This window comes from Myiozetetes cayanensis, unplaced genomic scaffold, assembly GCF_022539395.1.
Source record: "Myiozetetes cayanensis isolate MyiCay16 unplaced genomic scaffold, myiCay2020 scf1, whole genome shotgun sequence".
In the NCBI taxonomy this organism is placed as follows: Eukaryota; Metazoa; Chordata; class Aves; order Passeriformes; family Tyrannidae; genus Myiozetetes; species Myiozetetes cayanensis.
In genome coordinates, this window is record NW_026086604.1 from 92,115,311 (window position 1) to 92,388,824 (window position 273,514).

Genomic DNA, 273,514 nt, shown 5'->3' on the forward strand with positions numbered 1-273,514 from the left:
CAAGGATGATATCAAAAGGATGATATTCACACTGGAACCTTGCTGGCTCATACATCAAAGAGATTACACTTCTCACTCTCAGGTGTTCATGAGAGTGGAACTGGTCTTCCTATGATTGTTCTCTATTTACTTTTGAACATAGTGAATTATGGTGGACAATGTCAACCACAGAACTTCAACTATTTTTAAGTTCAGAAATAATAGTGTTCTGCTCTCTTGAGGATAATCCCTGTAGTCCCACCAGTCCCATGGCCTCTGAAAGTGCAATCAAAGTCAAAGGGGGAACCAAATTTTTATTGGATTGGCTAAAAAGAAGATAACATTTCCCTTGTGTCTCTGTTCAAACATTTTGGATAGATTTGACGTATTTATTTTGTCATAACATCTATATATCATAAAAACAATTAGTGAGTGCTCTCTCTAGTTTAGACTTCTTCTTTCCAAATAGAAGTTAAAAGTTCTGGAAGGCCTCATAGCAACACAGGTGTTGTCTTTAGTGTTGCAATTCAATAGAGATTCTCTTGAAAGTAAATATATTTTTGGTTGCAAAAGTTGAGACAGCACTCATCTAACCCTTCTCACTGTTCTCTGGGATGTAATTGTTTCGAGAGAGACTTTCATCACTAAAATCTAGCAGTGTTTTCTGAACAAGAAATATAGACTAAGAGACAATCAATGAGAGCCTGGCAATTGACGCTTGATATACTGGCTGATTACATTACAAATACACTGTTTCAGACAACAAAAACAAACAACTCCTTGAACCAGAAGATGCTTTTGAACAGAGGTTTTTACAGCATCCTGGAGCCAGTGTGGTTCCTGCCTACTAACAGCCACTCTCAGACACTACCAGTGTTGTCCTTCCCATCTTTGCCATAAAATTCTGCTCACGTTTATTACACTATATTTATGTACTACCTTCACTCTGCCCTATTGTTAACACTTGTATTACACATAAAGGTATATGAGAGACCAACCACAGAGTAACTGCAATATAAACTTACAATGGCTGCTTTATAAAAGCCAACCAGTTCATCAAAAGCTGATAGGAAGCAGTATAATGACTTCTGAAACAGAAGATCAGACAGATAAAATATTAAGACACCAGAGGATTTTGAGAGCAGTTATTAATGCAATCCTTATGACACTCAGCATTTACAGTAGAGGTCAAGTTTTCAGTTGCTCCCATTTTCATGTGGGCACCAAAACACAGAAGAACTTGGCACATGGCATGTGAGGCAACTTTAGCAACCTCATCTATGGGAACAGAATGCACAGGCATGTGAGAGTTACCAAAAGACACTTTGGTTCAAACATTCTTCCTCACAGGCACCAGAGACAAGAGTAGAGCCTAAGTCACTCAAGCACAAGTAACTCACACATGTGGCAGCTACAGCTCAGCCCGCCCAGAAGCTCAGCTCCTGGCTGGTTGTCCCACTGGGAGCAGAGCAGTCTTAAAAGTCTTCCCTTGACAGGGGTGCTCAGCATGACATCTCCTCTTGAAAAAACTGAACTTCTTAGAATGACTTTGAACAGTTTCCCCTCACCTGCCCTTGACTTTGAATTACACTTCCCTTGAGAAATGAAATTTTAAAAATTAACCCAAGCTCCTAGGCATTGATCTTCATAGGCGGTATAATTTAAAACAACACAGCCGTCTAGCGGTAGTAGTAGCTGCTGCTGCAAATAAAATACTCTCTGCTGCAAACATTTGCTGTCCAACACTTGACACTTCTAGAAAATGGTGGGTTTGATATTTTGCTGTTTCATTTGTGTCTAAATTAAGGCTTTTTGCCTCTAAACCATGGAGACACACTGCATCTGCAAAGCTTATTTGGAAACAACCAGGCCTAAAGAGCAAGCAAGTTTCTTACCAAACTCTGGAAACACAAACATGATGAATGGAGGCAGTCTCTGAGTGAAGACGGGTCACTGAATCTTTTTTAATTCGTCCTGCCTATTCCTCTTTGCTCAGCATCCCCTCAGAGGCAAATGTTTGTTGCCTTGTGTGAGATTCCTGTTGTTGCCACATCTTCAATCATTTGTCTATGTGCATTTTGGATTACCCAGCTCCCAAATATTCCTGGTATTGTGATATTCAAATTCACCAGCACCATCAAGAATGAAAAAGAGAACTAACAATTCCTAGACCATATATTTTCAGGGTAAGATAGAAAAAAAGCACCTAGATTTATGATCTTCATTGTCAAGAAAGCATCTTCTGTATTTCTGGCTCAGGGGACAAGAACAAATCTATATACAAAGATGGTGATGGCAGAATATGACAAATTACCACAATTAATCATTTTTGCTAGCTAGAACATTCTGAACAAAGCACTGAGAAATGCAGCAATATCTGACAAACAGCTAGCCAAGTGCTGATTTCTGGACAATAGCAAAAGACAAATTACCTGAGATAAAACAGGAATGCAGCAGCTGGCAGTATCTGTCTAGAGTGTGACAGACACTTTCATTCATAAACCATGCTCTGTGTCAGAAGTATTGAAAAACTAAAATACTCTTTGTAATATACCCTCCTAGCCCTAGAATAGCACTACAGAACTGAACTGATCTCTGCCTTGTTGCCCCATTCCTCCCCAGTATTACTTGGCCACTCAAAAGGACCTTCTGAATGACAGAGAGGAAACCTGAGGAAACTCGAAGCCAGAAGAAGAGCAGACAGCTATTAGATATTAGTCCTGCTCCCTGTGGATCTATGTCAACTGAAGATTTTTCAGAAGTAGGAGTGTTATGGGCCTTGCTCTCCAAATGAAGGTGAGCCAGTCATTAGGAAGGTGAGGACAGGAAACTGTGTCAATTATGTCACTACAGTAGAACTATTCAGGCCACAGTTTTCCACAGCATGTGAAACAGAAGAAGAGCCTCTGGAATCTTGCCATCACCATTAAGCAAATAGGGGCAGACATCTGCAATTCAGTGAACAAGACTCTCATACCAACTGCTGCATTTTGCTACAAGAGAAATGCATTTCAGGGAAGCTGTAATTTCTCTGATTCAGCACAGGTTCCCAGAAGCTAACTAAGCTGTGTTGAACAAACCGGCTGATAAAATCACTTCAGCTCTCACTAAGAGAGAAGCCTGTAAACTCTATGGCAACCACCACCCACAGAAGTTCTTGAAAGGATGTTTTTCCTCAGCGTGCTCACTACTGTTCAATGCAAACCTGTAGGATATCAGGTGGAAGATAAGGAAAGCACTAGACTTGGGTTCCCTCTCCACAAGGGAAAAGAACCCAAACAAGTTAACAGCATCTACAGCCAGAGGTACAATACTGAACTTGCTCTCCATGCCATGACCAGTTAAAGCCCCCAGCATAAACACAGTCTACCTTTTGTGAAAGTTGAGTACTGAGGAAAGACTTAAATTTGGAAATTCCTTCATTTAACAGCAGCTGAGTCCCACCATGACCTGGTGTTCTAAAATGTATTTGCATTGATGTTACCTATTTCAAAGCTAAACAGGACATCTACACTCTTCTGTTCAATGGCTTTCATAACCAAACTCAGCTACACTTCAAGAACAGCTCTGATCTCAGGCTGAGTTTACAGCTTTCCTAATGCACTAAAAGTTCACTAATTATCAAAAAAAGTTCACATATTATCAATGGTTAACCTTCAGGATTTTTGCAGTTCACAGATCAATTTTTGCATTACTGCAAATGTTCCCATTGCTAAAATATTAATTTGTCTTGGTTAGCTGAGCATATAATTTCAGTGTCAGGAAACAAAACTGTACTGGGCCAACGCAGGTATTTCATGTTCCTTTTATTTATTGCTTTTGTCAGTAGGTAAATAATCAAAAGAACAGTAGGTAAATAATCAAAAGAAGCTTTGTTAACAGAGGGATCACATAAATTAATTGCTTTTTCTACAGAAGACATCTTCCTAATCTGAGATAAAGCAGCATTCAGTCATAACTGTGATACTACACGTAAATCTGGTGCTAACCTTACTGGATAATCAATCACAGAATCTCTTTTAAAACTGATACTCCATCTGGCTTTTCACTCATTTATCACTTCACTGTATTTCCTGGTTTTTCATGAAGTTTAATACTTGCTATGTGCTGTGAGCTGGAGTATGCTCATGCTACTCACTGAATAGTGCACTGCTGAGGAAGTAACTGTGCTCAGGTCAGGGGAACCACTTTTGGAATTACTCATTGCCTGATACAGGACAGGCATAGCAGTTTTGGATGGACAGGATGAAATCCAGTGAAACCAGCATTTCTTCCTCCAGATGTAATCCCTTCCTTGCTCTTTTTTTAATAGCTATTTTTATGATTCCTAGTTTGCAATTGTCCAAACTTACTGTTGTCATCAAATGCAGGGTCTTTTCAAAGGAGCTCACGCTATTAATGAAACCAATGCTCTCACCTTCTTCTTCACGTTATAGTGAGTTAAGCCCTTTAAAAATACCTTGCTTTTTGGCTAATACTACCCCATTTTGCCTTACTGCCCTTCCACTTGTTCTGCATGCAGCAATACTCTTATTTTCATGCGTTATTTCAGTACACACAGGGATACGACTCTTTAGCACTCTTGCCCTTCACATTCTCATTATTTTTTCAGAGGAATCACATATTGGATACACTGCAGCATCTCCAGCTCTTAGTGCCTTGTCATGCTCTCTAACTAGCTTCCATCAACTCCCCAAACTTGCTTTCTTGAAATCTTTTCCCACTGAACCACCAGCCTGTTGCTATCAGGACAGACCCCAGGCGCTCGGCTCTGAGCCTCACTCTCCTGTGGAGTCCCTCTGGGTCTCCTGCTAAGCGATCCATTTCCCCAACCACCCTTTCCCCCAGATCTCAGCGCCTTGCCCTTGGCAGGACACTTTCCTGTCGTGCCCATCCTCTCGGCCGGACAAACAGCGTCGAGCCCCCGCTGTTTTCGGTGCCGGTTCAAAGGCGGTGGGGGCGGGGAGGCGACCAGCCGCCTCTGCCCCCGACACGCGGGGAGGACGCCCCGGTGACCTTGGCGTGCACACCTGCGGGCCTGCCCGGCCTGGGGAGCGGCCCCGGCCGGAGGGACCCGAATCCCGGCAGCCGGGGAGCGGCGGGTTCCCCCCCTCCCCGTTCCCTGGGCAGGCGCCCGAGGCGGGGGCGGCGGGCCAGCGGGGCCCGGCGCCGGTCCGCGCCCGGCGGCGGCGGCGGCTCAGTGCGCAGGCACGGCGCGGGAGCGAGCGGCGCTCCGGGCCCTACATAATACGTGGTGTCTGGGGCCAGCGCGGCGCAGAGCGGAGATGGGACCGGGGCGGGAGGGCCGCAGCTAGCGCCGCCGCCAAGGGGGCTCGCCGGCCGAGGGCAGCGGCAGGAGGGACAGGTAAAGCCGCGGGCGGCGCCGGCCCGCTCGGCTAACGTGGGGACTCGGCAGCTCGGCGGGCGCGGTGGGGGGCTCTCTCCTGCGACCGCCGGCGCGGAGCATCCCGCGGAGGGCAGCGGCCGTGCGGCGGGGGACGGGAGGTACAGCGGCGCCCCGGCTTTGCCGCCGGGCTGGGGGAGTGCGGCTCTCCCGGGGGAGGCTGGTGCAGCGCTGCCCCGTGCGCTGCGGGGCAGGGTCAGGGTCAGCCGGGCCGGGCTCCCCTCTGTCCCCGGGGCATCACCGGCCGGGAGGGTCGCGGGCGCTGCGGGATTCTCCCGCTCCGACCGAGAAGCGGGAGAAGGAGAGCATCCCGCTCCGGCCCCTGGCGGCTGCGGAGCGGGCGGTGCCGCCCGCCGGGGCACGGGAGAAGGCGCTGCTCGCCCGCACGGCCCCCGCACCCCCTCGCCGTGCTTGGCAGGGGTGCAGAATTCGCGCCCTGGAGGGCAGCCGTGCAGCCCGTCCGTGCTCAGAGGAGCGGCAGCAGGTGCCTACGGCCATGGCATGCCCGTGGCAGCGCCGCAGCCTCCTGCGAGCGCAGGGAGCCGGGCGGGAGCCGCGGCGGCGGGAGGGCAGCAGGGCAGGAGCAGCCTGGGAGAGTGCCGGGAGCTGGGGTTGACAGGGAGCTGAGGAGGCCACCGAAGGGCCACCTCGGATACTGCTGTAGAAGACGGGTTATTTGTTGCGGTGTTCACCCTTCGCAGGGATGTCGCTTTCTGTAGGTAAGGACTGCAAACGTGGTCCTCTGAACAGAAGGGTCAAAGTATCTAAATCTGATAGATTTAGGATACTTCTTCACCTGTGCCAGCCGTCAGCGTTTGTGGCTTGCATTCAGAGGCTGTGTGGTGTCACAGAGCAATGGCACATCCTTATTTCCTTTTGTTCTGCTTTTCAAATGCCAGTTCCTTGCATTTTTATTTTTTTAAAATGTGTTCAATCGTTCCATAAGGCAGCAAAGTAGTTGGAAAATTTATTGGGTAATTTTTCATAGGGCTAGCTCGTCTTTTAATCTGTCTGTTCACCAATCCAGTCACATCTCCCCAGATTAGCAGGGAATAGTAAAGCTCAAAGTAAACAGGACAGCTTTCGCCATGGAAACAAAAGTTGCTAGAGGATGGATTGCTACTACGCAGTGCTCTGAAGCTGTGATCCTACATCCCACACGTTCCTAAGCACCTTGGGTTTAGGCACAGAAAAACTTAATGACTAAACCACTTCCTGTGGCCTGGATGCATGTTTTCAGCTCATGCATAACACAGATATGGGTAACAGCGACACTTGTTTTAGCAAAAGTTTCCCAACATTTCAGCTTTTAATTTCTCAGCCGTGAAGGCAAGACATGCAAATACACATCAACACTGCACAGATCATAGCTGCTGCAGTCTTTATTTGTCCAATGTAAAATTGATGCTTTGACAAAAGTTTCCTTCTTATTTGTGGAGAACTGTTTTCTCCCACCATACTCTGACTGTTTCAGTTCCTTTGCCCCATCTGTAAGTAGCAAGAACAACAGTATGTTTACATAGCAGCTGAGAGAGGAGACCATCCTAGGCCAAATTACCAGGATGCTTCATACAGGGCTGAGCACTCTTCTTTCTCTTCCCTCTAAAGGGCAAGTTATTTTGCAAAAGGTAGGAGGTTGCTTATAAGAGAAAGAGTCTAAACATCAAGAAAATGTTCAGTAGGACTAATATTATGCAGTGCTTGAAAAGAATTAATGATGCTGGCAGTCTTTTTTTTTCCCCCCTTCCATTTTAAAAGGTCATACTACTTGATGCTATCACAACTCTTTCAAGTAAAAGATAATTCTTTTGTTTTCTATTCCACCTCCCAGCTCTTATTTATCATTTTGCTCATATGGCTGACCAAAACCATCTATTAGCCTTTTAGATTGCTAAAGAAAAAGAATCTATGTGTCATATAAGTGATTCCAGGCTGTGTGGCCCTTCCAGGCAATTCTTTATCAAGCTGTTAGAAGCACTGCATCCTCCTTTTTATCGCTTGACTAAACCTACAGACAGTGCAGTGAATGTAAGATAGTGTTTATACAGCTTTCTGTCATGTCACATAGAATTTTTTTAAATAAATTACAATAACTAAAGTTGCTGGTTCAGACTCAGCAATGTGCTTCACCTGCTTTCTGAATGCTCCTGGTGGCAGCTGGAGTAATACAAGCAAGATTTGGCAGGCCGCATTATCTGGTTATGTTAATTCTGGTTCATCCTTGTGTTGACCTTACAGAGTCACACCTGGGGAAAATATCTCTCATTCTGCTCATTATATGATGCTAAATGATGTTTACCTGAATGACTGAAGTTGGCAAGGAGTTAAGCATAATTTATTTAAGGAGGTAGGGTTGATGTGAGAATAAAGATCTAAGTAAGGACATAAGAAAATGAGTCTCTGCAGAGCTTTGGTTGACCTCTTTATTCTCCTTTATTCTGCACTTTATTCTCCTTCTGATGTGGGAGATGGATTCCTTGCTTACTCATAGCTAAGAGACAGGTTGAGGGGTGTGGATGTAAAGTGAGCTTATCCTTGAGGTATAGGTGGTATGACCCTGTGTGTGAGAGCTGCGGTAGCTGTGGTAAACTACACCATATAAATGGTGTAAAGTAAGTGTTCAAAGCCTCATAGCATTGTAAAAAAGCACAACAGACTGTCCTGGTTTCGACTGGGACAGAGTTCATTTTTTTCACTGTAGCCAGTATAGTGCTGTGTTTTGGACTCAGTGTGAGAATAACATGATAACACACTGATGTTTTGGTTGTTGCTTAGGGCTTACTGTAAGCCAAGGACTTTCTCAGTGTATCGTGCTCTGTCAGGACAGCTGACATGAGCTGGCCAAAGGGATATTCCACAACGTAGAACTTCGTGCCCGGTATAGACACTGAGGGAGTTACCTGGAAGGGGACAATGGCAGTCTGAGGATGAAGTTTGGCATCGGTCAGCAGGTAGTGAGCAACTGTATTGTACATCACTTGTTTTTCTTGGGTTTTAGCTCTCCTTTTTTAATTTACTACTACTATTATTGTTATTATTATTATTATATTTTACTTTGTTTCAATTATTAAATTGCTCTCATCTCAATCTGCAAGCTTTACTTTTTATTCTGTTCCCTGTTTTACCACAATGGGTGTGGGGGCTGGAAGTGAGCGAGTGGCTGTGAGATGCTGAACTGCCAACTGGGCTTAAGCCATGACAGAAATGAATGTTTTTCAGTATATTAACTGTAGTTGGAAACATAAGTATTAGCTATGTACAACCTGACACAGGTTGGCCCAGGGGCCAGGCTCTCCCCGCTCACCTGGTGAGCAGCTGTTACTGCCCAGAAGTTTCCTGCTGTCTCAAGGTCTCTGTCCACCCTGCCTGTTCTTCTGCCTTGCCTGGGAAGGCCAGCAGCTTGAGCTCTCTCTGAAGGACACTGGTGCTGTACTATCAACAGAGAGCAAGCCCATCCACAGAGTCGGAGAGTGATTCTTTGGTTTCCTAAAGCTTTACAGTGGCTGAGGTGGAAAAGGGAAATCTGCAGGGGATTTAGAGTCAGTTTTGGGTTTAAAAAAGGGACTCTTGACAGAAGGTGTGCCTGGCACTAACCTTGTTGTTCTGCAAAGGTCAGCCACCAGCAATGTTCCCTCCAGCCCTTGGCAGGTCTCCCAGGAACATGTGGGCTACCTCCTTCCACTGGGTCATGACTTCTGCAGGAGCCTTCAAACCTCATCACAGGTTGTAGGAGAGATATTTTCAATTTTAAGATGTTGAGATCATGAAATTCCAGACTAAATGCATATTAGATATACAAAATAAATAAAACCCCAGGATAACTGATTTCTATAAAGAGGAAAAAGCAAATCCCTCTTTATTCTTGAGCCAAGAATGCAAACAGATTTCAAAAAGCTGGAAATTGACTGTTTATACCAGCAGTGATTTCAGAGCCAGCCAAGAGCTTAATTCAGGCTGTTGTGAGACACTGGATTATTATATTAATTATTGGCTCAGACCAACTCAAGTGTGTGTGTGTGGGGGGAAGGGACAGGCTGAGTTTCACGAAGGTGAGGTGGTACCCTGCCCTGGTGAATTTTTGGAGCCTTGTATATTTTTTAAGTAAAACCACTTTGATGAGCTTGGGGCTTGGGGTCCCCATCAATATTTTCTAGATTGTCCTTAATTTGAATGTACCACTGTTTGTTTTTTTTGCATATCCAGGTATTTCATACCCAGCAAGATCACCCACTCTCAAAGGGCAAAGATCTGAAGGACTGCAGAGTTGGGAGGTCCTAGCTTCCATGACCACATCAAAGCTTCCTCCCTCTAGGTGAAATTGCTGTGGCAAACTGATGGACTACTTGAAGCTCGTATAAATTGAGCCATGACATTCAGATGCAAGTTCCGATTAACACTTTCCTTTGGACTAAAGCTTTTTGAACTTCTTTAAAGAGAAGTCGGTCAGCTTTAGAGACATTGACCTATTGCTCAAGTTGTTTTTAGGGGCCAGTATTATTTCATTGAATTCAGTAGCATCACACCAGTGCAAGCAAGTTCAGGCCTTAGAGTTGCATAGTTAAATCCAGATTTTATGTCCCAGGAGAACTTCCATGGAGTGGAAAGAGTAGGAAACTTTGTTGGTAGTTTTTATAGCAGGCAGAATTCTGGTTTTATTGAGGTCAGCAGGAGCTTGGACATTGACTTCTCCAAGGAAGCAGTACTTTGCCATAAGTTTAATATTTCCCTATTGAGCAGATTGGTGCTCCTGTGGCATTCCATTTTTTTAACTATCCATATTTAAGTCCTATACTGCTTAAATCTGTCTAGGAATTAATTTGCCTCTGTTTTCCATGGCTGTAAATGGTATGTCAGTGTGTAGTCCTGCACTTCAGAAGCTAAGAGGGGAAAAAAAACCCAACACATTAAAAAAACCCAGCAGTTTGGAAAGTTCCTAAGGTTGCAAACTCCGGTTAAACAATAGAAGCAGTCTGGAGAAGAGGCAATATGAGTCCTTGAGATATGCTAGATTTTGTTACCTGGCATATTCTGCTTTTTTTGATCTCCATGGAAACACAGTAGCACGCTAGTGCAAAAGATGGGGAGTGAGCACCCTGTATATGGGAGGGAATGTTCCCTGCAGCACCTTTAGTCTTTCTGTGCCAAGACACTGAGTTCGTTGGGTTTGCTTAAGCTGAGTCATTGCATGCAACTCCACCTGGCTCATTTCTTGGTTTGGGAAAAAAAATTGAAAGAAAGGTCTCTCCCACACTGCTTTTTTTCGTGTCATCTAGAGAGTTTGCAGCGCCATTTCTGCTCTCCCGCCACACTGATAATGATCTGGGTTGCGTGACATCTCTCGTTGCAGGTAGGAAGGATGAGCTCCTATGCTGACATCTGTGGGTCCAAGCATGCGCAGGGCAACACCGAGGGAGGATACCAACGCTATGGAGTTCGGTCCTACCTGCATCAGTTTTATGAGGACTGCACAGCTTCAATTTGGGAGTATGAGGATGATTTTCAGATTCAGAGATCGCCTAGCAGGTGGAGCTCTGTATTCTGGAAGGTACTACCTGTTGCTTTTTACTGGAGAGAGAAACTCCCATTTCCAGACTTCCCCTGTGTAACTAAGGTTTTTAGTGTTTATCCAGAAAGGCCCTTTGTTGCTCAGTTTACCCAAGACCACCAAATAACTACGTCTGAAAGCAGGGCACTCTTACCAAGATACATCAGCTTCCAAGGCAGTTCTGGGGTCTTTGAATCCCTCTAGTTTGTCTGTCATAATGTCATTGAAACAGCAGGGTCTTGTCTTGGAACCCCACATGTATCTTAAAAGTGTAGTTTATCTCTGCTCTGCACCCACAGTAGTCCTGCCAGATGATTGGGAATAGGACTGGTAGGTTAAGAGCAGTAACTCTGTGGCTATGTGACTGAGGGATCAAGAAAATCAAAAGATCTCCATTAAGGTCAGGGAAGTTGACAGGGCTGAAGAACAGCAGAGTTTGGAAGGGGCCTGTGAGGCCATCCAGTCCCTTCCCACCCCCAGGGACATTCTGTGTCAACCAAATTTTGCACTTATACTTGAACTATGCTAATCTATGATCTGTTCATGGCAATAGCAACTTCCTTCTAATCCCTGCAAAGGAGTGACAGTTCATGAACTAAAAGCAAGTAGTGGATATGACACAGACTATCAGCAGGAACTGATCTGTTGGTGCTAACCACCAACTAAAGTTAAAGAAATAATCCATTATACAAAACTGGGGTTAAACTCTGATCTTCTCTCTGATGGGGCCTTTCAACATGAAGTGCTATTAGACGTATACTCCATTGTTTCCAGAAATTTCAGTAATTATATAAATACAAAGTGTAAAAAGACAGTTTTTTCATATATTCTAGTTCTAGTAGGGCCTCATGTGACCTAAGAGAAAAATACCAGCCTTCTCCTAGAAGAGAGAACTAAATTGGCAAGACACAGTGAAAGCTAAATGCCTCCTAGGAGCACTTACCAAGTAGAAATTGGAAAGACATATTAACTGGGGTTTTGTTTCTTTCTTTGTTTTCCAGGTCGGACTCATCTCCGGGACGGCTTTTATGCTGATAGGTGTAACGGTTCTTGTAGTGGGTTTTCTTGTGCCACCGAAAATCGAAGCTCTTGGGAAAGATGATTTTGTTGTTGTGGATACCCATGCCATTCAGTTTAATGGGTCCCTTGATATATGTAAGTTGGCAGGAGCGATCTTGTTTTGTGTTGGAGGGTCCACCGTGGCAGCATGTCTGCTGATGTCTGCTTTTGCTAAAAGTTACTCCAAAGAAGAGAAGTACCTCCAGCAAAGATTTAAGGAGAGAATAGCTGATATAAAAGCCCAGGCAAACCCAGTCACAAAAGCGCCAGCACCAGGAGAATCAAAGATACCTGTCACTTTGTCCAGAGTTCAAAATGTCCAACCTTTATCTGAAACCTGACCCTTTCCTTATGTTTTGTTCAGTCACTTTAACTGGAAAATACCAGCCTTGTTGGCATCAGTGCTAGTCAATGACAACATCCAGTGCTCTGCTATATAGTCACGCAGCTAATGGGGAAGCTGCTACAATAAAAATTTAGGATTGGGAAAAAAAAATTATATGATTAGACCTGTGACCAATGTATCAGTATATTTGAACATTTTAGTCTGTGTGGAACAAGTAAGTTCTTGCAACAATGATTAGGTGTTTAGTTTATCAGATTGCATCCCTGGAAAACCTAGGGTGCATTTATGACAACTGTACCAGGAACACCATACATCCCACTATTAAAGTTTAGAGGAGTTGGCTTTTTGTTTAATTTTCTTATTGCTTTAAAAATACTGTTTAGTCTTAGTTTTCCTGCCTGGTTCTGCTGTCTGGGAAGCCAAGATTCTGCCCTTGTAATTTGCACTTGTCCTCCTGTCACATGCTACGTACAGTCTGTATCAAAGTAATACTGCACAGGTAAAACATACTCACATAGTGAGTGCCCTTAATTTGATCCTGACACACGTCACTTCCCAGCAATGTTACTTTCTGGGAAAGGCAAGTTGTATTTCATCCTGAGTTGAAATTAACCTGTGCTAAGGTACCACTTCTGTCTTAGTCATTGCTGTATTAACAAAAACTACAAAATAAAGAGAAGGAATTCATATGGGAGGAGGAACATCATACTTGTATGTCTTTGGCTTGATAATGTTTCTTTCATTATGTCGTATTATGTTTGAGGCTCATACAAATTGTTTTAGTTTTTGATTAATAAATGTGGTTTGTAATAATGTCCAAGCCCTGTATTCTGTGAGTACATCGATGTCATATTAGATAACTTTAACATACATGTCTAAAGACATTTTGAAATGCTGTTTATATTTTTATAGAGGATAGAAAAACTTATGCTTAACCAGATACATTTGTGTAAATGCTTACCTAAAGATTTGTCCTTTCATGGAAGACCCCTAATTATTTTCCCACCCAGGGCAATTATTTCACTGTCCTCATCTATGGATTTAAATTAAACATATAAAGAAAGATGTGACATTTGTACTCTGACAATATGTGCCACCTTATAGTTCTGTCTATTTTTTGAATGGATTGAATAAAATTCTAGGCGTGAGCCAACCATGGATTTTGTGAAAAGTCTCTTTCTAGTCAAACAGGTTTCTCTTTAAATTTAATAACTCAGTTTGAAAGGAGAAATCAGCAGTTGAAACTCGCTGGTCTCTTAATGCAGTCTGTGTTTTCAGCTTTCAGAGATGAGGAAGCCACTTTGGTGCTAAATAAAACAGATTCTGGCACAATAATGGCAGGTATGTGTTAACAGCTGTACTCTTTCTCTTGCTGATAAGACATTTTGTGGTCTGTGACACTCAGTTCATGCTTACAACTTCAACAGACCACATGATTTGTGTTTGGAAGTTTCAGCTGAATCTGCAATAATTATTGTAGCTGACAACAGCATTGGAAGTAAAATTTTCTTCTGCAAAGAAGGTGCCTGTCTTGGCAATGCAGTTGCAGTGTCCAGTCACTAGCACTGAAAAGATGGACAGTTGAGAGCTCATCACGTTCATGCGATCACAGAGAATGAAACAAAGTAGGTTTTAAGGCATCTGGCAATTCACTGGCACCCACAGATTAGAAATGCAAAAGCACATTGCACCCAATGCTTAAAAATAAGATTGTAATCTCAGGGGAGAAACAGATGAAGCAGTGCTAAAGACAGGATGAGAAGACTAGCAAGATGAGGAGCTGTGTTTTATTTATAAAGAAAGCCATCAAGAACAGGGGTGAGTTACATGGCAGGACTGGCACAGGCTGTCACTGCTTCTGTTTGTTAGTTATTCCAGTTAGAGAGAGTCCTCAGCATTTCCTGTTCAGGTTGCTAGGAATTTTGTTTACAGCCATTAGCTTTCACTGCTGTCGGGCTATCGGTGTGTGGGCAGCAGAGTCAAGCTGTCCTAACCTTTTCAGTGGTGAGTTTTTAATTAAAAATTGTGCATAGAGGCAACGTGACAATTTAAGTTTAAAAATGAAGTTCACCAAAGGAGATAAGAGCAAGGGCTCCCGTAGGTCTTACTGAATCCCTTCTCTCCAGCTGCCTTTTGTTAATGCTGTACTGGAAGTTTGACTGAAAATCCAACTGGAAAAGAAAGCAAAGGCTGGGCTTGTTTACCCAAACTACCTGTGTGGGTATATAATTCTCCTTAAAACACATCCCTCATGTAGATACACACATGCAAGTGTTGCTCAATTTTTGTCCAGAGGTAGTCAGTTGATAGACCTGATTCAAGCATCAGGCAGTGGGTCACACTGCACGTTGCTCTGGCAGAACTGAACATGCTTTGACAGTACAACAGAGGATGAGTCATGGCACAGCATTACCCAGGTGTTACGGAAAAGAGCTACCCTTGAGGATCTTACCGAAGCTTGCTAGGATAGGAAATGCACTTGGGATTTATCAGCAGCAGCAAAGCTGATAATGTTGTCATGGCTAACGTTGCCACACACGTTTCATCTCATTAAACCCTTGTTTCGGTTGCTTAGAGCTTTTCTGGAATTGAGACCTCCAGAGGCTGCAATCCTTCACAGCAGAGAATCAGTGCTACACAGGGCTTTTGTAGAAATACTGAGCAGAAAATTACTCTGTTACTGTTAAGAAGCCACATACTGGAAAGGTTAAGACATGTTAGAAACGTTTTCAAGATCCATTTTCTTGTAATGTCTTAACACCTTCATCCTTTGGTGCAGGAAGTGAAGCATCAGCAAAAAGGAGTGGAAATGTGCTTTCTGCTGTTCTCATGAAAAATGCTTGTGATACGGCCTCCAGCTGGGGAGCAGTGAGTGGCAGCCAAGCTCCCTGGGAAACTTCTAGTAAGGTTGAGGGCAATCTATCCCTGAACATATCATTTTCCTACCATGTATCTTTTTCACTTTTCTCATCCCCACCAAATTGCAGTGCATACTTCACTCCAGGACTGCCTGGGACTTCCCCTCCAAGCACTGACTGCCATCACCTTTCCAAAGGGCACATTATGGAAACCCTAATGCAAGTAAAATATGGCTTAAGCAGCCAAGTTCTTTTTCCAAACCTTTGGTCTCCCTGCTCCAGGGGCTTCTTTCAGTTTCTTCCTGCCCACCTTATTTCTTGCACTTCTAGCCTTACTTGGCTTAAAACTACAAAAAAGCCCTCCTAGCCCAACACTATTTTCTCTGTAATTGTGGTGAGGGAAATAACATTTTTCAGGCTGAGTGGTAATCACTGGCTTCATTTTGGTTAATACAGGCTCTCCTGACTGTTAGCTCTGCTTCTCCAGCACACTGTGAAGAAAAGGCTTCTCTTTAGCCTCTGTTCTGTCCTCCTCTCTCCTGGCTCTCTTGACCCCTTTATTTTCCATTTTTTTCCCAAGGCACAGTGAATCACAGGCAAAAGGCAGAGACAGAGCTCCTCCTGAGCTGCCTGTAAGGAGATTTAATTCCCAGTTTCTGCTACAGCCTCAGACTGCCATTTCCAAGTATGAGATTTTTAATCATGAGCAAGTGCAAGCATCAGGTCTTCATGAAAGCAGTGGCAGCAACATCAGAGTGGGGAGTCTGCAGCATCCTGAGCAGTGGCCAGCAGAGAGAGAGGTTTGGCAGGGGGAGAGTGGCAGCAGAACCTGCACTCCGTGGAGACTGCTCAGCCCCCAAGGACATGAAATGCAAAGAAGACAGCAAAAGACTGCAAGTACCTTAGTTGGATGCCCTTTGCCAGTAGCTTTCTACAAAAGGGCTAGGAACAGAACAATTTTGGTAAAATAAAGGGATTAGCACTTGGGCTTATTCAGCACTGACCGGTCGTCCTGCCATTACACAGCAGGCTACTCTCTCAGCTCATTGCATGACAGGAGTAGAGAGCACTGCAATACAATGCTGCAAGAGCAGACTTTGGAGGCACAGCCTCACTGCTTCCTCATCCTACCACTTCCACAGCTGAGAGAAGCAACACCTCTACAGAGCATTACCCTGCACCAGTCATTGGGGCTTAATGCCCATGCACCTCCTAGAAGATGATGTTTGAGTTTTGCCAGTTCATCCCCATGGCACAGTTTGTCTGGGAAGAACATCAGCGAATGGCAAGATACATGTAGTCTCCTCCTATTTCCAATATTTAGAGACCAGGTGTGATACTTCTGGAGCCTTCTGGTCTCTGGGCAAACAATCCATCCACACCCTCATTTTTCTTCAGCTCTTATCTGGACGTGTGGCAGACCACACAGTGAGCGTTTCCTGCATCAGTTCACTTGATGCACATTAAGCAGGGCAAAGCTCAGTTTTGCTGTCAGATAATATACAGAGGTATTGGTATGAAAATAATCTCTACATATTGACAGTAGGTGAGGCAAATACTTCTAACAGCCCTTCAGAGAAAAGAGCCAGCATCAAATAACTTCTTTTATTGTTTTGTTTTCTAATCATTTGCAGCTGTTTTTTGAAGGCACCCCTTTTTTTTAGGGGGGCCTATGATTTACCATTCATAGACTTTTGCAAATAAAGATGGGAGATCAGTTTTAAAAACCGCTAATAAGCTAGTCAATTTAATACTAGTTATAGTGTTAGTAATTAGTACTAGTTATGCTGCTCCAGCAATTTTAGTCTCAAAACTCATGGTGTCAGGCCATTGCCTAGCTAAAGGCACCCATCGGTCTGAGGGTAGGAGGATGTGTTGCTCAGTGGGTGAGGAGCTTTTCTGGAATGTCATTATTTCCCTGCCTCTGCTCACCTAATGGCTTCAGCATCTGCTGCCCTTTCCCTCCCTGCCTCCTTCAGGAGCCAAGAGCCCTGACAATTCCTTTCTAAGCCTCCTGAACAGCAGGGGTGAGGTGAGAAGGACCCCTGCCACAGGCACGTCTTGGGGGGTTGCAAAATGTACCTGCCTGAAATAGCAGCACAGGGGAGGCAAGTCTGCAGCGCAGGCAGGAGGGAGATGAGGAGGGGGAGAGGTGAATGGGAGGGACTCCCTAGGGCAGAGGTGGTGAAATGCAGCATTTCAAGCATCAGTTTGGTCATCTGTCAATGAATATCAGAAGGGACAGTCAATGAATATTGAAAGCACAGAAAAACTTGCTGCAGGTCTAAAACCTATGACCAGAACAACATAAATACAGTGGCTAAAATCTTCATGGAAGTAGATTTAAAGAAAATAAATCAACTTTTAACATCAATATTCTGTCCCCCAAAGATGGTTAGACAAGCATGAGTACCTTATTGTTGGACAAGTGCAATATCTATAATGTGAGGACACATTTTTTCCTTTAATATATTTTGAGAAAGACTTCTCTTCTGATAGCTCTTCCTCAGACTGGGTTCAGTTCTCAACTGACCCCCTGCAAAGGCATTTCTCCTGAAACTGGAGCAAGTTTGTACCAAGACAAAAACCCTCACTTCAAAGACTACCAAACACAGCCACTGTCTCCAGGAAGCATGCATTGGAGAGTCCCCCAGTATCTCTCACATACAGCCTGACAGGGTCTCTGGCACACTGCTTTGTAAGGACACAAACAAATGGGCTCATCTGCACTTCTTGCGTTATCAGAGGTGACTGAGCAGGCCCAGAGCAAGGCACACCATCAATGCAAAGCAAATTAGAGTCAGTCACTAAGACCCAGGGCAGCTCTGGCCTGTAGCTCAGCCCTTAGGGCAGAAGCAGTTCCAGCATTTGTCTGAAAACCACCATAGCAGCATGTAAATTCCCACATGCCCTGAGAGCCAAGGTCTCAGATTTCCCCAGTGAGATATCACCATCTTATGACATGGGCTGCAGTAGAAACTTGGTTCTGTGCTGTGAACACCACTTAAAGAGAGATGTTTGCAGCACAGGTAATCATGCCCTGTTTACCTCAAAATCACAAAAGAATGGATGGCAAATAGCTTGTGCTGACCTCTAGGTGATAATGTAATTGTGGAAAGTGATAGGTTGAGTTTGTTAGTTTAAATGTGTCTTGTGTTTAATCATATGCCTACATGAGCTGTCCTCAAATCTTTGCCCCTGACATGGAGCATTCTCTGGGTCCTCTGCTGTTCCACCATCCCTCCAGCATCAGGGACTCCTCTGAGGAGTGCCTCAGCATTGCTCCCTGAACCAAACTGCTCTCCCTTGAGGCACCGCACATGCTTAGCCTAAGGTATGACAGAAAAGCATCCTCCAGATCTCACACAAGTCCACCTGCCTGGACCACTGGCATAGACCTTGAAGTCCTCAGCTCAAAAGCAACTCCAGACCTGATAGCCAGATTGTTTTGTCTCTGCAGATGCATTCATGACATCTATGTTGAGAAGGCTCTGGCCTCCAGTTGTCTGGTATGCTGCCAGGTCTCCTCATCCAGTTTGTTTGCAAGCAAGCCAGCAGGCAGGCATATGGAAGGCAGTTCCCAAACCACTCTCCAAGATCAGTGTAGACCAGGTCATTGAGTCCTTATCTTTAAAATACCCATCTGTGCATCACACAGATGTTGGTTTAGAAGAAACTCAAAGCACACACCGAAGTATCTCCAGATCTGCTCTGCAAGGAGGCTGCTGGCTGTGTCTCCTGTGCATGTCACACCTGTGCTGAGGAACACACACAGCAAAGTGCAGAAAGCAGAGGTGTCAAGGACTAAAATTTGCATCCCATGTGTAAAGGAATTAACATATCACTGGCTCGCTGCTTGTAAAAAGCAACGTTGAGCAGTAAAGGGGGCAAAGCTGGTGGGAGCACCACATGCCAGGGAAATGAGCCATGGTTGGATGGAGCCCAATACCCACATGCTGCTGAGCACCTGACACATACATCATTCCTTTTGGTATGGGATCCCTTACAGGGCAGTGTTATGCATAGTCTTCTTCAATTGCTGGAGATTTCCAGAGATGTAGGCATTTGTCTGAAAGCAGTAGAAAACACTACTAGGTCAGTCAGCACACCCCAATCTGCTTTCCTCATGCACCAGCCTGGCACCTGCCCATCCTCCCCACGGCCAAGTTCAGGGGCCCTTTGCAGGACCATGGCTCTCCCTGCTGTGGGAGCAGCAGTGGAATATCTGACTGTGGATAGGTGCTAGTGAGTGAAAAAAGTCTGACAGCAATACTAAGGCCTTTGAGATGAACCACCACCCCACCACCCGCAAAAAAAACTATCAAAACCAACCCACACCTTTTATGCAAAAAAACCTCTGCTTCAGTTTCCCCACAGAAAATCACACTTGAGGAGGTTCTTCCAGGGAAAGGCTCTAATCCCCATGAGCAGGCACAATGCTACCACAACAGATGTCTGCCTCCCTTTGCACACACACAGGACCATCTGCAAGCAACAGACGTCCTTGAGGGTGAGGTCCCCAGCCAGAGGCACCCAAGAGGCTTAGGGAGCCTGCCTTGCTTGTCCTGGGATAAGCCAGCTATGACCAGGATACTCTGAACAACGAACCCTTCGGTCATCTTGAACTAAGCTTTGTGCTGCATGAAAAAGGAGAAATGGTCTTCGTGCATATCTCTTTCTCTGTAGAAGACTACTTTTAAACAGTAGATGCAAGTTCTAACTTTTGGCTCACCAACTTCATTTCTGCTTGGTGCTAACTTGGCGGGCATGTGTGTGGGGGGGAAGGGTGTCAGTGGGAGCAATAAGAGAATGGTAGGGAAAGGTGTAAAGCTTGGGTTACTCTAAGGATGCCAGCCTTGCGTCAACAATTTCTAAGGGAGAAATAACAAGGAGCATAGGCATTATTTTTAGAAATATCTTTTCTCACAACCAAATTGGAGGAAGCAAACACAGCAGAGAAACAGAAGGATGAGGAAATGGTATGCAGTAATGAAACCATAACCTGTGGCAGCAGAGGAAACAAGGGCAAGGGCAACGTCTGCATAACGATACTGAGCTGGGTATCCAACCTGCAGTGACAGCATGACTGCTCATCTCTGACACCACCACTTCATCACTGAGACAGAGGAGTTTAAATCAGTCAAATCTCTAGTTAAATCAGAAGTCCTTTCCAATTAATATAGTTAGAAAAGCCTATGTATCACTGAATCTGAATACATTTTCTTCTCTCAAGAGCAGGAGAATTCACTCACCCATGTGAACACAAGCCCAAAGTGATGGCACCCACCCTACAAGTACCCGCTACTGAAGTAGCAATTCCCTCCTGTCTCAAGCATTGATTTTGCAATATCCTAATTCCTAGCTCCTTGCTTCAACTGGTTCTTCCACAAAACTGCTTCAGCTGAAGGCTGGAGTATTTAGTCCCCTCCAGTGCTGGCTGCTTCCAACTTCTCAAGGAGCAGTCCCAAAGACTCCCACCTGCTCATCTCCTGCCAAGCATATGCAGTTCCCAGGCTCCAGCTGTGAGAAACAGAGGGTCTGAGCCTCATTCAAACAATTAATCTGCACCAGGAAAGTAAGCCAAGATGGGGGTAAGGAGGAGAGCCAGTCAGCACAGCTTAACAAGAGTTATGGCTACAGCAGGGCTGAAATCTACACTGTGAAGGAGGCTGCTTCTCCCCTGGAAGGGAAGAGAAAGAAGCAAAGCAGTCTGCAGGATCTAGTCACCAACATGCCACTGGGATACTCCCAGTGTGGGAAAGTCTTTCTTGGCTAGAGAGAAGAAGAGGGTTGGGATTGTATTTCTTAATGACAAATAACTATAATTTCTTTTTAAAGGAAAAAAACCCACTTGTTTAAAAATAAATGGTGCAATATTGGGGGTTTTTTTCAGCATTTTGAAAAGATTTTTCCTACCAGATGTTACATTTGAATCGGAATATGCATTTCTAGCAATTCTTTTTCATTCTACAGAGTTGAACATCTTTATAAAAAGGAGGAAACCTAAACAGATTCATATCCGATAGAGATAGGATGAGAAAGAACAAAGAATGGCCCTAAACTGAAAAAAAAAAAAAAAGAAAGTAATGCAGTGAGTCTTTAGAAAAGTAGTTATCCTTAGACTCCTCATGAACAAACTTTTTGTTCAATGTCTCAATGCAATACTCCACTACAGGGGAAAATGTCACGTTATTCCAAAAGATGAGTACAAAGTACTCTTTGCTACCAAAAGAAAGGGACTGGCAGGAACCTCCTGTGGCTCAACCAGTAGATTCTGGGGCACAGCCAGCTGTGAAGCAGCACCTCTGTCCTGATCCCTGTACCCCTATGGCTTCATTCTGCCAGTGTCCTTCCCCACGGGGCACGGCTGTACAGGTGCTCATGTCTGCCCACAGGCTGGGGGGCAGTGGGGCCTGATGCTGGTTCTCCTTTGCTTTCTGCAGCTCCCAGGCTCTGAAGGAACTATGGGTAGGACCTCTGCTGGGGAAAGCCATCTGGGGCGATGCTCCAGGCACAGCTCTCTCCAGCTCCCCAGTGGGGGATAGAGAGGTGCTCCTAGGACTGAGGACAGCTCTCAGGCAGAGCCACCTGACAGGAAGGAAGAGGCAGCTTAGCCAGCTCTGTTCCCATTCCTTTCTGCTCCACAGGAACCAGAAGGACCTGAGAAAGCCCAGGTGACCTGTCCCCTCTTCACCAAACTCGTGGAGAAGGAGCTGAGCTGCTGCTATACTGTGAGTGTCTCTGGTCTGGACTCTGTCCCAGAGCACTGCTCCTCCAGCCAAGCAGCAGAGCCATCGCTGCTCATCTTCTCTCACTCCTTCCTTGCCACTGGAGAACATTCAGCACCAGGAGCTTGCAGAGGCTGGTAGAGGGTCTGGCAGAGATGAAAATCACTGCATTTCACCTGCCTCTGGCTGTGCCCCCAGAATGTTTGGCCACTGGGGGAGCAGGAGAGGTTGGGAGCCACCAGGAACACCAGCACGTCCACGCTGACGGTGCTGGAGGGAAACCTGCCTTGCAGGGCAGAGAGGCTGGGAGGGCAGAGGGTCCCAGCTTGCCATGCTTAGGCTGCTGGTGCCGGGTGGAGGCTCGCCTGTGCCTCTACTGTGATGCTGCTCTCTCAGCACAGCCTGGTTCTTGCAGGACAGGCCCATGCAAGGGCCTCTGACAGCCCCATCTGCCTGTGGTGGGGGAATTCGCTGCGTACCAGGTGAGTTTTGGAAGGAAAGGCAGGGAGGGCATTTTGTTCTCCTGAGCCAGCACATCTGCGCAGCTGAGGATTCTCCTGCTGCCAGCCTTCGCCTGAAGGAAGTCGGTGCCCATCATGCTGCAGAAGAATAGAGCTGCTGAGTGCTCCAGGTGCTGCCTGCCTCGGCTCTGTCCCCACTCTACTCAAGTAGAATTGAATGAGGGATTCATTAGAGCTAAGTATCATCACAGGTGTAGGTGACTGCAAGAAAAATACCAAACATTTAAGGGCATTGCTAGTAACCACAGAGGTTGTTGGAAGTCTGCCTAATGTTTCAAAATACCCCCTTCTTTAAATCAGATGTTCCCTGCACTGTAAGACCTTTCAGTGTTTTGGTACCACCTGTTGTAGTAAAGACTTGTACTTTCTTTCTTGAATTTTCCAAATCTTCTCCACTGATGATTGTCCCTGTATCTCCCAGTCACTTTTAAGTTGCTATTTCCATTTTACTGGAGGGCTTCAAGAATTCTGAGCTTGGTTCAGTGAAGTACCAAAGTGTACACCGTGTAAGAAGATATGTCACCCTTTTTATAAGGTTATTACTAGCTTTAGATATATTTTCTTGTATAATTATAGCAAATTTCACCTACAATCAATAATGTTTTTTCCCATCACTAATAATACAAGAAGATTAAATTATTAATATGTATAGGATTTACCTGTGCAGTATGTGTGAGCACACAGCAAATGCCTTTGGTTACAGCATCTACACATGTCTGTAAGTTTATGCATATAAATATGCACAGCCACAATAATCTATAAATAGCAGACAGCTTCAATGCCTATTGCCATGTCCACAACACTTCTTTTGATTAAACCTTAGACTGAGCGATGTCAGACACCCAAAACATGCTTGAATGCATCTCATTCAATCATTCTGATTGCAGCTACTTAATAAATACACCCTTCCTCAAGATACTTCATTTTGTACTTACATTTATTATCTAATGGTTGTTTAAATGTACATTTGGGGTAATCAATCAAAATATCGAGGCAACAATACTTTCTCTATATTTCCAGGTAATCAGAATACACTAACTCTTCTATTCTTCTGCATGAAGGTTTATTTTGCTTTACTTTAGATCAGACTGAGCAGGGATTATATTTACCTTATTTTCACCCTTTTGTTTCCATGAACTTTTTTTGCCTCTGATATGTCAAGGCACCAAAGCATTAGATAAAATTTTATGACAATTGCTGTCCTGTGGGATTTAAGTATATGCTTTAATGCTTTGCTGAAATTAGGAATTTCAGCAGTGAGTAAAAGTTTGGTAGTTTTCTCAAGAATTGCCAGTGAACACATAAAACTCCTGTTACATACCAATAACACAGTCCTAAACTGAATAATGACAGAAAAAACCACAGTAACTTTAACTGTGCTGTTAGTCTTAGATTTATAACTATATAACAGCTAAATAGTCTGCATATTTTCTTTTACAGTCATATGTAATATGAAAGCTACCAAATCTGTTTGGTGTTTTCTTAAGTTTTAGTTATTGGAGAATCCTATCAGCTGCAAAATCATCAGGTTCAAGTCAGTCACCCAAAGACAAATTTAACATCAAATAGGCCTTGATACAAGAAAAAACACAGGAATATCTGTATGCTAGTTCTCTTTAATAGCAAATTATTTTAAAAATAAAACCAAAACAAGAAAACAAGTCTTAAAAAAACCCTCAGAATTGTTGCAGATAAGCTTAATAAAATAACATCACGTAAGCTTAACAAAATAATGTATTTCTCAAGTAAAACTGAGTTAAGCCATCACACACAGCAGATCCAGACAGAAAAGGTATTAGCAAGACCACCTGTATGTTTCTTGTTTATTTTCTACTTTAACATCAGAATTATTTGTTAGGTATAAACTAGTTTGTCCAAATAAAAGAACCTGATACAAAATTAATTTTGTCAGTGTTGTAAAGTGAATGATAAAATGGTTATATCTCCATTTCCAAAAAGTCTGATTTGCTCTTCTGAAGAAATATGACCTTTCTTACAAGAAAATAGAGAGGAAAACATTTTGAAAGCTGAATAACACCTCATAGGATTTTGTGTTCCTGTGAAAGAAAATTATAATATTAGATCGTACTAGAATTTAGTTTAAGCTTTTAAATTATTCTTATTGTGTGTATATATATATATGTATATGTAAGTCTTTTGAGCATGGAAAACACCAAACCTTTGGGGAAAGGGAAGAAATGACAGAAACTGTTGGCAGACAGAAGCTATAAATGGAAACCAAAGAGAGAAAAGTATCACCATACAAATCCAGACAGGTTTTCTAAATGTGGTTTCTAGGTGCGACGTTTTGAAGCGTACATATATATATAAAAATATACGTATATATATATATATATCATATATATAGCATCAGATATTTTTGGGTGTTGATTTAACTTCAAACTTTTGAGGATGAAGAACATGTCAGAGGTTGTTATTCCTTAGCTGCAATAAGATGACAGCAAGTGGAGTCCTGTGTTTGGTACGCCCACGAGCTTCTAGAGAAGAGCCCGTTCATAGTAATGCCAGTACAAGATTACTGTCATTTGTCTTGATTCAGCAACACATTGAAGTCCAGCTTACTGGGAAGCATATGAGCTGGTCAGCTCCAAGTGAGCAGTGATGCAGCATCAGCCATTTTCCTTGGTCAGCTCTGTACAGAAGGTTCAGCAGGCAAGTTTCCCCCAACCTCCCTGAGGAGACAGAGCCACCTTTTTTGGCTGGTTAAGTACTGTTTAAGGGCTTTTAATGCTACTGCATGTATTATTCCGGTGCAGGATTAACTATAAAGGCATCTGTGTCATTTTTCCTCACTATCATGTCCAGTTATTTTATTCATTCTGTTTTGTGGTCTTTTTGTGGTTTTTTTTTGGAGGGCAGAGAGGTGGTTGTTTTTTTTACGTCTACTTAATTATAATTGTCTTTTTAAATCCCAGTGAAATCAAATATATTAGAGCATAGGTTTAACTGCTTCTCAAATAAAGGAAGCATACACAAAGGAAGCATTCCTTAAGAGCTTGGCTACATTAGGAACTTATTTTGAACTGTTCACAAATGTAATATTCCCTCCAGTCTTTGTCAGTCGGCTCAACAAAAGACACAGGTTTCACAGACATCTCACAGAGATACCATGGGGCAAACTGTTCTAACCCTGTTCATATGGTTTTTAACATTATGTCTTTTATACTTACATTGCCAATACACAGAAATGTGCTGAAGGATCTCTATGTATCTCTATTCCATTGGAAAAATATATTTAATAGCTAGTACCAAAAGTGAAGATGTTTGCATGAGTTTCAGCCATGACAAGTGGTTCTTCACATTCCTCAAACAGTGCTTCAAGTTCAATTTATTCATAAATGTAATTCTTGGCTTAATGCCATGAAATCAACAAAAATGACATTTAGTTTCTCGTAGTAATAATTTACTAGCATTAACGATCAGGAAACCGAGTATTTCTTTGTATAATTAAAATTATGCTCAGGGCTGTATTTCCATGAACTACAAATTATTCCCATTACTAACAGAGAAATGATAAGAGCAATGGAATTGGTGTCACTAAGAGAACTAATACTGTGGATCAATGCCTTATTTACTAATGCATACTAAGCCACAGCCTAGCAGGCAACAGCTCCTGCTCAAAAGGATGATGACACACTTCCAACCATTAAGGACATGCAAAGGGTTCATAAATGCAGCAACTGTTCCTGACTTTCACAGAAAACTGGTGGGCTCATCCTAATGTGTCACATATTAAAATGGCTCCATGGACAGCAATGGTTTCATGGAAATTTCAGTCTGAATCCAGGCCTGTTCTTTTTTTTTTTTTTTTTTCACTAATAAATTAAATTTCACATAGATTGAACTACAAATCCATCCAAATTCAACTTTTTAAACTAATCTACTACATACTCTATTTTTTGTTCACTATGATAACAATTCACTGTTTAGTGAATCAGTGCAGGACAATCAACAAAACTTGGTGCTTTAAATGGAAACTACCTGCAGTATTGCAGGCTATCTACATAAAGGCATAGTGCTAAATAAGTACTATTTATGTATGCAAAAACTAACGATTCTTATTAATATATTGAAAATCCACTATTTAGTAACATTAGAACTGGCACCTTACAATAGTACACCATTTTCTGTGGGCATAAGTCCATTAATTGAGCAACATATTCTAATTATATCTTAATATTATGCCTGAAAATCATACAAATTATGTGGAATTTTAAAGAAAAAACTACATATGCCCTTACTAAAAGGTAAAAAATTGTCTCTTTTTTTCTGAAAAATTATCCAAAGAAGTTTTGATATTGAATTTGAGTGGGGTTTTTTTCCTTTCCCTGAAACAGTGTAATTTTTGTGGTTGTTCTATTACTGCTAACTATCTCATACCACAGAATAGTTCATTCATTATTTCTAATACTACTATGCAGTACTCTTGTATTTCCACCCTTAAATCCTATCAGAAAATCTCACCCTGTAAAAATAATTCTATGTTCTTCTACTAATGCTTGTTTTCTATCAGTCCATATTGCATTATCATCTCAATACTCATTATGTGGGCCTGCCTTCCTATTACTAGTTATCAATCACAAAATATAACATCCTTTATATTTAAAGTATTACAATCTCTCATTTTCTGCTCATTACTTTTTTCTATCTATGCAACTGCTGCATAGTCATTGCTCTGGTCATTCTTTTCACTTTCCTGTGGACTGGTGATAGTCACCCTTGGAGTTGTGGATGTTTTTTCCAGGCGGGAATCAACCTAGAGAAAAAGGACAGGTACTGTTAATATCCTTGGGTATCAAAGACTTCCCTTCATTTCAATACAGTATTAGCACACTATATTAAAATTTCCACAAGGTATCCTTAATGTGAAAAAATGTTTTCCAAGAGTGATCATGTTAACATTTTTATTTACTTTATACTTATATACCTTCCAAAGGAGAAAGCAAATGTGAGGTTTCACCCCTACAGTTCTTTCATCAAACATCCAGTTACCCACATATCCACTTAAAGTGAATGCTCAATCACTTTCTCCACTTCCATAAATAACTTCAGATTTTCTAAAAACAAATAAAAAAATAATATATCAAGCACAGAGAAAATTCAGGGCCTAAGAAAATGTCATGTTACTCAGCTGTTTTAACTGAAAAATGTTCTTGTGTGTCATACAGAAACAGAAGAAAGCCCAGTTACAAAGTGTAAGAAACCATTTCAAGTGTCACAAGAAGCAGAGAAAGACTGTTTTTCAGCAGTCTATAGGCAGGGAATATGTGTCGATTTGTTCTGCTTCTGATGCTCAAGAATCCCACTCTTCCCAGATCTGGATTCTCCCTGTCAAACAAAACACTTTGTTTCCCACATTCTGTTAGCTGGTCAGTTCATGTGACAGTCAGGGCAGTCCACTTTATTTTTCTGGGCTGCATCCCTCCATCTAAGCCAGCACGTTACCATGTATCCTAAATTAATAGGATATTTGTTTTTGAACTGACTAAAGCCCCTTGCTTCAAAGATCTTGTTCATTTCCACTCTATTTTCCAATTTCTAAGAAAAGGAGATGAAACTTCCACAAAGCAATGGCAAAAGCCCTTTGCAAAATGCAACTTCTGTGAAAGTCAATTCATCAAAATAATGAGGTACTGTAGTGTCATAAACACACCCTCCTGCTCTGTCCTAAAAGACAAACTAGTGTGGAAATATGTAATGACTATGCTTTTCTGGAAATTGCAAGAATTTTTCTTATTAGTTTTTTTCAAAATTCAGCATTCTAAGGAAAGCAGGATATACAGATTCATCAACTATTGAGAAACATCTGCTTTCTCAGTTGGAAGGCATATAAGGTAATTATTGATGTAACTGATCTATACAGATGCAAACCAATTTTTCTGTAACCCAAAGTTCTCATAAATGCTCTCAGGACTTCATCAGAGGTGAACTACTTAGAGACCAGCTGAGAAGTGTAAGGCTGAGATGAATGAGGAACAATAATGTAAGAACAACAGTTTGAAAGACTAAACACTCACCTGGTTCTGACTGCCAGAATCCTCTTTTATTTCTTCTTCAGGCTGAAGATCACCTTGGTAGTTCAAGTGCTCCATTCCCTCACCATCTTGTTCATTGTTCTTGCCATTTAAATGGGTAAGTTCCTCTTCCTCCGCTTGGTCAACATTCTCTGTTTCCTCTGCTTCACCTTCATAATTTTCATCTAATTTCTTTTTGTTTTCTTCCCCTTCACTTCTTTCTTTAACACTTTCCCCACTTTTCTCTCCATTCATTTCTGGATATTCTTCCTCTCCTTCATATGCCTCCTCTCCCCTGTCATTTTCCTCTTCTACATTTTCTTCTTCATCGACAGTTTCTGCTGGTCTCTGGTGAAAGGAAAGGCAACATCATTATGAGATATTTTAAATCCAAATGCTCCATGCAATTCTGAAATATGACAGACATCAAATTCATAATTACATCATTACTGGGGAGTAATGATAATTTGAGGTCTGTCTACATGGACAGAAAAATATGTTCCTGTACTTACACACCATAATACACTTTTATTCTATATTTTGAAAATGCGTTGGTGAGATTTAAATTTATTAAACTGGGTCAATCCATTTGAACACACTCAAAACAACTGGAATTACCTAGATTTTATCAATACAGCAACAGCTTTTGCAGTTATTCCAGGTTCTCTGACTTTCTAGCATTTAGTACATACTTGTTTTTAAAATCCTGTCACAATAAAATATCATACAGCACTAGCCCACAAACTGCTCCCCAAGAAGCATTTTACCTATGGACCGGGCCATGCCATGTCATTTGGTCCTGTTGTGCAACCTGTTTTCTTTGCATACACAGAAAAAGCAGCTAGAGAGATGAGGTAGACCTAAAACTGGTCACTTCTGTAACATCATTCCCTTTCCCAAAGACCCCTCTGTGGGATGGCACAATTAGGATTTGTTTGACATTTGGCAGCAGTTTTTTCCTACACAGAGTTGGAGGAACCAGACAGGAGGAATAAGATCTTGTCTCATATTGTAGAAGAGTTATCAGAAACTCACCACAGATAAAGCTGCTAGCAGCATCATTTCATGACAACCTGGAAGACTGATGCACATACTGTCTAGTTTTTGTCATTTTTCTTCCAGTTTCAGTTTTGAAGAGCCACCTGACTATTCAGTGAATATGCCCCCACCTGCCAAGACTACTTACGTACTTGTGCTAAGGTATGAATGAAAATAAAGTGAAAAAAATCCCACAGGAGAAACAAGGTGTCTGTGTCCCACACAGCCTCATCAGACTCTACATCTAAAGCAAACAAGCTGAGAGCAATAGATTATCTCTTAATCAAAACTATTTGGAATTTTACTGTCATTAGTAGCTCCTTTATGCAGGCAGCTATTTACTACAGACATGTAAACTTATGTCTTCTAAAAAGTTCTTTTCCTCACTAGTACTAACATTTCAGAAGAAATTTCTCATCACCTTCAATATATTAGAAAAAGTCAGTTCAGCAAGACCAAGAATTGATTGAAGCCTCTTGATGAAACATCTTGCTCTTGCTTTAATATCTAAGTAGCAACATAAGACATTATTATTATGCCAGTGCACAATGCCATGTTGGCACAGCTTCAAAAAGCACAAGTTATTGTGTTGTGATAATCCACAGAATGACAAATTACTAGAAATACTACATGGTCACCTGACCAGGTAAATAATGGTTCCATAAGTGATTTTTGAAATATGGTTGTTTCTGTGTGGCTTTTATTCCAGCCTTCCTGACTCACTTTCATCTGGTAACATCAAACTGGCCTTATTACCACTAAAATAAAAATTTAACATGCCAAGTCTTTACAGAAACCTTCAAAGAAGGCACCATCCAAAGCAAACCTGAGACAACCTTGGTAACCCACAGCACATAAAGACTGCAAAGAATCTGTAGATCCATAAATTCTCAGAAGTTACCTGCTAGTCTTAGACATTATCTACTAATTTGTTTTCAGTCTGCTAAGGAAATTACCAGCTCTGGATTCTGACCAGGAACAGGGGAAAGTGGGACAAATTAAACATATCAGATACCCCTAGCTAGAAGTGAGTTTGTTTTTACTTAGTGACATCTGTTTGCTATGACATTACAAACACCAAATGAAGCAAGGATATGAAAAGAATTAAAATCAATACAGACTTTCTCAGTTAACAGTTGTAGTCATCCAAGATATTCTGATTTCCAGCTTTTTGTTGTTGCCTGATAGTGGATGCAAACAGAAGAGTACACATATGCCCTTGCCTGCACTGGTTTAGTATGGTGGCTGCTTCTGGACTGCAGAAGAAAGTGTGTAGACTTTATGCCATGGGGTAAAATCACCATATGTATGTTGATTCATATGCTTTAACTGGCTTCACTGCTGTGGAAGCAGTCTTTAGCATGGAAGCACGATGGATGGAACTTTGAGGGGCAGTAACTTCCTAAAGTGCCATACTAGCTAGACTCATTTGACCTTATCTGTCTAAAATAGGTGTGAATGCAAATTTTTTAAGAGTTAAATCTGAGCAATGTAGAAACTAAACACAGCATTACTGAATCATACCCAGAAACTCACTGGAAGCTCACAGGGAACTTGCCATGAAATAACATTCAAACTTCAACTAATTTAACTTGACCAGTCAAGCTAGATTGCCTGACAGAATTATAGTAGAAAAGAGGATCAGTAAAACAAATCCCATCAGTGCAAGTATAATGCTTTTACAGTAACTGAAAATTTCAAGGTAGCTGAACATATTCCTACAATGGTTATTACTGCTACAGACAAAAATAATGTTTTCAGCTAATAACTGAAAAGCAAAATGCATTCTTCATTTAATCTCCTTTCAAGCTGCACTACAAAAAACTGGACATTTCAAACAAGTTAAAAATCAATACTGATCCAGAGGAAAAGACCTTTCACAAGGTAATCTAAAATGCAGTATGGTTCCCACTGCATGCAGAGTCATAGGTAGGCTTTGAAATGTGAATATGACCACAGACTATGCATTTCAGAATGCACAGCAGACCTAAGACAAGACTGTACAGAGGGAACTGTAAGGCCAAATTCACCCACCAAATCATACATTTCTCTTTACATTAAAAAAAAGTGTGACACTTTCTACTGAGATATTATTGATCTACTAGCTATGCATAAATTATAATTTTCTATTTTAAGTACACCTTGGATTATGCTCATCCCTCCTATCGCCAGAACTACGCATAATAAGGTTTTTTATTTTGCCTTTTGTATGGTTGAAAGAAAATAGGATGTAACCTTCTTTTTTGCATTGCTGGCTGCAACTTTTAAGTGAAGGTCATGCTTGTGCAGTTTCACAGTTGAAAGCACGTTAGTTAAAATAACTAGTTTTCAAACCAAACCTTCAGGAATGTGAGAACAATTCTTTGTTTACCATGGACTAGCAGTAAAAAGACTCACTGACAAAAGACTTGTATATGTATATTGAAAAGCATATTCAATCAAAGGCACATAGAAAAACTGAAGTAATTCTCAACTTCATGCTGGAAACATGGACCCACCTTGCCTTCCATAAACCTCCTGACTTAACTAACAGGTTGATGAGAAGCAGAGCCAATTTCATTTCACATTCAAGAGAGATGATTGCTTGACAGTATTTTTAACCTCAGCAAAACCAGTGTGTTTTAAAAAGAAAGATACATTCTAATTACACTCATCATGCTACCATTCATTAAGAGCTACATTACCAAATGCCATCATCATTCAAAAGCAGTAAATCAGGAAATCTTCAGACATTGAAGTGTTTGGCTTCTTTTCCTCTAGGGATGCTAATGTAACCTCTCAGAAGATTTGTATGTGACTGATACTGAAAAGTACAGTATCACAAATCATTTAAGGCAGAAATTACTTTGTACCACTAATGTAAAACATAATTTTGCTTTACTGAAATAATTTGGAAATGTTTACTTGGCCAAGGGTCACGGCAGACAAACAATGAGGTACACAACAAAAATCTTAATGGTCACAAATACCAGCATGAATACATCTCACAAATGCAGCAACAGGAACACTTAACTTCAATTGCACCAAACATCTCCAGAACAGAGCTGCCCCTGCTCCTACTCAGTCAGGAATGTTTTGTAGCAGCACTGCACAGATTCCAACAGCGAAACATTTTGTTCCTGAACCAGATAGGGTTGCTAAGTGACAGCAGCACTCTTCTCTTCCACATCATTATAAAACCTAGGCTCTTCAAAACAAGCAAATGAATAGTTAAGGGTTCAATCGTCTTACATTTCCCACATAGTTCCCACATTCCCACAAAATGCACTGTTGTTCCTCAAGGTAAAAAGACTATATCCCCACAATATTTAAACTCCAACATCTTTATGAGATGGATGCATCTTTTTTTTTTCTCTCTTTTTTTTTTTTTTACAACACATACAGCACCTGAGTCCATAGAGTCTAATATTTCATAACATCATAGCACCCAGAAGTCTAACTAGAATGAATGGAAACTAAAGTATTTGAAAGTGTAGAGAGTGGCCTTTCAAAACTCCCTTCATCAGTGTCATTGTGTGTTAACTGGAAGCATACATAATTCCTTAATCACAAGACAGCCATGACATCTTTTGAGTACTGCATTCTGGGACCCCGAACATAAATGGGACGTGGACCTACTGGATCAAGTCCAGAGGAGGACCATGAAAACAACCACAGGACTGGAGCACCTCTTCTATTAAGACAGACTCAGACAGTTGGGGTTATTCAGCCTGGAGAAGGCTCCAGGGAGACCTTATAGCATCTTCCAGTGCCTAAAGGAAGCCTATATGAAAGCTGGAGAGGTTCTTTTTACAAGAGCCATGTGTTGACAGAACAAGGGAGAATGGCTACAAACTGAAAGAGGGCAGGGTTAGATTTGATATTAGGAAGAAATTCTTTACGGTGGTGGTGGTGAAGCACTAGAAGAGGTTGCCCAGAGAAACTGTGGATGCCTCATCCCTGGAACTGTTCAAGGCCAGGTTGGACAGGATTCTGAACAAGCTGGTCTAGTGAATGAAAGGTGTCCCTGCCCATGATAGGGGAGTTGAAATGAGATGATCAAGGTCCCTTCCAATCCAATCTGACGATCCCACCAGATCTTTAATTTCCTAATATCTACCTGACTCAAGAATATTCTTCTCCACTGACACTTATGTTTATGTTTTCCCATAACATTTTGCATGGGTACATTCAAATTTGCCTAAACTTCACTTCCTACAATACAGTATGATCTGCTGAGCATCTCTGTAGATAATAAGATCATTAGGCATTTAAAAAGAAGTCCTACTGAGGCTGCAAAAATACAGAAATAATTTTTTTCCAGAAACAGATACTTCCATAAGGAATTAAAAATGCCCTATAAGTTAAGCAATTTGAGAAACTGTCTCCTCTAGGATTGCTGGATTTTTTTGAAGACAGAGATATACAGAGAGAGGAAACCTTTCTTTTTTAAAATGGTATCAACACTAGCTTTACAACAGAACTGTGTTTCCAGGCTTCATTCAGAAGAAGTGAAGGCTCTCCAACTGTTGGCCACACAGGCCTCTTAAGATCAGACCTTGCTGCTATAGCTTAGAAATCAGTCACCCAGTGCAGAAACAGAGGGAAGATCTCTGTTCTCATTCTGAACTGCAAGGAACCAATCAGTTTCCCTATCTCACACAGACAAACAATAACAACATTAAGTGTAAATCAGTGGAGCTGAAAGAAGAACACGCAGCGGAAAATCTTATCTGCTGGCTTGTCAGCACTCAAAATTCATAAGGTTTAAATTACAGCTGCATCATTTGTAGCAAAATTTGAGCATAAAATGTTTTTTCTGCATGTGTTCTTTCCAAATGCCATTTTGAAGTCCTTACTGATGTAGTGCGAAATGTTTCCTCACGAAAAGTTGTAGCCCTTTTAATGAAAGAATGTATCTTCAAGCTGACAGTCTGTTTTAATGTTAAATCAACGTAAACTTTAACATTTTGCCTTTGGCAAGAGGGAAGATAAACATTTTATTCTGCTCACTGAGGTGAATCTTGGCTCTCTAAAGCAAAATATATACTCCATAATGAAAACTGCAAATGAAAGGTGCAAATTTTCTGCTACTGATGATACACTCCAGCTCCAGCTCACCTAGGGGAGATACACAATCTCACATCACATCACAGCCCAGGAAATGAGGAATAATGAGTGGAGGACTCCATTAATCAGTGGACATGTCTGTAATAATGGAAAGCAAATGGCTAATGAAAGAACCCAGAGTGTGAACACATACCAAAAAAAACCCTAAAAAAGTGCCTGTTAGACAACTGTATCATCCAATGATTTTACAAACACAGAAAGAGAGGAGGAGATGGGGATGATGAATCTGGAAGGAAAAAAACTCCAAAGAGCGAAACAAAACCAAAACCAAAACAGACTCTTTCTACATAACTTACATCTTAGCAGCCAGTATCATATTCCCCATGGCAAAGCAGGCTGGCACAACAACATGCCTCAATTCCTTACAGGGGTCATGCACTGGATAACTTCGAACCTCACAACCCTCATGCTTACTCCACCTCCCAATGGCTCAGCATGGGAGAAGGACAACCATACTTATGGAAAAGCATAAACCTGTGCAAACTTGCAGAGTTATTTCAATATTATTATTACAAACTGCTGCTTTTGTATTTCACAACTTACATAGAACTGAAGAAAAAGTAGTACAGTTTTTTTCTGGAAGCCTTACAAGTTAGAAAAGTTTCTATCTCAGAGTTACTTTGAATATATTTATATTATTAACAGAAAACTCAAAGTAACACACTTAATTACCATCTCCAGTAAGAAACTTGTATTGTTTTGCTGCCTCCCTATCAAGAACTGCAATAAAACCACCTTGTTCCCTTGTTATTTGCACAATTGATTTCATAGTCTCTCATCAGTTCCCATGAATGTTGACACAGTGATGTAAACAACCAACCTGGAGTAACTCTGCATGTCAAAAGAAGAAACTAGCCATTTTGTATTTGGAAACTGAAGTCTCGGTACAGAATATAGAACAGAAGGGTCTGGTTTGGTTTAAGGCAAAATAGTGATTTTTTCCTCCTTGATGTTCAATTACAACTGTCAGCTAGTCTAGAGTAAAGCAAACCCTGTTCTTTTAATGTGTTTTCAGCTGGTAGACAGCATTTTATAGAGCAGGACATAAGCGAGTGTCTAGCCAGTATTACACTAAGCTTAGTTAATGGCTAATCTGGCATTTGTTCAACTGTGTACTTCAAACAGCAAGACAGAGAAGGTGCATAAAAAGAAAAAAAGATGAAGCTCTGTCTTCACCACCTCAATTATGGGGCTGATGGAAATGATAGCCTATCAGAAGTGTCAGCATTCTAGTGAAAGCTGGCATGTAAATATTTATGCATTATACAAGATAGTCAAGCCCTGCCTGGCTGCCCTTTTCCATATTTCTAGCAATAACAGAAACTGTAGTGCAGATAAGAAAAAGCAGTAAAGCTTTACAACACAGAATTTAAAACAATTTAAAATGGTCATTAATAAGAACCTGAACATGTACAATGCTAAATGCTTCCAAGGTTTAAGTGACCTCAGTTATCCGGTAATAAAAAGTACTCTGTGCTGCTCAGAAGGACACAGCTTCCTGTCAGATTACCTAGGAAACTATACATGAAGTTTTAACATTATAAATAAACTATGGCTTGAGTTGGAATAAATTTTGGTTCTTTGTTTGGTTTGTATGAAAATATGAAAATCAGATTCTTCATTGTGCATGATTGATTTTTTAATTTTTTTTTTTCCCCTCAAACAAACCCGCTTCCAGTTCCTTATCCAGGTAGCAAAATCTGTTGGAAGCAGTTGAAAAATATCTCCATCTTAGGAGGATGAATGGACCTTAGTACATGAGCTTAGATGTATCGAGGAAGGTCTGAGTATTGCAAGCTTGCCAGCACATCTGATGGTCACTGGCAACTGTGTCAACAGTTCCTCTGCCAAACATAGAAGAGGTAGTGGAGAGTTAACTATTCCCCGCTCCCTAGGGATGGTCAGCATGCCCTGGCTGAGGCAAACTGGTGAGACACATGGCAGAATGGGCAGAGCTATTGCCTGCACTGGCTGGATTTCATATGAATTGCTGTCAACCTAAAAACTAAGGCCTGACAACCCAATTTACACTGTCAAATGTTTTAGACTACCCAGAAGAATTCTTTACGCACCTTCAGAGGCGAATAAACAGGCTAATCACTTCTCAATTTGATTATTACACTGCCAAGACCAGGGCAGGATATGCTTCAGGATGTCAGAAGAAACAAGAGGTGGCATGTTCTTCTCCAATGTCAGTACTATCAGTACAACACTACACATCCTAATTATCACAACACTTCACAAGGACAACTTCAATTTACAGGGCTGATAAACCCACTGGTGTGGGTTTATAAGTCTCTGAGGCTCAGGTTGGTATTTGCTGAGAAAAGACACTGCTGTAGCACTTCTTATATCAGGGACCAGGACAGTCACACTCTTGTTGCCTCTTTCTATCACCTGATTCATGTGTCTTCAAGAACAATGTCTATAAAATAGCTGAGCAACAGTTCTTCCCATTAAAATGAATAAATCATGAGAAAGATCCATCTTAGAAACAGGAAGCTAAAATAAAATGGAGGGATCCATTACACTTTTTAGATGGTATGCTGTCATTCTTCAAAATGGCTAGAAAGGTCATAAAATGTCTACTTTCCCCTCAGGTATTTTTTTAAAATCTATCAGCCTGCACCTCAGGAAGTCTTCCATCATCCCCATATCACCATTGGCAAATCAGAGCTCAAATCAGTCCAGCAATTCAATTACCTGGGAAGCATCATCTCCTCGGACAGTAAGATTGATGAAGAAATAGACAACAGGTTAGCAAAGGCATAGAGAGCCTTAGGTAAACTCCATAAAAGAGTTTGGCAAAACAAACACCTGAAGAAAAGTACAAAGATCAGCATTTACAGAGCCATTGTACTGTCTACTCTTTTATATGGATCCGAATCATGGGTCATTTACTGCTACCACTTGCGTCTCTTAGAACGCTTCCATCAGTGCTGCCTCCGTACAATCCCAAACATCCACTGGACTGACTATGTGACCAACACGTCTGTCCTTGAACAGGCAGCAGTCACGAGCATTGAGGCCATGCTGCTGAGAACACAGCTGTGCTGGGCAGGGCACGTCTCCAGGATGCAGGACTGCCGCCTCCCTAAGATCGTGCTCTATGGGGAACTTGCCACTGGCTGCTGCAAGAGAGGAGCCCCGAAGAGGAGGTACAAGGACTGCCTGAAACAATCCCTCAGCCTTGGCCATATTGATCACCACCATTGGTCTACCCTGGCCTCCAATCGGGAGGCCTGGAGACAGACACACCATCTATAACGCTGCTGCTGCTTTTGAGAACACACGCAGGATCACTCTCGAGGAGAAAAGACAACACAGAAAGAATCGCGTCTTGTCGATATCACCTGGGGAGTCTTTCTGCTCTGCCTTCTGCAACTGGACTTGTCTATCTCGCATTGGCCTTTTTAGCCATCAGTGTGCTTGTAGCAAGCGTGGGTAGAGTCCTTCTCAAATCTTTGTTCGCGAAGCCTAGCCACAACGATGATGATTTTTTAAAAAGCAGAAGACAAGCTAAATGTATATGTGCCTAGTATTCTTTTACCCAATATGGATGAAGGGCAGTGGTGTGCAAAAGGTTTAGATAGCATACCCATATCAGTAAAACCTTTTTGAGTATGAATCCCCAGTATATGTTTGTTTATTTATTTATAAATTGTGTACAGCTGAAGTTCTAACATTTCTTTCTGTACCCCTGTGGAGTGTCTTGCATACCCTCTGGGCTGTGCACACTCCAATTTGAAGACCACTGCTCTAGAGATCATCTAGACCAGTGCCCATTGCACTGGTTTCAAAGCAAAAATAAATTGTTTATCGTTACTAGAACTAAACTATCTGGTTTAGATTTTAATATCATACAAGACAAAGATTCCCCACTCTTGTTGAACAGGAAAGTGCTTACAGTTCTCTGTGTTGGAAACACGTCCAATTAGAATTTGCCTTGCCATAACTTTTGACCACTGCCTCATCCTTTGTTGTGCAACACAGAGAAAAGCCTGTGTTTTTTCCATTTTCTCTGTTACTCCATCCATAGCTTCAGAGAGCAGTTTGATCTGTCTCCTCCATGACATCATCGGTGTTACTAATGAACATGTTAGAAGTCTCAGATCCAGTAACAAACCTTGAAGACCACCATCCATGAAAAGGTGCCAGTTAAATCTCAACCAGCTAACGTTTTAAGTCTCACCAAACCAGCCGGTTTTTCATACACCTTGTAGCCCATAAATCCAGCCCCTACATGCCTTAAGGTACCTTCCTCACCAAATGTACCATGCTTCTTCCATTTTCTCCTAGAAACATGGAAGTCTACACTGAAGGCGAGATAAATGACAATAACTGCGCTCCCTTCGCCCACAGAGACAGTTATTTCATCACTGAGGCAATGAGGTTGGTAAAGTATGATTTGTCCATAGTAAATCCATGTTGGTTATTCCCAATCACATGCATCAGTTTCCATTTATCAACAAGCTTTGGCCTTCATATCCAGGCAATGTCTCTATAATGCTCTTTAGGAATCCATCCCCTCTTCTCTCTCTTTTAGTATGAGGTCAGAAGTCCTCTGTTCAAATTGGCCTCCTGTTATGCCTGCATGTTTCCTTGCACAATGGGGACAGTTCTTGTGCTTTGAGGAAAATTCCCCTGGAAATCACACAGATCTCCCATATTCCTCTGCACTTCAGGGCAGCCTCACACAGGACTCTACCTGCCAGTTTCCCAACCACGGCAAAGTCAACTCTCCTGAAGTCTAGGATTTTTATTTCATTATTTTCCATCCCGACTTTCCTCAGGGTCTTTGTCATCTCATGGCCAGTGCAACTAAGGCTGCCACTATCACATCCCCAACCAGTTTCTACTTACTCATGAGTAGCAAATCCAGCAGAATACCTCTCCTAATCATGTCTTTGATTACCTACATCAAAAAACTGTCTCCAACACAGTCCAGAAATCTCCTGGATTGTTTATGCTCCATCAGGTTGCCCTGGGTAATCAAAGTGTATTTACAAACTATTATCTTTAACTCCCTCCCATTTGTTTACAGTCTCAGGTTAACAAACATTCCTTTGTACTGAGCTGACCATCAGAAAGTCAGAACGCAACAACTTGTGGACTGGAAACAAAGTTGAACAAGTTGGCAAATTCCTACAAACACTTAAGATGAAAAAGATGGCTGTCTTGTGAGCAATTCATTAGCAAGAAAAAAAAAAAAAAAGGTAGTTTTTGAGCAAATAACTTAAGCAGTTCTACTCTCCACTTCATTGGAATAAGCTTCAACTTACCTATTTCCTGTATTATTTCAGTTCACAGAAGTTTCTTTTAAAAACAATTCCAAGTAAAATGAAGGGGATATAATCTTATTTTTAGTTATTAAAACCTGTTTATTGCACATAAGTCTTAGGATTAAAAAACTGGCCAATTAAGCACCATATTGCTCCAACAAAAGAAAGTGCTGTCAGCTTTAACAAAAATCAGATAAATGCATGCCTGTTTGTGGTTCAGGACTGGAGGACTAATGCTCTACCAGTATAAAGAGAATGCAATTCAGGTGAATCTATTTGGTAGGTTGTAACAGTAGGGAGTCCTGCTTCTCTAAGGCTCTATAAGGGCACTCAGAGCAGTTCTGAAGCTGATGAAAAGGTAACTGACATTTGACATATTAACAGAGAAAAAAAGATTTGCTAAAGCTCACATAAAAGAAGCTGTATCATTGAGCTTACAGTTATCCCCACAGAATTATGCTGTACACTTGAAAGAAATTGAGGAAAGAAAAAAACCACACAATCTGTAATCCTAAAAAAAAAAAAAAAAAAAAAAAAGCCATTTATTTAAAGCTCAACCAATACCTGGTCCAGCGGAACTTCTACAAGAGTATCTTCATCTTCCTGCACTTCACTTGCCCCCCACATTTCAGGCCCCTCTTCTCTGGCTTTGTAAATATCTTCACCTAGAATGGGAAAGATAGAGAGTAGAAGGAAGTGAAGTCCAATGGTGACACTGTGTGGCTCAACTACTGAAATGCACATTGAATTTTGCTTCTGAGAACATGTTTCTGAGCTGACTCATCATACAGTTCTTTTAAGGAGGATTTCAATCTCCCATCATTTCCAATTTGGGTTTTTTTGTGGTTTTTTTTTTTTTCTTTTAACAATAAATACTTACATACTACACCATTTGGGGAAAAGAGGAAGGAAAGGTAAAAGGAAAGGGAAAGAAAATAGGGACTGAACAAAGCCCTGGATCTGAAGTTCTCTCACTTCTGGCAAAGGTTCAGAGTGAATCTGACTATAATACATTACAACAACAACATATTACTTCTGTTTCTACAGTCAGTTATAGTCCCCTGTAGTAATTAGTCTTATATATCTATCAAAAATTTCAGGCTCTGAATCAGCATGAATCATGCAGAACCAAGACAGGATTAAAAGACTAAAATTAACAGAAACAGTTGGGAATAGTGCTACTACTGCTACTCCCGACCCTTGCATACATGCAAGTAGGTTTATGGTTGAAACTCCACATCCACATTAAAAAAACAACTACTCCATAAACAAGGTTTAATGGTTACAATGATATTCAATTTAGTTTAAGTAATTTATTTCCCCTAAGTGTAAGTAGTAACTAAGGGTCTTTGAAGTTTCCAATACAGGTCTTACAGTATCAGCTAGCTAGGAAAGTGAAGATTGGTACATATGGAAAACAATTCCAAGTGACACACATTCTTTTCTCCCTCCCCCTGAACTGAAAACAGCCCAGAAACTAAAAGCATGTGTTATCCAAATCATCTCTCTCCATCTACCCAGGGAAGATGGATGGTCCTAAGCTAATCTGTCCATATCCAACATAAGATGTAATTACAATAAGGAAAAAATATTTCTGCTGGTTTTGACTGCCTCTTAGTTCTTCATAAAAAGATGCAAACTTGATAATATCAACTGACCGTGCAAACTGATCTACATTGCTGGACATTTAAATAAACAGCTCCAATGTAGAACTGAACCATTCACAGAACAACTGAAGAGGAAAAATAATAGACATAACCCCAAGTCTTAGAAAAATCCAGAGTCCATCTACATAACAAGTCAGCACTGACTACTCTGAAAGTTATTTTCCCAGTTACTTTCTCAACACTATGAGAGCCGAGCAAGGAGTTTACCCTGGGAACAAAATTCTGAGGCAAATCACTGCAAAGGGCTAACTGGAGGAGAGGTGCCAACTCATCCAGATATCCATAAAAGTCTACTGACAGGCGACTGACCAGAACACCAGAAATGAAGGTTGTTCTCACAGTTTGAAATTAAGTGGCAGAAATGGGAGAGTCATCACAATGATATTCCAAAGTGGTATTGCTGGCTGCATCTTGGGAGAGAGATTTTCTGATGGACATAGTAGCAACTTGAGTTCCTGAGCATGAGTCCTGCTGGACCCTTCTCACTCCACTCAAAGATCCACTCTATCTCTCTTGCACGTTCTGTTGAAACCAAGGACATTCAATATTTACTAGCAGTATCATATGTCTTGGACAATCTACACGTACATATTTCATTATAGATTGAAAAGACTTGTCTCGGGTGTTTCTTTGACAAAATCACCAATAAAAACATGGCATGGTTGAGAGCAACAACAAAATACATCTGAATGGGTGCTACCTGTACTTTTCCAAATAATCAATGCACTTCACAATGCCTATTTTTCTGAGCTCTCCAAGGGACAGAGTGTTCTGTTTCCCTTCTTGATACTATCATTGTTGCCTCTCATCATAGACATTTTATTGAGTTATAGATCTCCACCATATCCTGAGAGGAAAATGTAATGAGTTTCTTAAGAGCCACCATGATGACTCTCCTAATCCAAGACCTTCCCTTAAGTACCAATTAAAAAAAAACTTGTCCTAGATTCCTTGGGTTCATTGAACTATAAAAAGTTAACTCAGTGTCTGAAAGAACTGCATTTAATATCACCATCATTCTATTTAGACTTGTAATAACACTTTTGCCTTCAGGGTCCTCAAGTCTTTCAACCAAAATGGAGATTGTTTAGCCTCTAGAGGTAAAAGGATTTTGGTGTAGAGGCAATTCTCATCGGGTTTTACTCCGGCAGGGCACAAGAAGAAGTACAAGGGAGATGAACAAGTGTTGGCCCTGGAGGCTGAATCTACTCAACAGCTGAGGATTCTCAATTTTAAAGCACCTCTTCTTAGAAGAGTATCTAAACTTCAGGACTATGCTGAACAACCCAAGGAGACAGACATACAGTATTTTCAAAAAACTTAATCATGAAACCAGGAGGGAGAAAGAGAGAGGGAAGAAGACTGTAAGTTTCAGTAAGGAACTGTATTTCCCATTTAAAAGAGAGTGGAAAAAAAGGTAGTAGCAGGGGGATTTCAATAAGCAAAAACTGAAATCTCCATGGAATTTCCTCCAAGCACTTTCTAATAGATGCTTGCTCAGAAAGTTGGTCATAAATAAAAAGAAATTAGTTGAAAAGAACTCTGCACAACATTGCAGCATCTCTCATGGATACTGCTGTTCATTGTCTTGCACAGAAAGCACTCTAACAGGGCTTTCAGTTAGTGTTTCACTCTCACAGCATTCCTGTTCTTTCACAGAGTGAAAATATTATTTAAGGAAAATAGAAAAATTACAACAAAAGGGAAATTAATTATTTACCTCTTCACAAACGTAAGAGAATGGAAAGCAAATGTCCAAAATAAATGTATCATTAACAGTTGGGGAAGAAAGAAAAACACTTAGGTCTGAAATGCGCTAAAACAGGTGAAGAAAAAAATTACACTAACTGAAATTGTAACACTTGAACAAATAAAAAATTCCAAAGAAAATGGCAAGGATAGGACACGCACTCTAGTCTTTTGTTACGAAAAGTGAAAAGAAATACAAAAATTGCAAAATAATTTACATTTAAATTAACTTGACTAAATGGAGCATTAAGAAAATAGCTTAAAATGTAAACATTGTCAGTGTTGCTACTCTACTTCAGCCAGAAGTATTTACACTTTATGCATGTGAAGCTACAAGTATCTGGAGGAGGGCAGCTGAGTGAAAGGCCAACACATTCCTTGTTTATGAGATTCTGTGTCAAGATCTTGTCAAGTAGGAGTTTGCAGGCCACATTAATCACTATTATCAGTGCTCTGAGCTACTCCCAAGGAAATGTGTTCATTTGGGTAACTTTGCCTTATATTTTATAGCTAATATTTCAGAAATGCCTTTTGGTTTAGAAAAAAAAAACAAGGATGAAAAAATCTTATTGATGCAATATTTCATATCTCTGTCTCCGAATCGTTAGTCAGTTTCTACACATGTCTCTAAGGGAGAAACGCTGTAAATTACACGAAGGAGTATTTTTGCAAGTCTTCATTCTGTATAGTTATGGGCTTATACTGCAATCTCTACTGCAGCAGAAATAAGTGGTGTATCTCACTGAAAATTCCCAGCACTTCCATTAGAGGGAACATTTACGACTACTCCAAACAGTTCATACAATATTGTAGATTAAACACGCCCCTCCTGTATGAGCTAGCTCCGACTTTCTCATGCCTTGTACTACCTCAGAATTGACCACAGATAGGGCATGGCAACACTAGGTTTCAGAAGAGCTCTGAAAGGGGGTAAGAAAGGAAGGTGCGTCTAAGCCTTACACTCAAGCTATGACACACTCTACCCCTTGTCTTCAAGTTGAGTAGAGTATAATGGTAGCAAGGGATTCAAGGGCACTTTGAGCTCCAAAATGTCTCCCCACAGCTTTGCTGACAAGTATAAATCAGAGGATTTATTTCAGTTAGGTTCTCAGTTCTCCATGCCACAGCAAGTGCTGCTTCTGTCAAGAGGCCAAGCAAAATATTATTGAAAGTCTCCTGATCTTCTAGGGGAATATTTTTCCATGGTGTCCAGAGAACCAGAAAATACTGGTTTTTCTCAGGTTTTCCCAGTCACTGTGTGAAAACAAACTGTCTTGAGCCAAAAATCAGCACTATTTTTTATATCCTTTATAGAGAGAACTTAGGTAACCTAAAAAAATCCTCCCATTATTTCTAATTATTTTAAAACAGGGTCATGTTCAGTAATTCAGGAAAAACAGGGGGAAAAAAACTGTAGAAGGGCAAATAACAGATCACAAGAGGGAAATGCCCAAAAGATTTTGATTAGAAACATTTCATCTGTTACATGTTACTGATTGTCTCAATATACAGACGATCAGACGATTGTGCAGTCAGTCAATTCAGCATGTACAGAAAGAAGCCATGAATTGGTGCATGTATAACTACCAAGCCTTGGCTAAAGTGCAAAGATCATCTTCTGTCTGATGCCATTCAGTACTTCAGCTGGAATCCCTTTTCTACACTTTGATAAACAAGACGGTTATATGACTTTATTAAATACTAATTGATTTATACATTAAACTAACTCATAAAAAATATGTGTTTTTTTAAAAATAATTAAGCATAGAAATTAATGGCTTTTATATAAGCTTCTTTCTTAAATGATATTAACTGTAAAACATTTACTCCAGCACAAATTACAACATTTTACAAATATTAATGCATTTCAGAATTTAAACTGATTGCAGTTTAGTAATAGAAATAAAAAAGTCATTGTAATAATAGTCTGCCCTGAATATTTTGTAGAAATCCGAGGCATTTACTAACTCCAAGCCCTGTTTGTAGGGAGGGAAGTTAATGTTACTATAAAAAAAATTAATGTGACTTACTATAGAGGCTGCCTCATAAAAATAGTAAGTCAAATTAAAAAAAAATTAAAAAAGAAAAAATTCACTCATTAAGTTGAATTGTTTGCTATGAGGAATAGCAAATATTTATGTTTGTGTGTTTATGTTATGTAAATATGTTTATTTACAGTGTTAACGCCTGTGTACAATATAACCTTATTTTCCGGGGGTTTTGTGTGGTTTTGTTTGGTTGTTTTTTTTTTGTTTTTTTTTTTTTTTTTAAATTCTAAAGTATTGCTGTTGTACAAGGTCCATTTCCAACAAAAACCCATTGCCTTCAGGGTAGCTTTGCACGTGACTCCTATCACCAAAAAGCAATGGAATTCAAAAGAAACTAGTAGTAATATACATATGAGATTGCTGCGAATATTAAAAAATACATGTTTTTCTTCACTTGATGGTACTGCAGCCTCAAGCTGCTAAGCAATTAAATACTCTCTTCAGAAAATATTGAATTCCTAATACCATTTGACACCATTATAGAATGCTGATATCTGACTACCTCAACAGAAATTGCAAAAGGTGCTTCTAGGGGTTGCCCTTGTATGCAGCAGTCTCCTTTACTGATAGGAAATATGGTAATGTTAGAGCAAACGAAAAAGCTGCAATAGCTCAGTCATCTTTTCACATCAACACCTACAAAAATAAGGGACTCAGTGTCACAATACAATGGTTTGTTAATTCTTTCTCCCTACTTTGGTCCTTCACCTCATTTATTCTCCACGTTTCTAAGCAGATAATTTATTAATTTATTTAAACTATAGATCATTAAGAACACTTGCATTTTGAAATTAACGAAGCAGTCCTCATTCAGCCACATCTTTTTTCATTCCATGCCTGTTCCATAACTCAGCCCTCTCTTGGGTACAGCTGGGTCCTAAGGGCTAAACCACCACAAAACAAATGCACAAGCCCTGAAATGTCTGCCCTGGTTGTCATTCCAAACCAAGCATCACTACACTTACACACCCTCCTTCAGGGTGTTAAGCAACATGGCTTTCCTGCTGATAGGTATATATTTGCCCATTTTACAAAGTATTCACTTCACTAAAAGCAAACCCAAAGAAATTCACCACATGCTCAAAGAAAAAGGCTGCAAGGTTTACCATCACCTTAGTTACCCACTGAGGTGAGTAAACTCTGGCTGCCATAATTCAGCACTGCAACAGTACACACTAACAGCAAAAAGGGTTCTCATTTCTTGCTATAGATTGCCATTTTGTCTCCTACTACACAGGTCCTGTAAAATCTCTGCAAACAAGATGATCTCTCTTTCTTCAGCACCTTTTTTGTCTGCTTTGACAACACAGCAGTAAATATGGTCTATGTTTTAACTAGAGAGAGGTTTTTTTTTAATCCTAGAAGTTGTCAGCAGGAAAAAATGAACAACAAAAGTTTTAGCTCACAATTCACAGTTGATATTCGGTGGCCCAGGCTTGTACTCTGGCAAGTTCATCATTTTACTGAAAGCAATTGAGAGCAAGGGGGTGCCATACCTGATGTCCTGTGCAGCTTTCCCTTTAAATATGGGTTGGCATTTTTCTTCCTTTTTTTAGACAATAACAAAACCAGGAAATTTAAATGACTGCTAACTTCTAAGACCTTATAATACTCAAAAATAGATCTGAAAAACTGTGGAGCGACTCAGCTCATGTCCAGTATATGACTTCCAAACCACAGCGAAAACTCAAACTTCACAGTCTATGACCTCTAGAACTTGTTCTATAGTTTGTGTGGGGAATTCCTTCGCAAGCCTTGAGACCACAATTAAACCATTGTATTGAATGGAATAGGTTTTAAAAGAGGGTACTGCCCTCTGAGAATTTTCTGCTACACTCCTGAATTTTCTATTCAACTTCCTAGGTATACTCTTTACAGGATGCTACGCAAACGAAAAAATTAATAGGTTTGGGGGTTTATGGTGGTTCTTTTTTTTTTAAACCTTAAACCAAGCTGCTCATAATTAAATGTGCCTTTGGTGTCCCTTTCATAAACCCAAATTCTGCTGAACCAGCTGCACTAGTCTAAGCTCTAAACCTCACACTTTTAGTTGCAATTACTATTAAATACAACATATTTAATGTTATTAAGATTTCTACCAATTAAATGAGAACCCAATCATAACATTAATAGTATGCCTTATATGTTACAGAAACCAAAGCATCAGCTCACAGTCTACTGGATTTGCCCTAAGAAGTGGTGAATTTAAATCTTGCACAAAGAGTTTTCGACTATAAGAAATTCTTTAATCATCTTGATTTAAGAGGATTATGACACGGATCAGTTGTAATATGAATGGCATGCTGGAGAAATTCTCAGTGCATAAAAAAATAAATTCAAAGTACATACACAGCTAGCCCAACTAAACTCAGTTGGAAGATTAAGTTAAGCTTTAAATACACTATGTGTATAATTCTTCAGATGTTAATATCCAGGAAACAATCACTTTCAAACAGTCTAGCACTCAAAAGAGAGAAGATTCCACGTAACTGCTAAATTGGCAGGGAAAAGGAGAGCAAAGAATGCAGGATACATTCTCTATTATGAATATTTTCTCTTTATCTATTTTCATCCACCCCAAAAAGTGCATGTGAAAACTCCCTGTGCAGTTTATTGGTTTCAGATTAAGAGAAATTAATTCCTTATCAGTGACAGCCAAATGCAACCAATTACAATGTCAAGAATCTTTTTCACTGTCCATCAGTAAAAAATAAAATAATAATTAAAAAAAAAATTTCTAAGACTGTGATAAGTGCTTCCCTTATCCAATTCAAAGTCTTTGAATTTGAAGGAAGTGTTTGGAATAAATCTGCAAATCCAGCTGAGGAACTAGACAGTGGAGCTGTACTGATCAAAACAGTACTTAGGAGCCATTATTATCACTGTGTTACTGGAGCTGGCTTCTAGTTTTCCACTTCAGAATAGGACTCCTCACTCTAAAATGAACCTGAAATTATCATAATTCAAGGCAGCAATTACATACATGATACATCCAATACTTCAGCATCTGGTCTAAACCACATTTCTAATTTCACTGTCAGCTGAGAGAAAGGGCATCTCCAGACACAGTTGTCTCTCCTTGACAGCTGAAGCCTGGAAGCCCAGCTTGAATTAATCCTCTAAACCTCTTACGGAGGTAGATAGACAAGATTCACCTCACCCTCAACAAGTTTCCAGTATCAGGTGGGATCTGAAAGTGCACCACATTCAAGAAACTTTTATGATTTCCTGCATCTTTCTTGTTGGCCCAGGGAAACAGATTGAAACAGCTTCTCCAAATAAACAGGCTCTTCTGAATGTCTGTTCATGCCTTCTGAATGGACATGGCAAAGGTGAGGCCAACTACACTACAGCTGGAGTCTTTGCAAATAAGCGTCTTGTAGATATTGCTATGTAGAGTTCGAATACTATCAGCCTGAGGAGCACTTTGGCTAACATGCAGTAAATACAGACAGACAAGAGAAATGCTTGTGCCTGCTCCTACTTGTCCTCTTCACCCTGCAAGGGCAAAGCTTCATCTTGGCATTTCTGGGCAAAGGAAGAAACTCTTCCCTCCCAATTTCTGTTCCTCAAACATGTATCTGAGGCAGTCTTCAAAAGGTACAAGCAAACTAGGAATAAAAGCTGAATGCTCCTTTCCACTAACTGAATCTAGCTAAAATACTACACCTACAACTGTATGGTACTAGTTGCCTGCCTAAGTGGGAAGCTGCACCTCCAGGTGAAACAGAAGAGTCTTAAATCGAAATAAAACACCCCATTACCAGCTTTTAAGATATTTTCATCATCCACTTCAGTCCCAGTAGTCACACAACCACTGCAGGTGTCCATCTCACTAAGAGACAAGGTGACAAACCAGGACAGAGCAAGGGAGATGACAGGGAGCCATTTCAGGGCACTAAAAGTACACATTACAAGGAGGGGAAGAGCTTGTGCAGCCTGTATTCTGCCCTTTCAAGATGTTAATGCAGGTCTTCAGTATATGAAGAAGTACTGAAAACAACTGGTGAAGAAGTACTCACAGAGAAGTACCCTTCATCTGCCCTTTGGATCCTAACATATTGTCCTAATTGTTTAAACTCCTTCCACACCCCAAGGGGAGCACGATGGTCCTCAGCACACATGTAAATAAAGCATGTAAGCACTGGATAAGTACAAACATGCACACAGCATATCTGGCTGCCAAGGTAAGCCATGGCCGTTTATTTGTATTCTGAAACCCAGAGGCTCAGTATCTTTAAGCATGAACTTCAATGAAGTTTTTTTTTTGTTAAAAATTAAACAACAGTTCTTTAGTTTTTAACAAGTTTGCCTGTTGGCTTTCTTTCCTTTTAACTGAATTAAAGATTCTTTTTCCACAGCTGCAGCACGCCATTCACATTAACTCGTAATAAATACTTAAAATGCTTAAAATGTAAAAAACCAAAATTCTTTGCTCTGTTGAGTCCTAATCACACTTCCATTATTTTAATACAAAGTATACTACAATTGTGCAGAAAAATAATTTTGTTTTAAAGTCATAGCCCTTAAATCAACCATCAAAAATACACCACAAACTTTTTTTAAGAGCATCAAGACACATATTTTAAGGATACATTCAAAAGAATGACTTTGTATTAGTCAGAAAAAAATTTATGTTTCACACTCACCTAATGACTTGGAGCAATAAAAGCACTCCAAAAGAAAGCTACATGTTTATGAATTATGACTTGAATAAAGTAATAGAATCACAGGATATGCTGAGCTGGTAGGGACCCACCAGGATCATCGAGTCCACCTCCTGACCCTGCGCAGGACACCCCAAGAATCACACCACATGCCTGAGAGCACTGTCCAAACACTTCTTAAACTCAGGCTTGGTGCCGTGATCACTTCCCTGGGACCCTCTTCCAGTGCTCAACAACCCTCTGCATGAAAAAACTTTTCCTGACATCTGACCTAAATCTGTCCTGACTCAAATTCATGCCATTTCCTTGGGTCCCATCACTGGTCGTGAGAGTGAAGAAATCAGTGCCTGCCCCTCCCCTTCCCCTCACAAGGAAGTTGTGGACTGCAATGAGGTCTCCCCTCAGTCTCCTCTTATCCAGTCTGAACACACCAAGTGACCTCAGCTGCTCCTCATACGGCTTCCCCTCATAGCCCTTCACCATCTTTGTTGCCCTCCTTTGGACACTCTCTAATAGCTTCATGTCTTTCTTACATTGCAGTGCCCAAAACTGCACACAATATTCAAGATGAGGCTGCACCAGTGCAGAGCAGAGCAGGACAATCCCCTCCCTCGACGGGCTGGTGATGCTGTGCCTGATTCCCCTCCAGGACATGGTTGGCCCTCCTGGCTGCCAGGGCACTGCTGACTCAGATTCAACTTGCCATCAACCAGGACTCCCAGGTCTCTTTCCGCAGGGCTGCTCTACAGCCCCTTGTTTCCTGGTCTAAACACATAATCAAGGTTGCCCTGTCTCAGGTGTAGAATCTGACATTTCCTCTAGTTTAACCTCATATGGTTGGTGATTGGCTATCTTTTTATTTACCATCTAAAGAAAGTCTAAAGAAAATGTTTCAAGCTATGAAGTTACTTTATAAAGATGCCTGTTATACAGCTGACGCAGTCTCTTGACAGTTTGTTCTTCAAAACCACAGCATGTCTTTGCAAAGCTACACATGGCTGAGTACAAGAGGAACAGAAAAACAGACAAACAGAAATGTTACATCCACCCTGCTCCCAAGCTGATTAAAGGAAAAGGCTTGTGATAACCAGGTGGAGAATTAACCTAGGAGAGCTTTTGTCTTCTTACTCGCTATCTCTGACCCTATGCAGTGACTCCACAAGAGCCTTGGCAAACCAAGTATTTCCATAGCTGCTCTCTGACATACCCTTTAGGCACATGGAGGAAGTTTCAGAGAGGTGGGAACAGCTTAGGAGGGCTGAACTGCCTCCTGTTACACATGGTTCTCTTCATATAGATGTTTCACTGACTGCAGAAGGTATCTAAGCCCAAGCAATTGCCCAAAATCAGCCAAGAAGACTAAGAAACAGAGATTTGAACCCGGACCTCCAGAACCTGGTGAATCAGGAACAGGTAGAAAGGATTACTTGAGAAAAGACCAACAGATGGGATGGAAAATAAACAGACCAAATCAGATAAAATTAATAAAGGGTCACATGGACTCAAGGAAAAGCATCATCAAATAACTGGAAAAGAGAGCTGTGTACAAGATGTAGCAGGATGCTCTGCCAAAGTGGGGGTAAAACACTAGAAGGGGAGTCACACTGCTTTGGGCATTGAAGACTGCTGAGACAAGCCTGACTGGCCTCAAATCCCAAAGTTAAACATTCTGAGGATGTGAAGAACAATGTTTTCTGAAAAAAACTGGCACTGGTGAGGATGTGACAGACAAAGTTTCTCATAAAGGAACCAACAAGTGATAGTACTAATAACATATCTAAAGCTTCTGAGCTAAAGGCTGCTGATCTGACTCTTCTATGATGTACCATAAAATCTATGCCAGTGCTGATGAGGGCAGAATGTTTCAGGCTTCGCTTACTTCAACACATCTGCTTGTTTCTCAGATCCCCCACTGAAGGAGTTGTGGTCCGTGGGCTCATAAAGCTGATTTGACTGATGAGGTTCTCTAGTTTTTGAAGGGGACTGCTCCACTGCCTACCTCCATTCTAAAATGTATCTCAATCAGCTAAGAACTTCTGCTTACCTCCTGAAGATAGATAATTTATAATTTAGAAAATACTTAATCAAGCTCCTGCGCTATATGTAACTCAACAAATAGTCTCATGGGTGAAAAATATTCAGCTAATGAGAATTAAAGAACCAAACTTGATAGCAAAACAGGCTACCAAATCACAAAATCGTACGTCTTTGGCAGTAAGTTTAACATTGTCACGAATCACACAGCAGTTCAGTTCCTTCAAACCATAAAGGACAGAAATATTGAATGATCGTTGACATTGAGGGTAGGCTAGGCAAGAGGCAGCTCACAGCTCTTACAGCCTGCCTGGCCTGTGCTTCAGATGTGACCATATTGAGGTGTGATCAGAAGAGAATGCACAGAAGACAAAAATTTTGTGGGAGATGACCATTTGTAGTCAGCATAGTGCATTTTCTTTTAACTACTTCACTACAAACTACCTAAGTTCTAACTACAGCGGAGCTCCCACACAGGGTCAGAAGTGAAAAGACCTTTTCCTTTAATTTCTCAAGAGTTAGAATCACAGAATTCTAAGGTTGCAAAAGATCTTCAAGATCATCAAGTCCACTGTCAACCTAGCACCACCACCCTGTTCACTATTATACCATGTCCTCGAGTGCCATATCCACACTTTTTTGAACACTTCCAGGGATAGTGACTCCACCACTTCCCTGGGCAGCATGGTCCAATGCTTTACAAACCCTTCTGTGAGGAAATTTTTCCTCATATCCAATCTAAACCTCTCCTGGCGCAACTTGAGGCTATTTCTCTTGTCCTGTTACTTGTTACGTGGAAGAAAAGACTGACACCCTACTGGCTACTGCTGCCCATTCCTACTTTTACTAGCTGGTCTTTATATATGGAGGAAAAATAGAGGATCACAGAAAGAACAAAGAGCTTCTCCTAACATACACTTGAACTCAAACTAGAAAACCTGCTGCCTTGAAGAGCTTCTCCTAGTTACACAAGACTCACAAAGCATGGAAAAGCTGAAGTGAGAAGGAAGCACTCTCTTCTTCAATAAACTTGGTGACTTTCTGACTATTTCTGTCAGCAGGTGGAGCAGCAGTGGCATTGAATAGAGAGAGGTAAATACTTCCCTATATTTGTCTGCTATCTACTAAAGTAAGATTTGACTCTTAATCACTGCCTGCTGAAAGGACAGAGAAACGATTGCTCCTACTAGGACTTTTCTCTCCACTGGGAAATGAAAGAAGGCAATGGGACACATCTGATAACTTAATGCAAGTCTGACAAAGGCAAAGAATGAATTTCTCTCACCTCAGCAAGAGGGGGCCGTTTGCTTCCAGAAAACACCTGTAGAAACTTTACTTAAAAATACTCTCAGGCCCAAATAAATAGCATATAGAAAATCACCATAATGGCACTATACCTATGAGAAAAAGTTATGTGCCTTGGCTATTCTTAAGGTGAGAGGGCTGACTTAGATCTTTCTAGTCACACCTAGAGATTCAGAGGAGTTCAGTACTGCCAGAATGGCAGCAATGAGGGGCCAGACTTCTAGCACTTAAAAAAAAAAAAAAAGGGGGTGAAGGAGAATATCACACTGTAAGATAAGAAAAACAGTCTCTCAAAGAGGATGTTTACAACTAAATTTGTAAATTGCTGTACCTGCTGTCACAGCACTGGCTGTGGGGGGCAAATTCTGAAAGGGCCAGTACAGCTCTGCTGTATGACTGGTGTCAGCAGCTTTTCACTAACTGGAGTTTGTGTTTGTATTATTCCCCCAGGGTCTAGTCATTTTGTTACACAGAGCTAGGCAGCTAAACAGGAATCACCAGGGACAGAAGGTGTCCTTGGAGAAGACCAGCTCCTTTTTTTCTCCTTCTTGCAGGGCAGAACAGTGGAAAACAACAAAAATAGGGTTTTTATTTTGCTTGGCCAAAAGCATAGAGATAGAACCACATCAGCTTAACTTCCAAGGTATACTAAAAATCACACAGAGCCTCCTATGATATGTAAATGAGGCCAGGAATGTAGCAGTTAATCACAGGTGCATTTCCTAAGCAGAAAGAACTTTTGCTATTTCAGTTAGCCAGAGAAAATAAACAATTCAAGAGCTATGTAATATATTATTCTATTGTTTCACCATTTTAACTGAAAATATCTCAGTACTGACCATTATATTGAAGGACTACTGTGGAGGTTGTTTCTGTCTGTTTTACTTCCGTAGAGTTGTTAGAAAAGTGTTGTCTGGACACAGAATTCTCTGGATTCTGGTTTTTTTTGTCTTTCCCTTTGGGAAGTTGAGGTGAGGAACAGTTTTCTCCCTGGTCACTGGATCCAGCAGTAGATTTAGATTGCCGATCATTTCCCTGGAAAAAACTGTACATAACTATCACTGATGCAAATTACAAAGTTTATTTTTTTAATTTCAGTAAGGACTGGTATCAAGTATAAAGCATATTAACTTACAAGCAGTACATTCAAGTTATATCTTAAATTATTCAGAAAAGCAAGCGTAACTGTCTCATCACCTTACTGTATGATTTGACTAATTAAATTCTTCTCAACAACTCTCTGTACAAAATAACATATTTATCAGAAGAAAATAATGCTTCATTTAATGAAAAGAATGGCTAGATGAATATATGCATGCATGCATCATATATATACAGTTATATCTCCTCCACATGTGTGGAAAGTCGCAAGGTGTAACATATATAAGTTGCTAATAAATCATTGTCTGTTAAAATGAGACATGGGCATTATTTTAAGTGTCAAGAGAAGCTGGAGGAGAACGACAGTCTTTCTGTGGCAGTAACACTGCCAAGTAGACACTAAGAAAGGGGTTTGTTCACACATCACCTCAGAATCATCTTCAAGGATATCAGCCAGTTCCCCTGCTTGCTCTGTGCTCTTCTAGAAACAGAACCAGAAACCTGGTCCTTATTTTTACAGCTTTGATGTATGATCCTGGGTGTTCTAGCCAGGAATTTTATTATTTATGCACATTTTTCATCAGTTTAGATCTTGTTCACAATCAACATCAGCAAAAAGCTGAACTGTATTTAGCAGCCCTTTAGGGCGCTGTTTGTATTGCTCTGGGCTGTGTAAAGACTTTAGCAACTGAACACCCTCTTCGTTTCCCCTCAGAAGTTTCTTTCTAATCCAGTTCTGTCAAAACACTCCATATAACAACAAAACACCTAAGCAGGTAAGGCAGAAAACCTTGTTGGCATCTGGAACAGTTCACCTTACCACAGACTTACCTGAATGACATAAGATCAGCATATTCTACTTCATTGTGCCACTTAGTGTAGTTGCCTGAGCAATTCATGCCATTTTAGAAACTGCACGCCAGAAGAGCCTTTCATTTCTTTCACCTCAGTGCTAAAGTTAAGAGGTGACAGTATACAGAACTAAAATCTTTCAGAAAAATAAGTCCTGAACAAAATCCCACATTTCTTTTAAAATCCTGCATACATTAATACATTTTTATGCGATTCTTCTAATTTTCACATAAACAGCAGAAATCAGTTCTATTAAAAATATTTTACTTAAATACCATCTTGCTTTTACCATCTAATCTAGCATTTATCTACCAGTACCATCAAATCTACCACTCATCCTTTCTCTATAAAGAGAAACAAGTACATGGCAATATTCATATCTCTTTGGATTCAAACTGGAGACTGCTACTTCCAAGAAATAATATTAAAGAAGTGTAAATATCAAACTGAAGCAAACAATTGCATGATTCATACCAGTTCAAGTGTTGCATTAGATATTTAGAGCAGTAATACATATTCCTGTTTCTTTAAGTTTTGACACTTGTTATCAAGCGTCAATCCCAATGCAGTAGAAGTGAATATTAAATAAATTTGTGTACCTGTTGTTAAGCAATACGAGAAGAGGCAGGAAGCTAGAACTCCTAAAGAGTTGGTTTGACAAATGTAAAGTTCACATTTTAAAACCAAACAACACTCAAAGGTATGTTTTTTACTGAAGTTTTATCTTCTACTGAATTCCAACAGAATGGAACAGATACTTATATATTTTATTGCTTATTTCTTTTTAGTAGTTCCAGGGATTTGTTTTTGTTTGTTTTGTAAACAATTAATAGATATGATCAACTACCACAATTTTAATGACAGACTCTGAGTCTGACTCCCTGCTGCCTTGTACAGTAAATTGCACTTGCACAGACTTGGTGGAAACAGACACTTAAATTCTCTTTTGCTTCTGTTTTAAATTCACAGAGGACTCTTGTTGTAGTAAGGTGGAGGTCAGCCTCTTCTTCCAATCAGCTAGCAACAAGACAAGAGAAAATGGCCTCAAGCTGCATCAAGAGAGGTTCAGGTTGGACATAAGGAAAAATTTAGTTACTGAAAGGATGATTAAGCATTGGAACAGGTTGCCCAAGGAAGTGGTGGAGTCACCACTCCTGGAAGTGTTCAAGAAATAACTGGACATCGCACTTAGTGCTACTACTTAGTGCTTAGTTGATGTGGTGCTGATGGGTCAAAGGTTGGACTTGATGATCTTGGAGGTCTTTTCCAACCCTAATTGATTCTATGACTCATTTTGCACAAACAAAAGTAGCTACACAGGATACAAAGCAGTGGAGGATGAAGCTCTGTATTTAATGGTTACTTATGACAAAACACACCAGACTGGAAACCAGTCTGGGGCCTTACTCAGACTCAAGAGTGCAATAACACTATTTTCTGCAGATGTTTTGTAAAAGGTTCTGTGTTTTTCCTCTAGGTGTATAACTTGAATAAATAAATAAATAAATAAATACACAAATATATCTGATCAGGTTTCTAGGAAAGACCTTAAGGCAGTAGCTGACCTTTGCTCTTCGAGGTTTCATAAAAAAATAAAGCAGCCATTATTGCAATAATATTTTTTAGGATTTCTTTTGTGTAATTGACACTGCAAATAGCTACAGATTCATCAAGTTTTAATATGCATACCACCAGGAGGCTCCGAATTTTTTTCTTTACAGATTTATAATAATGGCCAGTCTTCGCGAGCGAAGATCCGGGGAAGGTCTTTCCACCTTCCAGCCTGCGCATTGGATTTTTTAGGTGAGACACAGTGTGTGCGGAACTGAGCCCACCCTTTAATCCTAAGGTTCATCTGCCGGGGCCAAGCGAGCTTGGACAGCGGCAGCGAGGTCCTCAGGACGTAGGTGGGTTGCCTTTAAGGGCTAACGAGCCCCACCTGCCCGGGAGTGGCCCTGACCGGGAATCGAACCCGGGTCTCGGCAGTGATAGCGCCGCACCATAGATTTAATTAGAACACAAAGGACAGGAACTTTCCATTTTCCAGAATTCAGCAAAATTATAAACTTGATACTTACGCTGCCTTTAGACTTTCGAGTTCCCACAATTGGAGGTAGTGCAGAGGCTTTGGAACTGCAGAAATAAGCCATATCTTAGATCTGGGTACACTGTCAGCATTACAGACACTATGTATCAATAATCAAGTCAGGTAACACAAAGATGGCCATGGGACAAAACTTATTTTTTTTTTCATTGCCTGTCTTTACTGAGAATCACTCATTCCTGTTCATTAGACTATTATGCATAACCATTAACTTATTCACACAAGTGCATTACGTTTCCCCCCAATGCATATTTTATGTGCCATGAATTTACAAAGCAGTATTCAGTGAATTACTATGTGAATGCCCCTTACAACTATTGCAAAGAAAAGTTCCAGCAATTTCAACAAAACTGTTTACATGATTGATGAATGTAACTTTTCACTATCCTAAATGCATTAGTTGCAAATGTTGTTTCCCAAAATACTTTCAAGTTATTCACACTCTTGACTAGTTGCTCACTTACAAAAAAAAAGAAATATACATTACATGCTAGTTCATATGCAGAATTTGGGTAAATTCTCTAAACTACACCAATTTATGGGACAAATTTCCATTCTTTACATTTATTTCAAAGAAATGGCTCCCAATTTTCATGTTTTCCAAATATATGAAAAGCACAAGTTTCTCCTAACAGACACCCAGTTTACGACTCTATCAAATGACTGTGACTCTACTGAGTGACTGTTCTAGCCTACAAAAAGTAGACCCAAACATAAAGCAAAAACATTACTAAGTAAAAGTATATATAACTGCTTTAGCAGCACCTAGTCTCATTCAGTTGTACTAATCTTTTTTTCCTCGGGAAAAAAATAAATTAAGTCAAAATAATCCTTTCTCTGACAGTAATTTTATGATAAATGATCAAGGGAACATTTATGAGATGAACTGGTCTTCTGAATTCCCATTTTTACTTTTTTTTTGTTATGTCAGCTTTCCCAAAAGTTACCAATAAAGTTTTGCATCCATACTAACTCACCCATCTTTTGTACCTTACTGGTGGCACTTTGTAAATAAATTGACACACACAAGCACATGAAAATTATATCACACACTTTTAGAACTTACCCCTGAGGTCTTCTCAGTGTAGATTTGCTATACAGCAGATCACCATATGGCAACTTCTTAAACTTTTCTCTACCCACTGCAACATAAATTTGCCCATTCTCCAGGTCTGACCCATTCTGAACAAGTTTTCCATCTAAGGTGTAAAGTCTGAAAAATATGAAAATGCTTAATTTGAATTTCCAGCTATGAAACTCAATAAAGTGCATGCCATGCAATGATCAGTAGCTACAAAAAAAGCACCCTCCAAACCAAGGAAAAATAGAGCAAAACAATTACTTAAATCACATTTTATATGAAACTAATGGAGTATGAAGTGGTATGATAGATGAAATACTCTCATAATTTCTAAAATTAAATAAATGACCTTGTACTTATAAGATCTTCAGTGCCTTTCCCCTGATACCTTGGAACGGATCTATTCTATGAGTTCCTGAACCCCTTTCATACCAACTTCCACCCTCGGTCTTTGCTCTGAGCACTCTAGGAAGAACAGGGCATTCACACCCGAAAACCAAGGACATGTTCACCTAACAAAGACCAAAGAGATAACATTGCCCTTATATTGCTATATTGTATTGATCAGAAGGTTGGAAAACGGCTGTACCTGGTGGGGCAAGGCTGGAAGCAGCAGGAAATACAGCACTACATTATAACAAGAAGCTGTGTCTCTTAGGCACCTACCAATAATACCAATAATAATATGTATATTACGCCAGGTAGATTTCCACCACAATGACCTCTGTTTGAGAAGAAAGAAATGCATCATGGATTGGCAGGGAGAGATGGGTGGGGGCAGGTGGCAACACATTATTTACTTCATTCTGGAGTCCTTTCCCTTACGCTTGAGAGGAGCCGTCTCCAAAGACTGCAAATTGTTCTCTCCAATTCCTCTTTCAATTTTGCGACCTCTAGCAAGGGATCCCAGATGTTGGGCTTCATGACATTCCAGCTGCTGACTATCAAAAACCCACAGTGTTTGTATGTACCCCCGTATATCTGCAGCACCATGCAAATGTATAAGCAGTTTTTAAACTGTGGTACACTGATTTGTTGGGTTTTTTCCCTGAGTTCTCCAAAGCAAAATGCAATCTAGCAGAACAATGTGAGACTAATTCAGAAGCAGGCTCCTTGCTGGTTTTCAGATTGCTCAGTTTATTTTCATTGTTTGTGTGTAACTGATGTTGACTGTGTGGTAGTGAGACATAAATGGCTCTTTGAATTGCTGGCATGCCTGTGAAATGTTTGCACTATAAAGTAAATTTGAGTGATTCAAGGAAGATCTAATGAGCTCCCCAAGAAAGTGGGCTACTGCAGATGAAGATATCCAGTACTTGAGAGAATTAGCAGTGCTGGAAATGGCCTATAGTAACCTAAGAAGGGATGACTACCCCAAAGATCCAGAGGATGTTCCTTGCACAATGGCCCTGTGGAGGAAGGTGGTTCAAAGCACCCCTGCATCATGTTCCAATAACCTGGTAAGAGTACATTACTCAAAGATGGATCCACCAGCTGCAGAGGTGATGTCCTCCTGGCTTTGAAATATAGAATAAATTCTGGGCACTTCCTCATTCCCATGGGCCAGCATCTAAGATCTCAGGGGCAGCCCAAGAGATCAGTCCCTCTTGCCCCAGTTAGAGGGAAAGGAAGTCCCAAGTGCAGGCCACGTGGTGAACTCTGGTTCTTTCTGCATGGCATGGGGAAAGACATGAAGAAGTGGGATGGTGAACCCCCCTCTAAGCTGGAAGCCTGAGTACGTAAATGAAGAGGGAAGAGAAGTGTTAAGAAGCTGTCCATGTAGTTGCTGCAGAGACCCAAGAAAGAAATTAGCAACCTCTCAGACATCAAAGGACTGAGATCAACTCCTTTGATCCTGGTGAGGGGACCTATGGTCTGGCATCACAAAGGTCAGACAGTGAATACTCTGACCAGAAATACCTTCTTCTTCCCAGGATTCTCAGTCTTTATGTCTACTTTGGAAAGTCCTGAGAGATAACTGAAAGCTCATCTATTGGTTGTTAACCCTTTCTTGTAATTGGTTGGTTTGTAATACCTCCTGGACTCCCAATGGTCACTCTCTAATCCCCCCAAGAGCTATTTAAGCAGTTACCCAGAACAATAAAGCTCTCTTTGTCTGCTCTCCCTGCTTGCTGCTGGTGTCCTGGTCTCTCTAGGGATCCATGAGACGCCGCGAGATTGGGGGGGGAGGGCACGCTCTGCCCCGGAGCCAGGGGTAAAAGGAAAAGCCCCTTGCCTGGGGTCCCCCCTTCCCTATCCACCTTCAACGTTCGTCAACACAAAGTAAGGTAAAGGGACCTGCAAGGGAGATCCAGTTCTTGGGAATAAAATGGCAGGATGGACACCGTCATGTGCCCCTGTACGTAGTGAACAAAATAGCATCTACATCTCCACCCCCTAACAAGAAGGAAACACAAGCTTTCCTAAGCCTTGTGGGTTTCTGGAGGATGCACATTCCAGGTTATAGGCAGCTTGTGAGCTCCCTCTATCGAGTTACCCAGAAGAAGAACCATTTTGAGGGGGTTCTTGAGCAACAACAGGCCTTTGAGCAGATCAACCAGGATATACCCCGTGCAGTAGCTCTGGGGTCTGTTTGAACAGGACCAGTTGTGTGAAATATCCTATACATGGCAGCTGGGGAGCATGGTCTCACCTGGAGCCTCTGGTAGAGAACACCAGGAGAAACCCAAGGTTGACCATTAGTGTTTTGGAGCCAGGGTTATCGAGGATTAGAAGCCCACTACATGCAAACTGAAACAGAGGTATCAGCAGCCTATGAGGGGTTCGAGCCGCCTCAGAAGTTGTTGGAACAGCAGCATGTCTCCTCTTGGCACCACGTTTGCCCGTGCTGCACTGGATGTTCAAAGGGAACATCCCCTCAACACATCATGCAACCAGTGCTACGTGGAGTAAGTGGGTAGCTTTGATCATACAATGAGCCCCAGTGGGAAAACCCAATTTCCCAGAAATCCTGGAGGAGATTGTGAACTGGTCAGAAGGCAGAGATTTTGGAGCACTGCCTGAAGAGGTGACTCGTGCCCAAGAAGCACCACCACATAATGAGTTACCAGAAAACGAAAGAGGCAATGCCCTATTTACTGATGGATCTTGCCACGTGGTAGGAAACCATTGGAGATGGAAAGCTGATGTGTGGAGTCCCACATGACGAGTCGCTGAAGCTGCTGAAGGAGTGGGTGAGTCAAGCCAGTTCACAGAGATGAAAGCCATCCAGCTAGCCCTAGGGACAGGTGAATGAGAAAAGTGGCCTGTATTATACCTCTATGCTGACTCCTGGATGGTGGCTAACGCCCTATGGGGGTGGCTACAGCAACGGAAGGCCAACTGGCAAAGCAGGGGTAAACCCATCTGGGCTGCTGCATTGTGGCAGGACATCACGGCATGGGTGGAAAACATGACTCTGAAAGTGCGTCATGTGGATGATCACATGCCCAAATGCTGTGCCACTGAAGAACATCAGAACAATGAGCAGGTGGGTAAGGCTACCAAGATTGGAATAGCCCAGGAAGACTTGGACTGGGAGCGGAAAGGCAAGCTATTTACAGCCTGATGGGCCCATGAAACATCAGGACATCTAAAAGAGATGCAAGATACAGATGGGTGATCGAGGGGTGGACCTGACCATGGAGGCCATCACACAAGTTATTCATGAATGTGAAACATGTGCGGCAATTAAGCGAGCCATGTGAGTAGAATTTCCCTGGAATAGAGGGCAGTGGCTGGGTTTCCAGTATGGTGAGGTTTGGCAAATTTACAACATTGGACCACTGCCGTGAACACGCTAAAGCAAGAGCTACGTACTCACCATGGTGGAGGCAATGACTGGCTGGCTGGAAACATATCCTGTAAACCAGGCCACTGCTCGAAACACCATCTTAGACTTGCCCATCAGGTTGCTGTACCTCGTACCCATGGCCATGCTGTACCTCATCCCCATCTGGCAAGCAGAAAAGCTGCTTTCTCATTGTCTCCTCTCTAATAGTTCTTCCTTACATCCCTATTCTTATGGGGGTGATCAATAATTTCTTTTTTAAAAAGCCACATGTGAAACTGCCTAAGACTTGGCAGCTTTGCAAGTCTTTTAATAAAAACATGGAAAAGAAAAACTTCCATATACATAATGCAGGTTCTCATAAGTCTGCTTATCCTTCTTTGAAGAGAAATCATATCTTCCAGCATCAGTGGTCTTAGCAGACCTCCCCGAATGCTAACATAGTTTCAGTAAGCTGCAACAATTAATGTGTAACTTATTAGAGAACAATGATCACTTAACTAATGTATTTAATATGTATTTCTAGTATTTTAAGGAAAAGAAAATGAAAACTGAGTTAATAGAAAACCAGCAAAGGGAAAACATTAAATAATTCAAAATGTCATGCGCATTATCTTATTTTTAAAGGGTTAAAACTGAGCACTGAAGGGAACTTCTCAAAAGAAATGCTAGTTATATATTGAATGCTTCCATGTATATCATTCAGTTTCACCAAAGAGTGACACCAACGAGTGACAATAAAATGAAAGATTTTTAAATTGTGGACAACCTGAGTGCAGAAAGAATTGGTATCATGTTGTTGCTTTGTTCACTTCTGAGTTACACCAGCTAAGAATCAGACCCAGAAAGCTGCAACAGGTGTAGGTTTACTTTACTGCAAGTAAAAGTGCTAAGTAGTTAACTGGAGCAAAGAAATGGGGGGCTAAGAGAAAGAACTAGATAAGGGCTAATCATCCACTGATAGCATTATCTTTATCTTTTCTCACCTGTATCAGCTCTGGGAAAGCAATCAGAAGAACTGAGAGACTAACTTATCTTCACTGATTTGAGAAAGGTTTTGCAAACTTAGCCTCAGACATTGCATAACCTTTGAAGAATGATTTTCCATATGAGACCCTTTCCCACCTGAGGAACAGATTTCTGTAATGTGCTCTGCATGGGGCAGCACTGGAATGTCAGCAATTTGCTTCTATACACTTTGTCAGCCCACTTACACTGCAACGTTTCCCATGGACAGCACATATATGATTTTTCTCTAAAACTTTCAACAACCACCTAATAGATAACTTATTTTATATTGTAAAAGCCTTAAGGGACTGAAACTTACCTAGCCAACAGGTCACCTCCTATTCCTGAGGTACCACAACAACTCAGAACAGATGAGATACTGGAACTGGCAAACTCCCAACTACAACTTGGGCCTTGGCTTTTATTAGGAGGCTGAGCAGACTGAGTATAAAGCACACTCTAATCTTAGCTCAGGTATACAAAACCCAAGGAATCCATAATATTTTCCTTTAAATTGTTTAATCCAATTAATTTAAAGAACTATCAAAATTAAAAGGTAACACAGATCACATGTATATCACATTCCAAACATCTTCACCTTTACTGTGCTCATTTATTTTATTATAATATGTCGCTTAATTATTAGTATACTAAATATATTGCATTATTATTGTATTATTACAGGCCTGCTAACAAAATATTTAATTAATAAATATTAATAAGAATCATAGAATCATAGAATTAACTGGGTTGGAAGAGACCTCCGAGATCATCAAGTCCAACCCTTGATCCAACCCCACTGTCATTACTAGATCATGGCACTCAGTGCCACATCCAGCCTTGTCTTAAAAACCTCCAGGGATGGTGAATCCACCACCTCTCTGGGCAGGCCATTCCAATGCCTGATCACTCTCTCTGTAAAGAATTTCTTTCTAATATCCAACCTAAACCTCCCCTGGCAGAGCTTAAGCCCATGCCCTCTTGTCCTACTGCTGATTGCCTGGGAGAAGAGACCGACCCCCACCTGGCTACAACCTCCTCTCAGGGAGTTGTAGAGAGTGATGAGGTCACCCCTGAATCTCCTCTTCTCCAGAATAAACAACCCCAGCTCCCTCAGCCTCTCCTCATAGGACTTGTGCTCAAGTCCCTTCACCAGCCTTGTTGCTCTTCTCTGGACCCTCTCCAGCACCTCAATGTCTTTCCTGAACTGAAGGGCCCAGAACTGGATACAGCACTCCAGGTGTGGCCTCACCAGTGCTGAGTACAGGGGAAGGATCACTTCCCTACTCCTGCTGGCCACACTATTCCTGATCCAGGCCAGGATGCCATTGGCCTTCTTGGCCACCTGGGCACACTGCTGGCTCATGTTCAGCCTCCTGTCGATCAGCACCCCCAGATCCCTTTCCGCCTGGCTGCTCTCCAGCCACTCTGTGCCCAGCCTGTAGCACTGCAGGGGGTTGTTGTGGTCAAAGGGCAGGACCCAGCACTTGGCCTTGTTGAACCTCATCCCGTTGGAATCAGCCCAACTGTCCAGGTCCCTCTGCAGAGCCCTCCTGCCCTCCAGCAGGTTGACACTCCCTCCCAACTTGGTGTCGTCTGCAAATTTGCCAATGATGGACTCAATCCCCTCATCTAGATCATTGATAAAGATGTTAAACAGGACTGGGCCCAGCACTGATCCCTGGGGGACACCACTGGTGACCGGCTGCCAGCTGGATGCAGCCCCGTTCACCAGCACTCTCTGGGCCTGGCCCTCCAGCCAGTTCTTAACCCAGCACAGAGTGCCCCTGTCCAAGCCATGGGCTGCCAGCTTTTCCAGGAGTATATTATGGGAGACAGTGTCAAAAGCTTTGCTGAAGTCCAGATAGACACATCCACAGCCTTCCCCTCATCTACCAGGTGGGTTACCTGATCATAAAAGGAGATCAGGTTGGTCAGACAGGACCTGCCCCTCCTAAACCCGTGCTGGTTGGCCCTGATCCCTTGTCCGTCCTGTAGGTGCTGTGTGATTGCACTCAGGATGATCTGCTCCATAACCTTGCCAGGCACTGAGGTCAGGCTGATAGGCCTGGAGTTTCCTGGGTCCTCCTTGCAGCCCTTTTTGTAGATCGGCGTGACGTTTGCCAACTTCCAATCATTTGGGACCTCCACAGAGAGCCAGGACTATTGGTAAATGATGGAGAGCGGCTTGGCAAGCTCTTCTGCCATCACCCTAGGATGGATCCCATCTGGTCCCATGGACTTGTGTGGATCCAGGGTGGCTCAGTAAGTCACTGACTATTTCCTCTTGGAATACAAGGGGCCTATTTGGTTTCCTATCTCTGTCTACCAACTCCAGAGGCCAGTTGCCTTGAGGGCCACCTATCCTACTGGTGAATACTGAGGCAAAGTAGGTGTTAAGTACCGCAGCCTTCTCCTCATCCCTGTTAACTATGATGCCCCCCAAGTCCAACAAGGAATGGAGGTTTTCCTTGCCCCTCCTTTTGTTATTAATGTATTTATAGAAGCACTTTTTGTTATCCTTAACAGAAGTAGCCAAATTGAGTTCAAATTGCACTTTTGTCTCTCTAATTTTCTTTCTGCATTACCTAGTTATATTCCTAAACTCATCCTGAGTAGCCAGCCCTATTTTCCATAGTCTGTAAGCTCTCTTTTTATCCCTGATTTCCTTCAGAATCTCCCTGTTCAACCAAGCTGGTCGTCTACCCCTCTGGCTTGCCTTTTGGCACACTGGTACGGCCTGTTCCTGTGCACTGAAGACTTCCTTCTTGAAGCACGTTCATCCCTCCTGTACCCCCTTGTTTTCGAGGGTTTTTCCCCAGGGTATGCTCTGGACCAGTCTTCTGAACAGGCCAAAATCTGCCCTCCAGAAGTCCAGTGTGGAGGTTTTATTGGTGGCCTTCCTTGTATCCCTGAGTATTGCAAACTCTATTATTTCATGGTCACTGTGGCCCAGATGGCCTCCAACCACTACATCTCCCACCAGCCCCTCTCTGTTTGTAAACAACAGGTCTAGTGGGGCCCCACTCCTGGTAGGCTCATTTACCAACTGGAGCAGGAAATTATCCTCCATACACTCCAGGAACCTCTTAGACTGCCTCTTCTCTGCTGTGTTGAGCTCCCAGCAGATATCCAGCAGGTTGAAGTCACCCACAAGAGCAAGGGCTGGTGATTTTGAGACATCTGCCAGCTGCTTGTAGAATAATTCATCCCTTTCATCATCCTGGCTGGGTGGTCTATAACAGACTCCCATTAGGATGTCAGCCTTGTTGGCCTTCCCCCTGATTCTGATCCACAGGCACTCAACCTTATCATTGGTGACCTCAAGTTCTACAGAGTCAAGGGACTCTCTAACATATAGAGCCACCCCTCCACCTCTCCTACCCTGCCTGTCCTTTCTGAAAAGCTTGTAACCATCCATGGCAGCACTCCAGTCATGCGAGTCATCCCACCACGTTTCTGTGATGGCAACTACGTCATAGCTTTCCTGCTGCACGATGGCTTCCAGCTCGTCCTATTTGTTGAAATAACAGTTGAAACAAATTCAGGTTATTCTTTTTTTAAATAGCAGTTGAAATGAAACCTGAAGGTTACTTGCAGTTAATCTATTTCCGCTTTGTGGCTCTTTGATGTATTTTAAGTTTCTTATAGTGGAATTTCCCATGAAGTAGGAATAATCCATCATATCTACTCATGGAGTCTTAAAAACACATCGAGGTGTATCAAATGTATTTTGCAAATATTCAGCTTCCTGATACCTGTGAACAGCTCCACTTCTGAGGGTAACTTTTCCTGTAACCATTTCAAGAATATGATCCCAGTGATTCAGTGTTTTCCTGGGAATGAGGAGGCGCACAGCAGGGCTAATAAGGTCTCCATTGGCAATCAGGCTGAAATAAAACAAAGTAAAATAATTCGGAGGAGCATTTTAAACAAAACTCACCTGAAGTGAACACATCACTTCTGAAATGGCAGTTTGATAACTAAAAATGCTACTTACAAAATAGTGTAGGGCTCCTGGAGTGGCTTTCGAAACCGTGCTGACACAGTGATTCTACTGTGAGTAACTGGCTTGACCTGCAAGAACAAAAGAGAATTAGAAATTACTCAGTCTTCACATTCATAAAAAGTTTGCCCTGACCATCATCACCAGGTGGGACAGCATGTCTGCAGAAAAAAGTTCCTGTCTTTAAAAAATGCATTTTATTCTAGTCCAGCTTCACCTTCTACAGAGCGCACATAATTACTGCTGCAGGTTTATGTACCTCATGAATAGCAACCACAGCACAGCATAACACGGTGCACCATGGCACGACATATATTTTGCACTGAGAGGTCAGAATCGTATGGACATCTTTGGTGACTTCTCAGCTGCTGTCCTAGAGACCCAAAGAGATACTCCCAAACACTGTTCTTGCTCTCTGAGTCTTTACTGCTTATAACTGCAGTGCAGGCAATTGAACTATCTTCTCTTTTCAACAGTCAGTGCCACCTCTAGATCTCTCTGCTATTATAATAAGTACTTTTGCTCTTCTACAGGTCTTTACATCCAAATCCATCAGTAATTTATAAAATTTGCTGAACACTCTGCTCGTTTTAGGGAAATGACTCATAAGTGAGCCGAACTGCAGAGTTTTAGCCCTCAGAACAAGAACATGCTTAATTCCCAAGCATTATTCCCTGTACTCTTTTGAACAGATACTGCATGGAGTTCAACATTAATGTCAGAACAGAAACTGAAAAAAAAAAAGAAAAAGAAAAAGAATAACTCTGAACTCCAAAATCATTAGGAAGGTTTTCTAATTCTTTATCATTATCAAATCAAAATAAGGTGTTAAGCCCAAACAAACATTCAGAAGTTAGAGTACATGCGTTAACAAGTTGGCTACATTTCTAAAAAAAAAGACCATAAAAGCTTAAAGGATTAAACAGCCAGCATGCACAGAGACATGCTTTCAAATAGTTTATTTAAACTGGCAATGTTCCAGTCACTGTGTAAAGCAGTCTAATGACATGATGTGTTGCAGTTTTATCACACTCTGTGCTAACTTAACCAATACTTCTCATTTAATTTATGGGAAATGGTCTGAACTCCAGTGCTTTAAGTCATACAAATTCATTTAGTACTGACAGGATTGCTTTCCAGAGCTTTCTCTTGTATACACTAGAAAAAGCAAGAGGTGCCCAACCCACTAGATATTCCAAACTGGCTAAAAATTATTATTAAAATTATTATTAAAATAATCAAATCTGACTTCCCACATAACCTAAAGAATCTCACACAGCAAATTCTGCACCAAGTACATTCTGGAGCTAGAATAGCTCTCTTAGGAGATAAGGAACCAACAAAACAAAAACAATACTGGCATTCCTTGGTGTATAATCACTTCAAGCAAAGTACAGCGACAGGTAAATCTGTTGAAAAAAATCTGTTCTCAGTGTCTGCTAAGAAGTGTGTTTATTCTGAATTCAACTCTCTTTAGCTTCTTACCTTTCTCAAAGGCCCTTGTAAGCCATGTACCCCTCTCAAACTTCTGTTCGACTCAGAGGATGTTTGGTCACCACAATATAAGAAAGACATAAAGCTATTAGAGATTGTCCAAAGGAAGGCAACGAAGATGGTGAAGGGCCTTGAGAGGAAGCCGTATGAGAAGCGGCTGAGGGCACTTGGTCTGTTCAGTCTGAAGAAGAGGAGTCTGAGGGAAGATGTCATTGCAGTCCACAACTTCCTCATGAGGGGAAGAGGAGGGGCAGACAGTGATCACCCTGTGGTGACCAGTTACAGGACCTGAGGGAATGCCCTGAAGTTGTGTCAGGGGAGGTTTAGGTTGAATGTTAGAAAGAGGTTCTTCACCCAGAGGGTGGTTGGGCACTGGAAGAGGCTCCTCAAGGAAGTGGTTACAGCACCAAGCCTGACAGAGTTCAAGAAGTGTTTGGATCATTCTCTCGGGCACATGGTGTAACTCTTGGGGATCGGCCTGTGCAGGGCTACGGGTTGGACTCAATGATCCCTGTGGGTCCTTTCCACCTCGGCATACTCTGTGATTCTGGGACATGAAAGCCTACACTGGTCATGAAGGAGTAAGGCAGAATTAGCCTTTAAACAGCAAAGTGACTAAACAGAAGCAATTAGCAGCAGGGTGGCATGATGATTTGAAACTCAGTGTAAAGGGATATTTTGGCCAGAGATTTCTACAAGAGGAGAGACAGTAAGAAAAATGTTACTGCTGCATTGTTCCAGCAGTGCTTGTAGACCAGACTAGGAAGAAGACTGCTAGAATGGCTGGGGACCTTCCCTTTATGCAAGCAATTTACTTGGCAGTGTATTTACTCCTTAAGATGTATTTTGTCTTGCTACAAAGAAATTTTGTACTAGAATGTATACAAGCTATGCATTAATGCCTAACATAATTGCAACTCACAATCTTGCTGTCAATTCCAGTGTGCTCCAAATCAGGTGGAATATTCGCTCTGGAATACTATTGGCTTGGAAAGAGAGTAAGAGGTTGTTATCATACAGCTCCTTATGGAAGGCAAAGACAATTTTTGGAGCTCAGCCTTTCTTGCAGAAACATTTGAAGCACATTCTTCAAAATATAACTGGTCATTTATGTCACCAAAATTTGAAATAAAATTTTTTGAAGAAAAGGAAAATGTTTCTATTGCTGCTGTAAGCCATTAAGGGTTATTTTCTCAATGTAAGCATATAATAGAGAGCTTCAGAAAAAATAAAGGTAACTTTCTAAAGGGTATGCTACTGAAGGTTGAGGCAATATTGATTTACTTCCATAGCATCCCGTCCTAATATTTAGGCTACAAATGCAAGCTGCATCCAAAAGGGGAGTTCATTAATGTAATTTTGGATACCTTTACACCTTCCTGTGTAGTTGGCAGGTTGCCAAGGTAATGCTCTATAAAGTGTTCAATATATAAATAGTAAAGATTTATATCACTTTTTCTAAAAGTTGATTCCCCATCATTCCTGATGCCTACTTATACTGTTGATAGCTATGCTCAAACTCTCCCAATCTCTCCAAAAACTCCATCAAACTAAGTTCCCTGATGCAGTCTACAACACTCAGGTTTCAATGCTCCACACTTTACTGGAACTAGCTAGAAAGCATTTGCTAACCACAAAGGAGCCCTTTAGGATAGTCCCAGGTGTGCCCAATTACTTAGTTGTTCCTGCAAGCTGATGAAACCATTAATTTTAGCTAGGCTTCTCAGAAGGCCATCATGTTATTGCACATAGCCCCATCACCAGGCCCCTGAGAAAACAAACAACCTGACAGATGTTAAGAGCTCATTCATTATTCAAAGAATTGTATTTCTGCCAATAATAGATATTGTGGCATCAGATTGCAAGTTTATCTTTTGGATTGCTCTCTCTGAGTTGATAATATTTCTTAAAGTAAGGCCTGTTCTTAAACAATTAAACTGCAAGGGATTGTAAGATGGGACCAGCTTGGGTAGAGACTATTTGTCTTTTCTACCCAAACACGGCCTAAACCAGAACAAAATATAAACTTGCATTGTTTTTTTTAAGCCTGTTTAAATAAATAATGAAAAGAATGTGTTAGTGCAATATTAGGTTTGTTAAAGTAACACCACTAAAATCAATGTATTGAAACACTAAGATGACTTTGACAATTTGGGATTGTTCAGCCTGGAGAAGAGAAGGTTTCAGGGTGACCGAATTGGCCTTTCAATGACTGATGGGAGCCTACAAGAAAAATGGAAAGAGACTTTTTACAAGAGCATGTAATGACAGGACAAGGGGGAATGGCTTCAAACTGAAAGAGAGTAGGTTTAGATCAGATATTAGTAAGAAATTCTTTACTGTGAGGGTGGTGAGGCACTGGAACAGGTTGCCCAGAGAAGTTGCAGATTGTCTAGACGCTCCATCCCTGGAAGTGTTCAAGACCAGGCTGGACAGGGGTTTGAGCAACCTGGCCTGGAGAAAGGTGTCCCTGACCACAGCAGGATGTCTGGAATGATGAGATCTTTACAGTTCCTTTCAATCCAAGCCATTCTACGATTCTATGAAGTATTTTGCACAGTGCATTGATAGTATCTGTTTCTGGGAACTTGGAATAGAGTAGTCCAGACGAATTTAAGCAGATGCTGGACCTTAGTGGCAAAAAGTCTTTTGCCACACCTGACATGAACAGCAGGGGCAAGCATAATTCTTCTTTTCTCGGTGTCCACATGCTCTTAGACACAGGCTTGGGCTATCATTGTTTCTCTGGAGGAGGAGAAATACCTAATGTCTTTGGGACAGCTTGCATCTCAAGGGCATGTTTTACACCTGATCTGCTTCAGGGGCCAAAAGAAAGATAAATTCTTTATGCTCATGCAGGACACAGGGACACACTGGTGCTGCAAATGAGTGAGAATATAGGAGAAAATAAATATAAATTTTTAATGAAAATTAAAAAAACAACAAAACCAAACAGACAGAGGGAAGTGCCTGCATCTGGGTGCTGCAAATGAGGTGTTGTACAACACCTTTAATTTTGAAGCTGGCAAGCATGCAAACATGGAAGCAGCTACAACATGGTATAATACAGTGTTCCACAAGGCACAAGAGATAAATCTTACAGATGCCCAATGTATGTTCTGGCTACAGGATAGTATATTAAGCTCTTAGGGTACAACAATGCAAAACTTCAGCACAAACAACTCTATCCCGTTCTGAAGCCATGTTTAATAAAAATCACACTGCATCATGATTAAAAAAAAAAAGGGGGGAAGGGAAAAAACTCCATCTCCACACTATACACATTTCCTCTACTTAACCTGACTGTCCTGTTCACTGAGTTTAGAATAACTTGTCTCACTGATGTTACGGTTATGAAAAGCAAGGCACATAACTTCATTACACAGAAGCATACTTTAATAAAAGACCAGTTGCTCAGCCACTGTAAATCAATCTAGTTCCTTTGAAGTATATGAAGTTACAAAAAACCATCCCAGTGGAAGACCCAGTCCAGGGTTTAATTAAAGAATACATCGTTCTGCTTATTATTTTGTTTGTAGGAGGTACCATAGTGTTGCAGTGTCTGGAATAGCCTGACCCCTCCGGCACTGCAGAGTTACATATTAACAACAAAGTGGTCTTGGGTCAAAGTTTGTGCTGACATTAAGAGACCAGCATCACTAGCCCCCTAGACCCTTTATTTTAATTTCACCAGCCATGTTCTCAGCTGATGTAAATCAGCACTTTCCCATTTACGTCAGCAACTGTAAGCATATTTACATTAATCAATGGTCTGGCCCCATTATGATTTTATCTTTAAATTTTGTACATTTTCAGTTTGTTTGAAAAGACCCATTCAAGGGCAGCTTCCATTTCCTACTGACAAATGTTGCCAACAATTCCTAATTTGCGATGAGATACTCATCTGAGGTATGACACGACAACATACAGCAGCAACATAAAGTATTCAGAGGAGGAAGGAGAAAGCCCTGTGTCTGTTGAAACTCATAGGAAACTTTCAGCAAGCTGGAGGCAATTAATCAAACGAGAATTTGCAAGGCAACAAGAGCTAAACACAGTTGGAAATACACCAGGGGATCACAGACTCAAAACCACCATCATTTTTATTTTTCTATTCTACAATAATTTGTTATTTCCCACAGTGCCTCTTTCACTAAACAGCAGCGTGGATTTTCCTTGCTTCAGAGAGGAGTTACAATCTGTGAAATAACTTTGCAAGGCACCTTGCAGAGTCTGGGAAAAACAAAATAGCTAAACTCAACACAGGCTGAGTTCTGGGAGTGGGCATCAATCTGCAGTGTTTGACAACGCTGTAAACACTTGAATTTCAGAATACATTCTACAGAATCCCTTAGAAACCAGCTTTCATCTTCAGTCCTAACACACTGGTGTTTAATTTGTGTTGCTGAATGTTAGCTCTGAGTGTCTCCTAACATCTCTTGAAAATACAAAGAAAAGATGTACTTCAGCATCTAAGTGAGATATGGTAAAAAAATCCACACCTTCACAGCTGCTTTATAGCAACATGCTATACATTTTTCCCTTATACTATATTTTAAATATATATAGAAAATGTACCAAACACAGACAAAACACCTAGCAAACATATACACCACATTGCACTATCTACTTTGGATACTTACATCTTCCACTGTTGACTATTGGCAAAAAATCCCCCCCAAAACTAAATGATTAGCAGCGAAACCACTACCTCAGGCATACTGTCATATGTACACATATGAAAAATAGTTTCTGTAGGAAAACAATTTTGATTTAGTCTGTGCATATCCACACGTACACAATATGTGTACTCATACATATATACAACAATTTAATAAAATGTTCATTAACAAAATTTCTGTTATGTTTATGTTCAGCTGATCACATGAAAACAAATTAGAACAATAAGTTTTTTAAAGCTATTACAGCACAGGAAACATCTATTTCAGAGAAACAACGTTTTTTTTTAAATTGGCATTTTTATACACATTGCCAAGAGATTTGGAGTCAAACTCATTAAATAACTAAAAACATGCTACTCCTCTTTAGAACTCTATGCATGGGCCTTGCTTATGCATTACTTCTGCCTTCAAGAAGTTTTACACTGGGAAGAGAACATTACACATATGCCATTAAAGGGAAATCATCATTGAGAATGCCTGTTCATGCAAGGACTCTGAGCAACGCACACATTGGTTTGAAATACACAGATAAAAAATAATGGGTTTCACTTCGTTCTTCAGAAATGTGTTAACCAGCGTAAGGTCAAAAACATAACCCCTAACGTGGAGATGTATCAAAATGATGTGTGTTTGTTTTGGTTGCTGTGAACCTATTTGCCAATCCCCATGCGTAAAGTTTTTGCCACATTATACTTTTCACTCTTACTATTCAAATACAGACTGGAAAGTGGGACAGACTCAGGAAACTCCCAACCTCCTGTTGGCTACTTGGGACTTGCAAGAGGCATGTAACACTTTGGACAGTCAATCCTTGTACATAAGAAAAGTACACAGTTCATGAATTAGTATTTTAACTGTCCTCTGAACATGCCAGGCTGCATATTTAGTTTCTAAAAAGCTGCATTTTATGCACTTGAGAACAGGTTCAAATAGAAATGTGCCACTGTTATCTTTTCTTTTCCTCTCAGTTCATATTGAACAATTAGACACATGATAAATACAAAGGTCTGGCAGCACTTTCACAGGCTGCCATGAAGACACAGGTCAGTTATCCACAGCTAAGAAATTGAGTGACTCTGATTTATTTCCTTTCCTTACCAAAAGTGTCCCCCCCCCATCAAAGTTGGCAACCAAACAACTGCATGATTTACAGGTTTACATGTATTTACAAAGTCATACTGGGAAGCAGCAAAAAAAATACCAGTCAAAAACCATAATGTGTCTGAGTCCAATGCTCTGTGCTGGTTTGATCTGTAGAGGTTTAAGAGCTGGGCTTTCTTATTTCTATTAATATAGTCCTGGGTGCTATGAACATCTCACTCATTACTCACGTCACTTTATAACTAACCTTTTGAAGCTTTAAATATTTCAACACAATGTCACATTCCAAATTTATCAGCTCATGCAATGAGCCATGGCCTTGCCAGTTTGTTACAATGGCCTGTTTGTTAATCAATGTGCCCAAGAAAATTGAGAACAAATATTTGCATTTCCTCAGGGTAGAACTGGGGTCAAAAGAACCAAAACCCCATGATACACACCATCACCATCCTGTGATGTGAAAGAAAGGAATGTTCAAGGTTCAGTGATCAAAACCAAATTAGAACAATAAGTTTTCTAAAGCTATTACAGCACAGGAAACACCTTATCTATTTCACAGAAACATGACTTTTTTTAAATGAACATTTTATACACATTGACTAAAGCTGGGGAGTCAAACTCACTGAGGTATTTGGTCAGTACAAAACCATTTCAGTTATCCTACACAGTAATTAACCTGGATAATCTACATTTCCCTGGCTACTTTGCATTGCTAGATGGCACGCTGGATAGTACAAAACAGCCTTGAGTAAGAGACTACTAGGCCTTTCTACAGGTTGAGGATATAAAGCACCAATCAAACTGCTATTACCTGAGTGTACTCCCAGGCTGACATAAATAGGCCACACCACCACAGCTGCACACAAACTTCTCAGCCCACGTAAAGCAAAGATGAGCTGATAATGAACTACACCAGAACAGTTATGTACTGATTCAGAAGCTTTCTAGACTGCAAAGCTCTGACAGAATTCCCCAAGTGTTTAAAGCCAACCTGTTCACCACCAAGGTAAATCACCTATCTTTCCAGCCACGGTAAGAGAAATGCAGTTCATACTCCCTGTGCACCTGGCAGTAAGTAAATCTGCCATAATTTATGGGCATTGGACTAGGGGCCAGATCTTCAGCTGGGATAAGTCAGACAGTGGCACGGCTTTCTCTGCCAGGCACTTAGTCTGTGCAGTGGTCCCAAATAGATCACATCTGTGTTGCTTCTAGATCCCACAAATAGTTCCTATTTCTTCTCTGAGTTGTGTGATGCTATACCTACACTGCTTACAACACACACAATGATGGCATCAATAACACAGATTTTATTTAAGCAAAATAGATTCTGATACTCATTTCTGACGCTGACATTATACTGCCAATTCTGACCAGTCTTGCCTCTCATGATTTGTGTATTTTTCCCAAATAGCTTAGAGCCATTTAAACCAACAGGAAATCTCTGGCCTTCATGGCCTATCATTAAAAGCTTCAGTATTGGTACCTCTTCCCTTCCTCCCAGTCTCCTCACAGGCCAGAAAGAGCAGTTACCCTACAGAACAAGGTAGATAATAATCTAGGATAATAATCTAGGATAATAAAAGGAAGAGACCAACTTTCATGCTTTCAAAATCAGCCCAGACCATTAAATTCTCCAGTGGCCTGAGCCAAAGCCTCTACAATCTTTCTGCTGCCCAAAAATCCACTAAATCCATCTGTAAGCACGTTGCTAATAAAAATACTTGAAATTGCCCAGTTCAGGTATGCAGAACTGAATAAAGAGAAATTTTATGCATTCAGAGGTCCAATTAGGAAAAAAGGACACAGCTTATCCTCTAACTGGATGTCTGGTCAGTTCTTCTCCAATTCCTCCTGGTATTAGATTGTGAGCACTCAGGAAGAGTATTTGTTTTGCATGTCTTGTTGTGCTAATTATGTTACCAGGATACTAAACACCAAACAACAACACAGAAAAATTAACTATTAAACATGTTACTCAGGAGATTGAAGACGCATATCACATTTCTTTAATCTTTGAATTTTGATGGCCTTATTCCCTAAAATACAGTTACAGTAGAATTACTAAATAATTTAGGATCAGAAAATGAGAACATTTTTACTCAGTCTGTGACATCAGCAGTAGAGAAATCAAACTAGTCAGATATGGAGTAGCAACAGGGTTTACTTTTGCATACTGGCAAGAGGTTTTAGTTTTCCTTACTGGCAAAGGAATACAAAGTGGAACCTCCACACACAGTTTGTTTCCAGACATACAGTATTTTGTATTTAGTAATTTAGGATAGCACAAATCATGTTTGTTTCTTTTTAATTTTGAGGAAAGAACATGGAAAGAATATGCTTGAAGTTACTCTGTTTTGACATCAAAAGGCCATAATTTGCACATGCTGGGATAATCTCTAATTATCTATTCAGTCACTTTTACAAAAATATCTCCTGTACAGAGAAAATATTGGTTTCTAATTGACAGTTAAATATTAAAGTGAATCAAGAGTCCACTCATTGAAAAATGACAAGATTTTTTTTATGATTAGACATGCATGTTGTCAGATATGATAAATGCCAGTATTGAAATAAAAAATAATTACAAATGCTGTCATTTTTCATGAGGATGTACTTGGAAGACAAAACCCCACATGTTAGAGACAAGGTATATCCAGTATAAATATACCAAAATAATTTGTGAAATCAAGAAAACATTATAAAGTTCCAAAACTCATTTTTTACAGATAAGTCCAATCATATTACATCTGACAGATGGATGGTGACTCCACTGCCTAGCAACAAACGATGCAGATAAACAGTTGCCATAAATGATACTAGAATAATTTAATTTTGGAATATGGAGGAACAGAGGGAAACACAGGAATTGCAGCTCCTCAAGATACTTTTATAGCAACATCTTAAGATGCTTTTGCGGAAAATTCTGATGCTGAGTTCACAACTACCAAGTTGCAAACATTTTACTTTACACCTCACATTCCCCCATCATGGTGCTCCCCTCTTGTGTCAGCACTGGACAACCAGGGAACCTTTACTGGCCCAGGATCTCACCAACACAGTGGCCAACTGACCTATAGTGTGATCTGCTGATTAACCATGTCTGGTCCACCAGAACCCCGCAGCAGGAGTGGTACTAAGCTGGTGGGCTGTACCTGGAGACAACCAGCAGAACACACATTATGCCAATCACAGTTTCACTCTGCAGTCACACTTCATCACAGGAACAGGCACACTCTGTGAAGCCCCATAGCCAGCAAAAGTGTACACTCCATGTCCTAGCCCATGTCTATGTCATCCAGAATGTGACCAACGTGAGGACTGACAGGCACTGGATTAGAAAAAGAAATTTAAAATTTTCAAAATATTCAAACATTTATTCAAATCCATGTAATTATTAAGTGTTTTGAGGAATCTTTACTAATCCTCTGAAAAATCATTAGTAAAAATATTGATTATTCCATACTGCAAATACTCCTTCAAATGTGACCACACATAAACCACACGATAAAAGAAGAAGCTGCGATTGAAAAAGAGTTATGGAACGATAAAAGAAGTTTATGCAAAACAGTGAAAAAAGTGATTAATCACTGGAAAATGGTACATATTAATGTGACACACAACTACTACATTAGGCAACAGAACTGCAGAAGGGTACCCAGGCTGAACATTGGTAGAACCTGGAGATGGGAAGGTAGAACAAGACCTGATGGGTAGTGGGCAGAGAGTCCCTACTGCATCCCTCCCACCAGGGCACCTGACATGCATGACTCCATCTGACAGTCCAAGAGCCACACACAACCACTTGTCATGCTAAATGACAGCACTCTGGAATGAACTCACCATTCAAAGAACTGGGTAAAGCGACCCTTGCTTCAACCAGCCACTTGGCCTGCAATCAGACAGCTCTTATACCAGTTTTCATGCTTACTGCTCTGCAGTGTCCGCAGTTAATGGGTAATAATGTTATAAACACACTGTAAGTGGGTAAAGGTAATAAAATTGTCTACCAAGATGTTTTCATTGCTTAAACATCACAGAAAACCTAAGGAAAGGTGTTTACATCATCCTTACTTCTTGTATAGTTTAGGGCTAACTCTTAATGTGCCTTACACAAGAGTAAAACATATAAGTAAAGATTTCTTAAATAACTTTATAAATGCTTTTCTAGTAAAAAAGTTGGCAAAAAATCCAAGTGGAACACAAATGACAGTCAATCTTGAGCAACACAAAAAGTACTTGTGTCAGATATTGCCAAACAATCACTGTCCCAGAAGTCCAGGAGAAAAAGTGAAGTGTAGACAAAAAAGCTCAATGTTTTTACTACCTAAGAAGATCTGCTATCAATCAAGGGTAAATCTATGTGCACCATCAGTAGAGCAGCTTACTGCATGCCTACTATAGACTTTTGATAACAGATGCTGTTTAATACAGACACTTCCTTTTTACTCTCGGTTGCAAGAGACTGGTTTTGCAATGTCAAAATGCACCTGCTTTTCTTAGGCAGCTGTAATTCCTTACTTTTACAATAACGCATGCCAAAGTTCATTTACTACAGTGTTCAAAAAACCGTTGGCCATAAGAAGTCAAAGAAGAAAGGAGGTCTCAGCTGAACGCATTTTCGTGAAGCAAAGAGAGTTTAAAACAAATAGCTGCCTACAGGATTTGCCAAATACCAAAGCTCAATCAATTCTTCAGCGGCTTACCTAGTCTCAGTGGCAAGTAAAATTTAGCTTTTTGAGTACACAGGGAGAGACCATCTAGAACATATAGTGCCTAGAGAAATATAAATGTCCATATTTTACACATTATAATAGGAAAATAACATGCAGTACCTTTCAAAAACAATTAAGCTTATAATAAAGAAATGGTAACTCTGTTGGTCCATATTTTCTCAAGAGATTAATTGTTAGATTTCTCAAGCACATCATCTAACATGTATCTGTACTTGTAGATCATCTTTGGTGCAAAAGGGATCTCTCTTGCAAAAGAAGCAGCTCAGTTGCCATAAGAAGTGATGGATGGAAAGATACCTGAGAAATAGTTCGTAACAAAGCTTTAGCTTGGGTGGGGATGAAATCTTTTTACTATTTTTCCTACCGGTAGTACAACTGTTAAAATTTTGAGACATATTATTACAGCATGATGGCTCTGCCAGAGGATTTACACCATATTTTGAACATCAATATTTTCTTGCTTAATTTTAGTTTGGCACACATTCTGTAGTTATATGCAAATCTAAAACAATTGAGATTCTGCCTTCAAAGAACAACATTAAAGTTCTCCCAAAAACAGAAGTCAAGCATTTGGCAGTTTAACTAACAGAAAAGAAGACACACAGCTGCATACAAATACACAATTTACAGCTACTGCATAAAGTTTTCTTCCTTTTGACTCCCTGCATACTAACCAGAATTGAAAGTAGTTATTCGTAATTGTTTTTGTGGAGAAAAACCTATATTGAGAAGCACTCAGCAGATAGGAAGCGTCAAATTAAATGTGCTTCATACAACCAGGACTGATATCCTTGTACCTAAGCACGTACCTAAGCGGTTCTTGCTGAGTTTGCAGGACTGAGCCATATATTTCTTTCTTTAACAGTGTTGTCATTCATACATACGCTCATTTTATGAAACGAAAAGGGAGGATTTTATTTCTGAAAATCAATTTAAAATAACGCCTTATTAAAAAAAAATACTTTTGAGGGCTTGTGTATAAGAATGTACAAGGCTCCATGGAAAGCTATGATTTTTTTCTTTTTGTTTGGTGATGCAAATCCAGCAGAATCAAAAAGAATATCGCTGCCCCTCCTGGTCCTAAAAGAGATCAAGTTTTTGATTTCTAAGTGCATGCCTGAAAAAAAAAAAAAGTAAAGCCAGAACTTGTAGCCTGATATAATTTAACACAATATATTTAGGCATTAAAAATTCTGTTACTAATCCCCTGAAATTTCATTCCTAGGATTAAATTATTAGGACATGAAAACAATTCATTAGTTTTATATAAGTGCTATTCTTAACCTCACATAAAAATCTGTAGACTATTACTATTTTCATCTCATTTTTATGACTCCTCTCCCCAAATAAATCAATCACAAAGTTAAATTCAACACAAGGAGTTAAGCTCTCCACAGGGAGACAGTAGAGATTACAAACATAAGTCAAGTAGGAAGAAGAAAACTGAGATACTGGATAGTCTATACTGGGTTACTTCAAAGCCCTGAGAGAGGGCTGAAAGTGTTAAGATAATATACAATAAGCACTGATTCCAAAAGAAATAATAGAAGCCTCTTTTACCAAACATGCAACTGTAAGTGAAAAGCCTCACAACTTCTACAACTAGTTCTCCAACAGACTTTCTGTTACATGAAGAATCTTCTAAGGATTTTTCAGCAAAACAATTAGCCTTAAAACTAGCCTTAAAGTAGTTGTACAGATAACTAGCAGATCAGGAGATTTTGTCAAGAGTCTTCCACAAAGACAACTACCTTCTCAGCAAAGGGCACATGGAATTAGTCACACCACACACTATTAAGGGAAGTCACACCTAATAGTCAGGGTAAAACACTGCATTTTCAGATATAATTAGAAGCAATTTTCTCAAAAGTTCTTTTTCAGCTATCCAAATATTCAGTTATTCTGAAAAAAAAGAGTAAAGACTGGTCATACATCCTAAGAGAGGGTTTTTTGGTTCAGAACTACGTTTTCTATGTTGAAGGTTCAAGTAAGTGCAATACTGCTACGAACATTTTAACTATTCCCTCCTTGCCCATTCCCAGTTATAATTTCTTACTTAGATCACTACTTATTTTGCCGTCTGTGTACCCAGCAAGTAACTATTTTGAGCAAAATCCAGAAAACTTGATCAGAGGAGACTCAGGACTGGAATAAGAAAATACTGGAGGTTGAAAATAGAAAGCTTAGATAATATACGAAAGTGTGTTGCTCAGTTTTGTATGCACATCAGCAACAGAGTATAACCCTGCTGCCTCACCAGTGTTTAATTCACTTTTTCAATTTTTAAAGATTTGCCTCTTTCCTTTGTAAAAAAGACTCAAAACAACAGGAAGACTACTGGTAATGGCTACACAAAACCAACAAAACCATCTCTACAACATTCTGCTCAATGGTGTAAATAAACAAATTGGAAAAAAAATCCAACAGCATACTTGTAGTAGTATACTAAATATCCAGCTTGAATTTGATCTTCCTGTTGACTGTGTCCATTTAAAAAAATGGAAGTTACAAAGTTATACTCAGTTATAAAATGCAAGTGTTGTATTCCATAGCCTCTGAACAAGAAGTATATGAGTATCACAGTAAATGTTGTTAGGGCCATTTTAAGGGTCTTCTAGTACAAGGTGTCCTACTGTCTGAAGACACCTGCTATGCAAACCACTAAATTGCTGGACAGTAAAAGGCAAAAGAAATTGAAAAACAAGTGAGCTGATGCTTCTTGTCAGGCAGAAGCTGTAATTCAAATGCTTGTTGGGAATCATCGCTATCTCCATGCACAGTAAAACAGTAAAAATAATGCAGAGTCACACAGTTATAAGTTTACAATGGACAATGGCAGTGACTGGGAAAAGCATTTCAACTAAGTGTGATTTTTTTCAAACAAAAGTGTTCTTTCTCCAGAGAAAATACCAAGTTTTGAAGAAAAATTGCTATTCCAAAACTCCCAAAATTCTCATTCCCACCATCTTTTCTGCATGTAAAAGTCACCCTCAGATTTATGACTAGATCCAATGGTGGATCACCAAACAGGTGATTTTTTCCTCACTGAGTTTTTAAATGAATGTGGTGATTCAGAAAGCTGAGCAGAAGACAGTGCATCGTGCTCAGTGCAACAGAGTAATAATCACTGAAAAAATATGTTCAGAATGGTAGATAATTGTATTATTAATAAATACAATTAGCATATATTGAAAAATCAGGCATAAATGCAGGCATATCACTGACATTAACTGCAGGTTTACTTGTTTAATATTTCAGACATCCTACCTCATTATTGACTTCAGCAGGTTTCTTCTTTGTTTCTCCAATGTCCAAATAGCTGTGGAAAGAAAACAGGTTTGATCATTTACAGAAGCATCTAACTTACACAATACAAGTACTTCTACACTTCTTTCACACATGAAAATTTTAAAATTTGTCATGCCTCAAAATAACAGAAAAGTGATTCAAGATTTTAATAAGAGACGGTTAAAATAAATCTGAAGGGTAGCTCTCTGGGCTAATACAAAAGATGGGGAGAACCAAGCACTGGTGATTAGAACAGGCCATCAGTAAACCCCTCCTCAGAAAGAAGCTCATATATTACTGTGAGGCAGATCAATAAATCTCAGCACGGTATCACTTTACCCAAGTTTTCAAAGTCATCATCTTGCCTCCTAGTTTCTCACGGTAACTCTCTGCTAGATCTAAAGTTTTCCTCCACACCTGAGTTTAACTCAGGGCATCAGCTAAAGTGTAAAACGATCTACACCACTTGTGTTTCAACAGAATGTGGCCACATCTGAACACTCATTTCTTGTGGCTGGATGAACCAATAGAATCTTCATGACTGATTTATGAATAGACAAAATACAAGCCTCAACTGGACAAGCAAACAAATACGCCTATTTAAACAATACTGGTCTCCATGTAATGGAGAGTAAACATTCGCACTAAAAACATTGCATTAACATGAAAGTGGTAGTTGAAACACGCACTGATGGATTAGTTGTACGTTGCTTTCCCAAAGAAAGGGAATTAAACAAGTCTCCAGGCACGAGTAACCCACAGACTGGCAAATAGGCAACTATTCAGGTACCCAGACCATGCTCTCTCCTTTTCCTTCTCAGCACTCTTGAGAGCCATGAGAGCAGCTCTCCTCACGAATGCAGCTCTCAGTAGCTCCTGGTACTGCAAGATGTTTCAAGTTCTCAGTGCTGTAGAAGAGATAAGATGTAACTCAGTACAGCCACACCTTCTGCCAAAAGCTAAACATGGGAACAACAATGGCTGGGGCATCTATTTTGTGCTGGGAGCATCTAACCCAGCATTAGGTAATTGGCATTTGTCATCTCTGCTCCCACTTCCAGTGGAAAACCATGGGTGCTTTAGCAGGCTTTTAAGAGTAGAAGGCCTTATTTAAGAAATCAGGTATACCTAATGCCAAGCATCAGTGAAGGCTCATCAAAAGACCTCAGAGTTCTCAACATATCTGCAGTCCTCCATTAATGTCATGTTCTGTAGTTAATGACTAGGATAACACTTGTTTGCAAGAAGAAACTTTCCTGCCTGGCTGAAGTTGACAATTTGTGGGACCTGAACAAAGGTGTAGAACCAAGAAAGAAAGAAAGGGGAAAAAAAAAAGAAAAAAAAAAAAGCACTGTTCATTCTTTGAATCATTTATCAAGGTGCCACAAGGCATGGTCACAAGGATTCCAAGGCTTCAGGGTAAGGGGATAGGAAGAGCCAGCAAGGCTTCCAAGTCATGCTTAAAAGTGCATGCCAATGCTTTGGAAAAGGTAAATGTAGTAAGGTAGGATAATATTTTAAGCTTCCCAGTATAAAAAGGAACATTCTCTTGAGACCAAAACCAAGAGGTCTTGCAGCCTGCAAGATTGAAAAGAAATAAATGCCTCAGGTAAAATGATTCCAACAGCCTATAGGAACAGCTACTGACTTGTTTTCTGGGCATCTGTAAATTACTTTGAGGAGAACTAATAAAAATGACAAAGAAAAACAAATACACAGTTAAAGGCTTAAATTCACTATGCAGAGGTCCAGGTACTTCAGGGATCTGCAAATCTGAAAAGTTCTAAATAGGGCCAAAGGCTTTTCTTTGGACGGCAGCACTCAAAAAAATTCCAGACCAAAAACTTTACAAAAATATTCTCATTTGCTAAGAAACCAGAAATACTTCCACCCGATGACTAGCCAAGCCAGTGGTGAGACTAGTGTTGTTTAAAGTGACACTCCTGGAGAGAGGACAATCTACCATTAATTAATGAGCACAAATACAAGTAAATGGGCAAAGGAAGGAGGAAGGTAAAGTAGCATGTTGAAAAAAAGCTAGAAATCGCAATTCGGTCCAGCATAGGCAGCTTTCTTTCAGGAAGCTCAGAGCTGGGGATGAACTCAGACAGGTGCAGGTAATAATAATATGCATTATTACTCATCATCACAACTACAATACACCAACACATGTCACCACATATAGACCAAAAAGCATGTGTTCGCTTGGTACATCTGTAAATGACAAAACAAGCTGCAAAACTTGTTATATACCACAAAATTTCCCAACATTGAGTAATAATTCCTGGTTTAAAGAAAATTTCTATGTATTTTTCCTAAGAGCAGAATTTCTAAATGCTGATTGATTTATATTTATTTTAAAAAATTAAACATATCAGCAGTTTATATGGAATATATACCCTCAGAGCTATCTATCCCAAGATGTTAAGATTCAGGGCATGAAATGATAAGAGGCTCACACACTAAAGGTAAGTGCAGTTTAGTCTAGAATTCACTGCAAACTGGAAAGAAAAAGATTCCATTCTCAGTGGAAGGCACCTGAGAAGAAACAAATGCACTGCTTGAAGAGAAACAGTGACACTTTCAACTTCTGCTTCTTCTTGGATACTCTCTCCCTTACAGTCCCACGGCTCCCACACATCAGTGGCACTGACCTCGATTTCCAAGTCCAGCCCTGCATAGTCTATCATAGCAATGAATATGTCCAATAAGCCTCACTGGGGGGGAGATAAAAAAAAAGTAAAATTATTCCAACTTCTCACTGCCATCAGACCAACTCAGATCCTTCAGGGCAGATGCTTGGTCTCTCACAGCTGCAACTGCTTTATGTTTGCCTGTGATACATCAGACAAATATACACTCTTTCCTTTACTTCCTTCAATTCCTATCAGAAAACTATCCCAGCATAATATAAACAAATACTGATAATGAAGAACTCCAACTCTGAATGTAGACATGGAAAAGATCTCAAGTCAACCCATTTTTTCTCCCCACATCACCGGACCATGGCATACTCTAAAGGGTTATATAAAACAGCTGCTTTTACCAAGTACTTTAGGTTAGCTTTTCTTAAAGTATTCTCTTTGTTGGCCTTAAAAATTAGTTACCTTGTTTGTATGTTGCAACCATAACAGTCTGAAAAGGTCTTTCCCCATAAAACTCTGACCACAAAGTGTGAACTGACAAAAATAAATGCTTTTTCCTACACAAAAAAAAAATCCAGAGTGTTCAATTCTCTAAAGAGTGCATCCTAATGCCAAACACCCACTTACTTTTAGCCTGTCAAATACCAAAACACATTTAGGGAGGCGTAACATGATGTGCTGACAACTAACAACTTTAAGCCATCCACAGACTCATAGGATTTAATACCAAAAAGATACAGCAGATCTTTCTTGAGGGTTGAGAGCCGCATTTCACATAGAAGACAGTACTGTGAGAAAGGGGCCTATATTTAGCCTTACAGATGTAGTCATACATCTTTCTCTCCAGCTTTGCCATTGAAGCACAAGAAGCTTCAATAAATCTTCAGAAGCAGCTGGTGACAGAAATGGTAAGGGTGCTGATAGAGATCCTGTTCATTAGACAGAGAGTTTTGTCATGAAACATGAGCTCATAATGAGCTCTCCTGAAAAATGTAGTGTCCGTAACTCTACAGAACCAAGATGAGGAAGACCCTGTAGAGCTGATAGTCCAGTATATAAATTCTCAACCACCTCCAGAAAGGGATTGTTAATTTTGAGATTTTTTTTTTATTTTAATCCAGCTGCAGAAAAAATGCCCACAAAGACTGAAGACAACATATAATAGGCAATTGAGACCATAAAATTCACTGCCAGAATTAAGAACCATTACTGTTCACTTGCAGAGCCACTTGGGAAAAACACCTAAAAGCCCAGACCTCCCCCACATTATTCTTCCAGTGACTCACTAAAAAACAAAGAAACTGTCAGCTTAATTCTTGGTGTCCAGATTGGAAAAAGAAAGCAAGTGGTCATCTTTGAAATAACAGGAGGAACTCAGCTGTTCTGGTCCTAAAACATGCCTACGCAAAATTAACAGAAGTGATGGAGACGTGGATAACTGGGTAGAACACTTTGGACTTTAAAAAACCACACAAACTAGAAAGGAAGCACGGGGAATTAGATTCCCAGGCTCATCAACTTCCTAGCAGGACTGTCAACACTCCACCTTTTTACAGCTTTCATCCAGTTACTCCTGAGCACATATACTGATATCAGCCCTTCAGTTAAGCACAAGCATCACAACAACAGTGCCATTGCCACATGTCCTGCAGGTTAAAGAGCTGTTTCTCCTTTTGTACTGTCATGCCAAGGAGATGGCATATGCCAGTGATGGTATCAGCAGCCTTTCTATGGCTCACCTCTAAAGCTCTTTTCCTTTTGCCTTGGGTCACAGCCTTTATGTTCGCTTTCCGCAATGCCTAATAAAAGGGATGTGATGGGGGATCCTCTGAAGTACTGTCACAGTGCCAAACCCCAAATGCTGATATTCAAGTTCCATATAAATGTTACGTTACTTTTTAGCCACTCACTTGAGTTTCTTGAAGGCTTCCCTGCCACCAGCCACATACTGCTCTCCACTCTGGAGCTCCTCCAGCTGACGGACACGATGCCCACCCCGGGGGGTATAGATGTTCCGCACAGCTCCAAAGGGCGCCTTCACACCGCCTGTCACCTCCTTCAGGAACACATCAAAGTTGGACACTTTCTTCTCGTTGATGACAATGCGGCGCCCCGGGAAGAAAGGGTCCCCGTTGCGATACACCAGCACGCTCTTCACCGTCGGCTGCGAGAGCCAGGAGCCCTTTGTGCCAGGACTAGTCATGCTCGGTGGCTTCAGACCTCCTGCGCAGCCCAAGCCACACGGACGAGCTGCCCGCACCTGTTTGCTCGGGTGAGGGTTCCTGCCCGGGCGCCCCTCTCGCCCTGACAACTCCCTGCCGGGGCCCGGGCACATGGGCACACCTCCCGGGAAGCGGAGGAGGGATCACAGCACCCCCGGGGCCTGGGCACAGCTCTGCTCAGCCTGTCAAGGGCGGCTCCTCCCAGGCAACCAGCGCTCGGGGCGCCCGAGGAGGTGAACGCGGAGAACGCCCAATCCAGGCGGAAAAACACGGCGTGGAAACCGACCCGGCGCAGCAGGTACATGGACTGCGGGGGACCCGCGGCCTCCCAGGGTCTTTATCCTCCGGTGATGCCGTCACGGAAAGTGCCACCGCTCTGGTTTCCTCGGGAAACTTTATCCCGCGTGTGGCCAGCCAGGCGAGAGCCCGGCCCGGAGCTACCGGGGAAAGAAGGGCGAGGGGGCGGCGTGCCCAGAGACAGGCAGAGGGGCGCGGGGCGACGAGGGCAGAGGGAACGGGACCACGGGATCGAGGGAAGGAGGGAAGTACGGGCTCTGCCTCCTTCTCCTGGACCGCCGCCCGTCCTCCTCAAGGGAAGGGCCGGCGGCCGAGCCGCCCTGAGCGGGGAAACGCCGAGCCGGCCCATCGCCCCCACTGGATTTTGGCGCACCGTGGGTGCAAGAAGCCGTAAAACCTGAGAGAAACTTTTTAAAAGAGGAAAACGCCTTACATTCAAACATAATTCTTTTAACAACCTCTTTCCTCCGATGACAGTCTCAAGTTCTAAAACTGGACTAGACCTTCCTACCTGGAATTGTTTAGTGTACTGTAATGATTGTTCTTCCAAATGGGCTCTAACACGTGTGATGGAAGGAATTTTCTATCCTTTTATCTTACCTCCTTTGATGGGAAAATTGCCCCCCTGCTGTGAGTTACAACAGAGCAGTTAACCATTACAAAAAGAGCAATTTCAGGGTGAGGGAAGTCAAACATGCTACTGTTATTGGTTAACAGCTAAATTTCTCTGCTTGCTGCTGGTTTCCTTCTAACTAATAAAGGGGAGAACCAAACATTTACTATCCTCGAATTAATGCTGTTTAACATTGATCTATTGCTACGTGAAATTAATTTTTTCTTATTAAACAAATATATGCTGCTGTGTAAAAACCAAAAATGCTCATGACCTTCACACCAGTCTGCATTGAAGCAGTGATACGTCAACTATCTGCTATTTTGTGTCAGATTCTGCCGCATTTGATGATCTTAGGCCTAATTTGCAATCACTTAACATTTTTGATATAGGTGTAAGACACTGAATATTTTCCTTGTGCACTCACACTTGTGCTACTCCAAAATACTGTTGGTTTTTACCTATTGCCACGTTAGTTACAGTCACTTTATGGATTGCAATAAAATATCCCTGAAATGGTACCAGAGCACTGCTAACCTTAAAAAAGCCTTTAAGTGGTGGACAAAATCTTTGTCTAAAACTGGGGGGATATTATGAATCCCTTGAAAAACTGCAATGCAGAATTTTGCCCATAGTTTAACCTTTACATAGTTAATAGCTGTGTCCCTAAAGATCTCATCTTTCAAATCCAGCTGCTTGCATTTCTGCCCTCTACCCCTTTACTTGTGCTGCAGCGGAATCTCATCATTTTCTTACCCTTAAGGCAACACCTTCAAATCCAGCCCCTAAAAAGCGACAGTGCCCACTATTTCACACCAGTCTTTTTAGAATGAAACATATTTTCTTCAGTAATAGGAGCAAACCAAATCAAAACAGTGTTTCCAATACAGTACAAAGTCAGCACGCTTTCCACCTCGTCTAAATACACCCACTGCCCCAAAGCTAAGAAAAGGTTAGATACTTCAGCTCATGATAGCAGTGCCTTGATTCATAACAACCTGCTTGTCCTAGCCTTTCCAGGGTCTGGCCTTTTATTCCTGCTATTTTGTTTCAGTTTCTAAGCAATCTCCTTTCACATTCTCAACAGTAAGGAGGCAAGCTGCTCAAGCCACTGACACGATTAAGATAAATGCAGAGATACATTATCTCTTTATGATGGAGTGATGTCAGACCTCTCATCTTACATGAGGTTGGTGCATGACACCACCTCTGTCAGGTCGTGTGCCAGGATCCCCTGAGGTCACATAACAAGCACATGTTGGGGGATGTGGTTTAGATGGCAGTTCCATGACTAAGCCAGTCTGTGCTGGAGCTGTACTTGCATTTAGCTAAATAAAGAACAGCCATCATGCCAGTTTGTGTCAGGGAGCTTCTCCAACAAACAGCACATGAGCCTGACCCAGTTGTTTTGTTTTGGTTTTGTGTTTTATTTTGGTTTTGTGTTTTGTTTTGGTTTTGTTTTGTTTTTTTTTTTTAAATACAGCAAACCACTCCCAAAGGTTGGCACTGCAGGACACACTGGATACCTGACACATGCCTACAGCAGAAGCAGCAAGCTGCTTGTTGGTATTTAGAACTGCAACAAATAGATGGCAGTTCTAGATCTCCAGTTATCTTTTATCGACAGTATTATGAAATCAGACATTCTGTCTGTGCTTCATAACTGTGCCAGTTCGCACCATGCTGCCTTCACCTCTAAAGACAGAGGTGATACTTGGTTATTGTCTGCCCTTCCAGACAGTTGCAATGGTGACTGATAATGGAGCTATAATGACATACAATACCAGTGCTTCCTGGTACACTAGCCTATTGTATCGTACATACCAGAGTTTGTATCAATATATATTCGGTGTGAAGTTACATCATCTTATTTCCAACACTTAGTAGCCAGAACAACCGGTGAGCAAAGGAAAACAAACAGATCAACCCAGTAGCTTCTCCTTTTTGTATTGAGGGATATGAAATGTCAGCTGTGTGAGGCTTCCTGCACATTCATTAAATGTACATTTCGGGCAGATATCCCTCAGATGCTTCCCTAGCTTTTGCATTCCAACATGAAGAACCAACATAGGCTGCCATTCCTATGTTGCCAGCACTGGTGTGCATTGGTTTCCTGCCCTCCTGAGGTATTTTCTGTGCTGTCTGGTATTTCCAAATTTTAAGTATCTCTGACATCCGAGAGTCTTAAATTAGTGTTGCACATACTGCCACCTGCTGAGATTAACCAAAATAGAGCTAGAATACTCTGTCCAAGTGGATTTCAGCCTTTTCAGCCAACATTTGCAGACAGGCATGGTTACCCTGAAACTGAAAACCTCTGGTGGCTTCAGTCTAGATATATATCGTATGTATAACTACTGAGGAACTTTTTTATATAATTACTTCCATGTGAGGTCATTCATCTTTGTGCAAGGTGTGCATAAACCACCCTTCTGATTCTGTACATATCCGTCCACTTTGGACAAAGGCTCGTCTATGTATGTTAAGGTACGTATGTACAAACAGTAAGACAAATGAACAGGTGATGTGGTGCAGGAACGGAGAGGACAGTGCTGGCCCTCGAGTGACTTACCTTTAACTTACAGCCCAGCTGAGAATACTATTTGGCCCTGACCCCCTTGTCTTCAAAACTCTGACCTGTGTTCCGGGCAGTATTTAGGCATGTGCCCTCCTCTTGGAGCAGCCACATTGTACGGATCATTTCATTAACGGCATAATCACTTCCTTTTTTATTTCCCTGCTAAGGATTAATGAGTGCTGTAAGTACAGTCTGATAACGTGTCCCGCTGCAGGGCTTTGGACACAGGCTTTGCCTCCATGTCAATTTACACGGTTCAGCAGAACCAGCCAAAGAAAGGATACTCCTGCTACCTGCATTACCCTTTTGCTGCAGTTTAAAAGGAATATATAACAGCGGAAGCTATTAGTACGCTACTAATTAAACTTTTAGATCTCAACCAACCAGCTTGTCTCTACTTTGGATACAGAAGCAGGGCAAGGGAATTTAATTGCAAGACCTTTGCTGGGGACAGAATTGCTCTGCATTTGGAAAAAAAAAGAAAAAAGAAAAACAAACACAAAACCAGCGCATTTTACAAGTAAAATCTTCAGGAAGTGGCCGAATGCGGCAGGGAAAATCCCGGCGACAGCAAGGTGCGCTCACGTTACCGAGGGCTTCTGGAGGTGGGATTTGAAGAACGCTCATGTCCTTGAAAGAAGTTATCCACTTAACTGAGTTTTCAGTTCGGACCTACCTCGTTAGAGGAGCTCAGGCGTGCTTCGCGGGGCTCTTGGGCTGTCCCCCCGCCCCTTTTTCACATATCACCATGCACAAAATCCAGTTAAACTCAGTGGGGTCGAGCACAAGGCTGAGTGGGGGGGTGGTTTCACAGATTTCACAGATCATGGCTTTGTGCATATATTAAGCAACGGCTGTGAACAGGACACTGATGGAACAGGATACTTCAGCTAAACACAGCAGCGGGTCGGCGGGACTCGGCGCTCTCCGCCCGCAGCCGGCGAGCCTGGGGCCGGCCCCTCTGGGGCAGCCTCTCCCGGCCCCGCTCCTCCCCGGCCGCGCAGGGCTGACCCGTCACCCTCGGTGCTCCGCCCTCGCCGCGGCTGCGCGCTGGGAGCGGAGCGGAGGGAGCGGGGCCGATGCTGCGGGGGGTCTCGCTGCTGCCCCGCGCCCTGGGCGGCGGTGGCGGCGGCTGCTGCTGCGCTCCTCGGGTCTGGGCGGGCGCGGCGGGCGGCGGGTCCCGCCCGCGGGCCGCCCCGGGGCTGCCGCCGGGCCGCGCCTGGCAGAGGGAGCGGCCCGCGGCGGTGGCGGCGGTGCCGCCGGGCGCCCGCGGGCTGCGCTGGGCCGGTGAGCGGGCACGGGGTCGGGTCGGGCTGTGGGGCGGCAGAGCGGCAGTGGCCGCGCTGGGTGCGGGGCCGGGCCGTGCCCTCGCCCCTCGCGTTGGGGCGTCGGGTTCGTCGGGGCCTTGTGATGAGCGGCGCTGCTGGAGTCCTGTGGCCGTGCGCGGTGCCGGCGGCTGCGGGCAGGGCTCCGCGCCGCCAGAGGGCAAGTGCGGCGTGCTGGGCGTACAGCTTGTCTTGTCTTCCCCCAGGTGAACTGTGCCGACATGCCCCCACAGAGACCTCCCAGGCCACCCTAGCCAGCGTGTCTCCTGTTTTTGCAGTGGTAAGTACTTCCTGCAGGCATTTCCACCTGCGAGGGCGCTTTATGCAAGATTGCAAGATGATGGGGATCTTTCCCTTTCTTCATTTTTTCTGCCTTTTTTTTTTTTTTTTTTTTTTTAAACTCTTAAAGCATCATAAAAGCAGATGAAGTTGTGTCTTGGAGAACACCCCGACTTCTAAATTGCTGCTTTGAGGTACTCTGACATGACGATCGGTTATGGTACACAGCATCAACCAAGATGCTTTTCTAAGGTCCAGCATCAGGTTCTTAATCGTGAAGGCAGGTCAGCTCTTGGAACTGCTGCAGTCAGAAGGTGTCTTGTTAGGATTGTCAAGGCTTCCTAATGCCTTTTAGAAATATTAGGCCTGTGTCTTGATAGCTGCAATTCTAAGCAAACGTAGGATTTGGTGAAGAACAAGCTCTCTCTATGCTCCTTTTTAAACGAGACTGAAAGCTATTTGCCCCTCTACACCATGCTTTTAGTTTTGGTCAGCCCTGAAGTGGTCAGGTAGTTGGTGACAAACACAGTGAAATATATGGCCATTTGGTGTAATACTTTGTGTAATTGGGATGAACTGTGAATAGAGGGCATAAAAAGTTGCTTTCTCTTCATAATGTATTATCCATTGGGCTTCTATGGAAGTGCAAATAACTTTAGAAATTGATTTCTTGTTTTATAGTGGTTCTGTGAAAAAAATAATAATTTTTCTATTCCTCCAGATGAAGTTTGACAAAGAGGGAAATACTACCTATTTTGGTAAGTTTTCATTGTAGTTTTGTTTGCCTTTTTTCTTTGTCCAATACAGAAAAGCCTAATTGGGAATCTACATGGAGTAAAAAATTATGTTTTGGATACTTCGCTGTGTTCATTCAGGATGTCACAACATTTCCTCTGTTTGCTGCCTCGTATTAGGTCTTCATAGCATCTTTACTGTTAAAATTTTTGTGTACCTTTAAATAATATTTTAAAAATAACATATTACTGTCTCTCACAGGAAGGTAATTTTTGCTTTGTCTTTTCCTTTTTGACCAGCATGCTGCTTTCTCAGTCTTGTCTTTCCCTTCCTGTAGGATTACAAGTGCTTTCTCAAATGAGTCACTAATTTCTGACATGAAATTAATTGTTGCAGCCAACTTTTTCACTTATATCTAGAATTTTTCTACTCAAGATACAGTCTTCTAAACTTTGTAGAAAATACTTACATTGAGGAGTCAATGGGAGGAATGTTTTAGAGATAGCACAGCTTTGCTTTTTTTTTTTTTTTTTTGGTGGGACTTAGTAACACACTAAAATATAATTTCAGAGCATATCTGCTTGTCCTCTAAATGTCTTCTTCTAAAAATACTTTTATGATAGAAAAGAAGAAAACAGAATTGTACCAGGAATTGGGTCTTCAAGCACGAGATTTAAGATTTCAACACGTAATGAGCATTGCAACTAGGAACAACAAAATCATCATGAGAATGGAGGTAATCATTTCCCTCTAAATGAGTGTAAACCCTGTCTTGCATTTTCATTTTCTTGCACAGTTCTTTTAACACCAGCTTTCTGTGACGTACAGTCCAGCAGTAAATGTGTCTTTGGAGCTCTGTGTAGCACGCAAGTACAAGTTTACCAACAGTACATATTAATGACCATTTTCCTGGTTGAGCACAGGAGAGTCATCACTAACATTGTCACAGAAATAAAAGCTTGTGAGGAGCCCTTCTTAATCCCTGGCACAGTGCTCTGTCTGAGCCCATTTGCTATTAGCATGAGATTGAGTTATTTTTGTGCCTGAAAAGACATTAGAAGAATTGTTTTATCACAGCCCAAATATCAAATGTGCTACAGAGTTATGACAAACCTTCAGAGAGATTTTTTCAGATTCCTTGCATGTACTTTCTTTTTCAGTTCCTGAAGGCTGTGATAACACCAGAGTTTCTGCTGATACTGGATTATCGTAATTTGAGTCTGGAACACTGGCTCCTCAGTCAGCTAGCATCTCAGCTGGCTGGGGAAGGTCAGCTGGTTACATATTCTCTGCCCTTTGAATTCCGAGCCATAGAAGCAATCCTGCAGTACTGGGTGAGCTATCTGATTTTTACTTAAATTGTTTGGGAAGTTATTTTTTCATGGAAGGGACAGTATGATTTTATTCTTGTGTTAATATTTACACATACACATTTGCGTATGTGTTCTGCACTTCGTGTATGAGCTCTTTTTTGGTTTTGACTTTTGTTGCTTTAGTTCTTACGGTTTTGTGTGTACGTGTGTTTTCATTCCCTTCACAATAAAGTGCTAATTGGATGTGACGGCTTCACCATGATTTGGACAGTTAAAAAATAAGTCAGAGTTCCATTCTAGAGATGTGCTGTAGCTGAAATGGAAGTCACATAAAAGTGCTGAGGTTTTTGGCCTCTTGAGCACGAGTCAGATGATGATTCCTAGCTGTCATGAAAAATCTGTGCTTGCTAATGCTAATGTAACATTTCTAGGCAATAGTGTATTAGCTTTATCAGTCTTATTAGTGTGGTTGTCAACTGGACTTCAGTTCACTTTTTATTAAATACTGTATTTTGCAGTGGCTTTGTCTTATAAAGTGGTATCTATATAGCAAGTATTTTCCAGGCATTGGAAAGCAGGTTGTATTAACTACTCGTTACTGTAAATTCTGTGTTGAGAGACAAGAGTCAGTTGCCCAAGTCATTCTAAATGAATCGTTTTAATTCTTATGAAGGATCATGTTGTTATCTAGATCAGCAAACTGCAGGGGAGACTTAACACTTTGCAGCCTCAGATCCTTGAGACACTGGAAGCTCTAGTGGACCCCAAGCTTTTATCTGTGGATAGGAGTAAACTACACATTCTCCTGCAGAATGGCAAGAGGTAAATAAGAATAAGCTGTGAAGAGTCTAGAAGATGACAGTAGAAAATGACGTGCATTGAAATGTTAGAAAAACAGTATCTAATATTAATTTCCGAGGTTACTGTAATGCTGGGTTGTGCATCTTGTTTGTAAGTGTAAAAATTTGTATATGAAATACCTGTTGATATGAGGGAAAAGGGAAATATATTCCGAGTTGTCAGAAGTACAACTGTGCTTCTCCAATATCATCTGACAGAACAAAGTAATACCTAAGAGAACAAAATAACCTGAAACCATTCCCCATAATGTAAACCTTTGGAACTATGCTTTAAGTGTTGTATGTATATTATGCTTTAAGGTTACTGGTACACTGGTCCTTCATGTGTTAGCCTCTCTAAAATGACAGTGCAACTGTGCACTTGCTACATGCTCACAGAGTGATTGTTTTTTCTGACTTACAATATACCCAGAAAACACATCTGGATCCCTTCTAGTGTGTGTCTGCACCTCACTGATCCCCAGACAGATCACTTCCACTGCTAAGTGTATGGCCTGTAGAGAATATTTTGAAGGAGCTTTTAGAACCCTGCAGGAAAGTCTTCCCTGGCCACTCCAACTGGTGAGGGTGCTGGCTGGCAAACTCACTTAGAGATTACCTTTGTGCACTGATGCTGGTGGGGATTAGTTGACCTTTTGCCTGTTCTTTCTTCAGCTTGTCAGAACTGGAAACAGATCTTAAGGTTTTCAAAGAAACAATTCTGGAGATCTTAGATGAAGACGAATTAATAGAAGAGCTCTGTCTATCTAAATGGACTGATCCACAAGTATTGTATGTATATTTTGAAACCACTTTTTTAACGGTGAATTTTGTTTCAAGGGTAACTTGAACACCAAACTGTGTGTTCCCTGCTAAAAAAAAAGAAAAATATGCTCTAGTTTTTTAAAGCCCCAGTACTTGTTACTTCAGAAATCACTGTATTTGACATTTTGGAGAGGAACTCCATTATCACTGGTCATATTATGCAGTTACAAATAGTTCTTGGCATAACAGTCCAGCTCATCAGGTATGTGATGGGATGAGCGCAGGATGGCAGAAAAAGCAAATGTTGTTATTTTTCAATATAAATCAGCACTTCCTGGGAGCATTTTCTTCAGTTTAATCAAAAGAAAAATGAAAGAGGCTCTTAAAACTTGTCTTGAATAGGTCAGACACCACACTTCCTTTACTAAAAGTGTTCTGAACACTTTGCTTGTAGCTTTTTGCTCACCAGCAGAACATGAAGGAAAGAGGCCCTACACTCTCAGGTGTAGCATACACCAGCAGCAGCAGCAGCACTGGTCACTTTAATAAAAACTAAAAAGCAGAAAGAGAATGTATATCATATCCAAATATGTTCGGGGCTTAATTGGATTTAAGTCTGGGGCATACAGACATGCTTTGTGTCTAAGCAGGTAACAGAAACTACCTTTCGGGGTTCTTTGTGAAGCTGCTGAATAATAATTTTGCCTAACTTCATTGCATGTGGGTATTAATACTATTCACAGTAGCATGTGTGTGAAATCAGGAGATAGTTTCTTGCCCTGCAGAGCTTAGTCTAAATGTGCAGCAGAAACTCAGCATTCCAAAAGTGGGACATGATTTGCATTTCTAATGCATCTGTTGGAGCAGTGTTGCGAGGGTTCTGAATTCCAGCTGCTCCTGAGCCAGCAGCTGGTCTTTGTCCTGGTTTTGCTCACAGCCTTTCTTTGGACTTGATGCAGTCTGCTGACAAGTCTCTTGTTGCCTCATGGTAGGTAGTGTGTAGGGGATATCTAGGAAAGATCCCAATGTCACCTTATACTCTCGTGTCAGGAGAAACCCCCAGTCATCCCTTATTTCAGACGCTGTTGCACAAGGGTAGGAGAGGTGGTGTGAGGTTATGTGAGGAGTGTTGGAGCTGTGCTGCAGGATGCAGCGAGGTGGTCTGTACACAAGGCACACTGGAAAGCACCAGCCCTGACAGCATGTTTGCAAGCATGCTGGCAGTGTGTGGACAGCTTCTTTTTGCTCCGGGATTGATGCAAATGCTGTGTGGTATTTGATGGATTTGGGAAGCCCGAGCATATGTTAGTTGGCACATATGCCCAGTTAGGCATATAGGTGTCATAGGAGATCTTTTGCAGGAGGAGTGGTGAGCTGAGCCCAGAAAGATAGGATGAGACAGACCTCATATCTTTTTGGGAAGGAACAGCAGACTGTAGAAAACTCATGAGGCAGATGGAGGCCAGTTAATGAAAGCATATCCAGTGGCAGTTCCTTCTGCATCTTTATGGCTTTGTTTCCCTTTGTGTATCAGAGGAGCTGATGTAAATTTAAAGATATTCATCAAATAAGACTTTGAGCTGAATCTGTAGTACAGCAGATAGTGCTCTAAGGCTTTCAAGTTTGCAACTGCTCTCATTTCCATGTGACGAAAACCTCAGAGTCTGGAGGGCTTTCACATCAGCTTAGCCCCATTAGAGAGAAACTAGGGGCTCTGTTAAAGGTCCTCAGGGAGCTTATGTGGGTTGATTCATAAGCCATACCACTTATTTTCTTGGAAAACCATTTCAGAGAGGTTCCTTTAACAGTCAGTAATGCTGGGAGGATATTCTTAAAAAACTTCAGTCTCTCTAGAGAAATGAGATCGTAGCACAGAAGAGAAAATTATGAAGAATCTTCCTGGTTTTCCTGCTGATTTCCAAGCTCCTGTGAATCTCAGGTGGCTCAGGTTTCATCTACACAATGCCAGAAACATACATTCCTCTTTTAGAGGAACACTGCTGCACCAGCAGTAGCACCATGAAGTAGGATGGAAGTCCCTTGGACAGATTTCTAGCAGGAGAGGAGGATCTTTCATTTGATGGTCACTCTTTGACTGCTTCATGCTTCCAAAACACTTTGCAGTATTTGCTGTGTATAGCTCAAATACCTTGCACTTTAACTATTTTAATACACATTTAAACCATCTCCATCACTGTGTAATTGTTTGTGTGTTGACTTTTGGTTATGTTTTATTCTTGGGAGTTTTTGACTGCAGTGTTACAAGTTCTCACCACTGGAGGGCACCAAGAAATTAAGCATCTCCTGTCAAAATTGTTAGCACTTTGTAACTGAATAACACAAACATTTATAGTAATATAAACTTTATAAATAATATAAAATTTACATAACTTTCTAACTTTGTATTATCTGAAAAACCAAGATTTGTGGCGGTGTGCATGCCCTGATGCATACCAGATGCTAACTGCTCTGCTCAGAATAATTGACTGCCTATGCTGAGCTGCTGATAAATATAAAAATATGCCTTTTATGTTAAGCTGTTGGAATTGATGGAATTTTCTCACAAAAAGATTGGATTTTGAGGTCTAGTGTCTAACAGCGCTCTTGTTCCCCACAACTCTTACGTGCCTTAACACATGAGTACTACAGTTGTATATACAACATGTAGCTAACCAGAAAAATATAATTTGTTGCTCGCAGTCAGGAGAGTACATCTGGGATTGACCATGCAGAGGAAATGGAGCTGCTGTTGGAGAATTATTACAGACAAGCAGAAGATCTTGCAAATGAAGCTCGTGAACTCAGAGTACTGATTGACGACTCAGAAAGCATCATCTTCATCAACCTGGACAGGTTAGCCACCTGACCTGTTGGATTGCCAAAAGCTGAGCAGAATTTAATGAATTTAATACCTAGACTTTCTCAAATCTGCTTACAAGGGAAGTTGGAGAATTTTGTCTTCATGAGGGTTTGAATGGACTTGTAGTCACAGCTGTGCTGCACTTCTCTTACCAGTGAACTGGATAAAGCAAACTAGACATCAGTTTTCCCTAGCAGTAGAAACACAGCTTGTCTTAGAACCTTCTGGGAAGCTTTTCAATACAGGAAATGTCTGCAGATTTAGAGGCATATAAAAATTCTGTTCAGAAAAGATTACTAGCTAGATTCTGCCTAGGCTATTCAGGTGTTCATTGCAAGCTACATTATTACTCTGTGGAGTGATACAAGAATTAATAACTTGTGAGCAAGTATTTTCTTTCTGTATGCTACATTTTTCATTAGGAGTCAGATTTCTTACTGAAAAATAATTGTAGCTTGCATTTGCAAGGACTCCTCTTTACCGAGGAGTTATCTGTGGAAGCAGTTCGTGGATGCTGTATCAGGAAACCACAAAAATCTTTTTTGTGGAGATTTGAATATGGAATTCTCCCAAAGAGGCTCAGGTTTATAGTCTGCAGCAATAACCAACTGCTTTTTTGTAAAGTGTATTAATTTGCAAGTTAACAATAAATTTTTGTTTCTTGTGAATATGGGCATATAAACTTAGTGGTGAGAGGACACAAACTTCAGCAGAAATTTATTATTACTCTGTGTATATACACCTCTGAGAAGTGAGAGATGCTGACGAGTCTGATGATGATTAGGCAGAACCTGCTGCCTTAGAGGTATCCTGATGCAGCAATGTCAAAACAGTAGCCCCTTTGTACTGTTGTTTCATGATCTTTTTCACTGGATTGCCTAATTCCAGCATAACTTCTCTTTCACTATTTTATTTTAGTGCATGCTGTATGGAATTTGAGAATTTAGGCAGCAAATCAATTTATGGGTTCCCCTTACAGATGTTTCTCCCTTCTTTAGCCACCGTAATGTGATGATGAGGCTGAACTTGCAGCTGACTATGGGGACTTTCTCCGTCTCTCTCTTTGGCCTCATAGGAGTTGCATTTGGTATGAACTTGGAGTCATCTCTTGAAGAGGTAAGGTACGAGTGCTGCTTTGAGCATGAAATGCGGGCCCTGCTCTTATGGTGCATTTTAAATTTGTTACACCTTCATTCTTTCCACAGACAAGGCTCCAGTGATTCATGTGTTCATGCAGTCACTTTTTTTTGTAAGCAAATAACTGCATGGCTACCTGCACAATATTGTAGCCTTTTTTCTACATCCATGGAAAAGTAATGGGAAGGCAAATTTTTGGTTGTATAAGGGCTGACTATAAAGTAGTATTAAAGTTTTTTTAATGATCAGCTATTCTGAAAAGACCAGCTTTGTCTTCCAGATCCAAGGGTATCTGGCAAACAGCCAGGGCATTTTCAGCTGACCAGAGGAAATACTCTACTGTCAATACACGTTTATACCTAAACTAGGGAGGAGGAGGTACAAACTGCAGGGTACAATTTCAAAACTGCATGTCCCAGCTTTAAAACAAAACAGAAAAAGTAAAGACTTCTTCCTTTTCAAATCAATGTTGAATTTTCAAACTTTCTGATGAAGGAAGGAAAACTGCACGGGACAGTAACAGAATACAGTACAGTGATTCCTAAACAGCTCTTTTCCCAAAGGTAGGCTTTGGCTGTTGGTGGTAGGGAGTTTACCGCTTCCTCCCATAAAGGAGGAGAACACTGGTGGGGAGTAGAGATTATCACTGGGTCATCCCTTTTGTGAAGCGATGGTTGCATGACTAATGGGAATGTTCTGTTGGTAGGACCCCAGGATATTTTGGCTGGTGACGGGGATTATGTTTCTGGGAAGTGGTCTGATATGGCGACGCTTACTTTCCTTCCTTGGGCGGCACCTAGAACCTACACTACCTCCTCACGTATGTATGGCTGGCCAGAGTTTCTGTCTCACACTCTGCATGTACAGTCCATTTCTAAAGCAGGAAATAAGCTGTTCTAGAGGGGTAGGCCACAAAGCATGGAGGAATTCAACTCAGGGCTTGCTCCTTGACAGAGAATGCTCCTAGCTGGATTGAGTGAGGTGGGAAGCCCCAGCAGTGGCCGGAAGTGAAGCTGCAGGCTGTTCCTTGAGACATGCTGTATTTACTTTCACCTGGCAGCCCAAGGGAAGCTGAGGCTCATGGTAGAAGCAGCCCTCATTTGCCTTCTCAGCTACCACAGCAGTCTGTTCACAGCAAGACACATAACAAATGCTGCCCTCGTCCTCCCACCCACATCCTAACTATGGATCTGTAGTTCCTGTCATGTAAAAGACTAAAGGAGGATGAGGTCAAGTGCTATCCGTAACATCTGTCTGGAGAGCAGTGCCGTGGTTGTGATGTTCTCTCAGTCTGAGGTTTGTAATAGCTCCTCACATGCATGCCAGCTATCTTTGTCATTGATGCTGATGGTAGCAAGCTGTATGAAGAGATCCATCTTTAGATTAGCACGTATGAGTCAGTTTCCCTGTTGACTGCCCTTTCCGGGACTCGTGGAACTGTATTGTCTACCTCTGGTCTGCACTCTAATATTTATAGTGGATGTATTAATGGATTCAGAAGTTAAGTTGCTACAAGGGACAAAGGAAGGGAGACTCAGATATAAGTCCCCTTCTTGTCTCCCCTCCTTTGCCACTAAGAGGCAAATTGAAGTAGTTTGTTGTGGATTGTTGACTATGGCTGCAGTTAACTGGATTATCCGTAAATGTTGTTCAAAACCAAGTCCAGTACATTCTGACTTTGGCTTGGAAGAATGTGCTGGAAGGGATTAGGGAGGGAGAAGCTAGAGACACTGTTCTGAAAATAAGGGGAGAAAAATCAGAGTTCGGGCCTCTGTGAAGCTTTATTTCCTTCTGCTGCATACAGAGCAGCTTCTCATGTAATCACAGGGTATTTTCTTCTTGCTTAGGTTCCTGCAGTTTTGAAAAAATCCCAACCATCAGCTGGAAGAGTGGAGATAAAGAACAGCCTTAAAGCAGAAACATTTGGGCTGAGCAGAACATTACCAAACCAATAGGAACATAAGGAAAGAAGAAACTTCTGTTTTTACAGGGTGGACTTCGGACACTTTCCTTGCATTTGTTCTTCCTTACTGAAAGCTGCAAGAATTTCTAAACTTGCTAATTTAATATATATTTTGTGCCAAAAAAAATACTGTGAGATTTTTAATTCTTACACGTGAAAGGAGAGGAGCACCAGGGAAAACAGCAACATGCTTTACACAGTAGTGTCCTCTCCGCTCCATGTGTGCTCCATTAGTTTTCTGTATCACATACATATACTTTACTTTTTGGGCATTCTCATTTTATGTGTTTCTGTCAAATACTTCTTTGCCTAATGGCCCTTCTTACAGAGAACAGAATTTTTTGCTTAAAGGATGACAGCATTCATCAAGTATTCTGGTTCTGAGCTGCAGATTGAGGAATCAGACTTCAAATGTCAAAGAAAAATCCACCCCAAGAGTGGCTTTTTAAATGGATTTTTAAGGCCCTATTTAATTGCAGAGAACAGATTTTTCCAAAGCAAAAAGCATACCTGCATCTTTTGTGAAGCATGACCACTAAATTGGCAGCAACCAGAAATAATAGTTTCCCTTATTTTACGTGAGCAGTAACAGGCTTTGGAATCTAGTTACTTATCTTGGTTATTCCTTAACAACTAATTTAGGCCCAAAACATGCAGTTTTAGGAACAGGGAAAGCAGGCTTATGGATAATGCCCACTTGTATTTGCCACCTGATAGTATTTCAACATGAATTGATACAGCTGCAGTTTCACAACTCCTCCTGTTATGAGGACTGATTCAAATTCTGCTAAAAATCAACAGATGGGTTCTTAGTTTCTCTGAACTGGGCTATGCTTTCTCTCTTCTCTCCAAGACAAACCATGGACTAGCCTGCACCACCGTAAGTAGCCAGGTTAGTAAAGGGTGTGGAAGCCTGGTATCCTGTGATGGACTGAAGGAAGGAATAGAAGCCTTATGCCAACTGTGTGTGTTTTTATTTAGCACTTCTCTCTGAGGGCGTAGTTCTCCACTGGTTTCTCTCAGTCTGTAGAGGGAGCATGAAATCCTTTTAAATGAAGGCCTAAACTGCCCATTTCTTGTTTAGGTTTTTTTAACCTTGCTGTAACACAGTGAGCAGCTCCTTTGGTGCCACCAGATAAATCGTTGTACTGGCAGGAGTTGGTAAAACAATAACTGTGGCTGTGAACATTTTTACTTGGGACTAATGAGTCAAAAATGGAAATAAGGGACATAAAGTTGTGCAGGCCTGTGATGCTGGTTTGATTAAAATCAGTTTTATGTAATTATTTTTCAAACAGTTCTTTCTCTGTATGTGACTTCCAATTACAGATACAAAAGGCACAAGAAGGTGAGAAAGTTAATGGGATTCATAATGGTTTTGAGTTTTTTAGCTGAATTTTTTTGCAGTCTTTTGGCTTAGCAGGTGAAGCTGTAAAAACCCTCTAAACTGAACAATCCAGTAGAATAACCAAGGGCTCATATACCTTGGCTGACAGCTCAGTGCGTGAAAAGACATGGATGCTGATGTTTTCAACCAAGTGGTAGTTGCATGAGGCCAGAACTGAGATATGCAGGTGCAGCTGTTTGAGAAACTTTCACATAAGCTTTTGTGCAGAGAGGCTTCTGTGAACTCCTTTTGACTCCTTTTCCTGTACATAACTGACTTAAAGCACAATAAAAGCAGAGAGGAAGACAGGTCTTTTACAAGACTGCTTTTTCCCCTCTACATACGTACGCACATGTTTAATGGTTTTTTTACAATTCAAGAAATCAAAATGCATTCAGATGCAGTAAAATTACTTTGAGATCATACATAGGAAAAATAAAAGCCAGTGGAAGGTGTATGTTCAGAATGGAATTGCTAAGAGAACATACTCGTTTCATCAGTTTTCATTTAAAAAAGAAAACTGTATTCTGCTACCCTTTTAAGTGCAGTGCTTGTTTTGCCTCAAACCACATTTCACAGATTTGTAAGGTAAGTACTGTGCTCCCAGTCCTATTCATTAACTTCTTTCATGAAGTTCAAAGTTTAATTTTTTAAAAGTGTTTTGTTGTTTGGGCAAATCCACAAAAGAGATTTCAGAACGCATTATACCTCAAGCTGATGTTCACCTTTCCTTTTTTTATCTGCTTAAAGCAAGATCCCTGAGAAAGAATTCCTAAGAAGGTAGGCTGAGGTGTTTCATTGTGGAATATGACCTTTAGAATTCTGTGCTATTCCACCAACTTGTGTTATTTAAAATAAAAATAATGCTTTGCATTTGTGAAGGAGGCAAGAGAGAGAAAATACACCTATGTGACTACAGACTAGGGTTGGTAATAATGGTATCACATTTTGCTGCTCAAGTTGTTTAATAGATAATGCATGCTATTGTTAAACCTGCATCATACAAAATTATTGTTAATAGTTGAAGACAATACTGTTAACAATAAAAGCAGTTAACAATTCTAAGTTACCATGGTAATGGAATTTTACATGAAAACACAAAGCGTATCAGAGTAGTCAGCCACAATTGCAAAAGCAAAAATATTTTTTAAAACTTGCTTGTTCTTTTCTTCCCACCTGCTCTACACCCTTGATGCAGAGAACAAGACTTGCTAGGGACAGAGATGGTCCTGTTCATTGGCATCCACTTTTCTGTTAGGGTTAAAGCTGCCCCTCCTCCATTCTTGTTATTTTGATGGTAACATTCCATAACTCAGAATACCTGTCTTTATCACAGTATACAAGGAATTGTAAATTATATGCTGCTGTTTACTGGTTTTGCCAAGAAAATACTCAAATCTGACCAGTAAAGGTGGCCACTGAATGTTTCTTACACAACTAATACTACTACCAAAAATCTAGCTGCCTGCTCATTTCAGCCTCCAAAAGGTTTTCAGACCAGCTGGCTTGGTCTAGGTTAAAGTGATGTCACTGCCCACAACAGAATTCATTAAAAGCTTGCTGACAAGGGGTTTGCCAGTTTGTGTGGCTTCAGGAAAGTATCACAGATACTACAGAGATTCTTCACTAAAAGACCAGCTGTGCCCTGATCTTAAAGGCTACCGTGACCTTTCAGAGTGAGTAGACAAAAAGCCTTCCACCAAGTCGAGCTTTCGCAGAACTTCTCTCTGCTGCCACTACAACTTCTTTCTGCAGAGATACAAAGCAAGGGTTAGCAAAACGCAACTGCAGTTGTGTGGCTGCCTTAAGCTTCTCTAATGGAAACCAGATTTAGTCCATCTCATAGGTGTCATACAGAAATGTGATGAGGAGAAATAAGAGAGCAACCCACCTCAACAGAATAGCAGTTAACAAAACAATTTGGCAAACAGACTTTATTTCATTTGGGGAACTGGAGCAAGCTGAAACCAATGAAATAAGTCTGTTGGAAATATAAACTGTTTCTCAGGGCTAAGATCAATACAGATGAAGCTGGAGTGGGGACTGGATTGGTGCCATAGCAACAGAACACAACAGCTTGGAGAATGGTCTCCTTTGCAATGAGCAACACCTTTGTTTCAGGTGTTGGATTAGGTGAGAAGAATTTACATGTTTTAACAGCAAGAAGTTATTTAAACACCAGTTGTTGAAGACCTGTAGTATACCTCTGGCTACTCCTGAGGCTTCCTCAGTACTCACACAGAGAACCCCAGTGCTCACAGAGGTGATGTCAGAGTAAGGAGAACAGCTGAACAAGCACTAAGTAACCTTCAAGTTTAAAAAAAGGTTCCTCAGTGCATCATACAAACCTTGGGATTGACCTTTGGTAAAAATAATGGGCATCTGAGAGAAACAAGGAGAAACAGGTACATATACATACTCAAAATCATTCAGGTAAGAACTGGACCTCCCTATGCTTGGGAACACTTGACATATAAATGGTGTATACCGCAAGAGATAGCTGGGACAGCAAGCCTGTAAAGTCTAAATGAGAGGGATGGTAGGGTGCCATTCCTAGCTGAGCATACACTATGCATGCAGGCTGGCATGAACAGTAAAGCCAGTTGGCACCTACGCTCCATTTACCATGCAAGCTTTCAGCAAACTCCTAAGCAGTTTAGGTTTCAGGCCGTTTTAAAGTGATTTCTTTCAATTCAGGTGCCAAAATTTTGGCAACTGCATAGCTCATCCACCTATAAAATGCTTTTAATTATCGGTTCGGAGAATGACTTAATTAACTGTGTAAAGCACTTAAGACTTCTACAAATAAGATGCACGTGCGGTGTCAGCTACTACTTGAAAGTGAGGTAGGAGGATGTTACGAAGCAACTGACAATACTAATTTTTCTCACCTTGCTTTCAGATTTCACAGAGATAACAGAACTCCCAAATCTTGATAGTTCCTGTAAAATAACACTGCTTGTTATAATGCTGATAGTGTTTTAAAAATAGGACTTTCTTAGTTTCAGTAGTTTGTTTTCTGTTTACTTACCTCAGGAGAAATAAGGACATACTGTGCCTGAAGAAGAAAAAAGAACAAAATAAAAAGTCAGTTGGGAGAACCAAACCAGCGCAATAATACTGGATCCTAAACAGCAAACTCAGTTAAGAATGAACAGGAGGAGCCAATTTGCAGAGATTCAGAAACATGAGTAAACCTTATGTTTTCTGGAACCAAGTCAGAATGCACTGCATGTTTGTCCTGGGTGTACTCATGCCCAGATTTTACCTTTTGTGTATTCTTACCCAGTCCTCAGGACAGGGAGATATTCATGATTTGCAGTGACCTGTCACATTCCCTGAGGATGCCTGCTTTCCGTTGTAAATATAAACACGGCCGGCTGCCCCACCAAACAGTATCGAGGAGATGCCATTAGCTCTCAGTGGGGATGTCACAATCATTTCATCTGCAGGTATTACAAAGATGATATAACACGTCAGAAGGGAATGAATGCTAAACCAAAACACAAGAGAGAGCTGGCATTTACATACCTCCAGATGTCACAATTCCTATTAAGGATGGTAATTAAAATGTATCAATTTCTGACTGAGTTGCTTGGGATTTTAGAGAGGTCTCTCCGTAAGGCATGATGGAATACTGGTACAAGTCAACTAGGGAAGCAGATTGTGTTTAGCACTTGTATGAACATGTAGGTGAGCAGTCCTCTTGTTGCTAAAAGTTAAACACTTCAGCTCTGATCTAGATTCATCAAGCATTACCTAGTCCATCGTTATCCAGATCACTTAAGTATATGTCTCCCCCGAAACGAGAAAACCTCCTGTCCCCACTGAATGTGCTGAGCAAAGAAGGCCTGGTGCTGTCTGTCAGGTCATATACCAGAGCCAGTCCAGCTTGATGCAGCACTGAGGACATAAATGAAATCCTTTGCAGGCTGTCTGGAAGGAAAAAGTGACAGAAGTTGAGCATCCGACATAGAAACTCAGGTTTATTATTTACAGTACAGTTACAGTACAGCAGGTAATACTGGCATTGCATAAAATGGACAAAATTAATATAATTTATCAAATAACATCAAACGTTATATGGGGCTAACAGTAATAGCTAGCTCAAGGAAAAATCTCTTAGCCATAGGACATGGGAAGAAGTGCATTCAAGTTAAGATAGACTTCTGCATTTTGACTTTCCCAATTCCTTACTGTCTGCTGCCAGAATGCGGACAAAACACTGTTATTTTAATTCCAATAAATATGCAGTCTACCAGCAAATCACTGCTACATAAATAAGGTAATAATGCTGTTAAACCAATCTTAAGGACAGAAGAAAACACATTGAAACAGAGGCAGAGTAGAGTTTTTGGTTTTTTTTTTAATTACACGGCAATTTAAAGGTCCTTTTTCTAAATTAAAAGTTGTATTTGTCCTCTGGTCATACAGAAACAAAACATCCTAAGGTAGAAATGGCTTCCAGTTTTCAGGACATACCTGCAGTAGGTGCACCCACCACCAAAACTCTCCTTGTGTTCCCAGCCACAGACATCACACCACTGGCCAGAGACAAACCCATTCTGCTCATCTCCTGTTAGATTTTTAAAACACCTATGTAATTTCTACAGATTGTCACTTCAAATTATTCATAAGGTCCCATAGTGAAGAAGGAACCCTACCTTGTCTCCAGTTACCGCAAAGCAGCGCTCTGTGCTCGGTGGGTTGTACCCGTACACCTTCCCAACACTCTGCCTGGCATCCGATGAGAAGGGATTGCAGCTTGAATTACAATGCAAAAGATAGCTGTTTGTAACAACAAATTTTTGTACATGCAGCTAGGAATGCTACTCTTAAAATATTGTCCCCTTTTACTTCGGAATCATAGCGCCTGCCAAATTCTAGCAATCTATTTTAGTAATTCCTATACGTGTCCTAACTAGTTACGCAACATTTAGAGCACGGACTTGGCCTGTCTACCCAGTCCTTTATCATCTGATACATTGTTGTCTTTGTTTTTTTTTAAAATGCTCTCTCAAAAGTAAGAGCTATCTATACAATTATTTAAGGTATGCTTACCTGTCGGCATTTTTGCAACCCCTCTCCCCAAGAAAACCCAAGAAATTCTTCAGTGTCTCCAAATAACAAAGACCTGTTTTACAAAGAGTCTAAAGCCCCGTCTTCATAAGAAAGTGTGAAGGCATAAAATATTAATTTAATAGAAAGATGAAATTAATAAATATAATCTAGGCAGAACAAAGAGGAAACTTCCTGAAAAGCTGGAACTCTAATCTATTACAAATATTAAACCTTGTAGAAGTAGGGCAGAATGGAGGAGAGATCAAGCTCTCACATACAACACACCTAGCACAACTCTTCCATGTAGGGCTACCAATCAGTAGTAATGTTATGTTCTCCAGCTGGCAGCTGTCAAGTGAAAATCCAAACCAAGCATAGTTTTCTTCCCCCTGCACCATCCAGTTTGCATCCTGTACTGACAGAAATTCTGAGAGACCAGAAAAATATGAATTAAATCTTGGTGTACCCTGGCATAGAAAAATCCATTAGCAATCCTCTACCGATTCATCCTATGACAAAAAGTTTCTATAAGCAAAGTTACACTGCCCATGATATGGCACCAGTAATTGCTGACTTCACTTGCTCACCCTGTAGCTGTGTAGGCTGGTGAAAGCCTGTATTTGACAGAGTCTGTTTCTCAGTCCTTCCAATAGCCTACACAAAGCACAAGAAAGCTACCAGACAAGCCTGCCCTAAACTAGTCACCATTGATCTGAACTTGTAATTCTTCAAAGGTGGTGGGTGGGGGAGCTTCAAATAATTCTGCCTATAATTTAAATAACTCATGTCTGTGCTTTGGTTTTACAAAAATGTCAGTCAGCAGTGTTTTGAAACCCATTTTCCTTGTAGGTTCTAATTTTACATGAAGTAGACTAAGTTACAAAAAAATAAGCATTATTGGAAATCTCAATGACATGATTGTGACAAAGCTGCCCAACCTTTACTAACTTTATTTAGCTCCATGTGTGACATTTTCTCTGCCATTCACAACACTCATCACCTGTACTCACTAACTGTGTTCACTTGTAGTGTTCCTTTTAGCCATTGAAGGAGTGTACAGAATGATAAAGATTCATCTTCTAAGGTACATTTCCAATTTTCTAAGGAAGAGCAGTGAGCCTGCCCTGGACCCACAACACACAGCTGAATCCATTCCTTTAGCAAGGCTTTCAACACAGTATTCCACAAATCTCTTTTATCCAAGCTGAGTCATTGCATCTGGATGGGTGGAGAACCAGATGGGGAAAAACTGGTTGAGACAATCACCATCACAGGGCAGCAGATAGTGGGTTGTACTGTGAGTGCCTGTGACAAGTGGAGCGCATTCAGGGATCCATCTTTAGACTCATCTTTCATAATAATTGATTTGGAGAAGGCAACAACGTGCCCTTTCATGCAGTTGGCAGATGAAAGGAGATTGTGGGGAGCCACCATTCAGAGGGAGCCAGACAGGCTGGAGGAACAGACAGACAGGAACCCCACAAAATCCAGTGAGGACAAATGCAAAGCCTGACACTAGGAAAGGTGATGCCCTTGCAGTGATAGAAGCTGGGGAGAAGCTGTGTGGAAAAGGCCCTGGAGATCGTGGTGGGCATGCGAGGCTCTTGGAGCAAACAGCCAACAGTGTCCCAGGCTATACAACAAAAAGCATGGCAAAGAGATTGAGTGTGGTGATTGTTCCCACTTAACTTTTTCTTAGACCACACCTATAATACATTTTCAGTAACAGGAAAGATGTCGATTAACTGGAGCAAATTTAGTAGGGGTATTCCATGCCTTCTGTGCCTATGAGTTCACTGTACATGGTGGGAGGACAATAGACAATGAGCATAAACTGAAACAAAAAAGGTTCATACTGGCTGTAACAAGACATTTTTTCCCTATGAGGACTGCCAAGAAGTGGAACAGCTGCCCAGAGTGTCTGTGCAATCTCTGGCATTGGAGATTTTTAAGACCCAAATGGACAAAGGCCTGAGCAATTTGGTCTGGCTTCACAAATATCTCTTACTGAGCAGGAGGCAGGACTAGACACTCCCTGAGATCCCTTTGAACCTGAATTATCTCATGATTAATTAGGAACAAATGAACAGTCACATAAAATATAGGAAGGGCTAATTTACTCAACATATTACCTTGGCCACTCCTGTTGAAATAAGAGTAAAATGCAACCACAAATCCTCTCTGCTGCCCACCACCAGGTGCATATGGAGAGCCCACAACCAGATCAGCATTTCCATCCGCATCAACATCAGCTGCCAGGAGGGACCAACCAAGATTACAGTAGGAATCCTGCAATAAGCAGTCAGTTTAAGCCTGAAATAGAACTGAAACCACCAATTCTGTAACAAAATAGAGCAACTTACTTCTAAAGAGCTAAGTAAATTACCCTCCCACTCCTTGACTTCAGTTTTGTTTTTTTAGAGGGTTTTTGGTGTGGTTGGTTGAGGGGTTTTGAGGGGTTTTCCTTTCTTTTCTTTTTTTTTTTTTTTGGCTATGCATCTTTTTGTTCACCCTGCTGCCTCCCTGCACTGGGGTACAAATGTCTTTCCACATACAACTAACCTAGGCAAGCACATGCTTGCACCATCCCCATCAGTCTAAATTCCCCTGCAATTTGATTTTAATGTTGTTTTCTCCAAGCCCATAAGCCCCTTTCCCCTTTATCTCACCTCCTGCTTGTGTAGGCCTGGCTAACAGCATAATCCATACAGGATATTATATATTACCAATATACCTGACAAGTTATGGTAACGTTTGGCTGAGATGCCAAGCCTCTTCCCTCAGTGCCGAAGTAGACATACACAGCACCCTAAACAGCAGGAAAAGCAAACACGGCATGAGAGCATCTGCATGTCAGTACCAGGTACAGAATCCAAGGCAAATCACAAGGAGTGGAACAGTTCTGCGAGGACTATTAATACAACTGCATTTTTCTTGTCACAGCCTTCTCATAATTCTGTCTTTTCTACCCCAAACCTAAGAATATTCATGTTGTAATGTGTAAGGCTGTAACCAAGCAACAAACTAGAGAAGCACATTTTCATATTGTGGATTAGAAGCAAGGACAGTGTACTGCATATTTGTATTTGTTACACATCCACTCAGATGGCTCAAATTTTGATAAGTATTATTTATGCAATAGCAAACAGTGCCAGGCACAACAGATGCACACAATTTTTCAAGGTAGTAGGTCTACATAAAATTTAAATTATTTAAATTCTTTTTTAGACAGGTAAGTTAGTAGCTGAAATTCTGAAGAGTTTTAAGCTTAATAGATGTGGTTTAAATCAAAACATTATACCTCTCAGTTTGCTTGGGCTGAAAATACTCAGGGACCATTACATGGGCTTATATGGTAAACTGCAAGTCATTAAGCTTCTGTAAATTGATTATTTTAGCAAGTGTGTCTCTGTTCACATCACATTAAAATGTGATATCATCTGTTGGCCTGTGACAGCATAAGACAAAGCTCACTGACCCATGAGGTCCATTCAAGACTGTCAAGTTCCTAATCAAAAAGGGTACATTTGTATTTCATGAACGTCCCCTTACATTTCTAGCATATCAGTGCTGCAAAGTCACAATCTGATTTGGGTTTTTAATGTGCACTAAAGGCCACACTGAAAGGGAAATATAGATAGCTCTCACTGCTCTAGTCAAAGCACTCACAAAGATTATAAACTTCTGTGTTTAAATTACAATGTCACCTTGAGCAACAACAGAAATTCTCTCTCTCATTTCACCGTCCAAAAAAACCCAAACAACAAACTCACTTTGTAAGTAAGAAACTGGGATCCCACAGAAGGTGCTCCAATTGCCAGATCTGGCACTCCATCCACATTAAAGTCCAGGACTGCCAAGGCAGAACCAAATCTTCCTGAAGGCTAAAAGAAAAGGGAGTGATCTCAGGAAAATAACAAATGTTTTCAAGACAAAACTATAAAAACCTAATGCACATTTGCACAAGGAAGAACTGGAAACAGATGACAAAAAAAGCTATCCAAAGAATTTTTGTTCTCCCAAGTAATAACCATCACACCAATACACTAACTCAGAGTCAACTGTTCTATTTGTGGATGTGGAGGTGTTAAAATACAAGATAACTGAACACAACATGGTGCTACTTTGCTATTTCCTCTTCTGAGCTCAGTGCACCATAGATGTTAAGCTTATGGTCTTTCCTGTTGATGACAACCACTAAAACATTATATAAGAAGACAGCAGCTGTTAGTCCACAGTTTATAACCACAGAAACAGATTAAAAGGAAGTGTATCTCATTTCTCTCTATTTTCTTCTTTGTGAGTAAAGATATTTTCTAAAGAGGATCATATTTATTACTTAGAAAGGTCATTTGATCCTGCTTAGTTACAAGCCAACCAGCACCATGTCAAATCCGTTTTCTCTTTTTTTTTTTTTTTTAAATACATTGTACTCTTACTAAAGACAAACAATTATTTTGTGAGAATTAATCACTTAATAAAAAAAGCAGCTTCAAAGGAATTGAAACATATTGAATTAATATTATTATATTAAAAAAAGAAGGGAAAATCACAATGTTTTTTAAATGCAGGGACCTGAACGAGATATATTGGGACATAAGAGATATTGCCTCACTTTTATTCAAGGGCCAATTATGTTTTAATACCCACTTATCTGGCACAGTAATGGAAGTGAACCTACAGATCACTATTGCTTCAATTGTTCCTGTGACTTTGATAATGGTTATTTTTCTTGAAAAGCATATGACATCCTTTAATCAGGAGGAGAATCTCAGGATTAATACTCATACACATTAATGATACCGTTTCTCAGCCAAAATTCATCACATTTTCAGCCCCAAAAAATTAAGTGACAAATATCTGACTTGAGCCCTCACCTGATGACCCTGTAGCACTTGGTCAGCTTTCCCATCCAAATCCATGTCCTCTCGTGGCAAACCTGACTGGTTACAGTAGACCACATACACCCGTCCTATCTGAACATGGCCCATGGTGCTGTACCCTGGTGCTCCAACCACCAAATCTTCATATCCATCCTGGTTTAGGTCAGCTGAGATCATTGCCCTGTACAGCAAAGGAGTCAACAAAATCAGCATTACCTTCCAGACTACCACAACATTAGTGGAAAATAAATAATTTCAATTCAGGTAAACCAAGACCTGTGTTTCCCCATACAGTTTTGTAAAAATCTATGCAGCGTTTTTCATATAATATATTTGATTTGTGTTTTCTTGGATTAAATAAAACTAGATCCTTCTAGACTCATCTTCCATTAATGCATCTGAGATCTATAGGAACTGCTTTTTACTGACACAAGGCACCTAAGAGCAATCATAGCAAGGAGCATGAAAAAGGGCTGCTTGCATATGACACAGAATACACAAAATGAAATTAAGTATCTTTTAAACTGAACTTCTGATTAAATTGATGGATTTAACAGGAGATAAGCAAAGGGATTACAGGTTTCAGTTACATGTTGGAGCTTAGTGAGGGAATGTGGAGAGAAAAGAACTAACTACTACAAATTTAGCTGGTGTGAAGTAAACACAAACATTAAATCCAAATTTTGAGTCATAAGAAGAAGAAAGATGAGCAGCAATGCAAATTTATTTTAGTACTCTCCTCTGTTGCAGGTCAAGCTAGAACCTCTCTGGAAAGGAGAGAGAATATGCTTCTCTCTGTCCTGAATTAATCTTTGAACTCCCTACTAGTCTTGAGCATTTCCAAGAACACTCACATCATCAGTAATCAACTCATGCCAGACAATTAATTTTCCCCAAACATCAACCAACAACTAAAAAAGGGTAACAAAAAAGGGTAACAAAGTTCTCATACTGTTCATAACTAGAGCCAATGTTAGTTCTAATTTTGGCTCCTTCCATTCTGAGCTTGATCAATATCTGAAAGAAAAGTCTTATGGGCTAACTTGCTGTTCTGAACAGACAACATAAGCCATTCCACCAGATTTGTAAAACTAATTGATTAGGACTTTCACATTTAAAGAGTATCCTAAGAATAAACAATAATATTTTGGTGTGTAGTCAAAATTTTCAGAAATTAAGTGGGAGGTGGGAGCTAAAAAATTACCAACCATCCAAGTCTAGCATAGGGTGAGGTCAGAAAATACGAAGCTGCTGGCTTGGAGATGTGCTTAGAAGATTTCTGATGTGTAGCTGCTAATGCTCTCCAGATATTGGTTGTAAAAGCACGGTTTATCAAGCGGAGGGAATTCTGAAATAAAAATAAAGAGACACAAGGATGGTTAAAACACAGGCTGAAACTCTAGAACGTTTTGAGGCACCTCAAAAACCAAGGTCACCAACAGTGGAAATTACCACATGGACTCTGACTCAGGTCATAAGCCCCATTTTAGACGAGAAATCTGTATGCTCTAAAGGGAGCAGCGTTAATTGTTCACTGCTGTTTTGCTGGGAGTTCTTAACCCCCCAAAAAAGTGATCAACTAAGTCTGTAAAATGTAAATACTAGAGATATATTTTGTCCTTTTTGCAACTGCAAGATGTGTTCTAACTTCACTATACAATGAGTAAAGTGTAAAAATTGAGTATTTATGATGTACATATATAGATTAACAACGGTACTGTAATCTCCTTGAAGTCAGAGGCTATTGTTAACCTCCCGAGACCCTGCTCCTTGGTGCAGCATTTCAGACAGAAATGAAAACAATTTTATACAGAGCTGAATTTTACCTGACACATCTGTCACTTCTCACTTACTGTTGCCCAAGACTGCATGTTGAAGTGAACTCCTCTCTCTGTATAGTTTATATTCTTCTCAATTGATTCTGTAAGCAAAGAAGTTGTATTCTTGTGACGTTCATGTTTTGATTGTTTGTTTCTGCTAGAATAAAGAGGGCAGTAATAAGAATTAATATAACTGAATTAATGACTTGAGGTAAAAGGCTCTCTTAGGTTCTGCACAGTAACCCTAGACAAAGTTTACTTATTAATGCTACGGGAATCTTGAATTCACACGCAAAAAGACAAATAAAAACATCTCTAAGCAGAAAACTCTCCTTTCACTAGCAGAAGACCCTCCTTTTATCACTAAACCTTTGAATCTCCAGAGCTGTACTTACATGTGGTTGTCCCTGTGCTCCTCTGTGCAATTTATAAACAGAGGGTTCTCAGGCAGGTAGCAGCCACTAAAGAAAAATATGCAGAATTCACTTTAAAGATTTTCCTACGATGGAAGTGAAACTAAAAATACAAGTTTTATCCTTACTGATTCCTCTGCTAGAAGTCACCACTTTTCTCAAAAACTCAAAATCAGAGCATCATCATAACCCTTAGAAACCCCACTGATATTTATTTTAATGACCTTGATTAGGTTCTATACGAATCTCACATTTCTTGAAGGAAACTTAATGTAACATGCCCTGTTATTTCTATGAATCTAAAGCACTTTTAATGAAAGTGACATTCTGGAGCAAAGAACAGAACAGAATGTATTTCAAACATAATTTCCCAAAATATCTCCAGTGATATATTCCATATAAATGGATGGATTAATTGCCACTCTTGCTCTTATAAAGTTATTTACCATAAGGCTACATTTGTAAGAGAGCCGTACAAGGCTAGAAGTCCTATAAAAATATGAATTTGTGAGTAGAGGCCTGCGCTTCAACACTAGAATATATACCACTACTCTTTGTAATCCTATTTGCCTTAAGTGTCTGAAGGCAATATCTGACCTCCCCTCAGAAGGGACATCTTTGCTGGCTGATAACAGCAGCCAGAAGGTGCAGTCTCAGATAGCCAGGCCAGGCAGAACCTTAGGGCATGGCTATGCAACCTTTAAGCAGGCCCTTGAGTATGTCTTAAAAAGTGCTCCAAATTTTCCCTGCTGAGTATCAGCTGGGGATGCCAGAGGCTTGCCTGGGCAAAGGAGTGTGAACACATAAGAAATGCAAACTCAAGGTAATTAATCCTGTACACCCAGGTAAAAGACATACATGGAAATCCCTTTGCCCAAGAGGATCTAAAGCTTAGCACCTCTTCTAGGAAAGAACCTGCCTTTAAAACTGTTAGAACTTTACTACTGCGTTTCATATTCCAGGACACACACTATACCTGGTTCCGTTCTCTATCATGTGGCTGGTCATCTCAAAAATATTGTTTGTCCAGAATGCCATGTCATCCACTCCTCCAAGGAAATATTCATGGAACTTCTCCACCAGAAATGGAGATTTACTAGCATATCTTGGAAAAAGCTGAGAGACAGGCCACGTATTCAGTAAGATGGACTACATTGTCTCCGTGCTATCTGTTCATTTTCATAAAGGAAACAGAAGACCAACCTTGGCAACAGCAAGCCTTTCTCCATGCCTAAAACCAAAAAAAATGTCTTCAGAAATACAACTTGCTTCACTTAGTATTTTAGTATTTAAACAGTTCTTTTCAAGGTTCCTGTATATTAAAACCTATGCAAGTCATTACATTTCGTTGTTGGTTGTTAAAATATTTTTTAAAGTTGTAATGTAAAAAGTAATGATATAAACCTTATTTTTGCCTTTAATTTGGAGGGATTCACAGTTTTGAAAATGATGTGTAACTATTGGTAATTAACTGAAGTAAAGGCTACAGCTAGGCTGTTTAGGGTATTCAAAAGCATACACTGCCAGATACCCAAAATCTCTTTTGAATTATTCTTGGACTTGAAAGGATTTACATAAAATGTAGATAAGCCATCTATTTAGCAATGTGCAAAACTCCTTCAGTACATGAAAATTATATTAATAACTTGCCACAATACAATAGTACTTGAAGACACAGATGTTCTCAAATAAATAGGTATAAATATGTTAAATGTATAATTGCATTACATAGCCAAGCTTCAGCATCTGTGGTATAATAATCAAGTTAACAGTCATTAGGCAGTCCAAATTTGAAATCTAGTAATTAAAAAAACTCAGGTGTTTTATGATTTTGGGATCTAGTAGGGGGGTCTGGATTTCTGACCTACATGCATAAGGCATTTCAAACACAGCTATCATGATTTTCCTACGTATGTTTCACTTACGAAAACCCAGAAAAAGCTATTCAACTTACAGTTCAAGATACAGCAGGAAAGCACAGTCAGTAATTGTGCTTTCAGTTATGATCTCTTTTCCATAAAAGTCCTTATAGATAGCTGCTAGGTCTTTGACAGGTACATACCTAAAAAAAAGAAGGTGGTACAGATATAACTGATAAAAGATTACAGTTTCTGTAATAAAAATAGCCTGCTATAAAATATTCTAAATTTCAAAAGGCTACATAATGTATGAAGTTTTACAAATACCAGAAAGACCAGGATTGCACATGCAGTTACTCTGTGCACAACACTCTCCTATTGTTTAGATTCAAAGTCAGAACCCTGTAGAACCTTTCCCCTGTGGTGACTGCTAACAGTGTTTCCACACTCCCCACACTGGTTCCCTGGCTTGGTCACATCATCTTGGAGGATGTCCTCCAAATCTCTGCTGTGCCAAATCTACTCCTAGACAAAGATGTTTCACACAGCTGTGCCAGAGATTTATTAGTGAACTGTGTCTTCCACACCTAGGTGAACTACATTCTACTTAAAGAACCCTACTCAAATTACCTACTTTATCAGCAGAAAAAAAGGTATATGGGTTTTTTATTTCAGTTAAAAACTGTGAGAAAAAAAATGTATATATCTAAATCTTCTGCTCATTTTTATGCTTTTGAAACCTATCTGGATTCAACATCCTCAACTTCTAAAACTTTAAATAAATCTCACATTTCCATTTAACTACGTTATTTAACTAATTTCTAGGACATTCCAGCAAAATGTTTTCATTAGTTATTTTAGATATAAAAACTTATAAATCCCTTCAGAGATAAATAATTTAATATTTCTTGGGTTTTTTTCCTATATATAAAACTCTTTTTTTGTATCCTTCCAGTTTTTCATGTTGGGAAACAGTACATATGCATACCAAACACAGAAAAATTTAAATAGCTGCAAGGGTTTCTTTTGACAGAAAAATAAAGGACAGCATTTTGTTAAAACACAGTGATTATACAGAATAATCAGAAATAAATATTAAAGAAGGTAATTATCTTGTCATTATCTTACCAATTTGATGCCAGATAACTGAAGTCCAGCTCAAACTGACTCACTACATCTCCTCCTGAGGATGGAAGAATATAAAAAACCCACATAGCCCAACAAACCGAACCTGTTAAGTATCATCACCGATGAAGCCATGTATGGCTATGCTGTCTGTATTTATATGGTAGATCTTCCAGCTATATATTTAGAATCCATAAATGGTTCACTTGAAAGTATGCTGCACATTTTATACCTCCAGAGAACAAGAATTATTTACAATTTAAAATCACAGTAGTGACTCCATCTAAGCATTAGTCTCCTTTCATCTGCATTTTGGCTTTAATCCAAGTGTTCATATGCCCTGTTATATCTCCTGAAACATGGAGCATGAGGACAGGTATAGCAGGACTTTGCAAGCTATGGGGGAGGGCAGGAATGACAGCCAAGATGACCCATTCTTGGCTCCTGCCTTGCACAGGCTGAGAGCCAGAATCACCCACTGTGATTTTGAAGAGGACTAGTTATTCCAATAGAAGGATCTATGATTGGCAAACAGAAACATTACCAAAATCGCCAGCACTGTGAGCTTCTGAGTATGAACCATGAAAATCAATCTGGAGAAAGAGAAAAACAAGACAACTCCCTGTTTCTTTCAATAAAGCAGAAACAAACTATCCAAACAGCCCTACTGTTTACAGGTCCCAAACCTGACCAACTTCATTCCTATGAAATTCAGGACATTGTGTCTCTCCAAAAATCTTCCTGAAACAGGTCTCCAGCTTTTCTCTTCTCCACCCCCGCCCCTCCCCAGTCAAAAGCTAGGCTATCCATTCCAATAAATCTGGCTGTATTAATAAATAAAAAAATACAGGCTTACTTCTCCCATGGCCTTTAGAAATCCTTGGTCGATGCCCAGGCTATGCCAGCTAACATCTGCCACCATATGTGAGGCAATTCCAAACAGGAAAGCCACCAGTTTCTCTGTAGCCTACAAAGCAACAACAAGCCATTTGAAGCAGTATCAGTAATTTTACTCCTGTCTTTAAGAAGAGGTGAGCATTTTATGTAAGTGCATTATACAAGGATATAGGTGAGGAACTCTTACAATCCAAGAACTTAGTGTAACAAAGTGTTGATCACTCATTCCTTGAAGTTGGAGTCACTTTTTGTGACTAGTTTTAAGCACTTCATAGGTCCAAGGCCATAGAATTATGTGCCTGATGTCAGGGTAATTTGTGTACTTAACTTTAAATGCGTACTAAAGTGTTTTTCTGGACTGGAGATAAACATTTCCACGTTCAAAGAGTGAGCCCCTTCTGCCACCATGGGTGTTGTGCAGGCACACAGAGGAGAGGTCATTCCTGTGCACTCTCACTTTTGACAAGTTGCTTTTCCTCTGCTACATAGTTCATAGACCATAAACAAGAGCACATCAGGACTAAGTGAAGGAATTCACAAGTGAGAATTCTAAAAGATGTCTGGTTTTCAAATTGCAAACCCTCGACCAGATCTGACAGGAATGCAAGATCACTAATTGCATTTGAAAGTTTGGATCTATGGAATGTATCATAAGCACCAGACCACAGTGGAGATAACTGACAGACTTTACATGGAAAGTGTAACTTTTTTGTCTGGTAAAGATTCAAGTGTTCCTATGTCAGGATAGACTTCAACATAAAAACGTGGGTTTTTTTCCTACACTTCAAAAAGGATGAAATTGCAACAAGTGAAGGTGAAGAAAGCAGTTGAAAGCAAATTGAACAGTTAATAAAATTTTCTTACCTCTTCCCAAGGCTGAGGATAATTCCTTCTGATATACTGAATACTTGCTTTGAGAAATGGTGACCAGTGAGTGTCTTCAGACACATCATGGAATATTCCTATTGCAATAAAATTATACCAGTATTTCATTTGTTCTTTGAGGAAAAATGAAAAAAGCCACAGACTTTTGTTCAATTTCGTATCACACAGACGATACAACTGGAATCCATTTAACGAGAAGATACTTCTTTTTATATGATTTATACTATCAAAAAAAAATACTACATTTACCTTCCATGATTTTGGTTTGAAGCATCTGAAAATTTTGTGCCTGCTTGCTTTTTCTGTGCCTGTGAGTAGGTACAGCACAATGAAAAGCTGCCTCACAAGCAGAGAAGATAAAGACAGTTGACAGAGAAGCTGTTGACTAAATTGATACATCTACTTGTATGGCAGAAAAGATGATGAATGTGGCAGCCAACTCAAAATATCATGTTTTGGGACAGGTATTGGCTTCCACAGGGCAGAGAAGAGCTATTGCATCATCACCACCATCATTTTCAACAGAAAGGCAGACTTGCCAAGATACAGTTAGTGTAGGAGTAGAAAAAGGGCAGAGGAAAGCAAGTCTTACACTATTTTGTTATTGTGGTGTTTTTATATGTTCCTATCCTCTTTGTGACTGATCTGATAGAAACTAATACTTCCTAATACAGAAATTAGCACTAGGCTTTCCATAAGACTTAGAAAAAAAGATCATTTTGTCCTCTCAGTTTTTCCCCAAGACAGTAATCTGTACCTAATTTAGACAAACAGCATCCTTCTATCAAATTGCCCTACCCATTAAATACCCATTAAATTACATCTATCCCAAAGTTACACTCTAAAAACATTTTCAAATGTGTTGTTTTCTTGCTAAGTTCTACAAAAGGCTTAAAATACTAACAAAAATGGCAGATATTTTTTGCAAGAAGGTGTTTTTGGCCATACTTCATTTCTTACACTGTAACTATTTTTAGCCCTACTAAATTCTCTAGGATTTCCACATAAAAATACAGTTGTTAATACATCAGGCTTACAAAGCTTCGCTTACCCCTTTGCAGACTGGTGAATAAAAAGCATCAGGATAAATGCTCCCAGCTTGAAATGCGTCTTGGTGGTTTAGTAATAACTGAGGAAAGGATGTGGGAAAAAGGAATCAGAACGCTATTGTACAGCACAAAAACACATTTTACTGCCTATATCAAAGATAAAATTTAAATTTCCAGTAAGATACAACTATTATCTTGGTAAAATACACCTTGTAGTGCAAAAAACCTTGCTATCATTTTGCTGTCCTTATGTTTATTAAATCTCCATTCCAAAAGTCCTCTACTTCTAATACAGCTCCTAATACAATAATTCCTCTAATACAACTACTCATTTAGATTATGACTAAAGAAAATGGGAAAATGTAAGAAACTACACAAAGTATATATATATATATATACACATTGGTATAATTGTTACGTATTTGTAATAGTATTCAGAAGGAGTCAAATGATTTTCAACAGAAAAAAAGGTGAAAATAGAGTCTTGGCACAATATTGACAAATGTATTACTGAGAATAATAATGAAAGGCAAGAAGATCGTCAGAGAAACATTGAGAAGAAAGGTGTACACAATTAAGCAATAATGTGCTTCGTACCTGTCTATAATTAACACTCCCTTCGTTCTTAATGAAAAATTCCAGAGCTCTATGTGCTGAAAAACAACATATTGAAGTATTGATTTATAGGTATTATGTCCAGGTCTGTGTTTTGTTAGAAGCATTACCAAAACCAGAAAATATCACGCTGCCATACCTAAGCCAAATGGTACATGCATGAAACATGATTTCTCACAGAATTATGTACCTCTGAGAGGGTGTGTTTTCTCACCTAGGGAGCTAATGAGGAAGTGCTGCTTCTGTGGCATACTTGGGCACTGAGGTCTCATCAGTCTCTGTCTAATCCCCAGGTCCCAAGCTGACCAACAAAGCTAAAATCACAGGGAAATGTGATTTCCATGTCCAGAACTGAGCTACAGCAGTGAACTGACAGGGTCACACTCAGCACATACAGAGAATGGACTATAAAGCTGTAGCTGCATTTAAGTTTCTCTGTTGCCCTTAACTTTGAAAACGGTACCTTGGGAATCAAGGTGGATGTTTAACAGTTTGATTAATTTTTAACATGTATGAAAAGCAACAAAAATCCAAAGTCAGCAAGGTAAATAACACTATTTATTCACTGAATAGGCAGGCATTCTTACTGTCAAAATCTTTATTAACTGTAATGAATGAAAAAAATTGACACCATTTTCCTTTAATAAAGTCTCCTTTTAACTAATGTTAGGGATAATCTATTAAAATACCGAACATTGTCTTTAAAGACATTTATAAAGTAAGACTAAATTTAATTTGTTCCTATCAAATAAATCACATCACAAAAAACAAACCAAAACACGACAAAAAAATCCCACCACTAGTATTCTAGAATGAGATATAAACAAACTGTGTGGGTTTGAATGATCTTTCACTTTGAATTTTATCCACTGATCTAAACAACCTTTTATTTAAATATGTTAATATACCTTAAGGACCAGTCTTGAACCAAAATAGGGACAACAGCAACATAGTAATAATAGATCATCTATAATGTTATGGCTCAGACATTTCAGCATACATCTCTGTTTCCAGTGTGGGAGAGTCTCAGTTTGGCAGTTTGCTTTTTCTGCCTCCCATCCCCCTTTCACTTCTCTCATTACTCAAGTGGGCCCAGGTCCTACACCTCCACCTTTACACAGAATTTTGTGACATATCCCCACAGTTCCACATAACCCCATAAGTCTGACAGGAGTCCCTGGGGGAAAAAGCCTCCCCACTCAGATCTGCCTCCAGCAAAAAGGCTGCAGCAAGTAGGACACAGCACAGCTCTGCTGAGCACACTGAACATGATCAACATTCTGAACAGGCAGAGCTTTTCCCTATTTTAAAAGTACTTTCAAAAAACTGTCCAGGGTAGACTTTGGTGTTGGTTTTGAGTCAGAGGAGTTTCTTTCTACTGTTTGTTGTTTGGGGGTTGTTTGTTTGTTTTTGTTTTGTTGAGTTTTTTTTCCCTCAGGAATACTCAGTGTTCGAGTTTTGGAAATACTTTCATCTTATCATCATAGACTTTTATGTGCACAATAAAAGCACTTATTTTAGCAGCATAAGAGCTGATCACATTTTAATGTCATTTTCAAACAAATGGACAAAATTTGTTGTAAACAAACAGTTTAAGTTAAACAATAGAGCCCAATAGTTCAGTGTACTCAATACTCTTCAGACAACCCAGATCTTTTATTATATAAACACAGGTTTTCTGTTATATGTTCCCCTGTTTAGAAAAAAATGACTGCTCTGGGACAGATCCGTAAGCTCTTTTCTCTTTGTAGATTTTTTTGCAAATACACTCCATTCTGGCAAATCTGTTATTTCAAGTCTTCAGAAGCTCATACTTGGTAATTAGAGCCCCCAGCTGGCAAAGATGTATGCACTTGCCTAACCTCAGGCATATGACTTCTCCTACCGATTACTACGGGTTTCTTGACACACCCTCAGGAAAAGAGAACGGTTCCAGGATGCTGACTGAGGGAACAACACTCAGTAAGGGAATATACTTTCAGTCTCAAATGCCATGAATAATCCCAGCCTTTAACTTGTTCCAAGTTGCATGCATTCAGTATTAAAGTCTGACAAGATCACTTGAATAGAGGCAACGTCCTACATTTTACCATCTCTGTTTGAGCAACAGATTTAGAAACTAAACCAGAAGAACAAACAATTAAAACTGTCAATTATTATGAGTAAATGTTTCAGAATAACCTCAGACTACTCGTGTGTATTCTTGCAATAACTACAACAGAAGCCAAATTTTAAAAATAACACAGGCAAACAAGGAAATAAACCCAGAAATATTTCTCCATTTTCATGTTCACTCAGTTCCCTCCTTCATTCTCTACAAATCTAGGCTCTTCAGGCTACAGAGAGCAACCTACCAGAAACAGATAGAGAACAAAATTTTCATGATGTTAGTCACAGATACAAACACAGTACAGCATTTTATTATTTTATGCATTTTATTTTAATACACAGTGATTTGAACAAATTTACTGCAAATGAACTGTGTTGTCCTTTAGTTTAAATATAACAATCCCATGAATTGCCTAAAGTATTCCTCTTCTTTCTCCAAACCAAACTCTGCCTGCGTAAGACTCACAGACAAAAACATTCCAGTTACATAATACCAGTGCTTTAAAAGACGGAAAAATACTCACATCAATTCAAGCATTTTGCTTATAAAAACAGTAAAGTTTCAAAATCCAAAATCAAACTACTCATCTATCCTATGTGTTATTCACATTTTTTTTAGTGATGTAGACTGCTCGCTGCTTTAACATTATTTCCTCTTTGCTTTCCAGCTGAATTTGAATTTATTTATCTTTACAAGCAACTCAAAACACAAGAAAATTCATTCTGAACACGTCTTACCTATTTCAATATGTGTTGAAATTCCACATGGGATACATCTTTGACAGAAATGGTACTGTATAATCAGGAAAACAGACCAAATCTTCAGACCAGCCATGATGCTGGCTCAGACTGTGGTTTTCAGAAGCCTGGAGCAGTAGCACTGTGACCTTTGCAATGTAGGTTACGGAGCATGTCTTTTCTTTCACACATACTGCTGACACAGCAAGTAAACAATTCCCATATTTGAAAGGCTATTTTATACCAATGCTTTTTTTAAACCTCAAATAAAGTAATTTATAAAAAAAGAAATGTTCTATGGGTGTTCTCCCCTCTTGAAACGAGGGACACTGGCCAGTGTGCCCACAGGCCCCCAGGGGCCGGTGCTGCCACAGCCAAGCCATCAAGCTCAAATCAGCCTGGAGAGGAGACTGAGAGGAGACCTCACACCAGCCTACAACTTCCTCACAAGGGGAAGTGCGGGGACAGGCACTGATCTCTCCAGTGACCAGTGAGCTGAAGGAACGGCGTGAAGCTGGGTCGAGGAGGCTTAGCTTGCATACTAGAAAGAGGTTTCTTCACCCAGGGGTGGTTGGGCAGTGGAACAGGCTCCCCAGGGAAGTGGTCGCAGCACCAAGCCTGGCAGAGCTCAAGAAGAGCTTGTACAACACCCTCAGGCACGTGCTGTGACTCGTGGGGTGTCCTCAAAGCCAGGAGTCGGACTTCGATGACACCTGCGGGTCCCTTCCAACCCAGGACATTCCATGATCCTGATTATACCCTCCTCTCTCCCTCCGGAGAGTGGCGTCTCGATGGTGCAGCAGTAACAGGACTCCGGGCAGCAGAAGCCAGCCTCGCCCCACCTCCCCCCCACCCCCAGCCCCGTACGCTCCAATCCCTGCCAGGGCAGACGAAGCTCCCCAGCCAGAATTTCCCCCGCCGAGACGCCGCTTCTGGCCCGGCCCCTGCGCGGCTCCTCCTCCGGGGCGGTGCGGGCGGGCCGTGCCGGGGCTCCGCCGCCTGTCGCCGAGCGCGGCCATGGCGACCCTCCTGCCGCGGGGCGCCGCCGCCGCCCGCCGCCGTCTGCTCCTGCGGCTCCCGCCGCCGCTCCGCCCGGGGCCGGCGCGGGGCGCCAGCCGGGCGCTGCCCGCTGCCCTGGTGCGCCGGGGCGGCCTGGTAGGCGGCCGCTGGGTGGAGACGGCGGCCGCTTTCGCCGTGCAAGACCCGGCCAGCGGCGAGGAGCTGGGCCAGGTGTCGGACTGCGGCGCGGCCGAGGCGCGGGCGGCCGTGCGGGCCGCGCACGAAGCCGGCGCCGCCTGGGGCCGCCTGCCCGCCAAGGTGAGCGGCCGCGGGAAGGGACGGCGAGGGGCCCCCGCGGGCGGGGGAGCTCCGGGCGGCACCGGCCGGGGCTCCCGGGGCTCCGCTGCCCCGTCCCTGCGTGCGGCGGCCGCGGCAGCCTTGTGTCTCTCCCTGCCAGGAGAGGAGCGTGCGGCTCCGCAGATGGTACGAGCTGATGATGGAGAACAAGGAGGAGCTGGCGCGGATCATCACGGCCGAGAACGTGAGTTAGGGGGGCGATGCCGCCTCTGCCCCTATGGGCGTGGGCACTGCCCTGTGCCAGCACTCGGACTGAGAAACCCAACACAGAGATGAGAGCAGCGATATAAAGTAAAACTGGCCGCCGATAAACCCACCCTGGGTTCATCTCACCACTTAGCCACCACAGCTTTTTTGAGATCTTAAAAAAGTTGAGCTAATGGGCACATTGTGCATTCCCATTGCTCTGCTAGGGCAGTGGATGAGGTTTCAAACATTCCTCTTCCTGACATACATACAGTGCATTGGTTTGATGGCGGTAGTATGTAACTCACAGAAGGCAGAACCCACGTTGTGCTTCATGGTGTGCCAAAGCGTACATCCACCTAAACCGTGGTCCTCATGGCAAAAATGTTTGTGGTTTTTTTTTTCTTTTTTTTGTCTTTTTTAATTTCTTAGTTGTTTTAGGATCCTTAAGCATGCAGGCCTCCCAGAGGAGGGCATCCAGTTTAGCACAGAGCTGGGAAAGCCTCTGGATCATCTATGTCAGGAGCAGAAGCATTTGACTGGTTGGGCGTGTGGATCATGTCAAACTCCTTAACCAGCTTGTCATTCCTGCCTCTATGGCTAGCCCTGCCTCCACAGCAGGCCAGCAGTTTCACTGACTGGGAAAAAAACTGAAGTGCTATTAAAGCAGGTTGCCAAGTTGGATTCACATAGTCTGCTTTAGTTTGTATCACAGAGTAGTCTGAGAGCTCACAAACTGGTGTCCTTTTGGATAAAACCTTGTTGGAAGATACTTCAAGCGGCTCCTCTGTGGTGTCGCATCTGATAATGGTCATTCAGTCCACGGGGTCAGCCCTGGAGACAGTTCAGAGTAATACTCCCAAAACAAATGTCCCTGGCGTGAACTTGAAACTGCTTTGCCATGTTTTGGGTCTTTCTTCAGAAAGGCAATAGGAGCTAACTGCAGAGTTTGTAAGTAAATACATACATTTTCTGTTCTTGCTCATTGTCTTGGGCAGATATGAACCCAGGCACAGCATACAAAATGTTGCCTATACAATCAGTGATGGTATATTGAAGCTGCACAACTATTGCCGCTGCAATCATACAATCCTTTTTGGAGATTGCAGTGTACCTGATAGGGAGGGGACCATAAAGTACTCTGAAAAGAACTGAAACTCCAAAATCACTTGAATTTGTTTCTCCTGCTTCAGTTTGCCACTTACAATGTTTCTTCAATCTGATTTAATCAAAGGGGAAGCCTCTGAAAGAAGCACAGGGTGAAATCGTGTATTCTGCCTCGTTTCTGGAGTGGTTTGCGGAGGAGGCTCGCCGGATTTACGGTGATGTTATTCCAGCATCTGCAAAAGACAGAAGAGTGCTGGTGCTGAAGCAGCCAGTAGGAGTGGCAGCCATTATAACCCCAGTAAGCATTGCTGAACTTTTTCGAATCACCTGAAGGTTTTCAGCTTAGCCCACAGCATGGGGCCATGGCTTTATGGCTTCTCCAGCCCTGGAAAACACCCCTGAAAATTTTAATTTCTGCTTTGTATTTGCTTCTTCCTTGATTGGCAGTGCTTCTTCTTAATACTCACTTAGGACAAAGTACATCATGCAGAACTGATTAGGCTGTTGCATAATTACAGAAAATGCAAGTTATTTCTGCAAAACAGGTGACAGAATTTTCCCAACTCTGACTGTACTTTTTCTCTCATCCCAGTGGAATTTTCCCAGTGCTATGATTACCCGGAAGGTTGGTGCAGCTCTGGCAGCTGGCTGTACAGTGGTAGTGAAACCTGCAGAGGACACACCTTTATCAGCATTAGCTCTTGGAGAGGTGAGCTTTAATTTTAAGCTTTATCATAGCAGTTGACTGAAGCTGTAAATGGGGAGTCGAATGTGCTTTGAAGGTAAAACACTCTTCATACTTGGAGAAAGGACAAACTGGCTGACTTGATCCAGGGGTTTTATTTTAGTGAGAATCTTTGGACATTGCCTCTAATATGGTCTAGAGCCTCAAAGAGGCTAGGGCCATTTAGCCACACAGAACATTCTTGTATCTTTCATTTGGTTACTTTTTCATTTGAACAGAGAGGCTAAACCAGAGCAGGCTGCTTTCTTGATACCATGGCATCTATTACTAGTTGTGCTGAGCCCTTTTGGCTTCCATTGACTTACAGACTGTTTTTTTCAAAATAATGAACAAACACTGTGACTATTCCTCGTACAAAATGCAATGATAATGCAAATTCTGTTTTTCTTTTGTTGCAGCTTGCAAACCAGGCTGGAATTCCAGCAGGAGTGTATAACGTTGTTCCTTGTTCCAGACAACAGACGGCAGCTGTAGGGGAAGTTCTGTGCACTGATCCATTGGTATCCAAAATATCTTTTACTGGCTCTACAGCAACGGGAAAGGTACATAAGTGGACAGAATATCCGTGAAGATTATTACTGTGGTTATACTGGAAAGGTAGGGGGAAAGTGTGTGCCTTTATACAGAGCCTTATTTTTTGGCTGCTGTACACAGATTGTCCAAATAATTGTGTCCTTCTTGAGATACTGCCTATTTTTTCAGTATCAGTACTTCACAGAATGATGCGTGTCTGCAACTTCTTGATAACTGCCCTTTATTAAATTATAATATGAACAGTTTTACATAAGATGTTCTTGTTCTATATCCATAAGGTGACAACATATTAATAAGAGCACTGAATCTGAGTTTCAAAGGTACTATTTAGGAATGGCTCCTGCAGTTGAGAGAAAGTGTTAGAGAAGTAAGGCTCAGGAATCTCTGCTATCAGCTGTAGTCAATAGGCAATCTTGTTACCATCTCTAATGAAATCACTAAAACTGCAGAGTGCGGCTAGAAGATGATAGAATTCTATGGGATGGCTGTATGCGAAATTAAGAAAAAGTCTGGTATCAAGGCAGATCTTGATCCCAAATTCTATCAGATCTTGGAAAACTTTTCTAAGAGTAGTCAAGATTTTATATTGAGAAAGGATTGAACAAGCAAACAGAAGTAACAATATTAATGTGTAAAAGCTTGATCTGACCTCAAGTTGATCAAAATCCTTCTCTTCATTAGTTTTTTGACAGAATTTAATCTTTAAAGATTTCACTGAAGGGAATTTGTCCTTTTTTCTTTGTTATAGGAAATAATCTAACATTACAGAGAAATGGAGATTATTTCCTCACTGCATTACATCCATGACTCCACAGTTCACATCTGGCAGAGGTACAGATTTCTGTGTCTCTTCTGTTGCCTACAGATATTGCTGAGACACGCAGCTGGCACTGTGAAGCGAGTTTCCATGGAGCTTGGAGGACATGCTCCTTTTATAGTGTTTGACAGTGCCAATGTGGACCGTGCTGTTGCAGGAGCCTCTTGCTTCTAAGTATAGGAACTCAGGGCAGGTGAGAATTAACTTTTTTGTCCTTGTTTCTGGGAAGTGAAGAGTTGTACATGTAGTTTAAGCTGTAAATAAGATATTTTATGTAAAAGGAAAGCATAGAGAACTTCATTGTGAAGATGCTGTACTCACACGTGGCTGTGGGCACTCAAGCCAGTCATCAGCAAGTCTGAACAGCTACACTAAAATTCCATATACTTTCACAACATGTGGCAGTCACTGAGAAGGAAGATGTTCACTGGAACCCCTCACAAGAGCTTGAGAAGTGATAAGGCATTTTCTCGTATTCTTTGTTGACATTAAATTCCTTGGAGAACTAGAGCTGTGAAAGACACCATCCTTCTTCAGTCTGTTAAAAGACACTCACAGATAGATTTTTTCCACAATGAATAGCTTAAAAAAAGCAGTAGACAAGATTTGAGTGCACATTGCTTCAAATGTATTTTAATTAGAGTCAAAAAAATTGTAAAAGAGCATCACTTTCCAGAACAGTCAAAGGAAATGGGCTGTTCCAGCCCTATAGGTATTATTACTTGTACATATGAACATGAAGTTGATGAACTGCAGCTTTAGAGAAGCAGCAAGCTTTCAGTGGGATTGGGAGGTTGTTTTATGGGGAAAATGTTGCTTGAATAACAGAAGAAGAAAACATAACACTAATCTTGGGAAGAAAGAAAGGAAACAAAAGTAAACAAGGATCACTGAGGGATCTGACCCACACTGGACAAGATCTAACATAAAAGGCACCACCACCACACTATCCTTGCTGTAGAGAAGGATAAATTAGCTATTCCTTCTGAGGTACCACAGCCATCAGAGCAAAGGGGTAGCACAAATAGCTAGGCCATTGAAAGCACTTAGAAACAAATTCCAGGAAGAAAGCAAAAGAGACCTCACACTACCAAATGTGATTGGAGTTTCTGCTGCTCACTCCAGCATTCTGAAGTCTAATTAGAAGGTATTGTGCAGCTTCTGGACACTGGTTGATCCATATATCTGAGCCTACAAAACTCAGAAAACCTATACCCAGTATAAGCAACTCTAGCAGTGTGACATATTTCACTCATGTACTGATAGCTTGTTGAAGTTGTATTTCTAGAGTGAAATGACTGTCAAAAGAAATGGCATAGCAAGGTAACAGCTTAAGGTGAGGGAGAAGAGGCAGAGGACATCAGTGTTGTAAACTGATTCTGTGGCATGAAGGCCAGAAAGAATTAATGGATAGATTAAATACAATATAAACTACTGTTTGGTTTTTTTCCTTTTCATGGTTGTTTTCAGACTTGTGTCTGCACAAACCGTTTCCTGGTGCAAAAGGGAATTCATGACGAATTTGTGGAAAAGTTTGCTAAAGCTATAGAGAAAGAACTACATGTTGGAAATGGATTTGATGCAAAAACTACCCAAGGACCACTAATAAATGAAAAAGCAGTGGAGAAGGTATAAATAAAATGTTTTATTTTTACATCTTAGTTTTCTTTTTATGATCCATAAAGTAACTTTAGATTTATATTTCACTGGTTTTAAGCTTGTTTTATTAGAATGTATTTGCAATGTGGCTGGAAGTGTGTTTTGTCCTCCAAGTCCATGTGTACATATAGACAATCAGATGTAGACAGTTCATGTATTCCCCTATTTCCATTAAGGGACAGAGAGGCCTCCTTTAGGGAAAGCTGATTCCTCCTGGTTACTTCCTAGCTGTTCTCAAGACCATTTACTGAAATTAGATACACTATGAGAGCTCTGTGGTGATCCTGCAAATTCTGAAATGCTATGATTGAAAACTTATTTTGAAGAACGGTGCCTCTGTTTGGCAAAAGCTTAGCAGAATAATTCATCAGGGTTAAAAATACCAGAACTCAGGATGTTGCAATCACTTGAAACTTTACGTGCATGTTCAGGTTTTGGATGACTCATGACTCCAGAAGTTATTTTTTTTTTAAAATCCTAATAAGAGATATTTTCTTCCTAAGATTAAAGATTGCTAAATTATGTGGCTCATACTTTGTAAGATATTATGGCTCCATTATATACAGGCTTGGTTTGAATCCATTCTACTTGAATGCTGCCAGATTTTCTGTTTACAAAACAACAGATTATAAAAACTTTTAAGTTATTTGGGAGACAAAGGACTTGTTTTCTTTCCTTCATGCCTTCCCTTTGTGCATCACAAAAGTGTAGTGTGCATATCACATACAACTATATATACAAATAAGCATGCACTGTATATAGTCACTTAAGAGCCTGTCTGTAATTTCAAAGGACAGTATTGTAGGTGGAGATTGCTACTTTAGTCTTCTTATTAATTTGTTGTCTTTAGATGAATGTAGATGTAGGGGGTGGAAAATGTTCTTGCCAGTACCATCTTGAAAGCTGTCTCTTTCTCTTCAAATGGCAGTCATGTACTTCTGCTTTCATAGTGCCTTATCACTGGTATAAGATGTAACTTTTATTCCTGCAAAGACTTTTTCTCACATTAAATGTAGTTTTTTAATTTCAGTAGAAAAGCTGAATCTTGAATATCAGTGAGACTGGAGCCATACTCAAAATTTATCCCTCTGAAATTACGTCAAACTGTGAGAGAAATAAAAATTCAAGAGAGATTATATGGCAAGTGATCCTCGGAAAGCTATAAACTTCTCTTCAGGATTTTTTTTTTTTAATACTGGAGACTATTATTTCTTCAGTGGGAAATGTACTCTTTTTCATTCTTAAATGCTGATTTTGAGATTTTTGTTATGCATACCTCAGGTAGAGAAACACATCAAGGATGCAGTTTCTCAAGGAGCATCTATTGTGACTGGAGGGAAACGACACAGCTTGGGGAAGAATTTCTTTGAGCCAACATTACTTAGTAACGTTACAACAAAAATGCTTTGCACCCAAGAGGAGACGTTTGGCCCTTTAGCACCAGTTATCAAGTAAGATCATTAATTTTCCAGATCAAAAATAACGAAAAAAATCAATGAAAGATTATTTTGAATAAACAAGATTTGAAAGGCAGTTTGTCAATTAAAAAAAGAGTCTTTTGTAGTAAGACGGGTGCACATGTGAAAACATACTTTGGTTATGTGATTTGTTTGTTTCTCTCTTGGTCTGATTTTAGCATCTCTGCAACTTTTTGCAAATTACTTTGTTTTAAAATGTATCAATAGTTAAGCAAGGGTAGATAGCAGAAAAACCTTCATCAGCTTCTTATCTGTGGTATGGAACAGGAGACAGGACTTCTGAGTTTGTCATGTGATCTACTAGTCCTAAATTTTTCTGACAGAGGATGACTTAGAGCTGTCTGTTCTCCTTAAAACCTTCCCTGGCTCTCTGCAGAGCAATTCGATGTGATGGAAGAATAGCCAGTTATCTCTCAGAGTTGAGAGTGCTTGTGTAGCTGGGGAAATAGGTGGGCTAACCAATGTGAAATAAATGTTTTTGCTACCAGTATCTAGGGAGGATAAAGGCAATCTTAATTTAAATTGCTGGTAAGTAGTTAAGAGAAGAGGTAGACACTCCGTCATTGTTTCAAAGGGAAAGTTAAATTAGGTGTTTAAAGTACAGTTTTGGGGAAAAAAAAATAATTTTTAATTCTGATAAAACTGCTTCTTGTCAGTAAGTCATCAACACAGTAGGTGAACTTCGAGCCTCATTTCCATTTTTTCTCTTTCTATTGACAGATTTGAGACTGAAGCAGAAGCTGTTGCTATAGCAAATGCAGCTAATGTGGGTTTAGCAGGTATGCCTTTGTCAGATAAGTGTATTTCTGAGGTTTGATGAGCTGTAGTGTGACGGGGTGATGATTTTGAATGTAGTAAATCTCTTTTTCACAGTATTCTGCAATTGTTCTTACTGACTTTTATTCCTGTATCTCTGTGTCTGCACGGCAGGATATTTCTACTCCCAAGATCCAGCTCAGATCTGGAGAGTTGCGGAACAGCTGGAAGTTGGAATGGTTGGTGTTAATGAAGGCATAATCTCATCAGTGGAGTGTCCTTTTGGTGGGGTAAAAGAGTCTGGCTTAGGGCGAGAGGGTTCAAAGTATGGCATCGATGAATACTTAGAAATAAAATATGTCTGCTTGGGAGGCTTATAAAAATCTTCAAAAAGCACAATCCCAAGAGCTTGGAAAAGAGTGCTGTAGTTTTAATAAGCTTCTTGAACCAGAAATATGTGTGAATGCAACTTCTACCTTCTTTAAAACTAAGTAACCCCGTTCTGTGTGTGTAAAGATACTTACAGTATTCTGTGCTGCCATATGTTTTTACATGGTCTTTGTTTATACATTCAGTTTTTCAGCAGTGTGATCAAAATGTCCATCCTTTTTCGTAATGAGTAGGGATGCGCATTTATTATTCTTGGATTATCCCTGTGTAACTGGGAGAACTTGGAGGCTGGTGCATAATGAAAATAGGTTATAACCTATGTCAAGGGGAAACTATACCACTGTTTTCTAGTACCTTTCGCATTTCAGTGTGGATGTGGGAGGCTTTGGGATGGCAGTCTCCCTTTAGAATTCGTGTAAATACTCACATTTTCTAATGTGCTTCTATGATGTTCTTTAGAAGCGTGTGTCTTTTTTTTTAATTATGGGTGAATCTGATGGTTATGAAAATTGCTTTTAGCTACAGCTAGGCATCCATGTAGGCAAACAGACAGCTTCTTCAGTGCTCTAAATGCTGACTGCAGAAGCCCTGTTCAGCTTTCGGCCTCTGAGCAAAGAGCTGTAATTTATGCCTAACAGCTTGCACGCCTAGGATCAAATATGGATCTTATTTATGTTTGTTAGCCCCAGCTCTTAGTTCCAGTCCTAGGAACGGGACAGTCCAGGGCAAAGAATTGCTGGCTTAGTGAGTAGCAGGAGGAAGATGGGATACTTACAGGAATAACTTGCAGGATTGTAAGGGGACTACAAGGGCTATGTGAAGAAAGCTCAAGTGGTGATACGATGATACAGATAAAACTTCCTCCCTTTCATGAAAAGACCATGACTCTCCTTGGGTAGAAGTTAGTGTCTAAAGGAACATTACTCAGCACCTCTGAAGAATATGAGCAGATAAATGGGTCCATCCCTCTGGGCTTTGTGCTTTGAATTGGATTTTTGATTGTGCAGGTGAATGTTCACTAGGGAGGAAGGTTTAAAAACCTTTGAACATGGCTAACTGTATGACCTAATAAAGATTTAAATAGTAGTGATTAGAGGTGAGACTTTGACACATCACCTTGCTATTCTGTCATCTTCAAAAGATGATGTAAAGCTTCCTTTATATGAAATAAACAATGTTGTTTAAACATTATTTTAATGGCAGTCAAACAAAGCACTTTAAAAAATGTGCAATGTTACTTTGGCAAATAAATTAGCACTGCAAAAGCTAAGTGGAATAAATTTTGTTTCTTGTGTTCATTTTTAAAAATAAATAAAAGACTGCAGTAGAGCTCTTCTTCCTATGAACTAATGAATGTACCCCATGAAATGTAATATTTTAAGATATTTTATCCCATCAAGCAAAGGTAACACAAGCCTTGGAAAAGGAAGCCAAAAGAGTTATATGGTTTTGTTTATTTTTTTTTCAAAGCGCACATAAAGTAGCATTGACTGCTACTTCTTGTTTTTAAATATTTTTTATGGTTATATTTGTGTAACACTTGAGACCGGATGGGTCTGGAGCACATTACCTGTCAGTAATGTGTGTGCGTTGTGCCAACCAAATGGCAGTTAAGGGACACTTACTGCCCTTCCAGTAATTCCTAATGCACCAAACCAACACATTTTTGGTAGTGAGGACTTAGTACTGTTACCTGTGCTTGTTGACAAGAACAAAAAAAGGATGGCCTATTTCTACACTAGTTGCAAGGAACTTTCTTATAGCCAGCTTCTAAGCTTACACTGTTGAGCACATTATCCTGCCTGAATTTGGGGAATACAGTGTTGTGGAAGAGGAAACTTTGCCAGCCTTGGCTGCCAGTGTGTGTTTATTTCTAACTGAGAGAGTAACTAGGTAGAAGAAGGTCATAACTTGGTGCCTGGGTGCCACAGCACAGTGATGCAGGCACAGTTACAGCTATTGTACGCAGGTAGAGTATCTCCCACTGAAACTGCTGACCTAAATTATGTCTGCCTGTGGACTGAAGTATAAGCTCAAAATTAATCATCTCATTTAGAGCTGTATGACAGTGCAGTCTTGAATGTGAGCGTACTTCCTGGACAGTGCAGTTGGAGGATAAATTCTTTAACCCCCTGCTCTCTTCACTGCAAAATTACTGATCTGATGCGTTGATACATTTGAAGTCTTAATGTCTTTTCTGAGAATAACACTTTTAATGAGTAAATGTTTACCTTTTTTCTAGCAAATAATACCTTTTACTATGCCTGATAGCAAGCACAAACCATAAATAAAGATAAGGTATGTAATAAACTTTAAAAATACCTTTGTCTAGATTGGATTGTGGTTGGATTACAGCATAGTATCCTTGTGTCAGTAAGGTCTACATCTGTTAAGCACAGAATAATCAAAGTTGTCTTCATAACGAAAACTGTGATTCTTCAACAAAAGACTTACTTGAATTCTCACACCTCAGTTATGTTGATTGCACTTGTTATAGTTTAGCAATTTCTGGATATTAAAACTGTGATTAAAAATGTTTTTAGTTAATAAATAACTTCTGTGAAAGCACTGGATTTTGTGAGTTACTACACCTCATTCAATGTTGAATTGACAATCTGACAGCAGCCACATTAAGGTCAGTCTCTCAGATTTCCACAGAATATTTTGTTCTGCCAGCTTTATCACTGGAAAAGACTTTGCATCCACATGTTCATAAAGTGTAAGATTTTGGTACCCCCAATTACAGTCCCTTGAATCTAAATCAAATATATGAGACTACTTTGACATAGTAATTTGCTGTCAGTCATTTTGTATGCAAGTCTTTTATGCTGAATCAAACGTTTTATCACAAGATAGAGGTTTTGTATATCACAGTGTCTTCCCTGCTTTCATGATGTGATTAACTGCATAATTCTTTACCTCATGTATTAAGACTTAACATAGTTTTGAAAGCTCTTTTATTTTCATTTAGTTAATACAGTTTTGAAGCTCAGAAACTGTTTTAATTTCCAACCTGCTTTAGTCATGGCCAATTTCCTTTTCATTTTCTGATGTTATTCTTTAAGTAGCTGTTGTTTCACACCCCCTCCCCACCCACAATGCCTGTCTTCTCTGTGTAATAAACTCTCCAGAAGCTGTGCTTACCTGTTCTGCTAGATATTTAACAACTCAGCTTACTCAGAGGAGAAGATTTAAGTAGTGTGTTCAGAAGCCCTAAGTTACATTTTAGCACTTGTTTAAAGTCTTTCCATGTCAAAACTCCCTGCTTAGGACCTCCCAAGAATAACCACAAGAAGTTATGGTGCATATTCACTGTGAGTGCTGAAGGTACTTTGCACAACTGGCTGAAGTTGTTTAGGAATCACTGCTGCTGATCTCCTGTCCCACCAGTCTACTCAAAGGGATGGGGGCAGGCTACTGCTGTTAACAAAATGTACAGTGCAATAACAAAGGGGCAGATTCCATTCCTCAGTACAGGGCATTTATGTGTCTCATCAGCTCATTCAGCAGCCAGTATCCCCTTGCAGGAATCCAGTATGAATGTATGAGGTGCCACGTAGACCGCGGCACCTTAAAAAGTAGCTTTTATGGTGTATGATTTTTCCTTACAGAAAGACACCTGTATCTCATAGTACCTTTTATTATCACAAATTACCACAAACTTGACACACACTGATGCAAGGATTTTTCTTCTGAAGTTCAGAAAACAGGCAGTGTAACCTGCCTCTATCTAACACAGTATTTTGGGTTATATTGCACACTGATTACTGCAAAGCAGCCATTATACTGACAAACACTCTCAGGTACTGGATTTGTTATAGAGTAAGCCACAAAGCTTGTGAAATTACCACACTTGGCATGACAGCTGGTGATTATTTACACACAGCCAATTAAACCAAGTAAGGACAAGCACCACAAGAAAACCTACTGTGAACTGCAGTAAATTATTTTTTTTCCTGCTCTCTGATGTACTGAAGTATGTCACCTCTCTAGAAAAAGATGCTTCTGTCAGTAGGAAAGGAAGGGATCAGCTACTGCACTGCTTTTATGTTTGAGTACAGACATAAGCTATGGTATACAACGTATGTCTATTAGCCTGACCTGAGTGATGAGTCCAATACAGAATACCATGCCTAAAAGAGTACCTGACAAGTTCCTAAAAGGAAAGACAAAAATTTATTAGTTACATAAATGTAGCAATTTCAGCTCAGAAACAGTTCCAGTTACAATACAACAGCAATAGCAATAAATAACATTTTCTAGAAACAGGTTCCTAATATAAGTTCTGTAATAGCTCACCCATCCACCCACAGGGAGAAGTGCTTCCATACAGAGACAAACTACAAATCTGCAGCTCATCTGCACTTGATTCATAGCCCATACAAAAATCATTTGCCTTTGCTGCCTCCTTTTTAAAATTTATTTCTGAACCTTTTATTTCTCTCCTTTGCCTTGGGGAGTTCAGGACATAAAAGGAACGTGAAATGGGTTTTTCTTTGCTGCAGAAATAATGGATTAGTATTCTAGTTAGGATCAATGATAAGCAATAACTGATATTAAGAAACTAATTCACCGCTATATCCCATTTCCCTTCTTCAAGAAGAATGTTTACCTCTCTCAAACCTCAAATAAATGTCAGAAGACTACACTAAATGTCATTTTATTACCACCATCCCAAAGCTCCATCTGACTACTGCCCATTATCAGTATACCAGGGGGAAAACTAGTTTCACTTGAGGCTAAAAGCAGGAATAGGACATTTGCCTAAACTCAATTATTTCAAGAACATCGGATTATTTAAGGAAAGTGTGAATCCAGCACAGAGAACACACGCACCCAACCACTCACTCTCTCTCTCTTAAGTTCACACACTGTTAAGTTCCTTGCATGTGTGCTCAGTTCTGTTTGCCCACAGAGACCAAGAAAAGCAAAACTGATACCCTATAGGCAAACAGCTGACAGCACAAAACAGATGCCTGAACAGTACTTATATGTGATGCATCTGACAGAGGGGGAGAAGACTGTTTACCTAAAAGGACAGAGTTGACAATGTATGCTTACACATAAAACAAGAAAAACCTGATTCCTGTACTTGTTTTGCTAGAGAATCAACCTTTAGTTTTGGGGTTTGGTTTGGGTTTTTGTTTTGGGGGTTTTTTTGGTTTGTTTTGTTGGTTGGTTGAGTCTGGGGTTTTTTTGTTTGGTTGTTTTTGGGTTTTTTTGGTGTTTGTTTATTTTTTTTTTTAAGATGTCTGAATTTTAATTCCTTGAAAGAACAACCTCCTAGCCTTTTGCACTGGCTTTAAACACAAACCCAAAACATATAAAGTGACTGATTTCACAAAACTGGTGGATGCTGCTGACTGCACTGACACGTCCTACAAGGTAAGTATATAGATAAAGGCACACTGGAGACAGTATTAGCAGAAGCATTAACGGCACCATGGCAAATACGAAGTTGAAACTGCTTAAGCAACTTGTTTGCTTGTTTAAAAATGCATGTTTCTATGAGCGCGATTCCTGCTGGAACATTTTGGGAAGTTATGCAGAATGAATTAAGCCCAACATTTGGATTTCAAAGGAAAAAAAAAATCAGTATTTTGAGCGGGCCTTAACTTTATTCAGGAATGCTTTAAAGAAAAACACTGCATTATTACATTAACACATCTGGAGGAGAAACTGAAAGACATCAGAAGCTGCCCTTGCTTTTATTGACCAAGTTATTAAAAAATATATATACATATACACACACACTCTCAAGAAGGGGGAGAGTGTGATAAAGTAGATTTGTTTCAATAAATATGCTAAACTCCCCATACACAGAGTTGAAACTTGGTTTCTGAAGAAAGCAAATCATACCATTTATACTGCACCTTGCTGGTGGGTATGAGAAAAAGACACACAACACCTGCACTAGCCCATTTTAGCTCTTCACAGCCTCTCCCTCCACGATGACTCCTGCAGCCATATAAAGCTCCTCAGAGAAATGCAGGACCTGGCACGGCACAGGATAAATACTCCTCAGTGCTGCACTAGTAGCCTTAGGGACTCTTGCTGGCTGCATTTGAAAATTATTAAACAAATTATGAGCATGCCGCGTTGCTGCAACTTTTGACTACTGAATCCAACCTATCTGCCCAACTCCATTAACAAGAGAAGCACAGAAGCCCCAGTGTTCAACCCAGCTACTCTGCTCTCTCAGACTTCTAAGAAAGGATGGAGAAAGCCGCAAAATTCTCCACTAAATTATTTTTCATTATAAAGATGGGCTTTGTGCCCTCCCTGAGCCTTCTATGCTGCTCTCCTTGATCTCTATACTGCTCCATCCTTCTCCAAGAATGGGTTCTCTACCACCGGATTAAAACCAAAAAAACTCTCTCCAAAATGTTCCCAGAGGAACGTTTTCTCCATCGAAACACATCATTCCTCCATACCCAAGACTCCAGCACATCAATAGAGTACCCCCAGATAAAGCTGACATTGTGGCTAAACAGTACCACTGACACAGATGTCCCCACGAGTGAGGCTGATGTATAAAAGCCAGGTCTTCAGTCTGGGATTTCAAGAGCAGTACTGTGGGGGTATGATTTTAAAGCCTAACAAGCAGGCTGTGAAGAAATTATCCAGACTCTGGACAAGAATATCAGAACTTCAATACACCTACCCTTGCCAAAAACCGAAAAGGATCTCTTTAGGTCAACACATCCAGTCACTGAACAGCCACAGAGGAAAAAGTAAAACAGTTTAATGTTCAAGCTAAAACCTTGTTCAGTACCGATTCCCACGACAATGAAGGTTGGACCTCTTGCTTCACACAGGGTATTTGCCACAAGCATTTCACTACACGAGTGCCTGGCACATTCTTTAACTGAGCACTAAGGCTGACAGAAAACTCATCTCAGCTGAGCGTTCAGTCTTAGAAGCTTCAGAGCTCCTCAAAAGTGATCTCTAAGCAAAAGGTTGCTTGGAATGCTTCTGAAGGCGCTACAGTTTCCTGAATGGACGTGGCCGAGACAAAGCACTTTCATCATTATAGAAGCAGCCTAAGGCTGGACTTTCCTATGTAGACACCATATCTCCTATGAAAATACAGGGATAACCTTTCTTTGAAAACAAAACAAAGACATTTCCACCTCACAAATAGTACCCTAGGAAAAGAATTCACAAAGCACAGTCAGATAAACACAATGCACTAAAAATGCTCTTTGTGTTTCCATCCTAAACTGAAAATTAAGATGGAGCCTGTGGCCACATATTGCTCTCTATAATTGTAATGGAATTTATCTGTATTGGCTTTTGCTGTTATAAACCATACTGCTTCTCCAAGAGAGTGCTGGGAGCATAGGACATGAATCTGTATGCCATTGTTAGTTACCACAGTCTGTAGCACAACAGCCCTGGCTAATTTTGTAGCAGTGACACAGAAAAAAGGGCCTTCAGAAGTTCAGAAAAACATTCAGCATGAAACATGGAGGAAATAAGATGTGCTTTTCCCTGTTCCTATAACGGTGACAAGAGGAGTTAGCTGACCATCTAATCCTTCCTCATTCGTTCTTCCTTCCTCCACCTGTGTTACAAATTTAGCCTTTCACCTGCAATTAGTTGATATTTTAGGAAGCTTTTGGTTCTGCAAAAACAGAGGTGGGCCAACACGTTTCAGATGTGTCACACCAGTGTGTTCTGTGCTTTTACCCTCATTCAGTTATCTGTCTTTGGAGCTGTAGTTGAAGGAAACTCCATTTCTGATGGATCCATTCATAAGTGTTCTAGGATTCTCTCTTTCAATTTTTTCTCTGCTGAAGATAGTGTCCTGATCACTGTCAAACTCTGACTCGGAGACCATCAGACTGGAGTTGTGTTCTGTACTTCTGTGTTTTATACCTGACAATAAAAAAGCAAAACAAACTAATTAGAAAGATTTGACTTTTTAGTAATAACTAGCCACCACTGTCCCCGCTGTGATATGAAAAGTAAGGGAAAACCTGCTCTGCAGTGTAATGTAACAGCATGCACCACTGCCACCACCAATATAAAAACTGGCTTAAGAACTATCACATACTGTTGGGCAGATGCTCTTCCAACTTCACTACAGGTCTATAGTTTACGTCTCTGAAATTGGAATATATGCATTTAAATTTGAAACAATTAGGTTATCTTAGTACATACCTAATGTACTTTTAATAGCTTAAATCTGGAAATTAGTCTGTCCACTCAACTGTCTTCTTAGCACAAGTGGGAATGAAAGGTCATGGTTTCTACAGAAATGTTATCTCTGTTTTTCTAAGAGAGCAATTTCTCAGGATGATTTTAATTTCTTGTATTCCAACACTTCCCCTGCTAGAAACTGGAATTCAAGGAAATCAAAATATATGTAAACAGCAGCTGAAGTCAACTGAGGTTTAACAGGGCACTTATAGGTCAGGAAGGAACTGCTAGGCAGCAATAAAAACAGCTTCAAATTAAAACGTGCAGAGGAGAAAGGGTTACATAGAGAAAGTCTGTGGGACAATAAGATGTTCTTAATTAAGATTAATTAAGAAGCTCAGAGCAGTGGCTGAGCCCAAGGCTTCATAAAAGAAATGAAGCAATTCTCCTCCAGCCACTTCATTGTCCAATTCCACCATTCCCAAACTTCTAGGTCACCTTCTGGGCTCCTCCTGACTACAGGTCAGACACACTGACTGTATGCCTGGTGGATGAGTTCACAGCTTACCATATAGCACTTACCGTATTTGGGTCGTAGTTCCATTCTCTCCTGCTCATCTATGTTATCTAGGATGGTATATTTTGTTTTCTTTCTTATCTTTGTCCTCTTCCTGCTAGAAAGGAAGTTACCACAAAGACATTTAATTCTCATGTGCACACATAAATCTGGTCCCTCTCCTTTTCATACATATATACCCCGATACACACAACATCGTCGTACTTTCTCACCTCCACTTTAAAATAGTTGTTCCAGTTTATACCTGTATAAAGCAGCTGTACAATCTAGGCAAGACAGTATAGTTTATTTTCTCTCTGATACATGAAGATGAAGAAATCAAGATGAGTTCATTTGTACTCCTAGGCCACAGGGGTTCAGTTTGTTCAATTTCAACACAGTTACTACAGACCAGCCAGACATGTATTCATTTGCCCGCACAGTTCACACTGAAGAAGCCACCTTACTGCTCAGCCAACATTACAGCAACAACCTCCCCTCTATGGTCTTCTAAAAAAAAATAGAATCCATTTGGCAACTCAAAGGCTTTAAAACCTCCAAAACTCCAGTCAAATCTTGGGACTGCAGTGTACTTTTCCCTGTACTTTCCCCAAGGCAAAGGGAATCTCTTGCCATTCTGTCCTGTGCAGCATTTCCTTCCCCTTTTTCACATGGATCTGTATCAACTAGCCCTCACTCTCTGGCACAAGCCACATGAGGACAAAGAACAGAAGCAGCTGATAAAGAACAGAAGAACTGATAAAGAATCCCTTTATTGTCAAATCTACGTAAGCCTGTGAGGCTCCACACTGCAGGGGTGGAGTGGGACACACTTTACTATTTAAAGTTTTCTACTAACAGCATCGTTCTTTCAACCACAAAAAGAAAATCGGTATCAACTCCGACGCATCCTTTACACACTGCAAAAAGCTGAAAATATAGAAAGATTTTGACAGCATTTTATTTTTACTAACACCTCAACGAGCTATCTATTTGATCAGCTGTTTGGGCTGCAGCAAAAACACTTGCTCTAGTGACAGAACTTGCAGGGGCTTGTCACTTGAAAGAGAATTTCTTATCAGTTCACTAGAAAAGACTGGAGGGAGGGCACAAAGGGAAACAACACAGGGTAGTAGACAGAACTGTTTAACGAAAGAGGAAGCAAGAAGTCTGCATAACTGAGATTGCTAGAGTACTCCTTGCCTGTCAGCCACATGCAGCCCACCTGCTCACCCTTCCTGTCCAAGGGAAACAGCAGACTGGGAGCAGATCCTTTCCCATGGCCTAGAACATTCCTAGATCAGCGAGTGACCTTCAGGGTGTGCCTCTTTTTTGTTAGCACAGAGTACCTGGAGGACTCAGTGGGAGACTGTGAAGATCTGCAGTATACTCTTCAGCATTTTGACATTAACTATCACTTAATAGGAAGGATATTGCAACATTAACTTTTTTTGTTTTTTAATGTAGAGAAGCACAGAGACACAAATGGATACTCTTTTTTCAACAAAAGTGTGTCTCTACAGAAAGAGCTACAGGAAGCTCAAAAAAAAAAGGAACTCCAAAAAGAGTTCAGTGGTTTAGTGCTAAGGACTGGACTAAAATATGGCAGTTTTTGCATATACCCCATCAAAAAGAAACACAAATCATGTACCTTTTGCAGCAGCAGATGCAGAACCAGGCAAGCCCTACCATGACCACAATCAAAATAAAAACAGATACAGTCACATAGAGTATACTCCACTCTGAAAAAAAGAAACACAACAGTGCTTTGTAAAGCCATGAATAATTTCTAATACAAACCCTATTAAAATAACCAATTCTGAGGAATAGGGAGTGTCAACAGGAAGTTAGGAAAACTCAGCACCTTCCTATTTTCAGAATAATTTCTAAAAATTCTTAAGCTTTAAGACTGAAAGTGCATGTTAGAAAATTTTCTTCCACTCTAATACCTTTTACCATCCCAAGGTTTCCAAAGGCTACGTGGGAACTGAAAGTCCTGCAAAGGGGCATGGTTACCACCTCAGTTATCGTTCTTTAACTGAAATAAACATAGGTGTACTCTGGGTCTGGCATTTCAGTAGTGCTTTAAAAGATCAGCTGAATAGAGATAGATCTTTCTATCTGCACACTTACATTTATAAATCCATGAAAATGGAAGGATGCAGAGAGATGTGCAATAATGTGAACTTTCAACATGTGTATGCTCACTATTCTCACTGTTATCATTATACTATGGAACAACACAGCATGAGGGCAGGGCTGCAGGAGGTCCCAACCTCAAGACTTAAAACCTGCCATCCTCTTTGGGTTGTCATTAGTCTTTGTTTACTACATAGCCCATGGTTACTTAATGGCTTGTACTAAGCTCCTTATAAACATTTATAGATTTACTTGGAGGCTACCACATTGCTCAGCAAATGTCTCCAAGCCTGCACAGTACTTAGAGAGTTGAGCTTTGTTTCAACTTCATCAGAAGACCCATTTAATTTAGACTTAAGTATTAATTATTTGAAATAGAGAATCTAATATGATAAATTAGGCGTGCCACAGAATATAGACAGTATGATGCTGCTGAAACTAAACTGCATTTCCTAGATGCAATGGGCTAACTGAAAGAAACACTGGAATTAATCATGCTAAGAAACTGAGGTTCTAAAGGTCACAATACTGGTCAGTCCAGAACACTGATGTTTTCTTTGCTTAGATCAGATCACACTTTTGGCACAGAAGCATCAACCACTCACTCAGAGAATCTAAGTTGCTGTCTCTTTTACAGCTTTGCAACAATCCTACTCAAAAGCTTTGCAATGCCCATGTTATTCAACAATCCCTGCAACTGGCCCAAAATTCTTGCAAAATCTCTCTCCCCTTTTTAGGGGTTTAAATTTAAACCTTTAAAATATTTTAAATGCAGGCTACTACTGCCAAGACATTATAATTTCAAGAAATTATTCAAATATCTTTCTATAGAAAGGTACTGCTGGGCCGGAAAACAGAGACTGTTTTAGTCCTCCCTCAGTATCCACCTCCGAAGTACTCCCCATTCTGAGAGCAAATAATCAACAGTCACAAGACTACGAGTTACTCTTAAAATACATCCCACAACACCAAACTCACCACAATTACTCTCTCCATCATTTAGATAACGATGTATCAAGTTTTCCATCCATAGCTGGTAGCAAATGCAGCGCTTTGTTATGGGGTCACAGTGCCCATGTCCAGAGCATTTCAAAAGACAGGCTACGGACAAAAACCAAATCGTGGGTCACTTGTGTAAATGGACAACCTGTCATGCATCCTTTTTGGGCAAAAGAAGCAGTTCATTATAAGAAACCCCAGTGGCCTGTCTATATTTAAAATATTAATAATAATGGCCAGTCTTCGCGAGCGAAGATCCGGGGAAGGTCTTTCCACCTTCCAGCCTGCGCATTGGATTTTTTAGGTGAGACACAGTGTGCGCGGAACTGAGCCCACCCTTTAATCCTAAGGTTCATCTGCCGGGGCCAAGCGAGCTTGGACGGTGGCAGAGAGGTCCTTAGGACGTAGGTGGGTTGCCTTTAAGGGCTAACGAGCCCCACCTGCCCGGGAGTGGCCCTGACCGGGAATCGAACCCGGGTCTCCGCGGTGACAGCGCGGCGCCCTTACCACTAGACCACCAGGGGCTGCCATTTAAAATATTAGAAGGCTAGGTTATAACACAGCAGTCACCCAATCATTCTGCCTGATACATGCAGACAAGAACAAGTTAGGTTACCACCCTATTTACTGAACACTATAAGCTCTGAAGGAACCAGAGACATGAAACATATCTATATCATGGCTATATTAAATTTTGCCCATCTTCCAAGAAAAGATGTTATGTAAAGTATCCTTATCCTCATTCCCCAGGCCTTCCTGATGCAGACTAGATTAAGAGGTACTTTTGCCTGCTGTCACAGATGATGTCTTTTAAAAGAACACAAGCAACTGGGACCAGTTTTCCACAAATCAAGACACATCTTAAGTATTGTCTTCAACATCATCTTTTGGAAAGCTACACTCAAGCCCAGACACCAAAGAACAGACAGAAGGCTTTCATGCACTTTTTCCAGGTGCTGCATTAGCCAAAATGCATGCAAAGTTCCAAGATGAGCCAGCATGATCCAAAACATACCAGCCGTGTCAACTCGCAGGACTTTAAAAAGCAGAAAGTCAGCCTTCTGTTTCAAGAGCTGCACGTGCAGAGTTCTTGAGACATCTGATGCCTTGATCACCGTGGAAGGATGCCCGTTCTGCACATAGAACACAACTGAGGTGCTGCAGAAAGAAGGTGATGATGGCTGTCAAAGGTCATTTTTGTCAGGCATTCAGTAATAAAGTATAAACACATATAGCCTTTAGTTTTGTTTTTTTCTGGAAACTAAATATCATCACTGATAAAGATTTGGGAATTCTGTCCATGGATCAGTCAACTCCATTCAAACGACACGGACTTCATTCTGAGCTTGGAGCACCAGCAGTTCTTTGGCTTCTCAGTTTCATAGAAGAAATGTGAGGGCAACAGCAAATGTAATTCCCCTCCTGGTCTTCCTGACTTCTGCTTTAAGAAGTACATACACATTTGTTTTCTCCACCCTCACGAAGAACCTATCACAAAGTGCTCTGAAGCAATTTCACTAACTTGAGGAAACTGAATTAAATAGGAGAGAATGCTCAGAAGCAAGAGATACAGAGACTTCATATGGAAGCCCTCCTCCCCCATCATCCACAGCTTTTAAGTTGGGTGGCGTTGATCTCATCCTTTATCAGACACTTCAGGGAACATTTTAATTTAGAAAGCTGTTTTTAAAAATATCATAGCTATAAATGCTAGATTTTCCTAACTGTGTTTTTCAATTTTAAGAGGTTCCCTGAGAGCTAAATAAACACCAAAATGAGCTTTAAATTGCCAAGTAGATAACAGGAAGCTGTAAGGGTAACTCATATCAACATTGGGTTCTGTGGACATGCACAGCCATCTCGAGCTCTCTACAGCAAGTAGAGGGGGTATTTCCACTTCAAAGTAAAACACCACATGTAGGAGTACCCACTGGGGAGTTTCCTCTGCAAAAAAATGGATTTTCATTACCAGTTACCTGGGAAAATGTTTATAAAATATTAACAGTATCAAAACCTTGGCAAAGAAGTAGAAACAGATCAAACAGAGTTGGAAACATATTTTGAAATACAATACTTGCTTCACCATGAGAAAGTCTCTCTGTTTTGCTCTGTCCAGAATTTGGAAAAAATAGTAGCACTGTAAGGAACAAAGACACTGAAATATATATCCATGCACTTTCTCTAAAGTTAAAATAAAAATATCTATACAGAAAAATTTTGAGTTTTTTTTAAACAAAGTATTTCAGTTCTAGACCTCCACAGAGTTTATTTCATCAATTTTCTACTGCAGAAGAAATTCATCTTTGAAAGTACATTCTGTTGAGAAGTACAGCATTTTTTGTCATCTTAGAAAAGGTTATTTTGCAAATAATTATGAAGTGTGAAAGAGGCAAAGAAAATCACAAATCTTTCTGGCACAGCAGGATATCTTTGTACCTTATATCTGAGTAGGCTTGTATCTTCTGAACTTTGATATCTGAATCCAAAACATTCAGCAATACAGCCAGCTGTCTCACCAGAGTGTCCTTCTGCTGTTCGCTCAGCTGTCCCACTCCAACCTGCAGAATCAGCTCCACCAGACCACTCCTCCTGGGATCTAACAGAAGAAGAACATACTATTCTTTCAGAGCCAGATATTTCAGTACCAACTGAAGACAACATGCAGTACTTGAAAGTATTTATTAATACTGTATTTTCCTGTATAAGACCTGTATCCCTGAAAAGCCAACTCTTTCATGTTCTTTAGAAAGTACTTAACCTATATTGTCACATTCCCTATGAAACAAACCCGTCTCATAAATCGAAATAAGTACTTCAGGGTGCACTTCAGTTCAGCATTTACATATTTCTGTGCAGAATAGCGAATTCTATTCCCCTAAATGCTACCATCTTAAAAGTCAGAGGTAAGCACTACATGGGTTTATTACCAAGTTCCCTGCTACTTATTTACTACTGGTTATCACCCAGGAAAAGAGAGCCAAAGATGAACTTGCATGTCTGAGGATGGCAAATTCGAGAAATATCAGATATGTTTACCCTTACAAACTGAGGGTTCTGTTAAATAGTACTTGGACTTCTAGAGTGCCTTGCAAAGAAAAGAAACTTCACAGTTACCAATGAGAATCATGAGCCAATTATTATGACTGCATTCAACAATAAAGTGAGGAACAGAAAATCACAGCACAGGAGTCAGACAACAAAGAAAACTGAAGCTTCAATTTCCATCAGATACCTATTTATCCTGCATTTGAAAACAAGTCTATAAAACAAGCAATATCAAACCATGAAAAGACAGTTTACAACTCCCTAACATTCTTTTGTCCTTCAGGAGGAAAGAAGAAAAACAAACATAAAGCCACACTTTCAATCATCAAACACACAACTGCAGCATTTGTACCTAGACTTAATGTTTAGCTTTCATCTCTTTCTACTGGCCAAACTGACAAACAGTCAGAAAAAAAAAAAAATCTACAATGAATGAAGAATAAAAGCCTAATGAAAATATTAACTAGAAAGTATAATTTTTATGTACTGATGCTTCCACTAAGGCGGTTGTAGCAGTTAGGAATCCCTAACATGTCATCTTCTAACACGCTCGGGCCTATTCAGAGAACAATAAGAAGGTAGGAAGAGAGAGACCTGTTTGCTTTGAGAGAATCTTGCCAACATCTAAATAAGTAAGTGAAAAGGAGAACAAAGATGTGGTATTCACAACGTATCGATGACCTTTTAATTGTCATACCAGGCCGCACTTCAACAGTTGCTGAATCAACATCTGAGTCTCCTTTAGCATCCGTCACTTTCAGATGGAAAATATAGGTTCCTTCCACCAGATTAGTTAGCTGCAGTACTGCCTCGTGGTCTGAGCCGTGGATCACATCCTGCAAAAAAAAGGTACTGGAATAATTACTCTCATAGGGAAAGCTGCAGGTTTGACTATCAAGTTGGCTATCTGGTATGACAGTGTGAGTTCTTGCTTTGACATTTGGGACAAATGTGACCCACTCCTAGTTTATATAGCAGAGTAAGGACAACTTGGAAGTGAAAGTTAGTGAGGATGTCTGCACAGCATGGATATTTTCATTAAAAATACCCCAGAAAGAACAGCTGACAATCAGAAGAACTCATTTGCTTGAAAATCCGAGACACTTACATTATTATTTCTCTATTTTATTCCAGTATCCTTAGTTCTGCTTTCTTAACTCTTAATTCCCTTTCCTTAGAGTATTTTCAACTATCAACTCTGCCAGCTATATTTAAGCTAAACCTCTTCATTTTTTACACCCTCATGTGAATTGCCTCTGGAAGCTTTGTTTGGATTTTGCTGTTTCTCCTCTCTCAGCACTTGCTGATTTTCCAGTATCTTCCTAAGTGCAAAGAGCCGTCCATGACACTTTGTGAGATAGGGAAAACAAGTCATCCTAGGTTTAGTAGGACATTTAATTTATCATGAGGTATTTCTGCTTTCTGCCTCTCTCAGAGAGCAGACTCCTCTGCCCTAATGACCCAGGCTATTCACCATGGTCTGCCAGTAAGGTATCTACACATCTAGTGCCAAATACCATTTTTATCTTAAACTGCAAGTTTTACCTCATCTGATAGCAGACATGATCCCTTAGTCTTAATCATTACTTCCTGTTCTCTCAGATCCTTACTCCTCTGGAACAGCTGGATTTCAGATGATTTTTCTCTCTAACACATTAGCTTTATACTATCACAATTACTCTAAGAGAGACACAGCTTTATTCTTCTGTCTCCACTCTTCCCCAACTAAGTCTACACTGCTGCAGTGTTCTTCCTTAGCTATCATATTCTCTAGCTGTACTGAAAATATCACAACCCCTTTGAACCACAGCATTACAGAAGCAGGGGAGACAAACCAGAAACAGACACCATACATCACAGCATCTTACGAGTCACACCTGCTCTCCTGGCTGCAACGACACTACATGCATAAAAAAAGCTGAATTTGATTCATTACAACCCTCGAGATACTTACCCCAGCTGCTGGGCTTTGACCATCCCGAATCCACAAATATGACACAATTCCCTGGTCATCAGCAGACCTTGAGCCATCCAGGGTAACAGAGTTATTTGGAAGCACGAGAATATGTTTCCCACCAGCATGTGCCCGGGGTGGACTGTTGTTTTCTAGCCACAAAAATAGCGGAGGATAAAGGTTTGCTTTCAAAACATGAGAAATGTGACCTGTCATTGCCAATACACCCACACTCTAATTCTTTACCTGATGATTACAGAAAATAACAACACAACCTCATGCTAAATCTACAGGGGAAGGATGAGTGGGTATACAAAATTTGGCTTCAGGATTATTACAGTCTAGCAAAAACAGAGCTGCACCATGAGATGAAAGACCTTTTTCAAAAAGAATTGTGGAATATTCTATTTACAGTCTCACAATAATTTAAACATCAGATCTCAGTCAAGCAAAAAAATTTTCCACCTACTTAGAAACATGGCCCAGCATGAGATCACCATGCTGGGATCTTTTCATCTGGAGAATCACTTATTACCCAGTAGAAGCTTGTGCAAGAACTTGTATCTTCATAATGCCTGTATTTAGGCAGTCAGGAAATTTAAGGGTAAATCTAGTTCTCACTGCTTACCACTAGTAGTGAAATCAAGGCACACAATGGGTACATGGCAAAAAAAAAAAAAAAAAAGCCAAAGAAACAGAAACATTCTCTCTTCCCAGAAACCAAACATCACTGACTTTTCTTTAAAACACAACTGCTAAGACAGAGATCCAGCAACCTGTGGGGCTGAGTGAAATACCTCACTGGACATAATTAGTTGGAGATAAATAATTCAGTATTGAGCAGATCTCAAGGGCACTGGCTATAACTCTATTCTTTAGAACAGCAGAGAGTTTTCTGTGATACAAGGGATCTTGTCTCTGTCAAATAAAAGCAGTTGACTAAACTTGGTTATTGGAAAACTAAGTATTTTTAATATTGAACCTGTGACTGTAGACAAAACATACTGTGGCTACACTTCACAGCACAAATGAGACCATAAAACACATTTGGGCAGAGCTGTTGCCATGTCTTTCTAATTAAACACCTAACTAAAACTCTGAAATGGTTCAAGCAATGATGCATATGGGTAAAACAAAGTCTGGCTTCTCAAAGAAGCACAGGGGTCAGGGCAATCCCAAGCTCAAGTCCAAGTAGTTCAAAATGATCCAGCAATGTCCACTTGCAGCTCAGAAAGCCATCCATATTCTGGGCTACTGCTGAAGTCACCACAACCCCAGAAGTGTTCAAGGCCAGGCTGAACAGGGCTTTGAACAACCTGGTCTAGTGGAAGGTGTCCCAGCCCACGGCAGGGTGGTTGGGACTAGATGACCTTTATGGTCCCTTCCAACCCAAAATAGTCTATGATTCTATCATTATTCTGAAGCCTTTTCCACAGCATGCATGTTGGGGAAAAAAGCCAACCAAACACACAAAGACTCCAAATCACCAAAACCCCACACCACAGTAGCTGTTTCCCTCTACAGAAAAAGAAAATACAACAACAAAAAACCAAAGCAACAAATAGGTCTCTTAATACTAAATTTTTATGTGGAAATTGATTCATTGAGATGTCGCTTCTTGGAGGTTACTTCAAAGCCACAGTAAAACTGCTTTTCTGCTCAAAGTTTAACTTCAAAAATAAAATAAAAGCATATCTTCTTAATGATGTAGACATACCACTGTCAACAATATTAATCTGAAACATTTTTATTACAACTAATTTTTCATATATTGAACTTCAAAAAAATCTTGCAGCAAACAAAACTAATTCTGGCAGTCACTTACAATACTACTTTATTACAGAACAGCAGACAAGTCTTACTGAACACCCCTGAAATGTGACAACAAAGATATTAATAACTTTATGTTCTGATTTCCTTTATGTTCTGTAAGCAATTGAATTAACTGGCAAGTTGCCCACCACATCCTAAGAAGCAGCAAACAAGTTTGAAGGCTTACCTGCCTTCAAGGCTTACCTTCCTTCACGGTTATAGACAGCACAGATGCACTGCTTAAGCCCTGTTGGTCTTTCACGGTCAACCTGAAGCGATAGGTACCAACTTGAAGACCAGTCACAGTTGCTATTGCTTTGTCATCATTTTCCATCTGTACAGAGCTTGGTCCACTGAAACAAAAAAAGAAAAATAATCCTGCACAGCCAGCCAAACCATTTGTTCAGCAGCACTGCTCATGCCATTTGCTGTTATCTTATAGCACTGATGGCTAAAGAACTATATGAGACATGAGTTTAGTTTAGAGAATGCATAAATGCATTTTTTTAAAGGCATTCAAAGCACCCAAGCACCACATGCCCAGTTATTAAAAGAGTAGAAAATGCACCCCAGAAGTTCAGTCTCACCACTGTACTATTCCATGGAGCATGCAAATGATATTGCTCTAAGAGCCACTCACAGTGTGTACTGGCTGCCAGCAAACCTCTTCCTGTACCAGGTATAATGCCTGCATGAGCTAATAGCTTGTCCTTTTATTAAGGATCAGTTAGATTTGCACATAAACATACAAACTTTTTAAAAACATTTTCAATCATCATTCAAGACTGCTTTAGTCATCCATTACTGAAAGTTCAGGGTGAACTGACTGTCAATTTACTTTATTATTCAATTAACAAGTAACTGAGAAACCCTGGTTCTAAGCACTAATGGGAAAACTCCACATATTACAGGAGGGTAAACAATTCTGCTACTTCCTTTTTAAATAGGAGACACAGACAGTTCCTGTCACTTTCTCTTAATTTTATAAAAGTAGGCTTCAAAATGACACATTGCAGAACATACACAGAGGCTGTCTAAGCTTTTCAAGATGAACTTAAAATTACTGTTTCTCACTCTATTACCACCCAAGTAGGAAGGTCCTGAAAGCAATTCTCAAACAGTGCATCACCCGACACAATTGCATAAGAGGCCCTAAACCAAAGCACTTTCACTTCATTCTCTATTTTACTGGAGAGTAGTAAAATCTCTAGATACCTGATATTTTCCCAATGATAGAAGACAATGCCTTGGTCATCTTGACTTTTGCTTCCATCCAGTGTAGCACTTTCTACTGGGAAGGTCAATTCTTTGTCAGGGCCAGCCACTGCTACTGGAGGACTGTTATTTTCTGCAAAATAATATTTAGTGTATGGTATTTGCTAGGCAGTCACTGGCAAACCTTTCCAATCAGAGGGAAGATTTTACACATAATATTTTATTTAAAAATTGCTATATTGGCTCTAAAAGCACAAATCACAAGTATAACATGCACAAGCCAGCAGGTAGGAGAGATCAGCTTTGCAACAAGCCAAATACCACAGTAAATATTTCCCCTTTGCACTGCAGGCACAGTCAAACTCCCAAAAATTTTGCTGCATGCTCAATGCCTTATATGAAATGCTACATAACAGGAGTGGCGGGGTATTCTCATGGTCCTACTGCTTCATCCCTTTCAAAACCTCCTACATGGTTCTTTGCCCTCAAAGAAGATACTGACCTGTGTTTTCTGCTGCTCAAGGTCAGTATGATGCCACTAAGCTAATCCCAGTTCAGAGCCTTTGAGGATTTAGTGCAAAAACACATAACCTGTTATTCTGATTTAAGCCTCTGCTTTTGTGGCATGGTAAAACTGGCAATGTTGCCACTTTCCTGGGTATTTATCTGCCCTTAGGCCTGACTTCAGCAACAGCATCTTTCTAGCTGCACACTATAACAGGTATTACAGGCACCACCACACACTGTACTTCCAAATCATGTCCTTGATTTCTGCAGTAAATGCCCACTGTAAACTTGTGCCAGAAGGGATCATCTACAAAAAAGATATTTATTAAGCAACAAGAAGAAGATAAAACATTGCCCCGTGGTGGAATGTGAAACCTTCACACTGGCAGAAAAAAAAACTTTGGATGTAGTAGGCAAACACATTACAAAAAGAAAAGGTATTAAAAAAAATAATCTCATGAGGCCCGGACCATTTGGGCTCATTCATCTCTGGGTTCCCAAACCTAAAGAAGTATGCGAAAGATGCAGCTTTTGAAAACTCCTTGCTTTACACTTTTTCCTAGAAAACTCAATGTAATTCTGGTGAGAATTCAAATCACACAAGGACTCTAGCACAAGAATCGCAAAGCAGTAAGAAAACTGAGCAAAGCACTGATTGATACTCTAAACAGCTTTCAAAATGGATTTTGTAGGACATTAAACCAAAGAGATACAATTTAGCTTTTAGTAGCACTCAAACAGATCTCTGTGCAGGTTCCCTTACAAATGATCAGGCTGGTGTGAGTCCTCAGAATCACCACCTGGACTTTTATGATTCTACACTTGTTTTAACTGCCTGCTTTGACAGGGGTTGAAGAGTCCTTGATGCAGGGATACCAGACATCCCTGCAGTGTGGGGAGATGAGGCAGTGGAAAACAGTGTTCAGGCATTGGGCTGGCCCACTCCAGAGGTGCCTGCAGATGACTTACCAGGCTGCACAATCAGTGTGACCTCAGCCGTGGACCGCTGCCTCGCAGAGTCTGTGACAGTCAGCTGAAATGTGTAATCTCCTTCCTGCATTGCAGATAACTGGAGGTACGGCGTCCGCACTCCCTTCACAACGTTTACAAAGAGAAAGCATGAGATAAAACAGGAATGTTTTAAAGGATAAAGAAAGGTCTTACAGGGTAAATGTGAGGAAAAAAAATTGTTTTAATCCATAAATACGGTTTTTGAGCAAGGAGTTCAAGCACCTTGCAGACAAAGAGGAGGCTTAAAATTTGATGCACAGACAGATGCAATGTGTTCACCATTGCTACTGTCCCTAACAACCCAGAGAAATAACTATAGACAATAAATCCTAATTTCTCCTGCTGCTATAATTACTGCATTATTTCTGAACAACAATAGTTCTCAATTAGGAAATTAAACACTGATGAAAATTCCTATAGCTCATTGGATTTCCTTAGGGATATTTTAAAAACAAATATCATGACATTTGTTAAAATTTATAAAGATTGTTAAATGCAAAATCAGAACTGAACCCAGAAAGACAGCCTTATAGGAAAAAAACCCAAATCAAACAAGACAAATCTTTCCTGAATTTATTCTTCAAGAATATTAGCTGATATCTACATAAGCTCATAAAATGACCGGGCTCAGCTACAGGTCCTTTTTCTAACAAAATGAACATTTGTGGCATCTCTCATATGAGGAATAACAAATCACAATACAATTACGTTTGGGGCTTTTTTGGATAAAGCTGATAATGAAAACTAAGGGACTTGATAAACTATTAACTAGTCAGCATTTAACTCTAACAGTGGATACCACACCAGGGACCAGCATCCTCTGGAACAGGTCTAGAGAAGGTCCATGAAGACAGATCAGGGGTCTGGAGCACCTGTCCTATGAAAACAGGCTGAAAGAGTTGGGGTTGTTCAGCCTGGAGAAGAGAAGACCTTATAGCACCTTCCAGTACCTAAAGGGGGCTTACAAAAAGTAGGGAGAGGGACTTTTTATATAGGCAGATAGTGGCAGGACAAGAGGGAATGGCTTCAAACTGAAAGAGGGCAAGCTTAGCTTAGATATTTGAAGCAACTGTTTACTCAGTGTGGTGAAGCACTGGAACAGGTTGCCCAGAGAAGCTGTGGATGTCCCATCCCTGGAAGTGTTCAAGGCCAAGCTGGATGGGGCTTTGAGCAACCTGATCTAGTGGAGGGTGTCTCTTTCCTTGGCAGGAGGTTTGGAACTAGGTGATCTTCAAGGTCCCTTCCAACCCAAACCATTCTACAACTCTATGATCCTCAGCTTTAGGCACATGAAAAAGATTACTAGTCTGTTGAAAAAAACCCTGTAATGTGCACTTGTATTTCCACATTAAATACCCAATTAATCCACTGTATATCTCAAGCAGTCATTCCCTTCTTTCAGGAAGGTTGTTCGGAAGTTGAATATCTCTCAAAAATACAAGTTCAGTTTGCATGGATGCTTTTGGAAAGTTTTTTTTCCTTGGTGAATGAACATAAATAAGCCATTATGCTGCAAGTCCTTCCTTAATTATGTAATTGTCTCTACAGTATAGGCTTGCATCAATATTACTCCTTTCCTAAATAGATCTACAAAGCGATCTCTTTCCAGTTCTGAAGGTCTACAGCATTTGCCAACATAGCAGAAATCATGACTCCCATAAAAAATGGCTTCTCAGTTTCAGTTGGATTCATTATATTAATTACCTCAACTGCCTCCAGAGCCATAAGAATCTCCAACTTACTGAGTGTAAGTTGATTAAAAAATTTTATTAGCTTTTCTCAGATTAAAAAAAACCAAACCAGCAAGCCAACAAAAAACCCAAACAAAACCAAACCAAACAAAAAAAAAACCCCAAACAAAAACAAAATAAACAAAACAAAAACCCACACCCCCCCAAACAAACTAACAAAAAAACCCTACCAAAACCAGAAACCCTTCAGCCACGAAAATAAGGGAATAAATTCCATAAGCCCTCAATGGAATTCCATGTCTTAGCGAGCATAAAAACCCACCACAGAGCATGGCTACATAACACTGCTAAAAGGTCTTGCCATCTTTCATGTCAATTCAGAAAATTAGGTTTCCATTTGAGTTCTACTCTCTCCAGAAGAAAGCACTGTAAGAAAATTCTGACTACCCCCTCACTCTCTCACAACCAATTTTCAGTATGCCCAGCATGTAAGAAGATGGAAACCTGCAAAGATGGTTCAAGGACAGACAATGTGAACTTGACATATTTCTAAACCACCAGAGAACAAACAACAGTGTTTGTTTGGACCCACAGAATAAAAAAAATTATGATCAGGAATTAAAAGTAGTATCTAAAGTAAGAGCTGAATACATCTAAGAGGACAACAACAACAACAAAGAAGAGTAACATCATTCTAGATATTTCAGTGCTTCTGAGCAGTTACTTAGGTATGTGTTTGCTCATGTTAGAGGCAAAGAGTTTTCTAATGCTATGCAAGGAGAAATTGACATACCTGCATTGCTACAACCTTGCCTTTGCTTTTGGGACTGAGCGACCACTCGTAGCTGACAATCTCATGGTCGTCACTGCTCTGGTTTCCATTCAGCGTGATGAAGTTCTGGGGCAAGGTGACTGCCTGATTAGGTCCTGCATTAGCAATAGGTGGGTAATCCACTGGTTTGTTGACAGTCAGAAAAGCAATGGTGGAGTTCGCTGCTCCATCTGAATCAATCACTGTGAGTCTGCAGTAGAAAAGCAGTATCTGTTAAGATGGACTTCTGCCAAGATCTAAATTCAATGACTTATTTTTTCAGGTACTTTTTCAAACACTACGTAAACCAGAGACACTGATTAGATTATACGAACTTCTCCTTCAGACACACATATCCTCCAACTAGATAGGAAAGAAATTCAGAAAACTGTTTACAAATGGAGCTTTCAACCTCTGGGAAAAAAATAAAGCCTAGTTATTCTGGATCCCAGATGAAACCCTCTGCCTGTAGCCAATGGCAACTTCAATTTCAAACAGATTTCACTGCAAACTCTTTTAAAAACATATTCAGTAAAAACCAGATATTTCATTCATCAGCCATAGTGAAAAAGTCCCTGTCAACATATATAACTAGAACTGCTCTGGATGTTCAGAGGCTCTACTTATAGCACAGCAGCAGATCCTAACTTTGCATTTCTTCATGGCACATTATTACTAATTTTAACGGAGCTTAGTATCAACGTCAAGTCACAAAACTAAAAATGTACAAGGTGTAAAAAACCTCAAACATTACTGCCTCTCAGAAACACAAAACCAAATCATCTTAAAATGGGACTGTTGCAGACACTTGAAGGGGATGAAACCTGCCCTCCACAGTGTGGTAACTGACTAATCTCTAATCCACCTCTGTTCTGAAAACTGCATACAGCTTACCACATGGAAGGGAATTAAAGTGGGAACAAAATTAGCACTAATTCATTCTGTCATTAGGGAACACATACTTTTTGCAATGGGTGCACATCCATTCATATCAAGAGCACTGGATTTTGTTGACCAGTTAATTTCTTGTCAACTAGAACATACTGCTCTATTGCCTAAGTAAGTCAGCCTCCCTCAAAGGTGCAGAGATATAACAACTAATTTCTTAATTCCCTAGCTTTGGAACACACTTGAAAGTATTACTTGCAAGAAGGCTCTACCTTTTTTAATATGGAAAAAAATTCTGCTACTGTACAATACGGAATAATTCCAGTAAAAAACACAGAATGAAAGTAGAAGCTACAGAACTTTTGGTGAAGCTTTGGCAAACCCCAGCATTTAATGGCTTCAACATTCTGTTGATGCTACACTGACACGCAAGATATTGACTGGTAGCCAAAGAACCCAAGCTGGGTCAGTGGGAAGTCTGCCTTTGTGAAGACTAGGCTTTAAGTTAAAAAGTTCAGAAAAGGGACTCTGATTTTAATTAAGCACCCCAAACCACAAACATTGCTTCCATTGTTTGGACAAAACCCAGCTTCAGCAGTGCATAAATAGAGGAAACCAGTAGCAGAGCAAAGGCTTTTATGAAGAACAGAATGAGTCTCAGTAAAATCAGCACATAACAATGTCTTGTGAGGATCAGTCTGCCAATATTATTCTGTCTGCCACCACCCTTCAGGGGATGACTTTCACACCCTCACTGCATAATTTCATCTCAGGGCACCAGCTATCCTCTAAGCTGGGGAAAAAAGTAATGAAAAGAGTTTTGTCACAGCTGTTATTACTGGAAGTGGGAGGTATTTAATTTACATAACATCGTCCTGAAATATATCACTATGCTGGTATCACAAAACCACTGCAAGCACTTTTTCATAAAACTGCTCCCTAAGTCTCTCCTCTGTGCAAAATGAAGGGTAACAGCACGAAGAAGAAAAATGAAATTTTCTGTCTGAGGAAGCAGATACGAGCATAAAGGGAAACAAACATTTAGCTGACATCACAAAAATAGTTAAAGACCCAAAGGAAAGCATCTGTGCAGGTACCTGAAAGTGTAGTTTCCAGGAACAAGGTTAGACAAGTGCAAGACAGGTGTGTCAGCAGATGCCTTCTGCTCGCGCAAGGGACCTTTAATTTCCTCCCAGTGGTAACTCACTATCTTCATATCATCTATACTTTCTACATTCATTAAAGAAAAACACATCAGTTTCTTGTAGCAATTGCTGAAATGAATACTAAAGTCTTTCATGCACTCATCTCTAACTGATTTTCTACAACTGTCTCTTCAACTATATTTGAAAAGGCTTCATGAACCACAGATTCGAAGTTACCTTTGGTATGATTTTTCTGAACATTTTTTCCATACACATGAATAATAATAATAAAAAGTCTCAGACTTTGCACATCCCAACTTGTCTGCTTTCAGTAATTATGAATATAATTACAACATCTCATCACACCTGATGTGACAGCTCTCTACTAAGACCCCAGCTGTACTGGCACAGAAAAAGCTGTAAGGGTAGCTGCTGTTTGGATGTAGCAGCCCCTGACACACCGCATCTCAATCTCCAAGTGGAAGGCTGCATTTTATTATTTTTTAAATTTATGAAAATAATTTATAATTGAACTTAAGTCCCCAAAATAAATCATGATTCATCAGGGAACTTCTGAGAAGAGTGAGAAGAAGGAATTCCACTTATAATTGCCAAACAATAATGTTGTAACTGTATATTAAAAATACAGGATATAAGCACAGGATGGTCCAGTACATACGACTGCCATCGATGAAGGTGGAAGTTGTAGGCAAGGAAACTTCTTGTACTTTGGGGGAAGCAACAGCAACAGGCGGCTGGTTAACTCTGAGGGCTGTAAGAAAGACAGGAGAAGAATGAAAAGTATTAGTGAGAGCCCAGGCAAAACAAATATTAAGTTTACAGATCAATACTCCCCAGTGATTAAATCTAGATCAGACAGCTTTTCAGCAGCATCTGCTGTCCTTTTTGGACAAGGGAGAGAAAAGGTTACTGAATTGCACTGTGCTGACACAGCAGTCTTCCCCTGCAGCCACTTCTAACGGGTATAATTCATGCACTGTAATTTGCAGATAGAGCCAGATCAGTGCCTAACTGCTGTACTGGAGAAGGAATCACAAAAGGTGGCATGATGCTATCTTGGGCTTTGCCTGAGGAGGGTGAAAGACCAGAAAGCACTTAAACACAGCGAGCAAACTGCTTAGCTCCACTTTCTTAAAACCCTTTACAGACACCAAGATATGAAACATGTTAGCATGACTGGACTGCCAGATGTCCTTGACAAACAGTAACAGATATGTATGAGGAGATAAGTATGCTATACAACTACTTGTGTTGAAAAATTTAATTATTTCAGCCAACTGACTTACCTGGTTTGACTGTGACATTTACAAAACCTTCACCAAAGGCATTTTCCCCAGAAACTGTCACTTTGAAGGCATAAAGTCCAACTGATAACTGAGACAAACATGGAGTAAATTGGGTTACATATTGAATTATCCAAAAGTAGTATGTATAAATCTGACAATCACATTGTAAACAGAGAAAAATCTTGGTATCTGAATCCTCAAGCTACTTTTATAAAACACTAGTCACTGCCTGGAAGTGGGGAATATGAAGCAAACAGGAATTTTTCCTCTATTTAGAAAACTAATGGAGCACTCTAAAAAAGACACTTTTAATATCGCATGGATTTGGTGACACACACAAATGACTCGAGGTCATTTGAACTCCTTGAATCAAGGTACCTTTTCTCACAGGTTACAATTCTGTGAAAGGACCACACAGACACAATGAGCCTGAGCTTACAGCTCACTTACATGAGAGAGCTTCAAAGTCTGGCTGTGCCTGTGCTCCATTTCACCACCGTAGTCAGCAGGGTGGCTGATTAAGCTCCACTCATAGGTGTAGGCTGTTTCTAAGAGCAATAACACAGTGTAAGAGCAATCAGTTCTGCCTTCAAGATAAGAAAACAAAAGAAATCAAGTTCACCATCCATCAGATGAAATGCTACCGTAGGAAATCATGACTGTTACTGTTTAAACCTGTAAAATGAAGTAGTATGAATGCATATTAAATATTCAGTGTCTTGCGACTCGGTAAAGCAGCAAGGATGTAATGGACTTCACAAATATTCTTCACAAAAACCAGCTTCACATGAAGTAAACGTGTTTTACACAGCTACCTATGTAATAGGTACTAATTGCTGCTATAATTCAGAAGCTGGTAGTTTTAAGGTAAATGTTGCATTCAAAACTTACTTTCCCCATTTCCCTCCCACTTTACACCAAGATGCTATAAACTGGGCCACATCATCTTTTAGCAGAAACTACAGGCTCTTTATTGAGCACTCTCTGGCTAATGAGTTTAGGTTCCAAAAATAAAAGTCACTTAGAAAAATTCATCCTTAAAATCCAAAGGAGAAAATCCTCTCCGCAGTTGGAGTCACAAAAGAGGTAGTAGTTGGAAATGAGGAAAATTGTTTTGTCCTAAGGTACAGATGTTCACATAACTCAGAACTTGTCTGCATTTACAGGCTGGTAGTGTGTGCATCTCCTTGTACATCAAGGCTATTCAACTCACCTGTAGATGGTGGTGGGACAGCAAAGGCATTCAGTTCAACCTCATTTTTGGGTAGCATCACTTGTATGTTATCTCCAGCAGACACAATAAGTTCTTTTACTGTATCTAAGACAGAACAAATACATTATGTTATAACAGAAGGAACTGATATAAATTTAGTATCTTCAAATATTATTTGCAATGGATTAATTAAAGTTTGACAAAGACTCTATAGGGAACAAGCAAGAATAACAAAAAAAATCCTCAATACATAAGAAAATAATCTATTATAATCATAACTGTGGTTCCCTAATCTTCCACCAAACCACAGAACAAAGGTTCTCCAACAGCAACATTCACCAGTGTATAAACATCCAACTTACAAACTTGGAAGAGATGAGCAAGAGGCTACTCAGCAGTGGCAGCTGATGGGTCTAAAAATGGATGAGGTGAAGAGGTCACCCTGGCAGGACGCTCTCTGTCACTGTTAGTTAAATTTACCCAGGGCTCCACAACTGAGTTGCCCTAGACACCTGTAGAGTGGAAGTTAGCACTTGGACCTCCACATGAGAGGAGAATAACAAGGCTAGAAGAGGGTGATGACCAAAGGAGAGAAGGAGGAACTGCCATTGCCCTGAGAACACACAAACTTGAGGCAATCCCTGTATAAAGCAGTACCTACGGTGAGATTCATCACAACCTTCCCTTAAGCTTCTTCTTCCAAACTCCTTTTTGAGCCCTCTTCAACCTCCTCCCGTGAAGGAGGAGGAGCTGCCTAGTCAACAGTCAATGGTAAGGATGATCCATTGTCTTGGAGAGGAATCTCTTGTAGCTCATCTCTTCCTGTTACCTTCTACTGCTGTCCTGTCTGGCAGGTTGCAATTTGGCAGAGGGTGCCAAGAATGTCCCAAACCAGACTTGCTCTACCAGGAAGCAAAGGGCTTAGCTCTCGATATCCCTTGGAGCATCAGGAGACCAGAAAAACACACATTTGTGCTTTTCTGCTTCTTGTGGTCCTTCTAACCCTTTGTCAGGGTGTCCAGGGAAAACTCAGCAGGAGAAAGGAGATACTAACACACACAGAGAATTTAACATAGCTACAGGGGACACAGTGGTTAAACATCCTTTTCAAAATAAAAAAATTTGCTCTGCAGCTGGAAGTGTGATAAGCTTCCCCACAATTCTGAAACTGCAGCAAAACTTTCTTTTCCCAGGATGAGGAGGCCATATGCTCCCATGCTAAGGGCTAGGCTTCTCCACTACTGAGGGCTGAGCTTCCTCAGGTCCCATCTATGTTGCTGCATGTTATCTGACAACTATAGATAGTGGGAAGCCTACTGGAGAGTTTCTGAGAGAGATCAATGTTCTGAAGTCACACAAAAATAACTGTATGGCTAGAAGAGACTATTCTGAAACCCCAGAAAGTCTCAGGTATTGCTCACCAACTATAAAAATTAACCCATTTAAAAAGAGGCTCTTAATCTCCACTTTTTACTTCGCTTTATTTGCTCAAGTTGCAATTTTCCATTAGTGATGGACTTGGTCAGAGTTTTGCCACAGAATTAACTTGCTCAAGGTCTGGGGTTTGCAGTGTTACCACAGGTCTACAGGATTATGTACCATCTGGATAAAGAACAAGCTCATACTAACAACCTGACAGCAGTAAAGCCACCCCCACCTGCAGTCCAGCCTGTGGGTACAGCTCAGATCTCCAGCTATGTTGAAACATTACCTGCTTCAGCAGCAGTAGCGGGTGGCATGAACTGCTGCATGGGCTCAGATGGCACAGTACTAGTGGGAAGTAGCGTGATCCCACCTTCAGTGACGTTCTCTGGGGACACTGTGGGAGTCTGGGTTTTCTCTGACACACCTGGGAAAAAATCCAATTTATCTGAAGAAGAGGAAGGTGTAGCAGCCTGAAAAAATGAATTATAGGGAAAGAGTTGTCATATGTGAGACATGTTTCACATTCTTAGATTTAGAAGTATGCTGCTTTTCAATAGCATATAGGATGACCCTAGTGATTTATGTTACTAGGAGATTTTATTCATGTACAGAATATTTATTGAATGAGGACTGGTTTTTTGTTTGGTTGGGGTTTTTTTCCCGATCTTTTAAGAAATGCTAATAATTTTCCAAGTTTCAGATGCTGAACAGTGTAGGCTATAGTAATGAGGTAACCTGAAATACAACTAAGGCCATCAGTTCTCAAAATAAAATAAAAAAAATAGTAGGACAGGTCTAAATACAGTCATAAACCTTTAAAAATCAATAACAGAAAGTCCAAGTGGTATTATTGTCTTCATGTTGTACACACAAACATAACAGAATCCTTGTCTCTTACTACATCTGCTTAGAACAAACTTACTCAGCCCTTTTATCTCCTCACCAGTAATAAAACAACCTACATCTCTCTCCTTCAGTCACCAAGCAGTAGCGCTGTTCTCACTGCTCCACCTTGTTAGCAAATCGGAACTGCTGCAAACAAAACAGCAAGTTTGGCACGAATAACTCAGCACTGTGTGAGCCTTGCCTCCCAATGACACACCTCAATGGGCCAACAGTTTTTCCTTAATATACTCAAGACTTATTTCCGACCCAACAACTAGGGAAATGCATTTTTCCAGTTATGGCTGTGTGGAGCACATGAAGGCATAACACAGTGCTATTATTTGTACATAATCTATTAACTGAAGAATAGGATTGTGAAGGTTGGTAAAATGTACACTTGTATCACAACTGGCTGAGGCAGAAGGGGACGTCTAGATAGCCTAGTTCAGTCCCCTTCCCTAAAACAGGTTAGCTACTGCAGACTGCTCAGGACCAAGTCCAGTTGGGTTATGAGTATGTCCAAGTACAGAGAATCCACAACCTCTCTGAAAAACCTGTGTTTGACTATCCTCACAGGAAAAAAGATGGGTTTTAACGTTTAAACATAATTCCTTTGTATTTCAATTTGTGTCCATTGCCTCCACTGGACAGTGCTGAGAAGGGCCTGGCTCCATCTTCTTCACACCTGCCATAGTTATATATACACATTTGTAAGGTGCCCCTGAACCCTCTCTATTCAAGGCTGAACAGTCCCAGGTCTCTATTTCTCTTCATATTTCAGGCACTCTACTTTCACTCTGCAGTTGGCCTCCCCAGGAAATAAGAGCAGCTCTGCCTTGTGGACGGGAGGAAAAGCTCCCTGTGCAGCTAGGAATGTGAAAACAATGCCAGGGACTACTGCTTCCCAACCTGTGAGGAAACAGAGAACGTGGAAGTCATCTCTGCAACTCCATCTCTGCCTTGAACAACAGACAGAGAGAAGAGATCCCTGTGCAGCTGGGAGAGTGAGAGCAATGTCAGCAATTGTGGCTGACCTCTGTGTGAGGATGCTGAGGACCACATCAAGAGTTGCACCTTCAGATGAATCCATAATGCAGACAATGCATGCACCTCTGTGGTCACACCTTCAGCTCTGCTCGATATGCAGACAGTAAGAGGATCTCTGAGCAGGTGGGACACTGACAGCAGCATCAGGGACTGAAGCTCCCCTAAAGTAGTGCCTTCAGCACGCCAACCCTAGATCCTCAGCAGGAATCTCACCCTGGACAACATTATCATGCGCAGGGAGAGCTTCAAGCACATCCTGCCTCATATCCTGACAAAAGGTCTTCCCTCCAGACAGCTCTCCTTTACATAATTGCTCCATTCCACATCTTCCAGAAGGGTCTCTACCACACTTGGGCAAAACAAATTCCTTCCCTTCCAAATTTGAGGGCAATCCACTTTTCTGAGCTTCCTCTAGCTATTTTGCTCTCCTGACCCTTTGGCAATCCATCAGCTGAAAAGCACAGCTGAAAAGCAGCCATCTTGGCTTTGTAGGACAGATGGAGACAAAGTCACCTCAAACGTACCTTTCCAGGGACACTCTCTTCTGCAGTGGCACCAAACATCACTTCAGTCAGCAAGCCTAGGCAAGATGCTGCAGTCAGAAAAGGTGCCCTGTGGCACGTCACGTCTGAAGCAGTGTCACAGCCAAAAAGACAGCTTAAACTAAAAACATTAGCAGGCAGCAGACAACTGGGGCAGGGACAATATCAGAAATTGAGTTCTCAGGCAGAAACTATCACTGAGAAATTTGCTGGAGCAGATGTGGAAGGCAAGATTAAACAATTCCAGATGGAAAGTGAAAGGAGAAAGAAAGAAAAGAAGGATTCTTTCTGGGAGTGAGCAGGGTAGGCAGTTCTGTTGGTATGGGCTTTGTGGGTTGTTTGCTTTTACCCATTTGTACAGCCACTACTGCTTGCTACAAACACACCAACAGGGAGGGCCTACATCCTTCAGTTCTCAGGGTATGACTTGAGTGCGAATCTCTTGAGAATTCTAACAGAGGTTGAGAACACCCCCATAATCCAAAATGGGACACCCCCCCCCCAACAAAAACAACAACAAAAAGTGTCATGTAGTTTCCTGCAGCTCAAAGTTACACTGCAGGCAACAGTATTACACCAAAGAGGATCCTTTTCAACTTCTGGTCTCTGGCTGACCACATAGATCGGCTACCCTTTCCCCACCCCCACTCTGTGAATGTGAAGGATGAACCCTACCATGTTTCCTTACTCCATCCTGATCCTGCAGGGAACCCAACGTTCCCCCTCAAGGAAACATCTTCCTCAAGTACTCCTAAAGACAAGTGATCAGGACCCTGGAGAGTCAAGGGCTGCTAATGTAGCACTTCATAGGACTGCTTCCCCAGCAGCGATTCCTCCATGTCCCTCTGCACATAAGACTACTACTTAACTGCAGCACCATTTCCTCTTCCTCATTTATCTGCAAAACTTTATGGAAAGCAGCACTGTCAGCAATGAAACTCTGCTCTTGCACTGGTCTGCTTCTCACTGCTTCTCTGCATTCAACCACCTGTCTAATGATTTCATGCAAGTACGACCTCTAATTGTATAGTTGGGGCACTGCAAAAAGAGCAAACCATCATACAGTATGAGAGGGAGTGCAGATTTCAAGAAAAATCTACCTTTTTGACAGGCAAATCGAAATATTTAAACAGCTTTCAGAGGTTTTGTACATATCCTAGAGAACAAATCAATGCTTTTTTAACCAAACAGAACCATTTGGCATCTGAGGGCCTCGAAACTGAAACAAAGCCAAAATAATATATGAACATCTCTGATATTCAACTTCATTCTAGGTCTTAAATATCAATTCTTAAGGCAAGCCAATTAGACATTAAAAGGCTCACCATGACATAAGTCTGTCAGCCATCTTAAGGTTTCTTAGGTAGAGCTTTATGCATTTTGACTGCACCATTATTCCTGCAACTACAATAAGCTCAAGAAGCAAGTCAGGCCTAACCTACTGAACAAACGCTTGAAACACTGCAGCATCAACATAGCAGCAGCTAGAAATTAAGACCTGAAAAACCTTACAGACCTTAGCAGATCAGCAGCTAACTGGAAATTTTAAAAAGACGATTAAATACGTTACACTTCAGGGACGGGCAGCACTGCAGATTTCTGTTCTGGGCAGCTTGGCAGCACATAGTCTGTACAGATTTCTAAATGTATTCATGTTATTGAGCTGCTAGACGGTGACAGTCTGTAAGATCACTCTGAAGCCTGATGTAAAACCCAACAGTGAGGTTATTCAGTTAAATGACAAAAATTCTCTATCCAAGTCACATACAGAAATCCTTTGCACCTGACTGCGCTTATGGCAAGGATGGTCCAAGGGCACAGACTCTGGAGGTCTGTGCTTGGTTGGTCTCTCAGTTTAAAATCTGTTTCCAGGTCCTTGCTCAAAGAACACAGCACCTGAGGACACTGCATCCTGCTGACTACTGTGAAGGGAGGGAATCACATTTTTGCCACCCTGCTCTGTCTGGCTTGTCAAAACAGCTTTGTTTGGAAGCTGCAGAAGGGAGTGTGTCAGCACAGATCTGGGAGATACAGAACTGCAGTGGCAGAATTAAGAGGATGATTAGAAAACATTGTATAACATGTAATAAACAGGGTAATTAATTAAAGTTATTAACAAATATGATTTTAAGACCTTCACATTTTCATAGCGCTACAAAAAGACCACAGTTTGAGAGGTTGCTTGGATTATATGCCAATGATAAAACTATTTGGGGATATCTCACATTTTTATTCCAGTGTAAAAACTTAAGATTTCCTTTATAACAAAATTTGGTTTCCAAGAAAACTTTTTTTCAGAAGGAACCATATATATGTGCAGAACAATCCATATGAGATTTCTGCTTGCTGGAGAAAGAAACACATAAGAGGGAAAACCTATCACCAGAATTTGTCACCGTCCTTTTTCACCAGGGTCATAAGTAAAGTTTCCAAACCAGAAAAACTTGAAGCCATGCTGGAAATTTGTGTTAGCCATACTGGCAGGGTTTGGGTGGCAGAGGACTGGCTGCAGGGGTCACTCCTGTGGTTCCAGACAGTTTGGAAATGGACGGAAGCAAACCACCATGCACCAACACTGCAGCCACTCAAACATAGTTAAAAAAGGGCCACTGGGGGCAGGGGACACAGGAGGAGGTGGGGGGATGCACAACAGGAGACATGAGAGGGAACATCTGTAAATGAACACTATTGGGCACAGGGCCTGAGACACCCTCCTGGAAACAGGCACTTCATGCCACCTCCCAAAGAACTGCGGCACACAGAAAAGCCCATACCAGAGCAGATGAAACAAGTAAGAAGGAAGGAACAGCAACAGAAAAGAGAAATAAGCAATAAGTGGCAAAAAGGAAACTGCCATGCACTGACTCCAACCTCCTGTGCCACCTGTCATCTCACCAAAGAGACTGAGTGTAAACTGCAGTGAAAAGAAGGGGTGTGGAGACTAGGAAGGGAAGAAGACATGTCTGGACTGAAGTTGATTCTGGATAAGGCCAGGGAAAGGCTTGCTCATCATCTTCTTTTCTCTACAAATGTCTAAATTCCCACCTGGGAAACAAAGGCTGCACCTTTGCCCCTTCTGCTTCTCCAGATTCTTTCTTTACATTAATGGAGAGTCTTTAGAGTAATTTCTCCATACACGTCATGAACAGCTTCCAATGCTATCCCATCAATCCTCTTCTGCAGCTCTGCTCACTGAGCACTTCCTGATCACCTTCTAACTACAATTGTCTTACCAGATCCTCAGCATCACTACCAGCTGGGGCTAAAGACTGACCTAGGCTTGGAGTTTTATCCCTTCTACACTGAAAGAAGTAAGCTCATTCCTCGGCCTTTCTACTGGAATTTCAGTGGCTGTGTTAGCATAATATATATATTATATATATATTATATATTATTTATATATATATAATATTTTATATATATATTATATACTATAATTATACTTAGCTTAATATAAAGATCACACAAGAATGACTCTTCTGTGCCCCAATAAGAAATAGGTTTTTCTCCATTTCATTTTACAATAAACACCCATCTACACAGTCAGTGCATAAAGAGAAAGAAAAATCTTTCTATTCTGGCTGGGGTAGCAAAATCAAAGTAGAGATTTATAAAGTAGGCTTGACCATACATGTTATTACCGCTGCAGGATGTGAAATCTCAACTTTCATAAAATGGTAATCACATGATCCCTTAGAGACAGGGAACAAACTTGCTCAGTTCTGCCACATAGTTTAGGTGAACTCAAAGTTTCATGGCTTCCCTAAGGCAGAAGGCACAAGTAGTTCAGTCAGTAGAGATCCTGACAACTGTCTAAAGTTTAGCACAGTGCTAATGGGTCTTCCATTTGACAGCAAAATGCAATGGAGGCAAGGTTCAAGTCTTACTGCACGCCCACAGTGCACAAAGGTGGTGGTACATGGAGCTACCACAGGTTCTTGCTGTGGCTTAATTTCCAGCACACAGCACAGGCAGTAACTAAAAAATGCTGGTAAACTATAGTACAGCAGTGGTGGGATGTCCTAAATTTTAACTTTGCAAAAACAGTTCAGCTATTGCCCTTTGCTAGAACAAACTGCAACACTAGTGCATGACAGAATGTCACTCTAAATTTTGTTAGTAGGGACCATATACTTTGGCATTACACTCTTCATAAATACACTTATATATGTATGCATGCTAAGAAAAAAACAGTTTCTACCCCTCTCACCTAAACCCCTATATTCATTATGCTCATTTCAAGGTGTGCATGGTAGAAACTTTTTAAAACAAATCTCCCATCATCAACTCTGCTTGTAGAATGAGTACCCACTTTTCAACTTGCAACAGCACTTGATCTGCTATCAAATGTTCTTTCATACACATGAAGATGAGTTCTAATCTCTTCTCACTCGTGCCAATACAGTCCAGATCAAATTAGACAGTCAAAAAAGTCACTGGTTATCTTGAGCCTAAAGGAAGCAATCCTCAAAAAGCAACCTGCTGTCACGGACAATCTCCGCTGGGAGTCTTCCAAGCAGATCCTACAACAGGCCAAAGACTGCTCTACTAAAGCCCATGGTTGTGACCCGGCTTTCTAACTTATTCCTTCTCCTCTTAGGAGACAGAGCTTGTGAGAAGCTGCTAGAAGCTCCAGCCTCTGCTAGCTTTCCCCTCCCAGCTACAACAAGAACCCATTTTCCTCGTAACACTCCCAGATACCCCCAAAAACAGTTCTTAAAACATCTAAAAGATCTCAAAGCAGATCCCAGAAACTGCCACACCCCTAGGCTTCAATGGTATCCAAGTTAGACAGTATATAAACACTTGCTCTTTTCCTCACATACTTTTGCCATTTTAGCCATTCCCTCCAAGAATCTCAGTTGTCACAGATTTCCAGCAACTGTCTTATTAACTTGTATTTTTCTTCCCTACAGTAATGTCAATAAATTACAATTTTTACAGCAAGTGACAAGTAGCTGCTGGTTACAAAATCTGGTGGAATTTAGAGCAAGTCAGCTAACATTGCTTAATTTCCTCTTTCTGGCAGCAGTGTCAAACCCAGGGAATGTTGAATTTATAGCCTATTTCAACTTTTCAACTGATCCCACCCTGTTCTTAAGACACCAAGGCCCCTTTAGTCTCAACTGATCAAACCGGTTGGCATAAAAAGAGAACAGGTCCATCTTACTTAGGTATATATATTAAAGTATTTAATTTACTTTTCTTATTGTCACATATAAGTTCTTATTGAACTTATGTTTACTGGTCTTGGCCTTTGAATACTAGAGCATCCACTAGTATTGCCCTGCTAACTTCTTCCAATGAGTCACCATGGGTCAGAAGTGAAGATGACTGTAACACTATGACACCAGGTTCCAAGCTCACTCATTTGTACACTTCCAAGGAAATCCCATAGTGCCCCAAAAGGTGCTTTGCTCCTTATCATCTGATTAAAAAAAAAAATCCTTTGGTGATTTATTTGCCTATTAAGACAATCCTCTCCCCTTCACCCTTTTCTACACTGTAACAGGACTGTAAGTCATTTGAGTGTTGCAATATTACAAAGCAATAATCTAAGATTTTCAAAGATTTGAAAAACAAAACAATTGCCAAGTAGCCTCACTATACTCTGCCTGCTGAGGGGCAAACATACCTCTTTTTGCAAAGCATCATCAGGTTGTGCAAGAAGTTGAACAGCTGCTTCCCTTTCTAATGTCTTCCCAGGGAATGGTGTGATCTCCAGGAAGGATGACAACCCATCTATGGAGTGTTCAGCAACGAGAGTTCAATTCAGACATGTTTTTATTCAGAAGGCTTTCCACCTTCACAGCCTCCCCTTTCTTTTCAGCAAAATCTTCCTCATTATCTCCGTCATCACTTGTGGAAGTGTTGAAGCCATTTTCATCTGCCACCATCAGGCCCCAGTCAGCATAATCTGTGCTCTCCTTCTGCTCACGTTTGATGCCCACCTGAAATGGGTCTTCCTCCAATTCTTTATAATCATCGATGTATTCAGGTATCTCCTCAAGGCTGGGATCTTTGCCAAGCAGAGACAACTTCTTTAGGCTACTCAGTTCCTCAGACGGCTCATTCTGGTGTCTCACAGAGTGGACCATGCTTGGGATCACTTGCCCAAATCCTAGCAGTGAAGCTGGCCTCTCAGAAGGCCTCAGCACAAAAGTAAGATAGGATTTCACAGTTTCAATTTTTTTAGGTTTACAATTCTCTTCATGTTGGCAGTTCACGATGTAGCAACGTTGTTCAAACATCCAGGACAAGTCACAACCAGAGAGGTCACAACACGCTGCGATGCAGTCAGACACTGACACGGCATGAGGAACTCGCATAATTTTAGTGGTTTCTAAGTTGGGAGATATCACTGCACCTGAGTACGTGGCTCCTTCTCTGCACTGCTCACAACTGGAACCTGAAACAACACCACCAACATAAGGCACAGTACTACAACCAAGCCACAATATAGTTTACTGTGACCATAAATGGTTTATCACAGAAAACAAGATAAAGACAGGTGGTATCCTGGTTAAAAAAGCTCGTTTTCTTTCACTAACATCACTGCTCCCTTTTTTTTCATCATATCCCTTTGCAGTAGTATTTGTACTTTGGAGGATTTTTCAGTGCAGGATCTTGAAATGTTTTGCAAAGTACCTTTTGGTCCTGTGCTACAAATACAAATACATAGAGATAAAAACAAGTTGCCAATACTTAAAACTAAAAACAAAGCAGGGAACACACACCAAAAAAAAAAAAAAAAAAAAAAAAAAAATCATGGTGTACCTTCATTACCCCTACAGCATAGTAAGCAAAACATATTTTGAAACAAAACTTCAGTAAGATGTTGCAGCATGTCATTGTTTCATTTGAGGTAGAAGGCAGCAAAAATCTACACAGGAGAAAGATTTGCCATCTCATCTGAACTCCATGAAGAGTTCCTCACTCCAGCAAAATTGCTGGCCTTCATATAAGAGCTGGATCAAATTCTCAAACTTTTGCTGCTTTACCCAATAGTTCATGTGAAATCCCAACAGCTTGCTTAAGTATGGAGCATCTTTCCTTCATTTGTAGTGAAGTTGAAATCTTTTAGTATGACATCAATTTCATAGCACATCACAGACTGAGTGTGAAGTGTTCAAAACAAGCATGAATCAACATCCTGCCTATCTCAGTCAATTTTTAATATCTTGTCTAGGTGGATTTTTTTCCCTGGTTTTAAATGCTCTTCAGAACCCCTCTCTCTAAAATGCAACTTGAAAAATCTAAACATGCTTCAAGAAACAGTTGAGTAAAACCAGGATCTTTTTCTTCTGATTTTCAACTAGACTTGCTAACTCAACAAATTAAAACAAACATGTCACCACTGTGGAGCTAACATAATAATGGAAGACAAAGTTGACTCTGTCTGGTTTGCATTTCTATTAATGTCATTAAAAATTGAGTTCTGGAAGTAGAAACCTCTTTATTCACAATAATATAGGGCAGGAGAAAAAGAAAAAGGCAACTTGACTAATGAGCTGAGGGGAAGGAAAATGAAATCAAGGAGTAGGAGTAGGGTGGCCATAAGGGTTAGGTCTGACCATGAGCCTTGGAGATGCAGGGATTCTCCTACACATGTGCTGTGTCCAGCACCATACTACATCTTCTGGGCTGAACTGCAGCACAGTCCTTCACAAGTCATTAATACAGATACTGAAGTACCTGTGGGGGCATCATGCTGCCTGGGATGAATGTAAGCTTGGAAAGTAGGTTAAGTGCAGTAAAAAACCAAACCAAACTAAACCAAACCAAACCAAAAAATTGCATACTGAGGGATAGATGGACAAAATGTTACAATGGTTTGCAGAGATGGTTGTGGAAGGTGAGGAAAAATATGAAACAAAAACAAATTTTAAAGAAGAATAATGACTCGCAAATAGATATAGCTGAATAGGAAGATGACAAAAAGGATAAGGAGCTTCAAGTACCATTTTTCTGACTCCACCTGCTCCTTCACACAGAACTGGGATGCCGTCTCCTCTTCCACTTTACACTTTCAGTGAAAAAATGTATCCAGGGCAACACACACTTGAAACCTATCCTGCTCTAACAGCCTAGATATGTAGTATCTTTACATGTACCCAGGAAATGCTCAAGATTTGCACAGTTTTTTCTTTCACACTGCATATAATCTTTTTCTCTACATTCCCTTTTACCTCCAAGAATGTAAGACCCTGGCAGAGAATCTGAATTGTCATCACAAGTCTTTCCTTTAAGTTGTCTGCACATCTTACTACTGGGGAGCTCTGGATTAAAATGAAGTATAGGAGTCCTTTTGCAACCATATCCATTAATCTTATAAGACAGTGGAGAGATGAGAAACAGGCCTTTAAAGGAACTTAAACAGGAACATAACTCTGTGCAAATGTGCAATATTAGGTTAGTAACAATTAATACTTTAGGAACATGACTAGTAATGTGGACCAGAAAAACTCCTTTGGGGACTGTTTTCATCCCCTCCCCTTCTCTATTTCATCCCTGAAGGAGAGAGTGACCAACCTGTTCAAAGAAATTTGAAAGTTCATTATTTATTTGTTCAGAAAAGAATGACCACCAATTCTTGTCTTAGCTTATGCTTATGCATAGGCTTAGCTAAGGCTTATGCAACTGGGATACTCCACAGCTCTAACCTCAGGACACACTTCAAGTCTGCAATGAGGTTCAAATCTCTCTGCCACTTTCAGTTTGATACATTAGTTACCAAACTGCAGAGCCAACCTCCCTCAAAATTAATGGTGCTTCATTAGCCATTGTGAGAAACAAGTCCAGTACATTCCTGAAAAAATTAAAGACTTGGAACCTAAATCTCACAAGCAAGCAACCTAACCACAGGCCTTAGCTACCTGCTTTTTCAAATGTCAGAAGGCCTTGGTTTCATCCCAATAAAGAATGGAAAAAGCATTAAACTTCTGAATTTCTGTACAGTGGGAAAATTATTTCCCTGACAACTCTAAATTAAATCTAACAGTGCAATCCAAATCTCAAAGTAATGAAAGTTTCATCTCTTGCTTCAGCTAGACTTACATCGTAGCAGTAGGTACGCAAGAAAGGATGAATTTAACAGGTTATTTCAACCTCACACTAAGTATGTGTACATTAGCTGTCTTCACATGGAAAATACACGTAAGTGAACTTAATCTAATCTCCAATTTCATATTTCCCTTCATCCCATCCAATCTCCAGTCTGCAACGGGCTCAAGCAGAGGTAGTGAAGTCTCTTCTTACATAAAAATTACTGAAAGTGTGCCACATGAAAGGTCACATAGTAAAATTTGTGTCTGCTACACTACTACCTGCTGTAAGAGGTCATAGAACAGCTATTTTCCTTGTTAACTGAACTCAGAAATTAAAACACTGTTCTACTCTGACCAGTAAGAAGAAAAAAACCTAACATCATGAAATATTGTTTGTTTCTGAAGAACTCATTCAAGTTACCAATAGAAAGACTGTATTCCTTTATTACAAGCCCAGAAAACCCTCTGGAGCATGAGCCAAAAGCCTATAAAATTCTGAAAGTGTTCTTCCTTTTAGCTGTACCCTCTTATGTCTACTGTAGGACAACACTGACATATCCAAAAACCTAGCCAGGCAAGTCAATTACTCTTAAAAAGTCAACCCATACCCCCCCCTAAAATCGTGTTTAACAGCCACACTGTGGAATATAGCTTCATTTTACAGAGATTCCTACCTCTACTGAGAGAATGTCCACACCCTTCTTTGAGCTGCACGCTACCACTCCTTCACATCTTGGTGCGTGAGTCCATTGATGTCAAGGGCCCAACAGGAACACAGCTGTTCCTCTGTCACAGCTGGCTGGGGACCTTTCCTCAAGTGGATGTGGAAACTAACTGCAAAACCTAACAGATGCTCTCCCCCAATGCTCACACAACCGTGAGCACTTGAATGATTTGGCAGCAAATATTCTTTAGTCAGTAAGTAGCAAATTGTGACACTGTACTAACACCAGGTTCATCACAGCTAATCACCCCAGTATGAAACCCTGCAAGGACGGAACTGCTCTATTTGTTTTCCCTTACAGCAAGCAGTCCAACAAGAAGCAGAAAGAAGGAGCAAGAGGGAATGTGCAATAAAGAAGAGCTCAGATTCAGACCTTGCACCAAGAAAAGTGACAATCAATCAGAACCACTTCCCATTGCCTTCTTTCTGGTAGCACAGCAATGAGAGCCCACATAGCACACTATTCCCAAAGCCTGAAAGCCTCTGACCTACCTGAGCATGGACCATCCTACAGCAGTTTGCTACAGGAAGAGTAGGACTGTCCCTGCTTTCTTGATGTGTGCTCCCTCCACTCTCTCTTAGCACCAAACTAGCTGTTTTTATGGTTAATGATTTTTTAAAAAAGTCTATCCAAGTAACAATTCACCCTCATTGGGTGAATTTTGAGAGGAAAGACATTGTATAAAGTAAGAAATAGGTTTCATTTTTCCTACCATCAAAATAACACATTGAAACAATTTTGATAAGGTTCTGGAAGCAAAATTAAAACAAATTGATTTTTTTCCTAATTGCAGTCACCTAAGAGGAGAACTTAAAACTCCAGTTTTGAAGCTAGAGCAAATTTCCACAGGAGAGGTATAAACCTCTGAAAAGCACACTTTACATAAAAAATGCTGAAAAAGGCTTTGATAATGGCCTACAGAAGGCACTGTCCCGGACACCAGAAAAGCAGTGTTACTGAAAACTTCCTCAACATCTGAAATGTCACTGCATCAGTTCCTCTAGCAACAGTAAACATCTCTGCACACCGTGAACATGTTTTCATTCTGTTTTTGCAGGCTGCCTTGATGCTATTTGGGGTTCCCCCTCCCTTTTCCTGAAATTTTGCTGGTCTTTAAACTGGGATACATCTGGAATACCAAAATACTCTTTTGGGTCTCAGTAACGGTGCTGACTGAGGATTAAGCACTGCAAGGGGAGGAAAAGGAGAACAAACAGACAAAAAAAGTGCTCAGTTAAGTAAAAGCAAATCCTCAACACAAGCTAAAGCCAACAGGAAACTACTTATATTCACAAAAAATATCTGCAAAGCCTTTGTGATCATTATAGCAGCTTTCCTGATGTTTAACGTTCACATCTTGTGTCCAGGATCTGTCAAAGCACTCTAATGAGTTCAGTGGGTCTAACAGTCCTTTCCAAATACTGTTTTCATGCCCTGAATCTTCACCATCCCTGTTTGTCACTGATAAACCAACTAAGTGTTATTTAAAGATGGAAAAAAAAAGAAAAGAAAAAAAGTCAAAAACCAGAAAAAAGAAGGGGTAGATGCACAGCTGCAGCTATTACATCCTTTCGCAAGGAAACACCAGATCACTTCCAAAAGAGATATGGACAATGTGAGCAAACCCAGCATACTGCATAACTCACTATCATCTCAGAGATCGTAATCAAGCACTTCGTGGCCTTGTATCTCTGGAAAGACCTGTGTAAACCAGAACACTAGAACATCCAGTTACAGCAGTATAAGTAACAAAAAATGCACTGTGACCCCAGGCTGGTGGTTCCACTGTCATTTCAAAGACACACCTACATCTTAAAATGTCCTTTGACAGTCCTGGTCTGTGTTTCATGTGTTAGATACATGGGAAGAAAAGGGTATTCATCTTTTCTTCAAAGTCCAAGACCAGTAGTAGTGAAATGCGTTGAAAATTGAGGGTTTGTAATATATTTAAAAACAACCTCCCCTAGAGTAAAGAAAAGGATACCAATGAATTCTAGTAAAGAATCTGGGAGGTCATAAAACTTACAGCTGGGTTGCATGGAGTTAGAAGCAGGAGACTAGACTGCACAACACCTGCCACTGCCAATCCCCCTTCGAGTTTTTGATGGAGTGGATAATCTCAGAACAAAGCCCACAATACGCACACACAGTATGAAAAAACTGAGAGTCAGCCATAATAACACTTATATTTGAAGACATGCATTTCAACAGCAGTATTTGCAAGGTCTGCCTCAAATACCAAATTAGAACATGCCTGCTCAAGAGGAGAGTTAGACTGTATTAATTCCAAGGTATTGGATTTCCAGTTGCAAAGTAAACTGTTGTTTCTGTGCTGGAAAGCAATGTCTTCTGTAGCAATGTCTGCCATCTCTCATAAGGAAAAAAAATTCTTTTTTTAATACATTAGCATAAAAATAATAATTATTGGCCAGAATAATTTAAATGTATTTCAATATAAGTTGATTTCAGAAATGAATGGATAAAAGACAGTGAAATGAGATTATAAGCATTATAAGGAATGTCTATATGGCTAAAGTAGGAGCTGCATCCACAGGTTTTGGAAGCATATCTTCCAAAATGCATGAGATGGTGAATGAAAGAAACATGGTACACACTAATACTTATTGCCACATGCAGCTCAAGCATCCTGAGAGGCACAAACATTAGCCAGTAATAGATATCTGTATCCATTAGGTGATCTGCCTACTGTTCTAGCTTTGTTTTTCACTGTTTTACATGGCAAGGTTTTGGGAGTTGGAGTGGGGGGAAATGGACTGCAGGGATGGCCAGTTACAACAAAACAGATCCACAACTGGCCAAGGCTGACCCAATTAGGGATGGTGACAGCTCCTCTGTGATAATGTATTTAGTAAAGGGCAAAAAACATGGCACAACAGCAGCAAGCAGGAGAGAAGAGTAAGAAAACATGAGAAAAACCATCCTGTACACACCAAGGTCAGTGAAGAAGGGGGAGGAGGTGCTCCAGGTACCAATGCAGGGATTCCCCTGCAGCCTGCAGTGAAGAGAAAACACATTGTCCTCCTGCAGTCTGTGGACATCCACAGTGAAGCAGATATCTACCCTTCAACCTGTGGAGGACTCCACCTCAAAGCAGGTGGATAAGCCCTGAAGGAATCTGTGAACCCACAGAGAATCTAGACTGGAATAGGCTCCTGGACTGAACTGCAACCCCATGAAGAGGAGCCCACACAGGAACACATTTTCCAGCAAGACATGTGGCCCCAAAGGGGATCCACACTGGAGCAACCTGTTCCTGAAGGATTTTCCTGTGGAAAGGACCCATGCTGGAGCACTTATTCAAGAATTTGAGCCCATGGGAAAGACCCCATGCTGGAGCAGGGAAGGAGCTTGAGGAGAAAGGAGTGAAAGAGATGGAGCATTATGAACTGACTGCAACCCTCACTCCTCATAACCCTGAGCCACTCAGGGGAAGAAGACAGAAGAACTGAAAGTGGAGTCTAGGAAGAAGGAAGAGGTGAAGGGAAGGTGTCTTTAGTTCTTATTTCTCATTATCCTACTCTGCTTAATCCACAATAAATTAAACTAACTTCCCTGTGTCAAGTCTTGTTTGCTATTGAATCCATGAGTTTTTAATCATATTTTTCTCTCCCATTTTGCTAAGAAGGGGAAGTAATAGAGTGATTTGCTCTATTACTGGCTGGCAGCCAGCAAAGATCAACCTACCACATTCATGAAAAGCAGTCAAACACTATTAGTCAAAAGCCACCATGCACAAAATAAAACCAAATAAATGTCACCTAAATAGGACAGAGTAGCCTACCGCAATTTCTTTTAACCAGAGCATATTCTTCAATATCCTTCCAACAATGTTTACCAGTGAGCCTGTTTATCTATTCTCTCTGTAATGAAATGTCAAGCCTTTCTTTCCTATAGGAAGTCAATCTTCTCATTACCTTAAATTAAAACAAGTGTTAAGACTATTTGGGGTTTTTTTTTAAGACAAAGTGGTCCTTAAAAGCACAAGTTTGTGTGCAGAGAAAAACAGAAGGAACATCTAGCAAATTCCTGAGCCTGAGTCAATTCACCTTTAAGCCTGCACCAAAAAGAAGTCCTTTTGACTTAAAAAAGCTGAGTATCTACTGATGTATTTTAGCAAACATATCCTGGAAATCTATAAGAACCTTCCAGTTTAATTAAATATTAATTGGATTAAAAACTACTGCAAATTATCAAGATGGAAATAAATTCTTACATTTTTATTAAAATGAGATATTAGATTATATTATCCTCTGAACACTGTGTGCTGGTACCTGAGATATAAGGAGAGCCCTGAAATACAGTCAACAGTCTGACAGCAATGGTCTTGTTCTCAGACAAACCAAGAGAGCATAGCAAATTTGGAGCTAAAGACTGATAACTTTCTATACGCACGTGGAAGATATTCTAGTCTGCTAACAATTAACAGTATTATCAAAAGCACGAAACTGTGACGTTCTCTACAGGCAAAATCCAGTATTTACTGCACATTACTGTCTTCTGTTGAAGTTGCTGGGAGTTTTTTTCTAAAGATACTAGTATGGACCCTACAGCAGGTACTCAGTATCGCATAGGAGAGCATTTTATTTCCAAAAGGCATACTTGTTTACTACAGCAATAAAAACCTCAGCTCCACATTCTTCTCAAAGAAATTGGCACTATAAGATCCTCAGGGTGATCTTGATGACTACATTGAACCAGATGTGAGCACAGCTATACTTAACGCCTCTCTCCCCTCAGCTGTAGGTTAATACCTATCCCCCTTCACCCAACTTTTCCAAATTCAGTAGTCAGTTTAAGCCTCAGCATTACTAAGCAAGGCTCTCCCTCGTGAAACAGCTCATCCTGCTTTTACTGCAAGAGATGACTGTTATTTTTTTCAATTCCTGCTAATATAGATGTTGCCAGTATCTCCAAAGCCAGAATTCAAACACTCTTTTAAGAAAACAAACCCCACTTCTGCAAACACTTTTCTGCACTTGCCATATCAAAACTGCCTGCCCCGGATTAAGTCTCTCTAGGACGCAGCAGCAGTATTAAGAATTACTATCATTCTTCATCTGTCTAATTGTGGAAATAATTTACCTACTCCTGTGGCTGAAGCAGAAATTTACAGGACTTCCCTGTGGTCTTTGGAAGGAAATACATGTTTGTAGAGAGGATGATGAGGTGACAGATGTGAACAAATGCATTTATGCTTCTCATATATCAACTATCCTATGATACTTTGGAACAAAGAAGTAGCTTACAATACAAGCAATACATCATTCTTAAATTGCTGTCCTGAGGAGAAACAGAAGGAAAACTCTTTAAACTTTCCCACTACCCATCCTTGCCCCGTGCACCTCCCAGGAAACAGCCTACTGAAAATGGCTCCAAACAGCTACTCACAATTGCCTTCTTCCATTGCAGTCAACTGCCCATTATGAAGCTGTACCTTCCCAAAGATTTTTGGACTGAGGAGTCACAAGATTCTCCAGCTCTTGCCTTATTTGTATTTCCTTCACAGCTGTCTATACGTTCCAGGAGCATTTGCTTCTCTTTTCTGGGTGACTCAGACACACAAGAAGTCAACTCTTACCTGTTATTGCCCATAGGAACAGGCAGAGAACACCAGGTCCAAATGCCATGCTGCACCAGGGAGGCAGTGACAACTGCTTTTCCAATTGTGTCAAAACTCTAGGTCTTAATATTGGTTTCCTCTAATATTGTTTAGTTCCCTCCTGTGTCCATCAAGCACTGCAACAGACAGCACAGGAAAAAATAGGTCAGATGTGAGCATTAACTAGAATGTTACAGTAAAAGACAATAGACAGTTGATATGCAGGCTTTATCATTACTTCCTGGCTTCTTAGTGGATGACATAGTAGATCAGGCAAGCTGAAGATACAGAACAGATTACCTACCTGGAAATCTCTTTCTCTTTTCAGAAGATGCAGAAACATCCCAGAAAGATCTGTATGCTTGGGGTCCTCTACCTCAAAACCCACATTAATTGCAGTTATCTATCCAGTCCCTGGTTTTCCTCTGACTTGAAACAGAAACTAGCAGGTACCCTTAAATGAGGAATCAGAGACACTGTTGTTTGTGCTAAAAGCCATGCAGTGTTAAGGTAGCTCTTGAGGCAGCTTTCAAGCTATTCTTCCCCAACTATCAAGGTAAATGAAAACAGACACTTCTCCAGAATTTCTAGGGAGACATTCCTTGCCATGACACTAAATTCTACAAATAAGGCAGCCTAAGCAACAAATAGATGTAAGGAATGAATAGTTCAAAGCAACATTATTCATGCAAGAAAAAAAGCTAGTTTAGCCAAACTCACCACTCCCCCCCCTCACCCTGAGGATCCTAAATGGATGCTTGACCAAAAAGTATTTCTGTAAATGAAAACACAGGTAGTGATTTTTTCAGTGAACAGCCCTTCTCAAGGCAGCGTGTCACAGTCACCTTCCTTTGATGTTCATTACGTGACTTTCATATTTCAGCTGCCTGTATCTACATATGATGGAAACGCTGCTAACTGGATGCTCTTGGAAGGTTACTTACCACATCTAATTATATATGATGAAAGACCATCTTGTTCTTTTTCCCTTGCAAAAGAATTAAGTTCTCTTGTGCTAAGGGTGACTGAACTAGACCAGAAAGCCTAGCAAGTCAGCATTTGGACTTCTGCTCTTTGAGAAGGGATCTTTTCTAGATGGCTCTGTACATCTCTGTGGTTTAGTTTGAATGTTCTGAAATAAAACACTAAATACCTCATATATGAAGGGTAGAAAAATTATTATTACCATAAGATCATAATTTTGTGCACAGATTTTTTTCCTGTTTCTATGGAAATCTGCCTAGACTTGGAAAAGTTGCTAGCCACCAAAACCTGTGATTTGCAGAAGAGCTTATTACTGCAGCTCAAGGTTTCTGAGATATTGTGCATTCACTGTAACCTTCACTCATTCCCAGAAGCAGCCAAATGGATCAGATGCCTAAGAGAGACTTTTAGTCCTTTAGCCTAAGGAAAAATGCATCAGGCTCAGTATCAGAACATCATGAGGTCAGAATTAGCCCCCATAAGAGGAAGAAAAATAATTTGTTTATTTTATAGGCCTTTTTCCTCTGCAAGGGCAACTTAACTATCTCACTAAGAGGAGACAAATAGCAGGTTCTGTTTCCTACTGAACAGTTGACTGAGAAGTCCAAATGATTACTTCTAGCAACACTAAGAAAAATACTGAGAGGCTGCCCAAGTGATCCAGATTTTTTCAGCATTACTTGTATGGAGTTCAGTAACACAAGTTCTTGTAGCAAAAGGTTGTGGGTTTGATTTCCTTTTTTTTTTATTATTTAATTTGTATTAAGAAAATACAACTTGTCAAAGCTACGAAATACCAGATTTTGGACTGCTTGTAAAATCTCCACTGAATCCTTACGGGACACAACCTATGAGGATATAGTGAATGCACAAAAGCAATACTGTGTCCTCCCATGCTTCTTTGTGGCTCCACATCTATTGATGTTTAATTTCCACATAATAAAAGAGCTCCCATTCACTGCAACACTAGCTTGTGTTTCCTGATACTAGGATCAAGCTCAGACACAAAGTCAGAATTCAGTGCACAGCTTCTGACCCACAGATAAGAACAAAGCTACCAGACACTGCATGCCTTCTTAAACTGTTAAAACAATAAACACTGCTGCAGTGTGTGCATCTGATGCTGCCCTTGTCATCCTCATGATACTGTTCTGTTTCCCACAACTGCAAGTTTCATCACACAAACACAAAAGACATTATTTTTTAAAGAAGGTAGCAAACCATGAGATTCCAGAAGTTAAAAATAACTAAAGCCACAAGATTAATTTGCTAGCTGAATCTCTACCCTTCACGGATATCACAAAGCCTGTTATTTTTATAACAACAAAAGCAGCCAGCATTGCTGGTAATTACTTTGGCATTTCTTGGCTCTTAGGAGTTCAAGTCTGACTTGAACTCTTAGCTAGAAGAGGGATGGCAGCCTTTAGAAGCAGGTATGGTAAAAATAGATATGTATTATCTATATGTTGCCTTACTCTGAAAGCTACGTTTTTCTGGTCCAGCTGGCAGATTATGGCAGTGCTCTAGCCAACAGAATCAGAGGGAATTCTGAACTGATCCCTTTGTACAAACATTTGGACTTCACCATCTTTTAAACATATGCAGTTCCTGATCAGGACCACAACATCTTCTTGTAGATAATGTATGAAGAACAACAGCTTTCCAAGGAAAAGGAACTGCCTATATTTTCCCCCTCTTCTCTACCCTAAATCTCAATCTACACTTTGCTTCGTTTTAGCTTCAATGCAGAATGAAGTAACTTTCTCCCTTAGAGACAGAAAGGGATCAGCCAAGCAGAATTGTATTGCCACTTCCTACACCTAATTAGGCCAGGGCTATAACCATAGGAATGTGTATGGACTGAATTACCTGTGTCTGGGAATACATTAAAATCCTACAGCTCTGAAACAGCAAATAGAGCATAAGGCAGTATGCTGGTGCCCTCCAAAAGGTGTAGCAGGATGCTTGCACAGACAAGAATAAGTGGTGTCATGAAGGTAGCCAGAGAACAATGCCAGGTAGCAGAAACCTCCAGGAGAGTGAGTGTCCTGAATGCTAGGCCCAGGCACACTGTCACGGGGGGTAAACACAGGCAGAGGCTTCTTGCCTTCTCGTCCTCCTGGTCATTAGCACAGCCAGGCAATATGCCAAAACAAATACTGAAACAGCATCTGAAACTCAACCCACAGGTAAAGCAAGCCCCCTATTTTTGAACTGACAGTATCTCTTATATAAAGCAGCCTGGCGGGGTAAATGAACACATAACCACACTTAATGAAAGCTTCCATATACATATATAAAAGTATACACACATGCATATATGTCAACATTTCTATTAAACATAATACAAGACAATCCTTTCAGAAATCCACTTCTCATGAAGAATTTAAATTAGTTATCAGTTATTGTACCTGCACACTAATACCTGAGAAAATTACTTAAGAGCTGAGCATTAACATTGTATAAATACTTCAGAAGAAAGAAAAATAAAACTTCATGCCAGTAGCATTTTCCCCTAATAACACAGAGAATAATTCAGGACACTTGCAGACACTAGGAGGTTTAACAATAACACAGACTGCATGAACACACATCATCAAAACAGCCACAGGTTAGGCATCTAAATAAAGGGGATAATTTTCAAGCCCTTCAGTAGATGTGGAAGATGTTGCAGAGTCATCAAGGCTTGTGACCTGTGCAAAGTCACCTTCCTCTCAAACAATTTTCTAACAATAGGTACCTATACTTGAAAAAAACACCATGACTACTGACGGAAAATTATTGCAACTGCAGGATACAGTAATAATCACAAATGTCTCTCTGTGTTATTCAGAGGGGCTCCCACAGGTCTTGGTGAAGGCTTACATTAGACTGTCATTACATTCCAACTCTACATCAATTTCCTTGGTCAAGTCCAGGGCACAAACAACAAGTTAACCATGACAAAAAGCCAAACTGAATAGCTGAAAACACCTTGCCTGTTAAGCTGGATTGGCTACCTGCACCACTAGCTCCACTGGTATCCACAGCTCTGTCAACTGCTAAGTGAAGACAACTGGACAAATAAAGACAGAGCTGCAGTGCTTCATGGAAAGAGTAATTTTATTCTACAAGATTTAAGTAGCCTTTATTGCAATTGCTGTGGAAAGAGCAAACAATATTGGAAATCCTAAAGGTGAGAGAGTTAGGAGGGGTCTATGGTGTCAAGAGCTATTTACAAGGAAGGACAGAGTATTTTAAACCCACCAATGAATGGTGGAACTACTTTGCTGGGAAATAAAAACACTATTATCAGAGTCAGGATTTACACGGTATTATGGCATACAATATTAAGTGTAAAAGGTCAAAATATTTCAGGATTGTTATTACTTAATTTGCAATACAAACATTTGTATAGCCCTGAGGTCAGTCAGCCCAGCAAGAAGGGGGAACTAACCAAAAGTTAACTCTCAGGAAAAGTCAGTAACACAGAGTGAGATGGTTAGACACCAGAGAGCCCCACACTCCCCACTGATCAAAATATCTCCCTTCAGAAGGCAGTCAAACTATTGAACAATTCCTCTAAACCATCATACTTTCATCTCCCTATGTTTTCTATTTTCACAAGGACATAGCAGAGAGTACTGATAAGTGAGGCAATAACAAATATGTACTCCACAATGAAAATTGAGACCTGTAAATGAAGAGATTGAAGGAACAAGATGGTATCTTGACCCTTCCACAACACAGAGGCAAGACAAAGCATCCTTACATCATACTTTGGATTTTTACTTAGCCTGTCCTAAGCCTCCCATGAAGGGTATTTCAGAATTTCTCTATCCAGCTTCTTCCAGCACATAAGTAGGTTTTTTTCAACAGGAATACAGATCACAGAAGAAAATACATAAAAGGTGGTTGAAATTTTTTTTACCTTGCAGAACTCAGAGGTGCTACTACCCAACAGCTGACTGAAGGCCTGTGACAAAGTCTTGTGGTCTCAATCGACTGCCTAGTTCAAGTGCTATTACGACAGAATGCAATTACACACAGCAAGCTGCACCTCACAATGGGCTCCCACTAGATACTGAGGCATCCTTATGCAGCAGAGGTACAATTTGCAGGTGTGGGTTGACGCTTCTGGAGAAACTTGAGTAAATTATAAGGAGAGCTAGAAGAAAGATACTCACATAGGCAGTTTAATCCGGATCATGTAAGCGCACAGAAGAATGTATTTATTTTGCACTTGTTCGAGGTCAAAAAATGACTATCCTAAAACTACACAAAAAACCCACTTGTCCATAATGCTGGGCTGAAACTAATGGCATTTTTTTCCACTTATATTCTAAGTGCTCAAATTAAAAGGAAGTATTAATTGATTCAAACCATCATTTTGAACTGCAGTTCTTAGGATTTTGACAATTTTTCCTTAAGTGTCATTCCCTGAACTACAGTAATTATTGAAAAAGTATCAATTTTCAGTAGAAAAAAAATAAATCTCTCTCTACTGCAGGGAAAGCCACACCATTTAAAACCACAAGATTCATAGTTTTTCATAGATTGATCAAGGCTTCAAATACTGACAAACTCTTGATCTCATTTAAGTCACTGTTAGGATTTAGAAGATCTCATTTAGGATAAATTGAACTGTTGCAATTGTTAATAACTGCTATTTAATATCTAATGCTTAAAAAAAAAAAAAAGATTGACTCTTCTTGAGTGATCTCTACCTAAGCCTCAAAGCTAATATTTGCAGACTGAAGACCCAAGTTTGCAAACATACTATTAGGAATCCTGGACAGTGGTCTCAGAAGTACTGAATATAGAAACGATCACAGTTCAAAGGAAATTGCAGGCACTTGCTACCAAAACATAGGGGCCAGCTGTCACATAAAACATGAGGCTGTCTTGAAAACAAACACGTTTATAACTTCAGCCAAAGAAATACCAGCTACAGAAAGGGTTGCAAAAGCTTTTATGTTATTGTGCAGTGCAATTTGAATTGCTGCACTTAATTAACTACTAGATTTTACTTTGACGTTATAGCATAATAGTACTCATGATGCAAACATTGTGGAGGAAGACAATTCAAAACTGCTACATTAAAATTCAGCTTTTACTATAAAAGTTCTCTGAACTCACTCCCCTTACATGAAATCCAAAGTTCATAGAAAAAGCAACAGTCTGACACTTGAACTCAAATGGATGCTGTAGGATTTTAGATAATATCTGTGTATTACACTATGGTGTTATAAAACCGGACTTAGAAGTACATCTAATTTATGATAGCTTTCAAGGGCTGTTCACAGATTGACTGGCAGTGGCTGGATCAAGCAATGTAAGTACTAATGTCAACAAAGCTAATTGGTCATTTCTGAGATTAGAGTATTGAATAACCAGTGACTGCCTGAGATACAATCACACACACTGCAGGAAAAAAAGCTTGCATAAGGGGCGTGGGTACAACAGCAGATAGCCAGAAAAGCCCAAATCTTCCAAGTGAAGTACGTAAACACTCTCTTCCTTTGTGTCTTGCTATTTTATCACCTTCAGGAAAATATTTTTAATGCAGTTGGATGTTGTACATCCATTTCTAGATCTAAATCTTGTGTGTTGATATAAGAGCAGAGAAATGAGTACATTCCCTTAGCTAAGAAAGTGGGGGATGGAGGGGTAAGTCCTTTCACCCACCTGACCATGTCAACTTTTATGTTCATTGTTAGCTTGCTCTCCCATAGAGAAAAATCTTACTTGACAGATTTTCCTTTTTTTTTTTTTCACCACTTACCTACCCTTTAAGTCATTTATTGACTGATTTCAACCAGAGAAGAACAGATTACCAGCAGGTAACAGAGATCTCATGAGTTCTGTAAAATAAACCAAGCCAGAGAAGACAAAACTGCATTCTGAATGTCTACAGGCCCACCCTCAAAAAACATGCCATTCAGTTTCCATGACTGAAAATAGTAGCCCATGTGTCATGTCATCGAGAGGGGACTATGTGGCAAAAATGGAGAGGGACATAGAAAGGCAATGAAAAAATCCTCGTTTGACCTCAACACATAAATTCATAGAAATCTTCCTTATCTGCTGTTCAGAAAGCTACTTGCTTGTTAAAAACAGCTAAAATACAAGTGTGCACACACACTCCCCTAAGATGTAAACTTCTGGAGCCCACTCTCAGATAAGTGAGCCCTTTTCATTTCTCTAAAACCCATCTATATTTAACCAGGGGAAGTCCTTGCAACATGTAGAACAGTTAACAAACTGTACAGAGGACAGATTTATCAAAGAAAATGCACTAGGACAGGAAACAACCTCTAAACTTCTCCTTCACTAAGGCTAACTAGCTGAAAACTCCCATTAGATTAACCACATTCATATTATCTCCAACCAGACTGACTCAATTCCAATCCGCTCAGTACAAAGTCACATCATCCTGAAAAATACTCAAAGGTCAAACTGTGGCACCATTTGGGAAGAGATTAGGTGCTTAAATGGAAAAGCAACTATATCTGCTGTTAAATTAGATTATAAATTTGTACAGAAAGACACTTTGTGACAGAAATTGAAAGCTAACTGCCTAACAGTAGGAAGGATTTCTCCCCATGGGTACAATATCCATTATAATGGTTCTGTGCTTTCTCTACAGTGTTGAAATTGGAGACTGCTGGATATACAGCACTCGATCACATCTCCACCTTTAATCACCAGTTTCCCTTGAAGGATATACATTTAGTTCCACTATCAAAACTAGCAAGAATAAATCTTTCCCATACGCTTTCTTAAAAGAAAGATTTTAAGCAAAGTCCGTACAACTGGTTTGTCTAGAAATCCATAGCAAACCTTCTTCATCACAGAAGGTAGAGCTGGAAAGAGTCTGAAGGGCTCCACCTGAAACAGATCCTGTGTCTGTGCACATGGGGACAGAAGGAATCAACTGCTTTTAAAAGCATTCCTGATGGAGATTTCACAAACAGGTTTAGAAACCTGTCCGTGGTAATTTCTCCCTCTCCACACTGTTGAAACTGGCAGCCCACTCAGAGGGCATCCAAACCAACATGGCTGTACACAAAGCTGAACTAAACTATGGCATCTCCAGGTCACCAAAACTTCTTCACTTTATGCAGCTCATTGGAATTGATAGTATTGCAACTGATATGCAACTAATGAAGATGAAACAGATTCATATTTGCCTGTGTTTTCTGTGGAACATGAAGTTTTCAGAAGTGTTACAGAAGTGCTCCTCCAGCCCTCCATCACAGTACTTCCCAAAGGAAATGGTGGGTACAAGACTAAACTGGGCAAGAAACCACAGACCATGACCATAACTGTAATCATCTTAAATAAGGTAAAAACCAGGTTATAATGCATTCTCCACTGTCTTGTCCTTAAGGAAAAGCACCAGCCCACAAAGCTCATACACATACACTCTCATCTTACTTGCACCACTCAGACACACAGTTTGATGTACAACATGCTGAGCAGCTCACCTCCCATCATCTAAGCCACCAAAGCAAGTATAGACAGTATCACCTATTAACTCCGTATTATACCAGGTTTTTAAAGATTCAAATTTGACTCAGTACAATGCCTAATTGTGAAACATGACCCAAAACAGTCAATCTTGCCACACAAAGAATGAATAATTAAACAAAACAAACATCTATTAGAGTTGTGTGGTTGAGAACCAGTCTCCTACTGCAAGATATTGCAAAGGCAAAGGCAAAGGCAGAACCTACCCCAAAGAGTTTACTATATCAACTCCACTATCTTGTCATGCAGTCAGTGTGAGGAACATGAGTGTTCCTGCAGTATAAACGGATAGGGAGGAACAGAGAACAAAAGAGTTTGGGCTTCACATTGTTCCCTCAACTATCTGACTACTCGTAGGCTTTCTGCAATAGGCTCCTGAAGCAGTTCAGGAGAAGGATGGAACTGTCTTCTGGTTTTGTATAGCAACACCGATGCAGGTAACACCCAAAACTGCAACAATTTAAAAATCACACTTATTACTTTCTTCTGTTTAAGCTCTGCTCTAACTGCTCAGAATGCAACCTGACAAAGCATTTCACATACTACACGTAAGCATGCTCAGCAGACACGTCTGGGCTGTAACAAACACACACTTTGACAGAAGACCGGAGAGCATCTCGGCAAGAGTAATATTCTCACATTCCTTGAAGATATGTATAGAGAGATATTTAGATGTATATATATGGAGAACAACATAAATCTGTGATTTCTGAGCTCAGATCAGACATAGCTAAATGCACATGCATTAGGAAACATACTACTGAAACTGATCCTTCATACTAAAACACTTATTTTTCTATACGTACATAAATAAATCTATCTGCAAACTAAACACCAACACACACATTCCCCCAATGCAGCTCACTGCTGTATCTCCCCACGCTCTCCCGGCCTAACAGGTCGCACAGGATACACACTTTGCCACACGCAGACGGTGGAGTGCAGGAGGCAGGGAGGGAGAAGTCCCTGGAAGACCGGATGGCTCATCGCTACCGCTGTCCCGCAGCATTCCAGCCCGGCGCTCACAGCCGCGGCAGGGCTCTCCCTCCCCGCTAGCCCGGGATGCGCCTCGCCGGGAGCGGCTGCCCAAGCGCCCAGCTCGGGGAGCACCGGCTCCGTTTTCCGCCCCTTCCCCACCTCCGCCCAGGCCGCGGCGGCGATCCTACCTGGCGGCGAAGGAGGGCAGGAGCCGGCACGGCCCCGCCGCCCCCTTCCTCCCGCGGGCGCTCGGCGCCGGGAGCTGGGAGCGGGGCCGGGGCGGGGGCGCTCGGCGGGGCCGGGGAGGGCGGCGGAGTGCCGCCCGCCTCCTCCCGCTGCTGACTCAGGAGCAGGCGCCGTCCCTCCACACCGCTCCCGGGGGACGGCCGCCGCGTTCCGCGCAGGATCGCTGCCCACAGACACCCCCGAACACGCACGGCCCGCCGCCGCTGCCGCCGCCCCGGCTCCGAGCCGCACCTGTCGGCAGCGGCAGCAGCCCTGGGCATGGCAGAGGAGGGGTGGGAGGCGGCTCCCCTGCCACCCAAGGGTTGGTCCAGCTCCATCCCAAGAAGGACTGGGGGGAGGGAGGTGTTTCCTGCCGGCAGCAAGGCGAGGAGGTGCCGCGCCTCCATCTTGAGGAGGGGTCGCGGGGGAGAGCGAGAGGCGCAGCCCCCTGGGCGGCCGCGGCTCGGTGGTCCCGCTCCCGCCTGGGACCCGGCTGCGGTGGGACCGTGTTACCGTGCACAGTGCTACGCCGAGAGGTTTCACTCTCCTGAGACGCGACCTCGGTGGTGCTGCTGCTGGAGATGAGCAAGCAAGAGGTCTCCCAGGTCTGAAGACCTGAAGCACAGGGTCTGAAGGTGTTGAGCCAACAAGGTGTGGTGGGAAGGCAGCCGAGCCCTCTGCATCACTCCACATTGCGTACCAGTGTCCGAAAGGCGACCATGGTGTCGCGGTTGTCTGCCAAGTGGCATCGAAGGTGGGATCCCACAGCTTCAGTATTGTCGTGCTCCGTGCAGGACTCCATACCTTTGCTATTGTCCCCACGGCTTTTGGCTACTCTGTCTCCACGTGCAATGTTTTGGCGACGCTGTCACTCCTGGTAGGGATTTTCCACAGTGACTGGCTGCACGGGGACTGCAGCAGGAGGCTAGCACCTGTCTGGTATGAGTTGTGCTCGGGCAAGCCCCTAGTCCACACATCCTCATTCTACCGTCCTTCTGATCCTTATCTTTACAATTTTCTGAAAAATATTTGGCCTGGGACCCAGTGCTGCTCCTCTGGCAAAGTCCCACATCCTAATGGCAAATATCTCACTTTGAAGTCACTATAAGAGTACCCATGGTTTATTCAGCACAGCTTCTTAATAAAATAGTCAACATTTCTGTGTCTTCATTTTCCTCTCACCTAGTTCTTATCCACATTTTCTGCTGAGAGCCATATTGCAATTAGAACATGCAGAAATGGTTTGTTGTTTCTTTGATTTTTACAGCTCCTCTCCAAAATAATAGACCAATTTACATTTGCAAAGAGGCATTTTTCTACAAAACACCAAAGTCCATGTGCCATTGAGAAATGGATTTTGCCCATCTCAGCAAAGTTTTAGAACAAGCAATTTCATTTGTAAGTGAACTAAGATGCAAAGAGCAATGAATTTCAAACTTAACATGCAAAGGTTTCATGCTGATTTGCACCAGCCTGTCAAGGTCCCAAATCCTCTCTTCAACCTGTTAGCGATGCTACTGTATTGACAAGTCCTGTTTAGTCTTTAAGGAATTGCCAATGCTTTACTTGGGGTAAATAGTATTTTGCAGGTACTACAGGATGATGAAAAAAAATTGTTCTAAAGATGTAAAAATGTTCTCTTGGGCATACAACAGCTTTTATGTCCTCGTCTGATTCCCACTTTCCCATCTGTGTTTAACAATGCTCTGTATGATATTTCTTGAACCTACTTAAATCTTCTTCAGTGTGGGGAGCTCATAACTCATATTTTTGCTCTATAGAGCAAGGAATTAAAACTCTGAACTGTAATAGTGGATTGCTTTTAAATATACCTTGAGAAGCATAAATGTCTGTTGTCATTGCTTGAAAAATTTTTTTTTTTCTATATTGTTATGCCAATTTTGATTCCTCAGTTTCTGTGATTTCCATGTGTTAGCTGTTTTGGCCAGCTTATGGAGACTGAAGTCTGCTTATTTCAAGTGAATGAAAAAGGATTGGGAGAATTCCTAAAAATTATTCCAATAATAACACAAAAGTATCAATGAGAAGACTGCTATATTTTTGCCATTGTTGACCAATGCTACTTGACATGGAAGAGGACATATGTGTGGAGAGAGGAAGCCTGCCTATCTTTCCTTTGTGGCAGTCCCGTTTCTCATGTCTTGCAGCCTTCCTGTGAGCACTGGGGATTGATTTACTCACGTAGTGGAGGAAGAGGATTGTCCTCCAATGCTTCACGTGGTTGTATGATCCTAATTTTACTGACTGTTGAAGCACTAGATATAGTGGCACGATTTTTTTGTAATTATTTCCTCTGCAGGAAATATTTTTCACTTGTACAGTGTTAGTGCTTTTTGAAAGATCTGTGCAGGTATGCAAAAGACTTCTTAGCACATCATAGTGATGAGTCCTCTGCATGTCCCCTGAGGAGGTACCTACCATCGCCTTAAGGAAAACAGGGTGAAAGGGATGAAAGCAGCAACTGTCCCTCTTTTTGCTTTCTCTGCACTGGAGTGGCTGATCCAGTGCCCTTGACTTTCCAGATTGTCTTCTCTGTTGAATGCACAAGATGCAGCTAGTCCTACACAAATGCAAAGGCATCAGGGCAAACAGCTCCCATTTGATAAACCCAGCAGCAGCACCTGGTGCCTGTTCACAGTCTGCAAACTCCAGAAATGCTGTGAAATGGTGAAACAGACCGTGAAGGCAGGTTCACTGCAGATGGCTGAGGCTAAGATGGTATTTTCTTGCTGAGCCAGTTCTTGCCTTTCATATCATCGATAAATTAATAGGCTTAAGCCTCACAAAGTAATAGGCTCAGCATGCTGTAATGGTATCTGAAAATCGTTAAAAGTTCAAAACGTAGCCTTTTAGGTAAATGTTGATCTGGTTACCTCCAGCTGCCTTCCCACACTAAGTGCATTCATTTGATCAGACAAAAGCCTTGTGAAGCTGTCATCACCCTGGACAACTAACTCACTGCCAGGTATTCAGGGTCATTTTGGAGACTGCCTCTGACATTTATCCCCCACCACTGCCAAGTGGACCTTATGAGCAGTTTCTTGCTGCGACAGGGAAGCCCTGGTCTGAGGCACAACATAACATTACTGTGGCACGCAGGGAGATTCATCCCATAGCAGGTGGCTGGCACAGCCCTCCCAGTCCCCCTGCACTCTGCTCTCCTTCCCACTCTTGGCTAATTTGCTAAACCAGCTGCTCTGAAGTTTTCCATGTAACATCCAATTTAAACAAAAGAGGTCTGGGACATATGCCACTTTGGTCATATTACTTAACCCTTATTAGATTGTATTGTGCTTTTCTAAAAATATCCTTTTCCCAGCTCCCATCTTAAACAGGTAAAACATCTTGATCTGTTTCTACTCAAAGGAGTGTCTGCCAGCACTGAAAAAGACAGTTGTATTCACCTTCAAGCCATGTGAGACTGATTTTTTTTTGTTTGTTTCCTCATTAATTTTAAGAATTTTTGAAAGCTGGAATGAGATGAGTTCCCCTTCTTGGCCACAGCTGTCCAGTATGTCAGTTGTACTTACGTGTTTTTTCTACTGCCAGCCCAGGTAAAGCTTCTGCCTTGACAAATGATGTCTAAGTAGGTTTTTATTAACTTCTCTGTCCCACCAGTGACAGTATCAGGAAATCTAGTAAGAGTGCAAAAGGTTAGAGTGACATGGTGTAATCCTTTCCTCCTTTCCTTTGTTGACGTATGTTATCTTTGAGGAAGCCGTGTACTTTTACCCTTTTTCTTAATCTAAACTGTAGTTCTACAATATTTCTGTATGTTAGTAAGTCCATTTCTTGTCATGTATGCATGTATCCATAAATAATGATACGGTAGTGATTTTACCATGAGTTGCTGCAGATACAATATTATTTTCATTTCAGTTGTAGTGTAGCAACATTCCTGCCCACTGCATCTTCCATTTAAACCTGTTTTCTCAGCCTTCTTGAGAAATGAGAGCATTATACTGACAGCTTCTCTGTCTCTGGGGTTCAGTTTTCATTGGGCTGGTGTTCCACGACAAGCCACATCTCTGAAAAATAAAAAGCTACTATTTATGAAACTTTATTAGTTAGTCTTTGCTTGTACTCTTAGTGAAGTTAGGTGGAGTAACCCTGTAACCTCTGCTTGGGGTTTAGCTGCACTAGGCATTTGCATGCACTGTCTTCAGAAGGATTTTGTATTGAATTGCCTCCTTCTGGGTAAAAAAACACCAAAACACAAACTTGATAACAGGACCCTTATTGAGATTTTCAAATCACATTGAGATGATACAGAAAATCATGCCAACTACTGATCAAAATCCACTCATATGTTTCTGTGTAATTATTCCCATCTTTTTTCTCTTCTTGCTGATGATTTCCACTCTTTACATTGTTTTAACTGCTCATTTAAGATCTATACAGGCAATCACATCTGTAATTTGATCTAAAAATTTTGGATATGTCTTCTTTGTCCTTGTATACAATTGACTTTCAAACCTTCATAAGATGTGTGAGATTTATGGTTTCAATTGTCCATATACTTCCTCTTTGTAAAACAAATTTTTATTACTTACAAATTCAGAATTTCCTCTATAATTAAGAACATAAATGTTCTTTAGGTGTATACTTTTAATCATGATAACATGATTTTTCTTTTATTACTTTTATTATTCTTTTATTGCTGTTTGCTTCTTTTTCTTAAATCAATGTCATTATTATTTACCTCCACAGATGTTTAACATTTCCTTATTTTGTTATATCTCTTCTGTTTTAGTAATTTCAAGCTATTTTGATGTATGAGTGTTTAAAACTTTGTCTGGATCCTCAGAAGAAGTTGCTTTTTCTTTATATCTTCATCAAACTATTAATAAAATAATGCTTCTGATAGTACAGGATTTTTTCAAGGTCCATTGTCGTCATTGATTATCAATGGGAGAGGATTGCCACATTTTCTTATATTCCTGTGTTTGTGTAAGTCCTTTGGGATGTATAGTTTCCATAATATATCACTGATTCAGGAAAGGAATTCAAATTCCAAGTTGTAGCCTAATAAATATTTTGTCCGGTTTTGCTTTTCTGGTTTTATCCTTTTATATATTTATGGTGGGTTTTTACCAGTTTTAGTTGCCATATTCAGCAGCTATTTTGTCTTTTACACCAATGTAAGAGGCAAATTGATATAAGGTCTCTGACACTTGACTGTCAGCAATTTGAGTACTTATTAAGTGGTTTAAAATGTATTTAATTAAAGATGTCGTGCTTGCTTAGTATTCAATAGTCAGTAAAGCATTTAGCTTTTATGCCTTCCTAATTTTTTTTTTTTAATATGATTGCTTTTACTGTAGTTCAAGTAGAGTTCTAAAAGATGTATACAAGATTTCCTCGTTCTGGAAGTGTGACTAACCTCTAATTATACCAAATATAATCTTCCTCTTGCCTGTCTTTGTCATTAGAAAAATGAATTGTCTCTTACAAAGTGTTATGACTTTGCTTGTAACTAATAAAAATATTGCACCCCCACTAAATATTTCAAAGGTTAAGAAACACTGCCAATCAAAGGAGGGATCAGTTAGTCAACACTAGAAATGGATCTGCAGTTTAAGCATTATGCCAAGTCACGCACAGGTCTGAACCCTCTTTTTTCTTTTCTTCTACAAATTAAAAACCTGTCCTACAACACCAGTCATTATTAGCATTTTCCCTTTCTTTCAAAATAGTCCAGAAGGTACACAGATAAATAAAAGTAGCAATAATGTAGGAATCCATGTAAATTGATGTTTCTTAGACAAAACATGAGTTTATTGTGCTTTCCCTTTCTCTAGGATCCTTGGGTGTTAAATTTCCACCCCCCCCATCTTCACCTTCCCCATGAATCCTTTGGCTGCAACTACCAGAGAGGGATGGGAGATGTAAGCAATGAAAACAAACCTCATGGTTTTTCTTTCCTCTTACCAAGAAAAAAGAGAACATAGAGCAAATCAAAAGGTGTGAACACTGTTTGCCGGTGCTGGCATTGTGACTCACAACGAGTTGTAGGAGAACAGGGAACTCTTGCTACAGCAAAATTACTGATACAGAGAGATAAGTGGTACAGAAGTAACTCCTTAAAAATGCCAGTAACTATGAATTGATGCTGTGAGTCTTAATTAGATTTTTTTTTTTTGGCATCACATGGTACTAATGATTACACTTCCAAATTTCATACTACTGGTATCATTTAAATCACAGTTCCAGTTCTAAGCACTGAAATTTCCCCAGTCACTTACACTGGAGGAAGTAATTTAATTTAACATCAGATTCATTCCTTGTAAAAAAACCAGCGAACTACCAAAAGGGTATGAAAGACAGGTCTAAAAGACACAGTTCGGCAATGTGGGAAACCATAAGCGAGGTTAAATCACACTATTCTCTATCATAATTTCCTTGAAAGTCTAAGCAAGCAAAAATCTTTTCAAAATGAAAGGGGAAAAAAAAAAAGAAAACCCTATGTATTTTCTATTACTGGTATGTTTGAGGGCTGTTCCTGCAGAGAGACCTTGACAAATGAGAGAGACGGGCAATCACCAACCATATGAAATTTAACAAGGGCAATAGAAAAAAAGAGATATAAGTATTAGAGAACATCCAAAGGAGGGCCACAAGGATGGTGAAGGGTCTGGAGGGGAAGCCTCTTGATCAGCAGCTGAGGTCACTTGGTTTGTTCAGCCTGGAGAAGAGGAGACTGAGGGGAGACCTTGCTGTGGTCTTCAGTGTCCTCATGAGGGGAAGCAGATGGGCAAGTTCCAATCTCTTCACTCTTAATGACCAGTGATAGAATTCCAGGAAATGTCAAGAAGCTAATTCAGGGGAGGTTTAGGTTACATATCAGGAAAAGGTTTTCACCCAGAGAGTGGTTGGGCACTGGAATAGGCTCCCTGGGGAAGTGGTCAGATTACCAAGTCTGTCTGAGTTCCAGAAGCATTTGGACAACACTCTCAAGCACATGGTGTGATTCTTGGGGTGTCCTGCATAGGGCCAGGAGTTTGACTCAATGATCCTGATGTGTCTCTTCCAACTCACCATATTCTGTGATTCTATGATAATCCCTGTGCCCTAGCTGACTGTACCCTGAGGGCACAGTGCATTGCCCAGAAAGGCCAGGCAAGCAGACCCCAGGACAGGCACTCAGGCCCCAAGATGGCAGGAGGGGTGGAAGGGTGTGGTGTAGTGCCAACGGAAGATGAAACAGGGGCTCTTGCCCTTCTGATCCCTAGAGTCTTTCCCTCATGTTTTGAAAGTTTGTCACTGTTGCTTGCAATAGTTGGTTCCTGTAGTATTAATAGTCCTTTTGAAAAAGTCAGCTGTGGAAACAGAGTAATTAAACACACTGTCATGTTTTCTGCACATTTCATTGTAATAAAATGACTGTCTCTGCTGCATTTCTGGTTTCTCAGCTGTCTCCATGATCTCTGGCATGGAGGTACTCAACTAGAAATTGTCCTGCAAGGCCACTTTTCCTAAAAGAAATAGCTGACTGAAATAGAGATATTAAAGCAGATAGGTTTTTGAAAGAGGAAATGGTGTCATCATGGTCCATTTTTATAACCGTATCACTGTACTGTTTATAATTACAGGGAGTGATGTGGGACTCAGAATAGAAAATTCAAGTTATTTCCAATTAGTCACACTGAACTTGCAGAATTTTTTTTTATATCACAGTATAATTTTATCTTGAGCAGAATCTTTCATGTAACACTCATTCTTACTCTCCTTTATGTTGGTGAACTGACTGCTAAAATTATATGTCAAATATTTCTTACATAAGCACAGTCAAAGCAAAGGTTCATGTAGTGCAGTACCCTGTCCCGTTTTCTTGCCAAAAGCAGGCAACTAAGAAAAGTGTACACCATAGCTTTTACATTTGCCCAGCATCTAGCTGGTTTTGTATCAGTGTTTGTGAGCTGATTGTGGTATTTCTGTGTATTTCTAGTCTGTGAGTACCCAAGTTCCCTTTAGGAACAGCACTTTGGGTCTGTGCTGTGGTCTGTTGGAGTGAAGTTCTTGTCTAGAAAATGAGGGCTTTCAGGACTCTCAGCATCTGGCTACTCACATGAAATCAGATGTTCCAAGCAGGAAAGGCTGTATCCAAGATAGGTTCTGCCCACTTGAACTTGTGAACTTGTGGAGCTCTCCCTGCAGTTCTGGGTGTAGCAATTCGGTGAATATCAATTGTCAGTTGGAGGGTGAAATCTGGGGATTAAAAGAAATAGTGACAGGTCTCACCCACATCTTGCTGCTGCTCAGGAAGCCTGGAGCAAACACCCACAGCAGTGTCCCCATTCCCAGCCTTACCCATCAACAAAGGCTTGTTACCAAGGGTCATCTCATCACCTGATTCTGGAGACTCATCTCATGACTTATCACCGCTTGAAGCTGACATTGTTGAAAGCAATATAAATGGATCAAAAACCAAGCAATCCAACAAAACTCCCTAATGGAAGGGTCCGGGAGCAAGCGTGTCATCCTGGAGGCAATGATAGGGCAAATTCTGCGCCTGTGCCGTAAACCTGGCACTTTTGGCCTGACCCTGGAGAGATTTTTCCTGCTCTCCATTCCGTGGGAATACAAGTGTGGACAAGAAGAACAGGGTTCTGTCAGCTACAATTAATATTATTTAATTAGGTTCTAAATAATGTATGATGATTATAAATTTGCCAATCTCTTCATGGATATGTTTACGCACCTGCTACCAGCATTTTTAATCAGCTAACAAACTCAAAACTCAGACTTTTAGGTAAGTTGGTAAAATCTGTTTAAAGAAGAGGTAAGGAGGAAATTTGACAAAAGGGAAAGAAAGACCTAAATGTATTAGAAAACCCAAACAAGCTTATTTCTTCTGCAGCTAATCAGACTCCCCTCACAGATATCCTAGTATTTTGTAATATCCTAGTATAAGAATGGTCAACCATTTAAAATTGCAATATAATATTTTGAACAGCAAACTCTGGAATTCATTATATTCCTAAGCAGCTGGTAGGACTATCCATTAACTTTATCCACCTTTAGAAGGATAGTGTATGTTTCAGAAATGAAAGCCATTTCTATTTTTTGCATACATTTTGTACATTAAAAAAGTTATGGTCAATAATATGTGCTTAATAATAGAAATTATATAGAAATAGAAATATAGAAATATAATAGAAATTACTAAAAATATCCTATATGGATGTTAAAAAAGCATCTGTGGTTCAAACAAATTGTCATGGGAAAGGAAATAATGAGAATACCCTATACAAGAACAGTTTCCAAGACAGAAGAAAAACAATTCAAGATTTTACTTAGATACTTAATTCTCAGGATTTCTAGAATTTACAACAGAAAGTGAACATCCAAAAAAATTAAAGTTTTCTCTTTAATGGGAGAAAAGGTGGGTTTTTTTCAGTCACATTCTGCTTGAGAAATGTGATCTGTCATTTCAGGCAATGTAGTTATGCCATATCCATTTTATGTTTGATAGCTTTGCTGAGCATCCCCTCCTTTTATAATTAATGTATTAACTTGGTTAACTCAAAGATCTCCACTGATTATGTCTTCAGGATTCAAATGCTGTGTCAAACAAAATTTATAACATATAACTGCTCCATGCAGAAGGACTATACCCCTGCAGTCTTGACTTGTAGCTGCTGTATTTTATAACAGCTTGTATCCTTGGCAACCAATGGTGTGGAAGAAAAGTGCCAGAATCACCTGAGTAACCATGGAAACCAAAACAATGTTTATGGGTAATTGGCTAATCTAACCTACCTACACAAAATAGGAAATAATTGATAGTTAATACCTGGAGACACTAGCTTGAAATTAATCATTTGGAATCAGTTATGTCTTATCATTATAATAATTATACTTATTATCATTATATGTCTTATCATCATAGTCATTATCATTGGGGTTTGGAACTAGATGATCTTTAAGGTGCCTCTTACACAAGCCATTCCATGATTTGATGACTATAAAACATGAAGGAAAAAGCTACATACAAAACATATGGTAAAGAAAAATGAGATCTCCTCTCTGTAGCCTTTTCCTTTCTGATCGCACTTAGAGCGGTACCCAAGTTGTGTTGTTCTGTATTCATATCCACTAATAGCAGAGCATCAGTGTGTTCCTGTGCAATAGCTGACATTAACACTTCACTGCACCAAACGTACACTCCTATAGCTCCTGCACAGATTAGCATCATACAAATTCCGTAACAAATGTTCCCCAGGAGTATATCTCTGAAGGAATAAAATATCCCTGCATTGTGAGGATATTTAGTCATTATCTGTTACAGGTGTCATTCAAGGAATTGCTGAATTCTGATCTAGCCTTGATTTGTCTTTGAAATAAACCATTTATTCTCCCATGTCATTTAAGAAACAATGTTGCTGTTTAGAGTAAGATGCTCAGATCAAGACTTTTGCCTCAGAAACAGGGAAAGTTTGAAAGGACTGAAAATCCTCTTTATCTGGTCTGGACTGCTCTCTAGAGCTGCAGTAGAAAACTGCAACTGGCTTCCGTTGAACTCGGGGAACTGCTGTGGGAAGCAAGTCAGTAAAGCCATTTATCTTGTTTCTACAGAGTACTTTTATCTAGGAACGACACAGCAGTCTTTGAGAAGAAACTGGCATGGAGGAGTGGAGATCTAAGGCTCGGTGCAGGAGGCTTGATCCTTTCTTTCTTCTCCTTAAATTCTCATGCTGCATCTTTTATATGGGTCTGGAGTCCTTACTGCTGAGCCCGGTAGGAGACATGGCAGGGTCAAAGCAGAGGGCACCAAGGGTACTGAAGTGAGATAATTAGACTTGCAGCTGAAGTTTTATATGAAACTGCCTTTGCCCCATGGCGGCCACCTATTGCATCCAAAACTGAAGTATAAGGGCAATAGGAGGTGTATCCATGCCAGCTTACTGCCCCAAGCTCACTTCAGGGTGTTGGGAACCAGCCCAGAGAGGGTGTCTGACAAATTTATTAAATCAGGGAAAAGGAAAGAATGCAGATGGAAGATATTCAGTGAGAGAACCTTGGAAAGTGATTGCAAGGAGAGGAGAAGGTGTTGGAATAAATGATGATTATACATGATGTCATCAAGCTTATTGCAGGAAAAGTCACCAGCCCTGATTTAGAGTACAAAGCTGCTTTAAGTCAGAGGATAGAAAGGTAATTACAGATGGGGACTTTTACAACACAAAGTCAGATTTTGAGATATCTAAAGTCAAATTAACTGCTAAAAAAGAGTTTTAATGAAATAGGTGACAATGGGAAAGCAGCAGTGAAGGTCATTAGCAAATTGAAAGAAATGTCTAAAAAGTGAGAGTATTGTGAATGAGTCCTTTAGGTCCCTTAAAGCAACACTGACAAAGGTATCAACAAAAGCAAGTTTAATATAAATTTGCAAGAGCACAATAAAGTTTGATGTCAAGGTTAATTGTATTACTTACTACATACGTAAAGCACACAAAGCAAGATCAGATTAGAATCAATCTAGAATCATTTACATGAAGACCAGGGATGCAAAAGGGGTAAGGATGACCCTCCTGTTTAGTCCTGTTTAGTGGATCCCCTTGCCAAACTTTGCCTCAGACTTGATCAATGGTTTAGGTTTAGGAGTTTATTATCATTTAATCATTGACTAATCTAACATTTACAAAATGATTCAATAGTGTTCACTATAAGCACAACAAGAACTCAATTATGAATCTAACTTAATTATGAATATAAGATGGCAACATTCATAGTACATTTGCTGTAGGTTATTTAAATCAATTCACGCATGCATGCACAGAGATACAAAGAAGTATGTACAAAAGTAACAGGAAAAAATTCCCTTCAAGTTCTTTTGAATACTCACATGAGATGCCTTTGCATTTCCACTGGGCAAAGGGTTGAGCCTTGAGGAGTAAGGATATTAGCCCAGGCCCCATCACCACCTTTTGGTGTCAGTCCTCAGATATTTGAAAGCTCTGAGAGCTGTCCCACTGAGAGGGAAATGCTGGTTGTAGCCTGCTGCAGACCATAAGAGCTCAAAGGGCCTGACTTAGGACCACAGGATGATTGACTTTAGCTCTCAGTAAATTTCCATCCTGGCCACAATCTGGGCCTCTATTTACAAAAATTTTCCTCAAAAATCCCAATAGCAATAATATTCTTCTACTCAGGCTATTCAGATGATAAGGCTATTTTTTAGAAAACAGGAGCTCATTAGAAAACAGAAGTTCCTGGGAGCAGATAGTGTTTCCAATAAGCTCAAAGGGAGGTTAACTTTGCAGGAGGAATTAATCAAGGCTCAGGCCTAACAACCATTCCTGAGATAGTAGAGCAGCCTGAGGGATGGTGGTGGGTGATGCACCACCACAGAGAAATATGGTTAGTTTGTCTAACAGCAGAGAAAGAACAGTTTAGTTATCCCTGGGATGAAAGGGGGGGATTTGTTTTTTGGCTCCTTTTTCTTACTAGGAACTTACAATAACATTTGAAAACTCCCAAAGCGCAGTCATACAAAAGGATGGCTCTTGAAAATGAGATTCACTAGCTGGAGAAACAATTCATGTCAGTAGAACGAACTGAGAAAATAGTGCCAGGATGGATAACTAATAGAATTACTACATCATAAAAGATTGAAAACTGAGCTGCTAAGCCAATGAGGAGATATTTACTGAAGATAATGTAAGAGTATAGCAGATTGAAGATAATTTAAGAGTATAGCAGATAACCAAACTATTCTTGGAAAAGTGTGATTTTAAATGGCTGCTCTTTGTTTTTGAACAAAAAAATAGTTTTTGTTGTTTAAAACCCGTTTCCTACTCATCATACCTCTTAGGTCACATCATACCCTGCAATGTAATGAGGTGCTGGAACTTTATTTTAGACCTTGGTATTGCTTATGCTGAATTAAAACAATCTAAAGGACAGCACAGGCCTGGAAAGAGGAACTTAGTTTCCTAGAGCTGTCCAGGAAGGAGAAAAGGGCCCCCCTGAGTGATCAAAACAATACCAGCATCCTAGCTCCTCTAGGACATCTCTGAAACCCTCCTAGCATTGTCTGGCATCATAAGAACATAATTATCACAAGGCTGACTCCAGGGACATCTGGATCACTAAGCAGCAAGAATGCTTCAGAAATACATTTGCTTTGCAAAGTTTTGCTGCCATTGGTAATTTGGAATACAGGTGTTGGTGATGACTCAAAGTGTGCTTGCTGTACCTGAATGCTCCAAGACTTCTTAGAAACCTGTGTCAAACCAAACTTGAGGTGCCCCAATGTGTCCGGGACACCTCATGTGCATGAATGAATATTTACTTTTGCAACTCTAGACTCCCAGCCCTGCTTCTCAGTTGCCATGGTCCACTTGCCAATTTTCTGAATAGCACCACTGAAGAGAGTTTTCCTTGCCTGAAACACATTCTGCAAGCAGATCCCATAAAAAATAGTTCTATAAGTAATGAAATATTTCTTTTCTTCTTAGCATTTTATGACTTTCTCTAGCACTTTACCGTAACAAAGCAGAGGGGGAAAAAGTGCCAATTATTTAAAAATTCAGTAAAGATTAAATCAACACTAAGAACATTGATGTAACAATGAAATCCAGAGCCAGAAATGGTGAGATTAGTAACAGCTGAGTGCAGGGACAGTGCCAGCCTGCCTTACACCCTGGCACAGGGGCACAGTCTCGGTACACCTCACATTCCTGGTGTGGGGACATCACAACCTAGCTCATGCACCTGGCATGGGGACAAGAGTCCCAGCCCAGCCTGCCACACTCCTCTGGAATGGAACAGCCATGGCCCCTCTTGTGCCTCCAGCACAGGTACCATTTCCCATTCACACTCCCTGCTGCAGGGCAAAGGTGCCCAGGCAAAGGCTGCTCTGGAGTGAGAATTTCATCACTAATTTTGTAACTATGTACAGTTTCCAGGACGAAGTAATCGAAAAGTCATGCTGAGAAGCCAGAATAGCACCAAGGCATGTGTGCATTGGCTCACATCAGGTAACATGTACCCGGTGTGAGCAGAACACAGACATTCCAGCTGCTTTTGTACACTGATACAGTCATGTACTCCTGGTTCATTGCCATCATGTTTGGCATTTGCGTGGCACAAACCTCCTTCATGGAAAATTGGAGTGCAGGCTAAGTAACAGTTCCCCTTGTCTTAAAACATGCTTATAATCAAAACGATATATTTCAGAAGCATTAAGGACAATGCAAAGAAATGTTTAAGGATTAAGAAGAATGTAATGTACTAGTAGCATTGGCTCATTGTGAGATAGGTATTGTGGAGTTCACAGGAATAATTAAAAAATTCAGGTTTTCCATTTGTTTATGTTTATGTTCTGCAGTTAGGAAAACCAAACAAACAGATGATGCACTCCTGCTGAAGAACGGTGAGTAAACATGTTGTAACTCAACAGCCACTCAGAAAAGGGTGATGAATAAACACAGAGATTAGATTTTAGGCCAGCAGTCCAGAAAGGCTTCAGCAGCTGGCCTAGAAGCTCCCTAAACTGGCAGAAAGCTAGCACTACACCAGAGTCAACAAGGGTGAATAAGATAATACAAAAAGTGATTAATCCATCAGCTGTGTGACATTGATCCTTGACAAAGTGATAGAATGGCTGCTTGAGGAGTCACTTCTTGATGAGATTGCAAGTTTGGTTGATAAAGGTAATATTTCTGATGTAGCAGACTTGTTCTTGTAAGGTATTTGATTTAGTGTTGCCTGGCATCTTGATTGATTATCCAGCATGATACAAAATCAACATGGCACTAATGAATTTAGGACTGATTAAGTGAGAAGTCCCAGTAGTAATTATAAATAAGAAATCATTACTGACTGATTGTGTTTTTCATGACACCCTGCAAAGATCAGTTCTCTGACTTCTACTGCTTAATGATTATATCAGTGTTCAGGAAGGAAGTCTAATACATGTGATGAACTTGGCAGTTAACCTGAAATATTAACTGTTTCATTTGAGGTGTTTTGATTATGAAGAGAACATGTTTCAAAACAGTTCTGTATTCCTGCATGTTCTATGGAATGCAGCCTATCAACTAAAAGAAGGTGGGACAGTGGGTTGTTCTCTGCCCATACATTAATGATGGTGTAAAATTAGATTTCTGGTGTGAGAAGATTGTGGGCATTGTGCTTGAAGTTTTGAAGCTTACTTCAGTCCTTTTTCCATCTCTAAGCACTGTAAATCTAGCTATAGTGAATAATGATTAATTTTTTTTCTGATGAGTTAATGATTTTTAATGACAGGCTGGTGAGTGCTGGAGCCAGCAAAAAAGAGGGAATGGGAAAGCATAGCAGAAGAAAGGGGTGCTGGGAAGGGCAGGACCATGGTGACCAAAACCCAGAGCAGCTCCTGTTTAATTGTCTCCTCCCAGAATGTACCTCAAAACCATATCCACAATATGAAACTTATAACTTCGTAACTCTATTTTATTTGCTTGTGGAATAGATGCATGCAGTACTAACCTGACCTGCACTTGAAATCAATGTCAGGATCATGCAGTCAGTCTGGAGTGTAAGTGGAATTAGGCACTATGGCAGCAGTCCTCCAGTCCTTTATGAGATGCTAGCAAGGTATAGAGGTGTCTTTAGAGCCTAGAAATCTCCCTCTTGCAGAATCATCACAATTTGCTCCCCTATTCACAGCTGTGTAGCTGTCCTAGCTGCCATCAGCATATGGCAGAGACCTGTCCTGCTGAACCACAGGCACACAGGGCCAGAATGTGCTTACACAACATCTCTCAGGGGACTAAATTTTGCCCTTGTATAGGGTCTTGTACAGCTGAGCATACAGTCTGAGAAAATTAGGCTAAATCACCTTGATTATTATCTCCTTCAGAAGTTATTATTACATGATTTTTAAATAGCTCCAGATTCACACCAGTTCAATTAGGTTGGTGTCATGGTTTTGCTGGTTCTTGGAAACTAGGCAGGAATTTTTCCCATCCCCCTGCCCACTGCCTGCAGAGTTGTTAAGTGGGCACTTAAGGGCACCAAAGAAGCTGCTTTCTGGTCTAATGGTTCAGAATCTTGTCTCCTGGGAAATGGGGGTGAGGAACTCCTCTTTACTCTTTTTTCTCTCGTCTCCTGGGAAATGGAGGGAGGAGTTTGGGCTTGCTGCTGAGGCTGGAACAAGGTCGGAGGAGAGCTCGGAGTGTTTTTTTGTTCTCAGCCTGGTTGCCAGCTGTGGATCCTGCTTGGATTTTCATCGGAGAGGAACTATTTTGGGAACTTTTTTTCCCTTCCCCATTCCCATTTGTTTCTTTCTCAGCAGTGGTCCTTGTGCACATCAAAGGGAGAAGGAAAACTATACCGCATGATTTGATGAGCCGGACAGAGTGAGTTTATTTTTTTCCCATTGGGGAGGACTTTTTTTTGTTGTTTCTCTCCCCCCTCTCTCTCTCCCCTTTCCCAGTGTGTGGGGGAGGAGAGGGAAACCCTTTTTTTTTTTTTTTTTTCCCCAACACACCCTGGGGGATGTTACCCCCTCATGGCAATGACCAGTGATTCCACTGTGCCCCCTGCTTGCCAGCATAACGAACTGCAGGTTCTGCATTTGCAGTGACCCAACGGCGCCCCTGTTAACTGTGGTTAGAATTGCATCAAGGGGCACAAACTGAACTGTTTACTTTTTTTCTTTTCTTGTTTACTGGTTTGTTTTGAAGGGGATTATTTATGGGTATAGGAGTATTGTTTGGTTGTTTTACTTGTTTTCTTTCATTGTTTCTGCCAATACACACATACCTTTTAATAAAGGGCTGTTATTTTTCCTTTTCCATAATTTTTTTCCCTCAATCGGAGCCTCTTAATTTCAGATTTGTAATTGCTTAGAGGGAGGAGTTTGGGTCTTTTCTTGTAACTCATCCTCAGCAAAACACCTGTGTCTCATTTAAACTGGGACAGTTGGCTTCATTGGAGCTATTCTCTGGCAAAACAGACTATGAAAACTGTTTCTGTTTCTCACTGCTAAGGTAATATGACCTATTAGATAGAGCCACATGCATGCTTTGTTTTGCGGCATAGACATTTCTAGAGCCACCTAATTTTCCTGTGGTACCTGCTTCTATGCTGTCTCTTGCTCTCCATTTGCACCAGTCTTCCTGTTTTTTATACAAAAGACTGGTGAAAATACCAGCTTAAAGTAACATGTTTGCTTGTGAGGATTGATTATTTTAATGGAGATCTTTGCAAGACAAAGTGCTCCATAAAAGTTGTACCAGCATATCTGGTAGGTAAGGGGTTTCTACAGGAGTCAGAAGAGACAGGGCTGAGAGGACTGGGAAGGATCTTCATAAGCTGGCTTTGTTACCAAAGGAAACATGATAAAAGCACAGTGTCTATGTGCTTTCACAATTTTAAAGATGTTTTGCCTATTACTTTCATGACACCTCTGAGTGGTAATAGTAAAATGACTTTCATGTGTTAAAACTAACATTTTAATTATTAAAATTGATCTGCATCCCTGTAATATCCCACTGATTCCAAGTAGAAGAATTGCCCTACTGTCTTGTAGATAAATCACTTGCAAAGTACCTTTAACATAGAATTAATTTCAGACTAATCAGGACAGAATAAATCTTTCTGTGAGACTTTCAGTTTGATAACACAAAGTTAATATAACTCACAATGACATTTCATATTAAGCCCCTGACTATGATGTTTTAATCATAACAAATAGTGAAGTAAAACTTAATATATCAGAATGTCAACATTTCTAAGTGATAAGTAAGATTGCTATGATCTAATTGCCAAGTTTTTCTCTGTGTTCAAAATAACATACAAAAATTTACCTAGTGCTAGGTGATTTCACAGAGAGCTACAGAAAATTTCCTGACTACAAAATGCCAAAATATTTATACTTTGGGCATGAGACAAACTGAAGATAAATAACATGTATCTTCTTCAAACATAAATAACTTCTATTAATAATTGGACACACCTCAGCAATTAATAGGAGATGATCACTTCCTTTTATTTCTTGCCACCTGTCCTTTGGATTTGCCTTAGTAACTCAGCAGTGACCATGGGGAGAAGGAAGAATTTTTAAAATAATGATGAAATATATTTTAAAAAGTAAAAAGTAAGATTTTAGGAATCAAGGCTCTAAAAGATCTGCTAAAAGGACTATAGGAAATTATGAAATTAAGAGAGAAACCAGAAGCAAACACTGAAGTGGGTTAGATTTTGATCAGTTGTTTTGTAGTCATTTCAAATTCTCTAAATGAAACCAAGTCAAGGAAAAATGAGATAAATACCATAACATTCAATATTATAGTTTCAGTCCCAAACATGAATTCAGGTGGCTTTTTTCATTGTCAAATTGAAACTTTCAAAATTGTTAGTGAGTACCCAATGTAACAAGTTGCCTAAAAATTCTGTGATGCCAGAGCATAGCAGAAATCACCTTATAATATTTTTAAAAATTTTGTTTGACAGATATTTTTCAAACTTTTCTCTACACTTATTTAGGCCAGAACTTCCCGTATGTAATTGAAATATCTTTATAAACTGAAATTCTAGGCTCTAAATTTTTTGGTTTATATAAGGGAAACATTGTGAGAAACCATTTTTACACACTAAAAATGGCAACCATTGCTACCTGACTTTCAAATTTGGTAGTTAGTAAGGACTGAGTTTTCACCAGGTATTTGTTTTCTTTTTCCACAACTTTCTTCACTTTTTTAGTTTTATTCACTTCTTACAGATCAGTTTTCACAGTGTGCTAGGAGTCTTTCTCAGTCTTGGGTTTGTGTGCCCAGAAAATTCTAAAATGTTCTGAGGACTCCTTATGAAACCAAGAAACAGATTCTCAGAAGAGATCCTAGACTAGAGCTCCTAAAACTGATGAAAAGAATATAAAGTTAGCAGTTGCAGTTCTAGTCCCTAACACTAAATCCATTTATAATCCTTGGCTTCATCAGTTTCTGTTGCTAGTCTGGCCTGTTAGCAAGACCTTTGCAGTCATATATAGTATGAATATTTTACTCCTTCCTTCATTAAATAAAAAGTGGAATTGAATTAATGAAAAGTGCTTTAGTATAGCTATTGTGTTAATCTAAACTATTCCTCTTTAAACAAAAAAATTCAACCAGCTTTCTTTAAATGAAGTGATGCACTTTCACTATAAATAGGAGAAAATGTGTTGTGATTTTTTTTCACTGGGGTTTTTTAAAATTAGTTATTCGTAGTTCATTTAGGCTTCTGTTAAATCTCTGTGGAAGAGCTGGAGAAACAGAATGTAATCTTTAAGATAAGCACAGACCTTTTAGTATTTTTATTATCTCCGCAGTGTCAGTAAATACTAAATGAGTAGTATTGCATGTCCTTTTAGAAGGTTGTTCATAAAGTGAGTTTAGTTTCATTTCAGTTTAATTTAAAATAAATTTAACCCCCCCTCTGAATATGTGGTAAATTGAAAGGTACAAAGTGTATGTTAGCAGGAAAGCGATGATAAGGAATATTTACTTCTTTAGTGGTTAAATAGAGAAAGTTAGCTGTAAAAAGCACAACCAGGCTTGAGAGCAACTGCATCGCTAAATTCGTAAAATACTGTGGGACTGCTGCCATCTTCTGGGATGTGAAACAAAGACATGTCAATACTACACAATGAAATAATTGTAGCTACAAAAGCAGAAAAGGTTTAACTTTTTAGATATAGAATGATCAGAAATTATTGAGGGCTAGCTCAGACGCCCATGGTTTCTTGCCAATGCTGTAATTGAATTCCTCACTATTTTCATATTTGACATCTAAAAAGTAGGTTAACATCATTTTAGAAGTACAATAAAATTGTAGTCCTATAATTTAAGCTGTGGGAAAGACATTTGTAAGTACTTGGTGTGTTCTCCTTCTGAGACATGTCTCAGAGTAATTGCAGTGGAAAAGTGTCATTTTTTTCTTCTTTGTAAAGGACTCCAAGTAGTGTGATGGGTTGATTCATTTATTCGTTGTTGGTTTTTTCTTGTATTTACAGTTGTTACATGTGCTTGTTTATCCCGTGAATCAGTTGTGAAGAGAGATCATGTGAATTTGATACCCAGCATGAAAAGTACGACTGATTTTGTCACAAACGACAACAAAGAATTGTTTGCCGTCTCCTCCGGTAAGCATAGTTCATTATTGGGAGGGAAGTATAAAGAAGTTGTATCAGGCTTCTCAGGGACAGGTTATATTTGGGACCACAGAAAATAAATACAAAAAGAACTCTTAATTCTCCTTGAAGGGTATAAAACTCACTTTTAAAAACAAACTACAGACCTTGTCCAACCTTAAGGTCTTGCACAACCACCTACTAGAATAGGCTGTTTAATGCATGTACCTTGCTTGCTCTCCTACATATTAACCTGTAGCACAGGTAAATCTAGGATGTTTTAATCAGTTTTACCAGTTTCTTCCCATTCTTTCTACACTTCAGGTTGGATGTTTCCTAAAGAAAAACTTTGATTGTTTCCTGGGCTTCTTTTATGGGACAACACAAGCAAACAAACACAAAATATTACCTAGTTGAATATTCTTCCCACTGTGTGTGTGGTAAAACTGCATTTGTCTAACCACAGCACAGCAAGATATATGAGAACCGGGGTGGCCTTTGGGACAGGGCTACTGAATTCATGTTATGCCAGTTGTATAATGCTTGGCACCCTGCCTTGGGTTTATCTTTACAGTTAATACTGGCCATCAGTCTTATTGCTCCTGAATCTGACTGTTCCTATAAGAAACTACTTCTGCCCACTCACTGCCTCTAACTCATAAAAGATGATTTTGTACTCCTGGTGCAGCCAAGAACATCTGCCTGTAGGGTTAGCTGAAATAATCCCAGGTCTTGAAGAAGTCCCTCAAGCTCAAGTGGGACAGCAGAGGAAAGCTATTACAGGGTCTGAATTACAGGTATTCTGGGGATGAGTTTGTGATCACCTGTCAGGGAAATACAGCACTGTCTAATACCGATAAAACAACCAAAATGTAGACCAGTTATGTTCAACATGTAATTGTTAGTAAGATCCCATTCTGTTAAAACTGACTGTACATTTACTTATCATAGCAGCTGAGATACAACTATGGAGGTTCTGAGTGAGGTAGTTCATTAGTTATGTGATGTGATTTCTATAGTATAGAACTGTTATTCGTGGTCTCCCAGGGTTATGTTATACTTTGATAAAAATAACTTTCTTTTTTGTTGTTATTAAAATCCATAGAAAACAAAGCCAGTGTCCTGTGCTTGTCCTTTTAGCACTCTACTTGATACAAAATTTCTTTAATATCTATAATTCTGCATTTACACTACTTGCTGCATTTTTGACTGTGTTGGATTGGAATTAACATGAGAAGTCTGACAAAAAAAGAAAGTGTCCATCACTTTTTAGCTTAAGTACTACGTTTGCTGTAGTAAATAGTATATTGCAGAAAATTGTTTTCATAACTCTATGGAGACAATCTGTCATCTGTCAGTAAGTGTTACCCAGTGTCCCTAGAAAATGTGAAGCACAATTTAAATGTGTAGCCATGTAATTTATTTATTGACTTATTATCTTTGAAGCTTTTGCAAAACTGTTACATATATTCTCATGAAAATATTTTTACCAGTTACAAATATGTTGGCATGATTGTTATTTATGGAGAGGAAGGGAGTTTATTGCTTCAGGCTGTTCCAACATATTCTCTTCTCTTTACAGTAAAGCAATGTTATTTCCCACTACACTTCTGCTTCCAAGTGGAAGATGTAGAGTCTATAAAATTATTTAGAGATGACCTTTGTACTTTTCACAAGAGTATAGTGCATAACAATTTATAAGTCATTTTAAATATAGTCAGAGTTTAAATGTGTTGTCCTTTATGTTCTGTGGTAAAAGCTCCCTGTGCTTTACATGTGCTCACCCACAAAGGAGCAGAGGGAGGTGGGTGGGGAGACTCCAAATACTACAAAATAACTCCTGGTGGGTTGCTCCCAGGTCCATCACAGGAGCCCATCTCCCCAAGCCCAGAAGACCACATGGATACACAAAGGCAGACAGGAATTCAAACTGTGGTCCCCTCCTTGGGCAGATCCAGGAAAGCCTCAGCCTCAGTGTCCCAGGATGACACCCATTCTGATAAGTCAAATCTGAAGTGCCTTTTGAACTGTGAAAGGTTGCTGCCTAGGAAAATGGGACACATTATGGGACACAAGGCAAGAGCATTTTGGGGTTGCACATGACTTTTTATGGAATGCTTAGGGGAGAAACAAAAGGTGAGAAAAGGGAGAGGTTTAGATGATTTGGTGAGGAACAAGTGTGGGGAAAGCAGAAGGATAAGCGAATAAGAATTCTGGTTGTTTGTATGTTTGTCTGGCCATGCCCTGCCCCTGATCAGTGCAATCTGTCCTGTCTTCTTACTAAATGCCTTTATGGCATACTTTTGCTGGATGGGGGATTCTCCACTTGGTATGAAGGGGTGGGGTATGGGTGGGTCAGGAGTCAGATCATGGGTTAAGATTGCCCTTGTGCCAGCCACTGGAGAGACCAGAGTGACTGAAACCCAGTGCCAGGCTCTGGAATAGGGCCATGGGCCACAGGTGTATGTGCTCCCCTGGTGCCAGTGGCTGGACTTAGTGTGAGTGTGCAAGTGAACGTGTGTTCACTGCCACAGCTCAAGTGTGACCAGCCAGGAAGTAGCTGAAATGGCTTGAGAGTTGTGGGTGTCTCTAAAGGTGAGACTGCATTGGGGTGGGCTACTGGGAGAGTCACAGCCAGCTTCTGGAGAGACTGTAGGGTCTGTGGGTCCCTCAGCTCTAGACCATGTGTGTGCCTACTGCAGGACCAGGTCAGTCCTGGTCAGCTCTGGGTGTCTGCACACAAACACACACACACATATGCATGCTGAAGAAATTGTCTGTACCAGCAACTGGAGCAGGAATACAGCCTTGAGGTCTTCTGTGTCCAGGTGCCAGCAGTGGGGGAGACTAGGATCTGGGGAGCCCAGCTGCTAGGGAGATCCCCCTGTGTACCACCAGCTGACCTCTGTCCTGCTGAGCCCAAACTGCCGGCTTCTGCTCATGGCCTGGTGCTTCTCCTTCACTGACCTTTAGTATTCGTTATGCTAAAAAGCAGAGATCTGTTTAGAGTCCTAGTGGATTAACAGGACAGTTAGAAAAATAAAGCCTAATTCTTTGGTCTATGAAGAAATTGAAGCCTTGCTGCTCTTTCCCACTAGAGATTTCTATAGATAACACTGAGAAATCTCTGAGAATATCTTGGCCTCTGACAGTGGCTGCTGCTGTCGCTGTTTCTACGCACACAACTACATGCAAGGCAGATGCTGTACTGCTCCTTTATAGCCATAATGTAAGTAGATCCAATTCCCCCAATATTGATAGGCAGTAATGTTTGACTGATTGCTTTTTGTGATATTGTGCCAGGTGAGGCTCTCAGATGATGTCTCCAGCTAAAAGGACTTATTCCAGTTCTATAAGTACAAGAACACTGGAAGGACCAAACAGCAGACACTCTAAAAAATTAATAGTGAAACACCTCTGGATTCCTAAAGATATTCACCTTAATAACAAATCCTTTACTCTTGATAGATCCTGATTTCACTAGTTTTCAATTCTGTTACTTTTAGCAGTTACTGGTGACTTGAATTGGATTTATTGGTGGGGATCTTCCCTTTCTCAGACCTGTGTAATTGCATTTGCTTGTGTGATGTCTCCAGTATGGCTAGCTGTGTGTAAAAAATGCCTGACACTACACACACTAACAAAATTCACATTCATTTAGATAATTAAGCTTACTTTGCTTAAAACAGCATTATAAGATGGGGTATGGGCACAAACAGCAATAGACAACTGCATACTTAAGGAAGTTGGAATAATCTTTCTCTTCAGAAATTAAATTTAGATTTCCTATATATTACTATATTCAAATATCCTGTTTCTAGTATAATTTCCAGAACTGAAAACTTTATCAGATTTTCTAGACTGTCTCTCAAATTCAGGATTTCTAATTAAGCAGCAGAAATGAGCATGCCCTGTATAAGTGGGACAGAGCAATGCTCTAAGCATATAACAGGGGGAGAAGTACTAGAGCAAAATTTCTGAGGGATAAGTAATTTGCAAAACCCCTTTGGCTATGTTTAAATCGTTAGGCTGCTGTGCTGACTTTGCACACAACTAACAGCTCAGTGTATTTGAACAACCCCCTGCTGCGTCTGTTCTGCCTTGGTTTCCACTGGAAGGAAGGTTGGATGTGTAGTCTGAGGACGGATGGACCTCGGGAGCCCTGAGGGAGGCCATGGAGCACATCCAGTGATCAGGTTTGATGTAGATTTGACACTTCTGAGGCAACTGCAGAGAAGGCTAAAAAAAGATCCTTTCTAATACAGCATCAATCTAATTAATGTTGTGGAGGATTTGGGTAGTGAGTAAAGAGGTTAGGTACAGGGACACAACCTCCTGTGGAGTCTGTGATTACAGAACAACTAAGAAAGAAACAAGTCCACTTTGAGATACTTTGAATGAACCTCAAGAGCTGGTACTTTGTGAGCAGGGTCTGTTGAAGTAAAGGACGTGACCAGAATACAGTGGTACAAGACCTGGGTCTTGTATTTGAGCACGGTATTTGAGCACATACTGCAAAAAGGCTATGATGGCCTACTCCAGTGAAAAACAGAGGAAAAACTCTTTTCCAGATGATCAGACTTCTCTGCTACCTCTGTTTCAGAGTTTGCAGCTCCAGATTTCCTATCAGTAGGATATTTTGAATTACTGTGAAGCACTTTTTATACTATGAAATTAGATGTGTTTGAGTTGCTCGATGACTTTCAGCATCCCCCCCCTTTTTTTTTTTTGAGTTTTGTACAGAAGAAATCTGTTGTGTTCTACTTGCCAATGAGAACCATAGAATTGTATGACAAGCTTAATTTCTATAGTTATAGAAGTCTTGATATTACTAATTATCTAAATACTACTTCTACATTCCAGAAAGTTTACATGGAATTTGTTCTCAAGAGAGTTGAGAAATATAAATTGGGTCTTGTGCCAGAAAGGGTTGTGGTTTACAGGGAAACTCATCCTGCCTCTAAGATATGCATAATCTCATTTTGTCCTTTAAGGTATCTATCTGCTGGGTTCACTGAGCTATGTGGAATATGCAGATATATGGTCCTGCATGATTCCAGTCATCTTCTTCACCCCCCAAATAGTCTAACCAGAAGAAGTCTAGGCTTAACACCAAGGATAAATTGAAATTTGCATGAGGTGGATTTCTTCATTTTTGTTATTGCTATAAATCCAAATTAAATTACAAGTATCTTACCATGATTATCAAGTGAAATCTGAGCATTTCTTATTGACAGTACATTCATTCATTTGTTGCATAAAAGAATAAAAGACAACCATTGCCGTCCTCAAAACTGAGACACATAATTTAATATAATGGCAAAGACAAAAGTGCAAGTGACTTTATTAAATGATTATATGTTTTATACCCTGATTCAGCAAGATATTTAAACCAAATTATAACTAGAAGCAGTTGCCTTCTTCCATTGGATACCCACAGCCTTGAAAGTAAATGTGGTTTAAATATTATTCTGAAATACAGCCACGGAGCTGCATCTATGCACTTGAAAAACATCTAAGCATTTTTTTGCAAATAATAGTATAGAAGTGGAATTATATTGCAATGTCAGCTAATTTTGAAATACCTTATTTACAAAAAATTATGCAATATCTGATGCAGAGAAAGAATCCTCCTGTAGCAGTATGCATAATTTCTCCATTTTAAATATGTATATTCATATTACCTTTTATATATGTATGCGCCACATCTTTCTTCTCATTAATGAAGTTTGACAATTTGTGACAGGACAGAAAGGGAATTCATTATATTTAGTAATAGAAAACCCATTTCTCATTTTTCTAGAGCCAAGCAGCTGCAATGAAATTGCCTAAACCACTATATCACAATTCCCCACCTTTGTGGTTCTTAAGGTCACCCTCAAGGGTCTTCAATTTCCTTATGTTCACAGCTTGGCACCTGGTAATTTTCAGAATCAGGAAATATAAGGAAGCTATATATTTTTATTCTAAGAAGGATTTTTTTTTTATTTGAAAAGAAATAAATCTGTCAGGTTGAAAATATTAAAAAATCAGAAGCTTGACTGTAATAATCACAGCAATGTCAATGCCAATTTTGTTTGGAAAACTTTGGAATGAAAATTTTCTGCATGACAAAGAAAATTCCCCTCTCCGTGAAAGGAGTTGTCAACATGTAAGGGAAATGAATTTTTTGTTTCAATAATCAATGGAGTTTAAGAGTAATTTATGGTAATAAGACTGCAAGGCACTCAGCATTAGTTTTCCTTAAAAAGTTGTCAGTATTCCTGTTGCTGCCAATTTCAGTGGACTATATGAGCTGAAATGAAAGAATTTTAGTTGTTTAGACTAAATTTGGAGTAATTTTCTCTATATATAAAACAGTCATATGCTTTGTATTCCAGTGTTAATTACTGAGAAAATGCAACAATAAGCAATAGTAGAGAATTCAATTGATTTCCTAGAGGATGTCTTCAGACAGTCTCCAGGTTAATAAATTCCAGTAGCATAAATTGAGAAAAACACATTACTTGGGCTCTGCAATGCGATAAAAGATTTTTTTTCCTGACTTTATTTTTACTGAAGACAAATTTTCTTATTATTTCAGTGTATGACTTGGAATGAAGTGCAACAAATATTTCTGTTCCAGTTAAATTTTTGCTATTGGTGTAACTAGAAAACACTCTGAATACAAAGACAGTAATTAAAAACAGTAAAAAAAATTGATAAATAATATGTTGAAAAGCAAACAACCTAGTGTTTCTTCACTCTGTTGCCCAAAATCTCTAAAGTTTTCAAATTTACTTACCTTCTCATTGAAAACCGAATCTGATATTTTGTCATGGTAAAAGTATGCAATACAAACTGATTCACAAATTCAGTTGTGAATACTACCACACTGTCATAACAGCATCAGGTTTGTGCTCTGCTGTGTCCTTCCCTGTGCAACTTAACCAGCCCTGTTAGGACTTGCATATCCACAAATCTTCTTCTATTCACAGTTATGGGTCAGCACCTTCAGAACATCAAAGGAAGGTGTCTGAAGTGTATAAATAACTGAAATAGAGGAAGCAAGCAAACAGTTGAAATGAATGTTTGTTTGGTTGTGTGTTTTTTCTAGTCTGATAGATAACAAAGTTTTTCACAGCTTCATCGGGCAATAAAGGATTATTTGCACAAAAACCACTGTAGTTTAAGTACTGTGGCTACTAGATAAATTTTCTAAAAGGTTGTGGAAAACACCACTACGGTTTATGAAGAAGACTGAAGCAGTGCACCCACGTGTCCTACTTCTCAGTAGTGTTAAGTTGGCATTGAAATACTGGGAGTTGTCTTCCATGTCTGTAGCTGTAGCAATAATCAGGTAACTAAGAAAGTAAACAGCAGGTAAATCCTTGCCTTGATGTGACTTTGAGACTTGTTTATGTTGGTATTTGACTGTAGTACCCATACATAATATCAACCCAGACAGTTCCCAGCTTAGTGCAAACACTTTCACAAAGAACTGTATGTTATTAGTAGGGCTTCCCCCCACTCCCGCCCCCAAAACTGAAAATGTGCAGGAGTCCAGCTTACCATAAAGGGGCTGGTCAGACTCAGGGGTTATATCATTATTTCCTGCACAGCCACAAGCTTCCTGAGTGAATTTCGGAAAGACACTGAGAATGTGTCTGCCTTGCAAAACAGAATATGAGGTGGTGATGTCCAGTCTAGAGGGGTATTTGCTAGTAGCAGCAAGCAGTGCATCATAGCCCAAATGTTCTGGTATTTCTGCTATGGTATGGCAAAAATACTTGTTCTTTTAAATACAGGGTTCTTCTGATTTTTGGGGAGGTTTTTTTGGCCATAATTTCTTTTTGTAATGTTAGTAGTGTGAATTATGGAGGTATTCTCCCATGCATACACATACAAAAGCTGAAATCAGAAGCTATCTCAGCTCTGGGTGTTTTCTTTGTTATACATGTCATTGAATGGAGTAATCTTGACGAAAAACTCTGTTTTCCTTCAAAATGCAAGTCTATTTTTAGTAATATCCTTTGAAGATAGTCCTTCTGTGTCAGTCATGAAAGTGGATTTTATGGGACATGCTAGTCATACTGCTAGTAGAGTAGAAAAACCAGTATGTTCAATAAGCACCTATAGATTGAGTGGTGCAGATAGCTTTAGACCTGAAATTACAAGACAACAAAGAAATAGATAAAAGCAAATGCATGTCTTTTTAGAGTTTTCCTGTGGCTTAAAAAAGATATTGGTCCTTATTTAACTAATGTCTTTGATAATGTATTTTTTTCCTTGTAAATCATTAATTGTCTCTTTTCCTTATTTTTCTAATTACTTCTCCATAATGACTTTGTTTCATTCTGAAAAATGTGAAAGGGATATTTTGATACTGCTCTGGAAATGCAGATGTTAATGGTTTCACGTAGGCTTGATACTTGTTTGATATTTGTTTTATATTAGTGATATACTTCCTTTTTTCTCCAAGCAATATTCAGTTCAAGAACAGGTACTAGAGATGACTGTTATGACTGTTATTGTATTTTTCTACTACAGTTTTGAATTTCTGGTACTTCACTGGTGAAAATTAGTCTAAGTGAGTTACAGTGCAGAACAACTGCTCTGATTTTTATCAAATTGAGATGTAATAAAATTAAAAAATTAGGAGAATTAAAAAACTATTTAAGAAAAGAGTTTAAAAGGAGAATTATCAGTATATTTCAGAATTGCTGCTACACTAAGCATCTTCCAAGTTCAATGGGAAGCTTTTGCTGCCAAATGTATCATTATTTTAATGGTCACAAATAAGTAGTGTATGAGTAGGTTGCGATTAGTGCCGGTATAAATCTACATTTGGAGGTGACATCACTGTAGGTGAGAAGTGTGACAATATTACTGAATCTTTGCAGCATTTAATTTCATAAAGATTGATTTCAGAATTCTGTGGTGGAATTTCTGCTATTGTTGTTTTGGATGTTTTGTTTTTTTGAATACTGTCCTGTCAAACCCCAGGTCTACAATTTTCCAGCATAGATAGCTACACACCTGCACACTTAAATGTCTTATAGTCCTCTGTAACTCACTAATTCTCTAGCTCAGCTGTGCATGGAAACAGCTAAGGATGCAAATATATATCACATCACTAGATGTCCTCCTCCCACAAAGTTTCTTCTCCTCAGTTAGCAAACTGATAAAACTATCTTTAAAAAAGACCTAGAATCATGTACAGCACTAAGAGATTGCCAGTGCAAACTCATGTAGTCACAAACTACTTGTTACTGAAAAACAACCTCAAGGGAGGTCAGAAGAGCTCTGCAGTTGCAACATTTTTTCTATTGCCCACATATTGGACCTTTAGGGACTGAAGAGAATTCTTCTGTCACAGCAAGCATTGCAGAAGCAGGGCTAACCCCTTGCTGGTGCTTTAAAAAACCCAGAGTGCCTAAATATCTGTCTGATACTTCACAAGTAATTTTGGTTACCCTATGCACCAGTTTTACCATACTTTCTGATCACAGATGCATAAATTTTCAAGGTAATTCTTGCTTGTGTGTTGTATGGCCACTGGGCCATCTGTTTTTTGTTGCTGAGGAAATGCAGGCAGCCTTCCCTAATGTTTGGTGCTATGTAAACTTAGCTTTTGGTTTATTTTTCCCAGAGTTTGCTGTACAAATTTAGTCATTCCTACCACTGGAAGTGAATCAGTATCCATAATCAGGAGGGAATAATAATCTTCACAGCCTACTTTTGCCACAGTGGCTGGACCAGTTTCCCTGGTGAGATCCAAGCAATCTGCTTGGTGCCTGTGGTGGTGGCTGGAAGGGCTAGGGTGTGGGACAGGGGAGAGAGAGGATGTGTGCTGGAAGGCAGAGGAGAGGAAGGGAAGATGAAGATCTGTGTTGTTTCTCCCAGGACTTTCAGCAGTTCCTGACTCCCTCATTACAAACCATTGAAATGACACATGCATCTTGCAGACTGGTTTTCAATGCTGACAGCATTGAAGAATACCTTAAAGAAAGTAATAGCTGCAGGATGTGCTGATTGTGGAAACTTACAGTTTGAAAAATTGAAGAATATTATGGGTCTGGAGGAAGAGTGATATTTTAAATATATACATATATATTATAAGCACTATTTCTGTAATGGTGGTGTTGAGGGCTGGGTTGTTGTTCTGGGGCACTGGCCAAACAGGGTTGTTATATTTTCTCGAAAAGCTAATGTGACATGTGAGAGACTGCATTTCACAGCGTGATTAAAGGCATTAAAGTAAATTGGGTAGGTGACAAAGCAAGCAAAGATTCTGAACGGAAGAAACATTTCCAAAGTGCTTCCTGATCTTCAAGGGTCATTTCTTTTCTCTCTTCTCTGTGTCTCAGAAAGAGCTCTTTCAGCAAAATGTATATATGCAAAGCTCAGTCTGAAATACTGGGGCTTGGGTTCATAGCTGAGCTTATATCCTAGTTGTTGCTGCTTTCTGAAAATTCACTGATATTTTTTATCAGCCTGGAGGGATGGTTAGCTGTGAAAAGGGTTTTTGTGGGTCAGCTTAGATTAACAGTAGCTGGATAAAGGGAAGGCTGGTACGTTCTGCTTTAAGTAGTGTTGTAATGAGAGCCTTCTCTTGAGTTTTATATCACGGGGAGGGATGAAAAGGTGTGTAACTTTGTGAGCTATATGATTTTTTTCAAACTTATACCTGATCTAGTGTGACTTAGAGTTGAAGGATTTCAATTTTTTTTTCAATAAGCACAGTACAGAGGTTTTATTGTGTTAGAGAAGAGACTTATGATTATCTGTAGTGGCTCTTTTTAAGATTTCAGGGAGTTGCTGAATTCTGTGAGACTCCAATAGAAATGCAAGATTTTACAGGTGTTTGCTGAGACGTGATTTTTAGACTGTTATGTGTAGTTTCGTTAATTTATCAACATACAGCTTCATAGCTCATAGCTGTCCACAACAGGTACTTAAAAAATATTGCACTGTATTTTAGGTTGAGGCATGTTTGGAAGAGGTGGAACAGCTTAGATCATATGAATGAAAGAAATAAGATAAAACCATAAATTGTGATTCAGGAATCTCATGAAGAATTAGATACTGGTTTTATTATAAAACTGTTACTGAATTACCAAAACTGAAGGAGTCTTTTATTCAAGGATCACTCTAGTGACCCAAGAATAGAAGGGTTGAAGATGCTATTGAGTTCCTCAATAGCATCCAAAAGATGTCCAAATTGAGTTACTCAATAGCATCCAGGCAAATGTCCCTGGAAGGAACAGGAAAGCATGGAAGGAAGTCTGTATAAATTTGGGGATGAGAGATAAAATTAATTTGAAGACTCACAAAAATTTTAGCAAAAGAAATTAGTATTTTGGTGATGACACACTCATCTTTGGGGGCTGTTAAGATGTGGTCTACCAAGCCTGGCCTCAAGTTAACAATCAAAATGAGTCTTTTTACTGCAAATACAGTACTAGTTCCTGAACTGTTACTTTCCAGTATTCTGTGAAATGCATGTAATGAAACATAGATCCTGCAGCATACATGAAAAACTGCCCAACCATTTGATGAACCTCCTATGAACCTGAGATGAGCCATGAGAAGATCTTACAAGTTAGCTGTTCAAAAGCACAGTGTAATAAATCTGTGCAGTATCACAGGTTTGGTTTTGATTCCATTGTTTTAAGTTTGACTTTATCCTTACTATTTCAGTCTAGTCAATCACTTGTACCTTTTCATGCCCCTCACTGACAGATTTAGGAACCCACATGCTGATGTTGTGTCAGAACTGAATATCAGTCTGCTTTGTGGCATTAATCATTACCTTATTCATTATAATTAGAGTGAGGAATAAAACCTACAACAATAAAAAACCCCAGCAGTGCTGGAATTGAGCACTGAGCGCAGTGAGGCATGAATGTAACTTCATGGAGAATTATGTTATCAGGTTCCCTACCAGGTTTGAACATTTTAGCTTCTTCTGTCTCGGTTGTAGTCTTCATCCACTCCTGTCTTTTCAGTCTTTATGAGTAATTAATCACACAGCTGCCATAGTCCTAGTGTGGTCCCTAGTAACTCTGCTTTTTCCATACCTTCAAGGTTCTTAGATGCTTCTGTAGTGCTCTGAGTGCTTCTTAACTGGAGAAGATTTCCTTCTGATGGTTTTTTATGTCTTAGAACAAAGTTTGTTATCAGAACAAAATTGTTTCCTGTAAAGGACTTTCAACTACATTTCATATGTTTTATAATGAACATAAAGCACAATGTGAAAAATAACTCACATGAAGTGATGAGAAGAATGAGCTATTTGGGGATTTTTGTGCTGAATTGTGAAGGATTGGGTTTGGTTTTCACTAACCATAGGCTTAAACTATTTTGTGAAAGAATATTTGAAATAGTTGAAAAAAACATAAAAATTCAGCTTTCTGTCTGTAATACCATGTTGGAGATATGTCTCTTGCCTTCATCTTACTCTATTCTTTTAGTATCAGTGGCATGCATCTCAGAAGGCACAGGAAAAGATAATTGACAATGAGTCACATTGTCCCTTCAGTGACAACTGGCTCCTCTTCCAGATATACTACAGAAGTAGGAGGCATCTGCTGCAATCTTTTGGTGCACGGGACAATGTCTCTGAATCTGACCCTGGTCGTGCCATGGCTACCACTAGGGATTGTCAACGCTGACTTTTCTTCTGTCTGGAACTGCAGTGTCATGGGTGCAGAGAGACAGGAGAATTTTAAGCTGTTTCCTGAAAGACCTTTTTCAGATCCATCAGTGTTAGTTTTCTGGGTTTGGTTCTCAAAGCAGACTGCCTTATGTCTAGAATAAGTTCCATTAATATCTGCTTTTATGATCAGCCACACTTGCTGTCTTAAAGCTATTTCTATAATTTGTATGAACCACATTAAAAGAAGTTCCCTTTATCTGTTGTTGAAGTACTGGAAATTACTTTAGTGAGTTTTTGTTTTAATTTTTGCTCTGCTTTTGTCTTCCCAGCCAAATATTCTAAATTGACCACTTACTTTTCTAGGCTTCTACTTGTTCATATTTAACAGGATCATGAAGTGGTATTACCAAATGTGATATGCAATATGTTTGCAACACAACAACTCTGAACAACCAGTGTCCTGAAAATAAGCGACACAGTAGCACTGAAAAATGCATCACAACAATTGCTAGTGTTGTTGTATGACTTATTTCGCTAGTTTTATCTTTAGATATGACAGCATATTTATAAAATGAAGGTAAATATCATTGGCAAAGGAGCAGAGTATTCTTACTTACAGGACTTGGAATTAAACACTGCACTACATGTAATTTTTTAAGATTTCAAACACTGCTTTTACCTTCTGATCATGTTTCTCATTTCAATTCATTATGTTGACCTTTTATGCCCCTGGATTTGGTCACACATCCTTGCTTTAAATGTGTATGGCATCACATCACCTGTCTATAAAATGGACCTAGAAGCTCCAGGCTGTGGTTACAATTCCCACACTGGCCAGTAATGGAGGGAGCGTTACAACTTGAGAGTGCTTGAATGCTGCAGAACTGAGGTGTCTCCCTTCTGCTCCTTCACCTCTCCTTCCCTCCTTGCTTCTGTCCTTCCCTTCTCCACAAGTCAGAGACACAGTCCAGTACTTGTCCACAGTTCTAAAATTTCAAATACATTATTTTTAAATAGTAGAGGACAGCTGGGAATGATAGGGTACAAAGCAAAAATTGTTTTGATTAAAAGACTATTACCATTGACATCACTTAAGAAAAAAAGTGAAGTACTCTGCTCACAGACAAAACTAATTTTAAGTGTCTACTGTTTTTGAAAGAAAGGTTTATTCTCTTTATTGCCCAAACATCTTGAGGTAAAATTTTGCACCTTAATAGAGAATCACAAAATCACAAAATGTGTAAGGTTGGAAGGGGCCACAGTGGGTCATCTGGTCCTACCTGCTCAAGCAGGGTCATCCATGGCACAGGATTGCATCCAGATGGTTCTTGGATATCTCCAGTGAGGGAGACTCCACGACCTCTCTGGCAATCTGTTCCAGTGCACAGTCACCTGAACAAAAAATATTAAAATAATTCTTTCCTTTTCAAGTACAAGCATTTGTAAATTAGAAAACAAAACAACAAACAAAAAAAACCCCCAAAAAACCTTGCCACCCCACTTTTCCATAATGGAGGGAGTAATATGGGAATAGCTGGATTGCTAATGCTACTGAAATCGTGCTCCATATTTCAATATAGAGTACTGATATACTAAGTTTGAGAGGTTTCTATCACTTCATTTTTTCATGTTGCTTATGAAATTTTGATGATATACTTAATTTCCCATTTCTTATTTGAAAAATACAAACAAATACTTAATAAGGTAATTATATCTAGCTCCATGAAAAAAAAAGTAGATATTACTCAATCTGCTAATAAAAAGGTTCTTTAAAAAATGGCAGTAATTAAGTAATGGGGAAAGTTTCCAAGAGTTACAGAAAAGTCTTCATTGAGTAAGCACTTTAACTTAGTTTGAAGTCTTTCTAAAGGATGATCTAGTTTAGTTACAAGTAATTTTGCTGGTGGAGGAATTTCTGGGTTAAATTTTATTTCTTTGTTATCTAGGGAGTCTGAGGGAATGAGCACAATTCCAGTCTTTGGAACGTTAATGAGTCCTTGCTTCTTAACAAAATCAATTGCACTTCTGCAACCTTTTTGATAATGAAATAAAAGTTTTTTTCTTCCATAGATGGAACAGATGGCAACAGAATAGAATAATGACAATTACGGCCCTCCCCCCCTCCTCCTTTTCCTTTTAAATGGTGTTTGCCACTTGTAGCTAGTACAGGTACAATCAAATAGAAAGGGGGAATTGCTAGAGAAAAATCAAAATATATTGAAAACACTCTTCCAATCCATGAAATAAATCAATTACTCTAATGCTGTCTTTCCCCTGACATCCCAAAGAACTTCTTGCACTTGTGGGGAGCAGCATTTGTTGTAGTTTTGCTGTAACTCAAGTGGTGGGAGATATGTGAAAAAGTAAGAATAAGTTTTGTTACAGTAAAAAAGAATCTTGGTCTGGTGTCTTGGAATGCAGAGGTATGTTCCAAGTCACACTAAAATTTCAGGAATTTACACTTGAAGATATTACATGTACCTGCACATGGCACTAGACCTAAAGCTTTAGCAGTATTGCTTTTAAGTGACAACATACTTGTGGACATGCACTGTTCAGTTTCTAAGTCTCTTCTATACTTATTTGGACATATATATTAAAAGTAAATTTTTTAATATTGATGAAGAATACAAATAGTGCAAAGAAAACTTTTTAATTTGTGCTGAGGTGCTTTTTGCTAATTGCTTGAGTTGTTTGTGGCAGAATTTGGCTACACGAGGAAAGAACACTGGGATTCAGGTGTCTCAGCTGGGGCTTCACAGGGAAGCAGGAGTGCTCAAGCCGAAGCAGTGACTATAAACTTTATCCTAAGTCTAAGGAGATAGTTTACTAATGAAGAAGTTGAAGGGGGCAACCACTCTGATTGTGCTGTGTTGTCGTTTGTTCCACTTATGGGAATTTAAAAAAATGCAGCAAACATGGTGTTTGTTAGGAAGGTGACATGGGTGCACTTGGTTTTAAGAGGCAAAGAGTCCTCCTCGTTCCACAACGATGGAGAGACAGATGTACCTAAACTGAGTTAAGGTGTAATGTGTACTAAGACCTCTGAACAGGTTGGCTGTTGCACATCCAACGCCTTTTTCAGCTCTTCTGGTGTGGTTGGGAGCGTGATGTTGTTAAATCCTTGGTAGGAAGTTTCATGCTGTGACCATTAATGAGGGAGCTGCTGGTCCCTTTCATAACATTAGTTGTAGTTCACTTTCACCATAATTGAAACTCTCCTGTCTGTAGCGCCATTCAGGCGATGGACAATTTAAGTCTGTGTAATGTATATTTTACTGCAAGAATGAATTTAGCAGCTCTTCAGGCAAGCAGAGCATTAGCCCTTGCAACAGCATTTATTTGTAGGTGAGCCTGGGAGTACCAGCCCTTTGGGGCTTCCTTTTTATGTTTTCTGGGAGCTGATAAATTCCAGTGATATTAATGTTATTGTGGCATGTAACTACTTCTGGGTTAAACTGATCACTGTGTTACTGAGGTTGGTTTTGAATTCTTACTATGAAAATGCAGATGTGTGATTCCTTTAGACTTTGTATGTTGGACTAACAAAAGGTCTGTGAAGCTGCTGCTCAGCGTGGCCATGGCTCAGGTAGTTTGCTGTAAATCGTTTCCGGTTCTGAATGAGTGTACCATCAGTGGGACTTAACAGGGTCTTTGGTTATTCTTATCCCTTTTAGGAAGAGACGGGTTGTGGTCTTTTAATTATATTCAAAGCATATGTCAGTGACAATGCTGCTTTAATTGTTCAAATGATTTTGTCTATTCATTTGATACGTTCATAATTTAGCATCTCATAAGTTAGCATTTTTTAAAGGGCATTTTACCAGTGTGATATTTATTGCATAGCAATAACTGATTCTGATGTGAATTACGGCACCAGATAGTGCTCTTGATTTACCAGTCACTGAAACTTCCTGCTGGGACATCCAAGTGTTTGTTGGACTTCAAATCTTTATGAAAGGAAATGAGAAGTCCAAACTTTGAATATGCAAAAGCCCTCTATATGCATTTAGACTTGATATACTTTGTCTGCAACAAGGATGTATAAAAGATTTTTTCCCCTTTTTTTTCCAAGATTTTTATCCACTATTAAGTGGATAAAATATTCTTCGAGTACTGTTGGGACATTCTCTGATATGTTCTTAGGTGTTTTCCTCATCCCTCTTCCATTTCATTAAAGGTATTCTAATTGATCTCACTTATGTTTTTGCTCAAAATTTACAAGAAATCAATGCATCTGCATAGTTGCCATTACATTGCAGAAACAAAATTTTAGGAAGGACTGAGAACAGAAGGCCAGATAATCATAGCAGAAGTGCCCTTGCAGCATTTCAACAGCCTGTTTAATTGTCAGTTTTCCTACAGCTGGAAGTAATCATTCTTTTATATAGTCAGTTAATGTTTTTACCTTTAAACATTATGATGAAGTTAACAAGAAGAATTATGAAGAAGAATTAGTTAAGTATGAAGAATTATGTAATCATGAAGCCCATGGGTCATTTGGAAAAGAGAAATGAAGGAAAATAGTTGACTTCAAACCTCTGAAGTACGTATGATTGGTATATTACTTGTCCATTGACACATCTTACTAAACTGCATAAACAAATATCTTTTAATACTTTTTCCCTAGAAGTAGCCTTTCTAAAAAACAGTTTGAACTGGGAAAAAAATTTCTTATCTCAATGTTTCTGCTTAGGCAATAATGATAAAAATTAGATCTACTAGGAAAACGCTTTTTAACCTTTATTCGTAGCATAAATCAAGAGGCTCATTTTTCACAGTCTCTTTCTATAGAATTCAATTAAAGGTCAGATTTGTAATGGGGGATCCTAATTATTAATGTATTGCCTATTTTGAATTATTAATGAGTTGACATATTTGCATAATGGGTAAAGAAAATGCCCAAGAACAACTTTTATAGCATATTAAAATCCTTCAAAAATATTTAATCAAAGTCTTTTTTCATGGCCTAGGGGTAATTTAACTTTTTATCATTATGTCAATACTTAACAAATAAATTCAAAATATTTTACAGTTAAAAATTAGCGTAGTTATATATCACTAAAGGGAATTAATCTTGTTTTGAGCTGGTATACCAGTCATAAAGTGAGAAGCTTCAGACTGGGCAGCTCTACTGTAAAAGGAAGACACCATCACATGCTGGTTGAGCATTTTGTGTTTTCTTGCAAGAGGCAGCAGAAGTTTAAGAACAGTAAAATTAGCAGGACCATGAAAGTTGAGAAAATAGTCATAAGCATTAGCCTAATATTTTGTCACCAGTGTCAGTGTATTAAAACAGTGATGGACTTAATTTACCTGACTGAGGTCCAGGCTGGGATCATCTTTGTGCTATTTATATAGCAATGACAATATATTATCAGAGAATGTTGGAAAGATCATACAGTTTATGGTAGAAATAAGATTACAACATTCTTGCACCAAAACCTTACCAAAAGTGTCAGGTGGCACCACCATATCAACAATCAGTGCTTGAGTGTTTAAAATGATCCAATGTAGGTGAACCTTGTTACATTTCCTAGCTGGGAAATTATGGAAGGTATTGTAAGGAGCAAAGGGTGTATTTTGATGATAACCAAGTACCTATTTTGTTTATTGGCTTTCTAGAAGATAGACTGTTTTATGGAAATGTCAAGGTTTATTCCTGATTTTTGCTTTTATGACCCAATGTACTGTGGTAGATTATTGTTCCTAAGGCAAAATTTGACTCCTCACTTTGCTTAAAGGGTTTCTTGTTTTAAAATGGAGTTGGGAAAAGGAAAAATAAGAACTTATGATAGAGTTTTTTCTAGGGAGACTGTTTTTCATATTTACACAACTGAGACACCACTGGATATTAGATCCATGGACAAAACATTTGAATATACTTTGTTGTAACTTCTCAAAGGAATGTCTTGCAGAACCAAAGACACTTTGCAAAATTAAAGATACTTCTAGTGTAGATTTTTCTTCTTATTTCAGACTAAGAGAAATGCAAAATCTCAGATTTTTCCACCCATATCTATTATCATTCCATTCCAACCATTAGCTACTGAGTAACACTCTGGCTTGAAGCCACTGGGAAGATCCTGTTTTGCGGTTACTGCTACCACAAACCACATTATCACTAAATGCTAAAGTCTATCTATAGGTCAAGGTCAGGCCAGGGAGATGATTGGGGAACAAGGTAACTGTCATGGAGCAGTCAGAGTTCTCATTTGTATTATATCATTGGAGAAATCAAGTTGAAAGTTGGAACTAAAAAGCCCTACTATAAACTGGAGTGGTTATGTATAATGAAGGAGTTTACTTCTAATCAAGTGGATTTTCTATTAGTACTTAAAAATTGGTAAAATTGCGGTATTATCTCCTCTCCATTCCTTGGTAAATGTCTTGCACAGCAGGAGCAGTGTGATCAAATGGCGCCTTTTGCACCTGACCTTGTGTAAGCAAGGGACATTTCACAGAGTGGACTGCATAGTGCGTTTTATAGATAGCATAAAGCCCTTCCAGTTTTCACTTCACAAGGCAGCAATTCAGGATGTAATTGTCACTTGGCAGACTTTTCAGCCATAAAGAAGGACCACTGGAGATAATAGGAAAGGGATCAAGCAACTCAGTGACTCCAAATATGTGGATGTCTTGTTAGCATACTTCTTCTGGATGGTGGTGTTCTGTAACTTGTAGTCTACTCACAGACTCTTTTCAGGACAGACTCATTCTATTACTCTCCACTCTTCTGCTTCTTATATTGTCATCTGAACACATTGTAATGACATCTTATGTAATTTGACTAATATTCATCACAAATGGTTCATCAGTAACAGGATGAGATGAGTGGGAATAGTGAAGTCAACAAAACCTTTGATGCAAATCTTAATTACTAGAATGGTGCTGTACCTGTTTGGCTACGTGAAGCACTCTTAATACGAAAGAAATGTTTTCAATTACCCCTCTCCACTGAGCAGACTTCTACTTCCATTCCACTTAGAGATCATGGAAATCAGCAATACAAATTTCTGTCCCACTCCAGGATGATTCTATAGAGCAACCCGCTGTAGAACCCTGCCAAACTATACCTGCTATGTTTCATTTCATGAACCTCACAAGATTATTCCATGGGTCTCAGTGCTATGTAACTTCAATTACTGATACTTAGCAAATTCTTACACTCAGCTGGTGGTGTGAGGTGATTTAATCTGCTTGCTTTTAATTACATCCTGTATTCCAAATGAAGCCTTCTTATGTTTTCCTTTTCATCCCTCCCCTAATGTCTCCTTTTACAACATGTCAATGCCACTCTACTTGGTAGTTTCCATAAATTTCTCTTAACTCCTGCTGACTTGTCTAATTCCTCAGGTTATTGAGGTTACCCAACCAATAAAAAGGGATGGAAAAAATAAAAAGGAAAAAAAATGTTGACACTGAGGTCTGGAGCAGGCTTCTGAAAAAGATCCTACTTAAACTCCCCAAATAATCTTGAATATAACATCAAAGATTTCCTATACCAGATCTCAGCTCCCATGTTAAGCTGCAGCTGCAGCACAGAGTTGGAAAGACATTCAGAAGGAGTAAAGGAAAATAATGTAATTCAGAGGGAGAAAATTATCTTTAATATTTTTAGTAAGGCAAATAAAACTCCCCAAGACCTAGGTAAAATGCCTCCTGTCATAGAGCCTGTACTACTGACCCTGGATTGCTTTTCTTGTGGTCTCAGAAATGGAAAGAAAATTTAGAATTATTAATTAGTTCTTAACATAAAAGATCATTACCTTGATTCATATTACTACAACGCTGAGAGTCTAAGAGTCAAAATTTCACAAAGTAGTAATTAACCCCCTTTGACAAAGAAAGCCTGAAGGATAATGAAGATTTTAAAGAAGTATGTGAATGCATATATATGTTTTTGTTATATTATTGGTATTAAATAAACAGAGCTGAAAGAAGAGCTTAGATGAAAATATCTGATTTGTACTAGAGTAAAGCTGAGAAAAGATGAGCAGTACTGTAGCTATGTCTGAGCAAGTACATAGTTTGAGCTAAAACTGCAGTGATCTAAAGCCTGCAATTAGCTGGGACTAAAGACAGTCTGTGCTTTTAGTGACTATTTACAAATCTTCCTGCCCTCCACAAGAAGAAGAGAGAAAAAAAAAAAAAAAAAGAACAAGGGAAAAGGAAAACTTGATATCTCCGGAAAGGAAAATGATGATTTTACCTCCTGGTGGAACTTACACCACCTTGTTATACATGCATGGTAAATATATTCCATTGCAAGAAATGTTCCACCAAAGAGTATTAACTTCAGAGAAATGATAACAATCTCAAAAAAGCTGGTCAGTGAGAAACGTGCTCTAAAATCCTGCAGCCACTGAGCTGCTGCAGTTTCATTTACACTTGCTGCCCATCAATAGTGAATGCACTTCAGTTAATCACCTACCCCCCGTTGATGAGGGCGATTGCCATTTCATAATTGTGATGAAATCTAGAGGGCAAAGATATTAAACTGATTTGTGTGTGGGGTGTTTTTTTATATTAATTCTGACCTCGTTTGGTGAGAACTAACTTTGGCAAACAAACAGAAATTCTTCCACACGGCATCTTTCCATAACAAAGGCCTGTCCTATAAATGCCGGTGGAACCACAAGAAACCTAAGCTGCTGGAGTAGCACTTGCAGAGTGGCTATCAGTAAATGACTTGTTGAAAATTTAATTCTCTGAATGCATCATGTGGTTTAGGAGGACAACATATTTAGAGCAATCCCCTTTCCTTATGCTGTTTCTTCTGGATGGCAGCACTTGCAGCTCTGGGGCTTGCAGCCCTTGGTGGGACTTAGATGTACCTAAAACATAAAACTGTTGGCAGGTACTTTTAAAGTTTAAAAAAATATCCCAAACCCTGTTACATAAGTGATGAAGTCTTGTGAGTAACTAAACTTACACTTCTGTAAAGAAAGGATTCAGCATAGCCAAAAAAAATATATACAGGCTTAACCCTTGTAAAATGGGAATTAGGATAAATACCCAATAGGCACTTCTTCTGTTTAAAATTGTCAGTAACGTTGTTGACAATTAGTGGTACTGGAAATGGCTAGTTTAATGATATTCCACTTTCCTACTAGGTATGTGGTTGGTGCCACCTGATATAAATCAGGTAATAATTTGCTGATCATTTTCAACATTAAGTTTTCTCTCTGGAGCTGCCTTTTTTTCGTAATCTTTTTGTGTCTCCTCTTCAACAGAGCTGCTTGTGACAGACACTAGGAGTTTTGATCAGTGAGTACTAATACAATTCAGAGCTTGGGAGTTGTAGAACAACATGAGAGGATAATGAGGTGGGTCTAAAAAGTCTCTATGATAAACAACCTAATCTCCTAACACTGGTAATTATAACATTGTTAATTATTTCTGAATGAGTACAGATAGAAGAGAACATTATTTAGCTGCATCCCAAAACTTAGACACTTAGAGTGAGAGTTGCAAGGAGCAGAACCTTTCACAAATTAGAGAACCAAAACAGCCTACTGAATATTGTCGGACTGGATATCTTATGCTTTTTATAAAATGTGTTTTCTCTGCAAGTTTGTGTAGGAATTTTTAAAACACAGCTTCTTATTTGTCTTTGAAACAGAGGTTAATGAGGATTAAATTCTAAAAGAGTAAGGCAAAGAATAAAGTAGTATTTACAAACACATAAACTGAAAAGAAAAATAAGCAAAAAGTTTTGTAGACACTGAATTACATTTATAGATGATTATGACTTCAGTGCTGTGGGTGAAAGTGCAGTTGCCACCAGTTTAAGAGTAATCTCTCTTAGGGATGTGAAGAGGTTTTTTGAATCTTCTCTGATAACTGCCAACAGGTGTGTGTGTGTGGGTGTGTGGGGGTGTGGGGTGTCGGTGTGGGTGGTACCTACCACCTTCCTGCAGCTGTCCTGCTTCCATGAGAAACCTGAAAAAAATTGAAATAAATTACAACTAATTTTCAGAAAATGGTTAGAAAGTAGATTTTTATTTGTATTTATCTGGTGATAGCATGCAAAGCTTCTGCTGCTCAATAAACACAGTTCTTGAAAACATGGCTTTGAACTCTCCAGGCACTTCAAAAAGATCTTTCACCTGCTAATATAACCAATGACTTGATGATAAAACTTTTGCTACCTGTGCAGGTTGTTACTTATTCTCTTGCAGGTATGTAAACTGCAAGTGGTAACTTTCCTCTCAAGATTTATATTATTCCCTCGCATTTCATTTTTTAGTCATTAAAAAATAATTACAGTGGACCTTGTAGAACAGAGAAATCTTTAAATTCTGCAGAAAATCTTCATTACAATATGCTACTCCCTAAGGTCAGGAGAGACTTCTATCTTCCCTGTTCCCCCCCTGCCCCAAAGAGTCATACTTTTTAGTAATTGCTATTGTGCCTCAACATAATCTCTCAAATTCTATTTTACTGTCTTTTTAATCTGCTAAATATAGCTGAAAGATCAAAGAATTACAACTATCCAAATAGAGAAGTGCAGATGTACCTTGGTATCAGTTTAAAAATAACATTGTAAGAACTCCTGAGCCTCTGTCCTTATTATTTCACTCTGTGCCTCAGTGAGAGACCTTATCCTCAGTTTTCAGCAGACACTAAAATTATTATTGCTCTTGAGTTTTATTTCCATTTGCAAAGTAGTTAATAAAAAAATTATTTCTGATGTTCAGCATTTTTTAAACTTTTTAAGCATTCAGAAATGCTCAATACTACCCACTCTGACCCCAGGTCTTACGTATAGTAAATAGTAGGACAAACCCTCTGGTAGAGATTCTCTAGAAGTATTTCACATACTGTCTAGGTCTCTTTGCATTCATTTTAATTTTGTTCTTTTCTCTATAATGCTTAGTTTTGTAATTTTATAAATCACTATATAAAAATAAATGGAGTTGATATCCCTGAAATATCAACTTTTCTATATTTTTGTTTTCAAAAGATAAACAACAGTTTTAGTCTCAGCTTTGGTTGCTTTTACAAAAATGCTAGGCTCAGTGTTGTTAACTTTCTTGTGCAGATTCAAGTCCTGATGAAAGATTGCATGAGGAAATCCTATTTTTTACTGATATTTCTCATATTCAGACTTGCTTCAATAACTGCATCAGAGTAACCTATAGGATGTGACTGATTTATAGTTATTCTCGTGACTGTCTTCCTTCTTGGTTTTGTGTGTTTAATTTTTCCTTCTTACACATGCACACCACACAACTGTTCCTTTGCTTTTAATCTTCATTCTTCTCTCCTATTCTTTCTTCTCACTGATGTGTTTTCTGTACTGTGGTCCAGTTGATCTTCTTTGTCTGATGGTTGATCTTCTTCATCTTATGTCTCTCTGTAATGAGCTTGAATTTCCTGGGTGGAGTGGTCACAACACAGCTGGCCCAAGGTTTTCCTCCTTGGCTCTTGCAGCATCTTCTCACCACTGGACCCTTTCTCTCCTCCCCTAGTTGTTGTGGGTTTTAATCTCACAGTCTCTGGTGGATTCTGAAGCAGAACAAACTAAGTGTTCATTAGGCTGGGAGACTGATGCTGTAGGAGAAGTAGGAGACATCCTCTAACCCACTTGGTGATGTGGACTGTGGAATTGGTTTGCTTTAGTAAAGGTGACAGATGGATAAGCATTCCCTCATGGTGAATTAGAAAAATAAATATTATCTGACAAATATTTGAGGTGATTACTACTGCAACAGCAGAATAAGCCAGAACTCCCTCTCTACCTCTCTCTGTGCCCTTATCTGCTGTACTTTTCCTTTTGCTATTCATTCTTAAACACCTCTGCTCTTTCTAAAGCACTTAAAGAATCTTGTATATGAAGCTATTCATACCATTCACAAACAATAGTTCCCTGAGACTTATCCATAGATATCCAGTACAGAGTACAACTAAAGAACAACATGGGTTGCTTTGTTCAGCTTGCTCTGCACCTTATTAATGATATTTTCCTCACTAATTTGTGGGAAGGAGATTTGTCTCTTCTGTCTCCATTATTTGCACTGCTTTTAATTAAACATATGCTCTGACTGGGACATGGGCAGAAGGACAGTTGTGCTGCCATTTGAAAAGAGCAGCTTGCTCGCTCGGACAGTTTTCCCAAGCTTTCAGAGCTCTAATTAAAATCCACTGAACACATGAGCAATGTTGGCACAGTACTTTGGAAGTGTTTGTTACAACAGTGTCAAAGAGTAGATAAGGTTTTTAGGGGATTAGTGTAAGGTGTTTTGTTTCAGGTGGATTATTTCTAATGAATGGGTCCTCTTTCTTTTCTTCCCCTTAGAAAAAAAAGCCTTATTTAACTTTTTGAAAAAATTATTTTATTTCGAGGACTTTATTTTGTGAGCAAAATAATTGTTCTATTTACAGTCTCTAAGATATTTTTTTAAAAGGCAGAGCAATAAAGTTTCATATTTACATTCTGATTAATAATGAAAGCCTTCAAAATTTCTATGGGTCTGTGAAAACCAGAATGTGGCTGCACACACTGGAGACAGTGCTGTGATATCCAAGGAAACCTTATATATATGCTGGCAAATAGAGAAGACTAGAGTGCTCTTTCACTGTGTAACTCTATTCACTTTGTCCATTATGTGAATGAGATGTGAAAAATAATTTCCTGCATCTCCGAGGTATTGTTGTTCTGAAAGGGTCTGGAAAATAACAGTGGTGTTGCCCATGTTCTCACTTTCAGAACTGTTTATCCTGAAAACATGCAGGAAAGGCTGAGTGTTTGAATATCAGAAAAAAAAAATCTATTTGACTTGAAGAGTGTAATGAGGCTCTATTGTATATGAAATTTTAAGCTGTATCTTTTAGCCTTCAATACTGTACTGACTAATTAGAGATATGTGATCAGTGTAATTATCTTCTGGCAATAAATTGCAATACATATTCATAGTTACATGGATTTCATCTTCTGTGAAATGGTCCTTATAAAAACAGTAATAGTTGGTATGTCATTAGAGCATATCAGCAATTAATCCTCAAAATGATCAATGGAGAGAATGTCCTTTTCCCTCTATCTCTGGTTTATTTATGTGCTCCCATTAATTATACCTAATTTTCTGTTGGCACTTTTCTTCTTAATGTAATTCAATTTAAGCATATCTTTCCAGAGACTTATTAATAGGTAGGGTCATTTATATTGTGTAGCACAAATATTTTATAATCCACTAATCTTGACAAAAAGGCAATGCCTTCCTCATAAAAAATGTATGAGGAGTAATGGTTCCCTATTAATAACTTATTAGGTCAGATCACACAGTTTGAAGTGTCTATTACGCTTTAATTTTATCAGATTTCTTCCTTTGGAAACCGCTACTTTTTCTTTATCTTTTATTGAGATTATTTTTAACTCAACAGCTGGATCCCTTGCCAAAAACAGCTTCCTATGGCTGTTGTTTCTGTAGCACCAGCTAAGCAACCAGTTTTGTATACTGGGCTTTATGGAAATTGTGCAATGCACCCAACAGTGGGAACTCGGATTACATTTCCACTTGAATTTTGTATTTTCGATAACAATGATACGCCAATGCTGCGGACTAGTTCAGCTTTCCTGCTGAAGCAGGATTTTGGCTGGTTAACACCATTCTCTCTTGCTCATTAACCTCCGTAGATAATGCTCTGTCTGAAGATAACGAGTGGAAACTTTTCCATAAGGGTGTGTGTCCCTGTTTCTAAAATCAAAACTATGGCTTTGTGGGGTCCAAGGGCACACTGGGAAGCTGAGGGGTGAGCAGTACTTTGGGTCCTTTCATCCCAGTTAAAGGACCCATCTCTGTGAGCCACTCTCCTGCTATCCACGTCCCTCTATGGTTTTAGTTCCAAGCAGCACTAAGGGGATAGGCTAAGCTGTAAGCTCTTTTAGTTCAGGGACTTGTGATAGAGGCTGGTACAAATGAGTCAAAACCAGCTTCTTCAAAACAAAGCATTATTCATTTGTTCACCCAAAGGTGCATAGCATGCAAAGGGAAAGGCAAGACCAATAAAGGTTTACACTTATTTTCTCTCTTCTAACACTTAACTTCTCCTTTGCAAGCTTTTGCTTGCAAAAGGCTCCAAGGCTTTGGAGAAGCTGACCATCCTGCAGCATTTTCTGTTTCATTCAGTGCCCCCTTGTCAATCAGCTTTCTCCAATAGCTCCTAAAGACTCATGCAAAGCTAAGATAGGTTTTATTGTACTTTCTGATTCCAGCTTTACTCTTGGAAAAGTGTTCTATTTCATTCTGACTGGACTTAAGCTGGGACAGTCAACAATTCTTTTCAATTCTTCTGCAACACTTTCTCTGATGGCAGTTTATTCTTGCCATTACTTAATCCATACCCCTCCTCCTCGTTTTCTGCCTTTGTAGACAATGTCCTGTAATGCAGCTCTGAATACACATAGTTTGTTCCTTCAGCTTGTCACAGGGACTCCCCTCAGTATAGCTTTACAGGCTTCCACTTCCCTTGTGAAAATATGTTTCCAGGATATCCTTTTGCTAATTTCAAGGCTGCCTTCTCAGGTTCTGCTTTGTAAGAAGGAATTGCCACAGTAATTTGAGTTAGATTTGAAACAATTTTGTATACTCTTTTTTTTTTTTTTTAACTCTTGCAGTTTTCTTGAGGAGTCAGCTCTTCTTGTTAAGAGTAGCTGTGACTGCAAAAGATGAACTCTTCAATGTAAAACCTAGAGTCAGTCAGGCAAGAAAGAAAGTCCACTGCATCCACTCAGTGCTTGCTATGCCCAGTGGGTTGTGGTGAGGTGCTCTTCTTCTTTACTCATTGCTATGATTTCTGTAGAAACTTTTGGTGATCACAAGTGGGACAGGAGAGTTGTCTGCATTTACTGTGGGGTTTTACAACAAGAAATACATGAGTATCTCCCAGTGTGACTGGAGGCACTATTATTTGGGTATAGAAACTTTTTAATTATCAGGCCAAAAGGTACATAGGGAAAAAGTACAAGATACTGTAGAATTGTCCAGCTTCTGCCACTGGCTTGGATAAAATCCATGTTCTAGCAAAATTTTATCTAAGGTAAAGATGTTTCTGATTGAATAAGAAAATATCATAGAATTTAACCTGTGTGAAGGAGTTTGTTGTTCTGGTTTCATGCTCTATAGTTTTATTCAAATCTGTTCATGCTGCTGGTATGAATGAAGTTTCCACTGGTCTTCATACTTACTAGGGCTGGTATTGTCAAAAAATTCAAATTCACAGAAAAGTCTGAATGATTAATTACAGAATGAAAAAGTTGGTTTGCTGTATGTATTTATTTGTTTATAATTTGAAGCAGAGAGTGGAAGCAAATCAAATTTTAGAGTGAAATCTGTTATTAGCTGGAGGAAGAACTATCAACAATATCAAAAAGACACAAGTTTGCATCTGGGGTGAAATAGTCCCTTGTAACAATAGAAGTTGCATCTGACTGGCTGGAAATCAGCTTTTTAGAAAATAATTTGGGCAACAGAGGTGGCTGACAGGTCAAGAAAAGTGATGCTTCCCATGAATGTTGCACTTGTGAGGCTGCACTTGGAGTATAGTCTATGCATTTTGGACACACTTCTCTCCACACCCAGTGCAGGAGAGATTTTGATGAACTGGAGAAATGGGACACCAAGGTGGTCAGAGGGCTGGAGCACACAACATACAAGCAGAGGCTGGGGGAACCAAATTTCTCCGGACTGGAGAAAAGGTGCCAAAAGGAAAAGATTAGTGATAGTTATACAAACTTTTGGGTGGTTGTAGAGAAGGTGGAGCCTGAAATGCTCAGTGTGGGAAAAGCAGCAGACATAGGCTGCAGCTGGAGAAGTTTCAGCTGGATTTAACCTTCTTTGTGTTAAGAGTGATTGTGCACCAGGACAATTTGCCCAAGGAGAGTGAGAGTTTCATGCCATTTAAAAAAGCTGGTGGAGGACCTGAGCAGCCTGACCCAGCTCTGAAGAGTACCTTGCTCCTCTGGCTGATGGTGACCTAAATTTGCTCAGAAAGGAGGAGATGTGGGGCAGGTATAAAAAGACAGGGGCAGAATATGGAATTACTTGAACATAAAAGCAGTGATCCTACTAACTTTTATGTTGATGTACCAGTGTCTCTTGACTTCTTGATTCAAACTGCCAATGCCTGGGGCTCTTTTTGTGTACTCCAGTGCACTTATACATAGCCTAGCAAATAAGCTCCAGCTGAGAGCATAATGACATCATATAATTTGTTTCTACTTAATTTTCAAATTTCCAGAACTTGTGTTAAGAAACAAGTAAAGTTGTTGTACCTTAAGCAAGCAATGTTTAATCAAAGTTAGGAACAAACAGGCAGTGATCACAATCAGAGAGTAAAATGAAAGGCTATGTAAAACTTGCTTGTCACTCTTCCTCACCTCTTGTCTGGTTAGATCACTGATCTTCAGATAAGTTTGTGTCAAGAATTTAGCCAGAGATAAATAGTTGATCTCTAGCTAATGCTCTGATGGGAAAAAAAAAAAATTAGTTTTCTCTTTCTGGTTGGAGTAGGCCAGTAAGCCTGCAGCTTAGTCCTCAAGCAATGATGTGTGGAGACACTCCTACTCCATGGTAGGTGGAATAAAACCCCTTTTTTTGGGGGTGTTTGCAGCATCAGCAGCTTCAGACTGATGCATTTGCTTTTGTTTTAAATGGAAACTGTGGTGTAAAAATAGACACTGGTATTTACTGGAAGCTTAAGCCTGCAAAGTTTTACAGATTTAGAAAGTTCACTAATCACTATCAATTAAAAAAGGCTACCTCATTGTTGCATAAATCAGGAGAATGCACTCTACTGCCCAGACTTCTCAAAATACTTATTTTGAAAAAGTGTTACCAGCTTTAGTCAGAGTGGTATTTATAGTGGCAGTCAAGGCTTTTAAACTGCTACACTTGCAACTGTTTTTTCTAAATATCTTATAAATTCAGCTAGAGCGTTTTACCAGTTCCCTCACATCTGGTTCCTGTAGGACAGTGTCTGGAATTCAAGAACAGAAAAGCAATACCTAAAACTTTGAATTCCTGGAATAAATGGAAGAACATGATATCCCCACAAGACTCTTACATTAAAGATTATTACCAAGAACAAAAGAATTTTTTCCACATTCTTATGAGTGAAGATAACACAGCATTTATACAGTAGTGTGTTCCTGAAAATGTTTGGACGTATGGAATGCCTCCTGGATTGAGCTCCTCTCAATTGTGCCTATGGCAAGGCTTCTGTTAAGCTACCTATTGTCAGTTTTTCATTCATCACAGGCCTAACATTCAGAACGCTTTCAGGAACAGAAGCAACATGCTTTGGCTGGCTCTGTACAGACAACCGTGTTTTTATATAAAGCTCTTCAGAACTATGTATAGCTTTCAATTCAATGCAGAACTCATGACTTTGTTGGTTTAGATCAGTTATTATTTCAAAGGCTTCTTAAAAATTTTCAAAGGAAGGTGGTCTCTGTCCTCCTTGCAGTGCATTGTGCTACATCAAAATCAGTGCACAAAGACTTATAACCTGGTTTAATCAAAAAGTCAGAATGGATAGACTTTTCTTGGAGGTTTTGTTTATTTAAAGCAATCATTTGAGGCTGGATGTCAGGGAGTTCCAAAATGAAACGGGTGCTACCTTTGTTTATAGTGCTAAATGGAGCCAGAGAACTTGAATACTGACATTTCCTTCACCTTCAAATGCTACAAGTATCCCAACTCCTCTAAAATAATTCTTCAAGGAAAAGTAGAAGTGATAAAAGCATTCAGGAAGAAAAGTAAAGACTGATGAAAATTTCTTCATATTCTAGATTGTACATGTAAAGATTAAAAAAAAAAAAAGTCATTATAAACTACTGAATTTAAACATGGAAAGTGCATTTACCTGATGGGAGTGAGTACAAAACATGCATTCCCCCCCTCTCCAAATACTACTTAAAAGTTTTTAATATTATGGCTTCATCTAAACCTACAAAAATCCAATATCAGAGAGAATAAAGATGAGAATATGTGTAAGGAACTCCTAGCTCTCATAAGTAGTGCTGTGCTATGCAGGGAGAACAGCTTTCATGAAAACTGCATGAACTGCAACACTTATAAAGATGGTTTTGCAAATTTTCACGTATCTTTTTTTCTCTATGCTTCCAAAAAGAATGCGTTCGTGTAAGTACAGTTTTCCAATATTCATGTACAGGTAGATAAAAACAGATTTACTGTACCACATGAAAAAATTGCATTGCTCAAGATGTACTAAAATCACGTTGATCATGAACAAATATTTTGTGGATTAAAACACTGTATTTATGACAAGAGCCATTATTATAGGAAGCTGAGAACTCATGTGACTTTTTCAAGACTAGACAGGATCAGATCAGAGAAACAGAGAGAAGGAAGGAGAATGAAGAACAAGATTCTCTATACTTCATTTGAGCAATTAAAGGCTAGTCTGTGCAGGATAAGTACAATAAAATGGATCTATTATCTCCCCTCACAGTAGGAAGGCAGGAATGGAGCCTGGCTCAGGCCACTTATCAATGCACCTGCTGGTCAAGCTTATCTGATAAAAGAAGAACAGTCACTGAAAGACTGAAGCAGATTATTTATTCTCTTTTTTCCCCACACAAGGCCAAGGTCCTACTCTAGGATGTTTGGTATACAGGTCCACACAACCTGAAGATGAAGCACTGAACTACAGGAAAATGTGAATGTGTCTGGATTCTGGAGGCCAGACACATTCTAATTACCTAGAATATGCTATAAGTGCTGCTCTTTGGATTTGTTGGTATCTTTGGTATAGGTAGTGTTTTCTTTAGGAGAGAGAAATACAGGGTAATACTTGTTTAATAAGAGCTTTAGGAAGGATACCACCCATTTTTTGACTCATGATGGGTTTCACCTGCCCTCGGAAACGCAATCTAGACATTTTATGCTAACAATAATTATATATTATGAAGCATATTTTAATGCATACCATTACACTTGCACTTTTTGAAATCAATATGTAAGTCACCACATAATACAATTCAAACAACTATGTCTTGAACTTCTGCCATCACAAAATCAATATTTAGCAAGATTCCTGTAATCTGTCCAGTCTATTTACATAAGAAAGTGTTATTTTCACTGCTCTGTTTGAGGTAGGAGTAGACATAATAAGTTATCCAACTTTTAAAAAAATGGGGGAATGAACTGGGAATAACAGATCACTTCCTTATTCATGAGCCCTGGAACGAGCTCTCACACATTCTCAGCCAAGTATCTACACACTAAGTTTTGTGTTTAACATTAATGAAATCCAAGATGATTTGTTCTGCTATCTTTTTATAGCTTACATTTACAGTAGGGGAAAAAAAGTACTTTATTGTAACAAGATTTACAAATATGTAGTAATAGTATTATAGTGCTTGTAAGCACAGATTATAAAAAATTAAGATTGTGAAAATTTAGAGCATTGTAAGGAGAAACTAGAAATTGTGAAGAAACTATATACAGTAGTTTTTCCTCCATCTTCATAATCACCTGTGAAAAATTGTAAACTGCTCAGGTGCACGAATGTACAAAACGACAATAATATTGGAAAATACCTTCTTGGTCTGTTCACTGTTGGGTGTGGATTAGGACCATCCACGTATTTCTGAAGGTGATACAATTCTTGTGACAGACTAGAAAAAGAGACTGAAATTTTTGTTAGCTTTGTGACATGCCCTTCAATTACAGAGTTCGTGGCTGCAGTTTCCAATAGGTGTGCTAGGCAATTCCCATTTTCCATTAACTCGTAGACAGAGTGATGTGTGTGAAAGTTAACGTTATTGATACCATGAGCAAATGATAGCACGTTGCTGAAGTGCAAACTATTTGGTTTTACTACAGAATTCTCTTTTTTTTCACCTAGATATTCCTAATGCAGCTTAATTGTTGACTCAAAATTTACTGAGTAGCCAACGGATTACATTCCTTCCAATTTAGAAATAAAAAACAACTGTTTGAAACATTTTGCCATTTCTATGCTTTACTGCAACAACGGGCACAGGGGAAAAGTGTCTCTTTCAACCAAGTCAAGCAACTTCCCCTCAGCAGCTGTAAGAGACAGAAATTGTTCTAAATTTTTAAATGCTGAAAACCAGCGTTCCCAAGTATCCAGAGACTGATAGGAGAAAACACTAGGTCTTATTAGATTTCTAATAGTCACCACTGATACCCCGCTGCTAAGTACACGTGTGCTTAGTGAGGGTCTCTACAAGTGAGTATGTGGTTGGAGTGCAGCTCTTAGTTTGGAAGCCTCCCCCTTCTCCAAGTGCTGTGCCAAATGTGTACCATGTGATGGCAGCATTGTATCAACCTGGAAGAGCAGGGCTGCTGAGAAGGGAATTCTCTCCATTTTTCTTAAAACGAAATAAAAAACTCCCACCAATCTCAACAGTCAAGAATGAGCTCCTACAATCTGGAAACAGCACAAACAGATTTAACACTGAATTGTTCTACCCAATGGAAAATAATAGAAAGAAATGAGAATATTTGACATGCCATGAATACAGTGTGGATTTATTACTGAGACGAAGTTGATAATTCGATGAAAAATATTTTCCCTGTAATTATAATAATGGAGTGCATGTGGTATAAATGAATTACAAGCTCAGAATATTACTGCTAAAACATGTAGATCAGTAACAGCCATTTATTAAGTTACAGGCAGATTTTTTTCCACTGTTGAAATAACCAGTAATTAATCACTATTTGGATAGACTTTCGAGTGGAAGCATCTGAAATCTCTAAGGGCTTCAGTTTTTCTGACATCTCCAAGGTGTTTTAAGGAGCAGACAGTACTGTTAACCTTTGGCACCTGTTAGCGTGGCAAGCAATAGTTTCTTAAAAAATTCAATCTTCAGTGGTGGTTTCTTGTAAGGAGTAAAAATAAAAATTATAGTTTATATGTTTACACTGTGCTTAAAATTCATAAGCTGGAAAATGATGTAAAAATGTCTCTCTCCCTCTCAAACTGGTTTAACTCTCAGTTCACTGAAGAGACGGTGAAAGTGCTTTCAAATAAACCCAGCAATGCTTTCATGTGCACTGCTTTTCTTTGGAGGGTGGGCAGTGTAAAAGAAATCCTGAGCTTGCTAGAGAAAAACAAAGGATTGAAACAATGAATTTGTTCTGCTATCCCTCAATTTCAGCAACACACACGTATGTGACATCCTTTCTCCTCGGTGAGTGGGACTTTGGGGCTGAGAACCTGTGGAGGTGAGGAAGAGGATTCCTTGGTATCAACGCCACAGTCCGAGCCCTCACTTGCTTATGGTCTTAAATGCACGGAAAGCCTTGTAGGGCTGCACTAAACAGGGTTCTACAAGGAATTATCCCAAATTATATGGCACAAAAAGTGACCTCTCATGCCTTTTTACAATTAATCTGTGGAAGTATATGCAAATTAAAATCTATTGGAATTACAGAGGAATATACTTTCTGTGAAATTTTATGGAATTTGTCTGGGAAGGAGCAAGAGGCACATCCTATAATCCTTGCTTGCAAATGTTTCATTGTTTTTCAGATTTAAGTACATTTTGTCTTGGAGACGGATGAAGGGGAATATCATGTTTACTGTCAAATGGTTTTATATTCTGGTAGTTGAATTATGTATAAAAATAACTTTCTTTCTTTAGTAAGGGTCAAAGGAAGCATGTTACACATATATGGTTTTTGTTAAAAGTTTTCCTCCAAATCAGTGGGTCACGCTGCATTTAAGCTTTTAGCATTAATGCCATAAACCAAGTGTTAACCTTAACAGACCTGTCAAATTAGTAATAAGTTTTTAACTGAACAATCTGGTAGCACTGAGGTACTTGTATGGGATTAGGAAGTATTATTCCACACACCAATGAACTGTGTTCTGTTCCATTGCACTCTATGGTGTATTTTATCAGGAGGAAAAGAATAAGTCAAGACAGGAGATGATAATGCCATAGCAATTAATTCTTGAGTTATAGCAACTTATACCTCTCTGGTATAAGTCATGCACTGAAGTGTGAATTGGCCAGAGGTTCCTTCGTGATGATCCTGTCACAGAATTGCTTTTCACTTTCATGGGAATATACATACCATATTCTGCATAAACAGTAATCATAGGAAAGGGGATAGAGATTTGGGTTTTTAACAGGGTAAAGGATACATTACCTTTTAGATTTCTGTTTTGGACTAAGCCTAGGAGATGTTCAGAAAATACATATTTTAAAATAATTCCACATAAGCAGATAGGAAATTAGATTGCTGGCTAAAACATAGCAAAAACAAAGAGTAAGAAGTGCCTGAGTTTAAATTTGCTGTGACTGTGTGTCTAGATTAGAACAAGCTCATTGTGTATGAGCTTTTTTTACTCTTTACCCAGAGGGGTGAAAATTAATTGCTAATATTTGAATTGCTTTGAAAGACCTCTTTGGTGTGGGAGAAAAATCCAATGTATGACTGCTATTCAAAACTGAATATTGACCATACTTTTCCACAATATAGTTTCAATTTTAAAAGGTAATTGTGCATCAAAATGCTAAAAGAGCTTTTTAATAGCCATTATTAAATTATGTTAATTACTGTTGATTATGTGATTAAGAAGTGTGGGTGGTAGATATTGACTTGGGAAATATTTCTGAGGAAATTCATATTGTGGTTAGGAAGAATATTCCTTGAATTGTCATTGATAATTACCTGAAAAGTATGCAAAGCATGATTTACTCTGTAGAAAGTGTAATTCAGTATCTGGATCTCCCTTTACTCTTACAGTGATGTTCCAGAGAATTCAGTTTTAAATCAAGTTAGAGATTGTCACACAGAGGTTTCTTTTTTTATTTTTAAGCATTTCTAAAAAATTTTTAATATCTATTAAAACAAACAAAAAAATCCAGAATTTTCTCTAGATTTGAGTTTTGGGCTTTTTTTTATATTACTACAATCTTTCACCTGGCAATGGTTCAGGTGTGTGTTATTAAGAGCACGGTGCATGTTAAGTTGCTTTTGATATCAGTGTTTCATATCTGTCTTCCAAAATCTGACTTAAGATGGCATAAAGAGTCGCAAAGGTACTGCAGTCAGCTACAGACACAACTAATATGAATGGTTTACTAAAAACATTTTAAAATTTAAATAAACCATTTAAAAATGGTTTACTAAAAACATTTTAAAATTGAAACACCAATTCAGATATGGGCTCTACTAGAAGTTTTCGTATTCAGAGCCTGTTCTTCCACCTTTTTTTCATGACCACAGTGTAATGTTCTTTGCCTTGGGCTGGCTATTCATAGTGCAAAAAATTTGGTGCTGTTCTTCCATGTGTCACAAGCAACAACTCTCACTCTTAAAAATACCAGGTATCAAATGAGATGGATTGGGGTGAGAAGAGAGAGAACTCAGGCTCAGAATACACAAATATTTTGTCTGACCAGAGGTTACTTTTACCACTTTTGTCACATGATTATCTTTTTCCTTCATCTAAACAACATTTGTCCTGGGTGAAAATGGCAACATGTAACTTGCTTTTTGCTATCAGCTCAGAAATTGTTTTTATTATGGGACAGTAAGTTGTGTGGGGTTTTTTAAATGTAAAATATTAGTGGATATCAGAAAAGGAGTAAGAATGGACAGCAACTTCAATATTTTTGTCTAATTATATGTGTTGTTTCTACTCTTAAATACATATTTCTGTCCTGGTTGACAGTTGGTTTTACAATGTGCTTTCTGTATGTTTGGTCAGTGCCAAACCAGAAAACACAATTCCTTCTTTTCCCAATTCTTCCCACTGTAGCATAAGGCAATTGAAATCAAAATCCCATGTCCCTCATTTTCCAAAGGAAAACCACACTGAAATATTTCATTTTGTGTGTTGTTGACATGTTCTGACTGTGTTGAGTCACTGCAGCAAACTGTGAATGATGATGTGTGAAATGAAAAGTCCCTGCCCAGTGCACAGCAAGAATAGCACTATGAAATCCATGCCCCACTGCATTACTTGATATGCGCTTTTGTCTACGCTATATTATATCCAGATATGCAAGACTGCCCTTTTAAACGTTCTGTCAGATTTTTACACACATGCCAGGGTTTTATATGCTTAGCAGATTTATGCAAATTCTTCATCCAAAACATTGCTTTGAAAAACTTTCCACACATGTTCCCTGTACGTAAATTAAAAAAAAAAAAAAAAAAAAAAGGGATCTCAAGCATCATCTCTTCCCCAAGAGCCCCCTCCTAACAATTTGCCACCCCTGACTTAAAAGTGAATCAATTTCCCGTCTACATTTGCTCATTTTCTTTTCAGCTGCCAATTAATTATTGAGTCTTTAGAGGATATCCTTAAAACAACAGTAGAATCCTTCACATTATCTGGTAATAATTTTATTCAATTTAGACAAGATCTTAGCCAAATTAATTTAAAGCATTTGGAATACACAGTTTTTAGTTGTTTTTTGTTCCCTAAGGTATTGTCAACAAAATTTTGTGTTTTGAAATAAAAGTTATAGTATTTGAAAATGATGCACACAAAGTATAAGCCTAAAATTTTAAACCACTGTAATAAAATATGCAGATGGCCCAATGGTTCTTCACTACCTACTGCAAATGTTGCTCAAGTAAAATTCTTTGCTTAGTTACTCCTATTAAATCTGCTGTCCGTAACTGGCTCCTTCCCTGAAAATTGCTCGTCCTTCACTCTCTTGCTTTCACTTCTTGAAGTCTGTAACTCAGCACTTTTGACAATAAAGTGAAAAGAAATAACAGAACTGCCTAAACAAAGACAGTCATCAACTATCAAAATCCAAATTTTCCAAGTATCTTGGCCATATATTTCAAGTTAGTATGTAGCCTACCTTCATGTCTTGGCCTAAGTTTTATAGGCTTTGCATGGTCATAATTTTCTGTTATGTCATTTTTCTTGGACCAGCTACTTTGGCAGCATAAAATTTTCATTTAGTTCTTTTCTGTTTTCCAAGAACAATTTTTCTCTCTTCCGTGAGGGCTGAGCAGTGAGGCAGTGCAGGATCTGCAGGGAGAAGTCTCAGACAATCGCCCTAAACCTCAAATTAAATGCTGATGTTGTTATGGGTTTGTGTGTATCTTTCATGTAGTACTGCAAGATTGACAAGGAGAAATTTAAAATTAGAGGTGTCCAGTAGGAGCCTCTTAACTCCTTCTAGCCTTCCTTTCTGTAAGACTGCAAAACTGCTCTGCTTCTTTTCCATTTTTTGCTTGATCTCTCACTTGATCTGTTTGAGCTACCTGAAATATGTGGGAGGAGTAAGTCTTGATATAGCTTTCCACTGCCAGCAATATAGAAGTAGTATGTTTCTCTGAATTTTCTATAGGAAGAAGCAAACAACTGTTTCCAACACTGAAACCTTAGTGCCATGACTCAGTGACTTGTTATACGAAGTGCTCTAAGTCTTCCACTCCAGCTTTGTATGTCATAAGAAAGAATCAAATATTTTCACATAAAATAACTGTGAACTTTAACATAATTGCTCTTAAAAGAATTTGTAGTCTGTTCTACTTTTGATTTCATGAGACTTTGAAAATAAACATTGTTATCTGCTTAAAATCCTAATCCCTCCATAGATACTTTTGTTCATGGTGATTCCTTATTGGAACCGGAGTGTATTGAAAATAATTAAGGAAATAACATTTATTAGTTTGGAATAGCCCAAAGGAACCCTCTTCATACCACAGAGAAGACAGATGTCTAGAGGCTTCTGACATGACAAAGCTGATAGAATGATTTTTTTTTTCAGTGAGATATACTGAGTCTAATGTATTCATTGCATTTTGATTAGCAATTTGTTCATTACTGTTTCTTTTAAATTTCTTGTGTGAAATTGAGAAAGCACAGTATCACTAATATTCTGGTCTTTTCTCGTTATGCACATGAAAGAGGTAATTCTGATGTTTTAACAAAATTTTAAAGCCACACAATTGCTGTAATCTTGGACAGGCAAATACAACTAATTAAAAGCATTGATTATGCAAATGAAAAATCACAGTAATTTCTAGTTAGTATTTCTATCTCATATTTATAAATCCCACAGCGTTCCAAACTTAAGCACTTTTATTAACTTTTCATATTAAATTTTAAATTATTCTGAATTGAAAAATTAATTGTAATTGAATAATTTTTTGAACAGTGTGCAATGGGATTGCTGAATTCTAATCAATACTAAGAAGGCTTTCCATCAGGTTCCCTAGAGTACCTGTAGTATAACTAATAAAATTAAATATTGATGTCAGATGTCTTTTACAATGTGCATGGGATTTCACTCTTCAACAGCATTTTCTTTGGAAAAATTAATCTGTGGTGTTCCCTTGCTAAATACAGGCATATAGCCTTCAAGACACAGGCAAACCTGAGGTTCTGCTCCCTTATATACATATAGTGTTAGATCCAGGAAAGGGAACTATCTTATTAACTTCAGTGCTCAGTTTATCTAAAGAACATGATGAGATGATCAGAAGATTTGACTACACCAAATGTGTTCAATTTGGTGTGTGTTTAGCAATTTGCAGAATTAGGGTTTGCCTGCTCTTTTACTTCACCATTCAAAACTTCCATTATTTCCATTGTAAACTGTAGACTGTAGGCCAGAGTGTTGGAAGCCTTAAGATCTGCCCCATTGCAGCAGACACTGGGCGTTGTGGATACACACAATAATGTAGCAGATTTTTTGGCCTATTTTCTCCCTTAAACCTCACTCTGCCAGATGTCAGGGTGCTCCTTGTAAGAAGGACACAACAGATAACTATTGCCAAAAGCTGATATTGTGAGTTGATTAATCAAAAATCCATTGATTTATAGTTTTTATGACTCTTTGGAAATTCCCTAAAAGCATTGTATGATCCCTTGTATAATTGATTTATGAAGTCTTTCATTCAATATGATGTATTACGTACATGCCAGTTATAGTTCCTAGCATAGAGCAGCACATACCTGTGCTTTCATTCAATATAACAAACTACATATTCACTAAGTGCAAAAAGGGGTGGAGAAGCCAGAAACTAATTTATACAGAGAGTAAAGGACAGTAAATATTTATATTTCAATCTTTTTACTTGGAATGTTTATTTCAGCAAGACAAGATTCTTTTCCTTCATTACATCTCAAGTATCATGGACTCATAGAGATAATGCATTTAATGAATATAATTATCAAGGCTGTTGCTGTATTGTTCATTTATCTTAGTGAAGAAAGTATTTTAACACCAATATTAGTGTAATACTGCTAAATTCTCTAACCACCTGGAAAATATTTATAAAACCTTTATCATATTAACTGTGCCTTAATATGCTATTTATCTGCATCTTGGGTGTGAACTGAACGTGTCCAGGGCAATGGGTTAGTATTCTCAAAGCTCGCTATCAGGTTCTTCTTTCACACATCCACTTTACAAAAATTAATTAAAGCATCAACTGTTACTGTAAAAGCACATGCCTTTATTTCTGTAGTCTGATGATAAAGCACTAGCCTAGCATTAATTATATCCCATGTAGCGAATTATGAAAAATAGCAATTCCCTGAAGTCTTTATCAAAGCATAACACAACGTCCCACAAAGGAATAATATATTATTCCATTTCATGTGGCAGGCCCCCACACCTCATCCCACACTTATTGAGACCTGTCCTGTATCCTTTTCTTAGTTTTGTTTGTTTGGGTTTTGTTTGTTTTGGTTCGGGGGGGTTGTTTGTTTTTTGGTTTTGGTGGTATTTCTTTTGTTTAGTACTTGCTTGTTTGTTTGGTTGGTTTTTTTTTTTGGTGATCTTTCTTTTGTTTTAGTGTTTGTTTTTAGTTTCTTTTTTAGCAGCCCTTTTTCAATTTCTGACTATACATTCACTTTAGAACTAGAAAAAGTGCTATATGGTGGCTCATTTTGGAGCTTACATCTACCTTCATAGCAGTGAACAAGGTAGCTTCCATTTCTTAGTACCATCTTTTCTCAGGAATGCATTTTGATTACCTGCATAGGTAACTCTCATATAGTAAAAACAAAATAAAACAATATGTGAAAACAATTGTTTTAATCACTGATGTCTGCTGATTCAAAACATATTTTCTCATTTTGCCTTTTTAATTATCATATGTTGTACTTGTACTAATTTGAAACCTTTTCCCCTTAGTGGCAGATTAGAATTTGGTCTTAATGGTTGTCTTGCTGTGATCAATGCTGATCATATTTTTCTTTCAGAAAACCATACCCTGGTGGTGTTTTTTGAGTTGCTCTGTGTTTAGGTTAAGAAAATGAAATTTGACTGAAAGGTTAGACTAAAACATTTTCCATATTTTTTTAAGATTTCATATTTCTTGGCAGTCACTTATTTGCTGACAAAGGACAGTTATGCTAAAGAGACAGGATCAGCTTGGTGTAGCCATCAGGTTGTTTGGCAGTCTTTAGAGTGTTAGCAAAATTAAATTCATAAAAATGAAAAACATGTCTTTAAAAAAAAATCTTAGTATGTTAGGAGAAATATTCTGGTTGGTGGAAAATCTAGACTGTGCTTCTCCTCTTGCTGATGTATTTCATACTGATATGGACAACAGATGGGCTCCAGTGGTGTATCCTTGTTGGAAAGGGTTGGGTAAGCACATTGGCACATCCAATGACATTTTTACAACTATCTTACTGCCAAGAGCAGTATCTGTCTTACTGTTGCTGTAACTGAAAAAATCGTTGGGATCTTGAAGCATTTTTTCAGCGAAGAGAAGGAAGAGAAAAATTAACTTCCGTGGCAGACAACATAATAGAAGCAATGTGTTTTTATTTTATTTTCCCTCCCTTGAGAAAGGGAATGAGAATCAAATTACTCAAATATTATTTTCATGTTTTTGGTGAAAAACAGTGTAGAGATAGGGTAATCATAAAAATGACATTTGTTCCTGACTTCTGTGGGGTTTTTTTTATTATATCTAACCATCCCCATTTCTGTTCTGGAGTTCATTGCTGAGATTTGGATTGGAGGTGAAATGCTGTTTTTAAAAAATATTCAGGTACCATGAGATGTATGAATATGTCTTTGTTTGATTTGGTTTTTTTCCCCAGTCTGGACATTTGCTCCAAATATTATCTCTTTATCGCTGTGAGTGTGCATGAAAAATAGTCCTTTTGTTTTATGTTTTAATCCATTATTCTCTGTGGTAGTATTATCACAAATAACTTAGGCTGAGTAGCTATTTTTCAGCAAAATCTCCACATTCTGTTTTGAAAAACTGAGACTTAAGTAGATTAAAATGTACTTTAAGCATAGAATATATCCATGTAACTGAAAACTCCTTAGGCTACAATATTGTATTATTTTAGTAATACAATATTTTAGAATTTTGGCAAAAAAATTATCTTCTATTTAGGAATTTTAAAGTTTTTAGTTAAACATCTTTTCCATATTCTCATGTGTGACACTTTTTGCTGTTGCTAGTGGTTTTTAATATGAAGACCAACTCATGACTACTGCCATTTCTAAAGAGGTGCATTCTGTAAAACTGGGTTAATTGCAGAAGTTCAGCAGAGTACTGCAAACATCATGAATTTTACTGTGTTTTCTGAGGTCAGTGTAACATCGTCTTTGATTCAGGCTCCAAAACTCACAACCTTCCATTTATACACAAAAGCTGCCACCTCCAGGCTGCTGTCTGGTGACATTGCCTGCTAACTTTTTGCCTGGAAATAACCCATCTCTTGAAAAGGTGGCAGTGCCTTCCATTATTTTCAGCCACCTTATCCAGGACAAACTGAACGAACTGGAGGGAAACTAGTCTTAAAAAGGAGAATATAAAGCAGGAGAGAGCATGAAATGCAAGGGAGAAAGGATGAATCAGCATATTGTAACAAGTTTTGGGAGAAGCATTTATGTGCATGGAGACATAAAAATCAGAAGAAAGCTAAAGCAGGGAAGAGAGACATGAAAGGAGAAAGAGCCGGAAAGGGGGACTGGAAAAGGATCTGAAGAGATAGAAGAGATTAAGGTTTTGTAGAAAGAGACTAGAAGAGCAAATAAGCATGTTGGGGGAGAGTAAATATATGGTATAGATGGTTAGAAATTTGCTGGGGTAAGCAGCCGGAACAAAGCACGGGGAGGAGCTAAAGGTAACTGAGGAGACTGAAAAGAAATGGGGTGATGTTGGAAGAAAATGTTCTAGTAGGTAGTTATTACAATTACATACAGTCTAAGTATTTTTTATTATCACCTTATCATTCTTCATTATTATATTTATTAGGTGAAAGCAAAGGAAATGTGTAGTAGGAAAGGTGGGAGGCAGGATTACACCTAGACACTGGGAAGTAACTGGAGAGAAAGAGGGAAAACAGAGCAGAAACTGAGGGGAATGTGGTGGGGTGAGAAGAATGAGGATGAAGAGGAGAATTCAAGGGCTGAGAGAGAGAGAATGGGAAGGGATAACTTTTAGGAACAGCAGCAAGATCCACTTTATGCATACCAACATCAGCTTTAAAGATCAGCCTTAAACCCACATATCTATAGTTAAGGTATAACCCACATATTATAGTTAAGGTGTATATTGATGGTAATGATTTAAAAGTTTTTGAAGAAAACCTTATTTTTAGCTATGAACCATGATGCTGTTATTTTGTTTCGTTGGGGTTTTTTGGGTTGTTTCTTTAGTGTTTGGCATTAAATTCCAAAGTGGAAAGTTTGATTTCACAGAATCAAACAAGAAAGTAGACGGAGAAACAGTACATAATAGTTTCTTTTCATAAATTGTGAAATAAATGTAAAAATAATGTGGTTACTTTACAGTCAGGGTCGAGGTTTTGTCACTTTGATTTCTGTTATCATTGCATGAAGTGGAAGTGACTTTTTCTCTCCTATTTTAGATTTGTAAGTGGTGATGTTTTAACAAGCTGTCTGTGTTCTGAGAAACTGCTCTTCCAAGAGCCACGTACCAACTGTGCTGGAGCTGGTGGCCTGTATGTACAGACCCTCACTTTGCATGCATCGAGATGAAGCTATATGAATTACAGAGCACTGCAAAGGAGTAAAATATTTCTGCTCTCTTTGTGCAGTAGGGAAAAATAGAAGATGATTTAGTTTCACGTTTAGTTTTCCATCCATACAAGCTGCCACCTGGAAAGCAAACGGCTTGTGGAGAGTGTTGGTTTTTTGCTTTACAGTGAGCAATCACCTTTGTTCAAATAAGCCCAGAAACACTTGTAATAAAGGCACAAATACCCTCCAAGAGCTTACTGAAAGATACTCAGTAAATCTCTCAGTCAAGTCTTAACAGCAACAACCACAAAAGCTACCAGCAGATTCCTCTTAAGCAGGAAGAAAGATAAGTTTTGATACAGCGCTTGCTTTCTTAAAAATTCTGAGTGAATAAAATAGTCTTGACACAAAGTTCCCAGTTATGGATTACCTATAAAAAGAATAAAAGAGATGAACATTGAAGGTTTTTCACGGCTGTAAACAAATAATTTGTGAGCACACTGAGCTCAGACCACAAATAGAAGCAGGAATTAGAAGTGCCCCTAGCTGACCAGCATATACATATATCATTGGTCTGGTGTAATGAAGATTACCTGATAAAGATCACAATATGACAGTTTTCCTTTTGCATTGGCTGCTGAACAGCCAGAAACTGTTTTCTGCGGCCAGCCAACTATTGATCCAACTCCCTCCTGTCAGTGATGCAGTTAATGGGAATTCCACAGGCAAATAAAAGCTACATTTTGTCTTCATTTTCATCTGAAATATGAGCTGGTCCTTTGTACTCTAGACAGTCATTTATTACTCATTTTCCTTTATTGATGTTTATGAGCTGAAGCATAAAATGATTCTCAAATGTAGTTTAATTGAGGCAGCAGTTGACACTGTGACCATGATTACTGCTGCACCATCAGCTGCATTAAATCCATGAATCAAGGTTTGCTTTTCATTGGTCTTTGAGGCAGCATACGGTAGAAAGTATCCTTAAAATGCAACTGTGCTGTAGCTGGAGAAATATGTCGATTTGTCTTCATAGGGACTGAGGGGGAAAAAGGTGCCCAAAGTCCTTAGCAAACAGCAACAGAGCAGTAAAGTGTTTCTTATTACTTTACATTCAAAGACTCCTACCCCCCTACCCTGGGTCTTGAAAGTTATTTGTAAAATAGTCTTTCTTATATGCTTTTTAATATTTTTCTCACTGAATTATGAGCAGCAAAATGAATAGAAGGAAGAGCTGCCATACACAGCAAGAGGGGAAGCCAAGGCACTCAATTCATTTGTAAAATGGTAAGGACAATCAATACTGTGGGGAAGTATTTTTTATATGCAGTTATTAACTCATAAGCTACAGTATATCTCATCTCATTTCAACAACAGCTGAGGTCTCCATTTCCCCCTGGAGACCCCTGCAGGTCCCATTATGAGAATCATAAATAATATGTGCTAATGAGATATGAATTGATTATGTTGGAAAAGCTGACATTTTCATCCATCATTCTAAATGATGTTTAACAATGGATTACCAGCCAGTAATTCCTCTGATATGAGATTAAATAAAATAGCAGGCTGTTTCAGCAGGCTAGCTCAAGGAGATGGCAATAAATCTGCTCAATTACTGTATTACCAATCCGTTTTTCACTGCTAAGGATATTATTATTTCATTTAGACTTGTTCATGCATCATAGATTATTTTATTTCAGTCAGTCAATGGGAGAAACTGCAGTATTTTATTCACTGAGCTGCAAAGAACTGGGCTTTGATAGAGTACAGTATGCGCAGCTCAGTGGGCCTCCAGCGGATAGAAGAAATGCTACTGAGCTCCTATCAGATCAAAAATACATTGTGAAATCCACATTTCAGGAACCAGCATTTTGTTTTCAACCTAATTTACTTTACTTATCTGAAAAGTCTCAACCGAAGGATACTGCCTAAAAAGCTAATCAATTGAAACAAAATTATTGGCTCCTCTAAGATGATTTGTACTTCACCTTGGTCCTGTAGTATATTGAGAATTAGATCATTCAGACTATCCTTTGGCCTGGCAAATTAGATTGCAAATAACTGTAATACAAATGGTCCCTCTTTTTCCCTGCTTCATGCTTAGGAGGGAGGGGAAAAAATAAATAAAAAAGCATGCAAAATTTATTAACAAAAACCTACCATAGAGTTATTTTCTTTGCCAGCCTGATCTCATAGTCTTGGCAAAGTTCCTTTCCTTGCAACAACGTCTAATACTTTGCACTTCATTCAACACTCCTTGTAGTACCTAACACAGAGTGTTTAGTGACTGCAGCATACACTGAATAGACTGGAGCATGCCCAGTGTCCAACTAAGCCACCTTCTTCTGGGAGATACTGAGTTTTACCCATCTATCCTGATCTGCAAATCAGTGCAGCAGGTGGTTTGTGGCAGCACATCACTCATATATGTGGCACCAATGAGCCGTGTTATTTTACCGGCTGCTTTTCTTTAAAAGATGAAGAAAAGAGTAACATAGTCTTTCCTCTACTCTCTATGCACTGGAAAGGCCACAGTCTTGTAATGGTAAGCAGTAATCCATGCCTTGAAGAGAGGTATCTATCCAAAACCTGCTTCTTAGGTTGCCCTCCACAGACCTGACCCCTTTCCTCTACTGATGGGCATCCCTCAAAGGAAAATAGCAATAGGGAAGGCTTTTCTTCAAAAGCAGGACCATGATATCAATTACACTTTAATTGTGGAAAGTCTGTACTGAACTGCACTGGTTAGACGGGAGAGGAGAAACGCATGGAACAGAGTTTATTTCTTTTACAGTTTTATCACTCCGGGGTCAGCTGAGGTGCAATGGAAAATATGCTCCAGTAATAAGTTTTTTTCCCTGACTTATTGTTTCTGAGCCCAACAGAAAAGCTTACCTGGTAGACATCTTGCAGAATAGTGTACCCCTGGAAGCATAACTCTGTGTGTACTTGCAGTACTGGACTCTAACTCAGTACTAAGAGAGGCAATAAGGGAATCAGTGCTCATAGGGCTTTGAAGAAAGAGTTTGATTCTCATATCAGGCAAAAAGGCAATGAGAACTGTAGGAAATTTCTGGAGAAGGAATAGAGCTGAACCAGAAATGTCATTATGCCACCGTGTTGACTAACATCACCCACTAAAAATGGGGATAGTAGAACCAGAGAACAGACCTGGAAAGATGACAGGGATGATGCAGATATGGAAATACTTTTGTGAAAAGAGGACTAAATAAAATAAACCTCTTCAATTTGGAAAAAAACTCGTAGAGGAAAAGGAAGATAATAAAGATCTTAAATAGGGGAGTGGTTTTTTGAAAATCATCAAGCAGACGATTTTCAAAAAAAGCAAAACATTTCAAAAAACTCTGAAATTTAGATTGCAGCATTCACCCATTGTTTTCTGGATATCAAAATGTAATGGATTAAAGCATTCAATAAATAATATGTGCATCATGTCTTAAATACAACACAATCCATGTAAAATAAAGCAATTCCTGTAACAGAATAATTCTGGAATCTTTGAAGATAATATCTTTGTTTTCTCAGAATGAATATGAATGAAATAACATCTGTAGCATGTGCAAGAGTTCTGTTTCATAATACGAACACATTAGATAATAAGGATGTTTTATCATCAGGTTTCCTTGCTGATATCTGCTTATGTGTTCCCAGAAAGCTATAAGAATAAAGCCTGACAATACTATATATAACAGAAAATTATATAGGTATAATATTTACCAAAAAATGATAACATCCATAATACTGAGTGTAAAATGTATAACCAGTGGACAGTATAGATATGCAAGCATATCTAAGTGAGGAGTTGAATGGTAAAATCAACACGCCTCATATTCATCTAGAAAAAGATCTGTTTGCCTAAGCAATTTTTTTTTCTGTATTTGCTGTTCATTTTGCTTTTCTGAAGTCAGAGAAATAGCAATAATAACAAACTTTTAGTTTGCTTGTTAAGTACATAAATCAGCAATACCGGTAGTCAAAAGTATTGAAATTAATGTGTAGAACATATGCCATTTTTTCCAAAAGTGGTAACAGATATCATAAAACCGTTTAAAAATGCAAGCTTAATTTTAGATTAGAGTATTAACTAGTATTGCTAAACTTGTAATAATAGTAGGGTGAACTAGGAGGGAACAAATGGACATAACATCCAACCTGCTGTGGCCATTCTTCTATACCATATACTTTCTGACCACTAGATTATGATCCAGTCCTGACTTCCTCCACATCTGTGTGTTTAGCAGCCCTGCACAGGCAATACTCTTGCTCTTCTCCTGGCATATGTGTGGACACACATGCACGTCTGCAGAACCAGAAGCACCTAAACATAAAGCCTGCATAGGGAGTACTGCTTATTTCTTACCTGCTTTACCTGAACGTGAATATAATTTTGTCAACCTTGCCAAATTTTGGCTTTGTGACCACATTTTTGATGCACTGATGCAAGGTACAGAAGATATGTGCTTATGGTTGTTATTCAGATGTCTGCATGATAGCTGGCATTTTTGCAATAACTTCATGGGATTAGTGCCAGATATTTGAAAAGCTATTTATGAGGGGTTTGTTTGTTTGCATTTATTTTTTTTTAAATCTAACTTTGTTTTTTAATACCCAGAGCTAGTATAAGAATAGGCTAATATTAAAAAACGTTATAGGGCTTCAAAAACTGGCAGGTTTTCTATACAGTAGGAATCCCTGTACTCACTTTCTTACTATAATTGTTAAATGTTGACATAGTGATTGCTAATGTGATTAACGGTATTAACTATTCTGAAAAGATAGTAATAATTGTGATGTAGACTGAAGACTTTACTAGAGTTGTAAATCCTCAAAATGTCAGGATGTTTACAGTTAAGTCAGTCACATTTCACAAGACAGTCAATGTCAAGCTGACATCAAAATTTCAGGGATTTTCTGTAAAACTGTGTGCACTTTTTTGGGTTGACTTTATCAATTTTCAGTATTAGCCCTATTTTAAGGTAAGAATATTATGCTTGCAATGTATGCATTTTGAGGCTCAAAAGGCAGGGCAAGCAGAAGAAGCATGTTTTTGTCACTCTTCACCTCCCCAGGATGGGGATAGTAGTCAGTGAACCTTAAGGAGTTCTTTACCTTGGGTCTGAAGTAAAATGTTGTAATTCTCAGAGCTCAGTTTTGGGGCACTACCAAATATCATGTCCTGCAGTGAGAGAGAAGAAAATAATTTCTGTCACTAGAAGACTGATAGGGTTTTAAGGCTAAGTGTATAAAAGTACAAATCCTATAATTCAGCACATGAAATTCCATAATGGGTTGTATTATGGTACAGAGGGAGTTTAAAAAAGTTAACGGCATAAAACATCATAGTGAATCTCAAGCCATACCACAAAGTTCCTGTCTATTTTCGCTAAGAAATAATGAAATTATTTTTATAGAAAAAGAGATGGCATGTTGCTATGCATAAATGTGCACAAACGTGATGTGCCACATCCTGGAAAGATGATTCTCCAAGCTAACTACATATGAACTAATTATTCCTTCAGTTTAGAGAGGTTTTTTGTGAAGCCTGTGCAGGCAGTCGTGTTGTAAATCAGGAAATATAGTTGCAATGTATACATGAGCATATTAAGTTGTGAGATTTGAGGCTTAGTCACCGTGCATGGTGTGTCTAAAGGCCTGGGTGACATTTGACTACAGCAATTAGAGCATAAAATTAGAGGCAGCATTTGTCTGTGGCTCTGTGAATTCCAAAGTTGCTTTAACATGCTGTTTAAAGCGTGTCTGAAACAGGACCACAGAATAAAACTTTTTAGGAGTTGTTGGCAAAAAGTTAATATGCATACAATGTGAAGATGTAAAATAAAGTCAAATGGCAGAGTTATTGTAGATTAAAATCCCGTAGTTTCATAGGATTCATAAATTGTCCCGGTGACTAAAAACGTTACTTCAGATGATGGAAGTATTTGAATTTTACGTATTTTCTGTCAACCTTAACAACAACTGCATTTATAAGATGCCAAATGCTATTTCTTATTATAGTTTACCCTGTAGTTGAATTCTAAGCATGAAGAGTGACCCCCAAGTGTGTTATAATCCAAGTTTTCTCATGGTTTTAAGGGATAATTTATTTTTAGGGAAATTTTATATTGAGATTCTGAGTTCTTTCAGCTCTCCAGTACAGACAAATGCAGGATACTGATGTTAACAGCCAGAAATCTCAGCACTGGTGTTTTCTCAGTAAGAATGTGAGTGAGTCTTTCTACTTAAAACTGAGAGGTCCTCACTGCTGTTATTGGACCTACAGACACTGCACTAGTGTAAGCGCTCATAAGCAAATCTTGGGGTTTTGCAGGTTGTTCACAACGATACTGATGCTTTTCCTCAGTGTTTATTCATAGCTGTAAAATGCTTATCAGTTCATGCCTTCTCACAGTCATTTCACATACTTTCAGGGCTTTGAAGATCAAGATACACGAGTGCTGAATAACAGAATTGGATTCATTGACACATATCCTTTTTTTTTTCCTTTATCTACTCTTCTTCTATTTTTTTTGCTTGAGAAGATCAGCTTGTCCACACTGATGCATGTCCAGAATTTTAAAATGTTTTTCGTTTACCCCTCCCCCACACTCTTTTAGTGACAATAATTCATCACTTTATGGAGTGAGGAAAGGAAATAAGTTTTATCATCCTAAAACTGAGTTATGCCTGCTCAAGTCTCTTGCACTCTCCACCATACCTCTGACTAACTCCTCAACTCAAGGAACCTCTATTTGTCTCCCCTTTCTGCATGTTTTCTCACACAGCAGTAGGACTGGGGGGAGGTTGTTGTATTACAGATGTTGCTGTGTCACCCCCTTCTCCTGGTGCCAGCCCCTGGGTGCAGAGGGAGCTTCTGCAGTAGCTTCTGCAACCCATTTCCATCCAAAGCAACACAGGAGATACTGAGTGGGAAGACATGGCTTGCAGTAATTGTAAATAGGCACACTCAAAAAACACTGAACTTTTAAGCAGAGAAAGCTACTAGTATTTTATGAACAACAATTTTAAGCTGTTCATGCCTCTCTTTCTTGCTTTCAGCTAATATTGGTCCACTAGAATTGCCCTGCTACATAAAGGAGTTATGAATTTTGGAGAATTTCTGCAAAAAGATTTGTGGACTGATGGTCAGACTGTCACATCTGTTTTCCTCTTTTAAATTAGTATATTACAAATGTGTTAAAAGTCCCTATTAAATAGTCTTAAATTCTGTAGTTCTTCTGATAGAAGACTTTGTGTTTTAGTAACAGCATTCGTTATGTGTATCCAGGCACTAAAGCACAGTGAAATCATAGGTATAAAGGAATCCTGCCCCCAATTAAAGACAATCTTCAAAACAGAAAGAAAATATAGATTTATCTCACAATTCACAAAAAAATTATTTCTTTTCAGTTCAATGATAATTCTTGGCTATCAGTCATCAATATCCAATTTACAATAAAACATCTGGGGGACACATGAAGAAATAAACTTATTCAAATAGATAGAGGGTGCTCAGTGAACATACCCTGTCTTCCTGTCCAAAACCAGTTGATTTGTGGTATCATTTTATTTTGTGTTTGCTTGCTTTCTTTTACACTGCTGAAAGTTGGTTCAGAAGCGTAGAGCTGGGTTATAGGTCAGAGATCACATTTCTTTTGCTATTCACAGTATTTTGTAGCTGGAATTGAGAAAAAAAAATGCAAAAAATGAAAGGTGAAAATTTTCTCAGTATGTCTTTTTATTAAGAACTTCATTTATTTAAATAAACTTGATTAGAGTGTCAAACATTTCTACTTTAGGATGTACAAACTGAGATTTGAAAGAATCTTGAAAACATTATGAGGTTGAAGCCATATTCACATTTATTTTGCTTTTCTTTCATTTTCTTAGGTTTGTTTTTTTTTTTAATTTGGAGCAAATTGCAGTGACAAAACTTAGATTTCTTCATAACACGGGAAGGCAAACAATCACAAAAAGTTTGTTTAGTCTTATTGGATGACACGATGATAGCGGCAGAGTTCTTAATTGGTTCGGATTGTAACTAAACCCAATCTTTTTTATTTAACTAAGTTAGAATACTGAAAGAGAAGACTTTTATAATCAGCAAAGTACCTGCAAGATTACTTAATAGGATCTTTCTTCTTTTTTCCTTTGGTCAGAGGTATATAAAACCCCCATGTGAGGACTGGTGCTTCATCTTCCTTTTCTTCTCCTGGCAGAACCACAGCGTTGGGGTATGACAGCCGACACGTGTATTTGACGCTGCTGTAAACTCACGCCTTCCCCTCACAGCTGTTTCTGTAAACACGTGTGTGAATAGTCATTCTCCTGTGCCTTGTGCTGAGCAAGCCCTGCTTTTCTTGGAGCCCGGCCAGCGGCTAATGGGAAGGCAGCGTGTGTGCTGTACGTGTGCGCTGTGTGCCCCCAGCTAACCCCGAGGCCGCCTCTGATGGCCACATACCTTGGCCCCCGGGCGCCTGGGGAGCGATCGGCTTCTCCTGCTGCAAGGCAACATTTCGTTCAGCGCCTTCAATGGGTGGAGCAAGTCGCAGGAGTATCACAGTTACAGGGCATTTGGTGGTGTTACAGTAAAACAGTATATTAAAGCCAATGCCCTGTAGCTTTTTGACTCAAAAAAAAGTTTCACTTTCTTGGAATTCCTCTTAAAGTCCTGAATGGGGCGGGGGAGGGAATCCATTTATTTTGTCTAGTTGACATTGCTGGTTCTGCTTTTCCTCCATTCCTGCGATTTTTTTTTAGAATGAGATGCTGCAAAAAAATAAAAGGGCTAATTTAAGAGCAAATCCACCCTAAAAAGTAAAAATCAATCTCTCTCTTTGTCCAGAGAGCCCTGGGGAATAGAATACCAGGAATCATGGGTATCTTGCTTCTAGTTTTTGATGTATGTTCTGATGAAAAAGATTAATGATTTTCTCTTGGGGATAAAAGATTGCAAGGTCTAAACAGCCAGAAGTTTGTGTGTCTATTTATCTAATGGCAAAGAGTACAAAAGTCAGCAATGAGCACCTTTTCCTTGACAACCAATGACAAGTAGGCCATTGTACCACAATGCTATCATTGTTTAACTCCTTCTGAAGGTAATTTATAGAAGACAGAATAAAAGTGGAGAATAACATATTTTTTCTGCTGAGTCAACCCAAACTTGACCAAGGAAGCTCTAATTAAATACTATTTTTGAGGTCCTAATGAGCAATCAAATAGTTTTGGTGATTAAAAATGTGCTGCTAGGGCCAAATAGCCAAATAGTTGTACTTCTTATCCTTGGCCTTGGTTCCTTTTCCTTTCCTTACTCATTAATCCTTCTCAGAAATCATACGAGAATGCCAATGTATCTATTATTTTGTTGCCACATAGAAACAATGAACAAATCAAGACACCATGACTTCTCGGAGCAGTGACTGTGAGTGGTCTGATGTAATGAGTAGTCCTTTTTCTTGCACATGACTGGGTGGTTGTAAAAGTATTTTCTATATCAACACTTTCATCTATTACAACAATTATTCATGCAGATAGCTCTGAAATTTGCTTTTCAGACTTGCTTAAATCAGTGAGTAGCTAAAAATATCTGAATAATCTATAACAGACTTGTCTTTTGACACAAGCAATCAAATTTATTGTAGGGATTTTGAGAAGCAGAAAGACAGGCAAATCAAATAATCTCTATAATATTTATTGCGGTCAAACTGTGTACCTAGCTCCACGATTCTGTTTGCGAGAGCATTAGCATAACCATCACCTTGAACTGTCTAACAGTGAGATTAAAAATTTAAACATTCTAGTGACCCATACAAATTTTTGGAAAAAAGTTAAAAAAAAAATCTACACAATATTTGGTACCTGTTGCTAGAACCAGCACCAAGGACCCAATCACAATGTCATTGCTGCTGCTCTATTGACTCCATTCTATTGCAAATTGTTGGTAGAGACATTCCTGTCAACTCATTGTTTCTAGGTCAAATGCTTGAGAATAGCATTGCTCTATATATCTTATGGTGCTAGTAGGTTTTTCTTGAAACTCTGGTTTTAATGATTTATTATGAATGCAATAAGCAAACTCAGGCTGGTCAGTCAGTCTCTCAACTCTTAAATGTTGGGAAAATGTACCAAAAAGCTTTAGGTCCATCTTCATGGTATTCAGATGTACAGACAGTAAGAAAGTTGTCTCTGTGAAGGGACTCAGCACTGTGCCTTCTTCTACTCCTGTGAGTAGCAGAATGGAGTGATCCTAGTCATGATATTAAAATAATGGGTTCTCAGTGAATTCCTAAATACAGTCTGACAACCAAAATGCTACTAAATTTATGTGGATAGATCAGAAGAGGTACGAGGCTGTACAATTCTCTCTATAATGGCTGTTTCTAGAAAAATTGCAATTCTAAAAACTATGTCTAGCATAAATGAGAAACTACCTACTCAGACACAAGGCTGATATACTACATTTTCTTTACAGAATTCATTTGAAATTTATACCATGTTTGTTTTGTATCTCTCTAGCAATTAAAAGGTACATTAAATAAAATCATCACTTCCCCTCTTACAGACAAAATATAATTACTTGAAACATAGATATTAGGACCTGTGCACATTTTTTAAAATTACCTTCAAAAGAGTCAAAGGGGATACTCATTGGTATATCAAGTCCTTGCCCTGATAAATCCTAGAAAACATCCACAACCAGTGAAATTCTCGTTATTACTTTGGGTAAGAGAATACGCTGTATCTAAACCAGTGAATTGATCATTCATTGTATGTGCTACCTTCAAAATGAGAGTAGATGCAGACAGAAGAGCCTCAGTTTGAGATCTGAGCCTGAAATTGCTTATCTTGCATATTTTTTTTGTTTGATCCCCTTAAGCTGTTTGACCTTTCATTTCATTCTGTGGTGGGAACCTCTTTCCCTCTGTTACCCTAGTAATCAGCATTTTCTGATTTAAATAACAATGTCTGCTCAGCATTGTGAGGAATTGCATACACCTATTCACTTGTGCACTGCAAACTCTTTTCCTGTGAGTCACACCAAAGTGCGATAATTAATCTCTTTTAGGCAGCTCTAGGAATATGTCATCAAACCCAGGAAAACAGAAAAGAGCAAATAGATGACAATCTAGCCTTTAGCTCATTTTTATGGAGATGGAAGTGGACCATAGCAAAGGTCAAATTCAAGGTCAAGATGGAAACCACAGAAGAAGCTCTGATGGGGCTGGTTCTTCCTGCAGGTCCATTCAATCTAACCAGCCAGGTATATAAATAGAGTCCTTCAGCTGCTGGTCCAACCAGCCTCTTCACATCACAATCAACAGACAAGCACAAGCAATTTACTGCTGAGATCATTTCAGAGATATGCTACAAAAGGCACAACATAAGTGGTTAAAATGAAGAGTTAAACTGAAAAAACTTTGACTATAAAAGTATTACCTACTTTTTCTAGGCAATCACTGTGTTAAATTAATGGCCCCTTATTAAGATTTGTTAAAACATCAAATAGTAATTTAATAACTTCTTAGGTCAGACTTTCAATTATTATCTATTTTTACTTTGTGTATGTTTCATAACTAGATTTATAGTTGTTTAATTTTATCCAGCAACTTAAGATGGTACAAATTAATTGCAGGCTGATAATCCAGAAGTGATTGGAGATGGAAATTTTTTACACTACCTGTTTTATTACATTAATGGTCCAATCCCGCTGCTACCAAAATTAATAGGAAAATCTCCCACTGATTTCTGTGAATTCAGGTTGTAGCCTAAGTTGTAAATAGTAACTACTCATTTTTTCTCCAAAGAAGGCAATATAGTGAATTGTAAACAAATTTATCAACACAAATCTCTTTCAATAACAATATGATATGTTGTATTTATATATTATAAGTTCAAATTCTGACTTCTAGCTATGATACTTCCAATTGTTTTTCTTAACTAAAATAGAGGGGAAATGAGTTACGCAAAATTATAGTCTAATCTAGTCAAGCTAATGTTTCACTCTGTAATAGTGTTTAAAGCAATGCATGCTGTATTAAAACAAGAAGGTAAGTTATAAAGATGGCATTATTTCAAGTTGAAAGCTACTAATACCACAGATGTTAGGTAGGCTCAGTAATTGTAATGGTGCTTAACAGTGCCACTGTAATTAATAATCCATTGTTATTTCCAAAAATTTTTAGTGTTTAATATATGACTGTGGGAGCAAAATGAGGTCTTGCAGGTGTATTTTCAAAACAAATATATTCGTTGAAGTTTTAAAGTAGTTTGAATCCATCATTTTATGGTTATATGGAGCAAGCATTCCTAAGATTTTAAGCAATTTTTTTCAGTCATTTCAAATTTTTTCCTCTTCCTGTCTTCAATCTGACTCTGCATTTGAGTAACACCTGCGCTGAAACATCCAATGAAACAAGGAATGGTTTTGTAACATTTCCTCTGCTACTAATGGTAAATGAGTGATCATCAGGCATTGTTTCCTACTTTCATGTCTAGAAAAAATGCTTACTTTTCAGACAACCTTTTTTTTCTTTTGCATACAAACAATTATTTCTATTTCTTTGTACATGTATTTATCCATATGGGGAATTTCTTAAGTATGGCTTAAGTACAGTAGGTTATTTGTAATTTTCCTTTAAAGATAATACTATTTGTAGTTACTTGGAATGCTTAAATGACAACTTCACTGGGTTCAAATAGTGGAGTTTTATAGCTGTTTCCTAAAATTAAGACTGAACACATACTCTGCAGGATGCAAGTATTCTGTTCTGTCTTATATAGGTTCAAATACCATCCTCATTTAGGTGTGTCTGGGCTCCCTCCAGTAGTGCATTAAGCAATCTGACTTAACATCTATCACATGTAGTTCAGGCGCTCTCTCATCTCCACCCCAGGGAGAGAACTGTGTGCCTAGTGGCGTGTTTTGTTTTTATTTTAAATGTCCAAGGAAAGTGGGTAGTGTTAATGGCATCAGACATCCATTTCCTTGCAATTAGCTGTCTGTGTTGTCACAATGCCCCTGCTGCCTTTAAATGCTGTGGGCAACGAAAGAGAGAGATAAAAAGAACCTGTTCATCAAATTTCTTTTCAGTCCCATTTGAAACCCATCCTCTTGGGGTTTTTTAAATTTTTTTTTTATTTAGAGGTATACTCTAGAGCTGCATGTAATAATTTTTTTTTTTTTTTAATTTATCCATGAAAATCAGATTCAGGTTGCCTGGGATATTTTGCAAATTCAAGTTGAACTACTTTTTATTTTTAAACAATTGGTGAGGAATAGCCTTTGCATTTTCAATAGAATCTGTTTATATTTAAAACATTACTTTTGTAAGGCAGGAGAAAACAGCGTGACTTCTGCAATTTTCTCCTGTGTGGAGGCTATGTGTAGTCCAACAGATGGTTTTCTAAAACGGTGTAGTAGAAAAGCATCATCTCCCAGCTGGCTGAGGAATAGCCATTTTGGAGTCATGTAGGTTCAGTGGGATTTGGCTCGGGCATGCAGAGGGTGCCCTTTTTCCCCTCAATTTGATGGTTTTCAGAGTACCTCTTTCTGCTGTCTTCTTTCAGTAATGCTTTTGCCTGTAGTATGACTAATTATTCTTGTAGATGTCTTGAATTTTAATTCTTTACCATATTCATTTTTCTCAATTGCTTCGCTGGGCATTTTTACCTTTTGTGCTTGTAACTTTGGCCTTTGACAGAGCACATGTCCCAGATAGGCATATGTTATTTAACCTTCTGAGCTGGCAGGAATGCACCAGTCTGTGAGCTCACAATCCAGATGCAGAGCACTTTCTGACACGTATTGAGGGCTCTTCAGGGGCAAAGAGCTCATATGTGCAGAGAGCACACCTCAACAGCCTGATGGTTTCTAACAGGACTAAGTCCTTGGCAGTGTTTATATATGGATATCTATTTTTTTCCCCTTTCCTGATTATATGTAAGTTCTTTATAAAAAAGCATTTTGATTGCACCAAAGTGTAGCTATTATAATTGTACACAAGAACTGGTGGGGGGGGGGCAACATAGAATGATAGATATTTTTCATCATGGATGAGCTGCAATCATCACAGTATGCACTTCCTCTCAGCCATGCAGCATGGGAAAGCTCACTGTGTAAATTCTGAGATGGTATATTAAAAGGAAATATTTAGGGATGTAGCAGTAGAAGCAAAATAAATTGGAAGTATGCTGAGTTAATGAAAGAACAACTTGAAACTCTTTTAAGTGTGACATGTTTTCAAAGAAAGTTGCTATCAAACAAGCTTTCAGGCAGAAATTAAAATGAAGGTTTATAGTCTGTGGTGGTGTAAACAAAACCTGTGTTTAAACTGCGACCCTGAGTGCATCTAAGTTTCTGAGTCTTCCTGTCCAACCTATAGCTGCATGCCAAGCTTGGATTCAGAAGGCTCCAAGTACACAGCATCCACTTTCTTGTGATCACTTTGAAGAAGATACTGGGTGTAGACATGATAGATGAGGTGGAATTTCTTTCCTGACCTGTTCCTTGTGCCTAGGCAGTGTAGGGATCAGACTGCTTCAGCTTCTCAAGGCTGCTCTTTTAAATGAAGACAGAAGCAGTCACAAGCCCCTCATGATTCTGTCTCCCTAATTCCTGGTGCTATGTCTTTCAGAGGGTAGGGAGAGAGTTTTGTTTTGTAAATAAATAGGTTTTTTCTTCTGTAAATAAAACAGAACTGGGAAGGCAAGGGCTTCCACAGCTTGAGCAGGGCATGAAGGCCAAGAAAGGCTTGGTACAGACAGCTTTAACTGGTGTCCTTTGGGCGTAGCCTGGTTTGGCAGTATTATATATAGCCCTCAGGAGGAGAAGTGCTGGGGTGCAAGATCAAAAAAATTAATCTTCCTACTCTTAAGGAAAGTGGTATACTAGAACACAGCAGTACAGCAGTTGTAAGTGGACATGTGAATCCAAAATTACTCAGCACCAAGAAAACTGTATTACTATGGTAAAGCTACTGACATGCTCCAGTCCATGGTGTTCTATGTGCCCTGGCCTTGACTGAACTGCCATGCACCTTTCTCTGCTCATCCATCTTTCTTTCTTCTGAAAGGGAACAGCACATGTTGAGCAGCATCTCCTGTCCAGCTGCAGGGAAGTGGGACTCTTCCTGTTCTACCAGGAGACCTGTCTGCCAAAAGCTGCAGCAGAACAACTGTGCTCTCAGATTGGGGGTCATGACACATTAGACTGGAAATTTTGGTGGTGATAGGGGAAATAATAAGGATTGCTAGTCCTCTCTTTCCTCCCTGGTTTGGGTCTCAGCAGAGTGTCTGAGGTACCATTCATTATGAATCTGCAGATTTCAGAAGAAGGGTCAGGTTACCTCTCAGACCACTTACTGCAGAGGCTATCAGCATCACCATTTTGGGAGGGGGGGGGGACAGGGAGGAAGTGGTACTTGATATTTTGAAATGTTAAAAGGTTGCTCGTGGCTCTGGCTCTGAACACACACTGAGGTTTAGACACCAAGGAAAGACAGTCCAGGAAATCCAGTGTACTCTGCGGGGAGCTTTAATAATAGGAAATGTTGAGAACAGTTAGAATCTCCTCTTCCTGAGGTGATGGTACAAATTTCTGACTTACCAAAATCCTCCCCTGAAGGTATGCCTTTATCCCTGTTCTTCTAAAAACGGTAAGGGCACTTGCTTTCTTCTCACAACTGCAGGAGGACAGATGATAGTAGTAACCCTGTGCAAGGGTTTGATGCATTCTCCATGGCAAAGGACACCAGATTTTGATTCCTTCACCTGGAATTCAAACAAATAGCCTCTCTCTCCCACTAAAGTTGCCTGAATCCTACAGGATTATGTTATACTGCTCTTAGGTTATGGGCCATTGCAGAAATCTAAATAGATTCATAGGTCAGTAAAGGAGATTGAAAAGTATGTTATTGTTTCACACAGCCCCCCTTTCTTGAATGGGAGAGCAATTTGTGACCCTCAGTGACAGTTTTTGACATATTATTTATCCAGTGAAAGCCTCATATAAAATGCAGAAACAGACCAGAAAGCAAATAAGAACCCGAGAATCCCCTTGTCACTAATCAAATGCTGCTCTTTGAACTTAGGTATTTTTTTCTTTCTTACTCTTTTCTTCGCAATATTCTTCAGCTATAGTCTATACAGTAGAATACATTCAATAAAAGAGTTGGCTGGTGCCTATACCTACAGATTAGTGTCTAGAAAACAAAATATGAATGTGAGTGCTGAGGATCTGAACCACGCAAAAAATGCTTTCACCTCCTGGGTTACTGCTCTAGCCACTTCTTTAGAGCAGAAAGGTACATCTGTCCTGCTGTTTTGAAAAAAAAAACGACTGCCACTCTACTTTGGGTGGTCTGAACTTGGTGTGTTAGCCATATTCTTGGAGTAGCTGCCAAGTAAATCTACTAGGAAAGAGACAGTTTATATTATGGCTTCCTAACCTAAGATCCTTTGTTAGGCTTTTAAGTCCTGTTATGGAAATGGATATGAAGTTGTGATAATAAGTCATGTGGACTAGTATCTGTGGAGTGAAACAATTTGTGCTGAGGATGTCATGTCTGTACTATACACATTTGATGGATTTTTACTTCAGACACAGTCCCATGGGCTAAAATCCTATTTGCATTTAGACTGCATGAGGTGCTCTCCTTGAGCACATCTTGCAGCTTAGTTTCATCTGAAAGAGACCTCGTTCATGTGTTCAGGGAGTGCTCCAGAATGCAGGCAGATGCATGGGGAGTGGGCAGTCAGGAGATTTGGTTCAAAAGCACGTTCCTCATCCGAGCTCATCCAAGACAAAAAACGGATACACTCCGTATAAGAACACACACAAATAAGCACTGGCAGAATGTGAGGAAGTAGCTAACCTGTGTATGTATGCACATAATCTCACAAATTGCAGTGGCAGTCACACAGCCAATGTGTGCATGTGCTATTTTAATCAGAGAGATATTTTTAGAAAATCAGGTTATAATTTCCCACATGTAATCTGTTGTGGAGGAGATTTTGAACTTAAGTCCTAATGCAATATCTGAATTTAGCTACAAGAACTAGACTGAAGGATGAGAAGAACCTTGCAGCTGAGGCTGCAATTGCATAATTTTAGCAACTAGTTGTTTTCTTCAAAGACTGACAAAGTTCTGAATTTGAATTATTTGTGTTTTCAGTATTTTGTGGCTTGGTCCTTAAATAATCTAAACTTAAGTATATCCAACCTGATATGTGGGTGTGTTTTTTAACTAAAAATGAAAGAATCATTATATTAGCTAATTCTTGGATGCAATTGGCTTAAAATATCTAGGAACAGTTTGTTGCAATTGTGACTGTAGGAAAGAAATCAGAATTTTTTTACTTTACAAAGACTACTCTATTTCCTTGTTTTAACTGACAGAGCAAGAAATAGAGTGTGACAAACATTTTTTAAGTAGAAAAGGTCTGACATCATATTTTACTCACAGTAATAATTTTCAGGTGAGAAATCCATTTGTCTTTCATTACTGCCAGAATAATGAGCTATTTTCATCAGGAACTTTCCATAATTTTTATTATAGCACTTTGAGTCATTCAGAAATTAGGTCTAACATTTGTTGCTGAAAGCTATTGCATTTGCTTGACAGCTAACTACATTTTTAAACTGATTTTTTCCTACTTCTGTATTTTTACATCATTATTAGAAAGTTTATAGAAAGAAAACAGACCCAGATCCATTAGCATGCTTGAACATGTGTAAATGACCAAGTGTTGTAAGCATAACTTGACCATAGGAAAATCACTTTGACTCAAGACCTCATAAGAGGAGTTAAAATTATTCAGTTTTTTTCTTGCTGTGGTGACACAGTGGAGGATAAACGTGTAGAAATTTCTTGAGTAAAAAAAGAGGTAACAGAAGATGAGGTAGTTCTCCAGATCAGCAGAGTTGGTGTATGTGCACATTTTCTAAACAGAAAATATGGATTTGAAATGCAAAAAGATGCCTGACTTTTAACAAAGCTTTCTGGCTACAGATGGAGATTCATTAAAACACTCAAAGGATCTTCAAGGAATCAATCATGAACAGAATCTAATGAAACAACTATTTTGCTAACCATTTTGGCATTGTTTGGAAATAGTCTAATAATCTTACATTTACTGCAATGACTCTTTGCAAGGGTTTTATTACTAGTATAGAAACCATTATTATTATAAAAGACATTTATAATTAACACTTTATGACAGAATGATTTAAGAGAATAATATTCATTGTAGCTTAGCAGCTGTGAAAACAAATAAAGTGGTAATGCTAATTAATTTATTGCATTAATG

The 273,514-nt window shown here is 39.7% G+C and overlaps 6 protein-coding genes across 6 annotated transcripts; 3 read left to right on the forward strand and 3 right to left on the reverse strand.

The window, feature by feature from the left end:
- The first annotated feature begins 5,048 nt into the window (after positions 1–5,048).
- Positions 5,049–13,493, forward strand: NRSN1 (neurensin 1). The gene is made up of 3 exons (XM_050322282.1): positions 5,049–5,344; positions 10,731–10,928; positions 11,930–13,493. Exons 2-3 carry the CDS (start codon positions 10,740–10,742, stop codon positions 12,326–12,328), a joined length of 588 nt encoding a protein of 195 aa, XP_050178239.1. The 5' UTR covers positions 5,049–5,344; positions 10,731–10,739; the 3' UTR covers positions 12,329–13,493.
- Positions 13,494–24,038: 10,545 nt separating this feature from the next.
- DCDC2 (doublecortin domain containing 2) lies at positions 24,039–87,540 on the reverse strand. Its single transcript, XM_050308892.1, has 10 exons — positions 87,173–87,540; positions 82,597–82,648; positions 67,311–67,387; positions 67,069–67,200; positions 58,498–58,644; positions 57,406–57,460; positions 54,214–54,409; positions 40,469–40,569; positions 28,479–28,823; positions 24,039–27,217 (listed from the first exon to the last, which is right to left on the reverse strand). The coding sequence occupies exons 1-10, from the start codon at positions 87,463–87,465 to the stop codon at positions 27,110–27,112; spliced, it is 1,506 nt and encodes a 501-aa protein (XP_050164849.1). The 5' UTR covers positions 87,466–87,540; the 3' UTR covers positions 24,039–27,109.
- Positions 87,541–92,051: 4,511 nt separating this feature from the next.
- On the forward strand, positions 92,052–103,922 carry MRS2 (magnesium transporter MRS2). Its single transcript, XM_050308908.1, has 11 exons — positions 92,052–92,259; positions 92,504–92,577; positions 93,298–93,334; positions 93,935–94,047; positions 94,472–94,645; positions 95,316–95,446; positions 96,139–96,255; positions 98,929–99,081; positions 100,087–100,204; positions 100,932–101,045; positions 102,073–103,922. The coding sequence occupies exons 1-11, from the start codon at positions 92,052–92,054 to the stop codon at positions 102,178–102,180; spliced, it is 1,347 nt and encodes a 448-aa protein (XP_050164865.1). The 3' UTR covers positions 102,181–103,922.
- Positions 103,923–104,521: 599 nt separating this feature from the next.
- GPLD1 (glycosylphosphatidylinositol specific phospholipase D1) lies at positions 104,522–125,172 on the reverse strand. Its single transcript, XM_050308876.1, has 25 exons — positions 125,030–125,172; positions 122,165–122,220; positions 121,569–121,647; positions 120,498–120,595; positions 119,593–119,703; positions 119,281–119,329; positions 118,740–118,794; positions 117,707–117,814; positions 116,956–116,983; positions 116,729–116,868; positions 115,735–115,800; positions 115,373–115,496; positions 114,728–114,867; positions 113,514–113,700; positions 112,410–112,520; positions 111,371–111,445; positions 110,769–110,925; positions 108,922–109,063; positions 108,240–108,339; positions 108,058–108,151; positions 107,335–107,511; positions 106,861–107,021; positions 106,607–106,633; positions 106,467–106,517; positions 104,522–105,324 (listed from the first exon to the last, which is right to left on the reverse strand). The coding sequence occupies exons 1-22, from the start codon at positions 125,124–125,126 to the stop codon at positions 106,885–106,887; spliced, it is 2,331 nt and encodes a 776-aa protein (XP_050164833.1). The 5' UTR covers positions 125,127–125,172; the 3' UTR covers positions 104,522–105,324; positions 106,467–106,517; positions 106,607–106,633; positions 106,861–106,884.
- Positions 125,173–126,046: 874 nt separating this feature from the next.
- ALDH5A1 (aldehyde dehydrogenase 5 family member A1) lies at positions 126,047–136,622 on the forward strand. The gene is given in 11 exon segments (XM_050310096.1): positions 126,047–126,346; positions 126,486–126,569; positions 127,806–127,976; positions 128,271–128,387; positions 128,822–128,965; positions 129,823–129,936; positions 129,938–129,967; positions 131,245–131,403; positions 132,715–132,884; positions 133,632–133,690; positions 133,842–136,622. Coding segments are annotated over 11 exon segments (1,554 nt in total). The 3' UTR covers positions 134,048–136,622.
- Positions 136,623–137,681: 1,059 nt separating this feature from the next.
- Positions 137,682–191,872, reverse strand: KIAA0319 (KIAA0319 ortholog). Its single transcript, XM_050310093.1, is given in 22 exon segments — positions 137,682–141,938; positions 142,785–142,876; positions 144,410–144,500; positions 145,876–145,998; positions 146,912–147,054; positions 148,333–148,492; positions 149,639–149,777; positions 150,896–151,047; positions 152,912–153,060; positions 153,923–154,055; positions 155,399–155,522; positions 157,925–158,153; positions 159,928–160,060; positions 160,655–160,747; positions 161,283–161,370; positions 161,733–161,830; positions 162,496–162,600; positions 164,207–164,390; positions 172,030–172,155; positions 172,157–172,803; positions 181,766–181,923; positions 191,738–191,872. Coding segments are annotated over 21 exon segments (3,237 nt in total). The 5' UTR covers positions 181,815–181,923; positions 191,738–191,872; the 3' UTR covers positions 137,682–141,759.
- Between the last annotated feature and the right edge of the window lie 81,642 nt (positions 191,873–273,514).

What these genes read in the sequence shown, in the direction of transcription:
- GPLD1 (XM_050308876.1), bottom strand. Translation starts at nt 125,126, where the DNA reads ATGGCTGGTCTGAAGATTTGGTCTGTTTTCCTGATTATACAGTACCAT. An exon ending in GGAGTGTTAATTATAGACAG is followed by an intron (nt 121,648 to 122,164) that starts GTACGAAGCACA and finishes TCCTTTCCTCAG; the next exon opens with TTATTACTAAACCACCAAGA. An exon ending in ATGATAGAGAACGGAACCAG is followed by an intron (nt 115,801 to 116,728) that starts GTATAGTGTGTG and finishes ATTTTTCTTTAG; the next exon opens with TGGCTGCTACCTGCCTGAGA.
- NRSN1 (XM_050322282.1), top strand. Translation starts at nt 10,740, where the DNA reads ATGAGCTCCTATGCTGACATCTGTGGGTCCAAGCATGCGCAGGGCAAC. An exon ending in GGAGCTCTGTATTCTGGAAG is followed by an intron (nt 10,929 to 11,929) that starts GTACTACCTGTT and finishes TTTGTTTTCCAG; the next exon opens with GTCGGACTCATCTCCGGGAC.
- MRS2 (XM_050308908.1), top strand. Translation starts at nt 92,052, where the DNA reads ATGCTGCGGGGGGTCTCGCTGCTGCCCCGCGCCCTGGGCGGCGGTGGC. An exon ending in TGGAGTCATCTCTTGAAGAG is followed by an intron (nt 100,205 to 100,931) that starts GTAAGGTACGAG and finishes TTCTGTTGGTAG; the next exon opens with GACCCCAGGATATTTTGGCT. An exon ending in AACCTACACTACCTCCTCAC is followed by an intron (nt 101,046 to 102,072) that starts GTATGTATGGCT and finishes CTTCTTGCTTAG; the next exon opens with GTTCCTGCAGTTTTGAAAAA.
- DCDC2 (XM_050308892.1), bottom strand. Translation starts at nt 87,465, where the DNA reads ATGACTAGTCCTGGCACAAAGGGCTCCTGGCTCTCGCAGCCGACGGTG. An exon ending in CTGCTGAAGTCAATAATGAG is followed by an intron (nt 67,388 to 82,596) that starts GTAGGATGTCTG and finishes TTGTTCTTGCAG; the next exon opens with GTCAAGCCAGTTACTCACAG. An exon ending in CAGGAGCCCTACACTATTTT is followed by an intron (nt 67,201 to 67,310) that starts GTAAGTAGCATT and finishes GTTTTATTTCAG; the next exon opens with CCTGATTGCCAATGGAGACC.